Consider the following 288358-nt stretch of genomic DNA (forward strand, 5'->3'; position numbering starts at 1 on the left):
ACAAAAAAAGTTTATCACTCACAGATGGTAAAGGGAAGATATGAAGTGAAAAATAGTAGGATTAATGGGTAAGTTTAATAGGATTACTAATAATATGGCCAATATACATGTGCAGCCAATTGTATTTATATATGTTAACATCACAAGAAATGTATCTGAAAATAATACCATGTACTCTAGAACCCCAAACATCAGAGAACTGGGAATAATTGTAATAAATATATGGCTGTTAAAATAAGAAGATATTAAGCAACATTAAGAGCTAAATAAATTGAGTGAGCTAATAGGTTATAAGGCCTTGTATCTTAAGATGTTAATTCTCCTTAAATCTATAAAATTAATGAAATTACACTTAAATATTCAGGCAATTTATATGGATGTATACGACAAAGGAAAAGAAGGGCTCAGGTGTTGGTATTAGATGTGTTCATAGCTTCAATGCTTAGGTCTCTTAAATACAGTTCTATAAGGAAAGCAAGGCTGCCAGTGTTAGATGAGATGATGCAAACGGAAGGGGTTTGGTTTTCTTTTTAGTAGACTATCTAATTTTAGGCTGTCTTGTTCATCATTTAGAATGTGGATAAAGTGATCCTGAGCATATGAAAAGCAGAGCTTTGAAAAACGTCATGTGAAGATGTGAAGGAAAATTAGACAGGGTTGATTTACACCTAAGGTTACTATAATAAGGCCTAGTCAGCTGGATGTAGAAAAGGCTACATATTTTAAAATGTCATTTTTAGTAAATGCACAGATGGCAGTGACCAGTGTGGTTAGTGAGCCAAAGCACAATGTAGGTGTCAGAATAGTACTATTATTTGAAGTAAGTGGGTAAAATCAGATTATTAAGCAGATCCCTGCAACAGCTGTAGTACTTAGTACTTGAGTGAAGGAGTGCTGAGACGGGGTTAGGGCCATCTATGGCTGATGGGAGTCAGGGGAGGAGGCCAAATTGTTCCAGTTTGCCTGGGGCTGCTATTAGAAGGCCTAGGAGAGGAATTAAATTGATGTTGCTTTTTTCAAAGAAAAATCTGTTGAAGTTCTCAGGAGTTGGTGTCTGGCAGATTCATGCTATAACTAGAATGAACCCAATGCCTCTAATGTGATTAATAAGATTACTTATAGGGTTATGATGTTTGTGTCGGCTCAGCCAAATCATCAGCTAATAAGGAGAAATAATACAGTACCTATGCCCTCCTAACCAATAAATAGTTGTTGGCTGAAGTAAGGATAATTATGGTGATTAAAATAGGAGATATTTGATCAGACAGTATAGGTGGGCCTCAGAATAAATATACCATGAGAAAACTCTATTATTGATCAGGTTACAAATAAAAAAGTCAAAGGTAAAAAGAGAAGACAGAAATAGTCAACTTTTGAACAGATAGTGTGATAGAATTAATAGCAATTCAGTGTCAGTAATTAGGAGTGTTAGAGTATTAGAATATTAGGGTTGATAGGCTAGGAAGAAAAGCATATTTGATAGATGAAGTTATATATAAGGGGAAATTAATTGATTTAATGCCAGCTGCAGATAAAAAAATTGGAACACTAAGAAGATAGAAGATGAGGTCATATTTATTAGTTTTATTTGGTGTTGCACCAAGTTTTTGACTCCTAAGGTCAAGATATTGCCTCTATCCTATAAAAGCAAAACAGTCATATGTTTATATATGGAAGCAGGGATTAGCAGTTCTTGCACAGTTTATTGATAAATAAGAAGCTGACAACTTCTGTTATTATATTCACAGTCTAATGTTTTTTGTAAACTATATTTACAGAAGGTGTGTTTTATAATGAATTTGGAGTTAATATAATTAATAAAATTAGTTTGCCTCATTGAGCTGCAATAATTATGTACATAGAGTATATGGTGTCAATAAGAATATTTATGCCTATAAGGATATGAGGCTTAGGCCAATAAAGATATGCATATGAGGAATACATTAAAAAATCAACAACCTAAGCCTTAAAATTATATAGACATATACAAACTTAAAAAAAACAACAACAAAGGATTCATGTAAGCCATGGTGCCTTCTCTTGAAACAACACTGGGCCAGCAGCATGCTTCCGTGGGTAAGGGCTCTTATCCTGAAAGCCTATTTCGATTCTACCTGAGGAACCCATGATGGAAGGAGACTAGATCCATTTGGGGGTGGAGGGGAACTTCCTCCCAAGTTGTCGCCTGACCTCCACATACATGCACACAATACAGTACATGGCACTGTCCACAAGTACTCTTGTTTAACAACCTGACACTGAATTTGAGGACTCTAGATTCAATATTGGTTTTAGAAAATGAGACAGACTGTTAATGTTATTGTGGAGATGAAAGAGACAAAACTAATACTGTGGAAAACTCTACAGAAGAGCCAGTATTTTGGGCATATTCAGTTTAAAAAAAAAAGAGTAATAGGAAACCCATAGACTGATACACAGCAGCTAAATCCCACTATATACATCATGTCAATTCTGGTGCCAGCAGTCTGCACATACAGTGGATACTACTGTTATGGTATACTGACTGACTCATAGTTATGTACCCAAACATACTTTTACCTTTCATGAAGTAACATGTTGCTCCAACATGAAACAATTGAGGAAGTTTATGTGGTCTAATATTACCTATATTTAAAAACTGCTAAAGCAAGATGATGGGTACTTGGAGACTCATTTGCTATTCTCTAGTTTATAAATCCTCACAATTTCTGAGACGAGGAAGGACTGGGGGGTATACTTAGTTGGTACAGTGCTTGCCAAGACTGCATGGAATTCTGGGTTCAGTTCTCAGCACTATATAACCCAAGTGTGGTGGTACATACCTACAATCCCAGACTGGGGAGGCAGAGGCAGACAGATCCCTGTGAGTTTGAGGCCAATCTGGTCTACAAGAGCTAGTTCCAGGACGGGACTGTTACACAGAGAAACCCTGTCTCAAAACAACAACAACAACAATAAAAAACAACAATAAAAAATAAGCAGACAAAAAAAATGCAATTTTCTAGCTGGATGGTGGTGGTGCATGTCTTTAATCCCAGCAGTCAGGAGGCAGAGGCAGAGGATCTCTTTGAGTTTAGTCTGGTAATTATTTTTATAAAAAGGCAAAGGAGCATAATGTTTCAATGCAAGGTGACATGAGCATTCATACATGTTTAACAGTGTCTGGGCAGTGCTGTTGTAAGACTTCTACTGTGAAGGCTGAAGCCCCACATTTTAAAACATTTTTACCAGTCAAACACATCAAAAATAGAAGATTTTTAATATGACAGTGTGTTGTCTAATTCACATACTAAATTGCTCTATACAGGGAGACTTCACAATCCAGGAGCCATAGCCGTGCTGCTGTAAGTAGGACTTCAATAGTGCTTTAGCTTCTTGATAGGGCCCAGACATACGCTAGGGAGAGAAAAAGTTGAACTGAATCAAACTGGCCTACAAAGTAAATAACCCCAGAATGTTTAACTTTATGTTTTAAAAAAGTGAAAAACTCTAAATGCCTGTGCTAATTTAAAACAATTATTTCCCAACATGCCTAAGAAGGCAATTTTACTTGTTATTTAATATTTTAATTAAGAGCAAAATTCACAGCAGAAAAACTGAAAGAGTATAAAAAGTATGACCTATAACACCCAAACTATAGATAACTACCATCACTATTTTCATGTGTTCTAATATTCTATAAACACACACACACCTTTAAAAAGCTACCTTTTATGAGCTATTATAAAATTCATCCACTGCAAGTGTATAATTTGGTCTTTGTTAAAGTTATAGAGATGTGCAAATGCCAGCAAAATCCAGTGGTAAACTCCACCACCTCTAAATCGCCCACTGTGCCTGCCTGCAGTCAGTCTATAATATACCTTTGGCCCTAGCCCCAGGCAACTACACATTTTTCTGTCTCTAGATTTATTTTTCTGGAAGTTTCACATAAGTTGACTAATACAGGAAGCATTCTATAATGCCAGGCTAGCACATTTCCCAATTCATGCTATTCCATGTGTCAGGGTCAGGCTTTATTGTAGACTAAAACATTGTCCATGTCTATTACAGCAGTCCATTCACCGCCTCATGAACTTGTACTGTTCTCAGTTTTTACTATCAGGAAATTGCTGTCATAAACATTCGTGTGAATTATGTTTCTCACAAATACAGCGGCACTGCCGAGTCACACAGCAAGTATGTTTACCTTTGGTGGTGGGAGAAGCCAAATTGTTTTCCAAAGTGGCTGTACCATTTTTTATTGTTACTGTAATGCATGAGGCCTCTTTTCTCCAGATGATGAATAGCACTTGGTGTGGCACATCTTCTGAACTACAATTGTTCGCGAGGGTTAGGGAGGGAAGCTGACTCTACCAAAGAGCAAGGTCTAACAGCAAGTGCTGATGAAGAAGCTGAAGAAATTACCTGCCCTGTCTAGAAGACCTGGCCAATGTGACTGAAGTACAGTGTTCAGTGTAATCAGCTTTATCTTGAAGAATATGTCACCTGTGACTTAAAGAGAAGCCCGTGCCTGGCTTAAAGTTTTGAAAAATAACCTAATTGCTTTGTTAAGGGCTAATGGGGATACTGGCTATAAGTGAAAGCCACTGTTCATTTACTACCCTGAAAGCCTTCAGTCATCAAAAGAAGCGCACTAAACCTATTTGTCTTCTGATTTATATGAAGACAATAAAGTCTGTATGAGTGCATGTCTTCTGACAGCATGGCTTACTGGATGTGTACTCAAGCATGTCTGTTGTTTGGAGACAAGGTCCTTCTGGGTAACTGGGGCTAGTCTCGAATTCACATCTTCCTGCCTCAGTCTCTCAAGCGCTTAAGGTGGGATCTATTCCTGGTAGAGGCTGTGAACGTGTTGAAATGACAACAAAAAAATTAGAATCTAACTTAAATTTACTCTATGAACAACGTCAAGGTTTGCTACACTGAATCTTGCATGAAAGAAAGAATGTGACAAACCTCACTCCTATCTTGAGAAACTGTAGCCATTCCAGCATGTGGGAAGTGGAGGAAAGATGATTGCTGAGAGTTAGGCTAGCCTGGGCTATCTACTGAGGCCCTGTTTCTAAACAGCAGCCATCTATATGGAAGCAAGTTCCTCCAGTGCCAAAGCAACTAAGTTTTTGCTGTTGTTGTTTTTAGAAACATTTAAAAATCATGTTTTAAAGAAATGTTACCTACGTAACTAGGGTATAGTATTGTACAAAGTTAACTATTACACACATGACCATATAAAGCTCTGTTTAACTACCTGTGTTGAGTGGTCTGAAACAAATCTGCAGTTTCCAAGGTATGTCTAGTTTAAATTGTGATTAAATTGTGAACCAGGCAAGTTTTCCAACTTTGTTCTCATCCAAAATTGCTTTGATTTTCTATGACCTTTAGATGTTGCTGTCAACCGCACAACCAGATATTTTCAACACAAGTGTCTGCAGCAACACTGATTATTCACTGAAGCAGTAGGTTAAATTTGGAGACATGCGCCATCCTAACAACACTGAGATTCCCAATTCATGAATTTGTTACATCCTCTCATTTGTTTACATCTTCTTTACTTTTTCTCAGTAATGTTGTATCATCTCTAGTGTACAAGTCTTTTGTTTATTACTGTGTGTGTGCCTGTGTATTTGCTGTTGTGTGAAATAATTTTCTAAAATAAATTTGTGGAGTATTTATTCTTAGAAAGTAATTATATAATTTATTTTTTTATGTTGTGGTGATATCTTGTTTGTACAAATAAAGCTTGCCTGAAGATCAGAGGGCAGAGCTAATCACTAGCTAACCATAGAGGTCTGGATGTCTGTACAGACAGACAGGAAGTGATAAGGCAGGGGGAAACAGGAACTCATTTTCTTTTTGACTGAGAAGTTGATAAGGAATCCTTTGTCTCTCTGATCTCTCAGCATTTTTCCCAATATCTGACTCCAGGCTTTTATTACTAAGATGTATTAGAACTTGTGCAACAATATTGTTCTGATACAGGGGCTGGAGAGATGGTTCAGAATTAAGAGTGCTTGCTGCTTTTCCAGAAGACTCATATTTGTTCCAGCTCTCACATCAGTGGCTCACAACCACCTGTAACTCCAGCTTCAAGGGATCTGACACCCTCTTCTGGTCTCCACAGTTACTCACATACAATAAAATTCATACATACATACAAATAAACTTTTCTTTTCTATGGCATTCCTAAATTCACATTGCACATGGTAAGTTATCAAGTAAATACCCAGGAAATCTATCCTATAGTCTTAGCAATGTTATTTCCTGACATTTGCAGCCCACAGAGGAAGACATGCTCCATGTTGCTGTTTGTTCTTTTATTTGGAAACCTCACCCAAGAGGACACTCTGCTCTGCCTAGGAATCTGTTGGGTCCTCCAGGTGATGGTCTTACAGGGCTTCTCCAGGAGATTTCTGCTACATGTTTTAAGCACCTAATTACACATTTATTATTATTATTATTATTATTATTTATCATCATCATTTTGCCATCTCTCTTTATCTCCCGCTGTATATTCTTTTACTTTGGCTTGCTATATACTTAATATAATTACTCATTCTAAACTGAACCATGGTTACTTCAGATCACACTTCAGGAAATCAGAACAGATAAACAGAATAATGGAAGAGGGTAATTGTCAACATTCTTGTCTTCTTTCCAGTCATAGGTGGGGAAGGGAGATTTCAGCTTTCAGTTGGGCAGAGAGAGAAAGTGATAAGGCAGGAAGAAGCAGGCACTCATTCTCTTTTTGGCTGGGAAGCTGAGAGATGAGGAGGAGTCCTTCGTCTCTCTGATCTCTCAGCATTTTCCCCAATATCAATTTCAATAAAATTTTCAGATTTCCCTACTAGGAATAATACCACTGTTAAGTTCACTGTTGATATCCTTTATGAAGTTGTGGGAAGTTCACTTCTATTTTTTTCCTTCTTTAGTGTTTTATTGTAAAAAGGTAGACTGTCAAATGCATTTTGAACATATTTAAGATAATTATGAAAATTTTAAACTTGGACTTATTAATACAGTGTATTACATAAAAATAATTTACTGATGTTAAATCAACCTTGTAAACCTGACATAACAAATCGTGAACATAGAGCAGAATTTCTATATGCTGCTGAATGTTTTTTCAGTACCTTGCTAACTTCTTTTCACATTTATGTTTGTATTATAATTTTTTCTGTGATGCTTTTATTATTTTGGGTATCAAGAATTTTGGGGAAATGTTTTCTATATTTGAAAGTGATTTTGTAGGGTTTATAAGAACACGTTAACAATTCACAGCTTCTCTATGTGATTGAGTTACAGTTGGATATTCTGTTTTTCAGTTATCCTTTTATTTGTGTTGATCTAGCAGCATGTCCATTTTATCTCACTTGTTAACAAACAGCTGTTGGAAATCCAATGGCTTCTGTGGTCTATAACAATGACCCCTTTTACCATTCCAGCTTTCAAATTTCTGTTCTCATTTATACTCCTTTGATCACTAAGAGATTAAATTTTATTTCTCTTAATGAACCAATTTTATATTTCATTGAATTTTTGTTTCAAATTTCATTGATTTCCACTATGGTCAATATTATTAATTCCATTTTACTTATTTTTGTGTTCTAGCCCCCCAACTTTTATTTTAACCAGTTTCTTGAGTCAGAAGCTTAAATCACTGATTTTAGGATTCTTTTGTAATATATACTTTCAAAGCTATAAAATTTCCCTATTTCTTTAGTCATCTATGAATTTCAATATGCTGTGCTTTTCAACCCATTCTAAGATATTTCTCCGTTTTTCTAAAAGTTGTTTCCTACTAACCATTGTTAATCCATAAATTAATTTCCAAATATATGCCAATTTCTCAGATTTCATTACACTGTTAATTGATATTTTAATGCCACAGTGGCCAGAACCTATTTTCTGTGATGTTTAAGTTTTACTTTTAAGTTCTCCTGCTTTTACTGTGAAGTCTGTCTTCATCGGGTATATAGCTTTGATAGTCTCATCCTAGCTTTTTATTCTATCTTATTTTTAATTTTTACACTAGGCCCAGCATTCCAGTGGTTACCGTGTTTCTATAGTTTAGAGATAAATTATTCAGTAACAGCAGACATTGTACTCAAACACATTAGAACTGTAAGGCTTCTGCCATCTTCTGGCAAACTTACATCAAGAATATTTGATATATATCTTAAGCATCCTTTGGTTTTTGTTCATTGCCTGATTTCTTGAACCTGTCCTGTATATGACTCTGTAGTTCCACATCAATCATAGAACACAGAGAATTTCAAATTTATCCCACTTTTTCAATTTCCCCATATCATTTTGGTAACCAGAGTTAGCACTTGTCTCCAACAAGAACTGCAACTTGAGCCAGTGAATTCAACAACTTTTCCTACCAAGTTGGGCCCCTTAAACTGAAAAAAAAAAATCCACAAATTGTTATCCTCTGACACGCCGAGCCCTTTTCTTCTGACAGTAACTCCATGACTTTAGAGGTGTGAACTACACTCCCCACTACTCTGACTAGAGACATGAAGACAAGAGAAAGAAAAGAACTTCAAGCAAGAACACGAACTTGTTATTCTTCAAATCCTAGCACTTTTTCAAGAACATATAGTTTTGATATTTAAATTTTACTACCTTGAATTCGTTTCTACAAAAGACTGTTTTTGACATTATCAAGGTTTTTATATTTGTTCTTACAGAAATACGTATAACTTCTAGACATCACTGAAAACAACATTATTAAAAAAAGCTTATACTTAGTTATAGGTGGGAACGTGCACACATGCTTGTAGTTGATATGACTGTAGGTGTGAATGTGTGCACAGGTTTGTAGTTGATATGACTGTAGGTGGGATATGTGCACAGGTTTGTAGTTGATATGACTGTAGGTGGGTATATGTGCACAGGTTTGTAGTTGATATGATTGTAGGTGTGAATTGTGCACAGGTTTGTAGTTGATATGACGGTAGGTGGGGATGTGTGCACAGGTTTGTAGTTGATATGACGGTAGGTGGGGATGTATGCACAGGTTTGTAGTTGATATGACTGTAGGTGTGAATGTACGCACAGGTTTGTAGTTGATATGACTGTAGATGTGAATTGTGCACAGGTTTGTAGTCGATGACTGTAGGTGTGAATGTGCGCACAGGTTTGTAGTTGATATGACTGTAGGTGGAAACGTGCACACAGGCTTGTAGTTGACATGTCATATTTGATGAAAGTAGAAAAATAAAATCCAGTATGTGCTGTGACTTTAGCTTAGTGCTTGCTTTGCATGTGCAAGCAATCTTTTTTGTTTTGCTTTTCAAGACAGGGTTTCTCTGTGTAGCTTTGGAGCCTGTCCTAGAACTAGCTTCTGGGATTAAAGGTATGCACTAATACCACTCAGCCATACAAGCAATCTTAACTATTAATCTATCCCTCCCACCCCCAAAAATTTGTTTAGGAAGAAAATAATCTGTATTATCTACTAAGTCACATTTAAATTAGAGTCTGGAATTAAACTTACTTTGAGCAATGTATTATTGTAAGACATAACATTCTCTAGTTAATAAAGCCATGCATAGTAAAAAGTTTTATAACCTTTGTATCTCTGGGTATAACAAAAAGGTGCTAAGCAATATTGTCAGAATAAGTTTGATAATATGTTATATTCAGAACTACTTAAACAATTTTTGTTGTCTCTATAGATTTGCCACATTACTGTCTTTAGCTACATTTCTATGGTCACCTTACCTTAGCTGCGTGGTACGTACGAGCTTCAAGTAAATCATCTGTTTTAGCTTCCTTGGCAAGCAGATTGAATCGACTTAACATTGCAGCCTTACAAAGCCGACTTGCCATTGATAAACCACTTTTAAATGGGGAACTAAAGTCGAAAGGAATGAAACATGCAATAATCATAGTTAATGATTTATGCTGGCAATTGTAGGGATTAAACGGCAATTCATAGACATTTATGATCCTGATTAGGAAGAAGAATGCATGTACTGAAGCTCTATTTTAGATAAGAAACAACTTGAGTTACTTAACTGCTGTCAGAAGCTAATTTAACTTAAATTAGTTTAACTTATTACTGTACTGCATCAAAAGTTAAAACAATGTTTGTATTTGACTATTCCTATTATTTAAAGTAAAATTAATCTATGGTAATACAAATTAAAAGAGTTATTATCCTATGATTGAAGAAAGGGAGTGTAGAAATACCTTCTGGAGTGGTGATAGCCACTGAATTTTGACTAGAGTAATAGGTCACCTGGATGGATACATGTATCAAATCTCCTGAAATTGTACAATGCATTCTCTGCAAGCAAAATGTAATTTAAAAAACACTACTTTGAAACCATCCATCCATGCATGTGTGTGTGCACGCACATGAATACATTATTCGTCTGTTGTAACAGAAGTGGGTTCACAGATCACAAAGCACTAAGCAACTTCCCCCTCATATTAGCTGTTCTTGTGACAGATGATTAAAACTGTAAAAATCCTCGATTCTTCTGGTTTCCATGTAGCTTATCAGAGGCAGACGCCCCCTAGAACATGTGCTAGCCTTGTGATTTGTTATGGTGCACAAAGAGAAAATGTGCAAGTTCAGAGTCTAGGTTTCAGGGGAACCCTGCGTTCTTCTCTTGAGACCCCTTCATGTTCAGGTAAGAGTGCTTTGACTAGCCTACTAATGGGTAAAGGACAGTTATTCCTCTAAGAGATCAACCAAAGTGACATTTTACTTGACCCACACCTGACTCCAGATGCCTGCAGGAGTTCTAACTAGATCCAGAAGAACCGCTCAGCTGATCCAAACATTTATTGAGAAACAATAATATAGTGTTGCTTTAAATCACTGAATTTGAGGTTGTTTATATGTAGCAAATGTTAGCATGCACTCATGTATACAAAATCCATTAATCTCTGTATATTAATTTCCTACCATGATAGTACTGGTAGATTCTCCGTAAATTCCTTGGGCTTTTCAGCAGAACTGAGGAACACAACAGAACATGTGCCTAGTGTTTGTGAGGTACTGGCTTCAATCTATAAAATCCCCTTAACAGTGGTCGTTTAACTCCACTCCCCCGTATTTTATGTCTACTTTTTTTTATTCAACATATTGATGTTATGTACAGCAGTAACAGCAAACATCACCCTGACATTTCCTCACCAATCATGATAGTGTTCTGAGTCAATAAAGCTGTACTGTACTCTTCAACAAACCACCTACTACTCTCCTTTTACGGTTACTCCTTAGTAGGTCCTTGTTATGTGCTCTAGCAGAGTGATGATAGGAATAATGGTGATAAATATAAATTTCTAATTTGGTGTCATCTCTACTACCACATTTACATGTTGTAGAGTATTATTTTAAGATGTGTTACATTTGTTTATGCTGTTGAATACCTGTTTAATGATACAAAGATGTGTTGCATTCTTTTATGTTGCATTTGTTTAACTCTGTGAAGCTGTGATTTTTTGCCTGTTTAAAACACCTGATGGTCTAATAAAGAGCTGAAGGGCCAATAGTGAGGCAGGAGAAAGGAGAGGTTGGGCTGGCAGACAGAGAGAATAAATAGAAGGAAAAAAGGGGGAGTAGAGAGATCAAGAAATGAGAGGAGGACTCAAGAGGCCAGACCACAGGAAGCCGTGGAGTAAGAAGTAAAGAAAGATATGCAGAAATTGAGAAAGGGAAAGGCCCAGAGGCAGAAGATAGCTGGGATAATTTAAGAAAAGCTGGTTAGAAACAGACCAAGCTAAGGCCAGGCATTCATAAGTAATAATAATCCTCCATGTGTGATTTATTTGGTAGCTGGGTGGCAGCCCCTGCAAGACCCAAAAGAGGGGGAAAAAGAAAATAACATTTACACTTGTGTTTTTAATATGCTGTCAATTTTTTGGTTGCAGTTTTGATTATCAGCAAGTGTTCTTTGTAAGTTTTGTGTGTATGATGGGAAAGAAATAATCTTTCAACATGTTTCATGATGCAAGATACGTCTGCTTCATGCAAGGATTGGTGGATTCCTAACAGATACGGTGATCCATGCCTGTATCCCTAACACTTAGCAGGCTGAGACAAGGTAACTGAAAACCTGAGGCTAACCTATATAGAGACTCTGCTTTAACACACACACACACACACACACACACACACACACACACACACGCACGCACGCACACACACAGTTGGATACTCTTAAAAATTTTATTTAGATGTGTATGTCTGCATGTGTATATTAATATATGTACATATGTACATGTGCATGTTAAGGAGCCTTGGAATCCAGACACGGGAGTCAAATCATCTGGAGTTGGAGTTACAGGTGGTGGTGAGCCACCCCATGTGGGTGCTGGGATTCAAATTCCCATCCTCTGCAAAATCAGCAACTGCTCTTGGTCATTAAGCCATTTTCCCAGCACTCAGATGTTCTTTCTTTTCCTTCTTTCCTTCCTTCACCTCATTTTTTTTTCTTTTCCGGGACAGGGTTTCTCTGTGTAGAATGTCCTCCCTTTTCCTTTTCTTTCCCTAAGGCCCTCCTATGTCACCATCTCAAGCTGATAGCTTATTATTATTGTGTATGTGTATGTGCATGCTCTAACTACAGCCATGTGATATTTGACAAAGAAGTAAGACACATCCACTGAAGACAGAATCTTCAACAAATGGTACTGGGAAAACTGAATGTCCACATGTAGAAAAATGAAATTAGACCTTTATCTATCATGCAGCACAAAAATTAGATTCAGGTGGGTCAAAGATCTCACTCTGAAACCTGAAACACTAAAACTGCCAATGGAATACGTAGAGAATATACTATAAGATACAGGTATAGAAAATAACTTTTGGATAAGACTCCATTTGCTGAGCTATCAACGTGAACGACTGACAAGTGGGACCTCATAAAACTAAAAGGCACCTGCACAGAAAAGGAAACAACCAAGTGACTAAAGAAGAAACCCATAAAATTGGAGTCTTTTCCAGCTATACATCAACAAAAGATTAATACCCAGAATATACAAAACTCAAACAAGCAAGAACAAAACAAGAATCAAGGAAACTAATGACCCAATTTTAAAAAATGGGCTAGGGAGTTTTCAGTAAGAAAAAAAAAGTGGTTAAGAAATACCTCAAAAAATGTTCATTATCCTTAACAGATAGGAACTCTGGGATTTCATCCCACTCCAGGCAGAATGGCTAATTTAAACAAAACAACTGACAACAAAGGCTGGGAAAGTTGTGGAGAAAGCAGAACCCTTAATAACTTTGGATGGGAATGCAAATTGATGGACTCACTGTGGAAATCAGTAATGAAAACCATCAGACTCAATCAACCTACCATATGACCCACTGTATCACGCCTGGGTTTCTATCTAAAGGACTTGGCACTCCTGCTCCACAGATACAGTCATGTTCATTGCTGCTCTATTTGCGACATCCAGGAAACAACCTAAACCTAAACTCCCCTCAACAGAAGAATGGGTAATGAAAATGTGATATGTACATTACTCAACTAAAAAAAATTAAGACCTTTTTGGGAATCTGGGTATGGTGGCACACACCCTTTAACCTCAGCACTCTGGAGGCAGAGGCCAATGGATTGCTAAGTTCCAGGCCAGAGTTAGGTAATGAGACCATGACTTTAAAAATCTTTTTATTTTATTTTATGATACAGTCTTTGAGATACAGCTCAAACACCTAATTTGCTAGAAGCCTGGGCTAGTCTAACTCAGGACCCTCCCTGCTTCTTTCTCCTGGGGCCAGAGTTACAGGGTTAGTAACAGTAGACTTTCTTTGCTTCACTGATTCTTTGGGGCTAAAACTTAGTCTGGAGTTGGACACATCCACTGCCTTATTTGTAATTATTTGCAAATACTAGACCATAGTAAGAAATTAAACTAGTTTCACATTATTTACTCTATTTTGTCATGCCATTATTTTCTGAGTTTTAAAATATCTTATATTTGTGTATGTGTAAGGCAAGGCTGAATCTATTTATAATCCAAAGCCAGACAATATATTTGTTGTGCTACACTCTGTATTATTCTTGACACTATCCTGCATATTAGCCCAAGACTTGATGATGTTCATGCCAAGAAAGAGTTGCATTGGTCTTGATTAAATGTCCTTTGAAGAGGAAGATATTTAAAGTCTGTAAATTTGAAAAAAAAAAAAGCCACCCTAAAAGAATCTTGGGTTTACTCAGGTTTACTTGTATGTGCATGGGTAAGGGTTATTTACTAGATCCTAGATAACTTTCCACGGCTATAGTAACAAAGGAAAAATGCCTCCCTGGGCAGTAAGCTATTAGCAGCATTACTCACTGCTCATTTAAAAAATATTTAGCCATTACTAGAAGGTTTTAATTTTATTCAATAATGAATTACATGAATATCACAAAGAAATATCCAAAAGGCACAGAATATTATGATTAACAATAATGCCTTTGGAAATAAAATGTCTATATTAGGGTTCCAGTTTGAAATCCTTAGGACAGGGGTGACCACATGGTATCATAATAGAATAGTTCTTACACTTATGTGTTCGTAATATTTGGGACAGAATGTGAAAAATGCAGCTTCCTAACCCCAGATCCAGAAATTTAGATTTAGCAGAACCAATTCTATGATTCTAATATTTTAACAAACACAGGCCTAAAGCCAGATTCCTTGGGTTTTAATGCTGGCTTCACCATTATAACTTTGTAAGCTTGTATTATTCAAAAAGAAAGTTATAATGAATATGATGTTGGAAACCTGGCCACACTCAATACAGTTGTTCAGAATCCAATAAATAATGTACAGAATTGTTAAGAATAAAATTTCAATAAAAACTCTTCTTGTGCTTAATATATGATTTTAGAGAAAGTAGCAATTCTAACCTTTCAGTGATCTTCCCACTTAGGCCATCCACAATCTCCAAAGAATTATCCCCTTGTGCCCAGTTCAGACTGAGTGATTTGTGGTCCAAGTTTATTTGCAGAGGATACGCAGTGGGCACTAAGCTAATGTGAGGTCTGTTGACCAAGTAAAACATGGGAAGTTTTGAAGTGAGCGCATCATCAACACGTTGGTTTATTGCGATTTCTAAGCCTCTAGTGTCACTGCAATTCCCATCACCTAGAAAGCAAAAACAAAACATACTCAGAAATTTAAGGTCAAAAGAAAAGATTGTGCTAAAAAAAAAAAAGTATATAATAGGAATAGGTTAACTGTAAATACTCCAAAGTTTACTTCTCTTTTAATTTTCTCTATCGCACATTTCATTTGTTTTTTAACCATTAAGCTTGCCTGAAGGTCAGCCATACAGACCACCACCATACACTTTTAATCCCAGTAGCCACACTAGTTTGCCCTAGAAACCGGGCAGGGGACACCTTTAATCCCAGCCCGAGAAAGGATTATAAAATGGGAGGAAACAGCTCTCGGGCTCAGTCTTATTCTGAGATTCCTGGAGGCAGGATTGTCATTTTGGACTGAGACTGAGGTAAGAGCCAGTGGCTGGCTCTTCTGCTTTTCAGGTTTCAGCTCAATCTTTCTCTCTGAGTTTTTATTAATAGTGTTTCGGGTTAACTGCAAATACCCTAAAGCTCACTTCTCTTAATTTTCTCTACCCACATCTATCCTCTTAGCAGTTATTTCCATATATTTGACCAGAATCAGGACAAGCTAATGACAAAATTTCCATCGAGGAATGATCAAAAAGGAAAAAAGCAATAGTGACTAAAAGTAAAGAACCAGGGACTGAAGCATGGGGGGGGGGTGTTAAGAACCAGGGACTGGGGCGTGCCCAGGGGTTAAGAACCAGGGACTGGAGCGTGCCCAGGGGTTAAGAGCCAGGGACTGGAGCGTGCCCAGGGGTTAAGAACCAGGGACTGGTTCCCTATCCTCAGGTGCCCAAGGAACTAACTGGGGACATTGCCCTGGGCATCTGGTAGCCACTCCAAGTTCAAGTCTCTTGCCAACCCTTAGGTGGCTCCCTTAACTAAGATATGAGTTTCCCTGCTCCCCTATCCAACCTTCCTATATCCCCAATCATCCCGTTTCCCCAAGTTCCCCTCATCCTCTCCTTCACACTTTTCTCTCTCCATCTCCCCTTACCCCCATCCCACCCCACCCCCAAGATTCCAATTTTTTGCCTGGCAATCTTGTCTATTTCCCATAGCCAGGGGTTAAGAACCAAGCCAGGGACTGGAGTGTGCCCAGGGGTTAAGAACCAGGGACTGGAGCGTGCCCAGAGGTTAAGAACCAGGGACTGGGGCATGCCCAGGTGTTAAGAGCCAGGGACTGGAGCGTGCCCAGGGGTTAAGAACCAGGGACTGGGGCATGCCCAGGGGTTAAAAGCCAGGGACTGGAGCGTGCCCAGGGGTTAAGAGCACTGGCTGTTTTTCCAGAGGACCAGAGTTTGATTCCCAGCATCCACAGAGCAGCTCACAACTTTCTGTAACTTCAGTACTATAAGATCTGATGACTTCTTCTGGCTTCTCCAAGCACTGCAGGCCCATGGTACACAGACACACATGCAGGCAAAACACTCACATACAAAAAATAAAAAAACAAATTAAAAAAATGCAAAGCACCAGTACTAAACCACAAAGAAATGGTACTTTTTACAGAGTTCTGCCAGAAAGAACCTGTTCACTCTGTCTTGATTTTTAGGCTTTCACATGAAATCAGCATCTGATTGTTGGTGAAAGTCAAATAATTTTTTATACCTAATGAGCACAAATTATAGCTGTTATGGAACCACAATGTTCCAATTTAAGGACACAAAGTAATTCATAGAATGACCATTTTTGGTTAACATGAACAGTAATAAAAGCTTTCTTTGTATTCACACAATATTGTTGAAAGAAGTGAAGGCATTCTCAAGAGACCCAAATGTGTCTCTATCATAGCTCACTTTGGCTATCAAACTACTAAAATTCAGATGCACCCCAAGAAACTTGAAAAGTCTGGGATCCTAGTGGGAGCCAGGGAAAGGGTGGGAGTTTGGCAACTTGTCAGACAATCTTGCAGAGAAACTAGAATTGAGACAATGATGCGTGGGATAGATCCTAACAAGGGACTGGTTATGCATGCTTCTTGCCCTTTATTTAAATCTAAACCTCCTATCAAAGACCCTGAAAACCTCTCAGAAATTAAAATGAAAATTTAAACACACTGTTCTTTGCATTCATATTCTTTTAAGTTAACATTGGCTTGGAAGAATAAATATAAAGAATTGTACAGTCCCAGACATAATTCCTAATGAGTTTGGTCCCAGAACCCACACAGTGGAAGGAGATAACCTATTCTTGTAAGATCCCTTCTGACCTCCAAATGCACATATATACTATGACATGTGAACACAAAAACACAAATGAATTATAAAAAGGACTTAAGAGAAAAGAAGATAAAGTCATCTTCAAAGAATTAAATTTAATCTGTAATGCTCCCTTCTATGGAATTAAAAGGGAAGCAAAGTTCAATTATATAAAAGGAAGAAGTCTGTAAAGAACTGGAGCTGCCTGATTAGCATAACTGGCTGTACTCACGCCTATATTCCACTTTACTGAGTGTTTTAACAACAGGCTTAGATGAATATCTATTTAGAATGGCATTTAGTAAGTGCTATATGTATTAGGTACTAAACTGTTTGATACAACAAATAAAGTTCAATTAACTCTCAAGATGTCCTAGGTATCAAATCACTCTCTTTTAAGTGAGAATTGCTAAATATGTGAGCCATTCAATTACCTGTGTCAGAACCCCCAAAGAGTCTCTAAAATGTATGCTTCTGGGTTTATAGGCAGATTCCAAGAGTTCTGGAAATCTTCATTTTCTTATTCATATACATAAGACTTTTTTAGGTTAAACCAGACAGCCAATTATTTTCATGTGGGACCCACAGAGATTGTGAGATGAAAAACCTGAAGCAACTTTCCAGCACCATTTTCTTTTTATTGTCTGTATGCTACCACCCTAAACTGCCAAGTGCAAGATGGCAGTCAAATGACCAGGTATCTAATTCTTATACTCCTGCTCCAAACCACTAACCAACCACATAAAGGAATCAATGTGTGTTCTCTTAAACAACATTATAACTACAGGGTAAAGTTACATCATACAAATGACAATTTTTAAAAACATCATCATAAAACTTAACAAAAGTTCTCTTCATCAAGTCTGTGATTGCAGAAAATGCACATAAATTTCTTATATCTCAAACTCATATTTATCAAAAACAAATAGGAACTTCTACAGAAGATTTAGAAAAATTTAAAATGCCTTGAGAAAGTATTTGAATTGACTAAAACTGTAAACATAGTAAGAACTTTAGTCAACCATATGATCTTAAAAAGTATCAAATATTAGTTCCCCACGAAGCATAGGAAATGAGCATGTATTCTCACCCACGGTTACTGGAGAGTTGACTGGGGCTATTTGGTAATATTTTAAAAAGTCTCACATCTTTGACCTGGTCTATAAAAAAAAGGGATGAAACACTACCAAGCTCATTCTGTGATGTTAAAGACCAGACAAAGACATAACAACTATATACTGATTGCCTCAAAGAACACAGATGTGAATGTTCTCAATGAAACACTTGCAAACCAAATCCAATGACACATGAAGAACATGAACCATGTTCAGCTGGTTTCATTCTAGGCATCTAAGGATGGATGTTTTGGCATATACAAATGAATGCTTTGTGACATAGAACATGAATAGACTTAGGGTTAGAAATCTTATCATAATCTCAAATAGAAGCAGGACAAACCACGTACAAAGTTCAGTATTTCTTCATGAGGAAAGCCCTGAGAAATCAAGATAAAGGAAACATACAACAAATTTACAGCTAACATTATACTAAGTGGGGAAAACCTTACAGTGTTTCCTCTAACATAACAAGAAAACAAGGCTGTCCTTCTACACACAAAGATCTTATAAACACTTTTTTCAAAGTAGGTTACAAAATCAACATTTAAAAATTACTAGCATTTCTATACATCAGTGACAAATTTGCAGAGAAAGAAACCAAGGAAAGAATCCCATTCTCAATAGCTTAAAAGTATTTAGAGATAAATCTTTCCGAACAGATGAGATACCTTTACAATCAAAGCTTTAAAACACTAAACAAAGAAATTGAGAGAGACAGAGTATGCAAAGACCTCTCAAATCCATCGGTATGCAAAATTTACATTGTGAAAATAGCTAACAAAAAACAAACTACAAATTGACACAATTTCCATTAAAATTAAAAACAGCATTCTTCACAGAATCAGAAAACAATTAGAAAATTCCCATGGACACACTAAAGATCTAAATAACCTAATCCTAAGCAAAAAGATCAATGCTAAAATCATCACAATACCTGATATCAAACTGACCTATAGATCCATGATGATTGACCTATAGATCCAAAATAGCACAATACTGGCATGCATGCGCACACGCACACACACACACACCACGAAGCACAGTACACAAGACATGAAACCTGCCTAGGTGCCCTTTAACAGGTGAATGGGAAAAGGGAATTCAGTATATAAACACAATACGTATTTAGTCATGTTTTCTCTCATATGAAGAATTTATATATATATAGACATATATGTGTGTGTACATGCATATACGTGTACACACACACCATGCAATTCAAAGAGGACCAGCAAAAGGAGGGAGGGAAGGAAAGAGGATGTAGTTAGTGGATAATAGACATGGTTATGAGCACAGTACAATGACATACACATGCATGTAAATATTATGATTCCCACTATTGTGTGTGCTAAATGATAACACATAAAACAATAGAAATATGTATAATGACATGCATATATGAAAATGAAAATGTCATTTTGAATCCCATTACTTTGTATACCAACTGAAAAGAAGAAGAGCCCCAAACTCTTTTTTAATGAGATAGTATCTGAAAAGCCATTCAAATATAAACCCAAAGTTCAGAGCATCCTCTAGCTAGGAAATGAATAATCTGTCAATTATATTCTAGTTAATCAGATTTATCTGACCAATTAAAAGGATCTTCATAATGATCAAATGCTTAAGATGATATAAAGAAGGATCCAAAATGATCATTCAATTTCTTATATCAGAGAAGATAAAATGTAGCATGAGCTTTTAAATTTAGGAGGTTCAAACAGCATCTTTTCCATAAAGAAATGGGGTTCATTATGAGATAAGTGAAGCTGTAAATTCCAGATGGAATAAATCTAAGTGACTAGTATGTTAATTCTTTGCCTCCAATAAGATTATAGAAGTCATATAGTAAGTGTAATTTCCAGTCATTATAAAACAACAGCTCAACAAAACAGATAATATGTCTGTTTTTACTTTAGTTTCATGTATGCAAAAGCTGGCTATATACTGGTAAGTCATATCTAAACTGTGCTACAACTCACCGACAAGTATACTGCTGATATAAACGGGCTGGATAAAGTGACTCAGCAACGCTCCCTGTACACCCAGCACCTCCCATCTTGTTAACTTGTCACTTGAGGACATACTGTTTACTCTATTAATTCCATCAGCAGAACAGTAAACAGTAAGATAAATTTTGCCTTCAACAGCCACATGGAGACTCAGTTCTTCATTGGCTTCAAACGCAGAAATAGAATGTGGATTAAGGCGTCTAGAGAGAGGAAAGAAAGTTTTATTTATTTTTTTAAGAAATACAAATTTGTTAAAAGTAAAATGTGCATGTTTTCAAAATTTGTCTCTAACAGGTTTAATTTACCAGGATACACTTCATTCCAATACCATGAACAGAAGCAAACACAAAGAAAATAGGAATGGATTCATCATCTCCCCACAAATAACAACGAACAACAAATCACCGACACACAGTGTCGCAGCACAATTTTCCTATTTTTAGCATTGTTTATATCCTTTAACATAGGATTGTAAGGCCTAGTACGGTGGTGTACGCCTTTAACTCCAGCACATGGGTGGCAGAGGCAAGCAGATTTCCATGAGTTCAAAGCCAGTCTTGTCTACCCAACAACTTCAATGCCAGCCAGGGGTATATAGTGAGCTGCTGTATAAACCCCATGACTCCTGCAAAGAAGTTTAAGACCAGCTTTGCCTATATAATGAGGATATATTATTCAAGGATTGTCTGGAACACATGAAGCCCTGTCTTTAAAAACCAGTAATAATAACAAAAAAAAATTTGTTCTTGTAACTTGTGAGCTAGTTTCTTCTATATATAAAAAGATTTAGAACTACAAAATGATGAAATGGAAAAACTTTTATTCAAGATTCACCTATGATAAAATGTTAATAAAATCTAAAGTTATTTTTTCTTGAATTGTATCTAGCCATAGTTCTTATTTTCAAAGTGATTTATAGAATCTTTTATAAAAAATATTGCCTGTGGTTATTTCTAGATGGTTAGACTTGGGTATGTTTTTCTTTCTTCACTGTGCCTGTACTGTTCAGCATTTGCCTTACCTGATATTATATATTCATCACAGTAATGACATTTTGACCACAGAGTAGTTTTTAATCTCCTGTATGTGAATGTGAGTACTGCACAGACCCACAGTCTCCTAAAGCTCGTGAAGTAGAGTGGAAGCAGTGGTGAAACAAGAGTGAGCACCTTTAGAACTGGCCTCGGCCAGAGTGAATGGAGAGGGGAGGTTTGTGGTACCCTGAAACTCAAGGCTACAATATGGATACAAATTTGTACCAATACGGACTGAGCTTACTCTGTTTGAGACAGGCATTCAGAACATATATACAGTTATCATCCTACTGTCTTAAAAACAACTTTCATAATACTTACAACTGTGACTTAATCTGGGCCGATCCTTTAGGCAACTGGTTCATGTAGAGGTAAATGTTGATGTTCTGTTTCAGAGTAAGCAGATTAGAAGCTGGTTCTGTACAAAAGATTGACTTTTCCATCATAGCAGGATTTTTGCTATAGAAGAGTAGAAGCTGTCTATAAAAGTACCTAAAATAAATGTTGTGATTTGTTAAATAATAAAATTTAATGCAGATATTATCTTAATGAGTATCATAACCAAATGTAACATGAGCAATATCTCTGTATGTCAAAAGTTTCGATATTGACAAGTCTTATCATAACTTTAGCTTTATCTATTGAAAAATTAAGCACCTCAAGAAGTCCTCATCTTGGACTGCCTTGTAACTTATATTAAAGTGTCACTGCTTGATTACGATCCTACACTTTATATTTGTAAAGAACCCCTGACTCCAGGTTCCTCCTTTCTTCCTGAGATAGCTCTGAAAAGCCAACTTGATGCTTTCCCCTATCAAAACAAGCTACTCCTGCTGTTTCATTACTGCCGTCATCAGCAGTGGCTCAAGTGTCTTAGTGCTGAAGAAAAATCCAAGAGCACAGATGTAACACAGGGAACATTACATTGTACTAGAAATGAAGTAGATAGCCTGAAAGATGGCAAATAATCTGTAAGGGACTGATATTATTTTACAAAAACATCATGACCTTAAGCTACACTCTATTCTCACTACCAGAAATACATAATAAAACACCAGTGTGTAACAATGCCAAGCACAGAAAACCACTCCACACGTAAGAAGTAGCATTAAGAAGGTCAGATAATTCCTTCAGTATCAAGGAAGGATGGACAACCGTGAGTTGCAATGTCCTAAAGGGCTTACACAATAATGCTGTGTCTGTCTGTGTGTGTTTTATGTATATATGTGTGCAAGACAGTGCACATGCAAAGGCTAAAACAGAGCGATGGGCATCTTCCTCAACTGCTCTCCCTCTTATTTCCTTGAGAAAGACAGTTTGGCTTACAGTTTAGGCTAGGTTAGGTGGCAATTGATCTCTGAGACTCTCCACTCCCTAAAGCTGGGGTCACAGGAACACGCAGTCATGACCAGCTTTATATTTGAGTTCCAGAGATTTGCAAGCAGGTTGTCATGCTTGCAGAGCAAACATACTGATCCATCTATCTCCCCAGCACTTTTCTCTAACAAATTTTAAGATTATACAATTCTTTCTTATTAGAGTTAGCTATTGCATTTTTTCGGGTAAAACAGATCTAAATTTGTTTTTCAATATTCCAGCAAAGAAAAGAGCAACCGTGAGAATACAGAAATTAAACAAGAGTAGCAGAATACTAATAACTAAAAAGTTGGATGAGAACACTTACTTAGATTTGAAAGTTTGTAAGAAGTTTTGTTGGGGAATATTATTTTAAGGTGTGTTACTTTTATTTATGTTGCATTTATTTAACTCTGTGAAGCTGTGATTCTTTGCCTGTCTAAAACATCTGATGGTCTGATAAACGGCCAATAGTGAGGCAGTAGCAAGGATAGGTGGCAGAGAGAATAAATAAAAGGAGAAACAAGGAAGGGAAGGAGGAGCAAGGAAAGAACAAAGGGAGGAAGATGTCAGGGTCCAGCCACCCAGCCATCCACGAACTAAAAATGAAAGTAAGATATACAGAAGTAAGAAAAGGAAAAAGTCCAGAGGTAAAAGGTAGTAGGGATAATTTAAGAAAAGCTGGCAAGAAAAAAGCTAAGGCTGGGCATTAATAAGTAAGAATAAGACTCCATGTGTGATTTATTTGGGAGCTGGGTGGTGGGCCCCCAAAAGGTCAAAAGAGGAAAGATCAAAAAAGTAAAACAACTGACAACAAAGTTTAATGGCTCAAGAGAATAAAAAAATTGGTCTACTTCATGGGATGTAACACTAAGTTCTCACTGTTAATGTTTTTATAAACAGTAGCTTCTAAAGAGAACAAACATTCTTGGCCATTTTGAACCACATGCTATTATTCCTTCTTGTGAAGAGCAGAATGATCAGTCTGGAAAAAAAAAGGAGAAGGAAATCTGACTTTAGCCCCTTTCCTTCTCTTTTGATCTATCAGTCTAAGGCAGTGGTTCTCAGCCCTTTAATACAGCTCTTCAAGGTTGTGGTAACCCCAACCATAAAATTATTTCATTGCTATTTCATAATTGTAATTTTGCTACTGTTATTAATTCTAACATATCTGATATGTAGGATATCTGATATGTGACCCAAATGTTGAGAACCATTTGTCTAGAGGATACATTGTTTATATTCTGCTAATCAGTAGACCATGCTTGGAATTTGTAACTGAAAACCTGTGCTCCTCTGTTGCCGCCTTTGGGTAATGAGGTAGTTTGAATGTAATCGGCTCCTGTAATCTCAGAGGGAGTAGCATTAGAAGGTGTGGCTTTGTTGGAGTATGAGCTTACTGGAAGAAGTGTGTCACTGTAGGGCAGCTTTTGAGGTTTCCTACACTCAGGATATCACCCAGTGTCTCAGTTGACTTCCTGCTGCCTGCAAGATGTAGGACTCTCAGGTCCGGTACATCTGCCTGCACGCCACCATGCTCCCTGTCAAGATGATAATGGACTGAACCTCTGAAACTGTAAGTGAGCCACCCCAATTAAATGTTTTCTTTATAAGAGTTGCTGTGGTCATGGTGTCTCTTCACAGCAATAGAAACCCGAAGACAGATACGTATATCTAATTTAGAAGTGAAGTAAGATTAAGTTTACTTTGTGCAAACCTAAGTTACACTTCCAGTTATCATTTAAAGACGGTATTTCTAACTTTAAAAAATCTTGTAGGGGTCTTAAAATTTAGTTCACAAGGAAGTTACCAAAATCTACACAAGACAGTGTAATTACCACGGTGAGGTTACTACAGCAACACAAAAATGTCAGATGACTTGGATTAGAGGCTATCATATCCTTCGCTCTATTGTAAGTATTGCTCTACTTGTAACAGAAATTTTTATGTAGTTACTCTGGTCTGAGAACATTAATATTTGAAGGCTTTAATGCATTCTTTAACTTACCTAAGGAGAGACCTTCTTGCTGTAACAACTGCATGAGTATCATGCAGCACTCTCCCATTCGGCTTGATGCACTGGCTGTAGTTGTATTCACCTGTGCCTATAGCCACAACTTCATGATGTCCAGCTGAAAACAGCAGCAAGCAGTTATTCTCCTTCTTCAGTTGCCCAAATTCTACCTTTATCATCATTTTTAAAAGATTTTATACATATATATTTGTGTGTGTGTGTGTGTGTGTGTATGCTACATGTACGCCAGTGCCCAAAGAGGCCAGAAGGTGTTGGAGCCCTTGGAAGCAGAGAGTCACCCAAAGTGGGCCCTGGGAATCAAACTCAGGTCCTCCACAAAGGCAGTAGAGCTGTTAACTGCTGAGCCATCTCTCAGTCCCTATCCTCAATTTTCAGTCAAATAAAACAAATAGCAAATACAGTTTCAACAGTCTTAGGACTGTTATCTCAATTTAAGTGGCAACTATCTTATGCACATTACATCATCTAAATTTTTAATTAAACAACAGAATTACCAAATAACCTTAACCTTCAATATGTACCACAATTAAAAGACTCCATTTACTATTCTACTTCTGTCCTGAATACTCTCTATATAGTGTTTCCAATTTTTTTCAGTCCACTCAATCTCTCTATAAACTGAATTAGTTTTTTGTTGTTGTTGGATTGAAGCTGACTTGTTTTTAAATAAAGAAGATCTCTATGTATTTCTCAGTAGTCTTTTTCCCACCCACATTTTGCTGTGTTCGTATTTGAAATTCCATGCTTTGAAAATGGACAATTCAATTGGCAGTCTTTTCTTTTCCCACATCCTAGTTATGGGTCCTGTCAATAGTCTAGTGAGTAGCTCACTGCTTTTCCTTCAAAACAACACAATTCACCTCTGTCTTCCTCTTTCTATCTTTTACTTCTGTGCTGATGATTTCAGATAAACTAATCTTCACCCTCCAAACAAAGTTCAATTTATACCTGCAATCTGAGGGACTTACTCATGCGACAGACATTAGAAATGTCCTGACCTATACCAGGCCTGAATAGATGCTAGGGTGAAATGCTGAAAAAGACATACGTTCACTAAGCATGCAGGAGACAAGGGGGGAAAGCCAAACAAATCCCACATTATAATATGTGCTTTGAAGGAAACAATAACTGATATGAAGAATAAGAGGTTATCGTGCAAGGTAGTTGCTAAATCTTTTCCAAATAAGCTGGAATTAAAGGTGCAACCTAAGGGGTATAGAGCATCCACTTTAGATGGAACCATGCAGGGCCAGCACAGCTGCCCTAGGAAGTGTGAGTGCATGCTCACGTGTGTGGGGGTATGTGCATGCCTGTGCATGTGCTCATGTGCAGAAGCCAGAAGAGGATGCCAAGTCTGTCCCTCCATTACTCTCTGCCTCATCCTGAGGTAGGGTCTCTTCCTGAACCTGGTGATCATTTCTTGATTAGGCTGGAAGCCAACAGACCCCAGCAATCCTCCTGTTTCTGCTCTGCTTGGAGCAGGAGTTACAGGCATTTAAAGGGGTTACTCAGCTTATTACATGGGTCCTGGGGTTAAAACTATAGTCCTCACAATTGAGGACCAAGTGCTCTTAGCTGCTGAGACATCTCCCTAGCCTGCTTCTTTTTAAAAATTTTCATTGTGAAATGTGTACAGAATTCACATCAATGATAATAATCCCTATGGTACATGACTGACAAGGATTTATCTACATGATCAGCATACCAAAGCCAGAATATACTTTCTCATTTTTATCATGATATTTTTCAAACAAAATTGTTTTTTTTTTCTTGTTTTTTCCTCCTTCAGTCCCCTTCTCTACCTTATAGCTTTCCACCTCAGTAGGCTCCTTTCTGCTTCTATGTTACACGTACCCTTCTGTCCTTACCCCCTCCTTGACACTCACTCTAGTTTCCACTTGTGGTCCCCTATCTAGTTTCACAGTCTATACCCACGCCCACTTATTTACGCACATGCAAACACTAAAAGTTAAAACTGCACATGAGAGAGAATGTGATTTTCTTTCTGGGCTTTTGTCAGATCATTTAACTACTTTCCAGACACATCTATTTTCCTGTTAGCCTCTGACAACCCAGCTGAAACAATAGGGTAAGGAATGTAAGTCTAGAAACACAGGTTACTGCAGGAATGTTCACTTGATTTCCCTCAGATTTTACTAGCCCACATATACACCTGCATTTCCTAGAATGTTCTTATTCTAATATTCTTCATACAACTTCATGTCACCTTCCAGAATTTCTGGGATCACAAAGACACTATTCTACCATGTGAACTTGAAGTGATGTTTATCCATTCTAGTTTATTATTATCATGTTCATATTATTAATTTAAATGTTTAATATGGATTTAAATATTAAAATTTAAATATGGATTTTCTTTCTGTTCACGTTCTTACACAGGAACTCCAGTTTAATAGCTTCAGCTGTGATCACCTAATTCAGGTTTAACTTTCATCATTTTTAAATGTTTTCAACCACTAAACAAATTTACCTTAACTTTTAATTAATAGTATAAATTAGTAAATTTAGCCAATTACTAAATTTCAAATATTGGGCTAAATTATTTACATTATAATATTTAATTCAAACGACTCAATAATATACACAGGTGATTATTTCCACTATCTTTATTTTTAAAAATGAGAAGAAAATTAAAGCACAGAGATGCTAAGTATGTAATTTACCCAAAGTAATTTTTAACTGTAGATCTGTCTGATGCCAATGTTCCCAATAATTATATATATCAAGTATTCCTGATATAAATATCTTTTGCATTGTCAATCTTATCAAATTTTTAGCTGATTTTTAAGCCATCTCTTAGTACCAACCGTATCTTATCAATCTAAATATTTTACTCCCTTATATATAATAATATTATTCATCTCCTTGTGGTCCTATAAATATTTTTTTCCTTTTCCTCATGCCTCCCTCTGTCTAAAAATATTTCCTTCTCTCTTCTCAGGGAAGCCTCATTAGCATTTAAAGTCCCAGCTTAACTCTTGCCTATTACGGAAGATTTTCATTCAGTTACTTCTTTCCTATCTATGAATTCTCATAAATTGTTTGTTGAGATAAGGCTTCACTATGTAATTCCAGGCTAACTATGAAGTCATGATCCTCCACTCGATTCCCAAGTTTTGGGATTCAGGGGTCTCCTAACATGTCCAGCTTTTCATACATGTTTGCATTATTAAAAGTAGTTTTTCATTTTTCATAATCTTAGATTTTCAACTTACACATATAAAAATAAATGTTATGTATTAAGTTCTATAAACATATATATACAAGATATATGTATATATAAGGTATATATGCTGTATTTTATATATGTTTATAATCTAGGTGGGAAGAGAAGATATATATGCGGTATGCCATAAGAATTCCTTAAGCATATATCAAATATCAAAAAGTATTTTATCAATATCTCTAATACAAAGTTCAGGGATTGGCATGAAAGTAAAACTCTAAATGTTAAAAGGCTGGATAAAGTTAAAATAGAGCTGCAACGTCAAAATGCCCCCAGGAACATACTCTTCCCTATAGCTCTCTTTTCAGTGTCTGCTATACTGAGGCCTAGATTTGGAGATGGCAGAGCTTCTGGTCATTCATTATTCTGCATTCTGCAGCTCTCTACTGGTTCCTGGTCAGTCTGTTTACTCTCTACCATTGAGAAGCTTTGCATTTAATGGCTTGCGTACCAGAAATGATCGCTTCAAATCAATGCAACAGAAGCAAAGACAGTTACTCTTTTACTAAAGTGTAGTTCAAGTCACTGAGGTATAAATCTTCTGCAAAGTGACATATACCAAATATATGGACTTACCTCTTTCAATTATAAAAGCAGCCAAGGAGCTGCTACATTTCAGATATTGTGAGTGAGCAGAAATTAGTTGACTAAATGTTTCTTTAACAAGCTGTGAAATCTTGGCATACTGGACTTGTCTTCCTTCTAGAAAAAATAAAAAGCAATATGAATTTTGAAGAGCACTGTGATTTTTCCAAGAAATGCTTTATTTTACAGTTATTTAGTTATTAATTTATAGACACATAGACAAAATTCCAATTATTGTTATGGTTATATTCAATTGTAAAAGAATAAAAATACAGAACTTTGCTCCTATGAAAGATGTTATCAACCCCAATACGTGAACACTATTGCTTATGTTTGCACACTTCAGTCTAGACATTCAAACTTATGATACACAGGGAATTGTTTCTGCTGTACAGTACTCTCCATCCTACATATTTCAATATACTACTTAATGCCCTGAAACCTTCTCAACTTATAGCAATCAAAATATATTCGTCATAGTCATCAAGACACAAAATGCTTAGAGTCTGCCCAATGAGGACCACTGCAAACCAAAAAGCATTTGGACTTCAATATAATTCCATACTCCCACTAATAAACTTCCTGACCTTGAAAGATGGTTCAAATAATTCTAAGTAATAACCAAAATCAACACAGAACAGTGTATATAGCCAAGAATATAAATTAGTTACCCAGAAAGCTTTACTTATTTTTATTTTTTAACATGATGGAGCCTGAAATTGCAAGGCACAGTCCTGGAGATCTGATATTTTGTTCATTTACAACCGTGCATTGCTAATGAAAGTTCATGTGTTCTAGTGGTTAAGAAACTGCAAAAGTCACTAGTTCATTATTTCCGAGAGCTGGTTGTACAGCACGCCTTTTGTTTGTCTATTTTGTTTTTAAGACAGTATCTCACTCTACAGGCCAGGCTGGTCTTAAACTCATGATCCTGCTGCCTTTGCCTCCAGAGCTCTGGGGTTACATGCATTTGCCAACATGCCCAGACCACTGAAAAAGGTTCTTGATGCTCCATAGTAGATGTTAATGGTTGATCAGGTAGTTCATAGTTCATTTAATATTTTCAAAGCAAACTGAAATGGTTTTGCATTTGTGCAATGCATGTATATGAAATGTATGACTATTTAAATTTTTCAGTAAGTTCTCTTAATAATCATAATTTTCTAAAAGGCACACAGATGTGTTTAGTCTCGGTACCCAGGTAAGTGGATATAACTTATTTCAAGTCCATTTATCTGTTCTTATTTTCATTGAACTTGTTCATATTATTAACACTATACTTGAAACAACAAAAAAGATAAAGAGTAAAAGGACACTCACGAAATTAGAATATTCAACTTTGAGTTAAAACTAAGTGAACTAGTGGTTCTGCTTATCACCTGGAATTCACGGTACAGAAAAAGAAGTTTCCATAAAAATTTTAAATTATTCCTTTTTTATAAAAATGAGATATAGATTCATAAGTTCCCCTCTCCAGATGCAGAACCACTGCCACCAATTCTCTACAGGTATTTTGAGACACAATTAGTAAGTATAAACATACTTCTTTTATAAAAATCAGACCAAGACCATGCTAAAACCCACTCTTTATATTTACTTAGTCATGAACAATGAAGGTGATTGTTAATGGATTTCATTCTCTCTAATCATTTCAAGAATGAATTACTATATGGTTTAGAATTATTTTATGTCTTATTTTATGATGCAGAAAAGTATACTGCAATCAGTACCAAGAGGATACAAATCATGGATATGGCAAGAAAATGTTTTGCTGCATATTAAAAACAACATAAAGAATATTTGAGACTCATCGCTGTGCCAATGTAAGATGAGCATATAGCTCAGGAGTAAAGCACTTGAAATTTACTCCCTGGTTCAATCCTCAACTCCACAGAAAACCAAACAATGTGCTAAAATAGCCCTTCTCTTAATCTAAAGATCTGTATTTATTCATGAGTATGCATGTCGGTTTTTCTGTGTGAATGTGCATGCGTGTGGGGAACCTGGAGACCAAAAGAGGATGTCAGGATCCCCTGGAGCTGGGATTACAGGCAGATGGGAGCCACCCAATGTGGGTGATGGGAAACAAACTCCACCCCAGTCCTCTGCAAAGCACAACATGCTTTAACTGCGGAGCCATCTCTTCAGTCCCCTTCTCTTAATGATGCAAGAAATGGGATTTTGAATATAACCAAATCAAATAGTTATTAAATATACCTCTCAGCATATGAATGAAAAAATGAGCAAGAACAATACTGTTTTCCCTGTACATGTGTGCTACAAGGGAATCATCACAAGGGATTTGGAATAATGAGATGAAACCGTGACACACAAAAAAATCTGTTCACACTATTGGGTGAGGTGGCATGGGGCAAAGGGGAAATGGGATGAGAAATATGAGAAGGGGAGGATGGGAGGAGCTCGGGGGATTGGGATGGTTGGGATATAGGAAGGATGGATACGGGAGCAGCGAAGTATATATCCTATCTAAGGGAGCCATCTTAGGGTTGGCAAGAGACTTGACTCTAGAGGGGTTCGCAGGTGTCCAGGAATATGTCCCCAGCTGGTACCTTGGGCAACTAAGGAGAGGGAACCTGAAATGACCCTATCCTATACTGATGAATATCTTGCATATCACCTTAGAACCTTCATCTGGCGATGGATCAAGGTAGAGACAGAGTCTCAATTTGGAGCAACGGTCTGAGCTCTTAAGGTCCAAATGAGGAGCAGAAGGAGGGAGAACAAGAGCAAAAAATCAGGACCACGAGGGATGCACCCACCCACTGTGACAGTGGAACTGATTTATTAGGAGCCCACCAAGGCCAGCTGGTCTGGGACTGAATAAGCATGGGTTGATTCCGGACTCTCTGAGCATGGCGGTCAACGAAGACTGATGAGAAGCCAAGGACAATGGCACTAGGTTTCAATCCTAATACATGAACTGGCTTTGTGGGAGCTTAGCCTGTTTAGAAGCTCACCTTCCTGGACGTAGATAGAAGACCTTCGTCTTCCCGCAGGGCAGAGAATTTGGACTGCTCTTCAGTATCGAGAGGGAGGGGGAATGGTGTGGGGGGAGGAGAAGAGGAGTGGGGATAGGGGGAGGGGAGTGGGGGGAGGGGGCAATATTTGGGAGGAGGGGAGGGAAATGGGAAACGGGGAGCAGGTGGAAATTTTAATTAAAAAAGAATAAAAAATAAAAAAAAAAAAAAAAAAAAAAAAAAAAAAAAAAAAAAAAAAAAAAAAGATATTTATCATGTGTGTGTGGTGGGGGTTGTATATGTGAGTGCGGGTACTGGTAGGAATCAGAGATCTTGAATCCTCCTGAAGCTGGAATTACAGGCAGTTGTGAGTGACGTGCAGTGAGTGCTGGGAACTGAATTAGTGTCCTCTATGGTAAGCACAGCAGTAAGTAGGAGATCGTAACTAATGAACCATCTCTCCAGCCTTCTTACACACCTTTGACTATGAGTTGCTAACTTCAAGTGATACGCATTATCATGAATAATCTGAATCTATTTTCAGAGCTGGTACACTACTGTTTTCATGAAGGTATAGTCCATTAGAAATGTACTGCAAAGTAGACAGGTTGGAACTATCAACCTTGATAACTGGCCCTACATGAAGTATTCAGTAAATTTTTTGTGGATCTCATATTTTTTCTTCAAAAGTTTTAATAGTCAATTCCTATTTTAGCCCCATATATTTGTTTGCTCACCTTTTTCTGACATTTGACTCCAAAACTCAATTCCCCAAACTGGACTCTACTTTTACATTATTTTAAAACTATCCTTTCTGACTCACATATTATGGCCTGTTTTATTAGGGTAATGTGATCTAAATCATTTGTCAATTCTTTGAAATCTATCCCCTTTTATCATTACAGAATCTAGAGGTTGATAGGGAATGACAAAACCTTTTCCTAAAAGTGATTGAGCAATCACTCTTAGACAGAGCCATCAAGGATGTTCATGAACTATTACACCCCTGAGGTCAAGTTACCATACCTATCTCTTGGTGGATTTTGTCTTTTGAATATGCTTATTTTCCCTGGTCTGTTCATGTAAGCACAGAAATAATTGAGACCCCTTTTCTTTGTCTTAGAAAGAGAACTAGAACAGCAAGGCTGACTGGAACAAAAGCCTAACCTCCAGGCCTAGAAATGAAAGGAAAGCTCTTTTCATTTTACAAATGCCTTAAAGTCTGAAGTGTCTCAAATGGCGTCAGTATAGAATGTCCTGCCTTCCAGGAGACAACAGTCTACAGTCAAGGACACAGCTGCTTTACAATACTGAATGTGACAATGTCATGATAAAACAATGAAAGTTCTGATTTAATGAACACTTTCTGTATTGCAGACACTAATGTATTCTGTGCCTATCAACTCAGTCCTCACAATAATTACATGAGGTAAGTGTTTGAATGGTAATTTTAAAAGTGAAGAGATCAAGCCAGGTGGTAGCAGTGCACACCTTTAATCCCAGCACTTGGGAGGCAGAGGCAGGCGGATCTCTGTGAGTTTGAGAACAGCCTGGTCTACAAGAGCTAGTTCCAGGACAGGCTCCAAAACCACAGAGAAACCCTGTCTCAGAAAAAAAAAGTGAAGAAATCAAAGTGCAATGAGAATTAATTAGTTCGTGGCCATATAAATAGTAATTTCAACTGAAGTTTTATATATACGCACATATATGTATATTTATCTATTTAATTATATATCACACATGGTAATGTATATATATATGTATATATGCATACGAGAGTTTTAAAGATTTTGAGTTTTATCTACGTGTGTGTGTGTGTGTGTATACATGTACATGCCTTATTAATCTATCTCCTTATTAAAAGGGTCCTGTCCACCAGTATTTCATGTGGTTTTGACAAATGACTCAAAGTTCCAACACCATCTAGGCAAACAGTCTACCACCAAGCTATGCCCAAACCCCTTTCCCATCTCTAAACAAGCCTCATTACATTGACAGGCTACTTGGTGGACTGACAAATCTTGAACTTGCTATCCTCCTGTCTCAGCCCCCAGAGCAGTTAGGATTTATATATACTGTACCATCGGAACTGGATAAAATCCCTTTAAAAATTTTTCCTCTCCAATATCATTTCTCTCACTACAAGCAATTTGTTAAGCAAAATTTCCCCTTTAATAGAAGCATAAAAGGTCTGAATAAAATGTTAAGGTACATTTTCATATCTGTGGATTTTAATTTATCATTGGGTTAATCTTCTAAAAAGAACATTTCTTACCATACTGTACTTTTGAAACATATGCAGCTTCAGGTGTAGCAACAGGCTCTGCAGGGATAGGAGGAGGTCCTGTAAATAAAACAAAAACATAAGCAGACAATGAAATGGCAACCTTCTAACGAACTGGAAGCTAGAACTTTTCTATTCTGCAGTAACAGTAATCCAGAAATGCACTCCAAAAATAATAACCCAATTATAGCAATACACAACGGTTTTATTTTCTTTATACTTCCATCAACTCTGTCATCATCAAGCTCACTGGCTCAGCTGATCATCCTATTTTGACATCAGCTGTGCAAATGAATTTCTGAGTTTCCGGATCTTACCAGCACAACCTAGCTTCCATTGTAAAAGCTGCAACATTCTGAAATTCAGCTTACTTCATAAACTTCAGAACAATTTTCTGTTTACAATAGTACTATGTAAAACATTTAAAGTTAACATTTTATTAAAATGAGTAAAATTATTTAAAATTTCTTATTAGGCTTTTAACAGGCCAATGCTACAAATTTTCTAATCTTTGCCAAATGTTTTCCAGCTCAGTCCTAAAAACTAAAGAGCACATAAAAAACTGGACCAGAGGGACACATAAGGAAAAAAATCAGGAAGGTGTGAAGAAGCTCTGGAAGTTAAGGTTTTTACCTTAGTTAAAAGAAAACAAAAAGAATTCCTCAAGCTTATTTCAAGGTGAAAACCCAGTTAAAGATACAGATACAAGCCAGGCGGTGGTGGCGCACGTCTTTAATCCCAGCACTCGGGAGGCAGAGGCAGGCGGATATCTGGGAGTTCGAGGCCAGCCTGGTCTACAAGAGCTAGTTCCAGGACAGGCTCCAAAACCAGAGAAACCCTGTCTCAAAAAACCAAAAAAAACCAAACAAACAAAAAAAACAAAACAAAAAAAAAGATACAGATACAAACAAGGAAAGAACGGTGATGTCAGCTGCCATCTCATACTAGACAAAGTGCTAACTAGAGTTGACACATTCTCCCTGGACTTGAGAAAAGCAACTCAAAAACTCAGGAAGAAGGACTTAAAATTCATTTACTCAAGAGAATATGGCTCAAGAAGAAGGAAAACTAGAGATATTAAATTCTGCTTACTTGAACAAATAATCTCAACAAATAAAACAAAACTGTACAAGGAAAACTTCATTGTAAAATACCAGGTACAAATAGCCAAAATTGAAAAAGAATAAAATTAGAGAATTCACATACCCAGATTAAAAAAATATTCCAAAGCTGTGTAATCAAAACAATGGCAGTAATTAAAACAGTGTACTATTGGCATAAGGGCAGATACAGAGCCCAGAGAGCCCAGAACATCTACTTATTTTTGACAGGGGTGTCACAGGAAATTTTTTGACAAATTCTCCTGGGAAAACAAACATTCACAAGCAATAGAATGAAGTTGCACACTAGCATTGTATACAAAAATAAAAATTTATCAAAAAAATTAAACATAATAGCTAAAACTATAAGGCTATAAAAAGAAACCACAGGGCGTAACTTCACGACATTGGATTTGGCAATAACTTCTTGGGTATGACACCAAAGATTATGTAAGACAGCAAAAGCAAACCGGATTTATCTAAACTAAAATGTTTTATAAGCCAAAGGATACTAACAATAAAGTTCAAAGGTAACCCACAGGATGGAATGTTATTTGTACATCATGTATCTTTTAAGTGCCCAGGGTAGAGTTTAAAAGTCAATAACAATAAAATTAATTTAAAATGGAAGAAATGACTTGAACAGTATTTGTCTCCTCCTTAAAAAGATAATATCCAATAAACACATGAAAAGGTTTTCATCATCACACAAACCACAAATGATACTACTTTATATTCTTTAGTGTGACTACTGACTGGCAAAATGTGGTTATATGTTTTGGTGATGAAAATACAAGATCAGTGCAATGATAAAACATTGCAGCAAACAGCAACTGAAAGAAATTATTCAAATTCTGTAATTTTGTAGTTGTTAAGTAATCCTTCATTAAGTCTTTCAGCTGACCCCTTCTGGAAAATGACACGTTCAAACACATGGTAGTCAGTGGAATTTACCTGCTGGTTCTATAACTCTTGGCTCAGGCTCATCCAATTGTAGAAGCTCATCAAGAGCTAATTTTGCTGCATTGGATCTAGATTCCTTTTTATTTTGTCCCAGTCCAGTCTTGTACTGAACACCGTCCACCACAGCACAAAAAGCAAAATACGGTCCCATAACATTACCTTGAAAAAGAACCCAACATGAATGCTACAATAATTCACAAAATAAGTCTTGCAATTAATGTCTGAATGTTAGAGAAAGATTCCAGTATAAATTTCTGGAGATCCATTTAGTATTAAATTATCTCCTTTTAGTATAAACTCAAATTAGGGATTAAAATTACAATTATATCAGTCTCTAAACTAATTCTGTGGTTTCAAGCAGTTGTATTGGCTGCAGATATAATACAAGCAATAAAGACAGATTCAGGTTACAGTATAATGGGTAGTAATGGTTAGCCTTCAAATATTTACTGAACTACTTGAGAGGTGGTAAAATATTTGAAGACTTCTATCAATATTCAAAACTTCAATTCAAATAAAATTTCTCTCATCTCTGGATTGTCCTATTAATTTTATGAGCTCCAAATTATAAGGGATACCTTTGAAGAAACTTTATATGCCCATTAAAGCATCATAGTACGTAACTGAATCCATTACCACTCAGGAAAGGGAAGGTCAGAAAACATACGGCAAGAGCCAAAGCAAACGAGAAAAGCATCTTCTTGAATTAAACTGAATGCCCGTTTTTCCACAAATTCCCCAGCAGGATCATCTTTACACTATTACCTTTACTTGGATTTTGTATTTGTCTCATGCAAAATGAAATTTAATCATCTTCTAAATTTACAGGTGGAACATTTTAGTGTTAGGAATATCTACTAAATCTCTAAACTGCTACTTTTTGGTTAGGGATGACTAGGGAGAGATCACTACACACACCACTGTCTTATTTTCTCACATATTTACAACCATGCTACATTAATTGTTTTTAAAAGGCACACTCAAGATTTTACTAGGAACTTAAATCTATATATGGCTAACCTTGCTTTTTCTCCCTTACCTAAACACCCCAATTTACCATTTTTTCATGTTTACCTATATTTCAACCTAAACTGCTAAGCCAGAATACATTTTACATTCTTAACAAGTTGCTCCTATGATTCTTCTACGTGTTTCACAGTAAATGTGTTAGAAAGTGTTCTGTATTAGAATACTGAACTTTGAACCTCAAGTTGTTTATATTACAGCTTCACAAACTTACTGAATCATATTTGTAACAAAAACAAACACCACTGGCAATCTTGAGGCCAGTGAAGCATTTTTATCGTTTTACTAATAGCTCACATTTTCCAAGTCTGCTCTATTTGAGAATAATGTAGGAAAGCTAAGAGTTAAACAAAGATTGAGATTACAGTGTACATTTTTGTCACTCTAAGTTTACTGGTATTTCACCCAAATAAACTTACTAAAAATCTTTAGCAAAATTTCCAGAGCTTTAAATTATGTTGCAAATCTTTGATAAACATATAGGAACATATGGGCAAAAGTTGGAAAAAATAACAAAACTCTATGCATACACACAAATATTTCAAAGTTGTGGTTTTAGTATCATATTTTTAGTCAATGCCTTTTCTTTTTTGAGACAGGATTTCTTTGTGTAGCCCTGGCTATCTTGGAATTCTCACTGTAGCCCAGGCTGGCCTAGAAGCTCAGAGATTCACCCTCCTCTGCCTCCCAAGTATTGGTATTAAAGATGTGCACCACCACTGCCCAGCTGGACAATGCTTCTTAAAAGCACCTATTCTTTTTGCAAGTTCCTAAAATTCTTTCTTATTGTCCACAACATAAAGAGATTAGAAGCCTCTTTCTGGTTCTGATTGGTTATACTCCTGTAGTTACCCACAAGTACAACACGGTAAGAGACTTTTTTTTCAGGGTTAAGAGAGTAGAAGAAATAAATGTTCAGACAAGTCTGCGCATACAGCACCAACATGGAAGTGCTCCTTTCAGATCAAATCCTTCAGTTTCTGGGGCTAAATCTGAGCACACTGTTTCCTTAGGCACCATAGTCACAGAGTCTTTCTCATGACCAGGACAAATACCTAACACTGCTACCATGTGCATCACAAAATACCCGTTAACCCTGACAGCACACACCACAAGCGGCCGCAGAAGCACTCACGGGCCCGACTTTTACAGGAGGAAAACGCTAGTATGGGGACGATTAGACACAACCTCAGACTTGCCTGTTGTTACAGTCTCCTTAAGGTCAAGCTGAACACGCTGCATTTGTGCAAACTGGTGCAAGGCTGACACAGGATTTATCTCTCCGCGTTTGTATTTCATTATAAATTCTTTAGGTATTTTTTTTGGAGGAAGGACAGGATTTGAAATGGACGAAAGACCTTTGGAAAGCAATGGCTCTGGGAAATTACCTATGGAACAGATGTTTATACTGGTCAATTTCGTTTAAAGAAAATGAGCAAAACTACTAAATCCTTCTTAAGTAAGCTTACGTTTCCCCCAAGTCCCTACTAGACAGTCTGGGCACACACACAGGCACAACCTGCTATCAGAAAGGCAACTTTTGGCATACTGAGGGCACATATTACCAAAATATTAATGATAGAAAAGATACCAGAATTTCAGTGCTGTTTTCAGAGATAAGTCATTTTTACAGCTGGCTCACTAAGGCCTAGATGGAGACAATACAGATCTGACTTTGTTGCGACCACAATCTAGTTTTGAGCTCTAGTCTGCTGTTATAATGCCTATCCCACTGACTCACTGGAATTAGACAGATTTACATTGTCACCTCAGTTTTACAGTGTGTTTGCCTCGCTTTGTATTACCATAAGTGGTATGTAGGATACAAAGAACTTATTAGCCTAGTTCTTTCCCTGACACCTCATGGGGGTGGAGGTGGAGGAAATCATAATTTAACAGTGAAGGTGGGGACTAATAACTGATCTGCAAGGCTAAAGAGTTCTATAGGCCACCTACTGTATTGTATGTCAACAGTTATACAAATGCGACAGGACCACAGAGATACATACATACATACACCCCAAACACCACAGTTACCTGCCATCCCAGGGTCTTATTGAACCAAGGCACTTCTAAAATAAATAAATAAATAAATAAATAAATAAATATAAATAAAATAAAAATTAAAAAAAAAAGAGTTGTACCTGTCACTTGTGTAACCTTGGATGCCATATTCGACAGGCTACAACTTTCGGAGGAATAACCGGTGGGCAAAGTGACCGTCTGGGCTGATGATTGAACTGGTAAGTTCTTTTTCAGCATCTGAGCAAAGCTAGGAACCCTGGAACTCTGAAACCAGTCATTGTTTCCGGAAGTTTTCTCACCTGTTGAGGATGAAATTGGCAGAAAATGAAAATCCTAAGTAAACAAGTTCCCAGAAGGAGGAAGAGAAACCCACGAAAACTTTTAAAGCCATAGCTTTTTCTTCGCCATACGCATAGCCATGCTACCGCCAAATCCCTCCTTAATCAACCGCAAAGCTGTGTTGTGTTGAGGGAATGGCGGGACGGCTTAGTGGAGGCAGAAAGAAACCATCAAACCCCTCAGGATGGAGGGGCCTCATTAGCAAGGACCAGAGAGGTGAGAACAGGAGAGGACAGAACCAAACCGGCGGCCTCCCGGCCAGCGCACCCCCGAGGCTGTCCTTCGCCGCCTCCTCGCCCAGGCTCGCCGGAAGGTGAGCGGCCAGAGGCAGGCCGAGCCGAGGGCCCGGGACCGGGGCTCGGCGGCTGCCGCCCGCGGTCGCCATCGCTGAGCTGCCACCGTCGACCTCTCGCCTCAGGCCTCTGTGGAGCACGCGGCCAGACGCGTCTTTCAAAAGGCCCTCGTGCTGACCCTGAGGGGTGGGGCCTGCGCCCCCGCGGCGCCCGTCGTCCAATCAGCAAGGACCTCCCGCCCTCGGCCCCGCCCCTGCGCCCCCGGAGCACGTAGCCTGGTCCGAGTGCCCGCGAATGCTGCCCAGGTTCCAGGCCTCACGCCGTTCTCCTGGCCACGGTCGCGTCCTCAGCTTCCTATCTCTGTGGAAGACAAGGTCCCGAGGTTCAGCCGCTTCTCTTACCCTGCCCCACTCACCTCCTCATGTGGCTGCTTGTTCTCACCGCAGTTCACTTAGAGTGACCCCAACCTTCAAGAGCATCACATGACTGCTTATCCCCGCCTCACATAGGGTGACCCCGCCTCATGTAGGATGAGCCCAACCCACTTAGTAGACAACTGGTGCCAACCCTCCCAAACCCCCAGATACTCCTTAACCTCTTGTATCTAGGAGGACTTCCCCTCCTACATCCTTCGAGGCAGCCAGGATACCCGAGATTTGTTTCAAAGACACCCTCACTTTATCTCCAGGTAGGAACTGAGAAGGGCCCATTAGACCTTTGACAAGCAGAAGCTCCACTAGTGCGGCCCCAAAGAACAATCTGGAAGTCAGATGTGAGGCTGGATAGCTGATTCCCTCCGAAACACACACTTTCCAATTTTTTTTTTCCTCATAAAAGTCGAAAGAGAACCTAACCACCTAGCTGATAGTGGTTTGAAAATATTTTAAACAGTAAATTACCGAGTGTTGAGTTGCAATCGAGAAGGAATTCAAAGTATTTTTGAGTTTTGTTAGCACAAAACTCACATTTTTGATGACATCTACTCGTTTATATGTGTGGGCAGGTTTTCTCAAGAATTAGAGCTATTTTTAAAACTAAGGAAAGAGAAAAGGACAATAGAATTGATGGCCACTTACCTAAGTGTAGCAAGAAGTAATATTTGTTCACAAGTATGGCGTGAAATTGAAGGTAAAACAATCCCAACCTTGTAAGTAACAGTGAATATTTTTCTTTTTCTTTTTTTTCCTTTTTTTTTTTTTTGCAATTAGCAAGAGGTTTATTGAGTATACACAGGTACCTGCGAGCGGCAGTGAATATTTTTCTTTAGTTATTATCAAGATGTCTTGATTAGTTTGCTTGACCAAAAGTCCACTAATAATCCAGGAATTTTACTGATAAGAATAAAGACAAGAGTAAAATGTTTAATAACATTCAATTATATTAGGGTCAAATATAAAGGGATATGTAAAACAAGTTGAAGAAATGAAAGGGAAGAGAGAGTCAGTGGGTAAAGGCACTGCTGCAAATAAGTTTGAACCTCAGAAGGAGAGAATTGACTCCTGTAGATTCTCCTCTAACCTTCATATGTGCACACACACACACATACAACAACAACAACAAGGGAAATCTTAAAATACACAATTTACAGAAAAATTATGACAGTAGAAGTCCTCTGTTTCCCCTTGTGTTACCTTGTATAACCATGGCAAATCTATCAAAACTAAGAAATTAACACTGACATAGAACATTCATTTGGATTTTAGTTTCCCAAATGTTCAGTTGTTCTTTCAGGACACAGGTTGCCACATACATTTAAAAATTGTTTCCTTTGTCTCCTGTGGTCTGCGCTAGTTTTTAAGTCTTGTTTCTCATGCTTAGATATGTTTGAAGAGCGCAGGTCAAGTATTTTGTAGAATGCCCCCTCTAGAGAAATATAATATTTATTGAGACTTACTAACTGGAAGGCTAACTAGGTAGATAAAGTTACTAAGAGTCAAGTGCCCAGTGATTACAGGACTGGACAGGTAGCACATGTCTACCATGCCTCACATGGCCTTAAATGAGAAAGTCCCTGGTTAACACAGATAGAATCTTTGTCCTCGCTTTGCTCTGAAGGCTAAGGCGGTAGTGTTTCTCTTTCATAGTGGCTCTCTTCAAGAGGCTTGCTGTAATGTAACTTCCACAGTGAAAGGTGAGAGTCCTCAAGTAACCTTTATCCAAACATTTCGATCTTGGCCAGCATTTATTGTTCCCTTGTCTGGGGATAGTAAAGGCATTCCAGGAACATGGTGATTAAAGTCCTCCCTGCCGTTGGCCATGCCAGAGGAGCAGCAAGCTGCAATTGAAGTTCCAGGTGTGAGCCCACCAGAAGGGACTCTTCCGATAGGCCATTCTGGTTTAGGCAAGGCCACGGGACTGCAGACACCAGAATGTCTTTTGCTTCTGCTGTGCCGTTACATGTTTGCTGCCCCAATCTTTTTCTGGTATCTGGCATGGTGTGAGTGGATATGGGGAGAGCCCCACTGCCTGTAATATAGTGTTTATCTCATGGAAACATCCTGACCTACTTTCTGGGCATTTTTACCTGTAGACTGTCAAGAAGATGACTCGTTCCCAAGCTGTACTGTCTAATTTGATGATAATAATAATGATAGCTTATACAGAATTTTGATGAATACAAATAAATACAAGGTTATGTTTTACAGCCAGGGCCTGTGAGTCTCACCTAAGGAGCTGCATGGATTGTAACTCAAATTAATGACTAATAATTGAGTCCCAGGAGCCAAGCTAGCTTAAATTCATTCTTTAAACCTTAATGTCAGGATATGTGTTCACAGGTCTCGGAGTACATCACAGCTGAAGCAAAGCTTTGAAAATAACAAAGTTAGACTAAGATGTTTTTGTTAAATAACTTTGAGGTGAAAAACCCAAGAAGACAGTCTAAAGTTTTAGAAAGGCACATGGTTGAGTGAGGAACTCTTTTAGGACAGGGAACAAGAAAAAGCAAGCCAATTATTACTGGCCGATAAACTCTCCTTGCTAGGTTTGGTTGATGACCAAAAGTGATGATTAATTCCATATAACCATTTCTGCCCTCAATCTCCTGATATAAAAAACTATTGGTGAGTGGGTATGTGACCCTAAAGATTTAAAGTAGAACTGACTAGTTCCTTTTCATATATAAAAGTTTAGGCTTGTGATTTCTTTAAGATTCCTTATAAGATTACCTTTCAAGTTAAATAATAGACTAGCTGACCTTTTCTCTGTAACTGTAAAATGCAGCCTTCCAGTAAAAGACCTGACAAAACCCCTTGCTTGCCACATGGTTGATCTATAACAAGTTGCTTGGGTATGAATGTATGTGTGTTCTTAAGATAATTTGTTTTTCACCTGTAATATATAAAATGTTTAATCATGTAAGGGAGATGAAAACATGTTCTTACCTATAATAATTCACTTAAAAATGGAATGCAACCGTTTTGACTCTTGTACTTCTTGGAAGAGTCTGTTGGGGTACAAAAGTTGTGGAACAATGTGAGATGGGGAGAGAGAATGAAGAGAGGGAGAATAAAGAAGAGAAAGAATAAAAAAGGAAACCATCAAGAGAGTTTGTGAGTGCCTTTTTCCTTGACCCCCATCAGATAGAAAAGATTAGCTTTGTCAAATCTGTCAATTCCAGGTATGGACCTGGCCAATGTCCATCACCCTGGCCAGTATTTAATAAAGCTTGCTTCAACTTTGTCTCAAAAAATTGTGGCAGGGGTCTTATTCTCCTCTGATGGGATTAACAGTTTCTCTCATTCCCATATCTAAATCATATCTCTCATAAATCTACCTTACAACTTTTGTTTTTAAATAAAAGGAATAATTTTTATTTTTTTAAAAAATAACTCACAGGATTCTTATATAGCCATTGTAAAGATACCTAATAACAATTTCTTTGAGAATTCTATACCAACAGCTGGGTATGTCCCATGCTTTCTTTGAGTTTCTATTAACCTCTCTGCTTAAAGTCTATATTAAAAATGCCTTTTAATAAACTCACAACTATTGTACTGACTTGTCCTGAGTCACCCCTAACATCTTTAAATTTTATGCCATGGAAATATGGCAGCTATCATCCATGATCAAATAGGATCAACCTAACACAAGAATCTGCCTTTACCTGTGTCTAATTTGAGATTCTTCCTAGCTAGACTTGGGGTTGGGGGAGACCAACTGTTTTAGAACCTATTCCCGCAATTTACATGTGTTTGCATGTGGAAACAACCTAAAAAAATTAAGTGAGTGGCCTCCCTCCTAAATAAAAAACAAACAAACAAAAAAATAAAACAGCAGAAAAACCCATGTTTTGATCTTCACTTTTTCAACTTTCAGTTTATGCTTAGTTCAGGCTCAAATGCAGAAAAATCTCGGGCTTCTATTTTAGGTCCGTAGGTCAAATGATGGGATGAGTTGCCTATCTGTAGAATCAAAGATGTTTCTTTTGGGCTCTTCTTTATCCTTTCCTCATGAGCAGGCATGAGAAAAAGACCCCTAATGAATGTGTCCTTCCCACCCTATGACTTTGTTGAAAGATTCCAACATTTTGTCTGGTTAACTTTAAATGAGTGGTAGAAAAATGTGCAATAAATTTTGGGGACAAATCATTAGACCTGGGAATCAGCTGTAGCATGCACCACTTAATCCCAGTTTCTTTGGTTGACAAGAGACCCAAGACTCAAAGGTTTACAGGGAGTCAGGGTCATTTTGGAAATACCTTAGTCCCCAGGGACTTAGTAAGCTTCCTGACTTGTAAGCTCAGGCCCTACAAGGTGCCCTGATTTGCAGTGAGCAAGCTTTATTCTGCCTTTTTCAAAAAAAAAAAAAGTATGATGATTGCCTCTCTCAGTAAGGTCTTGTGTTTCTTCTCGGAATAATCAGAAGGGATCCCAAAAGTAAGAACTGCTTATTTTGACAGGAGATGTTGAAGGCACAAGGACAACAACTTCCCTTCAAGAAACCAGTTGGGGGCTGGAGAGATGGCTCAGAGGTTAAGAGCATTGCCTGCTCTTCCAAAGGTCCTGAGTTCAATTCCCAGCAACCACATGGTGGCTCACAACCATCTGTAATGAGGTCTGGTACCCTCTTCTGGCCTGCAGGCATACACGCAGACAGAATATTGTATACATAATAAATGAATAAATTAAAAAAAAGAAACCAGTTGGTACACTATATAAATTATCTCAGAAACCCAAGGAATCCATCTTGGACATATGTTATTGCCTCTTTAGTCTAATACAGGAAATTACTGTATCATGTGACAATAGGGAAACCTAGGAAACCTGATTACAGCCTACCCTTTAAAAAACAAAAAAACAACAAACAAAAACCACACAGACTGAGCACCCGAGTTAGCATACCACAGATCTAGCAGGAATACATTCGGAACAGGGAACATAACATTGAGGTATGAAGTCCCAAAATAGCAAAGTAAGGAAATTGAAGAGACAGAAAAGAGCAAGGAACTCCATGGTCGCAATGCAAGAAAGGGTGTCCATATGCTTTACCATAAGTGGTAACGGAAAATACCAAAAGATGCCATTGGGTTTTGTTTGCTCTCTGTATGGCTCCCGAGTCATCTGGGACAAGAGCCCTTGAAAGAGTTGGGGTGAGCAATTGTGCGCACATCCACATTGGCACTGTTGTTTTTGTACTACATGGAGAAACTCAGAAGGAGAAAGCATTCCATGGTGCCATTCTGTCCCATCCAAGTGAAATAATCAAGGTAACACCATCCTGTCCCAACTTTATGCCTGCCTGGTCATATCTCAGTCTTCTAACCCCCTAACAAATACTTCTGCTTTGGGAATGCTTCAGGGATTGTCTATGACCTTGACCATGGTTCAAAAGCATGTCTAGAAGATCCCTCTGAGCCCTGCAAGGACAGCAGATGTAAAGAAGCTGCTCTAAATCCCTCACTAATATAATACACGCCACCCAACACTGATATAATTATGTATTTTTTCTTTTATAACACTGTACCCCTGAACTTGGCATCAAGAGACTTTTCAGAATGATGAGCCCACTCTTGGTCTGGCCATTAGTAAAAAAAGTTAATTTCAACATGAAAAACCAGTTAAAGATACAGATATAAGCAAGGAAAGAGCAGTGATGTTAACTTTTAATTGGTGTAATCAGCATGGCCATCAGTAACTATCTCATGTGGATTATTACACAAGGATAATGTGGGCTGAGACAGTATCTTTCACTTTGTATTATCAGACATTTCTGTCCCTTAGAAAACTAAGGTTAGAAACAGTTAAACCTGAATTAGAGTTGCAGCAGTCTTATGTGTACATCTACCCACTTAGATGATCAACTGCCTAGGGACCACATGATTTAAGGGCTAAGTCAGTGGTTCTCAACCTGTGGGTCGTGATCCCTTTAGGGGTTGCAATATCAGATACTCTGTATATCAGATATTTACATTATGATTCAAAACTAGCAAAATTTGAGTTATGAAGTAGCAATGAAATAATTTTCTGGTTGGTGGTTAATACAACATGAAGAACTGTATTAAAGGATCACAGCATTAGAAAGATTGAGACCCACTGGCTAAGTGCTGGTGTTACAGGGAGCTCACCAGAGATGACCACTTAAGACACAGTTTGTAGCCATTTGAAAGTCATTATTCCAGCTGACTAGGACTACACTCAGGTACTCAGTATGTAAGTGTTTAGGTTATGGGGTTTTAGAAGGCAAAAACCACATCCTGGTTATCTTGCTTGACAGCTGCAAGGGGAAGTTTTGGGCAAGGAAGCAGTTTAACAGAAGCTAAGATAAGCAGTAAGCAGGAGGGGATGGTTTGCACAACAGAAGCTAAGCTAGGTGTGGCATCTTGACCTCCTAGAATAGAGTTGGGTAATTCTCACAAGAATTTCCATCAAGATCAAATTTTAGTTAGCCTAAAATGGTCTCTGCAATACAAGATGAAGGAACCTCTGCACTGTCTTGCCCTGTCTCACTGGTACCCTCTTTTTTGCCCAGCGACCTTGAGGCCTAACAATGCCAAAGATGCTTTGCTCTCCTTTCTTCCCCTAAACATCATGACGCAAAGTCTCCCCAGAACTGAGAGAATAGTAGTTTAATGAAAGAAGTGGGAATTCAGAATCTTGGAATATGCTCACATGTTCTGTCCTCAGAACTTTTAAGATTCCATCTGGGTTGCTATGTTACAGAAAACTTTAGGAAAGCCCCAAGTTGGATGCTAGATGTTATCAGGGAAACCGGTGTTCCCTGTCATAGGTTCTTAGTTTGTTAATAAAAGAATTTAAAAAAATGGACTCAGAAGGAAGTTTGGGGACAATTTTAGTATAGGAAAAACAACAGGGAGTGGAGGTCAGCAAGTAGATTCATGATAAACAGCGTGGCATGGCAGAAAGGAAAAAGCACTGTTAACTCCAGAAAAGAATGAGAAAGCCCATTGTCCAAGAAAGCATTATGAACAAATTGAAAAGGAAAAGAAGAAAAAAGAAACTTAATACTTCCCGAGTAAAAAAAAAAATTCTGAAAGCAGGTAGGATTAGCAGAGCTATATAGAGGCAGCTCTGGAAGCAACTGTATGGCAGGAGTTCCTGGGGAAGGTCAAATATATAATATCATTAGATAATATTAGATAATAAATAATTTATAATAGATAATAATAGAAAATATTTAGATAATTATATAATAATAATTAGATAATTCCTATTTCCTTCCCATGAATTCAGTGAATCAGGATTCAGGGGTGGTCTCCTGGAGAGATGACAGGCACAGCTGAAGTAACTTTAAAAAATATTTTCTGAGGATTTCATATGTGAATGCTTTCTAAGACTACTGTAACAGTGTGGCCAAGAATCTTGTTTTTTGTCTGAGTTTAGGTCCCTAAAAGGCAAGGGAACACCTTAGGCTGCAAGTGACAGCATGGAGCTAGGCTTCTGCCTCTGTCACCACTGACTGTGTGTGTGTGTGTGTGAATTTCATAACCTATGACCTTGATACCAATAATAATGAAAATGCTATATGAACTATAGAAGAAAAAGGAAAATATATGCTAGCAAAACAACAGAAATGAATGTTGTTTGGCACAACACAGAACACTCTTAACCAGCAGCACTGGACAGAAAAACCAACATTCTGCTTTGAACTTGCATTCATTCTGAGTCCAAACTTTGTAATTGCCACTTTCTAGCATTGCTCCCACAGATACAGGTGTTGTCACTATTGACGGTAGTTGTTCTTCTGAGTGATTTTTCAATAAAACACTTTTCTAAAAACAGAAACATGTCCCAACATCTAGAAGTTCTGTGAGGACTTTCTTATTCCAAAAGTATATTTTTGAACATCCCATCAGACTGTAAAACAAGGCACCCAGGGAATAGGTATCATGCTAGGAGCGGAAAGGGACTGGGATTTCAGTCAGTGCCAAGATAGCACCATATATCCTGCAGGAAAGTCTTGAACTGAGATGATGGGTCAATGATAAGTGGGACTATACTTTGACCACAACTGCTTAGATAGACATAACTCTTGCTCTCTATCTGAACTTAACTATAAGTCAGTATCTAAAAAGGAATTCAAATAGGTCAACTAATGACTTGATTTTTGTTTTGTTTAGTAAATAACTTTCTGGTAGTACACTTGTTTCTATGGTAAGATTGATTAATAAAATGGTATTTCATAGATACCTTTGGGGACCATTTGTTGTGGGCACTAGAGAGGATTCAGAGGTTGAAATATGACTATTATTGGACTTAGTGTCACAACCTGTGCCCCAACAAGCCATGTTTGACTACCTGTCCTTGTTAATTCAATTAAAAGTTCCAAATCAACAGTAAAAGGAGATTTTTATTCAATGTAGCCACAGAGGGAAGAGGGACAAAGATCCAATGACACCCCTAAGTGCATCTTCTGGGTCCTGAAGTGAGGTTAAATAGTCCTGGACCCATCATTTGGCTCTATTTTTCAACAAGGTGGTCTGTCAAGTTGAAAATCTCTTCCTAGAAGAAAAGTTTCCTTTTTGGCTGACTCAGATTTTAGGCTTTCTCCGAACATGAGATTTTTCTGGAGAACTTTCAATTTCCCGAGGCCTATCTTTTCAAGAGTGAGATAGCAAAAATGGGGAGCACAAGTGCCACTTCTGCCTGTCTTCATGTCTGCCAAGCCAGTTACACAGTGAGATGGCAAAAGACTAAAGAGTTGATACCTGCAGTTAGCTCCCCATTTACCACTGTTTACTGGACATAGCCCTGTGACTGAGCAAGTGGCTTTTCTGGAGGTTTGTTCTTTTAGTAAAACTCATCTATATGCAAAGATCTATCAGAAGTTTCTTTGAGACTTCTTCAGTTCTGTTGTATGCCTAACCTTTGGACTGTCCTGACTTGGCCAAATTTCCAACCTGAGTTATCAATAATACACCTACTTCTGAATATTTGTTTGTTCAGGTGCACTGAGGGCTGGAATATTATTTTAGATACTATAATTCTCTTAAATTCTTTTTAGCCCGCCTACACATGTACCAGTGTTTTTCACAAATGTCCATTATACATATACGTGTATTATACAACACAGCTTATGAATTCATAAGCATAAAAGGTTACATACATAAAGATTAAATAAAGTGTAATAAAAATGAGCATCTTTGTACTCACCACCTGAAAAGAACAATACCTAATGGCTCTGAAACCTCTGGGAATCTCTGAAACCTTTCCCCTTATTTTTATTCAGTATTTTTATGCATTTAACTTTTTTTACATGTACTATCTATAAAAAAACATATAGTAACTGTGATGAGCATGTATATATTATATATTATATATATATATATATATATATATATATATATATATATATGTATACACACACACACACTAGTGAGAAAAAAATTTGAAACAACTAAGCATGGTCTGAAGCCATTATTGTGACTTTATTACAATAATTACAAACAACATTTTTGTTGTATACAATCATCACAATTACTCAAATTATATACAAATAGATATTTATACAAGTCTACATAAAAAAGACCCCCCCAATCACATTATCAACAAGAGTTTTTCTAAAAGTTATGGCCAATAACAAAAAAATTCACAGTTACTCTGCAAATATTTTAAATGCAGAATTATATTGCACATAAAACAATCATAAATTTTATGTGTATATTTTATGTAGTTTTCCATAAAATTTATATTTTCATGCACTACTTTACTGTATACAGAATGGTAGAACTAGAATAAACAGATTAACTTACAAACTGTTACAATAATGGCCACAAAATTAGAATTATTTAAAGTAATATTTAAAGTTATGCTGAAAAATAAATCCAGTGTAATAAAACTTAACGGACACAATCAGGTTTTTCACAGATCAAGCTACTATTCTAGTGTTCTTCTTTGTCTTTTCCTTTCTTTTCCTTTTCATCCTGCAGTGCAGTGCCAAGTTTTTTGATGAGAACAGACAACACCTTGTCCAGCGGGTCCATCACTCCTCTCTGAAGCCATTTGGGAATAGTAGTCCTGGCATGGTGAAAGCCCAATTTTTGAAGAATATAATCAACACCTACTGGATCAATCTTTCTTCCAGTCCAAGAAATTAATCTAAAACAGAAACCAGAAAAGGTCATTGTCAAGGCATAAGATCCATTTGCATACCCCTGAGGGTAGGTCCTTATTAACTCCCTTAATATTGTCTGTGTAAAACACGTCAGCAGATATATTTGAATACTTGAGTCTAAAAGTCTTAGATTCATTGTAATAGCTTTATGAAAACTATTTATGGGTGATGATATGTCTGACATACTACATACAGCAATGATATTAATGGAATTCCAGTGTGCTTAATTTATTTCAGGCCTGTGACATGATCATCTTAAATATTTAAAAGGACAACTGGTTAAAAGACTTCATAAGAATGTGGTTGTAATAAGGGAAAAGCTAAAATTTACTGAGTGCTATATACTAAACATGTTTGAGAGGAGAACTATTTTCTCCTTGATTTTGACATTTCATTTCTTGTGGAGGATAGGTTACTGGTAACTCACTTCTTGGACTTTCAGTCTATACTGAAGATTTATCTGACTGGTAAAGTTAATAGAGGAACTGAGTGGTGTGTTAAATATTTCCTGACTTTTTTTTTTTTTTTTTTTTTTTGAGGGGATACTCATATTGGTGTGTTCCTACCTCATTTCAGAGCTTGAAAAAGATTAGCTCTAGGTGCTAAATGCTGCTGATGGCTAGGTAAGCACACAGGTAAGTATTACCATTTCTTTTCAAAAATTTCATGAGGAAGCTAAAGAAGGAAGAGAAGACAGGCCTTTTGAGCTTGACTATTGGTAAAGTCAAGCTGAAGCCAGACCTGGTTAACAGTATTCGTTAGCACTCTATACCATTCATCATTTTTAGTCATGAGCTTGCTAAAAATGGAATATAGTAACTTTTTATATTCACTTGACTCTTCATTTATAGTCAATTTAAATACACAATTAGTTCCATTATAATTTAGATTTACAAATCTAAAATATATCTTCCAAATATTTTACTGCATTTGTACCTCTAAAAAAAATCCCTATGTTGGCCTTAGTAATAGCAATGCTAAGATTTCTCATTAAAAAAAGTGTTCTGTTGATTTGGTTAAGGCAAATTTTAATGAATATACATACTAACAAGTCATAGCTGTACACGATAAAAATTTTGTTGTTTTGGAGTTATTTTGTGATACAAATACATCTCCTTAATAACTTTATGTAAGCACTGGGCTGGAGTCAATTTTTGGTTACCATCCAAGGATTTGGAACATTACAATTTGAATAAAAAGTAGATGAGAAAAATAGAAAGAATGTTAATCATAAACAACATACAAAGCAGCACCACTGTAACAACTCCATGAGATCCAGCTGTAAGGCATTTTCTCAATTAGTGATCACTGGGAGAGGACTCAGTCCATGGTGGGTGGTGCCATCCCTGGGCTGCTTGCTAGTCCTGGGTTCTGTAAGAAGGTGAGTTGAGCAAGCCATGGGAAGCAAACCAACAAGCAGCATCCCTCCATGGCTTCTGCATCAGCTCCTGCCACCAGGTTCCAGTAATGCTTGAGTTCCTATCCTGACTTCCTTCAGTGATGAAAAGCAATGTGGGAGTGTAAACCGAATAAACCCTTTCCTCCCCAACTTGCTTTTTGGTTATTTTATTTTGTAGAAGCAATAGAAACCCCAAGTAAGACAACTAGTGGGTCTTGATACTGTGGGTGCCTAAAATTTAAAATTAAGGTCCTCGTCAGAAGATGAAGAAAGGCCAACATCATAAGGAGTTACGCTAATCTAGTGACTGATCAAGAAAGGACAACCCTAGCTGATCATGGCAATTGAGCTGCTCTCAATGTCTATACTGGTTTTGCTTCACCCAGAGAACCTTACAAAAGCAAAAAGAAGTGAATAGTTGCCAAAGATGAAAGATAACCTTTGACCAACTGTAAATTTAACGAGTTAATCTATGGAAGATACGCATAACTTTCTTCACAGCACCCGCTGTGATTTTTTTTATTGTTTTTATTGAGCTAGGCATTTTTCTCTGTTCCCTTCCCCCCTTCTACCCCAGGTAGATCCCCATGCTCCCAGATTACTCAGGAGATCTTATCTTTTTCTCCTTCCTATTTAGACCCATGCACGTCTCTCTTAGGGTCCTCTTTGTTGTATAAGTTCTCTGGGATTGTAGACTGTAGGTTGGTTTTTCTTTATGTCTAAAAGTCACTTATGAGTGATTACATATTTGTCTTTCTGGGTCTGGTTTACTTCACTCAATATGTTTTTTTTTCTTTCTAGATCCATCCATTTGCCTGCATATTTCAAGATGTCATTATTTTTCCAGCTGAGTAGCATTCTACTGTGTAAATGTAGCACATTTTCTTTATCCATTCTTCGGTTGAGGGGTATTATTCATAATACCCAGAACCTGGAAACAACCTTTGGTGATCTGAATGTGAAATGTTCCTCATAGGATCATGTGTTTCAACACTCAGTCCCCAGATGGTGGCACTGTTTAGGGAGACTATGAAACCTTTAATAGCGGAACTGGGATGTGGGGGCTATAAGCATGCCTGAGTTTTACAGTTCTGCTGTATTTCCTGTTTGTTCTTTACTTCCTGACTATAGATGTCTCATGCCCCTCTTAGGCCTTCCCTTTCCCACTTAAGTTGCTGCTTGTTGGGTATGGTCACAACAATGGAAAAACATGACTCTTACATCAATTAGTTCTGAAAGTGCGGCTGCTGCTGTGATAATCTTGACCATGTGATTATTGGACTTTTGGAACTGGTTTACTAGAGGAATTAAAATAGTTTGGAACTTTGGGCTAAAAAAGCCCTTCAATATTACAAAACAGAGTTTAATGGGTGTAAGTGTAGAAGTCAAGGATGCCAAAAACCAAATGTGGATAATGAAGGTCTAGTTCATGACTGGGATAAGGACTGTTGATAACTGGGCTAGAGGCTATTCTTCCTACATCCTTTCCAAGAATTTGGTTACATTCTGTCTATGCTCTGACAATTTGAATGGGGCTGAATTAAAAAATAATGGACTAATCTGTTTGATGGAGGAAATATTGTGGCGTAATAGCATTCAGGCTACTCTAACCAGGTCAATAGTAAGAGTAAGGAATAAATGGAGAAGACGAGAAATGTGGAGTTTGATAAAGAAGTAAGTTTAAAATTGTACATAGGATTAGTGCTAAGAAAGTGGCTGTTAAAAGAGAAAAACACTACTAAAGAGACACTTTTGTGGTCTGCATTGGAGCAATTGGAAATGTGCTCTGGCACCTCACCCATCAGAAGTCCCATTTTGTGAAGATGAAAACTCATTTGTAAGGAGAGAGCTTCAGCTGAGAATGTTACCAAAAGGGCTCCCTTGTGGGAGAACAGCTGAGTAGGATGTTTCTTCAAGGACCACCACATAGAGGCAGCACTGTCTTTATGGTACTGATCTTACAGGCAAGAATGACACAAGGATGGTGTATCAGAGAGGTTTGTGTCAAGGTTCCTGAGGCCACTGAAGCCAGACAACGTACAGCAATATCAGAATCTCTGCAAAGAAGCACCAAGAACTCACTGTGAAAGTGAAGTGCAAGTAGGAGAGCCCTGGGTGATGGAGATGCCAGAACCACAGGATGTCTCCTAAGAAAAGCTACAGCCATGGAGAACTGGCCCAAGAGAGAGGGTATATGTGTTTCAGGAGGCAGAACTGGATGAGTGGAGCCACTGAAGATCGTTGGAGGCCTGGTTTCTGCCCTGCCGGGTTTCAGTACTGCTTTGGCCCATTTTTTCCTTGGTATGCCTCTATTCCTCCATGCCACTTTATATTGGAAGTATTACCTTGATATTTGATTGTACAGTGGTTCACAGTTCAAAGACTGCCCTAAATCTCAAGAGAAACTTTGGGCTATGAAAACTTTTGAAGGTGAATGAATGCATTTTGCATTATGGGATGGCTATGAACCTGGTGGGGATGGAGTAGGTATTGTGGCTTGAATATAAACTATGCTTCATGGGCTTCGTCCCTAGTTGGTGGCACTGTTGAAGGTTGTGGAAACTTTAGGAAGTGTGGGTCACTAGAGACAGGCTTTGAGGTGTTATAGCCTGGCCCCACTTAACTGTCATTTTTCTAGTTCTGATTGTGGATACACTGTGACCAGCTGCCTCATGTTGGGTCACCAGGATGGACTGTATCCCCTCTTAAACTATAAACCAAAACAAACCTTCCCTCCAGCTTCTTGTCAAGCATTTGTTCACAGCACTGGGAACAACCACCAGTGCAGTAACTTTGGACATGCTGAGGTATGCACACCCACTTCTTACCTAAGGGTAGGCTCCAAATGCCATGTGTTGCACATAAAGTCTCTCCAGTCCACAGTGGTGTAAGTGATACTGTCTTCTCTATCTCGGTCAGAGGAATTATCATCATGCATAATAATTGAACTTTTTTGTCCTGGTCGAGTAGATAGAATCCGAGGTGGAAAAATGGCTACAATAAAAAAATTTATAAGATCAGATCTTATAAATTTTAAACCATTTTAAGAACCACTATTGGCTCTATCATTTTATCTATTACCATGCCAAGCCTCATTTAGTTAATTATTAAAAAGCATCTTAAGAGAAAATACCAATTTTTAATATTTCTGAGAAAAGCAAGGTTGCCACTGTATAGACTGTAGAGTTTACATATGTGACAGCAGGTGTAGGGCACTGTCCTTAACAGAGGTGGGTTTCCTAAACAAGGACTAGCAGTTGAGAATGCTATGCTGGTCACATCTGTAACCACAGCTGACTAGGAGACCAAGGAGACTGCCAGTTTCAAGTCAGCCTAAAATTTGAGACTTTGTCTCAAAATAATTCAAAGAAGGACCAGGGGTTACTAATTCCATGGTAAAATACTTTGTTAGCATTTGATTCTAAACTTCAGCATGGAAAAAAAAAAAAGGTTGTGACTTGGTGACTTAGTTGGACTGTTATTTACATAACATAAAATTCATTTAAAGCTTGTAATTAGTGCTTCCTGTAATGGTTGTAGAGTTGTAAAAACAGTGTCAATAAGCAGCTTTTTGTGTAAAATCTTTTCTTCATGCTCAAGTATGCCTTGCAAAAGACAAGTCTTTATTAAAGTTGGCAACCATAAACACACAGATCACATCTGTGACACACATTGCTTTTTATGTAATCTAATTGAATAAATACAGCAGTTCTATTGAAGTACAGGCTTCAAGACACAACGTGATCATAAAACAACTGAAAATGATGTTCACTGTGCAGCCCTTATTGCAACTTGATTGGTAATGAACCAGGCAATACCACACTGTCAAAACACAGATTCCTGCAAGTTCTATTGTACTTGCTGGGCTTTTATTATTGGTGATAGTTACACTGCCATATCTCCATGTTCTAGAAATTATTGATTTTACTCTACTCTTAAATGATGGTAAAAAACTTTCTCAGAGAATGTTTATGCTTATTGTGGCCCAAATTTGTAATAATGAGTTACTTAAGTAGCTATTATACTATCTTTATAACTAAATCCTCACATACAACACTTTGTCTTTTCCCATTCAAAGATCTTAAACTGTCTATGCAGTACTTGGGGACTGAGTCTAAAGGCCTACCGGATGCCACACTAGTGTTCTACCACTAAGACTGTATTTCTAATCCTTTTAATTTATTTTTCTTTTCTGAGGGAGAGACTCTCACTAATTGCCTGGGTTGACCTGGAACTCGCAATCCTCTTAAATCATTGGGATTATAAGCCTATGCTACACACCTGACTAAAACAGTTTAAATTAGGAGATTTTTGCTTTAGAGGGAGACTAGTGTGAGGTAGACTAAGACCAATAACAGTATTTCATGAAATGTCAAACGCCTTATATAACATTTGAGAGGGACAAGTACAGGCGTTCATACATGGGCAGATTAGAAATGGTTGGTACAGAGCAGGATAACAAGTGGCGGCTACACTTCATGTGCTAGGACATGACGGACAGGTTCATGTTTTGGGTAGGCGCAACACACAGCACTTTCTAGGGCAAAGTGTGAGATGTGTAGGGATTGAACCTTCCCACCATCACTATAGATTTTACTCTCAATTTCTGGCACATTTCTGAAGAACAGTAATGAAGAGTAGTCCAATCTATGTTATGTTAAATTTGTACTTTCATCACAGTCTTTTTGATTATCTTTTAGTTTTGATGTATCTGCAAGGTAAATTTAAAAATTTTCTTCATAGGGCTGGAGAGATGGCTCAGAGGTTTAGAGCATTGCCTGCTCTTCCAAAGGTCCTGAGTTCAATTCCCGGCAACCACATGGTGGCTCACAACCATCTGTAATGAGGTCTGGTGCCCTCTTCTGGCCTGCAGACATACACACAGACAGGATGTTGTATACATAATAAATAAAATATTAAAAAAAAATTTCTTCATAAAAAAACAAAATAGTATTATATAATATTCTGAACAAATTATCCTTCTCAAGCTACATTTAGTAAGAATCACACATAGAAGTGGGCCAGGCAGTGTATCCCTGTAATCCCAGAGCTATGTGGGAGCTGGAGGCAGGAGGATCAAAAGTTCAATGTCTGCTTTGGATGCAGAGTGAGCTTAAGGTCAGTTTGGGCAACTTAGGGAGAGCCTGTCTCAACACCAACACCAGCAACAACAAAATGTAAAAAGTGATGTGTATATAGTTCAGTTGTTGTCTGCTACACATGCATGAGGCCCTAGATCCTAGCACTGAAAAAAACCAATACATCTGATATTTAACCCACCATAACTTTATTTTTCATAAATACACAACAGTTGTGCAATAAATACTGAGCAGAATAATGACCATGTTTGGGAGGTCACTCAAAGATCTTCACTTTATCTATAGCTATGGAGGACTACAATACATTAAACCAATTCCAAACAGGTTATTAGGGTCACTGTATGTTTCCTAATGAGTCAACATTTATGTGCCAGTAAGGAAACAGATGTTATCTAGCTCATGAAATCAAAACTGGACTACTAAGATATAAGTAACTTATTTATAAAACTAAAATGTTCTTTGCACAGAATTATCTCCTTACTAAATTCAGTTTTTCCAACTGTATGCTATACATAAAACAATGCAATTTTATTAGGTAGCTGTTTCTTCACTCATTTTACTTAAATCTGTAGTATTTCCTCCCATTTCCCACTTTGCAAAAATCATCTATAAGGCTTTTAACTACAGACTTTAATATTTTTAGAAACTACTAAAACATTTATTTTTGATTTTTTTTATGTGTATGCATGCTCTCTGTGTGTGGGTGTGGGTGCGCGTGCATGCGTGTGAGGGTGTTTGATCCCCTGGAGCAGGAACTATGTATTGTTGTGAGCCACCTGACATGGGAGCTAGAATCCAAACTTAGGCCTTCTGGAAGAGAAGCAAGTATTCTTAAACACGGAGCCATCTTTCCAGTCCCTATTTTAAAAAATAAAGCAAACAAATGAACAACAACAAAAACCCAAATCCCAAACTCTTATAGAAAGAGTGCCATTGAAGTGCAGTCAGATGTTACCAAGGCTGATGACCTGAATTTGATTTTCACAAATACCATAGCGGAAGGAGAAAACTGACTCCTATAAGCTATCCTGGTCTCTACATGTATGCCATAATGTACCTCATCCCCTACAAAACCAAAATAAATAAATGGAAATAAAAAAAAGAGTGCTATGTATCTAGCAGATACTCAGGAAATTCATTTAGTCTTAGCAATATTATTTCTTGACATCTGCAGCCTGCAGAGGAAAAGACATGTTCCACTCATTCTATATTAGAACATGAAAACATTCCCATGTTAATCCACTGATCCCTGCCTTCCCTGTAGAGTTTACAGGGAAGAAAATAAAAGGAGAAATTAAAAATATGCAACACACCTTTTTCTTTTTCTTTCAGATAGGCTGACACTAGGTCATGGAGAAACATGATGAGCTCAGCATCCATAGTCACACAAATGTGGTCAGTAAACTCTGTCACCACACTGCATTCCACCTTGGGTTTCAAGTTGGCATCTGTAATGATAAAGTTCTTTTATAGTAAAGAATTTCAAGGCCTCTTCCCATTAATATTTACATAGATCAATATAATGCATCCATTTGAAATGTAACTGTAAAGAAATGAGCAATTGCTATATGCACATGATTTATAGACTAATGATTATTAAAAATTCTTAGAATGTGCCATTTTTTATTTTAATAAAGTCCAATTGTTATTCCCAGTACTTGGAAAAAAAGGCACAAACAGGCTAAATAATTAACCAGAGGCCTTAAGTATCTGGTACAAACATCAATTTGACTTATATCATTCGTTTTATTAAATTAATATACCAAAATAACTTGTCGTAAGAGAGCAGTAGTCAGAAGTTTCTTTAGAATTTCCTTAGTGCTGTTAAGACCAGAGATTCTTTCTCTACATACCTTGTAATGAAGGCTCCTGTGGTTCTTGAACATGAATTGATTTAAATTCAAGCTGCATCCTTGGCAATGCAAATATAGTCTCTGTTTCATGGTTGTAGCTAGAACCTCCCCTGAATCCACTCAACAAACTAGAATTCTTCATAGTAGTACTGTTCTCCATGTTATTAGCATCAACATTGCGAAGTAAGTTTAGCTCTACACACATAAAACAGTAAGGGTTAAACTAAACCAAAGGGCACTATCAACACACCAAACTTAAATAAAGCAGAATGATACCTTGGCTCTATTGACAAAAAACAAAATCAAAACATATATTTCTGAATGTGATAAACTGTATTTAAATCCAGGAAAATAATTGTGACCTCAGAGTAAAGTAACAGATTTATCTAAGCTGAATGAAGTGTGGCTTTAAAGACACTGTAATACATTAAACTCTTCACTTAAGAAGTTGTAAATGTTCATATTCTTAAAAAGAAATGTGCATATATATATTATTGTTATCAAAAGCACAGAATAATTATAAAACATTTTTCAAATAATTTCTAAGATATTTCTCAAATGCTATAAAACATAACAAATTTAATTTCATTCATTTAAAACCAATTTATTTAGCATAGTTTCAGTTATAGCTAACTTAAGTCTACAAAATGTTGTATCATCAGGCTGGTGATTCTTGTATTAAAAAATCACTTTATGTATCAACAGAAAAAAAATGAAAGCTGTATCAAGACATGAAAACTTGACCTCTACTTATATTCTAAACAGCTGACAGAGCTCAAAATAGAAAAACAAACAAAAGAAGCCCAACAAAAGCTAAGAGCCAACCTTCGTTTCTTGTGGCAGTGACATAGTTGAACCATTCTTTTACACTTGCTACTCCATGAGGTGGGTTTTCGTGGCGACGCCTTGTTATCTTGGTTATTGTTGCCATGGGACTTTCCAGAGCACCACATGGTTTGGTAACCATGGTATTATGACCCAGATGAAAATCCAGTGTTTGAACAATATATGTAGAATGATCACTAGAGCCTAGAGCACAAGAAAGATATGTTTGTAAAAGTGATAAACTATATTTATAACTAAGAAAACAACTGTGGCTTCAGAGTAATAGATTTAACTAAGCTGTACACAGATAGGGTAGGAAGGGGAATAAATGAGAAAGTACACAAATAGTTATTTTAGGTAACTGGATTTATCCCAGTGAGATGAAGAACATCAACCATTTTGTTAAGAACCACTGAGTGGGTCAGGCAATGGGACACACCTGCAATACTGGCTCTCAGGAAGCAGAGACAGGAGGATCCCGAGTTACAGGACAACCCGGGCTAAAGAGTAAGGCAATATCAAAAGGCAAACAGAAGAAAACACTGAATAGGAAACTGCTCAAAGGAATTGCTCTTTTAAAATAATTTTATTAGTTCTTTATGAGAATTTTGTACATGTTTTGGTGTTCTTTTTAAAAAACCCATTGTGGGGCTGCAGAGATGGCTCAGCGGTTAAGAGCATTGCCTGCTCTTCCAAAGGTCCTGAGTTCAATTCCCAGCAACCACATGGTGGCTCACAATCATCTATAATGAGATCTGGTGCCCTCTTCTGGCCTGCAGACATACACACAGACAGAATATTGTATACATAATAAATAAATAAATATTTAAAAAACCTATTGTGGAACCAAATCGAAGACTCGAATATTAATCCACACACCTTCGAACACCTGATTTTTGACAAAGAAGCAAAAAATATCAAATGGAAAAAAGAAAGAATATTTAAAAAGTGGTGCTGGCATAACTGGATATCAACATGTAGAAGAATGAAAATAGACCCCTATCTTTCACCAAAACTCAAGTCCAAATGGATCAAAGACCTCAATATAAAGCCAGCCACACTGAACCTCATAGAAGAGAAAGTGGGAAGTACACTTGAACACATTGGCACAGGAGACCACTTCACTGAGAGAAACAATTAATAAATGGGACCTCCTGAAAGCTTCTGTAAAGCAAAAGACATGGTCAACAAGACAAAACAACAGCCTAGAGAATGGGAAAAGATCTTCACTAACCCCACATCAGACAAAGAACTCAAGAAATTGGTCATCAAAAGAATAAATAATCCAATTAAAAAAAAATGGAGTGCAGACCTAAACAGAGAACTCTCAACAGAGGAATCTAAAATGGCTGAAAGACACTTAAGGAAATGTTCAACATCCTTAGTCATCAGAGAAATGCAAATCAAAACAACTCTGAGATTCCATCTTACACCTGAAAGAATGGCCAAGATCAAAAACACTGAAGACGACTTATGCTGGAGAGGTTGTGGGGAAAAGGGAACACTTCTGCCTTGCTGGTGGGAATGCAAGCTGGTATAACCCCTTTGGATGTCAGTGTGGCGATTTCTCAGAAAATTAGGAAACAACCTTCCTGAAGACCCAGTAATACCACTTTTGGGTATATATCCAAAGGATGCTCAATCCTGCCACAAGGACATGTGCTCAACTACGTTCATAGCAGCTTTGTTTGTCATAACCAGAACCTGGAAAAACCTAAATGACCTTCAACCGAAGAATGGATAAGGAAAATGTGGTACATTTACACAATGGAGTATACATAGCAGAAAAAAATAAAGACAGCTTGAATATTGCAGGAAAATGGATGGAGCTAGAAAACATCATTTTAAGTGAGGTAACCCAGACCCAGAAAGACAATTATCACATGTACTCACTCATAGGTGGTTTTTAAACATAAAGCAAAGAAAACCAGCCCACAAATCACAATCCCAGAGAACCTAGACAACAATGAGCACCCTAAGAAGTATAAAAAGACAAGATCTCCTGAGTAAATTGGGAGCATAGGGACCTTGAGAGAGGGTTGAAGGGGAGGGGAGAGATAGGGAGGGTAGGAGAGAAAAATGTAGAGCTCAATAAAAATCAATAAAAAAATAAAAATAAATAATAACTCACTGTGACCAATTTGTCTGACCAGATATCCCTGGAGGTGTGGCCTTCCAGGGTATTATTGTTGCCCTCAAGTTTTATAATGCAGTCTTGTCTATACAGAATCTCTTCACACTGCCACTGTCTGCATGTTTTTACAAGGAATATTTCTACACATCATGCTAAGACCAGTCACAGAGGCACTAAATTTAAGTAATGGAACAAGACAGCAAGTTCAGATATTTCTTTAACAAGTCCAGACTTTACAGATGCTAATTTCACTAGCAATGAATTCGTCCCTTATCTGTTACAAATAGAGACGATACCTCCAATAAAAAGACTCAAAAGGGGCTGGGGAGATGGTTCAGGGGATAAAGACACTTGCTACCAAGCCTGACAACCCAAGACCCCTAAGAACAGCTCCTCAAGCTGGTTTCTGACTTTCACATGTGTTCTATAGCACAAATGTGTCTCTCTCAAAATAAATAATTGTAAGCAAACAAAAGCACAAAGGAGTCAGGGAGACGGCTCAGTATGTAAAGCATTTGCTATTCAAGTATGCAAAGCTGGATATAGTAAAGTGTGTCTCTACTCTCAAGGGCTCCTATACTGGGATGGGAGTTGGTTACAGAATCCCTGAAAGCACATGAGTCAGTTAGCCTAGTCTCAAACAGGGTGGAGGGTGAGGATACCCTAGGTTGTCCTATTACTTCCACAAGCACACTGTGCCATGAACATGCCTTCATTCAAAGACATCATATAAAAACACACATACACCATACATACACACACACCCTCAAAAATTAATACACAAAAGACCTAAGAAAGAAAAATTACATAAGTCATTTATGATCAAGCCAGATGACAGCAAAGAATAAAAGCTGGAAATGTGTCAGTTTACCATCTTCCCAGATTTTCTGAGCTTCAGTCCAAAAGGCAATATTTGGTTCTTCTAAATGAAAAAGGGCCCAGGATTTTGAACGGAAATTTGGGCCATGAAAACAAGCCAGGGTCATGTGATTTCCATGTAAGCTCATGGATCCTCCAAACTGCATCCCATCTTCTGGTAATGGAATCTGAAATAAGGATATATGGCATCCAGATACCACCTTCAACACCCCAGGCCAATGTCGGTGGTGCGCAGCATCGAGCACTACAAAAGAGCCAAAAAACATTTGTCATAAATGATCTCAAGCAACCTGAGCAGGGAAAAGGCAGAGGCAGGTACATTCTACAGCTGAAAATGACTCAGAAAATGAGTGGAAATGATACACCGTCTGTAATGCTAGCTGATTCCCAAAGAGCTTGTATGGCATTGTACACAGTTTCTACACAACAATTAAAGCAATTGTCAATCAGGTCTAACAGCTCTTCATAGGTAAAAACAGGAATGAGAGGTTTTCTGTTTTTCTCTCCTATGTGCTTCCTAGTAAAGTGAGGTCAGAGGACCAGCGCCGTCAGCACTCTAGGAGCTTGTTAAAACTTAGCATTCTTGCGCCCCACTATCTACTCTATCACATTTGCTTTTTCAAAGACTCTGCTTGCCATGTACAAGGTCCTGAGTTCATTTCTTAGCACTGTCAAAATATAGATTTCCAGGTGTTATAGATGCACATTAATATTTGAGAAGTACTAATTATTCACAGAATTCAGATATTTTCCCCCCTCATGCCAGTAATGTCCTTTGTGGCTGTTTACCATTCTTATCTCAGCAGTACCAAGAATCATGCTTTGTGTTTAACTGGCATATTTTCTTTAAAGCAAATCTCTAAACCTGGTGCTATTTCTCTTGACAAGGACTTGTCAAAAGAAAGTAAACCATATACCTTGCACAGCACTGCAATTTTCACATGCTTGCTAACAATACTGTTTCTAGGGAATATAAAGGCCTAGAGAAATAAGATGATAACACCACAAAGAAGTCACTGAAAAGAGTAGGGTGCCCTGCAGACAACTGGCCAAATCTGTTTAATGAGTGCAGTCATTAAAAAAAGGAAATATGCCAGACTAAAGAGAGTAAAGATAGATTTAAGCTTTGAACATGGCTGGACAAACTACTTGATACTTGTGGGTCAGTCATGAAGTTTGAATATGCCCTGGAAGCCAGAGGAGATAACTAACTGGCAAAATAGAAAGCTGAACTGTAGAAAAGGGTAGGTGACACTTTGGCTAAAAAAAGTGCACAAATACGTAGAAAAATCCATAAATAAGCTCGAAGTTGTTTCACAGTGATGACTTTTGTTTATATTTACTAGTTTGCTTTCAATGTACACACGTTATTTCTATGATAAAAAAATTAATTAAGGAGTTAGGTTGGGCGCAGTAGTGTATGTCTTTAATCACAGCATGTGGGAAGCTGATGCAAGTGAATTTCTTTGAGTTTGAAGTCAGCTTGGACTACATACTTAGTTCCAAGTAAGTTATGGCTACGTAGAGACCCTGTCTCAAAAAAATCAAAAACCCAAAACCATAAATAAGCTAATTAAGAGTTTTCATCATACTGTCTACTATTTTGTTGTTGTTGTTTTTGTTTTTTGAGACAGGGTTTCTCTGTAGCTTTGGAGTCTGTCCTGGAACTAGCTCTTGTAGACCAGGCTGGCCTCGAACTCACAGAGATCCGCCTGCCTCTGCCTCCCAAGTGCTGGGATTAAAGGCGTGCGCCACCACCGCCAGGCCCTGCCTACTATTTATCACCACTTCTCACTGTCACCCTAGCTAAGGGTACCATCATCTCGAGCCTGGATTCTCACAATGTCCTGTGTCCATTCCTAACTGCCTATATAGTCTGTTCTCTACACAGTAACCATGGTGATGTTTTGGCAGTGGAACCAGGATTTATTCCTAGTGCTTGAACTGGCATTCTGGAATCGATTCTTTTCGGAGTGATACCTTGCTCAGAATTGATATGGGGTTGGGGGGAGGAGAGAACTGATATGGGGGAGGGCTTAGGTCCTGCTTCAAAGTGATGTGTCAGACTTTGTTGACGCCACTTGGGAAGTCTGACCCTTTCTAAGGAGTTGTTGGGGCCTGGGGTGGGGAGAAGGTCAGGGGAGTGGGAGGAGGGGAGGTAGTGGGAACTGGGATAGGTATGTAAAACGAGAAAAGATTGCTTAAAAAATAAATTTTATTTTTAAAAAAGGAATATTTTATGACAAGGTAACTCAAATGATACCAAACCTCTCTCTCTCTTTTTTAAAAGACTTATTTATTATAAATAAGTGTCCTGCCTGCACGTATGCCTTCCAGCCGGAAAAGGGCACCAGATCTCATTACAGATAGTTGTGAGCCACCATGTGGATATGAGAATTGAACTAGGGACCTCTGGAAAAGCAGCCAGTGTTCTTAACCGGTGAGCCATCTCTCCAACCCCAATACCAAATCTCTTAAAAACTTTACAATACTTACTCATCTTATTAAAAACCTTATTTGTGGCCTGTACCCAAATTAATGTCTAATTTTTTTCTTACTGATAACTGCTTTCACCAGTTATTTTAATGCCCCTCAATTCCCCCAAGCCCTACTCATTGAAAACATGCTGGGCAAGGGTCCTATCATGGAATCACATCCCTAGACCATTGTGATCATTTCATTTTGAGACAGGGTCTTATATTAAGTTGTCCAAAATGGCATTGAACTTGCTCTGTAGCCCAGGCAGGCGTTGAACTTGTGATGCTCCTGTCTCAGTTTATCAAGTAGTTGTTATTAGAGAACTGTACCACTAGGTCCAACAGTGATTCTCAAATAAGTCAATTTTGTGAAGAACAAAAGGAGCCTCACATCTCCATGACCCTCTGCCCAGAACTTTTCCCCACATCTTATCTCAGTTGTTTCAACCAGTGACTCGTTTCTACCAAGATGTCGCTTCCCAATTATCTCTTCCAAAATAGCTATTCTTCCACCTTAGTCTTCTTTATACTATCCCCTTGCTTTATTTTTAAATAACCAATCCTATCATTTATGCATTTAATTATAGTCTCTCTCTCCTATTTGATTGCAAGGTTCATGAGGTAGAAATGGTCGTTATCTTCAACTCTTATGTTTAGAGAAGTACCAAAGCATACAGCTGTCACTTAATAAATACAAGCTAACTTATGAATTACTAAGTGAAAGATAATAATCTGCCTAGTATCAAAAGTTAATAGATAGATGCAGTTATTCTGACTCCTCAGTCCATGCTACAAACCAGAATATAACACTGTCACATAGCAGGTATGCTCCAGGTGAGCTGTAATGGAAAAAGTTATACCCTTCTAAGGGACAGCAGATGCCATTATCAGGACCATAGTCAGTGCTGAGTGGGTAAATGAAGAACCCACAGGATACTTTGTAAGTATGGCATATAAATGTTTTGCTTAATAATATACATCAGAGAAGATAAGGAATATATCAATGTTGAATTCTAACTCTTACATTGTTCTTGTGAATTTTTCTCCAGGTTGTTAGTCATGGTCTTGGGTGGAAGATAAGGTACAGGTCCCCAGGTCGACAGAGCTCGTTTGCTGGTGTCAAACTGTTGTGTGAAAAATTCTTGGAGCTTCATTCCTATTTTTATCAAGTCTGGTGTGGTTGATCTTGATATCATTACTTGGAAAATATCCCACTTCAAGTCTCCATGCACAAAAATCTCACTAGAGTATGAAACAGAATCTGTATCATAAATTTCACAGAAGACATAAATAATACAAGAATAATTATCCTCCCTGCCCAGTGTTTACATTTGTATTAACTGTATAATATAAAATCAGTCTGTAGAAAAAAATTAACTATTTCTCCCATCCCTGAATGTAAAAAAATGTTAAGGGCAGTCACATAAAGTTTCCAGAAGGGGCCATTCTAATAAATACCTTTTATCAGTCATGCTTGAATCCAGGGTGTTATATAAGTTCACTTTCCACTCATCCTGAAGCTTAAGATCAGCATTGCTGAAGATACCCATGAGGATACTTGAGCCCATGTAATCAACCCGAGATTCAGTAGAACCCATGGTAATCTGTATTTTGTGGCTGGGTTGCTGATTTGGATGTTCAGAAATATGAGCTAAATAAAAACAGTAATTACTTTCCATTGTAATTTATGGGAAAACTTAGCAAATTTGAGTTTTTAAAACTTTTTTCCCCCAATATGTTTGGGAATATACTAGCGTAAAATTTCAACATACCAACCATCTCCAAAGCATTGACATCGATGGTCCCACCAACTACTCCTCCTTTGGAATCTAACTGTGACCTTCCCAGACCGACAGACATGCTAATCTCTCGATCACGGTTACTTCCTACAGAAAGCCGGCCTTGGCTTTTCAAACCACTAGTTGTCCAACTGAAAAAAAGGAAAAAGTTGTTAGATAAGTGGCTGCTTGTCATAAATTAAAAATAGTAGGTAGCTAAATCAGATTATTTAATAGAAGATCCAATTTGACACTGAACTATTTCTTCCTTTTTCTGAGTCTGGATCACACAGTGTTGTTTGAACTGGTTTTGACTGGAACTCAGTTCATCCTCTTAGTTAAGTCTCCTGAATGCTGGGATGAGTGGTATACACCCACCAGATGAGTTAACACAGAATTTAAACAAGAAATACATGATAGATGTTTGAATATAAACTAACGAAGCTTTCTAGCTAGAAAATTATCCTATTTTCTTATTTTTTTTCCTTTGGGAATGTGTTTTATGGTGTTTGTATTACAGTATCCTTACAATTAAGTGAAAATAAAAAGTTAACATTTTACCCACTATATTCACTGTCTCAAAGATCTCTGCATCTAAGAGGGTTGGGATTGCTTTAAAACATTATAAGAAAATTAAAAATTTTATTAAATCTATTTTCTTTGTATCTAAATAGCTTACGTTGTATTTCCCATGACATTACTCATATTCATTTGAACGTTTAGTTGTTTCAAGTTGATAGCGAATACAACAAGTGTCTCCCATGGAGTCCCTTGCTGGCTTGCTGCTTTGTTTGATTTGTTAACAGGTGTTGATGTTTTAGAAATTGAATCTAAAGACAGAAAAAAATCAAATATGCACTTATTCACACAAATCAAAGCTTACTGCAAAGCAAAACCTACTAGTTTCCATAATCCTAAAGGTAAACATGAGCTTCTTGCACCAGTCAAATGTTTTAACAGTTGCCATATTGCTTCTAAAACAGGTGAGATGAGGGAATTTTGGTGTTCATGAAATATAAATGCACAGACATTTCATCACCTAAGATTTTCTTTATAAAAGAGAAAACAGTGTTTCGGTCAAATAGAAGACTCAAAGGCAGGGACCATTCTAAACTGCAGGCATTGGCTAAGTACCTGGCATTTATCTAATGAACTCAGTGTGAAAACCAAGTACTGACTTTGCTCATTATATTTTATTCTCTGTTGTACGAAGAACCATATCATCTTGATACATTCAGGTATAACCACAAGACAACACCAGCACACATGAGATGGAAAAAACACTAAATAAACAAACTGAATCAATATAAAGATTTATTTCTTCAATAGCAAACCTTCTTTTGGTACATTCACAGCATTTTTGGAATGTTTGTAAAAGCATCTGTCCTTAGGGAGTATATTGACAATATGACAACTCCACATTTCCTGTAACTCCGTGAATCTAACAGATATCCATAGAACTCTCCTGCAGGCAGTGCTCTGAAGTATTTGGTACTTAGAGTTTTTTTGTTATTGTTTTCTTTTCCCAGTGATTAAGATCTTTAATTTAAGAACCTGGAAAGGCCGCTGATAACAAAAAGCAGTGTTACCTCTTCGAGGAACTGAAGAGTCTGACACACTCCTTGATCTTATGGAAGCTGGGGACTTGAGGTTCTGTGCTGCTGACCCTGGTGACATGGTACTATTGGTCATGTGCTCATTGAACACGTTGGGTGACTGAGGCATATGAGTGAAAGAGGCTGACTGACTTGGCTGATCCCAGGTCCTGCAGTATGCTTTCCTTGATGACTCAGGAGAAAGGTGCTGGCTAACCCCTTCAATGGAATCAGGAGTCCCTGGACCAGATGCTGGTACAACAGTAGAAAACAAAATAAAGTCACACGTAAGAGCATTAAGTGATAAAAGTCCTTTCACCCAGACACCATTTCTCAGTATATTGCATATATTTTCTACTTCCATATTTTGCAACTGTATGGCAGTAAATAATTTGGAAAGAACAGTCCAGTATTTATTTAATTCTGACAGAAACTGAGTGAGAAGGTCAAAACAAATATTTTGGTCCTATTACAGGTAAGAAAATAGACCCACTCATGACATATTACATTTTTTTACTGTTTCAGACCAATTGTACTCTTCACTTCCATAACCTCTTCATTGGAACATAACATCTAAGATCAAGAAAGAGATGGAGGCAAAATGGTAGTAAGTCTCCAATATTTTCATTTTTCCATACGCAACTATGATTAGTAATAGTTAAATGTATACTTGCACTTCCAAATTTACAAGGATTACAGAGTAAATTATTACAAAATAAAATGTTAATTAGGAGGTAATCTTGAAGAGGGTAATGCATTTATTTGTTTGGAATGTCCAGTGCTTACCATTAAAGGGACTCAATAGATATTCTTTCAAACAAATGAATGAATTATATGGTAAAGTTTACAAAATAAATCAAAATTTGTATTATCAATCATGGATCTTGTTTACTTTAGCCCAAACTAAGAAGCCTAATTACGATAACAAGCTTACTTGGCAAATTTACAGTTTGGTCTCCAAGGAACAGGCGCCTTGCAATACTTCTCCTGTACCAGGCTCTTGGAAACGCCAAAATTTCACTGAGTCGGCGCATATCATACTTAAATGAAGCGGACCCTATATCACAAACAGCTGATGCAGAAATAAAGTTTGTTAGAGCTTAGAAAAGGCTCCCAGATCTTTTAACACTTTACGTATTAGTTATCAGACATGGTATTATACCTACTGTTCTAATTAATAAAATCTAGACTACATTGTATTTAACAATGATTTTATTTCTTTCTTCAAATTACAGAAACAGTGTATTGTAAGATCATTAGCTTTGTGTCCTTTTCCTGGGGAAGATGGCAAGTTACGGTTCTGCCACAGTTATGAGAGACGTTCTAGACATTAACTATATGGCAGCTTTCAGTTTGACATAGGGCTCCTCTCAAATATGGAAAATAAGTCAACTGTATGAGCTACGATATGAACTTGCACAAAGAGAACTGCAAACCAAACAACTGTATGCAAGGGAGTACTATTTCCCTTTTTGTTCCAGGGCAGAAACTTTCACATGAAAAACTCCCTTATGGCCAACTTCAGAGCTTCTGTTTGTCATCATTCCCCTTTTGCCTTTCTTCTCTCTGTTCCTCTTCCACGGCTTCTTTAGACTGACCTATCGATGACTTCCAGTGCACAGTGCCTGAGCCTTACTTCCAGACTTGGTGGTCAGCTGACCCACTGATAGGTCTATAACCACTCTCACTTTAGTTTATAGTTATCTAAGTTAATTAAGGGTTTAACCTTCCCCTCCAAATCATCTAAGCTCAAAGCCACCTTAAAAACAAAGGCCATTGTTTAATTCTTTATAATAATATTTTAATTAAGAACTACAAAATAGAATACCAGATATATTGATTAATGTGGTGTCCATTTTGCTTGCAGACTTGCTTATAGACTGACTTTCAAAAAATGAGGCACCTCCTGAGCGTCTTATCCGAGACAAGCTCACTTTTACAAACTCAAGGTTTATACTTAATGAGTCTTTTCGACCAGTGACTGAAGTAGGTTCTTCATCTACATTCCCTAAGAAAAAAACCAAAGTAAGAAAAATATCCACAAGTATGCATAAGCAAAGAGATGTATGTATATGCAGACAACTAGTTAATGAAAATTATCCAGTATACTGTAACATGTCACCAATTAAATGCAGTTAAATTAGGGAAAATTTAGACAGAATAACCTAATGAGCATTTGCATTCTTCACAGCAGTTTTGATAGATTGAAGCTTGTATATAAGAGTAGCAATTTAATAAGCTTACTCCAACAACATAAGAAATATTCACTAATAAAGCCTGAACTTTAAAATGTAGACCTTATTTTACTAAATGCTGGCTTAATGATCTCATTTAAAATTACCAAGCATAACCTACATACTTTAAAATTTTACTTTTCATTGCCTAAAATTTTATGCAAAGTAATTTGATAATATACTTAAAAATGTAACATAAAAATTGTATCTTTAGGTATTATGCTATATATATCATTTAACAAGCATTCTTAAGTTTTAAATCCTTGTAAAAATCAGTTTATCTGAATTTCGTTTCATATTTTTACTTATAAAATAGGTATTATCAGCAGGGCAGTGGTGGCAAACACCTTTAATCCCAGCACTTGGGAGGCAGAGGCAGGTGGATCTCTGTGAATTTGAGGCCAACCTGATCTATAAGAGATAGTTCCAGGACAGGCTCCAAAGCTACAGAGAAACCCTGTCTGAGAGAGAGAGAGAGAGAGAGAGAGAGAGAGAGAGAGAGAGAGAGGTGAAAAACAGTTCATACCTATTACTTAAGGCAATGTGGTCTAAGAACAGAAAACTATTTTAAAAAGTAACAAAAGACACAAACAAGCAAATCTACCTAGTCCTCCTGATCCAGATGTAAGACCAGAAACCGTGGACTTCTGCTTCCCTGCACCATAGGGGTGAAACACATACAGGGAAAAGTCAGACATGCATGCAGTGAAGCTCAGGCCAGATGAGCTGCTGCTGGAGCCAGTGAGATCTGACTGACTGCTACTGTGTCGACTTCGGCCAAGTGGGCTCCCTAAACCTGATGAGCCTGTAAATAGGAGACATCCAACATTATCAGTCACAAGCAAGTCTATAAGCACTAACATGCTCTCAAAAGGCAAACATGAGCCGGGCGGTGGTGGCGCACACCTTTAATCCCAGCACTCGGGAGGCAGAGGCAGGCGGATCTCTGTGAATTCGAGACCAGCCTGGTCTACAAGAGCTAGTTCCAGGACAGGCTCCAAAGCTACAGAGAAACCCTGTCTCGAAAAACCAAAAAAAGAAAAAAAAAAAAAAAAGAAAGAAAAAAAAAGGCAAACATGAGGCTAAAATTTTGAATTCAAAATATTTGTACAAAAAACAGGTCCTGAGTGATTCGTTTCCAAATCTGAAGGCTGATTTTTTAATTCAACAGCTTTCATGTTTCTTTTGAAACTGGAGTTTAGGATTTCATTCCCACACTTCTGCTTTAGTAAGTTCAACGTTGGCCCTTCTAGCATTTTAAACCAAACAATTCTTTTCAGAAAGAAAGGTTTTCAGATTGGCAGGTTGTTCGCACAGTGTTCCTTGTTTCCTCACAAGTTTCCTGTTAAAGTCTTTCAGTTGTGAAATCCCAAAACTGTAAGGCGCCTGCTGCCCTTGATTAAGAATCACCATTTTAATTACATTTCAATTCTATTGTCAATTTCCATTCAAACTAATCAATATTGTTATTATTTATATTTGTATTTCTATTTGACTTTTGAGCACAGAACTTTTAGTGAGGAAGGAGTGTTACCTCATCAAGAAATCCTCAAGTGTATTTTACAACAAAACCTTTCACGAAACAAACGAGGTAGACAGCAATATTTATCATTTAAAAATACAAGTGCTAGCCAGGAGGTGGTGGCGCACGCCTTTAATCCCAGCACTCGGGAGGCAGAGGCGAGGCACGTGGATCTCAGTGAGTTCGAGGCCAGCCTGGTCTATAAAGCAAGTTCCAGGACAGTCAGGGCTGTTACACAAAGAAACCCTGTCTTGAAAAACCAAAAAAAAAAAAAAAACAAAAAAAAACAAAACCCGAAAAGAAACAGAAAAAAAAAAAAATAAGTGCTATGTTTATAAAAACGTATCTTTTACTTTCACTTGCAAACCCATTGTTCCTAAAATGTGAAATCCAACACAACACAAAACATTCAAATGCACATGGATGTGTGAATAGTATTCTTGTAACAGTGCTTTTAGTAGCACTCAAGCTCAAACTATAATGCTATCTAATCACATTGAGCTAAAAAAAATATATATTAAAGGGGACTCATATTCTATTAACACATGAAATATACCTAGAACTTTGGTATTTTTTTCCTTCAAATGTCACAATTCTCTAATAGTATACTTTCCTAAATCTATATAGAATATAGATGAATAACTGTTAAAATTTATGTAAAAATAATACTTGGATTTGTATCAGGTAACTTAATGTTTCTATACCTGGTATTCCAGCTTTGCTGGCAGAAGTCTTTGTCCCACTCTGAGGAGCATTACCACCAGGGGACAAGATCTCTGCAGGGTACGTAGTCCCCAAAGTATCCAGTTCTCCTCGGTTTGAAGAAAAAACCAAGTCCAGGGATGGCAGCTTCAGCATGCATTCTACTCTTGATACTGGCAAACAACTAAATTTGATCTGTGAAGGCTAAAGAATAGAAAGCAAGAGAAAAAAAAAGATTTCTAGGAACTGCATAGTCAAAACAATTTCATATTGGATTCTAAAAGCTATATGTAATTTCCATTTAAACATTCATATACAACAAATGTATTATGTTTAATCATCTGACATTTAAAAGCAATTTAATCTAATGTCACAACTTACAAAAAACAGAAGGATGTCACATAAGCCAAAATGCATTAACAAAATAGTACAATCTTTATGAAGCTAAACATTCTAGACATACAGGTTTATTCTAATGCCTGGCTCTTGGGGCTCTGGGGAAGGAGGATTACTGCAAGTTCAAGGTCAACCTAGTACATGCCAGCCTGGGCTACTGAGATGAGATCTTGTCTAAAACAAACTAAGAAGATTCACTGACATTTGGATAATTCAGCATCTTAAACATATTTATGCCCATAGTATTTTTGCTAATAATCCAATCTTTTAAAGGAAGTAATCTTTAAAATTAAAGTAATTTAATTTTTAATTTTAAAAATTAGAAAACACTGTTGTGTTAGTAACAAAGGTTTTTACACACCTTCAAGTACTTAGCATATTTCATCAGAATTAACAAAACTCCAGAGTATCAGACTAGAGATCTTTTGGCAAACAGTTACTGTAGAAAATCCCTGCAACAGATGACTGATTTTAAAAATTTAACTGAATGGTAAACTGAACTTAAAGAGTCGATACAAGCATCTTTCTAATCCTCTTTAACAAGTAGATAAAATCAAAGGATGATATGTATTCCTAAAGGTGTATTGATAAGGTTGCATTAAAGAGTAAAATATTTTAAAACTACATAACAGTTCCACAAACTCCATAAAAGGCATTATTGTGCCTTAATTACATTGCAAATCTGCCCAGAAAGAAACATAATGGTGAGAGCTAAGAATACAACACTAATAAAGAAATAAAATGCTTTCAAAAGGTTTAAAACTTAATTTTATTTAATAGAAGATTGAGATTAAGAAGTGGAAAACTCTTAATCTATGAAACTGCTCTGAATAGTAAATACATATATACAGTTTTAAATATACTTCTCAGCAATTATCAAACTTCTAAGCCATTGTAGTCATTGTATCAAACATTTGTAAAGCTATGACTCAGAAAAAATTTGAAGGGAAATACTGTAGAAATTTCAAATACAATATTGTCTTTATGAAGAAATAATACACATCACCTGAACTCGAACATAAACCACAACATCTACAGGGAAGGAAGAGTAAGCAGACGTTGAAGATGACACTAGGGATGTTGTTGATTCTTCCATAGGATCTGGGATTTCAAAGTGCCCCATATCTTCATCTTGTGAGCTGACTGCTGTTAAAATATTTAGTTTCAAGTTTTATAACATATCAAGGGCAAACCATTAGAAGATCCCTATCTCTAACTAATATCAACATCAGAAAGTTGCTTTTAAGTCTGTCCGTTTACATATTCTTGCCTACTCAAATCTCAATTTCATCTCCCAAATTAAATTCTTCCACATCACAAACAATACACAGAAAACCGCACCTACGACTTGCCTACAAAGAAAGTTCAGTGCAAGAAACACATTAATCATTAATGTTGTCACTATTTAGCAGTGCCCTTGAAATCAAAAAGCTTGCTTCTTCACTTGCAAAGGAGAGTGAGACGACCGCTCTGGCTCTTCTCCAGTTCTGTAACTTGTTTTATAATGGAATATATAACAACGTTTAATAGCACTGAGAAATTCTAATAATATCTAAAATCAGAACGTATATGAGAATACTTACCTGTATAATTCCTTTCAATTGGTGTAATTGGGATAGTTTCCAGAGCCTTCTCCAGAAAGTCCAATAGACAAGGGCTAATAACCATTTCTTCTGGTAATGACTGAAGTGCTACCCAGGCATAGAGCTTGGCTGTTTTTACTCCTCCACTGCCTTTTCCTTTAGCTAGAAAGTCAATAAATATGATGTACATTGAATGAAATTCAGTTAAATGTCCCAACAAAACATGGCAAGTTAATGAGAAATTAGAATTGTATGACAGCTTAATTAAGTGAAGTACTTTACCTAAGACTACATAAGAAAACAAAAATAAGCTGATAGAAATGATACATTGTTAGTCTACAAGTATCATTAATGATTTATAATACTATGTTTATTCTTAGTTATGCCAGGCTATACATTATGTTCCAAATTTTCAATTTTATACTTTTGCGAAGTTTTTGGCTGATGTTAGTCCATCTGTTCACTTAAAAAGATATCAAAGCTTAAGGCCGGGCGGTGGTGGCGCATGCCTTTAATCCCAGCACTTGGGAGGCAGAGGCAGGCGGATCTCTGTGAGTTCGAGACCAGCCTGGTCTACAAGAGCTAGTTCCAGGACAGGCTCCAAAACCACAGAGAAACCCTGTCTCGAAAAACCAAAAAAAAAAAAAAAAAGATATCAAAGCTTGACTAATATGATTTAGTGGAAAGTGGAGGTGAACTATCACAGGTTTTGGATTTTTTATGCTTAGTATATACACACTGAGAATACTTCTATACATTGGATGCCATGTCTCATTCTACAAAATCTAGTATTTCTGCTTCATAAAATGCATAAAAATATCTAACAAAGTCTTAGGTAACTTTGTCTTTAATGCCCAATTTAAACATGAGCTGTATAACTATCGAAAAATGCCCCAAATCTGTAAGCCCTAACTTTCTCCATTTTATAAAATGGAATTCCAGTATGTGCCTCATTGTAAATGGATTTAGCTATGCTTTGTCAATTGAAAAGTGGTTAGCACTAGGCATTACCATCATGATTCTTTACTGAGTATTTTAAAGGGTTGATATATCATGTGAAATTCTCAAATTGAAACTTTTTTAATGATTTTTCCCTATGTTAGAAATTATACCATATATACTTTACACATACACATGTGTATATGTATGTGTATATATATGTATACATATATATGTATGTGTATATATGTATGCGTAAAGTATCATTGATGTGCTATGATAGCCATTTCCAAGATGGCTGCCAAGGATCCTTGCTGGCTTTCAAGCTCTAGTTCCCATCCTCAATGGTCTGCACAACCAGTAAGAAACTAAATATAGTACTCTGTGATATTTAAAGCTATTAAGAATTTCAGGTTCAGTCAGCTCTTCTTTTAATCATTCCACTCAAAGGTTGTGAACTGCAATGTCATAAAAAATACTCCCATCCCAGTTGAGATGCCCACATGTGATGTCCCAGTCAGTCAGTCAGTCAGTCAGTCAGTCAGTCAGTCAGTCAGTCAGATGACTAGGACAGGATGGAAAATCTTCCTAGTTTACTCAAGTATTCGGGTCTCCTAGTCAGCATCTTGACTTCAAGGCCATCAAAGACTCTTTTAAGTTGAGATTTATCAAGGCAAATTCCTCTTTTTTTTTTTTTTAATCAATAAGGCACTGTGATTAAGTTTATATGTTTTCGGTAATTCACTGTGTTACAACAGATAATTAATAATTGCAAGTATTGCAGTATACTCATATATGTGTAAATCTGATCCCTAGCTGACCATAGCTCTCAAACTTAAACCATATGAACTACCCCTTTGGTAAATATACATTGTTCTAAAAGTGTGGTTTATTTATTAAGCTTATTCTCATATAATAAAAATTCAAGAAAGAGTCTAAAGTAGTTATTTTATACAGATGTTTCCACAGATGGATTTTATATAGCTATTACTGACAAGTCTATGTCCTTTCTTAAACAAAAGAATTAAAAAGTCTAAACAGAGCAAGTAAAAGAACTAAAAATTAAGAAAAGCATGACAGTGCAGTCTCAAATACCTGAGGGAATAGGTGGGGGTTGGGGAGGAAGTAAGGTGTTAGTCTTGCTCTGGACAGTGCAAGGTAAAGGAGGAGAAGGAGATGCTGCGTTATCTTTCATACCATACAACTTGGACTCTTTGGAGAGTGTTCTAGGCAAGGAAGATCCTCTGGAGGCATTAGGTGATTCGGTCTTTAATGTCTTAGAATTGTAATGCAACTGTATTAAAAAAATTCAAAATAAAAATTTGGTAGATGAGGAAACAGCGTGAAATACAGAAGATGTAGATCAAAGAAACATTGGTTCAAGAGCCTGAAGTCTTAGCTCCAGCTTTGTGAGTTAGCTTTCAGGTTCTGGAAACTTCTTGCCTTTTTCATTATTTAAATTAAAGAGATCAATCTAGATCAAGTTTAAAGTTCTGTTGAGCTTAAAGTCTAAAAGTCAATAATTTTTGAAATTAAAAACATTATTATTTAATGAAATTACAGTAGGAAAGCCTACTATTAATATCAGTATCACTTCTTTCTGCCAAACTTTCATAGGAAAAGATGTATGAGCAAAATGGTAAGCCACAATTTAAATACTCTCATATTCAGACTATGTCTACATTAGGTAAGCCAGAAAGTTTTTTTTTAATAAAACAAGCAAAAGACAAATATATTATAGAAAATAAACACTGCTACTAATGGTCTAGTCTCTTATTCCAGACAATCAGGTTTTTACCTTTACGTCCACTCCAGGAATATAAAACACTGTTGTTTCTAAGTCACTGGGCTTGGTCTGTAGAGAGGATGGCACTTTCTTGCCCGTCATTAAATGAGTGGTAGAAGCATAATTAGTTTGAAATTTTTTCTTTTTTGAAGGAGAATCTTGATCTAAACTCCTAGAACTTCGATCATAACTCCTACAGTTAAAAAAAAAAAAAGGAATAGGGTATTATGTTTTTAAAAAAACTTTCTTTTCTTTTGTTTCAAAACAAACTTATATTTATATAGTAAATGAAATGTAGTAATTAAAAAATTTGAAAAAGGAAAGATTAGAACTTTTAGTTAGATTAGTTAATGTTTTAGAGAAGTGATAATAATGTTTTATGTTTTGATGCTAGCTATATGTATGAATGTATGTATGTATGTATGTACGTATGTATGGTTTGTGACAGGGTCATGGTAAGACTAGGCATTCCCCTGCCTCCACCTTCCAAATGCTGTGTGCACAGCCATATACAGTTGCCTTTATTCTTTGCTAAGTTCACAACTGTATCACTTAAACATAACAGGATGAACCAAATGCAGCTAAACACTAGCAGTCTTTTATGGTTCAATTAAAACAGCCTACCAGTTGTTCTTTAACCACCATTACTATATTTATAAGATACCGTAATTGTCTAAAGTGTTTTTTATTCTCTTATTTTGTAAAAATTTCATTTGATAGACTGTTAAAATCTTTTATCTCAGACATATAAAAAATAAAGGGAATGAAGTGGAGAATCTTTATTGCCGATTTCAGCAGCTGTTAGCATTCTTCCATGCCTACATTTCTACCTTCTCACTTTCTAGTAACTATTACCTTATTTCCATAACTAATTATTTGACCAGGAAAGAAGAAAATTCAAGGAAAAAGCTGATGAAATGGCTCAGCCAGGAAAGCATTTCCAACAGCAACCATGAGGACCTGAGTTTAAGCCTCATAGCCCAGAAAAAAATAATGGTGACACACAGTCATAATCCCAGTACTGTGTAGTTACAGATAGGAAGATCCTTTGGGCTCTCTGCGCAGTCAGTGTAGCCTACTTGGTGAGCTGTTGCCAGGTAGGTTAAAGACCCTGCTTAAAACACAGAGGGGAAAGTATCTGAGGATCGATACCTCCGTCTGCTTCCGACCTCCACACACAAAAGCACATACATACATCCACACATGAACATACACACAGCCAAAAAAACCACAATCTAATGCTAAATCTGTTTATATCATTATTTAGTTAATGATAAAAACAAGTGGTAATCTTGCAGTTATATTCTGAATATTTCTATTTAGTGAGGCCCTATTTCAGTCTTTTCTTATTTGTTTGTAAACATATCAAAATTCCTAATCAAGAGTCCTGCATTAATTATTCTTTAAAACAAAAATGTATTCAATACAAAGACAAGAAAAAAATTCAGGCTTGTTGAAAGACTTCCAAAGAATTCTTTAATTATATATGTGTGTATGTGTGCGGTAAGTGCTATTGGGAATTAAATCCTGTACTCAGACAATAGGTATACTCTACCACTGAGTTAAATTCCTCAGTCTAAAGATCTATTTTAATTAAAAAATTTACCAATTTCTAAATCAAATAGTCACTTTTAATTGCCAGAAGATATGTATTTGTTCTAAAGAATTGTATGTTATACAAAGGACCACTATAACTATGACCAGTTTCTTTTAAATTAAATGTGCAGTTTTGGATAGGGAAAAGCCTGTGATAATTCATGGTATAGGAACAGTGTTTCTAACTAATGAATTCCATGTAGCTTTTCCAGCTAGTCTCTTACCTTCTTAAACTTATATCATCATGCTCCTGCAAAAGAGTGGTCGGGTGGAGGACACATTTCCCACTGTCAATTTCTACCCGTATATCAAGTTCAAAGTCAATATTTCTCTCAGTAGCTGTGCCACTAAGACTTCGGTTGACTGGTGTTGTAGGCCAGCGTTCAGTAAGAAGTTGGTGAACAGCAGCAAAGCCTGTGGCTTTCTTCCGAGAGGTATGTCTGCAGAAAACAAGGAATTGTTCCTTATAGCAAACTGAAGTCTTCCTAATGAGCTATTTTCCAATGTAATGTGAGTAATAGTATGCAAAGAAATTTTATTATTTTATAAAATAATAGAAATTATTGAACTAGTTAATCCTAACAAGCTTTTTTCCAGGTTTAATGGAGTCGCAATTATGAACTGACCATTATCTGCTAGTAGATGCTAGGAGATGAAGACACAGGCACAAACACAACCATTAATGAGTGTGAACACCAGTGTACGAACTATACTCTGGAAGAGGTCTCATTTCCACAAATTGCAAAATCTAAATGCTGGCTTCCTGTTTTTATTTAAAGACAGAAGAATAGGGAAAGGAAGAGAAGAAAAATGCAAAGGTCTTTGACATGTGATGGAGCTGAACACCACACACAAGGGTGATGACACTGATCCTGATGTTGCTCCACAAATTCATTTAAGCTGTTAGCACAGCACTCAGAAGGCTGCCAGACTGACTACACAGCAGGAACTTATCCCTAAGAAGAAAAAGTAAAACAAAACAACCCCCAAAACCCTCTAACTAGATTAAAGACTTAAATATAAGACCTATTATGGTAAAACTCCTTGGAGGAAACAAAGGAAAAATTTCTATGACACTGATCTTGACAATGATTTCATAGATACCACAATTTTAAAAGCACAAGAAAATAAAAGGAAAAAACAGAAAAAACTGTATCAAACCAAATAAGTTCTGGGTCTCCAGAGCAAAGGAAATAATCAGCAGAGTAAAATGCAGCATATGAACTAAGACAAGAGTTAATTTCTAAAATACATAAGAAACTCATAGAGATAAACAGAAAAAAAGAAAAAGCCCAAAACCCAATTATAAAAAGAACTTATAGCCAGACTAATCCCAGCACTTGGGAGGCAGAGGCAGGTGGAGTTCAAGGCCAGCCTGGTCTTGTGTGAGTGAGTTCCAGGACAGCCAGGGCTGACAAACAGAGAAACCTTTTTCTTTTGGGTCATCAACCAGCTCTCAAATGACACAGAGGATTTTCTTTAGTTCTGAAAGCTCAGCCCAGCTAAGGCACATTTCTGGCTAGGTCTTTTAAGTTAAAATAACCTGTTTCTCTTTATCTAGCTTTTGCCTCAGGGCTTATTACCTTTCTTACTTCTGTACATCTTACTTGCACTGCTTCTCTATGGCTGGCTGGCTAGCATCGGCCTGGCTTCTTGCCCAGGGTGTGTCCCTCATTCGTTCCTTCTCTTTTTCTCACTCCTTACTCTCTTCCATAGATTTCTCCTCCCATTTATTCTCTCTGCCTGCCAGTCCCACCTATCCTTTTTCCTGCCTGGCTATTGGCCATTCAGCTCTGTATTAGACCAATCAGGTGCCTTAGGTAAGAAAGGTGAAACAAATACAACACATTATTACATAATTAAACAAAACAAATGCAGCATAAACAAAAGTTACACACCTTTACACAGTTAAAAGTAGTATTCTGCAGCATAAACAAATGCAACACATATTTGCCCAGTTAAAATATTATTCCACACCAACCCTGTCCCTAAAACCAAAAAAGAGCAGTCTGGGTTCCCTGTCCTGTGGGAAGTCCAAGGTCCTCCCCACTCCGTCCAGGTCTAGGAAGGTGAGGATCCAAACAGACTAGGTTCCCACAAAGCTAGTAATTATTATTATTATTAATAATAATAATATCACAAGTTTAAAAAAAACAAAAAAGAGAAAGAAAAAAAAAGCTTACAGTTTAAATAGACACTTCCAAGAAGGCTTTAGAGGTGGGCAGATTTTAAAGGCCCTTCTAGCTCCTCACGAGGGCACATCCCAGTAAGACTTCACACATATATGCCTTTGATTTCATCGACACTATCTCATCTCATTTCTTTCAAGAATGACTGGAAATCCTTATCCACTGCTACATATTTCCCTTTACTATTTATTATTTTTCTCAACTATATGTTTCTTTTCATTTTTATTAAACCCAGAAGGAATATTGCTTTTTTATTTATTAAACCTATAACCATATCTCTATCTCCATTTTACTGACAGGTATTATCATGGAGAAATAATTTAAATAAATCCATTTAAATTTTGAAGAAAATAATACCATATAAAGTTAAGTAACATTAGAAAATTATGGATATGAATTTTAGAATTACTCAAAAAATTAATACTTTTTAAATTTGTTGTTGTTAAGACTTTATATTTTTGAGACAAAGTCAAATACAGCCCAGGTTGGAGTAGGGCTTGGTATGTAGTTTAGGAGGATCTTACCTCCTGATTCCACTGCTGGGATTACAGGCATGTGACATCATGCTTGGCTCATTAAATATTAGGCTAGATAAAATGCCTTAAGTTTATGTCTGGATTCTGATACCACCTAAAGATCTTAAAATAAAAGGCTACTCACGAGGGCTTCCTATAAATATAGAATCGTTCCCTCTCACGGTCTTCATCTTTTTCATCCTTTTCAGAGTCTTCACTGGTAGAAGACAGACTGTCATCCCGTCGGCCATCTTCGGATTGGAAAGGGACATTTGGTGAAAAGCTTCCTGTGGTTTTGGGAGAGCTGAACACCGAGCATGATCCTTCACTGTTTGATGAGTAATGCGATGGACCTTCAATAGTTACTGACAAAAGATCCAGTTCTGTCTCCTCTGGAAACTGATTATGAAAATGGTAAATACAAATCAGATTTTTTTCAAATTCTCTCTCAATTAAAAAGAGAAAAACTAAAAATATGAAAGATCTAAGTATAAACATTTAGACTCTCTGAGTTGAATTTCCTCATTGTGAACTGAAAGGAAGGTCAGGCTCAGGGACATATATGAAATGGCAGGCACACCAGAGAAGGAGAAAGGACAACTACAGAGTCATCACTGACACCTGAAAGTCACAGCGTCATTTTACTTTAAAGGAACATAAAAGATCACACTTTAATCAGTTCACACTGAGCAGAAGCAGATTATGAGGAAAGAAAACAAATCGACCATAAATCAGAATGGAAGAAGAGTCCATGATGAGCACAGTGACTATGAGTGTGTATATCTATCTCCTAGAGAAGTTGCTATGGACAAATCTCTAAAATGAAACCTTCATGAATTGATGGAAGATATGTAAACATCTGAATAATAAAACATGTATCAACTACTCAAACCTAGCAATGCTGTATTTTAAGTAAATAACTTGTTTAAATACTGTACCTCTAGTTTGGGATTTTACTGGAGGCCACAGTTTTAAAGTGTCCAAAACGCCAGCAAAACTTGCTCTGAGCTGATTTCAGTTTCCCAGCTAATGCTGCTCTAGTGCCATCTAAACCTGATTAGCCCCAATAAAGTGCAACTAGCAAAGTAATGTAATTTATTATTAAAAAGTAGATGCTACTATAAGATTCATAGTAAAATCAAAACATTAAACATTTATAGAAATCAGGTGTTCTTCACTTAAAATATAAAGGTGTTATTGAGTAAATAAATAGATAATTTTAGGACATCTTTCAATTTTTTAAGTTGATAAATTTCTCTAGGGAATTACCTATTTGCTTGATATTTATTTTATATAAAATCATACCTTCATAATCAATTATCTAATATCTAATCTCATGTTATCTAATTTAAGATTTTTTTATATATAAATGGGGTATATTATTATTATTTAAAAATAGGACATAAATTACCTTCAGTTATTTTTACATTTAATTGTGTGTGCTGGAGGTGGGGTAGGGTGGGTGGCAGCACACGTGTGCCATTGTAAAGTTTTTGTCAAACTTATATATCATTCATTTTTTTTAAAAAAAAATATTAAGCAGAATGGTGGGGGCACACACCTTTAATCGCAGCACGTGGGAGCCAGAGGCAGGCGAATCTGTGAGTTTAAGGCCAGCCTGGTCTATAAGGCAAGCTTCAGGATAACCAGGAATACATAAGAAACCCTATCTTGAAAAAACAAACAAAACGAAACAAAACAGTGTGAAAAGTATTTTCTTTTATGGGTATATGTATGTATCTAAGCAAATGGATGTGTACCACATGTGCACAAAGAATAAAGAGGTCAGAAGAGGACATCAGATTTTCTGGAACTGGGGTTATAGGTGGTTGTAAGACGCCATGTGGGTGCTTGGAACTGAACCCAGGTCTTTTAAAAGAGCAGCAAGTGCTCTTAACTGCTAAGCCATGTGCTCAGACCTTGTATTACATTCTAATTGCTTTGAGATCAAATACAGTATAATTATGGGATGCATGTTGAGACTCAAGTCTGAAAAAATAAAGACAAGGAAACATATTTGGAGTGATTGCCAATTTTCTTTTGTAAAACTGAAATTTGAAAGAAAAATTCTAGGCAGATTAAATGTCTGGTGTTGTACATGAGATAATGTGTGTGTTGTATGATGTATATAACATTAGTGATTAGTTTAATGACACATTCAGAAAAAAATTGACTTAAAATGTTAAGTATTATGTAGCACATTTTCACACTGTTTTGAATACAGTGACAATTTTTTAAATGATTCTTTTCATTTTTTTAATATTTTGGTTCTAGGGATCAAAATCAGGGTTTTATGCATGATGGCAACTATTCTACTAGTGAATGATATCTCTTGTCCTGTTTTTGTTTAAAGACTAAATTGCCCAGGCTGAGAACAGAAGCAACAACACATGACTGTATTCTGAGCATTTGGAAGCAAAGGCCATCTTCAGTGACACAGTGAGCTTAAAGTCAGTGTAGGCTAGATGAAACCCTGCCTCAAAAACTGAAACAAAAGTAAGTCATTCATGCTGGGTTTGCACTTCCTGTTTTGTCAAGGAGCTGAAATTACAAGCATGTGTTGTCACACTCGGCTCTGAATATAACATTTAATAAATACTAGTGCATCACAGTGACTTAAAAGAATTGATAGTCAATGATCAATTTGCTATTTGGAGTTAGATTTGACTTGAATTTGAAGCACTTAACAAAGATTGCTGATTTTAAAATGACTCACTTTGCAGTTAAATGCAAGGAAAAAAGATTGATTTCAGGATTAACAAATTGATAGTAAATGATTTAGTAAACTTCGGCTTTAGAGCTTAAAACCTGGTTCAGTTGATATAATAATCTGATTAAAGTTTATTAATTTGAAGGTCAGGTAAAATTAAACTACAAGTAAATGTAAAACCAAAATGGGGTATTACGAAATAAACATAACAAAAAGAATTCCAACAATCTTAACTCTTTACATGAAGTATTTCTGAAGCTTCAGCTTAGCTTGAAAAGACATTTTAAAAGAAATTCAGGGCATTAATTAATTTTAAAGTAAAATTTTATGTTGTTTTCATAAGTACCTGAAAGTACCCTTCCCCTGGAGAGCTGGGCTGTGGTGAACTTCCCCACACTGTATTTTTCAACTTAATTAAAATAATAAGAAAAGAAAAGAAAACTCATGAAAAATAAAGACAATATAAACAAATATTCTCCAAATAAACATTTTCACATGAATTTTGAAGTGCTATAGTGTATAGCTCTGAAGTTGGCATTTCTTCTAGTGTCTACTATTTATAAATTATGAACTTAATACATAAATGAGTATGTATTTCACATTAATAACGGTATAAAAGACACAAATTATTTAACGTAGATCCTCCCTAAGAAAACTGCTCAACAAAACAACTCCATGTAAAAGCAAGCAGCTATGGGATTTTTACTCTACACACACTTGGTCATCTGCAGTGTAGCTGTTGTAGGCAGCGTCTGCTTGCTGGTGGTGCAGATACTTCACCTATGACAACTTTCACTTTCACCATAGGCAACAATTCATATTTTTAAATTTATTCTTAAATTTCATTTCATTTTTTAAACTACTAAGCAACATAAATTTCTAACAAGTACTGTCTCTCTTACTGTATCCTGGATGTTAAAAGTTACTCTGGGTCCAGGAGATGCCGCATCCACACGGATTTCTGGAAGCTCATCAGTTTCTCCTATTCGAGAACTATAAGAAATAAAATAGTTATAAAATAAGCATAAATATATAACACAAATATAAAACACCAATAGTCTCATTTAAAAACTCATGACTTTATAGAAGTCTTATTAATGACATTAACATTCTATGTCTAAATATTGACCTTATCAGATGATTTAATTTTTGGAATCCCATACATTAGCCTTCAACAAGTGAAAAAGCCTCGATGTTTCTTTCAATTAACTTTACATTGTCTAAAACTAAACCATATAAAAAGGATTTATGCTTTTTATTTTTATTTTTTGGAGATAGGGTCTCCTATGTCCCAGGCTAGCCTCGAAACCACTGTGTAGCTGAGAGAAAATGCTCTTGAACTTTTGATCCCCTTGCCTGTCTGAAGAGCTACCATTACAGGCATGAACCACTCAATTTATCTGATACTAGGAACTGAACCCAGGGCTTCATATATGCTTGACAAGCACTCTACCAACTCAGCTACAACCCACCTTAGAAATTTCTACATCTTATTTTTACAGTGCTGACTTAATACTAAACGAGTTTTTAATGTGCACAATCATCCTTCCAAAATTGACTATTCAGAAAGCAACTACCAGTATGTAAATTTTATTTTCTTTGGATTATTTATAAGCTTATACATAAATCATATCTAGATAAGTTTGCTTTACTAAAATTTTGTTACTGCATTGCAGATTAAACATAGTGGAGCTTTCCTCAAACTAATGATGTATGATGGTAATTACTAATAAAGGTGATTTTTAAAAATTATTATTATACAGCTGGAACACAGTAAAAACAAAAAAGCACTGAATCTTAGTTGGTTAGAAGCCAGCAATTTTATAATTTGTCTTACTAGTGGAAATATGTATTACCTTGCTCTTTCCATTCTCTTAAGAGGTGGTCTTCCAGAAGCTGAAATGCTCTTTGATCGGCTGTAACTTGGTTTGTAACCTAAACCCCACTTATCCTTGAGGGAAGCAGCCTAATAAAATGATAGAGGGGAAAAAAAAGTGACTCAAGGCAATTATATAATAATGTGGCATTTCACTTCAGCTAAAACAAAAACTATGTTAGTTCTTTCACCTCCAGGTGACTTTAAATGACATCTGGCATAAATGAATCAAGTACCACAACAATCAGCTATCCTGATGTCATAATATCCCTTAGGAGGATGAGACAATGGAAAGAAGAGCTATTGACTAACTCAACAACAAGGAAAAGATTGGGGAAGGGAAGCAGAGGACAGAAGCAAAGTGAGAATAAAGGAAATAATTAATTAGAGGAAAAGAAGGGATAAAGAAAATGAGCAAAGATCCCAAGGAAAAGCTAGGTATGTGTTGAAAAGAGACCACTTTATTATTTCAGGGACCATTCAAATTGTACCCCTGCTGCAAATCTCTACTTCACTGTAACAGATGAAAGAGACTGGGATACTCAAATGTGCTAAGGTACTGCATACTAAAAGGATTCTGACACAGTTGAATATTCATGAAATCGTAGAGATCAAAGGGGAAATGTTGAGTGAGATAAGTATTAAGACAGTAGATGAAATTTCAATGATATCTTTAATAATCTCTATCAAGTTTTATTTTCAGCAACCTACCAGAAAAACTACCTTACAAACAGCACAGATGTATTATTTTACTTAGTGTATGACTTTCAGTATAATTTTAAATATATAACTATGTACTGTTATTATCAAAGTCTATTACTTTCAGAGAATAGCAATGGATAAATTAAAATGCATTTAATCTTTAATTTAGAGGAGAACTTGAGAAAGGTTCTCTGGCAGTTAAAAGTGATTGAGAGATCACCTACAATCTCCCCCCATCCCTACCCTTCTTTTGGAGCTGTTTTTATTTCCAGTTTCTAGTTCCATGAAAATATGACCATACAGAAAGTAATAATCCTTCCTGAGCTATAAGAGAAGGGCAAAATGCTGCACCAAGGATTTGGAAAAGCAGGTAAATACATAAATGGGAGTTTCAGCTGATAAGAACAGAATTCACAAGTAGAGAATGTCATAAGGACAGTGCCCTGCCGGGAAATCTAAGGGAATGGAGTGGAGAATCTTTATTGACTTCTCTGTGCCTTGTTTTCTCGTTTTTAAAATACAAGAAAAGGTGACTTCATAGAACTATTGTGGAGCTTCATAATGTAAAGTGTTTTAAATAGTGTCTGGTACACAGGTCTGCTATTCAGAAATCAGGTGGTATTATTACCAGCATGAACAAAAACATTTTATCATTGTTAGGTTTGAAAAAGCAAGCATTTGAAAATAATTTTCTAAAACTTTTAAGTATGTACTCACTCGCATACTGGATCTCCGTAACTTTTTACGAACATCTCTTCGGATGTCATTCACAGCCACAGACTCCAGCTGTTGGTAACGCTGAATTTCCTGGTTTATGGTTCCTTCACTTGCACCCAATTTTCTAAAGGAAAACAAAACAAAACAAAATCAAAAAGAAAAAGAAAATCAAAGCAAAACAAAAACCCCCACCAAAATGGAGAGAGGTTATTGTAAAGAAGCAAGAAAGTAAAACTGATTTTCAACCGCTCCCTTCTAGTTCTTCCACTTGTCAAGAGACGCAAAGGACTATGTCTGGATGGGTCAAAACACCTGCGGCTTTAACACTCGTATCTGGAAAATTAAAAAGGCCCACTTGTTGTGGGATATTTGCACACGTGTGAAGATGTATTTGTTGTGATTGTTATAATAAAAAGCTGAACAGTCAATAGCTAGGCAAGAGTTATAGGTGGGATTTCCAGGGGGAGAATGAGGAGGAGGAACTGAGACCTGCGAGAGACACCAGTGGGACTCTAAAGAAGCTGGGTGTATGGTACAGATCAGAGGTGACCGAGCCGATGGACAGAGTGCAGATTATAAAAGTATGGAGTGTTTCCTATTTCCATCCATTTGCATGCAAAATTCAAGAAGTCATTGTTTTTTACTGCTGAGTAGTACTCTAATATGTATATATTCCATACTTTCTTCATCCATTCTTCCATTGAAGGGCATCTAGGTTGTTTCCAGGTTCTGGCTATTACAAACAATGCTGCTATGAACATAGTTGAGCATATACTTTTGTTGTATGATAAGGCATCTCTTGGGTATATTCCCAATAGTGGTATTGCTGGGTCCAGGGGTAGGTTGATCCCGAATTTCCTGAGAAATCGCCACACTGCCTTCCAAAGTGGTTGCACAAGTTTGCATTCCCACCAGCAATGGATGAGTGTACCCCTTACTCCACAACCTCTCCAGCAAAGGCTATCATTGGTGTTTTTGATTTTAGCCATTCTGACAGGTGTAAGATGGTATATTAAAGTTGTCTTGATTTGCATTTCCCTGATCGCTAAGGAAGTTGAGCATGACCTTAAGTGTCTTTTGGCCATTTGAACTTCTTCTGTTGAGAATTCTCTGTTCAGCTCAGAGCCCCATTTTATAATTGGGTTGATTAGTTTTTTACACTCTAGTTTCTTGAGTTCTTTATATATTTTGGAGATCAGACCTTTGTCAGTTGCGGGGTTGGTGAAGATCTTCTCCCAGTCAGTGGGTTGCCTTTTTGTCTTAGTGACAGTGTCCCAGACCCAAAAAGAGGAACATGGGATGTACTCATTCATAATTGGTTTCTAGACATAAATAAAGGGCATTGAGCCTATAATTCGTGATCCTAGAGAAGCTAAATAAGAAGGTGAATCCAAAGAAAAACATATAGTCATCCTCCTGGGCAATGAAAGGAGACAGAGACCCACATTGGAGCATCCGGACTGAAATCCCAAGGTCCAAATCACGAGCAGAAGGAGAGAGCACGAGCAAGGAACTCAGGACCGCGAGGGGTGCACCCACATACTGAGACAATGGGGATGATCTATCGGGAACTCACCAAGGCCAGCTGAACTGGGTCTGAAAAAGCATGGGATAAAACCGGACTCGCTGAACATAGCGGACAATGAGGACTGCTGAGAACTCAAGAACAATGGCACTGGGTTTTGATCCTACTGCACGTACTGGCTTTGTGGGAGCCTCGGCAGTTTGTATGCTCACCTTACTAGACCTGGAAGGAGGTGAGAGGTCCTTGGACTTCCCACAGGGCAGGGAACCCTGACTGTTCTACGGGTTGATGAAGGAGGGGGACTTGATTGGGGGAAGAGCAGGGAAATGGGAGGCTGGTGGCGGGGAGGAGGCAGAAATCTTTAATAAAAAAAAAGTATGGAGTAATTAAATTATAAGAGATAGTTGGGAAAAGTCTAAACTAAAGCCAAGCTTTCATAATTAATAAGTCTCCATGTTGTTATTTGTGAGCTGGTGGCCCAAAGAAAAATTCACTACACCCACTAACATCTGAGGAAAGGTTTTCATACTCTCTAACCATTGATGTAGCAAAAGGTGATAGCAATCTCATGCAAATCAAATACTAACTCTGCAGAAAAATGTATATACGATTTTGGAAGACTAATACATTCTGCCTCAAGTTAGTTTTATACCTGAAAGTAAAACTCAAAATGATGGAAAATATGAAACATTACATGATAATTTACAGACAAATTCTAAGATCACACCTTTCATTTTTCAAAACTCCTGTATTTGTGAGAAGTCATGATTGAATAATAACAACAAAATCCCCACAGGCATAAGTATTTGAAGATTATGAAAGAGGAGGCATGGCCACCACCTTTGAGAAAATGTAAGCTTCAAAGCTTAGCAAGAATATTTATTCTTGCACAAAGGGTACTTAGTAAAATTACAATACAACACATGTTACAAAAACCAAAAAAGGTTACTGATGCTTACTGCCTTACCTCTACTATTGTTCTAAAGAACTGTTAATATCAACAGGCAAGATTTAAAAAAAAAAACTCACTGACTTTGAATTCGTATTTATAAAAGCACAAATCTCAGTTTTTTACTCTGAGATAGTTTTCTCATCATTACATTTGGAAAAAGCTATTTAACCTTACAACTACACTGTGGGGTTCACTGTGAGACAACATGTCACACCAGAACAGGTACCCATAAATGCTGATTATTAATTCCTCAAAAACCTTCTAGAAACAGGGCTAGCAAGCTAACATACACACTCAACTATGCATGTAAATACAAGCAAATATGGACATGCACATGAGTTGTATAAACGTGATATAAAGTCAGCCATTCATTTCACAGAAATAAGGAGTTTTGAAGACATAAAACTAGGATTCCAAGCTTGACTTTATTACTAATGAGTTCAGAAAATTTACTGTACTTCTTGGAGCACTGATGACATCACTGATAAACTAAAACGTTTCTTTCATCTTTAGCAACTTATTATTCTATTACTAGGCAATGCTATATTAAATTAAAAAACCAATGACATACTTAAGATCATCTATGACTTTCGCCTGTTCATTCAGTTCTCTGATGTCTACTAAACGTTTCATAATCTTTCTTCCTCTGGGTTCTCCTGGCTGGCTAGATGATGTTCCTTGTCTTCGATAATCTATAGTTTCCTAAAAAATTGAACGTATATATGTTAATACTACTTTCAGTTCATATAGACAATCTATACTACAAAATTAATGCCTCAGATCAAAGAAAGCATGCAAGAATCAAAGCCATCTATGGCAAGTAAGATGATTGCAGTTCTCCACTGATTTAAATCCCCTCATTTCATAAGAAACTCACTGAATTGCTACCTACATTTCCCCATGAGTGTGCTCTGCATGCTTTCAAATGGGACTGGCTAGACTGAGGGGAGCCCCACATTTCTGAATCACACAGATACTCTGCAGGAACAGAATAGCGCTGATTTTGGGGTGCCAGGCCTAGTAGGTGATTTACAAGTCGTTGCCCAAAGGTGAGTTTGTGGCCATCTCCACTTACTGTACTTCCATCTGAACTCTAAATAATAAACAGTATTATTAATTTAAAATTAATTTCAAAGACAAAACTATTTCATGATACAATAGATAAATGTATTTAAAATATCTTTACAAATCAAAACCATAATGAAATCTGAAAGTCACTTTCTTTTTGACTACTAAGTAACTTGATACTACAGAATAAGCAGTAAGGCTGGAAAAACACATTTTTAAATGTATATGTCACAGTGTAAGCACTTTGCTTTTTAAAAGACTTATTTGTAAAAATCTTTCCTAGGATATGGTTTACGGACCATAAGACATCCATTTAGCATGTACAACTCCATGGTTTCAGGATATCTAGAACTCTACAGTCACCTCCACACTCTGAGCATCACCCAGAAAAGCTCCTTTCTTTGTAGGTCTTTCCATCCCAGTTCTCAAACCTTATCACCCACCCAGACTGAGGACCCACTGATCTACTTTCAATGTTTAGATTTATCTTACCTGACTTTCAATGTTATATTGGTTAAGGCACATTTCAAACGTCATTATTATGAAATATACAACAGCACTGTAAAATGCAGACCCAGAAACCTCTACCTTCTTCCCTTTCTCCATACATAGTTCACAACACACAAAATAACACTGAGTTTACCAGGTATCTGTCTCAAGAAAAGCCAGTCTTGAAACTCCTGCACTTACAGTATGGATTGTGGGAGACATAGTATCGACTTCGTCTTCATCTGACAGGTCAGCTATGTTCACTGAATTGAGATCAGCAATGTCATCTATATCCTCCTCTCCTGTCAGTGTTGTAAGGGTGTTTCCCAGAGCATTAAGCCTTTTGCCAATGTTAGGGTCCATGTGGACATCAATCCCACACATTTTCCACAGTACATTGAGAGTCCATGTTCCAGCACTACTACTTTCTGTTCAAATAAAGAAGTGGCATTTAAGAAAATCCTAGGAATAAGAGTGTAAGCAGTTCTAAAATGATGGACTTTCACAGCAAGGACTCTCCGAAACACCATACAGTGAATTGGTTTCCATGTATAGAGTGTGAATCTACCTCTTTTGTATAACAGCATGACCCTTTATCTCAAGGACTACACGTTTTTCTTCTGAGCACAATAGATATCCCTGTGCATGAGAAAACCATCATCAATTTATCCATCAGCTACAAGTAACTAAATAACTGGTCAAAGTAAACATCAAAGCTGTAAAAACAAAATCTTTCTCTGTACTTAAGAAAAGACTTGTTGGGAGCTGTGCAGCCTAGTCTCAGATAAGCATATGACTACCTTTCCAATGTGTTTCCATGGAACAAGGAACCTGTGGAAATGGACTCTCACTTGGTAAGGGCCAGTAGCCCATGGGACAGCATAGGAATTTGCAAAATTTGTGCAGGTTCTTTTCTCTTTCATTATATTGGTGATTCTTTGGGTGGTTTTTAGTTTTACTTTGTCAGTCACACATGCAACAGTTGTAATTTTCCATGGAAATTCTATTTTCAAATATTTTCCCCTAAGATTCAACAGGGACCTAATGTTTCTCAAATCTCTAATCTGTAATTACTAACTACAACTCCTAACCCTGGGAGCTTTTCTGACTCAATAGAGTCAGGTACATATGAGAAAACAGCACTTGGAACATTAACCATGTCTCACAGTTCTGGACAGGAGAGTAACACATAAGTACACAGAACAGGGAAAAGCCTCAGGAATACACACAGTGCCAACTGTTAAGAGCAAGTTCTCTGGGCACCAATCATATAGAATCAATGATACGATCTAGTATATTCTGATGGGAATAACACAATGTAAAATATGGGATGGGTAAATCCATCTTTACCATACACAGGAGCTTATACTGATTGGAAAAGTATGATAGAGTGAGATGGGAAAAGAGCAACTTATCAAAGTCTGCCTTTTATAGAGGGATTGAGACATTGGACTCTCTTGTAGAAAAGGGAACTGTATAAAAATATATCTTACAGACATGAAATCACTGTCTGGGTTTAAATATTGTCCTTAAAGCATTTGTGCCCACGTCTATTACCTTTAACTTTGTAACTGCAAAGCTGCCAGCTGATGTAAGGGCTGCAAGAACAGGATGTGTCTGGCTTTATATTTAGTTAATCCGGCAAAAATGCTGAACTCTATGTCTAGAATAAAGTTATGCAGGGTGGGAAGGTGTATTTGGGAAGCATAAAGGAGGAACAATGGGGATTTCATGATCACAATGTATTCTTTAATTTGTGGTGTATTTCTTAAAGTAAAAAATAGAAGCTAATAATAAAGCTATTTATGTAACCTAGTAAGAAAAACTCTGTTTAAGAATAAATAAAAACGGCCTGAGCTATTTGGGACCACTTGAGTGCAATCACTTGGTAATCAGAAGCTTTCCTTGAGCAGACACCCTTCCCCACCTCAGGACCTGAACCCAAGCTGAGGCTGGGCTCCAGCAAAGGTTGCTCTATTTTAAATGAGAGAGTGTAAATGAGGCCATGAGCTCTATCTATTCATGCAATGTCATCAATTAAAGCAAAGCAAACAAACAAAAAAGGATCCAAAATAAAAGAGGCAGTGAGAGAGGAACAAAACCCAGAGCTGAACAGGCCCTGGTAACAGATACTGGTTCCAGTTGTCCACTCCCTTACCTGACACAGCATTCTTAAATTTAAAATCATCTTGCTTTTTGTTAAGCTAGTTTGAATAAGTTGCTTTTACTTACAGACAGTTCTGATAAAGAAACGTGTCCTCTCTCCCAAAGGGAGTGTTTGCTCAGTCTCTAGCTTCCTGGCAGTACTGCTGAAAACTGTCCTAACATTTTAGTTCTTTGTTGCTGGGAATAGCAAGCACCTCTTGAATTAGCTTATTCAGGTTGAACACTAAAGCTACAGTTGGAAGAGTGTCAAGGAACAGTAAAAAAAGAAAGGATCACTACAAATATTACTGGCTTTGATTAGTCTATGCTTCTCAGTATCCCAAGGGCCTTTCAGTAAAAGTCTGCTTTTAGCACAGATCACTCTTATTACATGAGAAATTAATAGCTGACACTGTTATCATTTTAGCTGCAACACTCCACACTCATACTTACTAACCAGCTGTGTTCTTATTCCTTACTACCTAGAGGCCTTTCTTTGATGGCATCACCATTTGATTTCTTGCTCAAAAATATTTAATAGCCTCCCTATTCATCAACAAATCAACTCCTGAATTTGGCACTTGAGACTTACCATTTTATTTTCACCTAACTCTGTTTTAAAGCAGAGTGAACCTACCAGCTGCAGCTTGTCCTGTAGTCCTTGAACAAACTTCATAGGTGCCATCTGGAACTACACCTGCACAAGAATGACCCCAATGCAATTAGCAATAAAAATATGCTTGTATTAAACACTGTACCACATATTGCCTCCCAAACACAATTACCTAAATGTAAACAGGATTTGTAGCTCTGCTATGCTTCATTTCTTCCCCACAAAAGGAGAACCTTTGAACTCAGCCCTGTTCTACAAAGTATAGCATTTTATTTTATGATTTTAGCAACTTACCTATAGCTTTGGCTTTATTTGTAACATATAGTTATTAGACTCATATACCTGGACGCCTCTAGATGGCTCTCTAACAACCTCTAGGATTTTCTGATTATTTGTGACATCATAAAAACACAACACACACACACATACACACACACGTTGTTGCTAGTTTTTTGATGACATGGTCTTGCTATGCAGCTTGTCTTGGACTTGAACTCACAATCCACTCTCAAGCTTCCAAGTACTAGGATTACAGATGAGGCACTAAACCCTGGTGAGCAGATTTTTTTTTTAATGACAAAATTTTTATATTTATTATGTGTATACACGTGTGCAGGTGCCATGACAAGAGTAAAGAGTAGGAGTGAATTTCTACCCTGTGGGTCCTAAGGATTGAATCCATCTTAGAGGCAAGGGCCTTTACTGCCTAAGTCACAGGTGCTGCCCCATATATAAATTTTTTAAGAATGGAAATCACTGAAAAAGAACTGACAATTTAGAACTACCATATGAGGTCTGAGACAATCTGTCACTTTTGTCATCTCTTTGTCAAGGAGTATTTTGTGAGGAAAATGGCTGGACTACTATGTCAATCTCATGATCTTGTATCTAAGCCTGGAAACATTTCTGATTTTAAATATAAAATGTTACTACCATCTGGCTTTATTAATACCTTAAACTTAATCAGTGAAGAATATGCTATCTTTGAAATAATCTCTAAACAAAATAAGTTGTCCCCCCCTCCCCCGAGACAGGGTTTCTCTGTGGCTTTGGAGCCTGTCCTGGAACTAATTCTTGTAGACCAGGCTGTTCTCGAACTCACAGCGATCCACCTGCTTCTGCTTCCTGAGTGCTGGGATTAAAGGCATGAGCCACCACTGCCCGGCACAAAATAAGTTGTAAAGAAAGAATTAAGGTCACTTTTAGTAAGCCTTAATGAAAATAAAACAATCTAAATTCGATCACACTACTAAGTGAAATGTTCTTTTATAACTGTGAATCCTAATTTGGTATTCAGTGTCACTTAAAGTTGGAGTCAGATCCCTTTTCTAGGTACTCTAATATTAAGTTTGTCTTTCCTTGAACATTTTCTAAAAAGAAAAATATTCCCAATTTAGGCATGCTACCTACAGTTTATGAGAAAGGATCAATTCTTCTTCTTTCCTCTTCCTTCTCCTCTCCCACCCCACACCTCTTTTCTTTCTTTTGAGACAGCTCCTCAGAGCTGTAGTACATATTGGCTTCAAACTTTTGTTATATAACTGAGGATTAGTAGGCTGACCTTGAACTAAAGATCTTTTGGCCTCTTTTTGTGAAAGTCTGTGATTACAGGCATGCCTATCAAGGCCAGTTTTATTCGGTGCTAGAGATCTAATCCAGGGTTTTCTGATGCTAGCAAGTACTCTACCTACTGAACTACATCTCCAGACCTATTATGCTATTAAAAAGATATTGCAGTAACTGTTAAAAAATTATACTTTTCACAGATTCAACACAATGTCCATCAAAATCCCAGTAAATTCGTCAAAAACCTCGAAAGAATGATACTTAACTTCATATGGAAAAGCAAAAAACCAGGATAGCAAAAAAAAATCCTGAACAATAAAAGAACTTCTAGGGGCATCACAAACTCTAATACAGAGCTACAGTACTGAAAACAGCCTGGTATTGGCATAAGAACAGACAGGAAGACCAATGGAACCTAATAGAAGACCCAGATATCAATCCACACATCTTTGAACAACTGACTTTTGACAAAGAAGCAAATAATATCAAATGGAAAAAAGAAAGAATATTTAATATGTGGTGCTGGCATAACTGGATATCAACATGTAGAAGAATGAAAATATACCCATATCTATCACCATGCACAAAACTCAAGTTCAAATGGATCAAAGACCTCAACATAAAGCCAGCCACACTGAACTTCAAAGAAGAGAAAGTGGGAAGTACACTTGAACACATTGGCACAGGAGACCACTTCCTAAATATAACCCCAGCAGCAGACACTGAAACAATTAATAAATGGAACCTCCTGAAACTGAAAAGCTTCTGTAAAGCAAAGGACATGGTCAACAAGACAAAACAACAGCCTACAGAAAGGGAAAAGATCTTCACTAACCCCACATCAGACAAAGAACTCAAGAAATTGGTCATCAAAAGAATAAATAATCCAATTAAAAAAAATGGAGTGCAGACCTAAACAGAGAACTCTCAACAGAGGAATCTAAAATGGCTGAAAGACACTTAAGGAAATGTTCAACATCCCTAGTCATCAGAGAAATGCAAATCAAAACAACTCTGAGATTCCATCTTACACTTGAAAGAATGGCCAAGATCAAAAACACTGAAGACGACTTATGCTGGAGAGGTTGTGGGGAAAAGGGAACACTTCTGCATTGCTGGTGAGAATGCAAGTTGGTACAACCCCTTTGGATGTCAGTGTGGTGATTTCTCAGAAAATTAGGAAACAACCTTCCTGAAGACCCAGTAATACCACTTTTGGGTATATATCCAAAGGATGCTCAATCCTGCCACAAGGACATGTGCTCAACTATGTTCATAGCAGCTCTGTCATAGCCAGAACCTAGAAACAACTTAAATGCCCCTTGACCAAAGAATGGATAAGGAAAATGTGGTACATTTACACAATGGAGTATACACAGCAGAAAAAAATGACAGCTTGTATATTGCAGGAAAATGGATGGAGCTAGAAAACATCATTTTGAGTGAGGTAACCCAGACCCAGAAAGATAATTATCACATGTACTCACTCATAGGTGGTTTTTAAACATAAAGCAAAGAAAACCAGCCTATAAACCATAATCCCACAGAACTTAGACAACAATGAGGACACTAAGAGAGACTTACATAGATCTAATCTACATGGGAAGTAGAAAGTAGAAAAAGACAAGATCTCCTGAGTAAACTGGGAGCATGGAGACCTTGGGGGAGGGTTGAGGGGGGAGGTGAGAGGCAGGTAGGGGAACAGAGAAAAATGTAGGACTCAATAAATATCAAAAAAAAAAAGTTAAAAAATTATACTTTTCAATCATAAAGAATGGATGTCTACCTTGTCAATTCTGAATTACAACAAACAAGGCAAGATACGGCTTCAGGTAAAGATAATGCACTTTAGTCATTTTTTACAAGTCAGAACAAAGCCTAAATTACTGGCTTTAAGAAGACTACATAATAAAAACTTTAAAACTTGAACTTCATCTCTTTTCTCTACCAAATATGAAAATTATATAACAGTATTCCTCCCACTAGAAACTACAAACTATTAAATCAATTTGTCCATTTTATCATTTTGAATTCAAATATCAATAAAACAATTGCTCTATTCACTGTTGCTCCAATTTTCTTCCCCCAAAACAACTGAGCTACAAAAGTAATGCTCTTCAAAGTATAAATCCAGTTAACTGAATATCACAGAGATCAGAATGGCAAAGTTCTTTATTGCCAAAACAATAAATACTGAGGTACTAAATAATTATCTATTCATTTTAATAATATGCTTTTAATTCTGAACCCAAGGCCTATTTCTTATAATCTCTATGAGATAAGTTTTCTTAATTATTAGGAAAATGGTTTATATCCTTTCCATCCATTGTGTATTTATTTTAATTACTACATGGATAACATTCAACACAAATCAGGTTTAAATTAGTTTTTGTCTTTACTTTGGGAAAATAATAAGTTATCATGACTTTTTAGAATGGAAAAGTTGCATAAATGATGTCAAATCACCTCTACAATGTATCTGGATCATAGGATTGGCTGAAGATTTCAGTTTCAGCATCTTTCAGCGTCTATATGTGGACTTCTTCAGGAGTAAACAGTGAGCAATCTGCCTTAACCAATGTGGAAGTTAAGGAGCAAGGTTCCTGAGGTGTCCTATGATCTCCATGCTGAGGCATGTGTGCACCCACACTTACACACGTGCTCATGAACGAATCATGCGCACACTGCATCCACATACAAATATAAAACAAGGGGTTCATAGTGACCAAAAAATCATTCAAGAAAGTAGAGGGCTAATGCTTCCTAGTGTAACAAATGTTGACTTAGCCAATAAATAGATTGCATGATTTACTATGATTAAAAGATTCTAAAAAGATAATTTATTTAAAAATATGACTCTATCATGATATAGTATTATATTTAGGAATTCTAATTCATATTGTATAAACAAATTGAATCAAAAAAAAAGAATGGTGATACTGTACTATCTCTGCTGTAATACTTAAAAGATATTGAAAGTGAGACAAACAAACCTTTCTACTTTCAGATTAGCGTGTGCACAAATAGTGGAAGTAGAATTCACAATACTCTCTGTCGTGTACTGTTAATACTGTTATTGGGTTATTCCTTGTGTCAGCAATAATTAAAGCTGAAATTCTAGTCCAGGGGATTTACGCTACTCTATGTTTAGTGAGTTTGGTCTTGCAGTTATCACTTTCAGGATCTATGGAATAGGGTTTTATCCAGTTATTCATGGTTCTATTATAGGAAAAAAACAGGAAGAAATCAAAGCCTCAAATGTATAGAAGTCTCTCTGCGTTCCTAGAAGATCAAAGTTACAAGTTTTTGTAGATATATTTTGCTACCTTTAATAATAAGGCCTAAAATTCTATTTCATTTCTAAAAGCATTCCTATATCTGAACATTCTTTAGTTACCAACACAGTGACATTTTAATTCTTTACAATTATCAGCCTCATGCAGAAAACAAACCAGACTCACAAGCATTCATGACTAGATCTCCACGGATCTCTGGTTTCCAGTCATCCCACGATGTCTCAAAGCCATCAGCAAAACGGATACAGAAGTTCTTGAAATGGCCTTTGCTAACCAGAGACTCTGAGGAACACGCAGTGATGAGGGTACTTTCAATGGTTAGCACTAGAGCAGAGCCGGTGTCAAGGTCCCCAGTGTGATTAGACTGCAGAAATACCACAGGAAAAATGAGGCAAAAGGTGAATTTTTTGTAAAAAGTCATTTTATGTGTATGAATATTTTGCCTGCCCATTGATTATGTGCATGAGTGTGTGGTGCCCACAGAAGTCAGAAGAGGGCTTTAGAGCCATTGAACTAGATTTACAAATGGTTGTGAGCCATCATATGGGTGCTGAGAATTAAAACCAGGTTCTCTACAAGAGCAACAAGAGCAATTTCTTTAGACCAGATGACTTTTAAAATTCAGAAATCTTCACATTTCATAAGAATAAAAATTTAGAGTTAAGTCTAGAAATCCTCAATATAAAGCAACTTAGAAAAAAATAAATTTTAAACATTATTCAAACAAAATGCATTCTCCTTGTGCCTTTCCCTTTTTAATATACGAAGGGCTAACTACCTGTGTTTCTCTGTTTAAATAATGGGGAACATTCTCACTAGACAACCAGTTCTTGCATGTGCAGCTTTCCTGAACGCTCTCATCATGTCATCAAAAAGCTGCCATGCTTCAACTCTTTAGATACAAACACCGCCCATCTTGAACTCCAAGTTTCTCTTAGCATTGTTCTGCCAAACAGAACCCTAAATATAAATTTATTCCACTCATAGGCTTATCTCTGCCATGGCATTTTAAAAAAAGTATTAAGTGCGACACTGAAGGAAAACTGAGAATAAGACAGATCTCTGCGTGTGATTCTTAGGGCTGCTTCTTCTGGGTGTGACAGGTGCCCACAGCATTTTCTTGCTTGAGCACATGTTCAAGCACATATACCTTCCTGAAAACTGGCCCTAAACTATGAAGACAGTATCCTTGCCTATCCAATTACATATATAACTTTCAAGTTACCTTATCATCATTTAATATTCATACTTAATACATAAAGTTTGTAAGCAAATTGAAACTCCCTGCCATATTACAGATGACAGTATTAAAATGCATTCTCAAATGTCCCTTTGTTTCCACTTTATACAAAGATTAATAAAAGATTTCTTTGCTTAAAAAACTAATTAAGAAGATTCTGAAGCTTATTTGCAAAAGGAAGAAATAAGAGTTTTGTTCAAGTTATAAAGTGTTCTACTTAATTTTTTTATACGCTAAACTCACAGAAAAGTTGAGTAGAATTATCTATCTGGCTGTCAATCCTGGAATAAAGCCTCCTATGTCTTGATTTTTCTGTACCTGTGCAGTATTTGTTATAGGGAGGCAAATTCCTAGATCATTCACAGTCAGCTGGAGGAAGAGAGTCCCAAAGGCCTGGGCTGATGTTTGCTGGATACCAGGAAGCATGTCTACCACTTCCTTTGTCGCCATATGAATATCCTTATGTAAAGCCATTCGTTGTTCATTCCAGTTGTCATAGGCAGCCTTATAATTCAACCAAAACAGCACAGCTTTTGCAAATAAAGAACAGGCAGAAAGAAAATTAAAGTCAATAATGCAAGTGGTTTATTACAGTTAGTAAATTTCAACTACTACAAAAACTGATGATTAATAATAATTACTTTATTAGTAAGTTTTATTAACTTACTCCAGAAAATTGTAGAACTAGGATTGTAATGAAACTAAAATACTTTTCATAGACAAATAAAAAATGATGCAGAAAGTAAGCAACTGCCTAATGGCAACAGAAAGAAAACACAGATCCACTTCGCCATTCAATACTGTAGAATGCCTATTACACATTTAGTCCTGGGTATAGTGATATTTCATTTGCATTTTAATAAATAAAGGTTGCCTGAACACCAGAATGCAAAACAGCTACACTAGTTAGCCATATAGGCCAGGCAGTGGTGGCACACACTTTTAATCCCAGCAGTCACACTTATCCATAGATGCTGGGCGGTGGTGGTGTACACCTTTAATGCCAGCACTAGAGAGGACTAGAAGGCAGGATGAGTCAGGAACTCGCTCTCTTTCAGTCCTAAGATTTCAAAGAAGTAAGAGCTCTCTAGTGGCTTGATTGCTTTGCTTTTCTGATTTTCCGGTTGAACCTCAATATCTGTCTCTGGGTTTTTATTATTCATGCTACATTTGGGTGGAATAATAAATGCAAACAAACATGGTCCTTGACTTTTTTTTTTTTTTTTTTTGGATTTTTCGAGACAGGGTTTCTCTGTGGTTTTGGAGCCTGTCCTGGAACTAGCTCTTGTAGACCAGGCTGGTCTCGAACTCACAGAGATCCGCCTGCCTCTGCCTCCCGAGTGCTGGGATTAAAGGCGTGCGCCACCACCGCCCGGCTTCCTTGACTTTAACTATACAGTTTACCTTTTGTGTTGGTTTGACTAAGAAATGTCTCCCTTATGCCCATGTACTTTAATACTTGGTTCCCAGGTGATAGCGCTATTTGAGAGGCTATGGGAATTTTAGGATCAGAGCCTTACTAGAGGAAATAGGCAGTGGAGGTGGATGAAAGTTTATAGCACTGTCCCATTATAGTTCACTATGGACTTCCTTGTGTAGCTGAGATATGATTTCTTAACTTCGTGCTTGGCTATTTGCTGTCACGCCTCTGCAGCCATTATGGACTATCCCTCCGGAACCCTTAGCCCAAATATATTCTTCATCTACAAGTTGCCTTTGTTCACAGTATTTTATCATACCAGCAGAAAGTCAACTAATACACCCTTACTTCTTTCAAACATTTCTAAGGATACAGACACAAGGTAGGCATATATTTTAGAAAGATATGATTTTGAGTTTGTTAGTAACAGTATCCCCCACCTCCAAGGAAAATCTTCATCTCACAACAGACTCTGGAAGTTTAAGAAGATAAAAATGGAGAGACAACAGAAGAAGAAAACCAAGACATGTTGGGGAGTGTTTTAAGGACTTGGTGAAGGACAAAGAAAGTTTGGTGAGTTGAAAGATGCATAGCAGGAGCAAAACACTCAGCAAACAAAATGCTATAGCAGCACTGTCAGGAGGGAAGGTTTTTAATGGCAGATCTAAGACCACTGAGAACGGAAATTTTACAGGGATTCAGAATTATCTCCTCACTGCCTCTGAAAAACAATTTAAACATTAGTTTTTTCATCTAGTCAGTCTTCTTTCCCACTCTTTTCTTTCCTGAGAGCTGCTATCTTCTCTTAGATCACTGTGCTTATGAACACTCACTTGCTTCTCTCACTTGACAAACATTTAGTTAGTATGTAGTAATGTTCTAGAACCTAGGGTAAGAAAGCAAATAACACAGATTTCATGTGCTTATCTCTTTGTTGAACTTTACATTCAAAGTTGAAACTGAAGAATTTGATTCTCTTCTAAAAAGCATAGAAGTTACAGACTCTTTCAGATCTAAAACAAATATTTCTGACTCCATTTAGAAGTTTACCTGAACTCTTTTTCAGCAGACTACATTCTTTGAGGGCAGGAATCCTGATTCTGTTATCCATTTTTGTATCCCACATTTAGCCATCACACAGCAAACATTTTCAAAATGAATGAATCAACCCCATGGCAAAAACAGAAATGAGTAAATAATCCAAACAAAAACTTTAGCATTTAAGATTGAAACTTGTAATAAAATAATTATGTCAAAAGCAAAATAAATGTAAAATATGAAATGTTTTTTTTAAAAACTAGGGTTTGCAAGACTTGTTTTAAGTGCTCACATTTCACATTCAGGAGGTATTTAGCTGTCAAGTCTCTGTACTAGAACGCTACAGTCGATGTATCCAGAGCATGCCCACCTGGAAGTCAATAATGGTGGACGTAATCTTACCTCTATCAAAGGCCACAGGTTGTGCATAAACTATTGGTCTATTCAAGGTAATAAGCACAGCTTCCCTATCTGAAGAACCACTGATTTCTTCTCGAAGGGCATTCCTTAATCCAATTCTAGTTTTAAAATAGGCAACTTGATGAAAATCAGAACCAGCTTCCTCATAAACCTAAAATGAAATTCAAAGCTTAACAAAATCAAATAATAAAAACATTTTACCAAAACAATTCAAACATTATTAATAGCATTGTTCTACAAAAGACCTACAGTATACTGCTCTAATTCAACCATTAAGTGGTACATACCTTAAGATAAAATATTAAGAACTATATAAAAGGCAAACATGGAGCTGGGCTGTGACTCTGTGGTAGAGAGCTAGCAAGCCGAGTTAACCCAAAACAGAAGTAAACATAGTGATGTATTAAATATATAAAAATAAATAAGATTTATTTCTTTTCTCTCAAAATATGTATCCATTTGAAAAAGTTAGCTTTTCCACAGATAACAATTTAACATAGTTAATATAGCCATCAATTTTTAAACTGTAACTGCATTTAAAAAATGACTTTGGGTGAAAATTAGGTGGAACATTAAAATACATATTTAGTCAAATTGAAACAGAAAATAACTCTGATAAACAGTAAAACTTTGTGTACTGGGGAACTATACTGGCTACTATTGTCTTTTTCTTAAAACGTTAAATACTTAACATTCATTATATGTTAAATTTTCAAATGTTTTACAGGGAAGGGGTAAACTTAACACTTTAGATATTAGCTAATGAAACCACGAGACAGTGAAATAAAAATAATGTTTAACAAACTGAAAAATTATAAGCAAATGTTTATGCAGGTTCTGGATAAAGTCTCATGAGATTGCCATTGTACTAACCTGTAAATAGGTAGAATACAATAAAAAACTGTAATGAAACGACAAATTAAAATTGTAGAAGTCTAAGTTTTCAACAGAATTTAAAATACAAATTTTAGGAACTTAGTTCTAAAATTGAAACACATAAATTAATTTAAAGACAATAGTGAAAATAACAATATAGTCTGTACAAACCTGATGTTTGACAATTTGCCCTAATGCCAGATTTAAGTCTACTTGGCATTTACCAAAGAGTTTCAAATAGCTGCTACTTCCTGGTGAAGCTTTGGTTTGAAGTCGGTTTGAAAGTTCCAGTTCAATCAGTCCAGTTTCAAATCTCACAGCTCTCATTGAAGGAGTGGTGGCTGTTACCTGAATACCCTAGCAGGTTACGTGTTACAAGGAAAATCAGAAAGTAAACCAATTACAGACTTATTCAAATGCAATCTTTTGAAATATGATAAAAAGTCATGTTTAAAATGTGTAGGTTATACATAAGGAAAATAGTCTTTAATTCAGCTAGATTTCTAGGACTTTATAGTTAATAAATTTTGTTTTAATATTTTTACTTAAAATTCAAAGTGTTTTGGGGTTAAGTATATTAATTATAATTAAAAAGTCATTAAGTAAACATTTAACTTTTAAAAAAATAATATTTTTATAGGAGAAAATGAAGGTTTACAGTAGTATTATAGTTTTCTGTTTTGCTTTTAGCCATGTCCTGTTCTCCCACCTTTGGTGCTGAGGATAGAACCCAGAGCCTTATTTCATTCAGATAATTGCACGTATAGGTAACTATTCTATCACAGTCCCTAAAATATTATTATTAATGAAACAAATATCTAATATATCCTTGAAAAGTAAATTATAAAAAAATAGTAATTAGAAATATCAAATGTTCACTGGAATGTAGCAAATTAAACTGTCTCAACTATATAATATAATACAGCTTTCAAGAAGATAAAGTTGTTCTAAAAAATCTGATGTAGAAAGATTTAAAAGTTTTTAAAAATCCATAAAAAACATGTACATATAATAATAGAAGGTCCAGGCATGATAGCACACACCTTTAATCTCAGTACTGGGAAGGCAGAGGTGGCTCTCTGAGTTCAAGGCTAGTCTAGTCTATATAGTGAGTTCCAGCAGGCTAGCAGGCTAGTCAGGGCTGCTTAATTGAGACTCTGAAAAAAAAAAAAAAAAAAAAAAAAAAGGAAGGAAGGCAGGCAGGCAGGAAGGAAACAAAAGGGAAAAGGAAAGAAAAAAAGGAAGGAGCTGGTAGTTTCAGGAAGCTTGGTGCCTGCCCTTAAAAGGATTGAGGATGTAGCTCAGTGAGAGAGGCTTGCTGTATATTTGCAAGGCCGTGGGCTGAAAGCACAGCTGTGTTAAAATGAAAAAGTTCCCCCGAGTAAACTAGATTATAGTTTAATTTTACTTCCTATTTTTCAATTTATAAATTATACAAATATTCCACAACATATGTACACTAATTAATTAGAAAGTCCTAAATGTTATCACTGTTATGTAAATTTTACCTTAAACTGTAAATTCAGGGAATACAGGAGAATTTTTGGTTTATCTCCATCTGTTGTTCCATCATGTTCATTCCAAAGAGGAATAGGCTGCTCTCCACCTAGAAGAGGTTAAATACTGAAGAACTAGAGAAGCGTCCTTATCAGATAAAAATGAGACTGTATTTTGTACATTAAAAAGAAAACTCCAGTAAAAATATAATGACAAGTTAATGCAATCTTCAATTGCAATCTTTGGCCAAGTCACATTTCAGTGAAGCAGGTTATATAACATACACTATTCATAGAATCTCATAAGGAATTACAACATTACTACTTCTCAGACTTTTGGCTACAATTGAGTGCAAAACATTAAATATGTAATCGTGCCAAACACATGTCATACATCTTGGAAAATGTATTTGAAGCCAAAATGTAAACTGATTTCTTTAATCAGCAATGTGAACATTCAGAAACGCTGCAAACCAACATAGGTAAGTATGTGCTAATAATAAAGAATGTGACAGCAAACATTTACTCCGGAAACTAAAAACACTGGTGGCAGGAAACCTGGTGGTGAAGCTCCTATGAACAGAGCATTGTGAACACAGGCAACATGGAATAGGAAGTGATACGTTTGTATTTAAGGTATAACATGTATTTCTACTTGTTTCCCTCAATTTGAATATTTTTCTGCATGTTTTTCTTTCCAAATGATCTACTTCAAAATAATTACTTTTCATATATATGATAAGCTTTGAGTCTAGCATCACCTCAGAGAGTCTCTAGAGGTGAGGAAGAAACTGCTTCTACTACAGCCATAACAAATTAACAAAGAATCAGACTGGAAAGACCAGGTATTGCTTTGAAAAAGATACTGATTTCATATTGGCTCCTAAAATTTAGACTAGTGATCTAAAATCTATTCAATAAATACTATAATAAAAACATATTTTATGAACGGGCGGTGGTGGCGCACGCCTTTAATCCCAGCACTCGGGAGGCAGAGGCAGGCGGATCTCTGTGAGTTCGAGGCCAGCCTGGTCTACAAGAGCTAGTTCCAGGACAGGAACCAAAAGCTACGGAGAAACCCTGTCTCGAAAAAAAAAAAAAAAAAAAAAAAAAAAAAAAAACATATTTTGTGATTTCTACTGCAATATAAAAAGAAAAAAGCCACAATTTACAGAAGGTACAAGGTAAGACAAAGAAAGAGTGACTGATTCAGAGGAGATATATATCTGTGTTTTTACACACACACACACATTGTGTATATGTACAGGCAGGAGAGTAAAAAGAAATGGCAGGTATACTGAGACAGGAACACAAATATTCAGAATACCAGAACCTATTATTTAACATAAATCTGTGTAGATTTATGTGTCTTTGTAAGCTAAGTGCCTACTTGCATGCTTACACTTTCCCTCTTTCAACAATTCTGCTCTATAACTTAAAACCTACTTTTTTCTCCTCTTCTGCTTATCATCAGGCCCTAATTTCTACCTCATATCAGAAATCTACAAAAACCTTTCTTAACGAAACTTAATTAGTGAAATCAGTGATTACCTTATCTGTAGCCAGCTATCAACTATTTTATCTTTCTTCTTGTCTCTATCGTCAGCTACCACCAAAATTTCAGGTGACAAAAGTCACCATTTCTTAAATGTCTTAATTTCCTTAAATAAGGGTTTATCTGATGCCACATTTGGAAGTCTCACGCTAACTCATTCCAAAAGAAGGTCTTTATATTACTTTTCAATGAAAAGTTTTAAAATGTTAAATCACTATTACTGCTTTTCAGCATTTGAATTAAGCCATAACTCTCTGATTTTACCATTCTCTTAACTCCCTTTTCTAAAGCATATTATGTTTTTATTTACTTGCTGCATTCTCAACCATGCAGAGATCTATGTGGGCCCTGGTACCAAGGAGAGTGAGTTATGGAGTACATGCAATGTGCCATGTGCTCACCTCAGCCCACCATACATTGTTATAGTCACTCTTATTCTAATAATTCTCATTTATCACTTCTTCCCTGATATATCATTACGAGTACTTGGCCTTTCTTTCTCATGTGATGTGTCAAAAATATCCATTTCTGTCATAACTTTTACTTATCCTCATAGTTATCTCCCAAATTAGATTGAGTTTCTTAGGGAAAGCATTATTTTATTGAGTTCTCGGTGTTTTCCTCAACTCTGTCAAGTGTACCTGTTCTGTTTCATGACCAACTTGTCATCTTCAGTCATATCTGTGATACCCTTCTCACAACAGTTATGACAAGTCTTCCTAACTTTCTTTAGACTCCTCTAAGTCTTATTCAATCACAGCAAATGAACATGACTTTTGCTGGTTTCTTTCCTGAGACTCTCCCTGTCTTTTGGAATGGTTCTATAATCAAAATGTAGAATGTATTCAAGCCCTAGTTCAAGTCATCCTGATATTATGAAGTCCTCAGTGATAATGTATGTGTCAAGTATCCTTTCTCCTTAAGACTTTTAATATTACATTTTTCATTCATTCATTTTGTGTGTGTGTGTGTGTGTGTGTGTGAGAGAGAGAGAGAGAGAGAGAGAGAGAGAGAGAGAGAGACCATCCTAATGGAGGTGTAAGTAAGTCTGCTAAGTCCAATAACTCTTATTTCCACATCTTTGTAACTTCTTCATGATTTAACTTAGAGTCACATATTTTCTCTCATAAATACTTCTTAAATTGATTTATATCAGTTCTTTTATATAGAAATACAATTTATAAAGATAATTATATAAAGACAATTTCTACTTAAAATTACAAAAGTATATCACATACTAAAGAGAAAAAAATCTCACAGCATAGTTACTTGCACTTTGAGAATTATTTTTAAAATACTGTTAATAAAAATGTTTAAGTCAGTATAGGCCTCCAACATGGTTCTATAGTCAAAATTAAGTTCCAGATGACTCTAGAGCAGAGGTTCTAACCTGTGGATCATAACCCCTTGGTGGGTCAAGCATCACTTTTACAGGGGTCGTATATGAGATATGGTTCATATAAAATACTTATATTACAATTCACAATAGTAGCAAAATTAGTTATGAAATAGCAATGAAAATAACTTTATGGATGGGGACAACACAACATGAAGAACTGTTTTAAAGGGTCTCAGCATTAGTAAGATTAGAAACATTGCTCTAGAATAATCTTATGGCACAACCAACATAGTGCATGTGCAACCAAGTAAGAACTATAAGGTTCTTTTTCAGAGTCTTTGCAGTTCTTAGTTAAATAAAGAATAAGCAGTAACTTCTCTGTAATAGAAAATGAATAAAGTAGCAGGTTATTGTGGTGGGGAAGGAAGAGCTCTTAAGTACGGGAAAGGGCAATGGAATGCTGCTATAAGGGCAGAAGGAAGACTGACTGGAAAGGGGGGCTTGCATGTGTGGGCATAGAAGCAAATGAAAACAAAGTGTAAAAATGTCATAATGAAACCCATTACTTTGCATGATAACCTAAAAACATAATAAAGAACAAAAATACAAAGAAATGATGAATGGACATAAGCATTCATCCAGGGCTTGGAAGATGGCTTAATGGGTAAGAGGGCTTGCTGTGGAAATAGAGGGACCTGGGTTTGGATCCTTAGCATTTATATAAAAAGTTAAGAGTAGCCATTCTTGCTGGAAAGCCTAAGCAAGCCATAAAGGCTTTAAGTTATATAAGACAGTAGAAGATGAGACTTAGAGATCTTATATATACATATAAATTTCTAAGGTCAAAGTACAATACGCTGATAATAAACCTCTATTCAAATTAAGAAGTGTTCTCTTAAGTTATTTATTTGTTCTTGGTAACACAGCACTGACTCAAAAGAACAAAATGTGTATCTAATTAAATTTATTTAAAAGTGCTTAGGTTTTGCCCAAACTTTAACTATTACATAGTAGTTAAAGTACTCAACTGGTGTTAACAAATCTGGGTGCTCAGTAACTACTTGGAGAGCTATACTAATGTGCACAAAGGGATTAAGAGGCACAGTATTTTTGTTCTTTGCCTTCCAAGATCAACTCCTAGTGTAGCCCTGGTGAGTCACCTGTCTGTTTTCAGGAACGGCATGAAGACCCCACCAGGTAGACTGTACCTAATATCCATTCTACAAAGAAGGTAAACACAGAAGAAAATTTCCTCCATGTTTCCAGGTGAAGCCATAGTCGAGTAAGGCCTTTGACTTATCCTCAGATAGATGGAAGAGCTAAGCAAGGCTAACAAAGACAGAATCCTCCCAAGTGCAAGTAATTCTTGAAGACCAGAGTCTAAATGTCCATGACAGTAAAAAGAAAGTAATTAATTTTGGCCTTCTGCAAATTCTTAAGCACACAGCAGGAAAATACAACTGAAGTTGAAATAATTGATAATAATACAAAACATAGGTTTTTAATCAAATTAAAGCTCTTAATCAAATTAAAAGACTCAAATATTTTTTCTAACCATCGACATATTCTTATTTACGTATTTCTGAAAATTTTGATTATGCCTCCTTTGCTTTGCAAGATCTACAAAATAAGATTAAAACCATGCCAAAGATTACTATCTCATCGGTGAACAGCTTTACACCTGAATCTCTGTAGTAAAAATGAGTTAAATCTAGTATATTCTTAGTGGTAAGTCAATTCTCTAGACTTTTAAATTCAACCACTGTCTTAATTTTGTCTATATTTATTTACAGTTGATCCATATTCAAATCATCCTAAAATAATCTAACTCTGGGTCTCTTTGACTGTTCTCCAATGCTTGGAAGTCAGCAAGAATGAAGACTCTAAACCCCTTTATTCTTCTAATTTTAGTTGGAAGAGGCCAGACTTATACAACATCAATAAGGGTCTCAACTCGTGAGCTGTGAATGTTAGCAAATGTTAGCAAGACAGACAGGAACTAACAGGCTTGGATGCTATTAAAAGATTCTACCCGTATGGCATTCTCTTCCAAAGTTTTCAACACTAGAAACTGTCCTTAAACCATGATGAGGATGCTGGTTTTGAAAGTAGATAAGAACTATAAGAACAAGAAATGTGCCTTCTTCTCCATCTATCCATACATACAAAAGTCACCAATTTGAATCATGGTCATGGCATTTTGAACCCCAACCACTACCCCTGATAATACCTATATTTCTTTCATACACACTTCTGCAGACCTTAACAGCTGTACATAAGAGATGGCTACCTATCATCTGACATTCTTTGACTCACTACTCATCATTTCTTTGGCCACTCCTAGAAAAAGTCCATCTCTGATCAAAAAAGGAAACTTTTCATCCTACTTTCTGCTTCCTGTCATGTCTACCCTATAATTACCCCAGTTTGTAAGTGAACGGTGGGCTTTGATTCTTACAGAGACTCCCCTCATCAGCCTACAGGTTTTCTTTCTTGAAATATAGCTCTCTACAGTCTCAAATAACAAAAGCAAGCTCCAGGTTCAATGAAAGATCCCAGCTTAAGGGAATAAGATGAAGACAATTTTAAAAAGCTAGCTGATGTTCTCTTCTTCTCTGGATGTGCATCTTCTCTCTTACCTTCCTCTGTCTGTCTGTCTGTCTGTCTGTCTGTCTGTCTGTCTGTCTGTCTCTCTTTCTCTCCCTCTCTCTCTCTCTCACACACACACATACACTAGTTACCAATATAATAATTTTTCTTACTTTTGTGTCACTTAGGTCTTAGTTCAGATCATGAAAACTCACAGGCAAATAAGAACAGACACTTGCATTGTTAGGTCACAGATAGTCTTACCAGACACCTTCTGTATTACTTCATTCACTTCCTTCATGAACACTTTCTGTACAAACACCAAGTGGTTTAAAAGATCTGTTGTGAGATTGTGTTCAAAGGAACCAACCTGCCAAACAAAATCAGAGTGTGAGATTATATGTTAGCACTGTACTGCATTTCCACAAAGCCAAAAAACTCTAGGAAAAGGAGATAATTATCTATATAGTATATGAGAACAATGCATTGAAAGGGGGCTTATTCAGTCCCAATGACCAATTCTATTTGAATTAAATGCTAAAGCTATAGTGATTAAAAACAAAATCCCTAAAACAGCACACTACAGACCTCAGGATTTTATGAGAGTGAATTACCAATCAGATACCTAATCTAATCATATGAAACATGTGTCTTGTGATTAGTACAAAGCATTAATTCCTGACAGAATTAGTCATTAAACAGATGAAGCAGAAAGCAGCTTCTAATTATTTAGTGACCATTACAAAAAACATAGATTCAAGCTCTCTTTTTGATTAAAGCACTTTATCATTGTGACATGGTTCATATTTTGATCAAAAATTAATAGAGGAAAATATATTTGTCATCTTAGAAGAGAAATCACAAAACGCTTAATTAGACCAGGAGGCACATTTTTAAAAATTTGTTTTTGTTATTTTTAATTATGTATCTTGTCTGTGTGGGGGAATGTGCATATGGATGCAAGTGCCCACACAGGCCAAAGGGATGATATTCCTATGGAGTTGCCTGATGTTGTTGGGAGCTGAACTCAGGTACTCTGGGAGAGCAGTACATGTTCTTAACCACCAGTTATCCCTCCAACTCTGTACCAGGCACTTTATCTTGCACAAAATCGTACAGACAGGACAAAGATGAGTTACAGTGTATTTATATTAGGACACAATAAAATAGGCAATTTGAAATAAGGTTCAACTTTATATGCTTTGAAAGTAATTTGTTATTTTCTTTTCCTTTTTGGTAAATCTGAGATTGTATTTTTCCTAGAGTATAAATTCTTTCTTTTTAGTATGTAACATTAACATGGAATTATACAACAGAATGCTTTAAATTTACTTTCTTTGAAATGAGGCATCATTATCAGTGCTGCTCAACTATTTTTGCCACTCATTTTTCTATGTGGAAAGCATACCTGCCATATAAAATTTCCTACCTCAATCAACCTTTGGCTTCTTAGAATCCTGTGTACATTTGGATATACTTGTTTTTCAAATACAGAAATTTCAACTCTTGGCCTGGCTAGGTAGATTACTGGGCAAAGGAGCTTATGATAAAAACCTGGAGACCTGAGTTTTATCCTCAAAACCAAGGTAAAGTAGAATAAACTCCACAAAAGTGTCATCTGATTGCCATATGTGTGCTGTGGCATCCACTTCCAATCACTTATCATGGACATGGATGGACAGACACATACGCACACTCATACACATGCACACACACAAATGAAATTAAAAACTAAAAGAAATCCAAACTCTTAGGTGTGAAGGCCAGTTTAGAACGGGTATATCATAATTAAATGTGTCTCTTCCAGTTATAGTATTTCTATCAAACTCAAAGAGCTTTCTTATAGATTTTCAAACCAAATGAATATGTCGTATTTTTGAAGTTTTTGACAGTTATACATAGAGGTAAAAAAAAATGAGGCAGTCAGAAGTGCCAGCTTTTAACTCTGTCTTAAATAATAAATGAATCTGTTAATTTGTTTCATTTTTCCATATGTCCTTCAGAACATGACTAATAATTATGTTTTAAATCATATAACCATATTAAAAATCAGTTTGTCGCCAGGCGGTGGTGGCGCACGCCTTTAATCCCAGCACTCAGGAAGCAGAGGCAGGCGGATCTCTGTGAATTCGAGGCCAGCCTGGTCTACAAGAGCTAGTTCCAGGACAGGAACCAAAAGCTACGAAGAAACCCAGTCTCGAAAAATCAAAAAAAAAAAAAAAAAATCAGTTTGTCCCCCACTTAAAAAAAAGAATAGTATGTTTAACTCAAAGTTAATTAAAGGACCATAGAAGTAAACATATAAAACTCTTGCTGTCAATTGTCAATTCCCTTTTTATAATCAAATAAGCCATAAAACATTGCCATGATGGACTTGAAATTTAATATATAAAATGCAAAGTAAGAGATTATTAGTATATTGTTCCAAAAAGCATGTTTCAATAAAGTAAGGGGGAAGAGTCAGACACAGACACAGACACACGCTCATTCCTATTCAAATTCAGTAGGATTTCTTCTTCTGTATGGACAAACAATCTAACATTCAACCTTCAAAGTTTAGATCACTACACATATTGGTATCTCAATACTGAAAACATAAAAACTGCTAAAAGTAACTTTAAAAGTAAACTTACTTCTGCTACACAACGTAGATAATTCCCTTGTAAATAGTAGCCCTGTTTAGAAGGCAGCTCATCTATGCTCCACACTTGATCTGAGTAACTATCATGTTCTTCCATGATATATTTCCCTGACATGGTAACAGGTGGAAGATTAAGACTTGCAGAAGGAGGGATAGTTGACATATCTGTTGCAGAAACTTTTGAAGTAAAACGCAATCTATGATTTGGTAACTCAAAAGTAAACCTTGTCTGTGCACCTGTAAGAAGTAAGGAACATTATATAGCCATACAAGCATGCATTAATATTTTCACTTTTCCAAAAATGGTGTCTTAAGAAAAATGTTTTGTCATCCCTCAGTTTGCTATACATAAAAGCAATATTTAAAATTTATATATGAGAGATTCCTTATCTTTAAACAAGTACATTCACTCACTTTAAGAATTAGCAAGTACCGTTAAGCAATACAGCAGTATTTATGAAGCTTACTGGGTACCTAGTATTGTATCATATGCAGAAATACACAGATTTAGTATATCACAGAAGGGAGAACAGAAAGACATTGCCCTTCATGCAGAGGAGCTATACTACAATAACTCATGCTAAAAACAACTCCCAAATTCTGAAATATTAAGCACACATTCCTTTAGCCTTAACAAATATTAAGAGGCTAAATAATAAGCTACAAATTTTAGCTCAATATTGTGTTAAATTTTTTAAGTCCTCTAACTGGCAGAGTTGGTCAAGCAAATATTAATTAATAGTCAATTCCATTATTTTGCCAATACTGTTTAGTTATCCATGTAGGCATGAAGAATTGGTAGAAGTTGTATTGCCATCAACTCTATCACTGCTCAATGTATATACCTATGACTACACATTGATAAAGGTAATGTATATACACCCATGTTCCTTTAATAAACAGCAGACTGCCACTCTCTCAGTTCCCTCTTATACAACTGCTACAACCAAGTATACCTTTGACTAGCTACTGCAAGCTCAAGAAATAGGGTCTGTCTCCTACTATCTCTACTGTGAGCATCACTAAATAAAATTCATCCAGATCAAAGCAACCCTAGGTCTCAGTTATCACATATCTGTAATCAAGAATGTGTCATGGTGGGGAACAATTCTGTATTCTGTCAATTACGTTTTAAATAAATGCTGATTGGCTGTAGCCAGGCAGGAAGTATAGGTGGGACAACCCAACAGGAAGTAGAGGTGTAGCAACGAGAACAGGAGAATTCTGGGAAGAAGGAAGCTCACTCGCCAGTCTTGCCCAGACCACTGAAGAAGCAGGATGTGACTTGCCCCACTGAAAAAGGTACTGAGCCATGTGGCTAACATAGATAATGATAATGGGTTAATATACATTATAAGAGCTAATACGAAGCCAGAGCTAATGGGCCAATCACTTTATATCTAATGCAGACTCCCTGTTGATTTTCATTGGGACCTAACGACTTTGGGAACTGGGCAGGACAGAAACCCCTACAAGCCAGCCCTGATGGTACAGTGTCATTCTTTTACTGATTGTGTCCTTTTTCCTCATTTATAGAATTCTGGGTTCTTACTTGTATGGATATTCAACAAGCTGTTCACTCTGTTCTTGAGCTTTTTCCATTAATCTATGGATTCCAGATGACATGAATATATGAACAAATTAGCAGTACTCATAGGACTGCCTCTGATAGTTGAAAGCCCATACTAACTTTGCCAAATCCAAAAGCTCACTTTAGAGTGTTTCTATTTCTGGTAATATAAAGGTTGAATGAAATGTTCAGAAAACTCTCTTAATCGACAAACTCTGAAATGTAAGGAGTAGTAATATAGAGATCCTTAACGTAACATATCTGTGTTAAAATAGATCTATTAGTGCTTTAAATGCACTAATTTATCATGTTAAAACAACAAAAAGGAAAATACATTTTTATTTCAACAGGTATAAAAGTATCTGTATACAGTAACCAATTATTCTTTATAGAAATTTAGTAACACAATAGGAAAAGAAATCACTTTTGTTAAAATGACAAAGGTTTTGAAACCTATGAAAAACACAGCAAACAGACTCATTAGTAAAGTGTTATTATACCTTAAAATCTAAAGTTGAGACAAGGCAAAAATGACAAAGAAGATGAAAGCCATTTTATAAATGGGGAAAAAAGAAGGTAAGATATTTAAGGGTGATTTAGAGGTGTCTGGGAGAAGTTGGGAATGAGGGGAGTGGATAAGATCAAAATACATTGTAATCATAAATGAAATTATAAAAGGCTAAATGAATAAAATTTATAAAAGAATATCATTGTTGAAATTTGAATGATCAAATTATTTATTTATTTGTTACTTTTTGAGAGGGTCTCATTATGTTGCACTGAACTCACAACATAGACCAGGCTAGTCTCAAGTTCACAGAGATCCACTTGTCTCTGATTCTTTAGTACTGAGATTAAAGTGTTACCACCATGCCTAGCTATTTAGATATTCTTTAATATATTTTTAAGAGCTTTACCTTTTCATCAAAATACTTTCTTTTCAAAATTACCATCAGTTTTATGTGGTTAGACTCATGATTCAATGTTACCTGTCATTCCATGGCTTCTCATTCTCCCCATCTTGTACTCTGCTTTCAGTGATGGTAAGAGTGCTGCTCCAATGGCTATGCCATCTAACATGGCGCTAAATTTGAGAACAATAGGCTTCTTCTCTAAACCTTCTGGTAGTTGAGGAAATTCATTTGTTTCAATAGGAGTCTGATTAACACTTGTTGGAGTTTTTTCAGAAGGCAGTGGGGTTGCAATATCTTCTTTCATAGGCTGTGGGCTATAAACCAAAATATAACATTAAAACTATTAGCAAATACTACTTTATTGAATAAAATTACTGAATTTCTCAGTGGAAAAACAGCTAATAAATAATGATGATCTAGAAAAACGGACAGAGTAATATCTTATGTCATAACTTATTAACATGAGAACCTATTAAAAAATTGTAGGAAAAAACCATCAAGACTATCAAAATGCATGCTATTTCGTCACTTTATAGGATAGGGAAAAGCAATCATGCATGTGCATGTGCAAACACTCACATGTGTGTACACACATACACATGGAGAAACTATAGGATGGGGACAGGTAAGCATGCATGTACAGAGAGAGAGAGAGAGAGAGAGAGAGAGAGAGAGAGAGAGAGAGAGAGAGAGAGAGAGATCAGAAAAGTAGAAGCTATAAATAGTGGCAACATACACAGAGAATAAGTTACTGTGAAAAGGTCTGATTTTACTGCCTTTTAAAATGCTATATGGCATTGTAGTTCATCTTCAACCATAAACAGTAATTTCACAATAAAAGAACATACAAAACTATGCATGCTATAAATGACCACTGCAATTTCTTAAAATTAAACAAGGACTGACAGTTCTAGAATTCATTAATTTGCTTTTTTTAAAATTGGTTTGCTTGTTTGTTTGTTTATTTATTTATTTATTTATTTATTTATTTATTTATTTATTTTTTCAAAACAGGGTTTCCCTGTAGCTTTGAAGCCTGTCCTGAAACTAGCTCTTGCAGACCAGGCTGGATTTGAACTCACAGAGATCCGCCTGCCTTTGCCTTCTGAGTGCTGAGATTAAAGGCGTGTGCCACTATTGCCCAGCTTTTTTTTTTTCTCTTTTTCAAGACAGGGTTTCTCTGTGTAGTTTTGGAACATGTCCTGAAACTTGCTCTGCAGACCAGGCTGGCCTCGAACTCACAGAGATCTGCTTGCTTCTGCCTTCCAGGTGTTGGGATTAAAAGTGTGCACCACCACCGTCCAGCTAATTGGTATTTCTTATGATGCCAATAAAAATCGAGGATCTCTCAAACTTTATGTTTATGCTCCCTATTTAGCATGAGAAAATGACAGGGCCATGATGATGTAATACTTTAATGATATGCACTGTGATTCTCCCATGATGTCATTGGAATACTCTCTACCAGTCCCATTACTGTGAAAGTCGATGCTTAGAGTAACTGCTCATTTTCCTGCAAATTTCCTGCTATCACAGCAAAAATAAAAGGTATATTTTATTGTATAGTCACAGAATATATAAAAAATGAAATAACTCACGCTGTGGAAGGCTGTCTAATAAGGTCTGAGATTTGTTTGGATAATTGGTGAGAACTTCGAACCATCATGCTGTGTAAGGTGGCAGGATGCTGAGGGATGTTGATACTGATAGCTCCTACTTTGAATACTGCAGCATTGTTTGTCTTCAGCCCTCTTTGGGCACTGTAGAGGGCTTGGGACTTGGCAATACTACATTTCACCACAGTTCTAGCAACAGAGGAGGAAGACTATTAAAACACAGCCAAATGAAAATTTTGGAAGAATACCAAGAATATAATATATTCTTACTCAATGAGTTAGAATGAGACCATTCATTTATCAAGAGTATGAAAAGCTAGTTTAAAAGATCTTAAAAAGATACTAAATTTATACTGCAGAGAAAAGTCTATTATTTCTTTAGTAAATACTAATGTGAGTAAAAGCACAATCATTAACACATTGTTATATATGTACACACAAAAAAGTTCCATTTTGATTTTTTTTCTCACTCAGAATCCTCTTTTTTCCTCCAATTTATTTTTGGGATCTAAAGCGACAGACACAATACAAAAAGAAAAATACACTTATTATACTTCTAAAATATAATCAAAGAACACACGTCATCCTAACAATCATCTACTCTGTTAAAAGAAATAGAAGGCAGGCAGCCTGTTGTTTGAACTCAGGAAAGGGAAGTGGGAATAGACCCTTGTGTGATGAGGCCAAGACTTTAACAGTAGATCTGGCAGAACTCTGTAAACTGCACTCTCCATGAATCTAATTTAGTCAGTCTCTGTGGACATCTGTCATGAACTTTTTGAATATACAATGGGAATAACAAGCATGGTTCAAACTTTTAATCATTTTTTAAGTGAGATCGTGACTATTTCTTCCTTGAATAAAATATACATGTGTACCTTAAACTAAGTGGTTAACTCTCTTCAAAAATAACAAAACTGCAAACAAAGGACTCATACTAACAACTACAAACTAATTTATATCCCAGGTCTCTCCACATCTCTTTCAAGGCTGACAAGAGCATCCTTTACAACTTCTAGTTGAATTTCATTAGTGCAGGATCACCATGCTGTTTAACTCTGGAAAGCCTTTATCTGCATCACAAATCTTGCTGATGTTTGTTCAAGAGCAATAGTTTTGCTCAATGTGCATTGAACTTTTATTAGTTCTTTACATACAGTAAAAGTGTAAGTTGAAAAAAATCAATATATCTTCATTATTTTTCACATCTACTTTTATAACCTGTTAGCCTGTCTAAAAATCACTTAAGGTTTTATAAGAAAACATGCAAAACTTAATTCTCAATTTAAACCAAAATTTAAAATAGAAAGCTCACAGGCCTCTACTAAGGTGGTTCAGTAGAAATTTTGATTTCAAAGATTGAAGAATTGTCCCGTTCAGCAATAGAGAGCCTAACTTACACTATAATTTTATCAGCTTTACACCAATCTAGTAGCTCTGGCTCAATCTCTACACTCCCTCCAGGCCTTGCCTCCTTGAATTGGCTTCCAACATAAAAAAGGAAAGAAGGTGGAGGATATTAATTTACATAACTTGGCCTGTGCTGACTACCTCAAATCAGTTTGCTTTTTTCTACAATAGCGACGTGGAATGTGTGACATGATCAGTGCTTAAATCTTTCCCACTTAGCAACTTAGTATTCTAGGTAACTGTCTCTCTCAGCAGAAAGCCTGAGAATAGACTAGGGTAGCCTAACATGATGATATGACAACAAAGACCACCTTTTACTTTTCCATTACTGCCTTCCTGGAGCCTTTCTAGTACATAATATCTACGTCCATAAATATTTTCTTTGTGTGAAACAGATGTGACCTTTGGCCTCTAAAAGCATTCTCTATAAAGTCAATATTGATTTTCTGTTAAATATCCAGAGAAAATGAATAAAAAGAAAAAGATCTAGGTACTGTCTGAGTGGAACTAAATGTGGTTCTGTTTATGTTTTTCTATAAAAGCAAAAGGCATAAAAAAACCCCACTAATATTATACAGGATATTTTCCAGAAATAAAATTCAAATTTTAATACTTTTAGTTAGCTCATAAAATGAAACAGAATATGCTAATATCAACAATAGACTTTTAACAAATGATGTTTTGTCTATGGCTTGTTATCAATAATGAAACAAATTTCATAAAATATGATAATCATACCAATAGGAAACATATAGGTCACCTACCTAGTCAACATATTTAAATTTTATAAAAAATGTACAAAGACGTAACTATGCTAAGTAAAATGTTAATGTGACATGGTGATAGACTCATGTGGTGAACATTTACACTATACCTCAAGTGCAGCTGACTACAAACAAAATATCATATGCACGATGGTTTAAATTAAGATACTCAAAACATAAATGCTCATGTAGCAAAAGCCATAGATAAAACTTGACAACCAGAAATTAAAATATTCCCATTAAAAAAATCAGAAAGCTGAAACATGCAGTTGCATTGTTAGTTTTTAAAAATTACTTCGTAACTAACAAAAACTCACCAAGTGAATTTCTTTTGGTTTTGTTATAGTACCAAACAGTAACATGTCTACAGAAACACAAGCAACACACACTAAAAGTCTGTCTTACCTAAGAGACAGCCTCACTTAGGCTGTGATTGACTACTAATATGTATTAAACTACTTGTGTCTATGGTAAAGCTTTGAAATGGTAGCTAGCTATACACATACCATGAAGATAATATAAACATTATACAATATGATATTAATTGCAAGTCATGAAAAATAGTATGACATACAGAAACTCTTGTTTGGCTGTACTTGTAGGAGATGTAGGAAAATCCTCCAATCTACAGATGCAGATTCAAGAGAAAGCAGGAAAACAAAAAGGAAGCAATCAGCATTCATATGTAAGTTAGTTACAACAGGACTGCACATCAGGAAACTTTACTAATATCCAGTTCTTAAACTTTTTTCAAATTACTTTTGAAACTATCTTTTCCCATTCTATTTCCTTTCAACTGCAGTTAGAAATAAAATGCTGAAGAATAAATTCAAAAAATATTAACAAAAAGTCTTAATTCTAAGAGGTTGGCAGTAACAAATGAGTAACTTTTACATTTCAAGTAAAACTGGTAAGAAATATCAATTTTACATTTTTAAAATCTCATTAAATACATGTTAACTTTTACAAACTGAAAAGACTGAAGGCATTCTCTTGAGAGATAGTACAGACAATGAGACACAAGATAAAGCTAGCACTGGGGACACCTAATCTGGCTTGCTTTGGGAAGAGGCTAAAGTACACATGGCCTAGAGTCAATGGAACAATCATGAAGTGTGCTTTCTGTGATGACTTTCTGCAGATGAGGGAGGAAGATGGAAGCAGTGCAGCTCTGGGCTCTTCTGACTGGACTACTTTAAACAGTTTATGTTAATACTTTGATCTTTCCAAATCTCAACTTCTTGTTATGCTATAAAGTGGAGCTAAAATCACCTCAGCTCACAGAACTGCATTGAGATTAAGTAAAGGAACCGATAATCAGTTCCTAACCCACAGTAGGGGTTTTATAATACAACTAAATATTATTCTATAATGTTTTAACCATGGGGATTTCCTGGTCTTCCTAATCCCTTTAAAAAAAAGAGAGAGAAGGAGGGGGGAGGGGAAGAGGAAGAGGAAGACGAGGAAGAAGATGAAGAGGAGGAGGAGGAAGAAAAAAATGAAGACAACAACGACTGCTTAGTAAATGGAATCTGGGCCTGGATATGACCTTAACTATTTAAACAATTTTAGTTATAATGCAAAACTGATCCACTAAAAACAAATTAGAAATTAAGGCAAATACTGCCAAAGATATAAACAATGCCACATGGTTAAATGCAATCTTGATAGACAGTGTCGGAATACCAGGAGCAAATGTTATCAATATCAAAATAATTCTGAACAGATCCACGAATAGAACTTATATTTAAAAAAGAAGAAAACAAAGAAGAGTTGAAATATAATATATGGGTTTTTGTTTACTTGGATTTTTGTTGTCATTGATGTTTCCTTTTCTTTAAGAAAAAGAATAATCCAGGGTAGCCTGGCACACAATATATAGCCAAAGTTGGCCTCTAATTTGTGGTACTGTCCTGCCTCAACCTCCCAAGTACTGGAATTACAGTTGTGAGCTGCCACACTGGCTTGATATGCTCTTTTAAAAAGGCTTAATTTATACTGTAACACAGATTTCAAAGGCTTTACTGTTAAGTTTGTTAAGTGCAAAATGACAAATTTGAAGTCTAGGTGAATATGACTAATGATTACTTATCTAATAAAATAAGTAATTTATTAAATTAAGTGAGTTACTTAATCCTTAATATAAAGTTAAGAGTTTGTAGTTTTAATTAACTATTTAAATGATAGGAAAACTTACAACCTACATGCTAAACAGAAATTTGTACTGTGATCTTTTTCCTATAAGACAACCTCACAAAGTACTAAAATTTGGGCTTTTCTCTTTCTTTCTTACTTTTAAACAGAGTTGAATTTAGGGTAAGAAGAGAGAGCAAAATCAATTATTTTTTCCAAAAAATATTTTACTAGGTGATATTCTTGGGAGCTTGTTTGGCGGTTCTAGCAGAGGAACACAGCTTGTTTTATACCCTTGACCAAAAACCAGTTCTCCTCTATTGGCAGTGAAGAAGGAAGGAGACACCTGCCTAGGCAGCCAGATCAACCAAATCAACCCTGGAGATCAATGGGGTGACAGATGTTGCAGCCAGATCACCCTCATATCCTATCAGGTGATATTCTAAGTGACAGTATCTAGAAACACTGTGTAAATCTCAAAATTAACAAGTACCAGTTCATTCAAGGAATTCCAAGTGTTCTATATGCTGTAACAAAGAAGTATAAGAAAAGAGTAAAAGTAGCCGGGCGGTGGTGGTGCACGCCTTTAATCCCAGCACTCGGGAGGCAGAGGCAGGTAGATCTCTGTGAGTTCGAGACCAGCCTGGTCTACAAGAGCTAGTTCCAGGACAGGCTCCAAAACCACAGAGAAACCCTGTCTCGATAAACAAACAAACAAACAAAAAAAAAGAGTAAAAGTAAACACACTTACTGTATATTTGGTGTGATCCCTTCAAGTAGCACAATATTAACCCCACCAATGTGAGCAGTAGCACATGTCTCAGTCATCTTTTGATGTAAAACATCTTAAATATGAGGAAAAAATAATCTGAGTTCTCGAAATAATATCATTGTATCTTATAGTAAAATTACTTTATTCACAACATTATTTGGTGACAAATGATAACTGTAAATTATGATGAAATGCACTCAATGTTAAACTGCCTTAAGAAAACTTCTTCAGCTTACTTTTTTGTATTCATATATGCATACAGAGTCTATACGAAATCTGGAATTATACAAAACTACACTTTAACAAGCTTTCATGAATTAAGTAATTTACTGGCGTTAAACGGTCTATACCACAGATATACTTTGAACGTAAAAGAAATCAAATAAACTATTACTCTTGGTCCATATAGTTGCTATGATTTTAATATACTTATTACTTACAAAACTAAATAAAATAAACATGTCATTTTGCCTGAATCTCTCTTCTAGCATTTTTTTTCATTTAAATTCTATGATCAATTTGAAATAAATAAATTTTAAACTGTCTTGGGGCTATAAAAATAACAATTAGCTCTTTAACATCAGCCATTTTCACACAATTATATTTTTTTTCCTATGTTTGTAAGAACTAGAATTGCTAGGCCAAAGATTAAATTCAGTGTAAAGACTATTGATAAAACTTGGGGAATGTTAAACCAATTGATTTAGAAGAGATTGTCCATTTCCCAGATTCTAACCAAAAGAACCAATATAACTCCTATATTTATTAAAACAGAACAACAACAAAAACTGGTTAATTTTAAAACCACTGAAGTTAAAGAAAATTTTACTTCAATGTAGCCATCTGAAGTATGTGTGCCACACATCCATTGCCTTATATTTGAGAATTAATATATTTGTATGTCTCTCAGCAATTTATAATCTTTCATTTCTGCAATAATTTTCTTTAATCTCACATAAATTTTCATGCAAAATCAGTGTTTGACTTTTGTTTCATAGTCAGGGCATGAAACAAAACAGTCAAAGATGGGTATTTAATGCAAAATTTAGATTTATTTGTTGGGTAACCATAAAATTAACAAAAACACATAGTCATTCATAATTTTCTTTTCTTGTGCAATACAAAAATTTCTGAAACTGGGGGGATATTTTACAACTGACTATATCTGGTGGAATTATTTTTTTGTGATACACAAAGCTGTAACAGGAGGGGCCTGCTTATTGGGGTTTCTGTCCTTCCCAGTTCCCACAGCCGGTAAGCCCCAAAGAAAATCACACAGAGGTCTCCCTAAGTTATAAACTGATTGGCCCATTAGCTCAGGCTTTGTATTAGCTCTTATAACTTACATTAACCCATTATTCTTAACTATGTTAGTCACATGGCTTGGTATCTTTTTCAGCGGGGCAGGTCACATCCTGCTTTTTTGGTGTCTGGGCAAGACTGTGGAAGAGCTTCCTTCTTCCCAGAATACTCCTGTTCTAGTTGCCCTGCCTCTACTTCTTGTCTGGTTGTCCCGCCTATACTTCCTGCCTGGCTACTGGCCAATCAGTGTTTATTTAAAACATGACTGACACAATACAGACAATTCTCCCACACCACAAAGTTATGGACTATATTCAAGCAGATGTTCTCCTAGATTTAATTATTATACTATTATCATTTTTTAGATGAATGGCACATTTTCATTAATAGAAGGGAACTTTTCCATCCACTAATAAAATTTTTATAAAGCTCTTAGCTTTTCTAAATATTAAAATGAGTATTAGGTTATAAGATTTCTATAGAAGTAGTAAGGAAAAGCAAATATTTTACAAATTTCACTTTTTATTCAATTTTTGGGCATCAGAAACCTGTTATTGGCATTCAAAGACAAGCTAGTGAATAGGTACTCAGCATCACGAATTAATGAGTCCATGCCCAAGGACTTTTGCTAGGTATCAAAGCTCCCTCTATTCACAGATCTTGACTAACTTGCAGAATTTTGCCAAGTCTCATTTTCTGAAGAAGCCTGCTAGGTGGGAATTTCTGCAACATTTGGCATTCACTTCTTTCACAAAAGCAACATCGCAGTACCAGAAAAGCATCATACCTTTCATTTTTTCCTTAAGAGTGAAACTGCCATGGATCCTCTTCAGCTCTGACTCCATTGTCAGCCCACCAATATCTGCCTCTAGGTGTGTGCGGTTTACCATGCCAATCCCAAACACGATTAAAGTAACATGCTGAGGCTCAGAGGTTACCAGACTACGTTTTCTCTGTGTTTTAGTCAAACTGTTGTTGTCTTGTTCATTCTCAAAGACAACTCTACATGTTGGCTCTGTAGGACTCCGAACACCTTTTTAGCAAACAGAAGTATATGGTTTGAGATTTGAAAAATGCAACCAACATAAAGAATGATCTAAATACTGCATTAACTTTCTTGGTTTCAAATTCCAAATTAGACCTTTTCCTTCTCTAAACAATATAACTATTTTTCCAACATCTTCCCTAGTATCTACTAGTAAATATTTTAAATTAAATCTGTCTAAATCTCTTAAAGAGTAGTCTAAGGGTGTGTGACAATCTAGTGGCTTAGTTTTACTTTCTGGTCTTCAGGAAAGCTTTATTTATAAAACATAAATAAAATTTCAGGGAAGATGGGGACTTTGCTGATAGAATATCTGAATATTAGCACTATTATCTCTCCTTGGTAACTACCAATTTCTCTATATTTTAATAATTTATACCATTAATATGGTGAGTAACCTACCATCTCTTTAGCATTCCTAAATAGAAGTTTTAAAAATCATAAAAATGCCTATTACCTGCTGGTCCAAATGTTTCTGATGATTTTTCCAATATTCCTGTTGGATCTGAGATAAGTGAGTAGAAGTTAAGCAATTTATACATATTCTGCCAGCACTCAGCCGAAGGCTCACTTTGTTCTGACACTGTAATGGAATCTGAGTCATCCATATGGATGGTCATGTGATCCACTACATCTTTCGAACCTTTTCTAGATACTTTTGAAGTTCTTCTTTCAGACCTTCCTAGTGAGTTTTTGTTTCGGGATTCTTTTTTGTTGTTCTCATTGTTGGCCCGTTTGTTCTTAGCATTATTTACTCTGTTCCCACCATTGAGACTTCCTCTAGAACTACGGCTGAAGTCAGATGAACGGAAATCCCGGTGTTTTCTGGTTTTGAAGGTAGGTGTAGGAGAAGCTGATCCAGCTGTGTATCTACTAAGTTTAATGTCGGTCTGAGTTGCTTTGATGTCATCTATCATTGTACTGAACTGATGGATAAGACGAACCAGAGCCATATCCACATGTTGACTTATTGACTGACAGGAAATAGTAAAGTTGCAGTGGAAGGTGTTGTAATAGCGCTTATTGAGATCATGAAAGGAAAGAGCACTGGTAGGGTTCTGAGGAGTACACACTGACTTTTCCATCACAACAGCACTGATGCTAAAGGTTTCCAACATTAATGCTGGTTTGAACTCAAGTGGAGGAAGATTCACATGGCCTTGCCTAAAATGTTCAAAAGAAAAAAAAAGCTGTTACTTCCTTTTTTGAAGAACAGTATAACATATTCTTATGCATTTATAAACATAATAACCTCGAAGGCGAAACGTACCACTAAGTAAGAGATTCAATACATTTGTGTTTGCACTAGTCTAGTCTTTTCAGGAATTAGCAGACAAACTTTAGTTTTTCTTGTTAATTTTACACTAAAATTTACTAAGAAGTCAATATCATTCATTTTCAATTAAAAAGTTTCAATAAAATAATCATCCAACAGTATACCCAACAATATAGAAACTTAGAGTTAATAAGAGATCAGTTAGAAGCAGGCCCTCATATTAAATGATTAACTAAATTTTCAACTCATTATAATTTTATTTGCTATTAGAAAGTCCTCATAGCTTGGTCTGACAAGTTTCAAATGGAAATGAAAACTAAAAACAAAACCACACTAAAAATTCCTAAAATCTGACACAAAAATTATTTTAAACCCTTCACTTATCTAAAAACTTCTGTGAAAGAATTATGATCACTTTAAACATTTTATTTTTTTAAAAACCACTCAACTTCTATCAACAATAACAAATCTCAAATAAAGCATCATTTCCTCTCTTTTTTCATATGCACTGTGAGTATACTGCCACACAGAGCAAATTAAAGAGAGACTATATTCCTATTTTAAAAAATCAGAAACTAATTTAAGTTTATAACTAGAACATGTAATTCCTTACTGAGTAATACATTTATTAATAAAACGTATGGCACACTATAGTATAATATGTACAAATACAGGCACTCACAAGTGGCTATCAATTTCTACATGTGGTTATAGAAGGAAACACTATACTGAGAACTAGAACAAACGGAAGACTAAAAAGATATGAAATAATCCAAGACTGGGGTGGGGGGCAATAACAAATCTCTGAGAAAAAAAAAATAAACAAACCAAAAAAACCTGAAATGTATAATGATAACCAAAAGGAAGAAGAGTTGAGAAAAGGAGAAAAGAATTCTGGGTACATGCTGAAGCAATCATTTAGAACAAAAGCAGTAAGGTGAAATAAGGAATAGAAATATGGTCAAAGGTGGCATTTCTGATAATGTTTTTGTAACATATTAAGGTGTTCTTTGTAGTTTAACAAGGTATAAGAATATACCCAAAGTAAAATTCCAACTTCTGAAAAGAACAATCAAACCTATTAATAGATATAAAACTGCCTACTCAAGCAGTAAGGAACCGGAAGAACTACTCATGAAAACACAGAATGGCAGTAACAGCTCCTATCTTCAGTGCACATATGTGCATTTGTTTCTGATGGCCATGCTATCAATATGAATTTTACTCTAGCCCTAATACTGTCTGAGGGGCTAGAGAGGTGGCTCAGTGACTAAGAGTGTCTGCTCTGCAATCATGAGGACTGGCATCGACCTCAGCACTCATTCAACAAGCCAAGTATCCCATGAAAACCTGTAAGTCCAGCTCTAAGGGTTAAGGAAGTAGGACGATTTCTAACACTTGCTAACTTCCAGTCTAACTAACAAAATATTAAGCTCAGGTGAGGGAGAGACTCTGTCTCAAATGAACAGGTAGAAAATGTTAGAGACTACCTGACACCTTCTTCTGGTCTCTCTGCATGTGTACACTCCACCTTCATACATACACATGTGCACACAATCATATAGACACATGCATACATATATAAATATATCCATGACTACACAAATCTGCTAAAAGTTGACTCAAAAGGTAAGTTAGGAATAAACTGTTAAGTGCAAAGATTAAAACCAAAGAGCCATAAGAACTCCACTATTGAAGCTAAGCATATAAATGCTGAGTGTATTTATCAATAGATATACTTTAGAATACCTCATGTACATGCTTCAAAATATGCCTAAAATAGGCTGCTTGATCCATTAATAAAATCAGCAAATTATAACAAAATATGGTTATTACATTTATTAATTAGAAATTATCTTCCCATTGTTACTAAACTCTTGGTTAAATTTTTATACACTATCATGTCACCTTCTTGCTCTTTTGCCTTTCCTGTCTTTAGCTGTGTCTGAATCTACAATATCTGCTCTGAGGCAGTCCAAAGTTCCTGAAAATGAAAGATGTTCTCCAAAGTACATCCGGTAACAGAGGGGCATTGTGTCCTGTGACTGGATCCCAGTATGACTCAGAAGAGGTTTAAAAACAACCTAGAAGAAATCAAACAACCATATTAACATAATTAATTGTTCATTGTTTACTTCTGTTCTTAGTCCAGCACATAGTATCGATCACCACAGAATGAAATGAAACCAAAAGACATCATAATTGCTTTGATGAAAGCAAAGATTAGCTATATCTTCCCTGAGATTTAAATAATTTACATTCATTCATGCTTTTTAAAAAGTCTATGAATACCCAGTGTACTTCTATTAAAACAAAACAAAACTAGTACCAGGCCTTGTGGCTCAAGCCTATTATCACAGCTAATATAGAAGATAGTCAAAAGGAATGTGAATTCAAAGCCTGCTGGGCTATGGAGTGAGTTCAAGGTCAGCCTGGGCAACTTAATGAGACCTTACCTCAAAATAACATTTTAAAAGGGGATGGGGCTACAGCTCAGTAATAGAGCACTTGCCTAGATGAGTTCAATTTCCAGGAGTGGAAACAAAACCAAAACAACTAAAAACCAATATATACAGTTCACTAATAGTTTACCACTTCTTGCAATAATATAAAAACAGTTTACATGTTGTATTATGAACACTTATCCCATTTTTAAATGCTATCACTTGGTTATTTCAGCCACTTAGCATGTTTTAGAACATATATTTTAAAGATTCCTTCTCTAAAGGCTTACAGAAGTACATAACTTCCATGAAATCTCCAACTAACTTAATGTCACAGAAGCAAATGTGTCTAACAAGAGTACCATAATACTTTAATTATCAACTCTCTGGTGTTTATTTCTTTTTCCTTCTCCATATCCTATGTCTGAATGCTATACAGTGGTTTCCCAGCTCCTTGTAATTCATGGCACCTTATCCCTTAGTGATTTTCGTCTTGAAGCTTAAAATGTTCTATCAAAACAAACTAAAGAAGACAAGTTTATGCTGTGAGACTCAAGTTGAGATTTCCAGATGTCCTAGGTTCTTTGTCCTTAAGAACACATGCTATTCTTGTGAAGATGTGAAAGCCTAGTATGAAAAATATTCAAACAATTTTACTTTAGTCTGGCACATGGGGAGAAATTTTTAACTTGTCAGTAGTGGGAGTGCTGAAGCATACAGCATTTTGGGATTGTTTGAGGATCCACCATTGTTTCCACAAGGCTGTACTAATTAACTTCACACTATTTGTTATATCCTGATTTCTTAACCTCATCTATAACCTACTGATCTCTTATTGAGTCTGACAACTTGTCCTAATCTAATGGTACTGTTTTTTGTTTTGTTTTGCCTGCTCAGAAATGAACTGCTCTATCCCAGTTATTAGAGTGCTTAGACCTGAGTAATAATTTATATAGGTTCCCTGTGATGGCCAAAGAAGCTTAATAGGGAGCCAGAAATTCCTTAAGGGCCTTTCACCTTCGGCTCTAGAATACCTGGGAAATCCTAGGGGCCTGCAGGTGAGAGAGAAATGGAACTGTGAGATTTTACAGCTGCTTTTACTTCTGTAAAATCTGCTGATTGCTATGGGAAAGGGATGAAATGGTCTTTTATTACTATATACCAGGAAAGAAAGAAATAATGGATGGAAAGTAAGACACTTAATGTATTTTATCAAATACAGTATTTTATATTTTAAAGATTCCTTCTCTAAATGCCTACAGAAGTGTACTACTCTGGTCCAATCTCCAGCTAACTTAATGTCACAGAAGCAAATATATGTCTCTAATAGTAGAGTACCATAATACTCTATATCAACTGCCCATCGGTGGATTCGATTCCATGAATACTTGTCATACATGCCTTTCTGATGTTTGTCTCTAAAACCACCTTAATCATGCCTTTGTCTTTAAGGCTACAGTCTTTCTGTTAGCGGTAAGAATAAATTCACTGAATCTAAATTTGAACTGAGTACACGTCTTTGTGTTTCTCAGTGGATTCAAATACTAATAAGCACAAAGAACTTGAAACAGAAGCCAAAAAGATTTTCCTACACTCTCATTAAAAAGAGAGCGAGAAAGAGAAGTTCTAAAAACTACTCCAACACATAAAATAAGTAAATTTGGTATATGTGACATAGAAAAAAAGGGGAAGCTAATAATTTACAAACTTCCAGCTTTCCCAAAAATTTTAGAATAAAAATCCGTATGTTTAAAAGATCTCTGCAATTGGCTTTAAACATCAATTATTTCTCAATTCTGTACAAATGTCATTATGCCCCAACCTTTCTTTCGTGTGTGTCCTGAACTCCTTTTAAGTACATATTTATATGCAAGCCTCTTTCAATTGGACAGTTCTTAAACGTTATGTCCCATTCTCCAATCTGCCTTCTACTCAAACTTAAAGATATTCCAAACAAGTTCACACTATCTATGTTAAGTGTCAGCCACGGGACAAATGGTTGAGATGCCTCTTTAACATATCAAAGTGTATCTGGCAGCCAGTTTCTCCCAATATCTCCCAGCACCCCCAACTGTTACAGGGTAGAGTTGGCATACCCCTTTCTCTATGCCCATCCCAACTCTCCAGCTCAGGGACTGGTCTTCCCTTCCTCCAGAGGCTCCTCCCTATATAACCAGCCATTTTGGTTACTGGCTTTTTATTCTTTTGCCCTCTTGACTCTGCACCTGGCTCCCTTCTCTCTCCTCTTCCTCCCCCTGCTCTTCTCCCCACATAGACCAGCTCAGCTTGGTCATGTACACTTTGAACACAACCAGACGTTCCTGACTGTCTCTGCTCTCCATTTTATAAACTTGTTCCTCCACCATGCTTAGCAGTCATGTCCTTTCCTTTTCGTCTGTTCACTTTGTGTGTTTTTAATTCAGTCTATACTTTTGCAAAGCCACAACTTTTTCTAGTGTTTCATCATCACTGGTATGAACGATTTCAACAGTTTACCTTTCACCTCTACTTTTGACCCTTACTGATTTATACTACTTGTTACTCATATATCTCCATGTGTTTAATTACTTTATTTCTCTATTCTAAATCCACTTTCTCAAAATTGCTCACTTAATAAAGTCTGAGATTTATATGAAAGACTGTGGGATATGATAAAATTTAACTTTCTAGTCATGTTACTGTAAAATTTTTACACATAATAAAAACATTATAATCAGACTTTCAATTTGATAAACTATTGGTTAATTTGCATTCATAACTAATCAATGTACTTTTTAAAGGCTGTTCCTGCCCTGCAAGAACGCTTTTGCTACAGGAACAGAATAGAGTTCATTTGAACTTCAAGTACCTACTACTTAATAATGGTTCCTCCTGTAAGCCCTGCTGAAGGAGGTATCAGTATCAAGTACAACAGGCAAGCTCACCTGTGCATCAGCAAGTTGAACAGCAGGAAAGCCTTGGTTTGCTTCTTCCACGCCTGCCACATCATCTTGACTAGTACTATGCTGAGAATGTGTCCCATCCAGAGTATTCTGATCACTAGACAGGACGGTGTTGAAATCTGAGGCTGATGGTATCGTAGGAAGATTGGGTGCAACTCCTAACAGTAATATTTCAAGAGCAAAATGCAACTCATTTGTAAACCATAAAAGAGCATAACAAGTCAAATTTAAAGACAACCTATGTTGTAGTACCCTTATCAGACTACTTGATAAAGAAAAAATGATAATATGTAATAGTAAAATCTTACAGATGTAATTTATTTTAAAAAATTAAAACAAATATTCAGAAAATACTAGTGATCTTTATACAGGTACTCAAGCAAGTCAGTCCAAAATGTAGGATTTTACAACTGGAAAAATCTCTGAAAGGCTGATGCAGCAGGCAAAAGGCATTGTTAATAGTCTCACATCCAGTTTTCTGGGGGATGAAAAAAAAAACAAACTATGGCTTCTCTGGGCACTTTCTGTATCATTTCCAAGACAAAGGACCCTTAAGAAAGAGGATCTGTTCCATCCTAGTTCTCCTGTAATTTAAACTATAGCCCCTTAGAACAATGGTGAAATGAGAACCAAAAGAAATGCCAAGAACTGCAGGGCGCCATCTTTCTATCTTCTTCAGCCAAGAGTCAATGCAGAGACCTAGTAGGTGGCTATCATATCATTTCAAGATGGAGGTGAGCCACACCAACAAGAGAAAGAGCTGAGTAGGCACTCACATTTTAGTAATTTCTATATGGAAAGAATTCACATGGTTCAGATAGCTATTTGAAAAATTCATTTTAGCAGCCTTGAGTAATCAATACCAATATTCTTCAGTATTTACTAACTTGGAAAACCTTTAAAAATTGAAAAAGGAAGGCTAATATTCTTACACTGGATATAGCGACCACTTTCTTGGGGGAACATCCTGCCTGTTTTCTTCCTATACATGCATATTATTTTAAAATTAAAAAATGGCCTTCATTTATCTCTCTCATTGAGCAAAGAAATCTTACTTTACTGTTCCCATAGATCTGATTACATATTTGTTAAGTAACTATAAAGAGTACATGTATTAATAGTTACGGTATCTCAGAGAGAGCTAAACAAATTCAAAGTATTTTCTACTGTAGATACATCATGTTGTAACTACACTTTATGTTTTTTATCCTGCCTCCTTTGGTGTTATGAATGTTTAACCAACCACATTAATGTAAGTTTTAAACTCTTTAAATCTTGTATTAGATATAGCAAGATCAATAAGTGATAGTTTGATTTATCATTTTCCGAATGAGTACAATTTCAAACAAATATTACTTAAACATTTGACAACTTAATTATACTCTGGGAAACAAGAATTTGCTGTAACTGTTTGTGCTACTTAAGACAGTTAAGATAAAAAAAAAAAAGACAATTTTAATACCTGTTGGAAGACTGTTATGTCCTGACTTTGTAATGGGAGATTCTTGTACCACGCTTCCACGATTACCCACAGCATTTGACATCCAATTATAAAAACTCACAGATGATGGCTCAGATAACAAAGGATGTTCAGACAACATGTCGGTGGCCACTGTATTTCCTAAAATCAAAGTTTACTGAGAATAAAATTATTATATACTGTAACAAAAAAATGTTACTTATATACTTTCAGAAAGTCAGATGAAAATGTCTTTACCAATTTTTTTTAAAGATTCCCTTTACTTTTATTTATGCATATAGGTGCTTTGCATGTTTCTGTATACAAAGTGCATGCAGTGTCTGTGGGAACCAGAAGAGGGAGGGCATCAGGATTCACTGGAGCTGGAGTTAAGACAGTTGTCAGCAGTCATGTGGGTGCTGGGAACTAAACCCAGGTCTTAGCAGGAGCAGCCAGTGCTCTTAAGTACTGAGTCATCTCTTCCCAGTATTTTTCAATTCTCACTTCATGAGGTGGATTCTAAGACATTAGTACAGAACTCATTCTTACTATCACAGGGAGATGATTCTACATTCCTCAGTCTCACCATGTGTAGGTTAGCATTAGTCAGTACTTATTTGAAAACAAAAAATGAAAGGTATGAAGATAAAGTTACAATTTTCTTCTAAAATATTTTCTCAAAAACAAAGTATAATAAAAGTATTAGTGATGCAACCAAAAAACTGGAAAGAATTATTTTATTTTTAATTGTGTGTGTATGTGTGTGTGCGTGTGTATGCACACACACGTGAGTAGTTGTGTGTAAAGTGCAGAGGAATGACCTGGATCCACGAGAGCTAGATACCTGTTCTTGTTAGGGAGCTACTTTTCACAGCTGCACTACTTCTCTGAGGAGTGCCTTCCAGCAGGTTGTGCAGGCTTGGGAAGCTTCCAGTCAGATAGCTGAGAAGGCTCTCCTTCCTTGGACTCTCCTTTACTGGCATCCCAGCACGTCCAACATGCACTGGAGAATCCGTCGCAGTGTCTCCACTGGTGTAACTCAGAGAATGATATGGATGAATTCCCTACAAAATAAACACACGATTTTTTTTGCATATGTAAAATGACTCCTGATAATTACAACATCTATGACTGTTGCTATTGCTATCCTACCCTTTAATTCAGTGGTTGTATTTACTACAATTATTGAGTCTCAAATGTAAAAACACATTTTTTATAACTGTAGTACAATATTAAGGACTACAAATCATATTCAAGTTTATCCCTTTAAGTATTTTAACAATGAATTATTAATCAGTTTCTACAGCTGAACAAGAGCCAAAGAACAGCATCTCAAACAGAATACAGGAAATAAAATGCTGGTAAATATGTAAGCCAATAATATATTATTGATGTGTTATAAAAAACACACACTGCGGTGGTTTGAATAAGAATAGCCCCCATAGTCTCACATTTTTGAATGCTTGTTCTAGAGCTTGTGTGACTGTTTGGGAAGGACTAGCAGATGTGGCCTTGTTGGAGAAGGTGTGTTGGGGGTGGCTTTGAGATTTCAAAAGCCTATGCCATTCCCAGTAAGCTCTCTCTTTCTTTCTGCCTCATGGCTGTCTTAACGTGTAAGCTCTCAGCTACTGCCCCATTGCCATGTCTGCTTACCTGCCTGCTCCCATGCATCCTACAATGATGGTCATGAATTCTAACCCTTTGAAACTGTAAATCCCCATTTAAATGCTTTATTTTAAAAGTTACCTTGATGTTTCTACATCTACAGCAATAGAAAAGTCTCTCTCTCTCTCTCCCCCCCTCCCTCCCTCCCTCAAACACACACACACACTCACAACTATATTGTTACCAATACATTTAACTTCAGTGACATCTACAGCTGCACAAAGACCTACCCCCTTTTTGGAAAGGCTTTGTGGTAGGCATAATTTATTTGCCCTCTTATGTTGAATTCTTTTATGTCATATCCATTATATTCCCATTTAGTGTTGCCAAGAGAAAGCTGTAGGATCTGTCTGATCAATTATGGTCACTTCTAAAATGAATAGTCACTGACATGGAAAGATGTTAATTTTTCACATATAACTGCCACACTGTCTCCCCAGAACAAGGTTTGTCATATAATAATATTCTAATATTGCATGAGAATGACTGTATTCTTATATTTTCACATATAAATTAAAAGTTTTAGTATTATAATCTTATAGACAAAAACAAAAATGTCATTTTGTTTTATACTTTTTATAAGAAAATATATCTTGCCGGGCGGTGGTGGTGCACGCCTTTAATCCCAGCACTCGGGAGGCAGAGGCAGGCGGATCTCTGTGAGTTCGAGGCCAGCCTGGTCTACAAGAGCTAGTTCCAGGACAGGCTCCAAAGCTACAGAGAAACCCTGTCTCGAAAAACCAAAAAAAAAGAAAAAAAGAAAAAGAAAATATATCTTATGTGTATATATATTTTTGTGACATATTTTATGCCTTTGCCCATTTTTTAACTTCTCATTTTAGTATCTTGTCTTTTTCTTAGTGATTAGGAAAAACTTCTGCTGTTGTTCATTTGGAAGCCCTTTTTATACGTATTTTTATAATTTTTATTTAGAAATTTAATATTTTAATGTCAATACTATTTTGTCATTATAAATCTACGTGCAGACTTTGAGTAAAAGTAAACTTATTAACTAGCATTTTCAGTTCTTAGAAAAGCACACTAACAACCAAAAAAATCATAACAATGTAAAATATCAGATACACTTATCATGTCTTAACTCAGTTATTTTTCACCATAATGCTTCAAAGGAGGTTGCTGTCAAAATCCCTACCTTACAAATAAAGATGCACAATTCAGTCAGTAATTTTTCAAGTTGCAGAGCAGGATTAAAATAAAGGTATTGCTCCATATGCTAGTCTACTCACCTGGTTATATTGTTCCTTTTATCAAACATTCTTTGAACTTGCTTAAACAATGGAGTGTACATTAAGATCATAATTTGTAAAAACCCAACCTAAGGTTTGCAATTAACAATATACAGCCTAAAAGGTTTCTCACTAAAACTGAAATGACTAGATTATCAACATTTTTAGTATTGAATTTTATTGCATATAATATTCAATAAGATAAAAGAACACAAAGGTTTAGTAGTCTTTAAGTATTAAATATTGATGATACAATTTTCATGGAAATATATACATTAAAAGTTATTAGCCAAGGGGGTTGGAGAGAGGGCTCGGAGCCTAAGAACACTGGTGGCTCTTCCAGAGGTCCTGAGTTCAATTCCCAGCAACCACATAATGGCTCACAACATCTGTCATGAGATCTGGTGCCCTCTTCTGGCATAGAGGTGTACATAAAGGAGGAGCAGTGTATGCATTAAAAAAAGTTATTAGCCAAATTAATTTCAACATACACTATTGGAATATTTAGAGTAGGCATCTAATATATTTAATATTGAAATAAAAAAATAAAGTTTTTGATGTAAGTTTTAAACTATAATCAAAACCAGCAATACTGTACCTTTATTTTTAATGCAGAGTCACTATGGGTATGAGTTTTAGAAAGTTTCCTCATTATTTCTGCTCCAGTGACAGGTCCAGAGCTCCCAGGTGGTGGCCGGTTAGCTGTTCCTTCTAGAAGCATTGTGTGTTCACTGATTGTGGCTAAAATGATTAAATAAGAGTATATATATATATATAATGACCACACACTTTTGAAAAAAAAAAATCAACCAACATCCTGATCTGTATAATTACAATCCATATTTATAAGCTGAAAAATATAAATTTTTAAATTTGTTTATTCTTGTTTCCTTACTCTCCAACTTTAATCTGAGTTTACGCTATACACTGATATAGTGACCAAGACCCAACTCAACTACTCTCAAGAATATCCAGAGCGGCACAAATGAATACATGTACCAGGAGTAACTAGAAAGGGAAAGCCTAATTCAAGTTCTGTGCTTAATAAATTCTGGATAATAAACAATAAAATTTAGGCTACTTTTTATAATGGATTTATTAAAAGTAAATTTTTTTAAATTAAGCTATATTAAAGCACTAATTTTGGGACTACCCTTTCCCCTATTTTTAATTCTTTGTCAAAACAGTGTAAGACAATCTATCATCACAATAAAAAATTAACCTTTGGCAAAAAGTTAAAATACAAACATACATTTCAAAAGCATCCACCTTGTTCAGATGCAACACATTTTATTTACAGAACTGCATGCTCAGTTCAGGCTTCCAAATTTACTTAAAGAGCAAATATATGTAACAGGTAGTAGATACAACTTGGTTAAAATCAGATGGGACAGATACAATGTCAAAAGACAGGTCTTTATGAGTTTGCTATAAAAGCTGTCTCTACTGTATGGATCATCAGTATACTGTATCTCACAACCCAAATCATAAAACTTGTTCAATGAAAAGATTCCAAAGTTACTGTGAATGTGGGTTTATAAAACTGCCTAGTTAAACCCACAGCATTTTCAAATTTGAGACAAAAATTATTAAAATTAATACCATGTGACCAACTATGTACAGCTAGGATTTGCTTCTATTAATAATTTGCTAATAGCTATAGGAAAAGGTCTTGATTGGTATCTTTAAAGAGGCACATTATCCATATGAAGCATACAAGATGCACATACCCAATATGCCCCCATCCCCCAAAAGCCCACATAGTGATTACACTGATGAAAGAAAAATACTCTAAATTTACCTGCATCAAACTCAAATTCTGCACCATCAGCACTGGTATCACTTTGAAGACCACCTCCATTATCCAGGCCAAGTCCATCTTCATGCTCCTGGTCCATAGCAGCTGGAGGTTTCAGTGGCTGAGCTGGTCGGTGTAAGTTAACTACTTTAAAGGCAGGTGTCACCACAATGAACTTCATCCACTGCCGTGCCAAAGCAACTAATCCTTTCTTTAAGGTTACCAATGCAGGAAGCCCATCACTCTGCAATAACAAAGAAACACTTATTTGAATCTCAAAATACCCACTTAGAGAAGAAGAAACTAAAATTTAGAATTTAGATAATTTGTTCAACAATACTTAGTATTTCAAGTTGATAATAAAACCTACAGCTACGCATACATTGAGAATGTCCCTTGAGGGTTTATGGGGTTCAAAAGTTTGGGTTTCAGTGCAGCAATGTATTTGGAAAGGTGCAAAATCTTTAAGAGGGTATCTAGTGGCAATCGCTGATGACAGTGACATCAGAATTCATTACAGCAGTTTTGATGAGACCTGGAAAGTCTGTACACAGGCTGTTATTAAAGAGCAAGGCCACCATTTCATCAGCTTCTGGCTTCCTGACTTGGCAGATGGTCTTGATATCCTGATGATCTCTCTCTCTCTCTCTCTCTCTCTCTCTCTCTCTCTCTCTCTCTCTCTCTCTCTCTCCTCTCTCTCTCTCCTCTCTCTCCTCTCTCTCCCTCTATCTCTTACACTCTCTCTCTCACACACACATACCATGAAGTCACTGTTAAGGGATTATCATCCTCACCAGAGCCATACTGATCCTTTGTTCATAAATTACCAGTTCCACGTATCTGATTAAAGTAATAAAAAAATAGACTGATACAGAACCCAAACTCTAAACACAGCATTGCATATATATAAGGCACTATGACTGCTTCAGGTGAATATGACACTAAACACTGGAGACAAAGTTGTTTTGTTTAAAGAACCATTTAATAGACTTTATTATTTTGGCCCAAATGAAGACTCAAAATTTATTGTCAACTATTTAGATGATTCACTAAGATAAAAAGAAATAAAATTATTCACTGCAAGATTACAATCTATCAGGTATCTCTACTATTTAAATGTTAAAATGAATTGCTACAAATTAAATGGATTTGTAACTATCTTGAAAGTTAACAACTAAGATGGCTACAAGAAACTTCAGCTTCTTTCCTATTTTTGCTGTAGCCTAAAAAGAAAACTGTAAATTCTTCTCAACTCTAATTTTCTGCAATTTCTCATACTGACGTAGATGGCCAAAGAACCTCACACACACTTTCTGAGAACATCAGACCTTCTCTTTCCTGTCCAGGCACAGTGCCATCTGCACCTCTTCCTTTCACATTCTGTAGAGCATCCCCTCAGAGTTAATGCCTCAAGACTCTCAGTTCTAGTTTCTCTGACCACAACTAGGTGAGGCATGTCAGGCTTACAATGTACAACTTTGTCTTTAATTCCTAGAAAGGAAAAAGTGCTATTTCAGGCTTAGATATAAACATCTTTTTAAAACCTATTACTTACCATAGATTCTTTACACACCTGGTGAAAGGTATGGCTGGCCATGAGCAGTACTGATACATAGGTGTCTAATTTGGCTAAATATTGTTGCACATGCTCTACTACCCAGAAGCCCAGAGGAGACAAGCAATGCTCTCAAACCTCTAAAATCCCAGTTCCAATTTACCATTTGCTTTTCTAAGGGTGAGGATGAGTTGTTCAATTATATAGTCTCCCTCTATGATTAAGCACTCTTTATTAAACCATTATGACTCTACGGATTATTTCCTGGCTTGAAACTTATGTTTTCAGCTTTCAAGATACAACTGTCTCAGTTCTTCTATCTTCTATCCCTTCTTAGTACTCCGCCTAGCTTATCCAACCCGTCTAACCTTCTTAAAGTTTTTCAGAATTCCAACTTTGACCATTTCTCATAATCTATCAAGCTGCGAAATCTTATCCATCTTGACAGCTTCTACTAACATCTTTATATAGGTCACTCTGAGAGTGTCCATCAGAGCACAAATTGCATTTCTAACCAAATTTCTCAACCTCTCCATCAGTACTATTGCTACAGAATAACAGTTTCCTTAAAGCTAGTATTTACCAATCAGGTGTGGTGGCACATGCCTTTAATCCCAACACTCAGGAGGCAGAGAGAGGTGGATCTCTGAGAGTTTGCAGCCAGCCTGCTCTATAAAGCAAGTTTCAGGAACTACACAAAGAAACCCTATCTCAACAAACAAAAAATTTAAAATACTAACCATTGTGGCATCATCAATGATGGAGTAATTTGCTTGGTGGAGGTAGTGGTGTAGAATATTGCATAGTAAACATGAAGGATTTTCTTGGAGAAAGCGAGCAACTTTTGTAAGTCTATTGTATTTACTTCTTAAAGGGAAATGTACACTTTTATTCTGAAAACCAAACAAAAACAAAAGACTTAGAATTATAAGAGATCCTAAAATCAAAGATATCTAGTAAACAATAACCTGTAGACCTGGTACCTTCTACTATTATGGAAGTGAATCATTTTCAGTAATCAAGCATGTCTGATACCTTATATGACTAAAAGACACACCTCTAATGCTTCCGTCATTATGCATCCCATAACAGCACAAATCCTCAAGGTTCCCTCAGTCTCTAATTTGTTTAAAGATGACTTGAGTTGATCAATGGGAACAAGCCATGCACCAACAGCTGGGGTTGCAGTGCTTAAAAGGTTCAGCTGCCTTTTAAAATTAAAAAAAAAAAATTATAAGATCAAACTTTAACAAATTTTCAAACAATCATATATATCTATAGCATTTACTATTATTTTATTCAGGCAATATTTTTCTTTTTAGTCAATAACAAGTTATGAACTTATAAATAAGAAATGGACACTTGGAAAGGGCAAACATGTCCGAAATGAAGAATAAAACAAAAGTTTTCAGACAGCAAGACAAATAAATACAGCTAAAATACTAGGAAAGAAATTGGGATAAGTAGAGAATATACAATGTCTAAAGAAAGTATCCACTGAGAAAGATAGGAACAATAGCCATTTTTGCACCCACAGAGTAACAGACATGTCAGAAATTATTTCAGTAAGTACATGAAACAGAATATCATGCTGTCTAAAATAAGGACAAACTGTCAATGGACAAAACTACATTTTGAAATTTTTTACCTAGAAAATGCATGTGTAGGAGATCTCACATTGGTGGGAGCTGCAAAACTAAACCAAATTTCTTTAATAGTTAATTTCATGCTACATGAATCTGGAGGTGGTGGCATTAGAGGTAGATCTTTTTTCAAATCATCAGATTCAACTCCTTCATCCTACATCAAAAAAAAAAAAAAAGACAACTTAAATATGTATTGATTCTGCGGAACCACAACACAGGCTTACTAGAACTTTAAACACAAAACTTTTTCATTCATCAGGCTTAACAGGCTACACTTTTACATAAACCTTTGATCTGTCGCTACTGCTCAAAGTAGCCTTCTGCTTAGGATCTCAGCTCAGGTCATCCATCAGGCTTGCAGCAAGACAGCAAATGCCTTTGCTTGCTGAGTCATCTTACTAGACCCCATATACTTTTCTTTGCAAAAGAAATCTAAACCTAGGGTCCTAGATATTCAGGAGGCTGAAACAAGAGAATCTTTTAAAAGCCCAGGATATTAATACTAGTCTAGGCAACATAGACTATCCTGAAAAACAGAAACAAAACAGCAACAACAAAAAGAAACCTCCATTGCTGAGGAGGCAGCTAAGTATAGTTAACTCTTGCAAAGCATGTTACAATATCCTGAACTTAATCCTCAGCATCACAAAACATAATAAATAAATTTGAAACACTGATTTTCTCAAGGAGCTATGAGCCAGGCACTTGGGTGTATAAAAATATAGAACCTGACATTTGAACAAAGTAGGGAGACTTGTGCATTATCACTGCAGCAATGTGTATGGTCAAGTAGACTGAACTGTCTCTGGAGTCATGGCATGCTTAAACATCATGCATAAATGTCATGACATGGCCTAGGAGTTCTGTGAAAGAAGCATGGGAAAGTGTTACCACATAATAGAACTAGCAATGAGTCAGAAAATAGACAAACACAAGAGGAAATTGGTGCCACAAATACAACTTCCAGGGAACACCCACATTTGAAGAGAAACAGGAAAAGAAAACACAAAACTTGGATAAATTGCTAGAAAATCCACATAGGCGGGGCTATGGTGGCACATGCCTTTAATCCCAGCACTTGGGAGGCAGAGGCAAGCAGATCTCTGTGAGTTCGAGGCCAACCTGATTTACAAGAGCTAGTTCCATGACAGGCTCCAAAGCTACAGAAAAACCCTGGCGGAAGGAAAAGGAATCCACATAGTACAGGATCTGGGAGAAAGGTCCTTAAAATTCTGTGAAGGGAGGCTAAAGAGCAGTTAAAAGCACCAGTTGAAGGTGGACTCTGTTTCCAGTCCCCACAAGGTGGTTTGCAACTGTCCTTGCTCCTGTTTGTAGGGATCCTAAACCTCTTCTGGTCTTAGTGGGCACCCGATGGAGGAAGGTCATTGGTTAATTAATAAAGAAACTGCTTGGCCTCATAGGTTAGAACATAGGTGGGTGGAGTAAACAGAACAGAATGCTGGGGGAAGAGGAAGTGAGCTCAGATGCAGGGCAGCTCCTCTCAGAGCCAGACGCGATGCAGCCATCCGCCAGGTCAGACATGCTGAATCTTTCCCGGTAAGCGCACCTAATGGTGCTACGCAGATTATTAGAAATGGGCTAAATTAATATGTGAGAATTAGCCTAGAAGAGGCTAAATATAATGGGCCAGGCAGTGTTTAAAAGAATACAGTTTGTGTGTTGTTATTTCGGGGCATAAGCTAGCCAGGCGGCCGGGAGCTGGGTGGCAGGAAGCAGCCCGCAGCTCCTACTACAGGCACCAGGTACACAAGTGATGCACCAATACAAATGCACACAACACTCTCCCACGTAAAATAAAAATAGATAAATCTTTAAAAAATATTATGGGAATTTTTGCAATAAGTGAGAGGGAAAGAACACTGAAATAACTCTTGTTTAGTGCACAGCCACATATGTCTCATTCCCTTCATTAAAACTATAACTCAATCCACCACACAGTTCTGAAGAATAAGATAACTAATTAATTTAAATTTTAATTATTATTGTGTGGGGGTGTGAGTATGAAGTGTAAGTGTGGGTACAAGATTACCATGGTGCAAATATGGAGATCACAGGACAACTCTGTAGAGTCAGTTTTCTCCTCCTGCTTTTATGAGGATTCAGGAAATCAAATTTTGGTTGCCAATCATGCCACCTAGCAATTGGCTCAACCCGTTGAGCCATCAGGATGTTCTGAAAATTTATTAACTCTACAACTATTGACCAAACAAATCAGGAGCTGGGTAGATGGCTTGGTGACAGCATTTGCCCAGCAAGCCTGACAACCTGAGTTCAGATCATCAGAACATCAAAACAAAAAACACACACCCTTCAGGCAGTACCACATGTTAGTGTTCCTACAGGGGAATGGAGGTGGTGGTGACAGGAGAATCTCAGGGTGCTCCAAGACCAGCCAACCTGGTTTCCACAGCATTGAAGAAACCTGTCTCTGGTAGAAGGTGTCTCTGATCTCCACATGTAGGCTATGACATGCCTATACCCACACACTCACATCTGTTTCTCATACACAGAGAAACACAAACAAAGAATCCTCAAAAAATGAGGTTCAGAGGTGAGAATAACCATGACTACTAGATGCCCGCAACCTATTTTTCAATGAAAGGGTGTTTTCTTAAGCTTTTTTTTGTATACTCTCAGAAGTGTATGTATATTTGCATATACATTCACTAAATTCTTACTTGAACTAGACACTTGAATAAAGTTTTTCATATATGGTACTGTTTCAATGTTCAGAATGGCATTACTTACTATACTATTACAACTAAAAAAAAAAAAAAAAAGCTAAAAAACTTGCTTGTCCAAGATCATCAAGCAGTTAGTGATCTAACCTCCACAATACAGAATTTTAAATACTTTTGTTGTTATCTTATGCATAACAATTAAATTCTACTACGTTAAAAATAATAAATTGAATATAAGGCATTACTTAAAATGCTATATAAAAAAGCAGATAATAGAAATATTTATTATCCACATAAAATATCACCAATAACAAGTATTAAAATGACTTTTAAAACAATCAAAACCTAATTAATTAATCAAACTTACTTTCCTTAAATTCTATAAATTCATTTATTTAACAAAATTTTATTAAATGCATAACATAAACTGAGTATTATGCTAAATAATACTATAATGGTCAGGAATATGCACCATAGGTATATATTCCTATTCCTAACTGTACTCTAGTCATGGTATATTCAACAAAATGTAACTCCCAAAAAGGAAATGACGAGGAGATATGTTCTAGAAATTGATTCTGAATTGATTGCGTAGTTCCCTAATTCCAAACTACTAGTATCATTAGAAATTCACCAACTTGTTCATCTGAGACTGAGTTTCCATTTATGTCAGAGGAAGGACTGGTTCGGTCACACGGAAGGTTATCATCAGAGACATCAGTATTGTAGCCGCTGCCCGTAGGAGAATCAGAAGAATTATTGGATGTCAGCACTCCATCCCTTTCTGTGACATTAGTCTTACCCATAATTCCAAAACTGTTATATAAAACTGCCCCTGATTGTCTTCCTCCTATAAAAATGAAGGGAGTTATCTGTTAGAAAAAGAGTGGATATGTGTTTTACTGCTGCACTATAAAATACCTGGGTACAATAACTTCATCAAGACCATGTTTTTCCTCACTAGCCTTTGCCCTTATCTAAGAGAGCTATGTATGACTGCCTCACCAGTATTTCAAGTTACTGTGTAACGTGAGACTAAACCTGAAAGTCTTATTACAACTCCAGTTTCCTACTTTAAAGCATTATTCATGACCACATGACTTACTCTCTTCCTTTCCTCCCCTCCTATCTTACATAAGAAACAAGTATAAATAAGTAGTTTTCAGTAAATGAAGAATTTACATAAAATATTTACTTCTTATATGGCAAAGCTCTAAACTCTGAAAAGAATGGAAAACCAGTGAACTCAGAAATTTCTAAATCCTGCTGTTCTGTGAGGTCCCAAAGTTTGGAAAAGAGGAACTGTCTCTCTAGCTGTGTAAGGAAATATCACTGGTATAACTGGGAGCAATCCACCTCTTGTAAGGAATATCAGGCATCACAATTTTTGCGGTATTATGTTATTCAGGTTGCTACAAGTAACAACGTTAAATACATTTCAGCAATGTGGGACTGAACTGCACCCACTTCAGCAGAACTCAGGATTTAAAAAAACAAAACAAAACAAAAAAAAACCTTACCTTTTATAGTTAAATTTTCAAGTCCACATTCAAACATTATCCAGCCCCATTTTTCTTGACTGGGACCTATCCGTGTTACATCTGGGATAGCGTGCTGATCTGTCTCATCTACAAAAGTAAATTCATCCAACTCTTCAAGAGTAAATAAAACTTTGGACTTCTCAAAGGGAATGGCAGTGATGGCACAGGTCCCGATGTCTATTATTGAGAGAGCACAACGAACTATTTTTTAAAGAAAAAATACAGATATTAATATTTGAGAAGATAAATCACTCACAATGGTTATCCTAAAAAGATGTATTAGTATTCTACAAAGACAGAAAAATAAAACACTTTTTAAAAAATGCCATCTACAATGATGTAAAGAAATTCCAGATTAACAATGAATTTATCAATTTATTTTAAAAAAAATATCAGAGTATCCTGTCAACAAAGGTAACAAATTCCTACATAATCCAGCTTTGTGGTAAAGTACTTTAAAAAGCTTCATCATTTACAACAAAATTATTTCAATTATGTGGCCTGAGGAAAAACATTATTTCCTATTATTTCCTAGGAAAAGTGTAACTTTTACTAAAAGACTGCTTTACACTAACATTTTAAATAATTGTAATGTATTAAACATTGCTATGAATCTATTGCTTACAGATGCAATGAAGTAAAATGTACCCTCATTTCCCAAATTTTTATGATTATTTAATTACTTGCATTTTTATTTAAATCTCTTGAACTTACTTTTAAGTGTGGGTATAAGGTGAGAAACTTATTTAATTTCCTGAGTAATCTACTGCTGTAGATATGAGAGCATACCTAACGGAAAGCACTGCAGTCAGAAACCTACCTCATCTCTCTGTGGCTATCAAATGCCATGAAACTGAGAATTGCTAGCATACGTATAAACATTTACATTTGTTCAGCATTTTTATGCAAATGTACTTTGGAAATTCATGACGAGTTTTGTTTGCAATGAGTTTTTATTCCGAACGGTGGGTTTCAAGTTATATAATGTAATGCTTATGTCCTGGCATAATACATAAGTGCAAATTGATCACCACTACAATCTACAGAAATTTTAAAACTCAAACTACTATTTTGCCCCAATTTTGGAACTATAGTTATCAGGTAGTTATAAAAAAAAAAATCTCTTGAAAGTCTCAGGTCGGATGCTGTGACTTTATACACAGAATGATGAAATAAGCTCTCTGCTGAATACTTTTATGCCAGCTTGATACAAGCTAATGTCATCTGAGAGGAGGGAACCTCAATTAAGAAAATGTCCCACAAGCCATGAAGAACAAGCCAGTAAGCATCACTCCTCCACAGCTTCTAATCAGCTCTCGCCTCCAGGTTCCAGCCCTGTTGAGTGTCCTGTTCTGGCTTCCTTTGATGACGGACTGCGATATCAAAGAGTAAACCAAATAAACCCTTCCTTCCCATACCTTCTTTATCATTAAAGTATTTCATTGCGGTCACAGAAACCCTAACTAAGACAAACCCTGAGACAGGATGAACAGTTACACTGACCTAGAACACAGACAGGAATCATGACACCTACAGAACCCACAAGAAAGGGAACAGACTGATAAAACCATTTGTTCATTTGGGATTGGTTGTATGACCAACATATGGATTTTGGGAGACTAACAAACAAAATTTTTGAAATTCAATCTGATATTGTGAGATTTTTTTAAATTTCTAAAAGGCACTAGAGTTCTAAAAACAAACAAAATTTAAAAAAAAAAAACATAAAAACCACCAAAATGGTATGTAAAAGCTCTACTTTTCTCTTTCAGTTTTCTAGGGATTTTAAGAAAAAACTTACTCTAGATTAATATTATAATTAGTTCATTTTAATAATCCTCACAATTTTAATTTTTAAAAAGCCCTATATATAATGTTCTCTGTTCTATGAGCAAGAAATAGAAATTAAAAGAAAAAAATTTCTAATTTAAGTCCTAAAACTTACTTTGCTTTCCACTCTACACACAATATAAGTATTTAAATATCTCATATGTAGAAGCACCTTTCTCTTCCTTACAAAATCAAATTGCTGCACAATTCATAGGAAAATATTCTATTTTGGAAAATGACACATTTACAAATGCCAAAGAAACACAAATATTTTGAAGCCTACCTGTAGTATCAAGACCTCTAAGTTGCCCATGGACTCGATGGATATTCAACTTGGCAGCAATTTCTTTCCCTTTCTCTGCTCCAGCATTTGATCTAAGTGACCCAGATGACTGTGGCTGCATCTTGCTGGCATGAACATATCTATCAAAATTTGATGTTTTACTAGGGTCTACATTATTTGAAGTCTCTTCAACCACACCTCTTAATGAAAACAGAAAAAACACAATGGTTAAAATTTAGATAATGTAGTCCTATAAAAACATATAACTAAGTTGTTTAAAAAGAACACTGTCTAAATTAAACCAATAATAATATTATTACCTAAGTGTTTCTTAAAAATAATTATGAACAATTAAGAAAATTACTGTTTTTAACATCCAACAAACAATCATGGCTTACATTATTAAAATCTTTTTACCTGTTCATACGAACTTGTGTAGCAATTCTGTCAAAACACAAAGCCACCAGAGAAACATGAGTCACACTTCTACTAGGAACTGAGGCTGGAGATTCTTCCACTGAGGCTTGTAGCAAGCATAAGTTAACCTAACACACAAATGTCATATATTTCAGAACTGAAAAGTTAAAAAGCATACTTTATACCTAAATCACAAATAAAAATAAAAAAGAACCTAATAATAATATATAGACATATCTGAGGGTAATGAAGAAGAAACTTCTAAGTTCTCAAAACAGCCATAATTCCTGCTAAGATATGTTCACTAGTGCAAACAATAGTGGCAAAAACGTTATGCAAGTAATCAACACTTTCCGATTAAATTTAAGACCTGATCTTGATAGAATTCATGTCTGGAATTATTAACTGAACCAAGAACCAGTGGCTAGGTAGGTCATAGAATCTGGGGAAAATCTACAAATATTGTTCTGCTAAATGGACACATTATTAATAACTTTTTTCCCAAGTATGTTTATACTCATACATGCATTAGTGCATCCCTCAACACTCATTAAAGAAGCTGTTTCTCTCTCTTTTATTAGTATCGAGTTTTGATTGTATTCTTCTTATTTCCTTCTCTACCAACCCAATTTTGTATCTTTTTTTTTTTTTAAGATCCTTCAAGACCAGTCTATGCTGCCCAAATATTTGTGGGTGAGTATTTTCCCACTGGAGTGTGGTTGACTACGCTTTTAAAGAAAAATACGGATACGTTTCTTTTTGTAATATATGGCAATAAAGAAACTCACAACTTGTCAACATGTAGAGAGTTAGAGTATTCATTCAGAAAAAGAACATTTATGTCTCTCCCTCATCCTCAAGTCTCAGGAATCAGTGAGTAAAAGAGGAGAGATGTTAAGAGCCAAAAGTGGTTGATAACTTCTGTGAAACTTTATTTTATATATGAGCAGACATTGCACAAAACTAACAAAGGATATGACTTTATGCACAAGACAAGCTAACCCTAGCATTTATGATACTGGCAGGTACTCTGCACACTACTGGAGAAAGGCAATCATCAATATTTCTAGGCAACTTACAACAATGATATGCCTGCAAGATGAATTGTTGCAATGGTGGTGCAAATGTTATGGGAGTAACCAATCACTTCCTCGATGAATTTAAAGCCTACTCCATGAGACTGAACCCATACCCAATAATGTTAACAAGATCAAGAACCTGATCTAGATAAGGACTACTAGACAGACAGACTACTAGATAAGGACTAGTCATGGGACTATGAGAAAACCCTATTATTCTGCTAAAGGAACATAGCAACAAAATACCTCGTAATAGCATACTGCTATGTCCATAAATTGGAGCTTCAAAAGGAAAAATGACTCCTAATGACAAAATGTTAAACCCATAGATCAGTGGTTCACTTAACCCCTCTCAAAGAAGCTTCTTCTTGATGGTGAGTAACATAGAAACCTGCAACTGGACAATGTGTAAAGAGTCAAGAGATTTTGGAGCACAAGGTCCTAAATGGGATATCTTCAATGAACCCTTCCTCTCAAGGATCCATGCAAAAGAGGAAGTGGAAATATTACAAGAGTCAGAGTTGATGACTGATTCCAAGGAAACATGGTCTTCCAGACACAGCAGGACTGATGGATATATGAACTCACAGTGGCAGCAAGCCTAAGACCACTCGTACAAATAAGAGCCAGATGTGACTAACACTAAGAGGGGGAAGGGGACATGAGCCCCTACCCATAACCAAAAGCTGTCTACAACTGGCATCCATTGGCAAAGGAAAAACCTGTTTTCTCAAATGAAGTTTCACTGGGTATATTAACCATATATTAAGTCAGGCTCCATGCCCAGTAGGTGACCAAACAAAAAATGAGCTTAATGTTGTGTTTATGGACTTTCTGTCTCATTTTGCTTTGGTTAGGCATTTTTTGACTTTTTGTATTTTGCTTGTTTATTTTGATATCCATTTTGTTTCTAAATGTTTTATATATATATATATATATATATATATATATATATATATATCTTAAAAAGAGAAAGGAAAAAGAACATGAATTGAGTAGATAGGGTGGTGGGGAGCAATCTGGGATAAATTAGGGAAGCAAAAAAATATGATCGAAATATACAAATAAAAAAGATTTTTTCCAATAAAAAATAACACTAAAACAACAACAACAAAGAAATCAAACTAGCCAAAATCCCAGCGTAAATAGGGGCTCAACAAAATCCTAGCCCTAATCTGACAGGTTCTAGTTAACTGACAGCTGCCATGGGAGTGTCAGCTTTCAAGAATATAGCCCCTGATAGTGTGAACATACTGACAGAACTAACTGTTGGCTCAGTGGGTTTAAAAAAGGGCACACACATGAAATCTGGAAGGAAAGGTAGTAGTGCAGGATGGAGAGGAGTTCAAGGAGAAGGAATTGAGGAAGACTTGATTAAAACACAGTGTATGCATGCATGCATGAAATTCTCAAACAAAAAAAAAAATCCACAATTTAATTTTTATTGGATGGATATGAAAAATTTTATGAAATATTTACTAAGAGTCTGCTATAGTAAGCTACTTATAATATAGTAAATTTACATTAGATCAAGGAAAAGGAATATATTATTTGATACTGCAAAGTATTTGACTAATATTCCCTTTGAAAGTAAAAGATAAAACATATTAAATATGCTCTCCTATATCAGGAAAATGTTTCTGAAAAGCTAAATATTACCTTTGGTATGCTCACATTAGCCTGCAGACCTTTAATTGTCACATTATCTTGCTTTGTTGTAACATTTGTCTGAATTTGTCCCTGGTTAGTTGTTCCTATCACAGGTTGCTCAGTTTTTGTTCCTCGAACATCTTGCTTAGGGGACAACTGAAAGGATTGAGTAGAAATTATTCTCCAGACATTTCGTAGGTTATATAGCATCCACACCACCATGTGTATTCACTATATTGTTACACTTCCCCAGTCTACACGACATCAACTATCCTAAAACACAATCTTGAAATTCAAGCAAAAGCTGGCAAATAGACCAGCTTGTCAGTCTGAAAAAATACTATACAATAAAATTAAATCCACCTATGGAGAAACAAAGATGGCAATAGTATATATTTATAATGTTATTACTATTATTATTATTATTATTATTATTAATTTTAGGCAAACTGAACTCTACAATCTTGAAGGTTGACTTTATTTCTGTCAACTGGCTCCTTATTGACAGGGAATAATTCAAATTTACTTTTTAAATACTGCTTTTACTGCTCTACCCTAACTAACTGAATGTAGCACATGAAGGCCAACATAGCATGAGTAATAATGAGTTCGCCAGAAATACTCAGGCTCACTTTCACGTCATAGAATCGTCAAAAGAGCACCACACTGTGACTGCTAAGCAACTGGTGTCACAGCCAGAATAACAGCACAGAGTCACGGGAGAGAGTGTTACCCACGTCACTGAGGTGAACAAGAAACAACATAAAAATAAAAGGAACTTAAAAATATGTGTACTTTTTTGTTCTTAAAACACTGAAATATTAATGCTAAAGAATGTTTACCAGAGGGATGGAGAAATGTTCAGCATTTATGGACATATACTGCTCTGAGTATCACAAATTTAAAACAAAATAAATCTTAAAAATGTTTTCACCACTTAAGGACAAGGCTTGCTTAAAAATATTTAGAACTAAGCTACTTTCAAAATAAAAGAAAAAAATAAAGCTATGATTTTTAAGTAGTACTACTCAACCCACAGTAGTTATTTGTGGTACATTTCAATTGAACTTATTGATAAAATCTGAAACATTCAAGTTTTTCAAGTTGGCATATTCTGACACATGGCGAATATTCAACTTGTTATGCCCATTGAATCAAAAACTTCTTACATTTTCTGAGAAGGTAGTCTTACTATTTTGGACAGCTTCTCTAAGGACTTTGGTGTGAAGATCATCTACAATTGCAGCTGGGTGCCGGGTACTAGCACAATGAACCATAGCTTCAATATATCTGATGAAAGAAAAAGAACAATGAAAAATTAAAATTTCATTTACTATTATACCAGGCAGTGAAACTTACCACCATTTGAATATTTACAGTTCTTCAATACAGAAATGCAAAATCCTCAATTATATCTTCAGAAATTTTACAGGGAAAATGTTAGTGAAATTTTTAGACCTACCATCACCCCCAAACCCTGAGATTGGGCAGGATTGCCCCCACCACAACGTTCAACATTTTCTACAGATTTCCACCTTACACTAATATCTGAAACTTGTTTTTTTAATTTATTCTTGCCTGATATATAAAAACATTAGGATTGTACATACTAACAAGTTACTGTGTAGACACTATGAGTATTATTTATTAAAGGAGAAAACTTTAAAAATCTCTTCTTCTGTGCACATCAGAGCTTCTAACTGTAACTCAGTACCAGTCAATCAACATTCCTCTGCCCCTTCTCTCTCCAACTGGACTCTCGTAATCACTATTCTACCATTAAAATTCAGAGACTAAACTGTTTCAGATTCATATGAAGTAATTCATGTAAAATTTGTCTCTGCCTGGCTTATTTGATTTAACTTACTGACATTCAGTTCCATTCACATTGTCACAAATTACAGAATTCAATTGTCTTATGACTAAACACCATTCCACAGTGCAAATGTAACAAATGCTGTCAGTTAGTGGATACGGGTCATCTCCATTCTTAGTTACTGTAAAGAGTGTTGGTGCACATGGAAGGAAGATGTTTCTTCAACACACTACTTTCGTTTTCTTTCATATACATCCACTAATCAGGTTGCTGAATCATAGCAGTGTTGTCTTTTGCTTGTGAGGAACCTCAATATAGAGCTGTATTAACCTACATTTCCATAAACAATGTACAACAGTCCCTTTTCCTTTTTGTAATGGTCATTCTTGCTGGGGTGAGGCAATATCTCACTATAGTTTTAACTGGCATTTCCTCAGGTATTAGTAATTTTTTCATATATCTGTTGGCATTTATACATCAATGCTGAGAAATGTCTACTTAGGTCTACTATCTATATTTAATTTTTTATTTAATTTTTTAAAATATTGCTAATAGATTTTTGGTAGTCCTAATATATTCTAAATATCCACCCTTTGTCAGATGTTTGATTTATAAATATCTTCTCCAATTCTGTGAACTGTCCCGTGTCTGCTAAAACTTTTCATCTGTTATAATACCATTTATCTATTTTATTTATTTATTTTGCTGCTATGATTTCACCCCCACCTCCACACAACCCCCACAAGTGAAGAATTCTTGTACATTTTAATGTCCTAAAGTCTCTCCACTGTCCATTTTGTGTGTGGGGAGGGGTAGTTTAATATTACTGATATTCTACTTAGGTTGTTAATACATTCTGAGTCAGTATTTTTGTTTGCTGAGACAGGATCTTGGTTTGTAGTTACCCATATTGGCATCGAGCTCATGATTCTCCTTCAGCCTTCCAAGTGCTGTGCACAAAGACATGTGCCACCATGTCTTTGAGTTATTTTTAAACCAGTAAGTCTTTTAGAATCTCCTAGACAATTTCCTATATTCTTCATTAGTATGATACTTTACAAGAATCTTGACAATTTATCAGAGAAAACTATGTACTCCCGTAAAAGGAGTATTTTCATGAGAACTGGTCCTGAGTCTCTTCTGAACTTCTTTATTTTCTACACAATTTGCATTCTATTTTGTTTCACTTTGGTTTTTACTTGTGTCAATTTTATCTTCTTAAATAGACTACACACACCTCGCAGCACACAATAATTATTATTTTCCTCTTAGCTCTTCAATTAACTAGGAAGAATATGAAATAATTACGTCATAAGCATTTGATCGTTTTATGTTTGTTAGTCCAAATTTAAAAGACAAAATATATTGTAGCTATTATAACAATGCCAATATATTTACCTTGTATTTTTACTCAATACAACTAGTTAATAAACTCTTAAATGAACACTACCACATTTTCACATATTGTGTAAAATATGTCACTTTATAAAGCAGTAGTTCTATTTTTAGACAAATACCTGTCTAAGGCTTCAGCCACCAGTGGAGTCAGAACAACATCAACAGTTCCTTTTACTTCAACAATGGCTGTTGTCTTGGTCTGAGCAACAGGCTGGTCCAGGGTCCACTCTTCTGTTAATGTTTCATCATCTGTATTATCAACAATTTTCTTGTCTAATGGAGTATATGGTGTGCTATACAGTTTAACCAGAAAAGCAAATATTTAAAAGAATATAAACAACAAGTTGGAACTTCTTTAAAGTACATAAACATTTAAAATACATTTATTTCAATGAAAAAAATCTCACAGACTAATATTTCACATCTAAATACTTTTCAAAAGCAGGCCAAATGAGGTACTAAAATGCAAAATGGCCAAAGATGCCAATTATATCACATGACAAAAAATATTTTTATATATGTATTTACTTGATAGTCCTGTCCTAAAATATGCAAACATATTTATCTACTCCTACACAAAAAAAAAATATTGGGGTAATTTATTCTTAAAGTAGGCTTAAAATCAAGTACAAAATGGCTATTACTCAAAATAAACTCTACTAATCTCACAATCAAGAAGGACTATGACTCTGAGCTTTAAAAATGCAATTTTAAGGCACTTCTACTCCTAGCTGCTTGAAGACTAAGGCAGGAAGATTCCTTTAGCCCCAGAATTCAAGGTCATGCTGGATAACATAGTAAGATGCTGTGTCTACAAATTAAAATAAGACAAAAAAAACTTACTTTGAGGTTGATCCTGAAAGTTGCATCCCTCTGTCTAGCAAGGAATTAGCAGTGAGTCCCTGTTTGATGACCTAGAATAGAATAAAATGTTGTTTATAGTCTAAAATTTTAATTATTTCTTCTTATGATAAGCAATATTTATGAATATTCAAAGTAACCTGCTATTGTAATCTTAACATATTCAATATAAATATTTACAGAAAATATTTAATGGGTAACTGTAGACGGAAGTTTCTGTCCTGCCTGTTACCACAGCCGTTCTGTTCCAACAAAATACAAAGACGTTTATATTAATTAGAAACTGTCCTATTAGCTTAGGCTTATTATTAACTAGCTCTTACAACTTAAATTAACTCATAATTCTTATTTATGTTTAGCCACGTGGCTTGGTACCATTTCTCAGTGCAGCATTTCCATCTTGCTTCCTCTGCATCTGGGTGGCATCTGCAAACTGAGCTTTTCCTCTTCCAGAAGTCTCCTAGTGTGGTGGCCCCACCTGTACTTCCTGCCTGGCTACTGGCCAATCAATTGGTTTTATTAAACCAATAGGAGTGACAAATCTTTATAGGGTACAACAGCAGGTAACTTTGTACTTTATTCAAGTAAATGACAGAGTTGTGAGAATGATAGATGACTGAAACAGGAATTTCAAATGTCTTTCCTCCGTGAGTTCTTTTTTAAACTCAGTTAGTTCTTTCTGAAGCTGATTTCAGTTTTCTCCTAGTATAACTACAAGACACAATGAAACATCAACCACACACATGAAAGTCTAGATGACCAATGTCTTTGCCTGTAATCCAGAGGCCCTAAGTCTGATTCTCACCCTCAATGATTCCTCCTTCTTCAATTTTCAGTTAAAATACTATGCCCTGGGCTGGGGAAAATGGTTCAATGGAAAAATACTTGTTGCATGATCTGAGTTTGTGTCCCTAGCACCCACATAATTAAGATGGGCATGGAAGCTTGTGCCTACATAGCCCTAATGATGAGTGTAGTGGAAGACAGGCAGGTCCTGGGAGTTCAATGGCCAACTAGTTTATCCAAAAAGGCAATCTCCAAGTTCAGTGAGACGCCTACCCTCAAAAATAAGATGGAGAAAAATGTAATACACACATACACACAAATTAGCAAACACTGTTCATTAGGTCCACAGACTTTATATACCTTTAATATCATAAAACTTTGTCTTATAGTACATTGTTTAAAGATAAGAATTTTCATACTGACTATTATGACTAAATATATTTTGAAATGTTTCTGACTTTTCTAAAATCATTAAAGAAACCACATTTACACTAAATTATAATAGTTCAATCATTAACTGAGTTGAACTGGAAATACTAGAAAAAGCTATGGACCAATAGAAAATTATTCCAAATCATTATTCAAATAATTCCAAAATCTTATTTTTTAAATATCTTTTTAATTATGTGTATATCTATGACTGTGTGTATGTATGCATGAGTAAGGTGACTGTGAAGGCCAAAAGAGACCTGAATCCCCAAAAGCTTGAGTTACAGGTGGTTGTGAGTCAACCATGGGTGCTGAAAATAGAAATCTAGTCCTCTAGAAGAATATTATGCACTCTTAACCACTAAGCCAGCTCTCTAGTCTCCAAAATCTTTTGTTTTTTTGGTTTTTTGAGACAGGGTATCTTTGTAGCTCTGGAGCCTATCCTGGAACTAGCTCTTGTAGACCAGGCTGGCCTCCAACTCAAAGAGATCTGCCTGCCTCTATATCCTGAGTGCTAAAATCAAAGGTGTGTGTCACCATCACCCAGCTCAAATTCTTATTTTTAAAACACAGGAAATATGAACTCACAGAGGAGATTTGATCCTAATCTTAGGAGTACTGGAAATGTAGACTAGCCCACATGTTAATTTACTACATTAACTTAAGCCATCTTTAATTCAATTCGTTTAAATTTATAATACTCATAAAAAACCCTGTAACCTAACTGTTAAACAGAGTCATTTACAACAGAAAGTCTGTATTTTAGAAAGATAAGCTAAAATGACTCAGTAGTTCTGAAAACTTTACTATATAAGTATGTTAATAGGAAATAATGATTTGATTTGTACCTTAAATGTCGGAACAGAAAGTTGTTCAAATGATGATGAGCTTTCTTCACTGGTTGGAGTATCTAGGTCAAGGGGGCGATGCAATGAGGACTTGGAGGTTCTTTTGTTGGTAGGATGTTTAACAGACCAGTTAATTACCTGAAACTGAGTAAGGTAAGTCTGATAGCAACTCATCACAGGCTGTTGAGACGTGATCTGCTCAGTCTCTCCTGTTTTCTCACCTTCCACAATGTACAGATGTTCTATGACTTCATCTTCACCACCTAATGCAGAAACAAAGGAAGCCTGGGAAGGGTGAGTTTTGAATGGAAGAGTTCGGGGATCTGTAATGCTTTCTCCATGGACAGTAAGTGGTCCTTCTACACTGTGATATATAGAACCCCTACTGTAGTCAATCTGTTGCATTTGCTTTTTCTTCTTTTTTCTACCAGGATAAGTTCCAGGACCTTCATCACTGCTAATGGGCTCAAACTCTTCAGCTGCAGAGAAGTAGGCTTCACTATCAGCCATTGACATACTGGAATCCATTGACCGATACTGATGAAATGAATTAGAGTCAGCTGATGGTGTGTATGGGAATGAACCAAAACTTCTCCTCTGTTTTGGTGAGTCTAGCACATTCTCATCACTTCGAGAGACATCACTACTAAACTGGACTCCAACTGTAACAGGCTGTTTGTCTCCATAAAAAGCAGCAGTGAGGCTCTTAGTACTACCAAGTCGGGTGGAACACACAGAGGCTTGCCGCTTCAAAGGAGATCTAAGAGGAGACTGTCCTACTGACTTGTCTTGGGTGTTAGGAGATACAGGACTGGTTCCTGAAATTTCTGTAGGAATACTAAAACAGAGAGGAAAACTGTTTTGATTTTCAGCCCACAAACAATTTAAACATAAAGTACTTATAAAATCAATTTAGTAATTTAGTACAAAGTTACAAATAAAATAAAATCTAGAATTATACATTATAATATTGATTTAAAACAGCAAAACATTACGTGAGTTCATATTCCCCATAAAGCTAAAAAGAAAAAAAATAGAACTATAAAACAAAAACAAAGCATCTTAAAAATTTAAAGAAGACAAGGAACAATAGCACATTTACAGGGTTTTTTTTTTTCTTTCCACATCTTCTAAAAGCTTATCCAGCAATATACACTTAACAGTGTTGTTAAAGTCAAGGGAAAGACTGAGGACTAGAGAGATGGATCAGGGTTTAAGAGTGCTTTCTGCTCTTGCAGAAGACCTGGCACCCCCCCTGAGAGCTAACAACTGCTGGTGACTCAAGTTTCAGAGGACTTTGTATACTTTTCTAAACTCCAGAGGCTACTACACAGATGGGTACAAACAGACTCACATAGGCAAACATATACACATACATACATATATTTACACACACACACACACACACACACACACACACACACACACACACACACACCCCTACCCAACTCTATCAGCTGTATTCCTCTAGAGTAGTGGTTCTCAACCTGTGGATCGCAAACCTTTGGAAAGCCTCTATCTCCAAAATATTTACATTATGATTCGTAACAGTAGCAAAATTATAGTTAAGTAGAAATAAAAATAATTTTATGGTTGAGGGTCACCACAGCATGAGGAACTATATTAAAGGGTCACAGCATCAAGAAGATTGAGAACCACTGCTCTAAAAAGCTGTACTAAAACAATCATCTTAATGACTCTGAACTGAAGGTCTCTATGAAGCATCCAAACAGAAATATTAAAATACCTAGGCTGGAGGGCAAAGATTTTTACTACAGTTTTTACATTTGAAAGATGTCAAGCAAGGATAATTCAAAAGAAGGAGTGTTCAACTGTTAATGTGATAAGAAGATCAAAAAATCTTCAACAAATATGAAGGACAGTATATGAATAGTAACAAAAATTCACTGAGTGGTAGCATAAAAAATATTTTCATTATAAATACATTGTTGCATTTTCTAATAGCTGCAAAGAAAATATTAATTTTATTTGGAAAGACAAACTGACATAAATATATGTTCAAGAAATAAAATATAAAATGAGTGCACGGCGAGGAAAGAAGTTTCTTGTGCTAGTATTTTTAAGTAATTATAATCCAGTCATCATCAAATTTCTAGGTCTATCTGAATACTAACCTTGCTTGGCCATCATCTCTTTTGGTACCATGTAAGAAATCTTTCTGAACCAAGTGGTCATCAGCAACAGAAGAGGGGCTTTCCTTCTCGCCAGCCAGTAAGGGCTGCACAGCACTGGAGCTGCTATTCTCCTCTGAGGAAGAGGATGAACTGTGGGACCGTAAGGGCACCTGAAGACTAAGGTGCTGAGCTTTCCTCTCGACTTCTATTCCCACTGATTTGTTTTCCCATTCCTTCCTCTTCGTGCCATTCACATTACCTAAACAAATAAAATGTGGACTAAATGACTGCAAACATTTTTGAAGGAATATATGAAAAATATAGCAATTTATTATAACTACATTTTTAAATATTGTTCTTTTTTAAAAGCACAAGTGTCTAACTTCACATAGTAACATGTTACACATTACAAAAGGTTGTCTACAAAATTCTGGATCCACAGTCTATAATACGTAAATTTTAGTTTTTTCTTCTTTAATCTTTCATGTAAAGACTTTGAAGGCTAAGAGTAGATCAGTAGTAGAGAACGCGCTAAGGATATGGAAACCAGCAGTTTGATCCCCAGCATGCATGTGCGTACACCTTATGCACACAATTCATATTTACAGAAACTTTAATATAAGAGCATCATGTATTTCAGTTAAGTTCACTTGTTTTAAACATTTTCCATATTTGCTATGAAAGTTGAATAGGAGCAGAGACTGTGTCATCTTCTATTCACTAATGTATTTCCAGTGTCTAGAAAAACCTTAAACACAAAGCAATAAATGGATGCATAAATAACGAATTCACAGCTAGAGGACATCAGCTCTTATGTCAAAGTTTCTAAGAGCCTTTAATATGCTACAAAAATGAGGGAGCAGGCACTAAGAGATAAAAGGATAGCTCTTTAGCTGCCCAGAGGACCCATAGCAGAAAATTCGCTCAATTTCCCCTCTCCACCAGTCCTCCCTGAACTACTCAAGAAAAATTACCTCTGCTGGTAAACAGAAAATACACTCTCTAAAGACAATGCAGTTCCAAGTGAAACTCAAGGAGGGCAAAGATAATGCAAACTAGTACAGATACTATGATAATCAATGACAGTTCCTCAGAAAATTCCTCAGAAAATCTACCTCAAGACCCAACTATACTACTCCTGGGCGTATACCCAAAGACACTCCATCCTACCACAAAGACACTTGTTCAACCACGTTCAGAATAGCTTTATTCATGATAACCAGAACCTGGAAACAAACTAAATGTCTCTCAACTAAAGAATGGATAAAGAAAATGATGGTACATTTATACAATAAAGTATTGCTTAGCTGTTAAAAACAATGGCATCATGAAATTTGTAGGCAAATGGATGGAACTAGAAAAGATCATCCTGAGTAAGGTAACCCAGACACAGAAAGACAAACATGGTACGTACTCTCTTATAAGTGGACATTAGCTGTTAAGTAATGAAAAATCATGCTACAACTCAGAAAGGCTAAGTAATGAGGAGGGCCAAGAGGGAACATATGAATCTCCCTGGGAAAGGGAAATAGAATAAATTTTGTGTTTACTATGAGATCACAAGCCACTGAATCAACTAAACAGGGTTCACTGGGGCTTACAGATACTAAAGCACAAATATGGACCTTATATGGGTCTAAGCTAGGTCCTTTGCATATGTTATGGTTGTGTAGCTTGTTCTCATGGGACTCCTAACAGTGGTAGTCTGGGGTGCCTCTGACTCTATTGCCTGTGCTTGGGACCCTTTTCCTCCTACAGCCTCATCGAGCTATGATAGAAGGGTTTATAACCAGTCTTTTGTATCTTGTTAGGACATATTCAGGGGATATTCCTGGTAGGGCTGCTCTTTCTTTTCTTTTCCTTTCTTCCTTTTCTTTTTTTCCTTTTTTTTTTTTCTTTTGTTGTTGTTGTTTTTGTTTTTCCAGAAAAAGTTTCTCTGTAGCTTTGGTAGATCAGGCCAGGCTCGATTTCAGAGAGGTCCCCCCTGCCTTTGCCCTCTCCACACCCTCCCCCCAGTGCTGGGATTAAAGGCATGCATCACCAGTGCACAGCTTCCTTTCTTTTTTTAATGGAAACAGAAGAGGAGTTGATCTGGGACAGGGAGGTATGGTGAGGGACTGGGATGAGTGGACAGAGGGGAAACTGTGGTTGGACTGTAATGTATGAGAAAAGACTAAAGGTTTAAAAAAAGATTTATGGATTTAACAAAGCAAAATAAAACACTAAAATTCGAAAGAAAAACAAATATGACTCACTTCCACATGACAGGCACTAAGTGAATTCTTAATTCTACAGTATAAACTTGTTTATTCCATCCTGACAATACACATCTACACTTGGCTCCAGGAAGACTCAACAGTCAGAAACCACATACTGTAGGCACTAATTCCGATCTCCTTTACAGATGAATCCTGAGTAATTTAGTATCTATAACCTAAATCTCAAGAATTTCAAAGGAGATTAAATGCTGTAAAAATTATAATTAACTTTGCCCTTGATCTGTTTGCATTAGAATTGGCTATCTTCCCTTCTGCACCAAGTATAAATTTTCCATAGATATTCTTCCTTGAGTTTGTGATGGTTAGGTTTTAATCTGCAGGTCAGAAAATTAAGCAGTTCTCACTGTTAGTACCAACTTTAGGATAGTAGAAAGACCATTAAAGCATCTTTAGTGACCTGGATTCCAACGTCTACACAGCCATACAATTAGTTATATGACTTAGTACAACTTAGTCTCAAAATAATTCTTCATTTTCCACCCTATAAAGCAGGGATAAACCAGGTACAGTGGCACAAAAAAGCTGGTAACCCTGGAGGCAAGAGAATTGGGATAATGAGGCTAACTACATAGCAAGAGCATGTTTCAAAAATACTAAATGGCTAACAGGTATAATACCTCACATGATAGCTTGAAGAAGAAATGGGAATATCAGGGTTAACACTTTGAAATAAACATTATTCAACTAGAAGGTTACAAGAAGACAGCTATGTGCTAATATCCATTTTATTTTTAAAATCCCAAGAAATTTTAATTACTTATAAGTTTTATGTGATAGTGACATTCCTGAAGTAAAATGTTCCTGAATAATAAGTATACATTGCATTACCATTAAACAAGGATTTAGCATGGCAGTATAGCTGTCTCCTTCAAAAGCTTCTATGTATAGACAATCAATTTGATAAAAACTATTTTTATTTTTAAAATATACCAAAAAAGGGAACTAAGCCTTTTTTGAGTAGCCTAAGGGGAAGACACTAAATATTGGTAAAATATCAAGACTTTTTTATATATTTCAATTCTATGTAATGTGGCAACTTTAAGCGGTAAACATTAAACCTAACTGTATAAATATAGAACTAGGAAGCCCAAAGAAAAACTCATTTTTGAGGTCTCGAGAAAGACAACAGTGAAATCTAAATCCAACATGCTCAACAAGGCACAGATGCACTACTCAAGTCAAGCCAATATATCTACAACACCATCCCAAATACACTCAGAGAAGAAGTCTCTCTTGACATGTTCAATTTTATTGGTAAGAAAAATATCTTGAAAATTTAGTTGGTAAAATGGGGCATTAATGAAATGCTACAGATGATACGTTAATTCTGTAAAAGTAAACTAAAGTGAGGTACGGGGAGATGGTATATACGAGGACAAGCTTAAGCTAAGCTTCACAGGGAGAGCTGCCCGTTATCATTTTCAACTGTAGAAGTCTGAATAGTACACCTACTTTGACCTTACGTCAACACCCTCAATAAAAGAAATACTACATTCTTCTGGCTTTGAGTTACTTGCAAAATGAATAGAGATTATTTTAACCCCTATCTGTAACAGTACTCAAAAGAATCAATTATATTGAATAGAGTAGCAGCACTCTCTCAGAATGGCACAGTGACAGAAAAGGTCAGTTCCAGACATACAACACATTTATATTACCATCTACAGTTTTAGGGATTTCTTTAGTAATGATCCACTCTCCAGGCTGCAGCAAAGACTGGCCATAATACATATCAGATTCCGCAGTTATGTTTGAAAATGCAGAGCTACTGGAAGGTGTCAGCTCTTCAAGTTTGAAGAAATCTAGGCCAGTTACTGTGCCACCAAAGAATCTGCAACCACCAAGACAGCCACACTTGTTTCTGCACTTCTTATTCTTTAAGGTGTCATCTGGCCACAAAAACCACAACCTAAACAGAACCCAAAATAAAACAACATAGAAGAAACCTCATTAACAAATAAAAAAGATACAATAAAAAATGGCATATTAACTCAATTGTTGTTACATATGAAAGTCAAAGTAAATACAAGTAATCACTTAGTAGTGCAGTATATCTTTTTAATCAATCTACCTTTCAAAACAAAACAAGCAAGAAAAATGAAAATAAGAATAATAAGAGGCTCCGGCAATTGTTTTAAAAGGTATAATCATTCCTTAAAAGGTAATGAAACCACGTGTAAGTGTTCTTACTCATCCCTGAAATTTTGAAGAACTGCCAAAAGATTTTTCTGCAGTACATAATGGTGTGATGGTTTCTAGAGATGATAAACAAAAAAAGAATGAAAAAAAAAGAAGAGTGTCTCATAAAATATTATCTGGAAACCATAATTTAAAGTGTACCCATGTTAAAATACACAGTATAGAATCCCAAAACCACACCATTACTACAGAACCTCAAATGATATATCAGGTGTTTGTGCATTAACCAAGGTATAGGAGCAAAATCACAGTGTTTATTTAAAATATTTTTAATCCACTCAAACTGTACAATTTTCTTTAAAATTATCAAGTAATTTTCAATGGAAGCTAATACCACCACTCTTTAAAAAGACTTTCACCCACCTTTTAGTTCTGGCATCGTGAGTTTCCAAGAAATGTCTTTGTGCCTCATGTTTAGAATGGTGATCAGCAGCTAGTGCAATATCAACTGTTATAAGACCTAAGTTGGCTGACCCAGCTTCCAGCCAGTAGGCTCTCCGTAGCACTGCTGGCTGAAGTCCAATTCTGCAGTTATTTAATTGTTCAATATACTGTCTCACTTGAAAGTCCTGAATTGCAGCACTTATTCCTTCCCCAACTGACTGGTTGTGGAGGTTACAATTTGCAACCCGAATTGCACCCATCTAAAGTCGAATTAGAAAATGAAACAAAGCTGTAATTTCAGTATTTTTAAGTATCTTAGCAGAAACTACAGAACTGGTGACTACTTTAAAAAAAGTAAAAGGCAGGTGGAAGAAACTGAAAGAATAAGGGGGAAATTAGCAAAGGAAAAGAAAGGAAGGAAATAAGGGTACAATTCAATAATATATGAAAAGCAGACATGCAATAAAAAATTAGCAGGAAGGGTTGGTGAGGTGGCTTAGTGGGTAAGGGAGTTTACCACCAATTATGACCACCTGAGCTGAAACCCCACAACCAAATGATAGATAGAAAGAACTAAATCCTACAAACTGTCCTCCGATTTTCAACACAAGCACCTAGGCATTGAGCAGGTATATACACCCCAGAATGCTCACTAAACAGATTTTTAAAATGTAAGAAAAAAATATGTTTAAAGCAGGACTGGCAAAAATGGCCAAGTGAGGAAGGAACACAGGCTGGCAGGCCTGGAGTTGGGTCCCAGAACCCATATGGTCAAAGGAGAGAACTATTCCTAAGAGTTTTCCTCTGACCTCCCTATACACATCTAAATAGGTACATGATTTCTAAAGAGCAGATGCACAGAGAGGAGCATAACTACAAAGGAATAAGAGAAGACTAAGTATTGAGAGTATTAAATAATAATGAAACCCCAGGAACATAGCAGGATTTTATTTTAAAAAGTAAAAGCAATTCATAAAGCAGAGGCGATAAGAAAATGTTTTTAGAAGCCACAGAGGAAATGTAAAAGGCTAAAAACAACAGGTATTTAAAACAAAAGCGTTTTATAACTATTTACTGAGTGAGAAAGGGAGAGGGTGAGAGTGAAGGAAGGAGGGAGGACACACTACCACCATGTGTTGTGGAATACACATGGAAGTCTGAAGACAACTTCATGGAAGTTAGTTCTCTCCTCCTACCATGCTAAGGCAAGATCTCTCTTATTTCTGCTACTACTCTGCAATTCTAACTGGCCTGCAAGCTGGCAGTTAGAAGGGCAGACTTTCTGGGCAGTCCTATCTCTGCCTCCTACTTTACCATAGGCGTACTGAGAGCACAGTCGTGTGCCACAGCATTCAGCTTTTTAAGTGATTCAAAGTATTGTCTTTCTAAAAAATACATACCATGGGTATAAATACAATCTGCTATTTGAATCAATGTTACAGTAATTCATAGGCAGAAAGTGGTAAGCACACTAACAGAAACAATACTTCAAGAGAACATAAAAGAAAAAAGTATGAATAGCCTATGAGATGACACAGTCCTAATGTTTCAAGAGATGGAAACTTGGTTTAGTAAAAAGAAAAAGAAAAATAATTACCCTGGCCAAGAAACAAATGGTTACCTTTACATTTGTAGCACAACCATGTTCCACAATATAAATATCAGCTCCATCTACTGCTAAACGAGTCATGGTGTATTTTAAATCATCTGATGTTGGACAAGGCCCAGGAATACAACTCAACTAAAATTTTAAAAAAGGTAGTCCAACTATTAATTCATTATTTTGACTGTTAGGTTAATCTCATTATTTAAGTAAAATTCTTGTTACATGTTAATTTATTACTCAAGTTTCATTCTTTTATAAGGATAACTGAAATGGTAAGATATCAAATTAACCAAGTAAAAATTCAGCCTTATGCAACCATGTACAAATTTCAAAAGTGGCAAATTTCTCAAACTCGCTCTTTCTCTGACTACATTATATGTATGTATATATTATACATAGTATATACTATATTGTATATATAATACTTACTATTGAGACTCAAAATGTATCAGAGTAAACTGATGAAATAAACACATCACAAGGTCAATATAAAGCCGCACAGCACTTTACTAGTATAAGATTTCTGGTATAAGATTTCCATATAAAAGTCACATGCACAGGCACATATATCACATATCCATATTTTCTTACAATGCATGAAAAAACAAACTATGAATATTTTCATACTTAAGATAATACACACAAACCAAAGAGCATGTGAGGCATACTGGTAGCTCAGCCACAAGAAGAAACAGTTGCTTTTCAGGGCAATCAATGCCCTACATTGATGGATTTCCTCTAGGAAAAATTAGAATGGCAGACTTTCAAGATGGCTTAACAGGTAAGAGCACTTGATAATCCAAGCCTCCAGAACTCACATGAAAGAGAGAACCAACTCCATAAAGTTGTCCTCTGACCACTACACAAGTCTGAGGCACCCATGAACACGCATCAAATATACATACATACAATAATAATAAACTATTTACAACAGAGCTAACAAAATAACATGAAGTGACAAAAGAGGCATATCAGTAGTTGTATAAGGGCAAGAGCTGACTGAAATAAAAAACAAATTTTCTAAGGTATAAAATGTTCTGTATCTGCACAAGTGGTAAAAACTACACACATATATACAACATTTGTAAAACTGACATTGTACAACTTAAAGAGTGAATATAACACACATAAATTATGGCTCAATAAACCTGATTAATAAAAACTTTAATAACACAAACACTTTACTGTTTGATTTTTGTGGGGCATTTTTTGCTGCTTTTTTAACATAAAATTTTAGTGATTCATAAATACAATTTACACGGTAAAAGAACATAAAGGGAAGCACTATTAGAAAAAGAAATATTTAGTTATTAAGATCTTATCTGCCACAAAACTATGGTTATTTTCCTAGTTTGAAACCGCCATGATTTCTCAGTTTTCTGAAGTGTGTAGATTTCCAAAACCAGAAGCACATGGCTCTCTCAAACTCACACAGGGCGTGTAGTGACATAACACTAAAAAAAAGTGTGCATTTTACTGTCACCATAAACAGTCTGTAGAGGCTCCTATCTACACCCTATAACCCTTGTGGAGATGCTAATATAACCTTAACGGAAGGCAACACAGTATTCTGAAGAGAACACGCAATCTGGGGTGTTAGATATTGGCAAATGCCCATACTAAAAGTATGTTTTGGGATACTGTGTGAATCGAGTTACATAAGGCATTTACTTGGTCTTATTGCTTCAATTTCAAAATATATATATGCACAGCTAAACTACAGATGGACAGTATCATAGTGCAATAAGATATGAATCTTAAGAGTAAAAATGCAAAGTAATAAAAAATTCTGTTTTCATCTGACCTCATTCTAGATATAACTAAATGGCTATAAATTTAGTAAATCATTTATTCAAATTAGTGAGCTATTTATTAACTTCAAGGCTATGTTCATTTGATTTAAAGCTAAGCCTAAAACGTATAAATGGTTATAACATCACCAGCAAGCTTGTTAACTTACCTTGGACTCACAGACCCGACGATCAATTCCATGCTGGCATATTATTACTGACTTTGGTCTTTCCAGTTCATACTCCCGACATACCACATGAAAAACAAACGTCTGCCCCCATTCTAAGAGACATGCCAGCTATAGATAAAAACAGGAGTTAATACTATTAGCATCCTAAACATGTGTTCAGTATCAAAAGCTTATGAAGTCTAAAATGACCTGAAATAACTCAAAATTGTATAACTGCTACTTAATAAATACTGGCTATCCAATGATTTTCTATGTTGAGACCATTTATAAACTTGCTGCTTTTCATTTGTGAACGTCAATACATTGTTAAATGAAAATCAATTTCAACTAAAATTTCCACTTCAGCAACTTCTAAAGTAAATACTTTTTTAAATCGAGGGTTATACTTCTCATTGTCTAAAGCTAACTCGATCCATTGCATAAGTAACTGCAGAAGAGGGCACCTAAAACCTCATAATAATAAAGATTTAATTTTGAAAAATCTAATTGTCTATGATAACACTGATTTTCAATTTTAAAAAACTAGGTACTTTAATGATTAAAGCATTTCTGTCTATTTAATAGCTTCAGTGAATAGAATAATTCTTCAGATTGTATAATTTATTAGAGTTGTTAACAATAAACACATTGAGCAATGGGTACACATCATGTGATTCTAAAATACATAATTTCAGCAATTAGGCTATATGAACTTTACATTTAAAACAAAAAATACAATAAACATTAAATTACCTATGGATTAAAGTAATGTGGCTCCATATAAGAAAAGCACAAGTGAGAAGCACTGTTCTATAAGTAATATATTTTAAAGCCAAATTAGCTTTAGCTTTAATATTACAGCATATTTAGCTTCCAATATTAGAGCACCATTTTATTCACATAAACTCTAAAATTTGTGTGCTAAACAGAATTACATATTAGTCAATTATATATGGCTTAGAAAAGTAAAACTTGCCAATGACTTGCCTATTGCTATGTTCTGAGAGTCAAGAATGGCTCCCATTAGCATGGCACTACTGGACTGCAATGAACATCAGGCTGGCATACAGCAATTCTTACGAAGGTGAGTAAGGAAACAAAGGAGATGGCAGGAGACAGTACTGTGAGAACGAGCCTTGGAGACAGCAGTGGGAGAACCTACCTGTGGTGCTGTGACTTTAGCTGTAAGGTTTCCAGCCTGCACATCAATCAGCCATGCGTATTCTAAAGAGTCACTTCCTAAGGGAAGACCTTCTGCTGAGAACATTGCATGTGCTCTCAGCTGGAGACCTGACAAATTGATGTGGCCTTCCCTGAGTACTTCATCCACAGGTGGTCGCTGCTGAAAACAATAAGAAGTCCAAGAAAACACACTGCAATTTCTAGTTGCTTTACCCTCCCCCCCCAGATATTAACTTTATAAAAATTTATAAAATTATGCTGTCTGGAAAGTAAGACTTCATAATTAACCTTAGGCATTTTGTGTTTAGCTGATACAGTATCTATGGAGCCCACCACAAGGAAAAATACTAAATCCTGAAAGTATGCAGCTCTCAGGCAGGTAGCTGTACATTAATGAAAATAACTTAGTATCTGACAGGAAAGATAAAAGGTCAATCTTATGGTGAGGCTAGGAATCATGATATTAAAATGCTCAAATGAAGAAGAAAACTGAGAAAAGACTATATAATCAAGAATATAGGGACTAAAAGGGGGACCAAGGTTCATACAGATTTTGAGAACTTTATATACTTACAATCAAAAAGCATGTATTTCAGAGAGAAATCTAAGACATTCTGAATTCTAAGCTTTTTAGCTAAGATTAAGTATCCAAGACATACTTAGAGAAACAAAGGAAATATTTTTTTAAAAAAAAACTGTTTTTTGATACACTGGCTTCAGGAAACATTATTAAGAATATATACAGGCGTGGGTATATTCTAGCCCAATGATAGAATTTTGCCTAGTATACAAGCCCTGAGTTTGACTGCTACCAAGACACACACACACACATTGAAAAATGTCTATACTGGATATGTTTCCAATCTTATTTATCATCTTTTTTCTTTTTTTTTTTTTTTTTTTTTGGTTTTTCGAGACAGGGTTTCTCTGTGGTTTTGGAGTCTATCATCTTTTTTCATTTATTATCACCTCCTGTAAGAACTTTGCACAGTCTTCCAACATGTACCTTTTATCTTTTTGGTCCCACTCTACCAACAACCAAACAGATCTTTCAAAAATGCAAATATGATCAATTCTTGCCTCCAGACCCTATAACATGACACCAAAGCACTACATACATCTTTTTGTGTAATTTTTATACTTGAAATTATTTATTTTAATTTCAATCTTCTCAATTTTATTTTCTCCCCCAAAATCACTTGAGTAATGACCATTACTGTTTTGCTCACCAAGAATCTCACTTTATCTAACAATGTTACACGAAATGTAGAAGCTACTAACTAGCTAGACAGAGCCCTTTTGTTGGGGTCTTCAACAACGAAAATACATTAAAATAATTTACAGATATTTAGAAAACTATTACTACTATGGTTTTTCTTTTGTGTTAGTGTGTAGGTCTTATCATGAAGTTAGTGTTCCTGCCTTACAATACACTTCTGAAAATGTATTTTTTAATACATTTTTAAAAGATAAGTGCTAAATCTTGTAAGAATTTTTCTAAAGGAAATTTCAAATTATGACTGCAATAGCTAGCTCTTTTGTACAATTTTAATTTTATATGAACTGTATGACTTTATATAAAATTTAATCTATTCTCTATGCCTTAACTCCGCTTATCAGAAAGAATGCAAGAGAATAGATAATAAAAGTTTCTACTGGAAAAACCCTCAGGATTTTTGACTTTTCTAATTCATCAAAGTAAGTATTATATTTTAAATGTTATGCTTTGCATTATATTCCATCAAGTTGAATCATAATTCTTAAAAATATAGGCTCACAGTCCTGAAGCCTGAGAATATGACATTATTTTGAAAACACAATTTTGCAGGTACAATCATGTAACATGAGGGGTCCTGCTAGTTGGGGTTTCTGTCCCGCCTGGTACCAATCACTTGAAGATGAGGTTGTGAATGGACCCTAACATGACCAGTGTTCATACAAAGAGAGAAAAATTAGGACAAAGAGATGCACAATGCACAGGGAGGGTGTCACTGAAAACCGAGGCAGTAATATGAGCAACGCACCTGCAAACTCAGAAATACCAAGGACTGCTGAGAACTCCCAGCACCGAAGAAAAGTCAGGAAGTGGTCCACAGTCTTCGGTGCTAACAACCCTACTAACTTTATTGTATAGCTTTAGGCAACCAAAACAGACCAGAAACGACCATAAAGTAAAAAGGTATGTTGCTTCATTTATCGTACTAGCAACCAATATTCACTTCAGAACTTTTATTTTAAAGCACTGAGTTAAAAGTAATGCTACGAGGAGTAAATAATGAAAGTTTGAGTGGTTCATCAGTGAGCCTTGGGGATTACATTGTGAAACTTTCTATCACAAAAGCACATTAAACAGTCTAGACAAATAAAGAAGAGCTTTCTTACTCTAACAGAATGTGAGCAAAGTAAATAGGCAAGCAAATCTCAAAAGGATGTACACAGTTCCCTTGCCTTTGGGAAGAAATATGAAGTCCAAATAATGTAGAAAACAAAACATCAACAGGATTTTTATAACTGCTTTCACATCTCCTTCCCCTGAACTATTTTTCCAATTCTCAAATTTTATTTTATAATTTCATCTCTATAAACTTGCTGTACCTCAATAATATGGGTTAATGTGAATCTTCATAATGAACTCAAAAAACAAAATGTTTTTTTTTAATCTGGTAAAATCTTTTGTGAATGAGGAAAAACTGAAGCATGATTCTGTAATTTGAAGAAACTAAAAATTCATCTAAGATTCTCAGAATTCCTCATAAGAGATTTTTCCCCTTTATTAATTTCATCAAGGGTAAGAAGGAACTGAGATGACTTTCCTTTCCTCTCCACACACATACCCAGAAATAAGCCAGCTGTAGTAACTCACTCATCACAGAAAAGAGGGGCAAGATTTTTCTCAAATTCTACAAGTTAAAGTTTTATGCAAATGAGATCTCTGTGATGACAGTTCTGTCTTTTCCTTTTGATGGTGTTCACATGAATATACACATGATAAAATAATGCCAAACTTTGGAGCACATACCAATGTAATGCGTGAGACTGAACTATAATTGCATAAAAGTCTTATAATATGAAACAATGTGGATAGAGGAGGATATACATGTGTGTTTTAAATTTTTATGGTACTGGTTAATAGAATTTAATTCCCTTCTATAAACACATCAGAAAGTCATGAACTATTTCATTCCATTTCTAAGGGCAAAAGAAGTAAAACATAATTAGGATCACATAAATAGGGAATCACACAAAAGAAAAAAGATGGACTCTTCAAACAACTCTTCTATGTCCACATTCATACAAAACTACTACAGTGAAAATAAAAACATAACCTAAAAAGAACTACATATGGAAGCTAAAACTGTTTTGACCCCATAAGTATTGATAATAAATCGCTGAAGTATCTACATTATATCATGTTGACATTACCTGATAGTTATCACTGACAAACACATTCAAGGGTGACAGGACAAGTTGCAGCATGGTCTCCCTGAATCCTTTTTTCATTTCAAAACACAGTCTTTCCAAGAATGCTGTTGGGCATTCGGGACCATCAGTAGTTCCATGCTACAGTTAAAAAAAAAAATCACTATCAAAACATAAACTTCAAAAATAAAATTTACCATGATTAAGAGAATTTGATTCCTCAAAAGGAATAACAGTACATACTAACCAAACTAATTGTCCTGTCCCCTATTTAACAACATAAGAACTATACGACCTGCAGTATAGAAGATGCTCCAGAGTCCCCTCTTCCTTGAATGGCCCTGGCCTGAAGCCCCTGGCTTCTTAGGGAAGTATGTCAGGAACAGTCAGCTTTAACAAGTTCAAGAACAAGCTTTGTGGAGCAAAACCAAACTAAACCAAAACCTACAACACAATTCAACCTCCAGAGTCAAGCCTGAACCTTTCTTGTGGGTGGGGGTCGGGTGGGAGTGGGGTTCCTATGCAGCCAGAATGCCCCAAACTGGTTGTGGTCACATGACAAGAATCTAAGAAAATATAAAGTTCCAGAATAGCCACTAGGTTACTGCAACATCACAGCAAAATGTTCTAAAGTTACACAGCACAAGGGAAGAGGAGCTTAAGTGAAAACAAACAAAAAACACAAGTAAAATCATTGATGATCAAATAATTATATAATGAAGAAAAACATAAAGAGATAATTTCAGAAGCTTTTGAATTTAAGTTTTTTTAATGTGGGTATAACAAAGCACAAATATTCAGTGTCTTATGCCAGACAGATAACATAATATACCCCAATATCATTTTTATCTTGAACACTTACCACAGGAAGACGCCCATGAACTTTATACAAATTAACAAGCACTGTAATATCCCAGGGACGCAAGGCAAGTGGATGAATCGATTTGGTTGAACTTTCATTTTCTTTTTTATCACTGTCCACTCCAACACCGGTCCACCCAGAACTGGAGGATGTTGACAGAGACAGGACAGGGCTTGAGACAGCCTCTTCAAAATCCACGTACATGTCATCTTCTCCAAAGTAGTTTTCCTGTAAATATTTTAAAAGTAAGCTGCCACTAAAAAAAGATATATAATAAATTTTCTACAATTATTATTAAATAAAAAATCATTAATAAGAGATATGACTATAAGCCCTACATTTACACAATATTCATCTTTCTAAACTGCTGTATTTAATTAAAAGCATTAGGTCTACTTACATCATATGAAAAAATATATTTCTCTTAGTAAATTAATATCCTGCATAGAAATATGCAATACAGTAAAGCTCTTTGACAATTTACAAAAATTTAAATCCTCAAAGAGACAACTGAAGGTAGGAAGAGCTCAATTGCTTTCCATCTTTGCTTCTCAGAGTCATGAGACAATGCCAGGGAAATGCTTTGAGCAAAACAGATCCATTTACTGAAAATTAATTTGGCTAAGTTCAATTAGATAAATATATAATTATAGATTTTCCAGTTGAAATTTTTATCAAAAATATTCAAAAGCTTTTAAGAACATCCGCTTGTATTGTTAATGAAATGCAAACATGCTTTACCAGCAATTATCAAATTTCTTTTCAGATAGTTCACTGATTTTTATTTTATACACAAGTGTTATTATTCTGATTTCCTCAAATTTGTAAATAACATTTTTTGTCTTAAGAAACAAATTCAGTTTTGATTGAAGTTCTTTTTTCCACTGAATAAATTTCCATTTTACCTATTTGATCCATGAGCATGAAAGAAAAGCTGTTAAGTATTATCCCTGTTATATTGTTAAATATGAGAACCAAGTCAGCATTTTGGCATATTCTGTACTTCGATTACTGACAACTTTATTTTATGACTAGATTATAAACATCAGGTCGCAGCACCCTTTCCTAGGAAAAGGATATTTTTTAAGCTTATAATAGAAACAAACTGAAGCAAAAAGTTATATTTATATAACACTGTTATATCTTAATTCCAACATTAAATTTCACATATATGCATGTGTACTACATGTGTGTAATATATGAATAAATGGTGTATGCACATGCAGAGGCAAGAGGAGGATGTCAGGTGTCTTCTTATCCTTTGAGAACACAACCTCACTGAACTGCAGAATCACCATTCAACTAGGCTGGCTGGCCAGTATGTTTCCCTCACCTACTTGCCTCTGACCCACAACACTAGTGTTATAAGCACACACAACTGAACATGACTTTATACGGGTGCTCATGATTGCAAAGCAAGTTCTTCTACCCACTGAGCCATTTCTCTGGGGAAAGAGAAGAAGATGGGGGTGGGAGGGAGGAAGATGGGGGTGGGAGGGAGAAAGAAGAGAGAGAGAGAGAGAGAATAGAAAAAAGAAAGATGACAGAGAAAGAAAAAACAGAAAAAAGAGAAACGGAAAGAAAAGGAGAAAGAAAAAAGAGAGAACAAAAGAGAAGGGGAAGGGAGGGGAGAGAGAATGAATCAAAGAAAGGAAGAAAGAGAGAAGAAAAGAGAAAGAAAAAAGACAGAAAGAGACAAAGAGAGAAAGAAATAGAGAAAAAGAGAGAAAGAAACAGAGAGAAAGGACAAAAGAAAGGAAAAAAGGAAGGAAAGAGAAGAAAAGAAAGAAGGAAGATGAATATGTTTATTGATCAAACTCAATTCAAACCATTCTGTTTTTAAAAACACACACCATTCATTTCTTGGAGACAGGCTCAGCAGGTATGTGGCAGGCATGGAGTCCAAACAAGTATGGAGCAGATAAAAATCCTTCAGGTCATTTTATCTGTAAACAGCTTTCTGACCCAAATATCTGAGCCAACTACAAACCAACCAACCAACTAGCCAGCCAACCAACAGTTTTACCCAGTTATAATGCATGAACCTGAACAACCACTAGCACGGCACAATAACTCTAAGGGTGCAGTAGTGGCATGTGTACCTCAGTGGTACCCAATAGCTCTCTAACTAGACTTAAGACCTGCTCAACAAGAGTGAAACCATGCCTGGTACTTGAAACCTAGCAAATTATTCAGTGCTGCAAAGTCATGAATATTAAAGCTACTACTAAACCAGAACAATCCCTAAAAAATCTAAACATTTGTCCTTAGACCCACAGGTAAGTGTACTCTTCACCCTTCATCTAGGAAACTTGGCTTTGCAACCGATAAAGACCACTACAGAAAACCAAAACTGATCAAAATACAGAGTTGTGAATCCCAAGAAGTACATCTGCTAACACTCTCCCACCTAAGGTTAAGAGAACACTGAGTAAGGAGGGAAGAAATATTGTAAGGACCATAAGATCAGGGAGTCTGCTGTGAGATTGTGTCTCCCAGTAATGCCAGAAACCACACCCAAGTCTCACCAACTTGATTGCCTGAAATGAGCTAAACAAGGACAACACAAATGAGCATGCCAAAGACAGGAAAGGCCCACGAGACCTCAATCCTATAAAAAGAACTACAGGCAACTGAGGAATGCTGACAGCAGAAGAAATTGTCTTCTCCAGGGAAGGACACATTGATTGATCATATTTAGAAATGTATATAAATACACATACGCAAACAATAACAATTAGTGAGATAAAAGGCCGTGAATTTGGAAAACAAGGAGTAATACTGGGATGGTTTGTAGTGAGAAAAGGACAGGTACAAAGGTTTATTATAATCCTGGAGAGAGAGAGAGAGCCAATTATGGTGGCTCATCCAGTAATCTTAAGTACTTAGGAGACGAAAACAGGAAGACTGTTGTGAGTTCAAAGCCAGCTTAGGCTACAAGAGAAGTTCAAGGACAGCCTGGTCTATAAGAGCTAGTTCCAGGATAGGCTCCAAAGCTACAGAGAAACCCTGTCTCAAAAAAACAAAAGAACAACATCAGCAGAAAAATTACGCCAAAAGGAAGCAGTTCTAGATTCAATCTTCATTCTAGAATACAATGAACATTTACTTAAAACTTATTAATTTGGTTTATTCTGAGATAAATTAGTTTCTGTTTGTAGAATATAGCTCAAAAGAAATCATAGCTAATTATGCTCAAATATTGAGTGATACTTCTGTTTTATTAGTTACAATATATTAAAGTATGTCCATAGCTGTCTCTCCTTCTCTTACTCCTTTATTTTCTATCCCACTAGCAACTAGTACTAACTGGATGGCCGCATGTAGAAGAATGCAAATAGATCCGTATCTTTCAATCTGTACAACAACACTCAACTCCAAATAATTCAAGGACCTCAACATAAGGTCAGATACCCTGAATCTAATAGAAGAGAATGTAGCGAATGTAGGGTACTTATTTGCATAGGAAAAGATTTTCTGAACAGGACACTGGTAGTACAAGCACTAAGACAAATAATTAATTAACGGAACCTCATGAAATTGAAAAGTTTATGTATGGAAGAAACCATCATTTAGACAAACCGGAAAGCTATAGAATGGGAAAAGGTCTTTATCAATTGCAAATATGATAGAGGCTTAGTATTATAAAGAACTATAAAAGCTGAAAAATCAAGAAAACAACTTAATTTAAAAATGGGTACAAAGCTAAATAGTTCTCATGTATGAAACATAAATGGCTGAGAAACACTTTGAATATGTTCAACATCCTTTAGCCATCAGGGAAATGGATATTAAAACTATTTGAGATTTCATCTTACAGCAGTCAGAATGACCAAAATGAATAAAATAACAGTTCATGCTAGTGAGGATGTGGGATAAGGGCCCAACCATCCATTATTGGTGAGAGTGCTAATTTGTACAACCACTATGGAAATTAGCATGGTGGTTATTAACGAAGCTGAGAATAGATCTACCTCAAGATTCAGCTATACTACTCTTAAGCATACACCCAAAGAGCTCAACATCCTTCTAGAGAAACACTTGTTCATTCATGTCCACTGCTGCTCTATTAATAAAAGCCAGAAACTGGAAAAGCATAGGTATCCATAAAAATGTGTGATGAGTAAATTGGGAGCATGGAAACTTTGGGGTAGGGTTGAAGGGGAGGGGAGAAGCAGGGAGGGGAGCATAAAAAAATGTAGAGCTCAGTAAAAATCAATAAAAAAAGAAAAACAAAACGTGTGGTGAGCCCACAAGTATTATACTTAGTAAAAGTACAGCTGATAGACCACTAGAAAAATTCACAAATAATATATCGTGAAGAATCCATTTTGCAGAGCTGTGGGAACACCTATCTTTTGGATAAGTCACTGTTAATTCTACATAAATCTTGTGGAATCACGACATTTCTCCTTTATCCCAGCAGTGTAAACCTGACTTTCCTGTAGAACAACTGGATACCTTCCCTCACACCATGAAGCCCTGGTGTGAAAGCATTCACTCAGTCAAACCTTGTTCTCATAGCCAAAATACACATAAAACTAGTGCCCCACAACTTACTTTATTGACAGCACTCACTGATAAGAAAGGAGCCCTAAACAGGAGGCAGTATGTCTGCTCTAACAGAAACTCAGAAAGGTGTAATCTACTGGTCTTCAGCTCTTAACAAACTATGAATATTCTGTGTTTATCCTTCGCCTTGGTTTCAGTTAACATAGTCCAGGAAATTAACTGTTTATACAGGAAAAAGTACTGAGTCTCTAATACTTGTGGTTCAGAGAAAAAAATTCTCACTTGGGCATCTAGCTGGAGTCAAAAGCAAAGTACCCCAAAGAGATTCCCTTTAATTCAACCAGTAAAAGGCTAATACAAATCAAGCCATTAGGTCACTATGGTTACCAATGCTGTGTTCCAAGCCTTCTGAGAGCTTTACAGCCAAAACCCCTCTGAGACATAAGGTGCCTCCTTGTCCGATCCACCCCAAAGGTTTTGTTTGTTTGTGACTCTGAAAATGCATGCTTGATACTATTGTTACAGCCTATGAAATTGCTAACTTGTCTGTATGCCTTTATAAACTGAAAGCTTTGAAGAGAACAGTCCCTTTTCCCCCTTCTTCTTCCCTTCCTTCCCCCAAGGAATAAACATACAGGATCCCTTTCCCCAGCCAGTTTTCACCTGCCCTGGCATAATTTTCTATTATCACTGTTTATAGCACATGCTTAAAACTTTTTCTTAGCTGGACCATGGTGGTGCACGCCTTTAATCCCAGCACTTGGGAGGCAGAGGCAGGTGGATGTTAGTGAGTTTGAGGCTACCAAGTGAGTTTCAGGACAGCCAGGGCTGTTACACAGAGAAACCTTGTCTCGAAAAACCAAAAGAAAAAAATTCTTAATACCTTTATACACAAAAAGGCATTTAAGAGCGGTCCATAGAGAGTTATCTGAGAATCTGGGGAGAGTTCCATTTCTACATGAAGTTTATCAGGTGGAAGTTCTGAGGGGTCAACAGGAGGGCGTGGTGAAGTAGACGGAGAAGAAACAACTCTCTCTGATGTTTTCTGGGCTGGCCTTAATACAGATAGCATTGTTTCTTCCATTTCTGACACTAGAATAAATTGATGGAGGTGGAAAGATTAGTATGTCAGAAAAAAAGTAAATGGCTTTTTAGAAGTTCTTCAAGATAATATAAGAAATTTCACTATACTTACAAAAAATTTAAATATTGTATCTGTAATATTTAACAAAAAAACCCTGAAAGACCAATAATAAAGAAAACAAAAAATTTCACTAACATAAGGAGAGATATGCATAAATTAGAATTTATGAACAGAATAAATAAAAAGCTTCTATTACATATAATATTACAAGTCCCTAAAATAGAAATTCAAGTCACAATTAGGCATCGATTATATCTATAGGCATTAAAGTTTTCACATAGTTATTTAAATGTATGACATTATTAAATACTATAAGTATAAATAACTATGAAAACTGTTCTTTGATCATAACAAATTGGAAAATACAAAAACAAAATCACTTAACTCTTGAATTCTTTTTCTGTACTCAGAAATGTAACAAGTTAGCTTTGATAATCCAGAAATACATGATAGTTGTAAAACTGCATTAAAAACTTTCTTTTCAATTAGTGTTATAAATATACTATTTAAGACACTGTACTTTGTAGTCCAGCTTTGCTATTTTTACTTTGGTAGACCTTGGAGAAAATGTATCTCTTTAACTCTAAAATAAGCATAAGTATATTATCTGTATCACAGAGTGCTAATAAGGATTAAATGGGAAATTAAGTAAAAAAACTGCCCGATTCAGTTTTTGATACAGAGTAAATGCTCAATAAAAATTATTTATAATTATTCCAAAATAGTCAAAAGAATACAAATTCGTATGTATTTGAGACTACATACCTGTAAATTAATTTTATCTTTTCTATATTTGATTAGGTATCTATTAAAACAGCAGCTGTTTCAAAACACAAATGATATTCAAAACACTTACATGACTGTTTCAGCTGTTCATCCGCTTTTTGTGGATAAATTGGATGCCAGGTATAATCAATGGTAAGCATGACACTAGGGACAGTCCAGCATTCAACCCAGCCAGCCCTTCCAAATATAAACAAAAACAAAAATCTATTCAGACACTTCATCTTTAGTTGTATAAAAGCACTTTTTTTTAAAAGATAAAGCTTATGATTTGAAAGAAATTTCTCTACCTATAAGCTTACAAAATTCTCAGACCACTATTTTTATGCCCTTACTTTTCCTGAGTAACGTTGCGCCATTTTGGTTTAACTGTTTTCTGGCCACTCTGACACTCAGCAGGAATACCAGTTTCAGGAATCATTTTATTTGGGTGACAATTCTTTACCAGCATAAATAATGAATATTTACTAGGGTGGCAATCTGGTAGAAATAAATGAAGATCAACATCTTCTCCCTAAAAAATAATTTATAATAAAAAAATCAGTACATAAATATGATAGCACACTATCTATACTTAATTCTATTTCTAAAATCTTGAAAACAAACTGAAAATTAAATGATAAATTTTAAATAGCATATTAACACTGAAAAGTCAGATAGATATCTGGAATAAGATTATACAATGACTAAAATTAAATCCTTATTGAAAAGTATAAAACAGGTATTACAGAAAGTAGTGCATAGTTTACAAGTAATAATAAAATGACTATCTTCAATAGTTGTTACTGGGTATTACAAGATACATAATTTAAGAGAATCAAAATTTTAATATGGGATCAGGTAGAATATTTTTTTTTTGATTTTTGAGACAGGGTTTCTCCTGTAGCTTTTTGGTTCCTGTCCTGGAACTAGCTCTTGTAGACCAGGCTGGCCTCGAACTCACAGAGATCCGCCTGCCTCTGCCTCCCGAGTGCTGGGATTAAAGGCGTGCGCCACCACCGCCTGGCCTTCTATCATTTCTTAACTTTTAAAATAACTTAGCCACTAGACCTTGGTTGGGTTTCATTTTTTTCTTATGGACCCTCTATTCTAGTTTCTCAGCGGGTAACATAGTAGAATAGGAATAGGGTGGTAAAAAGCTACATTGCCAGGGTTCAAAATCCAACATGGCAACTCACTAGCTGCATGAAAATTTACATAAACTGTCTCCCAATTATTGTGCATATTCCCTCCCAACTTCCCTTTTAGATGAGTATAAGTAGCTCAGATTCTCCTCAGTTTGTGATCATCCTGCCTCTGGGTCTTGAACACTAGAATTACAGGCATCATACCCAAATACATCTCAGTTTTCTAAGACACAAATATAGGCAACCACGCCAAGTAGGTTTTTTGAGAACTAAATGAGTTACTATGCATATAGCACTCTGAACAATGGTACATTTAAAAGGGGTTAAGAGGTATTAGTTGGTCCTTCTATTATTGCTTATTATTTTATTCTTACTACTTTGATTCAAATAATATTACTGGTAATTATTACCCATACCTTAACATTAAATACATCATAAAATTTTGAACTTAGAAGTACATAATTGCTACCTCTTAGATATAGTAGAGAGAAGTACTTAATCTCTGAATTTGTGGTTTATCTAGGAATCAAGAATAATAAAGAAAACATAAAATTTGTTTATAGTACAGTATAGGTGGAAGAAGCTCTAACAATTACAAATGATTTCTAAGAAAATAATTTGTATTTTCTCAGATCAATTTCTAGAGGCTGTTAGAAGGACAGAGGAGTAACACTGACACTAAATCTATTAGTAACTGAAGGTTGCTACACTCTCACGGTGGCAATGGGATGAACAAGAGCACACAGAAACTCTGGGAAATCAAGTCTACTAACAAACCCCTGGAATAAACAATGCATCCAATTATACGTACTCTTAAGGAGAATCTGGTATTACACGTAGCTGGAACAAAGTCCGTAAAAGGCAAAGAAAAATCAATGTTCAATGTTTCCCCACAGGCTGCCAGATAAACTATAAAAAAAGTAAAGTAAATCCAGTTTAATGTCAACAAAATTTAAAGGGCAAAACTATATTAAATGTACAATTAAATAAAATGAACTGTATGAAAGCATAAAAATCTAAAAACAATTATGAAATAGTCTCAGAAGATAATATAGAAAAATCAACTCCAGCTGTTGTAAGTGAAAGAAAAGAGAAGCAGATTCACGGATAAAGGGTTGTCATGAGATAAGCCGTTAGAAGGATTTAATAGGGATTGTGGCCCTGAAGAAGGAACCCTAGAGAAAATATTCACCATGTGTAGCACTAGGATAGGGATGGTAAACGGGGTGAAGAGAAGAGCTCTCAATACTGAGAACAAAGGGGATTGCTGACTTCTAAATTTTACACGGCAGGAATTCTTTGCAGCATTTATATGATTTGGCCTGACCTACCTGCTGGGAAGAGGGGCACTAACAGGATAAATTTATCTTTAGGCAGAAGGAGCTTACTTTTTCTGCAAAACCTTGAGTGTTCCATCACCATAGGCACCTATCACATTTTTGTCTTAAGGGACAGACTGCAAAAACACACTGCCTGATTTTTAGGAGACAGAAAGAAGGGAGGGAGGAAATCTACGTATTTTAACTTCATTTTTGTTGGCTCATCTTAATGAGTAGATTAACAAACTTGTAGCACTCTTACCATTTTCCTGTTGTTTAGTGGAACAGTCAATCCAGTTATGTTGATTGGCAGCCCAAATCATTTCAAATTGATGAAACATGATTTTAAAATTCCATGTATATGGAACAAATGAAAAAATATCTGGAGCATTATCACTAGACCAATCTTGAATCAGATCTTAAAACAAAGAACAAAAAGTAAAACTGATTAAACATGATCACACATGTATGTTTGTTTACACATTCACACACAAACATACACACCCTAGTTCATCAAAAATAAAATCTTTTATAAATTAAAAAAAAAACTTTATATACTTGCACACTTACTTCTTTGAATCCTCTTCTTATTGTGCTTATTTCTACCTATCTGTTAATTGGGGGGCATGAGGGGCTTGCTATGAGTGAAAAATATCTCACTTTAATCAACTTTTTAAATAACAAATATAGCTAGGCATGGCAGTGAACCCCTTTAATCCTACCACTCAGGAGGCCAAGGCATATAATCTGTGAGTTCCAGGCCAGCCGAGGTGCACAGTAAGACCTTGTCTTAAATACAGATAAAATTTTCATATCTGTTCATGAAATAAGTATCCACTGAGTACCTATTGTATGGGAACCTCTGTTCTAAACTCTGGGACTGCAATGAAATAAACAGATACAGTCATCTCAAAGTTTAAAACAACCATTAGTTCTTATGTGTTAAGCTTGAATTGCTGCTTTTTAAAAGTGTTTTATAATTATTATTTATTACTACTATTGAGTGTGATGTAGGTGTCAGGCCATGGCCATGCCATAGTGTACATATGAGGATAAGTGTGTGGAGTCAGTTTTCTCCTTTCACCTATGCACAGGCTATGGGGTCAAATTTAGATTACCAGACTTGTGCAGCAGCAAGCATCTTTACATGAGGATCACTGTACTGGTTCCTAGTTGCGTCTTTTAAATTTGTCTTTATATATCTAGTCTGTTTCTCTGTTATCTTAATTTTCTTTTAAATTTAGGAAGTAAAGGCTCTCATTAGGCAGTTGGTGTTACACGCTTTTAATCCCAGCACTCAGGAGACAGGTGGATCTTTGTGAGTTTGAGGCCAGGCTAGTCTACAAAATGAGTTTCAGGACAGCCAGAGCTGTTACCCAGAAGAACCCTGTTTCAAAAAACTAAAAAAAAAAAAAAAAAAAAAAAAAAAAAAAAAAAAAAAAAAAAAAAAAAAAGGAAAAAAGAAAGAAGTAAAGGTTCTGTATATGGTAATACTAGCTTTGAAGTACAATATTCCACAACTTTTTCTTCTGTCTTCCTGTCATTTGTATGGATTGTATATAATCATCAAGATCAACATTTCTTGAGAAATAGCTCTATTCTTAGAGATGTCAAATTCAGCTTTGTACACTTATAATACATAGAAGCCTCATGCCATGTACATGAAATTAGGTGTACATTTTTGGTTCTGATATCAGACCATAATAACTTTAAGTTCTGGCTTTATTAGCAATATAATTTTGAAAATATAACTTAAGTATTACTACTTTCTCCTAAATAAAGACAATAAGAATAAAGACAATTTCCCTAACTTATTGGAAGAATTGAAATGATTTATGTGACATTTTAACAACTAAATGGCATCAAGTAAGCACTCCATAAAGTACACTTATCATTGAAACTACTTGAGGGGAATTTACAAATAAAACCTAAATATTTAATGTCACTTTAATCTCATTAATAAGAAAAATAAATCAAATAAAAGGTATGTAACTATTAACCTTTACTATTAATAGAAAAGGGAATCTTAGTATGTCAAATTTACTTCAAATATACCTTTATTTCATTTAAAAATTACAGAGGGTAGTCACTCCTATTGCACCTATGCTTACCTTGGAAACATATACACACATTCATTGTTTTATTTTCTAACAAAGGAAGTGTTTATACCAAAACTACGGGAGCAAACATCCTGCATACAAGCTTCACTGTGACTGGCATACATGCAATACATCTCCACTTCCATCCACTCCCAAAGTTATCTTCTTCCCTGTTTTACAAAGGTAGACATTTGCCTCAAAAACAGAAAAAAAGGTAAAAGGGAAAACATTCGAGGAGACACTTAAACTTCAGTTCTACATCCCAGCCTCCTGAAGAAGTCTGACTCTGTTTCTTTCTTTTCAAGATTTATTCCTTCAAAATTCATCCCTGGAAATCATCAATTTCATAATAAAATTCAACATTTTCCAGACTGACTTCTTCATTTTTCTCCTTAATAAACTCTTATAGTTCAGCATAAGCACTAAATATATACTATATAGCTACACACACACATGCACACAAACACACACACTATTTAACCTGTCTGAAACTAATAGTCATCTTTCCATAACCATAGATACGTTCTACCATGGGTTGAAAATGTTTTTCTTTGTAGAACTAAACATTTGCCTGTCATTATTCCTTAGATACTACAAGTGATTTTTTATGAAATATCAACACTGTGATAAGTATTTTAAGTAACTTGCAGATGAATGAAGGTATACAGGAAGATATATAATCTATATTCCAGAATCATACCATTTCATAGAAGGTACTGAGCATCTACAGATTTTGTATATACAAGGAACCAATAATCTATGGATATGAAGTAATGACTACACTGTCATTCATATCCTTTATGTGGAAGGAAAACAACCATTGTATAGTACCTAATAGCAGGTACTATACAAATATTTGCTTCAATAATTCTATTTTCTTCAAGATTCTGGGTTTTTGTTTTGTTTTGTTTGTTTTGTTGTTTTGCTTTGTTTTTTCGAGGCAGGGTTTCTCTGTGGCTTTGGAACCTGTCCTGGAACTAGCTCTTGTAGACCAGGCTGGCCTCAAACTCACAGAGATCCACCTGCCTCTGCCTTCCGAGTGCTGGGATTAAAAGCGTGCGCCACCACCGCCCAGCTTTTCTTCAAGTTTCTAACTGTTAACTTAGAGACAATAATATTGTTTCTTTTTAGAGTTATATGAAGAAAATATAAATTAATGAGCTTTGTAAATGCCAAAATGTTACATAAATCATTCCTGTTATATCAAGGTTCACTTTATAAAGTCCATTTCCATCATTAATAAACCTTCTTTATTTATGCCTTCAGATGGCATTAATTTCTGATGTCCTTCCATCTCAGATACAGTGGAAGGACCATAGTTTACTCTAGCTCAACATAAACACTGTTTGGCATTGTTTCATTTTATATCTAGTGTGTCTATCGATGTACTTGAGATTACTAATTAAAACAAGAAAAGAACTAAGTTTTATGTCCATAAGTTATCTGTGGGCAGAAATCATATTCAGTAATTGTTTTAAATTATTATGAGACTTGGAATGTCTAGTAGAAGCATCTATCTATCATATACTTACATTGGTTAAAAGCACGACATGAAATTAGTAGAAAACAGAAATTCGAATCATTTAATAGCTCAGGAAATGAATGTAGTTTCTAAATAAATTTATTCGCCATCTTCTATTTTAACAAATCTTAATGTTTTTCTTCAGTAGTAATTGAAATGGTATAAATCGCTAATTTCCACTTTAATAAATCTTAGATTTTAAAACCTTATTTGAAATTTTATAATATCATCATACAATATTATCTTCACACCAGCTTCTATGATATTTTTACTGATAAATATTAAGAATTGGGGTGAAAAATATTTTTCACATACATAACAGAAACTTTATTAAGTTTCTGCTACAAGAGACAATAACTTCAAACTGTTTAACAGAAATTCCTATTCAACTGAGAGGCCAAATGGGTCCAAGAAAGATGAAAATTAAATACTTAATCAAAGGCCCTATAACATCACCTAACACCTAACACCACATTGGTAGTAAGCCAAGGAAGACTGCTACAGCAAGTAACCTACTGCGAATGTTAGCAGTCACACAGCAAGAATTAACTCTGTCTTACAGAAGACTATGGTACAATAACCAGAGTCTAAGAAGTGATTGCCAAAACCATTTTTATTAATATCTGTAACAAGCACTTGTTGCACTTTAATAGCACTTTTTTCTTCAGATCAAAAGCTGCTCACATTACCAGATGGTCTTATCAAATAATGTGATTAGAAAAATGAAGCACTTTCTTTATGACCTAATTCATTTGTGCAAGAAATTTAAAAATTATAAAGACAGTAAGTTAAAAATTAATCTGAAAAACACACTAACAACTTACTTTAGAACTAAATTGTTAACTGGGTGGTGGTGGTGCACACCTATAATCCCAGCAGTCAGGAGGCAGAGGCAGATGGATCTCTAGGAGTTTGAGGCCAGCTTGGTCCACAAAAGCTAGGTCCAGGATAGCTAGGGCTGTTACACAGAACCCTGTCTCCAAATATCAGAAAAAAAGAACAAGGAAAAAAAAAAGAAAAAAGAATTAAATTGTTATAAGTAATACCCCATAAAATGTCAACCAGTTGGTATTAGAGCTTTGTATCAGTCCATAATTGTCCACTCCCCATCACAATATCCTTAAATCAATCTATTTCCACAAGAGGCTTCAGTTTCCACCTTTCTTTGACAGCTTCAACTCCTGGGGCATTGTATTTACGATAAAGCTCTGCCCCACATCCAAATTTCTAAAGATCTATTTTACCTTATTATAAAAGGCGTAAGAATCACTGCTGGACTCATAGGACCTCAGAGAGTCTGAACTGAACCAGCGAGCCTACATGGAACCAATCTAAGCCTTCTAGATAATATTTGACAGTTATATAGCTTGGTCTACTTGCAGAACTCCCAACAATGGGAGCAGGGGCTGTCCATAACACTGTCTGGCTTTGGGGAATCTATTCCTCGTACTGGGTGCCTTGCCCATCCTTAATACAAGAAGTGCTTAGTACTACAGCAACTTGATATGCCCTGCTTTTTTTTTTTATTGATTTTTATTGAGCTTTACATTTTTCTCTGCTCACCTCCCTGCCTCTGCCCTCCCCACTTCAACCCTCCCTCAAGGTCCCCATGGTCCCAATTTACTCAAGAAATCTTGTCTTGCCATGCTTTGTTGATAGCCATGGGAGGCCTGCCCTTTTCTAAACAGAAATGGAGTAATGGATTTTGGAGAGGGGCAGAGGGGAAATGGGAGGAGAGGAGGAAGGGTAAACTGTGATCAGGATGTGAAATATGTAGAAAATTTTAATTAATAAAAGAAATTAATAGAAACACCAAAAGAAAAAGAGAATTGCTGTTGAACAAAGGGCATTCCCTCACACCAGCTAGAGAACTTAATTCTTGTAGATTCTGACAAGAGAGAAAACAATTCAAGCACTGTGACCAAGGATATTCACTCAGGGATGAACCACTATTAATATCTAAGAGGTAGCCTTTTAGTAAAATTAGTAAATTTAAAAGGTACTCCTGAAGTTACTATGCCATCATGTCTTCCAGAATCAATATAAAGCGGTCAAATGTGACAGTTATCTAAGAAATGAGAACTTAAATGGTACAAACACATTATAAAAAAGAATGAATTAAACAATATATTTTACTATTTGAGTATACTGTCATAGATGATGATATAAAGCTGGAAAAGGCAGCAACTGCTCATCAGTGCTTTATGTTTTACTAGCCTGATCCAAAGCCATAGCCTAAACTAAGTTCTTCCATTTGTTTCTAAGCTCAAAATTGGTTTAATATTTTCACTGCCATTGTTTGGAATTAACAAAAACAAAGAATTTGTATTAAAATAGTTCCTCTGGTATTCTCAGCCTAAACCAAATTAAGATAGCATAAATAATATCACCAAATCCCTATATTAAATATAAAAGTAAACCTACAGAATAGAAATAAGCTCATCACAATAAATCACTCTATGTTTGCCAAAAAATACCTGTAAAGAAATTCTTCTGTGCAAAGATGAAGTGGTAGGTGGCTTTATAAACCTCTAATTCACACTGCCAGGTCTGTGGCATGTTCCAAATTCTGGGGTAGCTGGCATTGATGTGAAACTGCAAAACAAATGTTAGAGCTTAAAATGTGACAATGCTAACAGCACTGGAAATGAAGTCACACACACTAGTGAGTAATTAAAATTTATTTTCCCGCTGAGCTGAACAGAAGGTGTCTGAGACTTTTAAAACTGTTGTAACACAACCAGTAAAATAAAAACAAGAAAAAAAAATCAATGAAATGATTCTAATGATACTCTGCTATACTTCTATACCAGAGCCCAGCAAAATTGTCATCAGAGAGGCTTCATCCAGCAACTGATGGGAACAGATGCAGAGACCCACATCCAAACATTAGGCGAATTCTGATGAAGGCTGCAAAGGACTGTCGGAGCCAAAGGATTCAATACACACACACACACACACACACAAAAAAAAAAAAAAAAAAAAAAAAAAAAAAAAAAACAGCTCACAGAATCAACTAAACAGGGCTTATAGGGGACTGAAGTGACAGTCAGAGAGCCTCTATGGGACTGTCCTCTGTATACATTATGGTTGTGTAGCCGGATGTTCTTGTGAGACTCCTAAAAGTGAGAATGGGGACTGTCTCTGATTTTTTTTTTTGCCTGCTTTAGGGACTCTTCCTCCTGTTGGATTGCCTTAATATGAGGGGATGCACCTACTCTTGTGACTTGTTGTGCCATGTTTGGCTTATATCCCTGGGAGGCCTGCCCTTTTCTGAAGGGAAATGAAGGAAAAGTAGATTGGAGGAAGGGACTGGAAAAAGAGGAGGGAGTGGAAACATCGATTTGAATGTAATATATGAGAGAAAAATAAAAGTAAATTTAAAAAAAACAACTTGCTGTAGCAAAAGGTCAGTATTCCTGGTCAATACTCACATCTTTGAAATACTAAGCTTTGAGCCGGGCAGTGGTGGCGCACGCCTTTAATCCCAGCGCTCGGGAGGCAGAGGCAGGCGGATCTCTGGGAGTTCGAGGCCCGCCTGGTCTACAAGAGCTAGTTCCAGGACAGGCACCAAAGCTACAGAGAGACCCTGTCTCGAAAACCAAAAAAAAAAAAAAAAAAAAAAGAAAAAAGAAAAGAAATACTAAGCTTTGGTGTAGTCAAAATTTTCTGAGAACAAAGACTCATGCTCTAGTTTAAACCAGCTAACTAATGTAGCAGGTAATAAACCATGCCCCTAATTCCTCCTCTGTTAATAGAAGGAGGGTGGAATACCATGCACACCATCATACAACCTGATCCTGGCATTTCTGCAAAGGAAAAAGCTGCCTGCTTAAGAGTAGCAGCAATGTTTTACATAGCCCTATTTATCAGCAATAGCTTGAGAATTCTAACAAGTGCTGAACTGTAAGGAATACTGATTTTGATAGATTTTAATGCTAGATTTTATGTAGTAATAGATTTCTGTAGTAATTTTATATTATTCATATACTAAGACATGTTTTTATGCCTATGAAATATGAATGCTCCAAAAAATAAGTTTTTTTTTCCAACAATGTTGGCATCAACTTAATTCATGTCAACAGAAAAGACTACACACTGACTCTCAGGCTAAGCCAACAAACCTGACTATTTGTGAATGCTGCTGTAGATAATTATATAAATATATATGGGTTTTTCTTAGTAATTGTGAAATTTTCTATTTACTTGTAGGCTATGTGTAAAATGTTAGCTTAAGGCAAGTAATTAAGAACCTTATGACATCATCTTATATTAATGAATCTTCAGTGAATACCAACCATTCTAAACAGTGGGTTTTTGTTGTTGTTGTTGTTGTTGTTGTTACTGACTTTTCTTTTTAAGTCCCAGATTAATGAGTATCTTAATCTGAAATTTAAACTACATGTACTGTCAGACAACCCAAAGTACCATCAAAATTTTCTTCCTTTAAACTTAGTCACTGACTTGACGAAGAATAAAATGTTAAGCTCTGAGAGAAAATCCAACAAGGTCAATACATGCTCAAAAATTATTTTACTTATAATTTAGGAAAAACACATGAAGTTGAAAATTAGCATTCAAACAACTTTTGGGGCCTTCTACTCACTTCCTATATATTAGAAGCAGAGCAATAAGCCTGGTGGTGGGGTGGGGAGGTAGCATATGCCTTTAATCCCAGCACTCAGGAAGCAGGGGCAGGTAGATTTGTGAGTTCGAGACTAGCCTGGTCTACAAAGCAAGTTCCAGGACATCCTGGGTAATACAGTAGAACCCTGTCTCCAAAAATTTGAGGAAAAAAAAGAAAAAAGAAAGGAAAAAAAGAGGAAGCGGGGGAAGGAAGGAGAGAGACAAAGAGAGAGGAAGAGAGGGAAGGAAGGAGCAAGTGAGGGAGGGAAGGAAGGAAGGAAAGAAGCAGGGCAATAAAGAATGCAAAGGCACTACACAGTATCTGGAATCAACTTCTCTTCCCTAGTATGGTATAACTAAAGTACCTACTTGGCAGTTCTTAAATAAGAAAACAGATAATTTTTAATTTTACACTGAAAATTTGAAACCAAATTTATAACTACTAAAAGAATACATTCATATATTTACTTACTGCTAACATTTCTGCTTCTAACAGGGTTCGATACTGCATGCTGGTAGTAGCATCAACATGTAATAGTTGTCCTTTAATTGCAGGGGTGTAACCTAGTAAATAGAAATATAAAACGTAAGGACTCGAATAAAAACTATACAATTATAATTTTTGTAGTAAAACCAACTCAAAACAAATAATCCCTGATAAACAGCTTAAATATTCTTCAGTAAAAGAGCTTGCTAATATAATAAGAAATCATCCTCATCATTGATATCTACTCTAGTTTGCTTTGGAGAATGAACCTACAGTGCTCTCTCAGTATTCATTCAGGATGGTTCCAAGATCCCATACTTAAACCAAAATCTATGATGTTCAAGACCTTTATGTGAAATGTCAAAGTATTTCACATTATTTCATACATCTTCCACATATGCCAAATTATCCCACATTACTTACACTTAATCTTTAATGCAATGTAAACACTACATAATAGCCACTAAACAGTACTGTTTAGGGAATGACAAGGAGAAAGTATACAGTACAAACTCAACTTTACTTAAATATTTTCATATTGAAGCCTATGGATATGAAGACTTACTGCATGTTTACTCTCTAAGGAATACTTTTCTTTTTTAAAAAATTTTTACTTACTATGTATACAGTGCTCTACCTGCATGTATCTGCAGGCCAGAAGAGGGCACCAAATCTCATTACAGATGGTTGTGAGCTACCATGTGGTTGCTGGGAATTGAACTCAGGACCTTTGGAAGAGCAGGCAGAGCTCTTAACCACTGAGCCATCTCTCCGACCCAAGGAATACTTTTCAAATATTAACACAAGCTCCATACTTTTACTTTATTCACTGACTCACGTATATTATTTTTTCATCACTTTTTTCAACTACTCCCTGTATAACTACGGTTGCCAAATATCATCAATTTCTCTTATAATGACACTTTCACATCAATAAATGCCATTCTCAGCACAAGCAGGGAAGTTTAAAATGCCATTTTCTTCCCTAATGAGCCTCCTTTTCTAACTAGCTGTATGTTCTTATACTAAGAGTTTTATAGCATATCTACAACACACTCCGCTATAGGCTTTCTTTTCCATCCTAAATATTTGAATTTGAAAAATACTTTAGGTTTCTGTGTGTTTGGAGTCATGTGTTGTCCTTTTCATGATTCCTAAGTCCATCTGTCATTCCTAAGCTCCACAAAGTCATCTTAAAAATCCGCCAAATCCTTTTGACAACTTTTGTTACATTTTATGCATTTAGGTATATGTCTCAGACGGTACCCTGTGAAAACTGGTCCTTTTTTTCTAGCCTATGGGTGTTTGGAATACTGATTCCTCAATCCTCAGGTGACCCACATTTATCTCAGTGTGCCAACATTTGTACAATAGCTATGCACTGTGAAATTACACAAGGATATTTACTGTGTGCATTATTGTGCAGGCTAGTCTTAAGTCAACTTGACACAAGCTAGAGTTATCTGGAAGAGGAAAACCACAATTGAGAAAAATAAGATCTAACTGTAAGGTGTTCTCTTAATTAGTGATTGATGTGGGAGGGCTCAGCTTATGGTGGCACCATCCCTGGGCTGGTGGTCCTGGGTTCTTTATAGAAAGCAAACTGAGCAAGATACAGGAAGCAAGCCAGTAAGCAGCATCCCTCCATGGTCTCTGCATCAGCTCCTGCCTCCAAGTTCCTGCTCTGTTTGAGTTCCTATCCTGACTTCCTTAACAATATGAAAGGTAAGCCAAAAAACCCTTTCCTCCACAACTTGCTTTCAGGTCATGGTGTTTCATTGCAGCAATAGAAACCGTAACTCATCGAACACGGGGAGGAGGAGCAGAGGCAGGCGGATCTCTGAGAGTTCAAGGCCAGCCTGGTCTACAAGAGCTAGTTCGGACAGGCTCCAAAGCCACAGAAACCCTGTCTCGAAAAACCAAATAAATAAATAAATAAATAAATAAATAAATAAATAAATACACGTAACTAAGAAAATGATTGATCAACTTAAAAATTTTATTTTGTAAGTATTTTGCCTGCCTGTATGGATGTGCACCACGTGTGTTCATGCCAGAGAGAATGTTATAGTGGGTTGTAAACCACCATGTGGTTGGTGCTAGAAACTAAAAGGTTAGAATGCTCCCATATTTGAACCATTATTAATTTTATACAACTTCCAACTTTCTTTCTCCCCTGTGATACACGTAACTAAAGTATTTCTAACAGACATTTTTTTACCAAAAAACTCCTATGAATCAGGCAGCGCTAGAGGATCTCAGATCTCTCCTTCAAGAGCTCACATGAGCTCTAGTTCTTTACAAGAAAAAGAACCTGGAGTTGGGTGGGGGTATATATTATGCCATCCTCAGTCACTGGCTTATTTAAACAGAAAAGCCCAAATGCTGTAGATTTTACGTAAATATAAGAAATGAATCAACCTCTCTTTCTCGCTTTATATAGGAGCATGGATATAGATGACAGAAACAAGATAGGAGAGCTAAATAAAATAAAACATGAATAAAAAAATTAATGACAGATATCCATACTATCATTGCCATTTAATGACCTTAAAATAAGAGTATATCACTATTCTCTTTACACCAAGAAAGTGACTATGTTCACAATTTCATCTTAGCTCTCTTCAGCAACAAATATACTAAAGTGGGAATTTAAAAAAAGCAAAATTTAACCTAAAGCACTATTTATTCATGTTACTGATTAAGTGCCCAAATTTCAAATATGCAATGAATTATAGTAGCTCAGATGAAATTGTAGCTATAAGAGAATTATTTAATATTTTAAGTATGCACTTGTTTTCTTTCTCACAGTTACACTGTTCTAAGTACCCAGCTTAGTCTATGAAAAAAATATCTATTAATGTTACACCCTAAAAAAAAATTTGTGCCAGGCAGGGGTGGTGCACGCCTTTAACCCCAGCACCTGAGAGGCAGAGGTAGGTTGATCACTGTGAGTTCGAGGCCAGCCTGGTCTACAGAATGAGTTCCAGGACAGTCAGAGCTGTTACACAGAGAAACTCTATCTCAAAAAACAAAAACAAAGCAAAAATTTAAGCCTATTTATCAAACAATTACTGTTCAAATTCCAGGATCTGAAGTAAGTATGAGACTTGTGAATGATACAATATCCACTCTCACAGTACCAAAGCCTAACTAGAAAAATTATCAGACCTACAAGAGATGGGTACAATATAAGAAAAATACAGAATTACTATCTCTACCAAGTCAAAAATTGTTCTTGCTCAATATTATGTAATCACTTAAAGTACAGGTACATTGAAATGTAAAACTATGCCCTCATCTGCTCAAGGATATTTAAAAAACTTACGAATAGGACTATCACATGATCCAGCAATCCCATTATTGAGTCTGTCTCCAAAGGCAATGAATACGTGGGCTGAAGAACCATCTGCATGCCCATGTTCATGGTAGCACCATGCACAAAAGTCATGACATGAAAACAAACTAAGTACGGTATCCATCAACTGATGAATGAACAAAATAAAATATGGTACATGTGTAAAATGAGAATCGAGCCACAAAAAAGGATGAATTCTTATCAAATGATAAGACAAAATGGCACCAAATGAAAGTCATTATGTCAAGTGAAATAAGACACACAAAAAAGGATGTGATCGGCCAGGCGGTGGTGGCGCACGCCTTTAATCCCAGCACTCGGGAGGCAGAGGCAGGCGATCTCTGTGAGTTCGAGACCAGCCTGGTCTACAGAGCAAGTTCCAGGACAGGCTCCAAAACCACAGAGAAACCCTGTCTCGAAAAACCCAAAAAAAAAAAAAAAAAAAAAAAAAGGATGTGATCTTATTAATGATCTCATTAGTGGTTGTGATCCTAGAGAAGTTAAATAAGAAAGTGAACCCAAAGAAAATCATATAGTCATCCGCATGGAGAGGGGAAGTACATAAGATTGCAGGGCAAAAACTGGGAACTTGCGGGTGAGGTGGCATGGGGCAAAGGGGAAATGGGATGAGAAACATGAGAAGGGGAGGATGGGAGGAGCTCGGGGGATTGGGATGGTTGGGATATAGGAAGGGAGGATACGGGAGCAGGGAAGTATATATCCTATCTAAGGGAGCCATCTTAGGGTTGGCAAGAGACTTGACTCTTGAGTGGTTCGCAGGTGTCCAGGAATATGTCCCCAGCTGGTACCTTGGGCAACTAAGGAGAGGGAACCTGAAATGACCCTATCCTATACTGATGAATATCTTGCATATCACCTTAGAACCTTCATCTGGCGATGGATCGAGGTAGAGACAGAGTCTCAATGTGGAGCAACGGTCTGAGCTCTTAAGGTCCAAATGAGGAGCAGAAGGAGGGAGAACATGAGCAAGGAAATCAGGACCACGAGGGATGCACCCACCCACTGTGACAGTGGAACTGATTTATTGGGAGCCCACCAAGGCCAGCTGGTCTGGGACTGAATAAGCATGGGTTGATTCTGGACTCTCTGAGCATGACGGACAATGAAGGCAGATGAGAAGCCAAGGACAATGGCACTACGTTTTGACCCTAATACATGAACTGGCTTTGTGGGAGCTTAGCCTGATTAGACGCTCACCTTCCTGGACGTAGATAGAAGACCTTCGTCTTCCCGCAGGGCAGAGAATTTGGACTGCTCTTCAGTATCGAGAGGGAGGGGGAATGGTGTGGGGGGAGGAGAAGAGGAGTGGGGATAGGGGAAGGGGAGTGGGGGGAGGGGGCAATATTTGGGAGGAGGGGAGGGAAATGGGAAACGGGGAGCAGGTGGAAATTTTAATTAAAAAAGAATAAAACAAACAAACAAAAAAAAAACAAAACAAAAAAAAAAGAAAAAAAACACTGAGCTTATAGAAGTTGAGAGCAGAATGGTAGTTACTCAAGGCTGGGGGGGAATACTGAGAAAGGAAGGGTTAGGAGTGGGTAAAAAAATGACTACTAAGTTATAGACACAAATCGTAGGCTGATCCACAGATAATGAGAATGCTATACACGTCAAAAAGCTCAAGGAAAGCCGGTCAGCATGGTAGTTCCAACCTGCAATCACAGCACTAGAGAGTCTGAGGAAGGAGCATCTCAAGTTGGGGACAAGCCTAAGCTACATAGCAAGTCCTTGCTCAGCATGGTCTACATGATGAGATGCTGTCTCAAAAAAATAAGTGCAAAACTAAACAAAAGGATTTTAAATTCTTTTACCACACAGAAATTATAAATGTAGAAACACGTTTACTTTGACTTGAACATTGTAAGTCTATATACATGGGTTCAAACATCACATGGCACCTCATAAGTAGATACACTTTTATGTATCAGTAAAAACCTAAACTATATTTAAATTAATAGACAAAAAAATTAAAATAAAACATTACTATTATTAATCTGGAAGGACTAACAAACTACATTACCATATTAATCATGTCACTAATCATTTCAGGCAAAATAATGATAACTTACCATTTTCTTCAACTGTCATTGGAATATTAATTTCTAAATATGAGCCGGCCCCTACATTTACATGTACAGCATTTGTTTCCTACCAAAAGAACAAGATTAATTACAATAGATTTATTGTATTTATATTCCTATCATTTTACTTTTAAATTATCAAAGAAATATAATTAATAATATGAAGTATTAAAAATTTGGAAAAACAAAGGTTCAGATTTACACCAAAATTATACTAAAACAATTTAACAAAATACAAAGGAAAAATTAGAAGATAACTTAAAAGTTCACTGTTATTACTATTAATCATTATTAATTTCTTTTCATTATTTGGCATTTAACAAAGTATTGTAAACATAAAATAGAAATGAAGCTAAGCATAGAATTATGACCCAAAAAATACTCTAAAAAATAATTTTTAAATTTTAAACACTATTTTCTATTATCTTATAATAAATACCCTGTTTTTAGTAAACAGCAAGTCAATGGTAGCATCTGCAATAATATTCATTCGTAGTTCAAATGCAAGGATCTGTCTTGGTCTCCCAGGCTGTGCGATCTCAGAAACTTTCAGAACTTGATAGTCAGGTGGAAAGAAAAACTTCCATAAACAATCTCTACATATCAAGGAAAAGGAGTAATGGCATGTTAGTCAAACACAATCATCTTTGATAAGTAACTAAAATCTTATTTTAACCTATCATTGCTATCTCATTTGACAAACTATTTTTCCATATCATATAGATAACAATAAACTCTGAACACCTAATACACTATTACTGAGTGAAACATGGGCAGGCCCCAATCTAAGTGTATATGAGTTGTAAAAACAGACTATAAGCATATCAGTTGCGTAAATGATCAAGAACTGAAGAAAGATAGCTTAATTCATCATTTCTCCCCAAGCAAGTGAATTAATCTTTCTGAGAAAACCTGATCAGTTTCCTTGTGTATAAAAATAACTTATCTCAGAGAGTGGCACTGAGGATTAAAAACACTTAACAGTGTGTGACACGTGGAAGAATTTTGTATTGCTGTCACAATCATTTAAAAAATTAACTTTATTTTTATTTTATGTCTATGGGTATTTTGCTTGCACATATATTGTGCATTTCATGGATGTAGTGTGTGAAGGATAAAAAAACCCATAAGATCCCCTGAGACAACAGTTATAAACAGTTGTAAGCCACTATGTGGGTGCTGGTAACCCCAAGTCCTCTGCAAGACTAACCAGTGCTCTGAACCACCAGACCATGTCTTTTAATCAACATAATATCAATGAAAGGACAAAGAGTAATATATTCTAAAAAGTAAACAAGTATTTAGTCGCTGAGCCTAATATATGTCTCCCTATATAATTTGACAAGGATGAAAGAACTTAACAAATGTTCAACTCAGAGTCTTCTATGTGGGCCAACATCAGTTTAGTATATGTTCACAGAAGGTAGCAGTGCATGTCTTTTAAATAATAGGGTTGAAGGAGTCAGTAGTGACAGTAAAGACTACTTAAAATAAGAGACTTGGAAAAAGTAGATGAACAGAACAAAATCTGAAAACTGAGATTCACAGAGTTAAACTTGTCATCATTATGTAAAAAATGCACAAAAATTCTGCAAATGTTCTGAGACTCACAACACACTATTCCAAAAAATACAGCACACCCAGAGCTACAGGCATTAGGCTGTAATGGAAAGAACACTGAGTAGAAGAGCTGATCTGAACCATGGCCCTTACTACTGCTTCAATACCTTCCCCACATCACACAGCCATCTTTCCATGAGTGAGGTACCATATGAACAAAGCACACTGAAAAACAAACCTTTTGATTTAAAGAGCATGAGTAAAACCTTGAGATTTAATATGCTCTAAATCTAATTTTTAAAAACACTGGTGTTCTCTCTCAGCAGGGGAAAACATGCTAGAGAGGGTTGTGAAAGTGCATATAAATGCAGTACCATTTCTCTAAATAATACTAAGATTGGTTAGTCTCTAAGGTGAGTTTTTGTGTCAGGCATGGACGTACATGCCTTTAATTCCAGCACTTAGGAAGAGGCTGATGAATCTTTTTGTATTTAAGGCAAGCCTGGTCTACATAGATCCAGGAGGACAGCTAGGTAGAGATCCTGTCTCAAAACAAAATTAAAAAAAAACTTATTATGAAAATTTAACTCGGGCTTTTGAGTAAATATGTGCTGATACTTTTAAGTGTAGCAAGATTACATATAATTTAAGAAGAATCATGGTTTATTCAAGTTAAAAAATACAAAAACATTTCATAGTTATTTTCCTAATATAACTGTTCACCAGGACCCCCCCACCAAAAAAAGACTAATTTCTCCTAAGATTTCTGAATACAGTTCAAATAGAGTTAGTTATTGCTTCATAGAAACTCTCATTATCAACTGATGCCACAGTGACTACAGCATCAATAAACTAAAAAAATACTACAAGAGGAAGATTAAAATCTAATAACATAAAGTCTTTGTTTTCAAACCTGAAATTTTAGGCTCCATTGATGCTCAAATTTAATAATCTAGCATAGTAAATATAATAACATATTTCCAAGGTTTTCAAAAAATTTATTCCAGATTTTGAACAACTGTTCAACAATGACATACTGAGAGGCATGTTATTTCAATATACCTGAAATATTAACATGAAAAGAACATACTGAACAATCAAGCAGAAGTGTTCAGCCCATTCCAGGTCTGAGCTAGTGGCTCCTCCCAGATTTCTTGGTCAGGCACCATCATACCAAGCAGTACCTGAGGGTTCCTAGGCCCAGCCATGTGAGAAAAGAAAAGCAACAGCTGCGTGCCAAGCCTTGTGGCTAGGGCAGGCAACACTCGACCAAGTGCCACCTGTAACCCAATCAAGAGCCCTGGCACAGAGTGAATGGGCACTATTATAATGAGTACCTGGTGGGAAAATGGAAAAGGCAGAATGGTTCAAGGAGCCATGTTTAGAGGTGGATCTGAAGAGGTGAGCATGGTAAGGAACAGGTTCACGTGAATAGCCTGTTAGTCACCCAAGTCTAAGGTGATGATTGAGCCTGGGCTATTGCCAAAGGCCAGGTCTGGGTCTGAGGCCCTGAAGTAGCCATAAAGGGGGCCTGTGTTGATGTCTGTGACTCCTGTCACCGCTGAGAACCATGAAGAGGCCTGAAGATGAGAGCTGGCCCCAGGGTACATGAGTGAGAGAACTAGCCCTGCCCCTCACCAGCTGTAGCACACAGGAGAACTGGTCCTGAACCCTGCTAGGGCAGCACACTAAAGCTAACCCTGTTGTTGGGGGAAGGAGGGGAGCAGGTGAGTCAGCCCTAAGGCTGCCAGAGTAGGAGAACTGACCCCGCCCCTTGTGCATCCCCTGCAGCAATTGAGAGAAAGGACCCTGCACCTAGCCTGGCTAAAACAATAGAGCTGGCCCTGGTGGTGTGAGTGTAGGTGAGTCAAACATGAAGAGCCTGAGAGCAGAACTAGTCCTGCTTCTTGCTGCAGGCTGCACTGAGTGAGCTAGCTGAGGCAGCGCTGGAGCGCTCACCCAGGTAGTGTTGATGAGGGAAAGCTAGGGAGCTGACCAACCAGCTACCACCCAGGCTCAGAACCAGGGTTGAGTTGGCCCACCCTAACACCCACCTCGTCTGTGGACTGTGGGGGCATGTGAGGGGACAAATCTACTGATCCAAAACCGCAGGATCTCCACAACACAGGACAACAACAGGTCATCCAAGAGGAGCTCCAGTGAGAGCACATTATCTGTGGCACAGCAGAAGTCAGAGGCTTCAAGCCAGATGGATAATGCTTGGCAAGAAAACTTGTAAGTAAAGCTGAATGGACTAAAAGGTGAACTGTGACTCAACAGGTCACACTACGGCTTCCACAACAAGATTCTTCTACTGTTTTGTTATTGTTGTTTTTATTTTGTTTTGCTTTTTTGTTTTGTCTGGTTTGGGTTTTCTTTTAAATTTGGTTTTCTTTTGAGGGGAGGCTGCAAGAGCAGAGAAAGGATGTGAGCAGATGGGAAGATGATAAAAGTAAAAAAATAACAAAAAAATATGCTGAGAATACTTGCCTAGAATATGCTGGATCCTGGTTTTATCTCTAATACCATTTTTTAAAAAGAAGAAAGACCATATTACTTGACAGTGTGTAATTTTTCCAACAGTACTAGGTAGGGAACTCATTTGAAAGTAAAAAGTTAAAAAAGCCAATGTATCAAGAATTAATTTCAGCACTCCATCAACAGATTAAAAATACCTGATTCACTGAGGGACTTGGCTTATCTCTCTTTTTTCAAGAAAACTAAATCATAAGTACAAAACTAGCCTAATTCTAAGTAATGTCTACTCCAATTTCTCTCTCTCTCTCTCACTCCCCCCACCTCCCACAGAAATAAGGTTTCTCTATCTAACAGTCCTGGAATTTGCTCTGTAGACCAGGCTGGCCTCAAACTCACTAAGATCCACCTGCCTCTCTCTCCCAAGTGCTGAGATTAAAGGTGTGAGCCACCACCACCCAGTGTCTACTCTAATTTTTCAATGTCTCCTAAATTCTTCAGCAGTAGGAAATTGGTCATAATATATTATAAATAAGTTATTTTAAAATGGAAGACTAGTTTAGTTTAAAAAATCTTCCAGGTAAGCAAGTATGATACTTAAGAGTATATATAGTTTCAGATACTCAGGACACTAAAGCAAAAGGATCAGTTGAACCCAGAGTTTAAGACCAGGTTGAACAACAGCCCCACCTCAAAACGAACACATAGGCAAACAAAGCCTTTCTGGTACTTGGTACTCCTTATTACTATAAAACCCATACCTGCATTTATCTATTAATTTATTCTTTCCTTAAGGCCTTGCACATTAGGTAGGCAAGCATTCTAACGTTTATTTAAAGTTTCAGCCCCTGGCTTTCTAAGTTGGGGGAGGGGTCTCACTTCATAACTCAGGTTGGCCTCTACCTCACAATTCTACACAGACCCCTCTGGCATGCTGAAATGACAGGCATGAATCACTGTACCTGCCATGTCTCTTTAGTACAGAACTCTGAACTACCTACAAGACCTTCAGGGCAATTTTTTACTGTCCTTATTCATCTTTCCTTGATTAGTCATACCCCTTTTCTTTTGCCTCGCAAACTTCTGCTTATCTTTCATAAACCATACTCACATTCCCTCTAATAAGGCCTTCTTTATTCACTGTGCTAATCTTTAATGCGAACAGCTTGTTACAAACCAAACTGTACCCTAAAAATTTATGCTTAAATCCTAAGTTTAAATCCTTTAATACATGGCTGTATTTGGTGACAGGGACTTTAAGGATAAGTTTGTGAAGGGTCATCAGAAAATACCCTACCCCTGTATGGCTGGGGTGCTCCTCAAAAAAAGAGATCAACAGACTCTGGGACAAGGCATGTCAAAAGAGGAGCCAACACACGTTGCCTTAGCTCCAAGAAGGGGCTGAGACACATCCACCTCTCATGATGCTCAAAAAGGACCAATATTGCTAATACCTCCAAGTGTGACTCTTGAACTCCAGAACTTGATTAAACAAGTTTCTGCTGCTGAGGCAATATCCCAGCAATGCTTTGCTATTTAATCCTCAGAAACCGCTACTGTCTTTTCGAGCCTGTCACCAACACCCTTCCTCACTTATCATGGCTTCACTAAAGCTATTGCAGTCTTTCATTTCTTAATCTATATTCCCAAAATCCCTGACTCACAGAAGGTCAGTAAATAAATCATAAATTAAATATAAAAATAAAACAAAGGAACCAGTAAGTAGGCTGCTCACTAGAGTTTGTGGTTTCTCCACAAACAAATTATTAACTGGATCAAGTGTTTAGTAAAAACTTACTTTGCTACAACATAATAGTTTTCAAAAATTAAGTAATAGGAGCTAGAGTGATGATTCAGCTGTTAAGAGCACTTGATGCTCTTCCAGAGGACCTGAGTTTGGTTCTTGGCACCTATACCAAGCATCTTACAAATGACTGTAACTCCTGCTCCAGGAGATCCTCTGGCCTCCATGGGTACCTGAGCTCAGGTGCACACACCTGAATGCATATGGATACATAAGCATACAGACACACATGAATACACATAATTAAAAAATAATAAAGATGTTTTCAAACATTAAGCTAGTACTCAATAAAAACTAAAATAAAATCTCAATATACTTTAAAAAAACTATTAGAAATATAATTTACTCAAATACCTCTGTCTGTCAGCCCAGGGTCCATAATTAAAATCTGTTCCTTTACCACAGACAATATCTAGTCCCCAGCATGGAGGTAAGTCTTGTAATTTGCAATCTTCACTGCTTATTTCTCCTTCTAGACTCTCTTCTGTTTCTTCTGGAACAAGTCCTATGTTCCAAAATATAGAAAACAATTAGTTAAAAGCACCTTTAAGAAGTTTCCTTACATTAGCAGTTCAAATATTTTAATCTCACATAACCTTACACCTAAAAATTTAAAAGTTCCAGAGAGGTTAGTGGTTTTTGTTTTGTTTGTATATTATATATCAAATTTATTATATTCAAAATTAAAATTCCATGATTTTAAGGTTTTATTTAAACAATAAACTTACTGTTTATTTACATAAAGAATAGCTTTTTTAAAAGTATAAATAAAAACTAACTAATTAAACTTAAGTTTTCACCTCAAGAAAAAATAAAAAAAAAAAAAACTGTATTTTCCAAAACAATTTTAGTGAGAACTCTTTGTATTGCTCTTCACATCAGCAGGTATCAGTGTCCAGACAAACAGAAAACAGATTCTCATAGCCACTCTACACTAGATAATATTGTTAAAAGAGTCTGAAGCAATCTCGCCTTAAGTGTAGATAGAAAAGGAAGAAACATTTCAGCAGCCCATATACATATATATATATATATATATATATATGTACTAGAGCAAAATTCAACAAATGACACTTCAAAAGATTACAGTGTAGTAATGAAACATTATTAAAATTTTCAAACTGTTCCATGTTAAAATCTACTGCTCTCTCTTGTATTCTGAGTGAATCTTTTGTCCATGCATGTCTCTATAAAATTATGTACTGATTATTTGGAAAACAGTGGTTCATTATGTTCATTTTTATAAAAATTGGCAAATTAATTCCTAAACTTTTCCTAAAACCACACGTTATTATCACTCACAGTTTCATTAGAAAAGCTGTGAATACTGGGATGCTGTCATACAGCACCAAAGTTTCCAAAATTCTTATTTTCACATGAAAAACTATATGGTTTGTCTTGAATTATTCTTTCAAGTAAAATCAGTGTTCCATGAAGAAAAGCGAGCAGGCTTATGACTCAATCAAATGGGTACTTTTTCTGAACTCTTACAGCACAAGTGCTCCATGACACTTCCTTCCCAGTTCATCATACCAAGTGCAAAGACTACTTAAGGCTAAAAAGGTAATAAAATTGATATTTTTTATGGTTTCCACAGGAATTCTTTTGAGAATTGACATTTTCTGTTGAACCACAAATGTGTGGCAGTAACTTCTGAATACTATTACTTCTACAATGTCATGACAAAGGGACAAGGATCCTGGTCCTGTACTGAAACCACTGTGACCACACAAACCACTGGGAGGCAAAAAGAACAGAAGCATGATAAAAGAGCTCAAACAATCCAACATTAGGAACTTTTCTCAAATGGAAGCCATCAAACAATGAGAGTAGCTAAGTCTCAATTTTTAAGTTGTGAAATTAAAATGTAACAAATTGTGATTTTTTTTTCCCTCTAAGTTAAGACCCTGTTAACACACATTCCGAGGTTTTTCTTGGAGTTACTTGTTTACAATTTTTGAGTACATCTATGAAATGCATTTGTAGGAAAGATTAGTCTACAAAACAGTAATGCAATACTCAACTCTTAAGACATGATACCTTTTTTTTTGGAATTTGACACTCTGTCGTGTTTAACATTTACTGATGCCAACTTTCAGAATTTTGAAATATGCATACAACCGCATTTCACAGAAGAAACAGAACCAGTCCTATGAGACATACTTTCAAAGAGGACATACCTGGCTCATCCATGTAATAGTAGATGTCAACATCATTTGACTGCATCACCACAAAACCCTCTCCCATTAGTCTTGGTGGTCTATGAGAACAAGTGTGAAACACAACAAATTAATAAATACATCTTAGACTATAAAATGCTCAGCACTCTAGTGAACAACAGTTAAGAGTGAAGAGAAGGGGGGGGATAAACTACGAAGTACATGACAGATTGTATCTTTTTGTTTTGGTTTGGTTTGGTTTTTCGAAACAGCGTTTCTCTGTAACTTTGGAGTCTGTCCTGGAACTAGCTCTTGTAGGCCAGGTTGGCCTCTAACTCTCCTGGGTGCAAGAGATTGTATCTTTAAAAACAAAAAACAAAAAACAAAAAAAAACATTTTTCACACAAACACCATAACAAATGTAACAAGTTACTCTAACTGTATACTCTATCAGATTAAGTGATAAAAATAACCCTGAAATCTATTGATAAATTAGTTCAGGAAAATGAAAAATTGGCTTATAGTCCTCACTTTAGGTTTTGAATGAGATAAATCTATTTAAAACAGAGGCTAAATACAACAATAATTAAGAGTAAAACCAAATGGACACATAGCCACTTGGAAATCATACAGTGGAAACCCTTTCTACCATGCTAGCCAATCCTGAAAATTTTAGTTGAGTGTCAGCCAAGAATTAAAATTTGCTTTTCATAATTTCCTAAAAAACTTACATTGCTGATATAAGAAAAAGCTGAAATATTACAATATAAATTTCTATGTATTAAAATTATACAACTCCAGCAAGAGTTCTTATCATAAAAATAAAAGAGACTGAGAAAGATTGGGGACTGTTATTCTAAAAACATGTGACTTGGTGTCTGGCAGGAGTTAATAAAGGGCTGTTTCCTCAGGGTCTAGTCTATTCCTGCACAAACGTCTCACCATACTGATGAGTATAATGTAATGTACTTCTAAATAAAACAGCTATTTGAGCACAGGGAGAAGTTGAAAAGCTAGATACGAAAAGTCAAGTGGCTATCTCAAAATTGAACCACTCTACCTTAACCAATTTTCCCAAGAGAGAGTTGTAATTAATCCCTTCAATTTATTACTTATCCTAGCCTTCTAGATACAAAAATACACCTTTAATGAGCATGTCCTAACATAAATATCAAAGCTTAATTTAATCCAAAATAAATGAGAAAGTAAAAAAATTATCATTATAATCATACAGAAACACATTGAAAAGTATACCTATTACTTTTCACACAAAAGCTCTAACAGACTGAAAATATATGTGATTGCTGTACAACTTCTACTATAGAAATGAGAAGGATACTACAGGCTCCTTATATTAGCTACAAAGAAGTTACTATTTTTATGATGTTTTCTTACTCATCGTTTTGTAGACCAACATATCTTGGACTAGGAACAAGCATTACTCGAACATTTTCAAGCTTTCCTTTCACAATGTGCATGAACTGGTCAAGATGACTTGAAGGTGGTTTTGTAGTATAAGTTAAGAAAGCATCATCAAAGTTGATGCACAGAGTCTGAGGTTGGTAATGGTTCCCAAAGGCCAAACGTCCCTAAAAACATAAAAGAGATACTATACCAGCATAGTCATTGTTTTTCCTTAGCTGACCTAATAACCAACATTCTCAAGCAATAACTGATTCCATTGTAGCTGTATATGCTATTTAAATCATTATTTAAAATAATCATCATTTATTTAAATCAATATTCAAAGAAAATAAGGATAAGTTTAGAGCAACTTAACCACTTGTAAACAGTCCTTCAGGCTTAATAAGCACCCAAATACACAGCTGGTGTTAAAACAGTTCATTCATACCCTGCAGAAATAGGGACTAAAATGTGCAAAAAAACTTTTATTTTCTTATATGGACTTTGCATTTGCAAATAATAATAAGCTCTATGGGTTAATGTGTCAAACATTGACTCAAACATAATTTACTTACTGTGCTCACATTGACCTTAATAACTGGGATAAGTGATCTCCACGAAGATGTGGGGTCTTGAGACTCTGCTTTTACTTTAACTCTGATGAGAAAAAGAAAACTGACATGAAGAAAAACTTAAGGGTATAAAATTAAACTCCTCATAACATACATACATCATGCCAACTGCATTTTCCAAAACTATCTAATAAGTATTCAAGTAAACAAAACAATAAACATGTGAAGACAAGTTTATTAGCTATATTATTAGGTATTTATTAGGGATATTAAGTAACATCCCTAAAAGTACTTTTTGGCATGTACTTTTTCATACTTTTTTACAAGCTATAATGAAAAACCATCTTTCTATAATAACACTCTAGAGCAGAATATGATACCATTATTGTACTGTGATACTCATTTTATCACCCCACTTTGTAACACAACAAAGTTAATCAGCCATGTGATTTATGTAATCAAGGTATAAAAAGTATTAATTCTCATCACCTCTGGCCCTTGGTAACCACAATTCTACTCTATTTCTTTGAGTTTAAGATTGGGGGAGAAGAGATCTATGTTGTTGGTTTCCTTTTTTTTTGTGTGTGTGTGTATGTGTTATATATTATATATATAAAATAATAAAATAATATTATTAATAATAGAGTCTATTATTTTATAAGTGCCTTCTTAAAGATATTTCTTTTTCTATAATAGATTTCCTTTTATTTATGTGTTCCTGTTCTGTCTCTTGCCCTTTCAACAACATATAATATATACACACAAACACACACACACACAAAGATAAGTGATAATGATACACATTTTATGGCAAATACAGATTATTCTATTTTCCTTTGTAAAATTGTTATATATTTAAAGTATACAGATACAGAAAGATTTAAATATATATTTCCAGATAACGAGCAGATTACAGGGAATTAGCTCAGTGATAGATTGCTCACTTAAAATGGGCAAGGCCTGGGTTCAATCCCTAGGACCACCAAGAAGAAAGAACAAAACAGAACAGAACGGAACAGAGCAGAAGAAAGAAGTTACACAAGAGGCCACATGTAATTTTAAGAAACACAAAGAACACAATACTTACATGTGTACTTTGAACATATAAATATGGTGTGTGTTTATGTACACATATTAAAAGGATAAAAGGCAAATTATATAACAGTCTATGAAAATGGACTAACATGTTAAGAGATGGAACTTTTTATAAAAACTAATCTTGCATTAGTTTAATTTTTAAAAGATTATATAGCTATAAAAACAAAGGGATAAGGGCTGGAGAGATGGCTCAGAGGTTAGGAGCACTGGCTGCTCTTTAAAGAGGTCCTGAGTTCAATTCCCAGCAACCACATGGTAGCTCATAACCATCTATAATGAGATCTGGTGCCCTCTTCTGGTGTGTGTGTGTGTGTGTGTGTGTGTGTGTGTGTGTGTGTGTGTGTGTGTGTGTGTGCATGCAGGCATGCAGGTTAAATAAATAAATATAAAAAATACACAAAGGGATAAGATTCTGTTTAGGTGAACATTGTTGATGATATTCTACTAAAAAGAGTTTAAATATTGTAAATTAATAAAATACAAGTTTTTATTTTACAACCTTTTGATTTTGGATTGAGTTCTTGTTCTTCCATTTTCCCGTGTCTTATCATCATCCTTCTTGGGTGGAATTATAGTTGGTTCCAAACCAAACAACTCTTGAAGACGTCCATAAAGATCCGAACGATTGTAGACATGAAATTCAAAGTCATTAACTGTGATATATAATCTGGTTTCTGCCTTTGGATCTAAAGACACATGCCAGCAAAATAAATAAATAAATAGATAAATAAGTGCAAGAAAGAGAATAATGAAAAGAAAGATTTCAATCAACTTTTCAAGAATTTTAATCAAAATATTTTTGTCAAATCTTTTCTCACAAAGTAAAACAAACTTACTTATAAGAGAGAGGACATTTGCTTCTACAGAGGAAGTTTCAAGTCATCAATCTCATGTTAACCATAGCAGGAGAAATTTACTTAGGATTTCTCTGTTCTAAAATAAAATGCCGCATTTTTGTAACATCTTTTGTAATCTTAGTCTATTTCCACTTCTATCTAACAGATTCTATTGAATATTCTTTAAAATTGGATAGTCAGTTCAAAAATACCCTTAACTTTTAAAAATGAGTGAAAAACTTACTTTCATCTTAGTAGTAGATGAAGTTGCTATGCCAAATTAAAATAAGAAGTGTCTAACCTTCCTGAAGATACCAAATTTCATCAAAACTACTTTTTTCATGTTTCTTGCAAAAAAATTGTAATGTTCAAAAGTGTAAGCAAATATAAATTTGTAACTAACAAGATACACTGCCATTCATATTTTTTAAAAGAAAACTAAGAAAAACAAATCACTAATATTTATTTTTCACATAGTAATCATGTTACTTCAATTAAGGTATTTTCTCATCATTTTCTAGGGCAACTGGGGAAAGTAGGATAAATTCAGTCCTTTAAAAAAAAATCAATGGTAGTAAAAATAAAGTAATATTAACTCCAGATACCTGATAGCTATGAGCTGTCATTTATGTAGTTCTCTGATATGTCATTTTATGTAGCTATCTTTCCTGTCATTTATTCTCTGGCCTAGATTCTCTGCTCTTTCTTCAGTTTTACCACATAACTAAGAGCTAAGGCAGTGCTCATTACATCAACCATTCCATCATTCTTCCTTAGTGCATATCAAATTCTTAAAACTGACAGTAAAAGGAATTTTTATTAATATACATAAAGTATAATTCTTGAAACCAGAAACCATAATTACCCATTTTTAAATAAACAAGTAAATCAAATTCTATTTTGCATCAGGTTTAAACCTTTGCTTAGTAATCAACAATGGTGTACCCCACACTCCAAGGTCAAAGAGTAAGTGGGCAGTCCTCAATGTCTCCAACTTTCCTGAAATAAGACTTAACCAACACCTGATTTCCCTACCCAAATCCAATATTCCTCACCAATAGCAAATCTGTCTTTTCCATTACGAAAAAGTCAAAAGTTCTGACTGTTCCTTCATGTCCCGTAGATAACCAGACAGTCCTGACAGCTTTTCTTAAACACCCAGAATCTAACCACTTTTTAATGCTCAGGCTCAAGTCACCATCTCTGTGCACTTCTTATAACAGTCTCCCAACTAGTCTGTGCTTTTGTTCTGCTCTTCTCGTGCTTGTGCTTAACACATTGACCAGACTATTTAAAACTCAAGACATCTCATCCTCTATTCATAAACTTTCTAATCTTCCTATCTGACCCAGAAAAACAATATGGCCTTTCAAATATCTAAATTCTAAACAATCTACACTCTCACGTGGTAATCCTGCTTTCTACTCCAACTCCAAGTAAATTAGCCTAGTAGAACTGGCAATGAAAGAGGAACAGAAGAACCACAGAAATCTCTCCCTGAGAGAGTAAGTTACATACTCCCTTACTTGCTGAACTGTTCTTTTAACTCTCCTCTGCCAATGGAGGCTCCTGATTTCCCAGGAGGAATTCACCAAAAAGTACTCCACATTCAACTTGCCCTGGTTTTATATTATTTTTTTCATTTCTATATTTTCCTCATTACTTGCTGATTATCTGAATCTTCCCAACATGAATGTAGGAAGCTCAGTGAACAGTGGGACCATTTTACTCACTGATAAATTCCTAGTATCTAGAATGCTAAATGTATAGAAGAGTTCATTTGTACAAAACAAAACAAAAAACCAGAGCATCTTCCTACAAGTCATACTTCTAGGAAAGCAAAAATCCTACGTTAACAGTGAGATCGTATTCTGTTTGAATACTTAATAAGTAAAACATAATAAATGTATGTAGAATATTTTTACATTCACACATAGAAATGTAGAAATTATTACACAATTCTTTAAGGTCATAAACAATTCACCTTTAAACTCACTAAGGCACATGGTTTCAGGTTTAGTTATCCAACAGTTTAGTAATGATCCTTTAACATAAATGCCCTAAGCATCAATCAGGTTTATGCTACAAAGGCCAATGGATTAGTTACAGAACCTGATTTATTCCTAATGGGATCAACAGTGATAAATAAACAAATGAATACTATATAAAATAAAGCAGAACTGCTCTCACTTCATCTCCACCTTGTAGAATCTGCAAAAATCATCTCCTTTCAATACAACTGATGAGAACACAGCTTCATTAATGTATTAAGGATGCCAAGGTATAAAGATAATTATTAATTTCTAAATACATTTGACAACCCTCATAAGTACTAAGTATACAATACTACAATGCAAGATCCCGATTCCTTCTTTCATACCCCGGTTTTTTAAAATGTTTATTACTTCTCCTACTAGAATGTGATCTCCATTAGAAGAAATGTTAGCTCATCACATTCATTTATTTTATCCCTGGACATCTACCTAGAACATGCCTGGAATATAGGCAGGAACTCGATTCATATTTAAATCACTGATCAAAAATAGTAATGGAGCTAAATTTTAAATAAGACAAAATTTAGGCCACATTAAACCATTATTAGTCTAAAGATCATCTTTTCCTTCTAAAAATCACTTTCGAAAAGTATTAAATAGCAAGTTTTTAGTTTTAAAAACACATTTTGACCTCAGTTTTAGAAAAGAGAAACATTTATCAGAGTTCACATTCTATATTTTTCTGTGTCCTATTGTTTCTACTTATTTTGACTGCACTGACAATATTTCAGTCAGCATTTTAACACTAAATCAAATTTCTGATTGATATTCACACACAACCTGCAGGTCTTCAGGGTCTCTGTCGATGATCCTTTCTATCAACGTCACCAGCCTTCTATAACTCTATAACTTCTATAACTTCTATACAATCACTCACTCCATCCTTCATCCCTACTCAGACACACATATGGACACAAGTTGTAGTGATATTTCATTTGTATTTAATCAATAAAGTTTGCCTGAACATCAGAGAGTAAAACAGCCCCACTGGTCAGCTTTACAGACCAGGCAGTGTAACACACACCTTTAATCCCAGTAGCCACACTAGTTTGCCATAGAAACCAGGCAGTAGTGGTACACACCTTTAATCCCAGCCCTAGAGAATACTATAAAACAGGAGGAGCTAGCACTCAGACACAGTGTTGTTCTGAGATTCCAGGAGGCAGGAATGACATTTCAGACTGAGGTAGAGGTAAGAGCCAGTGTGGCTGGCTATTTTGCTTTTCTGACCTTCAGGTTGAACCCCAATATTTGTCTCTAGGTTTTTAATAATCGTGCTACAGCAAGTGATTTAAAAGCATATCCTTAGAGACAGAGAAACAATATACCTATTAAAGAGACGGATACATACAAACATATACACCACACATTGGGGCACTCACATAGAGACTTAGAAATATTTAGATACAAGCACGCACATGTACATACTCTTAAGAGTCATACATGTATGCCCACAACTAACAGCACAATGACAGTATGACCTTCACAGAGATAACTACACAGAGCTCACTTGCAAAAGTAGTCCACACAGATCAGAAGGTGAATATTCCCAAGAGGGGTACGTCCACTCAAAGAAAGACAAAGCACAAGCACTCCTCCAAAACACGGGCAGTCCTTCAAAGGCATCAATCTCCACAAACACATACATATTCACAAACATCAGCTTCTTTTATAAAAATTAATAATAAAATTAAAAATTAAACTGGGATACTTGTAGTGGAGTCTCCAAGAACTAGACAAGGAGATAAGCAGTCAGAAAGATAAAGGTATGGATCCCCACATAATATTTTTTATTAATGTGGTGACCAGAGACAAGTATTTTACTATTTTAATTATACACACCTTGTTTGATTCACGTATAAAATGAGAACTATACTACCAACCTATGGATTGTTAGGATTGTTATACACAATAAATATTAGCTTCCTTAGCAAATCAACATTTTATTAGTCATATAAGTTACATACAATTATGATGTGGGAGTGTCATATCAATCTGTTGATTTCATTGGTTAAGTAATAAAGAAACTGCTTGGCCCTCATAGGTTAAAACATAGGTGGGTGGAGTAAACAGAACAGAATGCTGGGAGGAAGAGGAAGTGAGCTCAGACTCGACAGCTCTGCTCTCTGGAGCAGACACCATGCTCCCCTCTCCCCAGCAGACGCAATAAAGCTCCGACCCAGGATGGACGTAGGCTAGAATCTTCCCGGTAAGCACACCTTGGGGTGCTACACACATGAATAGAAATGGGCCAAGCAGTGTTTAAAAGAATACAATGCATGTGTTGTTATTTCGGGTATAAAGCTAACCATGCGGGAGCCAGGCTGTGGGAAGAGGCCCGCAGCTCCCCACTACACAATTACCTCTGTATTCATGAACTATGCATCTGTAGATTCAACCAACCATGACTGTAAATAATTCTTAATTGTGCCTGTACTAAACATATACTGATTTTTCTCTTTATTCCTTGAACAATACAATGATTATTTACACAGCATGCAAACTGAATCAAGTATTTTGAATAAGCCAGAAATGAAGTACATAGGAAGAAGGGTGTAAGCTCTATGCAAACACTATGTTTTTATGTAAAATACTTGAATATTCTTTAACTTCACTACCCATACAAGAAAGAGGGGTGTCCTGAAGCCAATCTTCTACTCATACTGGGGATGAATAGTATTAGCTCTTGAGTTATGCTTTTGAAGCAGTTTTTTATTCTGTGATGTGATATAATGTAATATAGTACGGTAGTAATAAAAGCAGTATACCTGTGTTCAACAGTGACTATATTTTTGGCTTTAGTCTAGGCACTTTTACTCACATCTTCTCATACAAGTTGAAACAGTTAACAGTTGAAGCTCAGTATAGAAACCTCAAGAAGACTGGAAACTAAGTTTCTAAATATTGACCCTTAAACAGAAAATTACCTATCCAGTTATATTAATGTATGAAAGCAAATATTTAGCTGTAAAAAATTTTAAAAGTACTAAATGATATAACACTAAAACATGTAATCAACAAAATGACAGAAAAGGGCATACTTTATTATCCTGTTCACTTCTTAATATAAGAATCCCTTCTGGGCAAGAAAAATGCCTAAGTAATTATTCAGGTCCATATTCATCTAAACAATATAACACATTAAGATGCAACTGGTGCTGCTAGCTAATTATTTTCTAAAAGAATGACTTAAAATCAATTATCTTAAAACAGAGACTTTATTTATTGCAGACTCTATTTATTGCAAATAACTCATTTCATAACAGAGAATATTTTAAACCAAATTCATTAAATGTCTCTTTTCTTTCTCTCTTTTTTTTTCCTTTTGTTTTTTACGACAATCCTGAACAACCAACAAATTTCAATGTATTCCTGGATAAAATTATTCCAACCAACATCTATAACAAAGGATTTGTGGACCCTATGGTAGTGTGGATGGGGGAAGAGATGCCCCCTTCCTCCCCACCTGAGCCAGGGAGAAAACAGGCCCTGAGGTCGTAAGAGTAGGAGAGCTGTTCCTGCCCCTCACCAGCTGCAGCACCCAGGAGAGGGGCCCCTGCACCTCACCTGGGCAACACAGTAGAGCGGACTAAAATGGTGTAGGTGTGGGAGAGCCGACCCTGAGGGCATGAAAGCTGGAGAACTGGCCCTGGCCCTTGCTCATTTCTGCCAGTAGTGAACTAATTAGGGCAATGCTGGAGAGCGCACTCTGGTGGTAAGGACAGGGGAGAGCTAGCTGGCCAGTTGCTCAACCCTGCAACTACCCAGGCCCAGAAGGAGGGTTATAAGTTGGCCCACCCCAACAAGTACCCCATCTATGATCTGTTGGAGCAAGTAAAGGGAACGGTCCTGCAGACCCAAAGATGCAGGATCTCCACAACACAGGGCAACAACAGGATAGTCAAGAGAGTCCCAGAAAGGGTCCGGCATCGATAGTGTAGCAGAAACCAGAGGCCTCAAACCAAGTAAATATATGGATAAAAGAATTTACTGCATGACTCACTGTGTCATACTGTAGTTTTCATGATGAGATTGGTCTTTCCTTTTTTATTATCCTTTTTTTCTCTTAAATTTTATTTTATCTTGGGGGTGGGAGTTCCAAGAGCAGAGGGCACATACAAAGGGATGGGGGAAATGAATGGAATCAAGATGCATGATGTGAAAGACACAAAGAATAAATAAAAAGAAAGCTTAAAAAAAGATTTGTGAACATCACTCTTTTCTTCCAATCAAACAACTCTAATTTCTAATGGAAATCTTAGCCCTACCAAGAGGCACCTTCTTTTTTTTTCCTCTCGAGACAGGGTTTCTCTGTGTATCTCTGGCTGTCTTGAAACTCACTCTGTAGGTCAGGCTGGCCTTGAACTCACAGAGACCCAACTACCTTTGCCTCCCTGAGTGCTGAGGATTAAAGGCATGCACACAACCACAGCCCAGCTCCAGGATGCAACTTTAACTCACCTCCTTGGAAGTCTGTGTAGCTTCTACTATTTTCAGGCCCACACTCTAGCTAGACTTCTAAGATTTTCATCAAGGAATGTCAACCACCTATACTGTTTGGATAATTGTCAAAGCACATACATCAATCTGCCCATAAATCAGCAAGAAATAATATATTTGCTATAAAGTCTTACTAGAGAATATAGTCCACTCTTATTATATATTAAAGAATAATTACATAATCTACTAATAGTGCTTGGATTTTGTCAGTGCTAAATTCTAACCTATTCACTATTCTATACACTTTATTCTAAAACTTTGATTCCCAAATAATGCAAGACTAATAATATATATAGATTCAACAGTGCATTCTACCTTGCTATTTCACATGACTTTACTTTTGACAGATATAACTGTGAGCACATTACTAAGAACATCAACTTTCATAATAGAGAATTCCCTTAAAAGTACATGGAATATATAAGAAGCTCACAGCTAACATTAACTAATAGTGAAAAGTAGAACTCTTTCCTCTAAAACTCAATGAACACCTACCTACCCTCATGTCTTTTCAAAATTGTTGTAGTTCCTTGTCTAAGCAATTAAGCCAAAAGAAATAAATTAGGTATCAATAGGAAAGAAAGTCATTAAATTGTTGTTTGCTGACAACCTAGTCTTGTTAGAAAATCCTCAATATTTCACCAAAAACTCTTAAAACTGAAAAAGAAAGAATTCAGCAAAGTTACAAGACTGAAGATAATCAACATATGGAAATCATTAACATTTCTCCACACTAACAGCAATTTTTCAGGCAAACAATCTCAACAAGTTACCAGAAAATATATATATAAAGTACTTAAGAAGCCAGGAGGTGGTGGCGCATGCCTTTAATCCCAGCACTCAGGAGGCAGAGGCAGGCAGATCTTTGTGAGTTCGAGGCCAGCCTGGTCTACAAGAGCTAGTTCCAGGACAGGAACCAAAAAACTATGGAGAAACCCTGTCTCAAAAAAAATAAATAAATAAATAAATAAATAAATAAATAAATAAATAAAATAAAGTACTTAAGATTAAATTAACTAAAGGAGTTGAAGTCCTAGACCCAAGAGAAAACACATTCCATATTCATGGGTTAGAAGAAACAATACTGTTAAAATTTTACTAATGAAAGCCATCTACAGAGTTGATATAATTCCCTCAAAATTCAGTATCACTTTTCACAGCTGTGGTGTTGTAAATGAGAATAGCCCCCACAGGCTCATAAATGTGAGTAGCACTATTTGAAAGCATTAGTAGGTGGTGGGCCTTGTTGGAGAAAGTATGTCACTAGCTTCGAGGTTTCAAAAAGCTCATTCCAAGTCCAAGGTCCCTCTCTTCCTGATGCCTGTATATCTGGATGTAGACTCCTGGCTACTGCTCTAGCATCATGTCTGCCTGCGTGTCACCATGATGATAATGGTGAAACTTGGAACTGTACTGCAAACCAGCCCCAATTAAATGCTTTCCTTTTTAAGAGTTGTCATGGTCATGGTGTGTTTTCACAGCAACAGAACACTGATCAAGATAACAGCTAAAGAAAAAATAATCCTAAAGGTCATGTGGAATTACAGAAGAATTCAAACTGTCAAGGAAACCACAGCACAAAAACAATGCTAGCAATAGTTCACATATTCAATGTTTAACTATATACAAAGTGATTACCACTAGAACAACACAAAACTGGCATAAGAGAGACACCTAGAACAGTAACAAAACACAAGAGTCTACCAATGAACCCAAGAACCTACAGTAAATTGATTTTCAACAAAAGCAACAAAAACATACAATGGAAAACAAATCTCTTTAATAAATGGTGCTGACAACCACAAATCCACATACAGGCCCTCATCTCAAAACCACATACACAAAAATCAACCAAAAATGGTCTGAAGACTTTAAAACCCCAAATCATAAAACTACTAGGAAAAAATAATAACAATAACAGAGTAATAACTACATACCACCCTGGTCCAGGTACTGATATTTAAACTTGACCCCAAAAAACACAGGTAAAAAAGACCAACTGTATTATGTCAAAATAAAAGTATATTCACAATAAAGGGAATAATTAACAGAAGGTACAAACTAATCATTGGGAGCAATTATTTTCAAACTATATTAACTGATAAAGAAGTCCTCTGATAAAAACTGTACACAAAATATATAAGGAACTTAAAGTACTCTACAGGAAGAAAACAACTGGTTAAAAAACAAACAAGAGACGTAATGAATGTGAACAGACAAGCAGTTAGCACTACCAATCACATGAGGTAGCAGCACACACTTAAGGACCCAGCTACTAGAAAAGCAGGAGCACACGCATCTCTTGTATCCATGAGGTCAAGACCAAACTGGGTGACACAGCACATATTAGTGAAGAGAAGCTCAAGAATGTGGATGTCTTACAAACATTAGAGTGATGCGGGCCATTTTATTCAGATACTAATAGGTTAGGTCCACATATTCAACAGATACTAGAAACATGGACAGAACATACTGAGGACATGACTGGATAATACAGCAAAATGAATGATTAATTTAAGCAACAGATAAAATAAGAGCTTTGTAAATGCCAAGTTATTAAAAATTATCTATTATGTAAAATATTTAATACATATAAAGGAAAATTATGATTATATGATTAAATACCTTTGAAACATATAAAAAAGAGAATTTACCATGTTGTTTCTGCTTTGGGTTATACATTTTCCACCACCGAAAAATGATAAATCCATCTTGAATCCTGAGGGAAGGCAAATTATACCAGATTACAAAAGCAAGAAAACAATTTACTGAACTCATTTTTTAGACCTCAAAATTGCTGTGAAGCCAAAGATGACCTTGAACTTCTTTCAGGTCATTCTGTCTCCACCTTCCCCACCACACCCAGCATTCCTTAGCTCATCCTTGTTTCATCATCTTTCAGGAAAAAAATAAAGAACTGCCTAACTCCAAATTAAGAAAGAATGTTCATTTAATTGATAAAAATTGTACAAATTTATCATGTATAACACATAAAAATTACTGGGCTCTTCTAACTACATAAAACATAATGCTAATATATTTACAGGAAAATGAAGTGCAGGAAAAAATATTTTTTAAATAACATTTTAAAGCATAAAACATATTTAAAAAGTCAAATCTTAAAGAAGGTGTTAATAAACTCAGGGAAAAATTTCTAAAATATTCCTTCCTATCTATCAATTATCTATGATTTCATACCTTAAAAAGATCCTCTCTGAGATTTTACTTTGATTTAGAAATATTATAAGCTACCACAAAAGTTGCTTCCCAGTTTTAAATGACATATAAGCAATGCCAATCATAGTATCTCTCAATCTAAACTTTTTTCTAAGTCACAAATTTTGAAAAAACACAAAAATAAGAGTAAAATTTTCTTCAAAGCTTACAGAAAACACTTTAATCGTGTTATTATTTCCTATTATACTAGATTACTTTTATATTCTCACAGCAAAATTATAGTTGCTAATATGTACTCAATACTTGCATGCTGACCTTGAGAAAACTGATGAGTCATACTAATAGCCCTAACATGCATGCCATGTAACAACAATTGGAATAGTCAGCTAACACAATGGTTCTATTTTCCAGCTACAAATCAAATGAAAATATTCATTTCTATGAACTGATAGGTAGAAAGTATTTTGCTGATCTAAATAATTTTAAACATTGCTGAATAAACAACTTTTGATTTATGGTTTATTTGAATAAACAAATCATACTAAATAAAACCATATTAAGAACATTTTTATAATAGTTCACATTTGTTTGGATCTCTTTTCATTTCTTGTTACCTAATAGACATATCTTCTGTAATGTAATATATTTCACGAACCATGACTTTGCCAGAGAGAACAGAGAAAGAGAAGGAACCTGTTACAGAGAAAAAACAATGGTAACTACAGTAATTCTTTTAATGCATAGTAGAGCATTTAAAGCTTAGACTAATCTTAAGCCTTTAAATTAATAAATAATTCATCTTATTCCATTCCCTTCTCCATATACTCACAAGTCTTATAAATCTCTCATTTTTCTTTCCCCAATGAAACAAAAAGGGCTAAAATTATCAGTATGGGCTGAACTACTAAATAAACATTTTTATAACTGTTCCATATAGGTAGATCCTTTAATTAAAAACAGCCACTACACATACACAAACAATACCTAACTCATCATTTTTCTCATTAATCTGTCTGCATCAGTCATTTTTCCTAATTAACAGAAGATAATTTATGCTTCAGAGAAGATTTACTTGTGCTCATTAAGAAGTTTTTTAATATGAGGAATGCTGGAGTGGTCTATCCAGCCACCCTCGTCCCATCCCACCCAATTACTGGGCTTCTCCCCAAGGAACATGCTTTCCTAATGCAAATGCCCATCCCCATGCAAAATTTCTTCTGACAACAAGAAGTCGACTAAAAGTAGCCACAAAGGAAATACACAAAATTATCTCAACTTATAAATTTTTAAAATAGCAACTTTATAAAAAGGGGAAATCTATATTAATATTCAAATTCAAGACAAACTTTAAGGAAACTCAATTTAAATATTTTGTTTTTCAAATATTTTTATAAGCATATTTTTTTAAGGAAAAAAAAGCCAAAAGTTACTATAGAAATACGTAAAAGTAACCAAATGGCAGTTTATTACTATCTAGGAATGTTACCGGAAAGGCCAAACAGATGGATTACTTCAAACTACTGAACCAAATGATGTTCTAAAGCTACTATTTGTTTACAGAATATAAATTTATAACATATTACCTCATTATAATGTAAAAGAAAAATATAGTGTTAAACACACTCACCAATATGGATATAGCCATGTTTATACAATCTATTAAGGACCAGTGTTAAAATAAGACCAACATTCCGAGAATTATAGTAGGTGAGATAAATAATCCATCCACAAGACAAAATGGTAGCTGTTCAGAGGGAAAACAAATCAGCAAAGATTTACTTTCATATAGTAATCTGTATTTTAACAATTTAATACTTGGAATTTTAAAATCATGGGTTCTTTTTTATATAACCTTTTTTCTTCAGTTATTTACCTAAATAAATAAGTATTTTAAATGTAGATTCTAATCAGATTAAAGTGCAATGCTTCAAGAACTTGAAAGGTATTGTTCCATGCCTCTGCTTTAAGTTTTGGTTAAGAAAACTAAATTAGCAATTATGCTAAGTTTTTTGCCTTTACATGTAAACTGGTGCCTCTTACAGCCGTCAACATTCTTCTTTGTTCTGTATATGCTCTGCTCCTCTTCTCTGCCCATGATTCCCAAATGTGTCCTCTCAATTGTATTCCGTATATCCTGTATGTTCTGGTTTTTTTTCTCTCTTACTATTTCACCTTTATTATCCTCTGAATATTCCAATTTGTCTATCATGTCTTCAAGACCTGGAATTCAATTTCCATTTGATCTATTTTATTAGTGAGGTTTTCCCTAAGTTTTTTATTTTGACCTATGACATTTCATTTTCAAAATTTCAAACTGATTCATTTTCAGCACTCCTATGTCTCTACTGAATTCCTCTATCTTATCTCTCTGTATTACCTTCCTTATTTGATTCAATTGTTTGTGCTCCTTGAATTCATTCAGTTTACTCATGTCTTCTTTTCTTTCACTGGACATCATCATCATTATTACTTTCGAGACAGAGGAGTTTCTCTGTGTAGCTTTGGGCCTGTCCTGGCACTCTCTCTCTCTGTAAACCAGGCTGGCCTCACACTCTCAGAGATCCGCCGGCCTCTGCCTCCCAAATGCTGGGATTAAAGGCGTACGTCACCACTACCCAGCCCTTATATTATTCTTTTGACTTCCATGAGATTTTCATCCAATTTGCTCTCATTGAAGTCTATTACTACATAATTGGGAATTTTCTTTTTTTTTTTTTTTTTTTTTTTTTGGTTTTTCGAGACAGGGTTTCTCTGTGGTTTTGGAGCCTGTCCTGGAACTAGCTCTTGTAGACCAGGCTGGTCTCGAACTCACAGAGATCCGCCTGCCTCTGCCTCCCAAGTGCTGGGATTAAAGGCGTGCGCCACCACCGCCCGGCTCATAATTGGGAATTTTCAAGCGCATAGGTAATGTTTTTGTTGTTTTGTTTTTGCATTTCTGCGTTGGGATTTAAGCATCTGGAATGAGTCACTGGCTGGAATATTTTTTTAACCACCATATTTTCTTCAGCGCAAATATCTGCGGTGTTGAAGTGGAACTATGTTATAATATGGTTAAGGTGTCATTTTCCCCCACTGGACTTGACTCATCTCTGAGAGCAAACCACTAATTTCAGTACAAGTCTATTATGAAAACAGAATTATCTTCAATTAAAATAACTGCCCAACCCTAAATTTTGGATGAGTACAAAAGCACAGTATGTAACAAGGTATTAGAGACTAAGAACAGTATGGAAAGAAAGTAAAACTAGTCATTAGTATTAGAGCAGCACACAGAAAATAAAAGAAGGAAAAATGAATAAAAGGATGTAACAGTAAAGATAAGGGGAAGAGATAGAGCAGCTCCATTGGATAGCAAAATGAAAAGAGAAAAATGTAAGGAAATGTAATCAAACAACCTAAAGCCACCCCAGCACTTGGGAAACTGAAGCAAGAAGACCCAGAAATCCTGGCCAATCTATGCTTTTAAGAATAGCCGGGCGATGGTGGCGCACGCCTTTAATCCCAGCACTCGGGAGGCAGAGGCAGGCGGATCTCTGTGAGTTCGAGACCAGCCTGGTCTACAGAGCTAGTTCCAGGACAGGCTCAAAAAGCCACAGAGAAACCCTGTCTCGAAAAACCAAAAAAAAACCAAAAAAAAAAAAAAAAAAAAAGAGGGAAAAAGAGAACAGAGCAGAACAAAACTGGTCCATTCAATTGAATTAGACGATATATACACAAGAAGGAAAGAGAAATGGGTGGGTTACAAAGTCTGTATGTGGCTTCCCACATGCCTGGTCTTCCTCCAGGCAGTCACTCATGGTGCTATCTCCTCCTTTTCAAGTCCCAAAGATTTGTTTTCAATTTTCTTTTGTTCCTTCACTATTCAAACTAGTGTTGTTCTTCCACCACTGGCCTGTTGGATGGCTGCATTCCATCCGTACCCAGTTTATTCCCCCACAGATTCTAAGTCTATGAAGCTTCACTCCTCCCAGCTGTGCCCCGCTCAGCAGAAGTCTGGTACAATGAGCCAGTAAAGGAATAAATCAGCTCCAGGGACAGGTGAGCAGCTCAAGGGCTCCTGCACCACAACCATACCATTCTTGGTTAAGTCACAGATACCAGAGTTACTACCTTAGCCATGCCTCTTGGTTTTTTTTTCAACTTAGAGAAAAATCATTGGTTTTTTAATCAACAATCTCTACTGTTAAAAAAGTAACAGGAGCTGAGGAAATGGCTCAGTTGGTACACTGCATGCATAATGACCTGATTTTGGATCACCAGCACTCACATAAAATTGGGCTCGGCACATGCAACCTGTAGAAAAGACCTGGGAAGCAGAAGCCAGAGATAGCGCAATCCCCAGAGTTCACTGGCCAGCCAGCCTAGTGAAAGCAACGAGCTCCAAGTTTATTGAAAGACTCTGTCTTCACAAACGTATGTACATCACACACATACACTAATACAAATGTGCATAAACACATACTAAGAAAAGAAATAGAATCCAAGAAACTTTGTCAAAGAAACACTAAATAGGCTACCTGTGGTCGTGTGAATGTAATTGGCTCCCATAAACTCGGAGTGACAGATACTACTAGGAGGTGTAGCCTACCTGGAGCAGGTGTGGTACTGTTGGAGGAAGTGTGCCTCAGTTTACTTCCTGCTGCCTGCAGATCAAGATGTTGATCTCTCAGCTCCTTCCTCAACACCAGGTCTGCCTAAGTGCTGCCATGCTTCCTGCCATTATAGCAGGAAACTGTAAACCAGCCCCAACTGAATGTTTTCCTTTTTTTTTTTTTTTTTTTTTTTTTTGGTTTTTCGAGACAGGGTTTCTCTGTATCTTTGGAGCCTGTCCTGGAACTAGCTCTTGTAGACCAGGCTGGCCTCGAACTCACAGAGATCCACCTGCCTCTGCCTCCCGAGTGCTGGGATTAAAGGCGTGCGCCACCTTTCCTTTCTAAGGGCTGCCATGTCTCTTCACAGCAACAGAATTCCTAACTAAGAGGCTACCTTCTCCTAAATATTTGTAGTAACTGTTGTGACAATAACCTACTTTTTAAAAATGTCACTGATTATGGTAGAAATAAATCATCGTCTAAACTTAACTAGTCATGAAAAGTTGTCATCTAAAATTTATATTTTTTAAATACCCTGTTCATCAATACATAAAAGGAAAAACAGAAAAACCATTGTTTTTATAATGAATTGACCTTTATTTTAAATGTATAATTGCTTTCTAAGTGAGGAAAAAGTAATGTGTAGCAGGTTAAAATGTGACCTACCAACATCATAGTAAGATCTTCACTTTGTTCAAAATAATGCTACAGTTTTCATTTTTTTGGATTTTATTAATAATTCACAATAGTTTTCTTTTGTCAAATAGAAACTATAAAACTCTAAGTCTAAATTGTAATTCAGTCCTACCTACATGCTATGAAGCATCATTATTCCTTCAGGATATTCATCACCTCTGCCCATATTCCTGCCTTATAGCATATATAGACGCAAAATCATGCATTTAGTAAACATTGTTATGTAATCCATAGCATGTAATCCATGCTATTATTAAAATGAGAAAATTAAAACCTATCTTCATAAAACTTCTTTGAGCACTAACAACACATACAAACTTCCTATTATATTCAGTATACCAAACATGTTGAAAAATATCAGTATGTCTCCTTTTCCTTTCTACCCTTCCTAATTTCCCTTCTATATCTGGGGCTCCTACACCAAAATCCAACTCAAACAGCACGATTTCACATCAACTTGTGCAGCAATAACAGCCTTCAATAATCTCTTTACTCATTGATATTATTTTATACATCTTCCTTTTCTCCTTCATATTCATTCCTTCATTTCTTCCCTCTCTTTCCCTTCTCTTCCATTTAATTAGCACTGTTTTGAACTATCTGCATATACCAAGAAAACTTGTAGATCATTACACAAAAAAGTAATAAATAGCATAAACCACTACCATTTTTCCAGTGGGGGAAAAAAGAAATTAAAATAAAGTATTAAATATATGTTATTTCACTACAAAATATTATTTACAATGAACGTTTATCAAGCTTATATTAAAAATGTTTATGTATGTGTTGGAATAGGGGTGGGGAAAGTAATTTAAAACAGGAAAAATAAGCTCAACATAATCAATGCCTTTTCTCTCCCCCAGCTCTCATAAGTCAGACAACTTAGCAGCCTAAGAAAAACAAAAACAATACAGAGTAGTTTCCAGAGGAAATAATCAAAAGACATATATAAAATCCCCCTTCCTAAAGATAAATGAATGCTACTCTAGCATTTCAGGTTGAGCCACCACTCCTAAAATCTGACAGTTGTTAATACTTGGAAGAAAACACAACAAAATTACTTTTTAAAATATATTCTACTTACCAACAAGAAGCCAAACAACATTGGAATTGTGTTCTGTAAGAAAATCTTCTAATTGAGTGATACTGGGGACAATGCTGTCATTCTTCCTTTGATCCATTACTGATCTCTTTTCAGAACATCTAAAGGCCTAAAGAGATCAACAGTTAAACTTAGAATCAAAGATTCATAACACTCCAACAGAAATCACGTAAAACAGTAAAAGGTGAATTAACGAGGTTTTAAACTTACTTTTTATGTCTTTCACTGGGATTGCAAGTAAATAACAAATGAAATGTTTGTACATATTTCTGTCTAAATAGAAGACCATGGTTCACATTAGCAATGCCTTGATTTTACAATCAAGATAAGCAAATCTCTGTGAGTTTGAGGTCTACTTATGGTCTACATAGCAAGTTACAGAATGGCCAGGGTTACATAAAGATAACCTCTTTCAAAAACAAATTAAAAGAGTAGTACTGAGAGAGGCATGATTGCTATTAAAGATCATAGTAAAAATCTACTTTAATAAGGAATATTAACCATCTATATACTTATTAGTCATCATTAATAATAATCATTAATTATTACATAGACACATATATTGCGTAAACAATATAATTCCTAATAATTATGTTTTAATTAAATTTTAATTATTTGTATTAATTAATGCATAATTAATGGTATGTTATTGCAAATAATATAATGGATAATGAATATATTATTAATATTCATCTAGATTTTTCCTCAAAGTTAGTGCTTAATATTATAATTATATATTAAATAAATCTTCATAATTTCCATCACCTCTGTGTATTCACCAATATTCAACAGGATAATAATCTTCCTAGTCACATGCTTCCTCTGGATAGCATGTGAAAAGTTAAATGATCTCTTGCCATCACATGTTCGGGAAAAATTATAATAAATTGTCAAGCTATGAACAGACATGGTCAATTGTGTAGATAAATATGCATATAGATATGTATTTGTCCTGGTTTGAGTAAGATGAACCCATAAGTGCAGATATTTAAATGGTTAGTCACCAGGGAATGGAACTCTTTAGTAAGATCAGAAAGATTAAAAGGTGTATATAGCCTTACTGAAGAAATATGTCACTGAGAGTGGACTCGGAGGTATCAAAAACCCATGCCAAGCTTGGTCTCCCTCACACCCACCCACTCTCCCTCCACCTCTCTCTCTCTGAGCCTGTTGATCAAGATGTAGTTCTCAACTACTTTTCCAGCACCATGCCTGCCACCATGCTCCCCACCATAATAATGACTAACCCTCTGAAATTGTAAGAAAGCCCCCAGTTAAATGTTTTCTTTTATAAGAGCTGCCTTGCTCACAGTGTCTCTTCACAGCAATAGAACAGTGATTAAGAAAGTATTTATATCCACATACATAGACAGGCAAGTAGCATGATTATGATTATTTTATAAAGAATGAACTAAAAATAAGAAAGTTCTTACATTATAATAAAAAACAAGAGGATTTTCCTTTTAGTACAATATAATACAATTAACCCAATCCACTAACAACAAACAGTCTCCAATTATAATACAAATTTAAAAAACTCAAAGAAAATAGGGATAAGGAATCATAAGGAAAACTGTATCATTAATATTCCTTTAGACCAAGTAGCACAGGTAAGTTTTGGGGGAATAAAAATAATAATAGTAAAATTTTCAGGACATACAAAGAATGTATGAGGACAAGTTTTTCACTGAAATTCGATGAATATGACTTGTCAACTTTCTAAACATACTTTTTGTTTGTTTGCCATGACTCTCACTTTGGAGATCACAATAGATATAATTTTCATATATGTATGTATATAAAAACATATACATACACACACATATATATAGCTGAAATCTTAGTATAGCATAAAGATGAAAACAAAACGTCTCTGAAAAGTGAAAGGGGACACATGCAACAGTAGACAGTGACAATACCATGAAACAGCAAAAAAGCTAGAGAAAAAAATGGAGAAATGTTTCTACTTTTAAATTTTTCTCCCGCTGTTTACAAACTGAGTAAAACAGATTCTGATATTTTTAAAAGCACTGAAAGACCTGTCAATCACCAGCCTAAATTTTAGAAGGAAGCGATCACTTTATAACCCATGAATTCTCTTTTGTCTTTTGTTCAACACTATTTAAATGGGTGAAATACTTTGAAAGACCCACAGATATAAAAACAAATATGAGAACACACATTTGATACCTAATACTGAAAGAAAAAAAAAAAAGGAAAAAAAGAAGGCCAAGAGCATACCTAGCCAGATCTAGTAACTTCTGTAATTAGTATATTAACATAATTGATAGTAATGTAATTACTCCTATAATCTCAGTTCCTCAGGTGGCTAAACCTAGAGAATCACAAATTTAAATCCAGTAAAATTTGTATCAAAAAGCATATTAAATAAATATCCACACATTTTATAATGAATTACATGTGATAAAATTGTATGTACCTACTTATGTTTATTTTTTATCATTTAGAGATGTAAAATGAGTATTTACTGAAGGAAACAAAGTTAGGTGAGGTATATATGTTCCGCATTTGAGCCTCTACACAAAAATATGTTTCTAATCAAGTCCAAAAAGTGCAACCCATCCACAAAAAAACCTAGAATCCTCAACCAAAATCACCACCATATGATATAACAGCTCATCATTCTTATGAAAGGAATGGAGAAAGAGGTGTTGAGGCTGGAAAGCCATAAGTATCTACCAACATTCTCCCCAGTATAAGATGAATGCAAAACATTTAAGAAAAATCATCAGACAAAAACCCAATGTTAAAAGCATATCTCAAGCAAATAAAGAATAAAGAAACTACTTTGTGATGATACTTTGAACAAGAATGACTTCCATAGGCGCATATGTTTAAATACTTGGTTCCCAGTTGGTAGAATTCTTTGGGAAAGATTAGGAGGTGTGACTTTGTTGAGGAAATATGTTACTGGGGAAAGGCTTTATGGTTTTAAAAAACTTAGCAGTGGTAGCGCACTTTAATCCCAGCATTCACGAGGCAGCGGCAGGTGGATCTCTGTGAGTTCAAGGCCAGCCTGGTCTACAAGAGCTAGTTCTGGGACATGCTCCAAAGCTACAAAGAAACCCTGTCTTGAAAAAAAGCAAAAAAAAAAAAAAACAGACAACTTATCATTGCCAGGACTCCCCTCTCTGCCTCCCACTTGTGGATCCATCCAGCCATCTGCTACCATGTCTTTGCTCTGCCATCATAAACAACCATCTGGAACCATAAGCCAAATAAAACTTTCTTTTATAAGTTGCCTTGGTCATAGTGTCTTTATCATAGTAATAGAAACTAAGTTGATACTAGGAAGTGGGTTATTGCTGTGACAGTCCTGACCATGCTGTTTTTGTTGTTGTTTGGGGAAAATATGGAAGACTTTGAGACTTTGGACTAGAAAAGCAGTTGAGTGCTGTAAACTGAGATTAATAGGCCATCCTAGTAGGAGCTTGGAAGACAGACTTACTAAGAACAATGTTGACCATGGAGACCCAGCTGAAGAAGTTTCAGATAGGAACAATATTAATATAAGCAACTGGACTACAGACCATTTTTGTGATATTTTAGCAAAGAAGCTGCCTTCTACCCTTGTCCTAAAACTTTGCCCGAGGCTAAATTGAATAGTAATGAACTAATTTCTTTGGCAGTGGAGATCTCAAGACAGCCTAATATTGACTGTCACACAGTTGTTAATGTACGCACATCTACAAAGAATAAGAGCAAGTAGGGTAAATAAAAATAAAAAAATGTACAGCTTGAAGAGAAAAAGAACAGCTGGAAATTTAGTGTTGGAAGCAAGGCTTCTACTGAAGGAGGTAAGATCAAGGCTAGGCCTGATCTGCACTGGAATAAAGGGAGGGGCACACTAAGGGAAGGACCCCAGCCAACTAAGCCTCCAACTTGAAAAGGCCTAAGGAATTTAAAAGCAACAACAAATAAAGCTGCAGTAAATGTGAGGCCAGGCTCCATCCCAAGTGAGCAACAGAATTTAGCAGGGTTTTTCACACTGTTCTGGCTTTAGAATCATGAAGGAAAAAAGACTAAAGAAGTTATAGAAACTCCCTCAGTGCCTAAGGACAGCAGTGAAAATAAAGCCTGAGTTGTGTGGGATACCCCAAGTTGTTAAGAGATGTCAGAGCCACAGGATATCTGCAGGGAGAGCTGAGTACGGGGAGTGGAATAAGCCCGAGAGATGTGTGTTGCAGGCAGAAAAGCTGGAAGAGAAGTCATCTAAACCCTTCGACATCAGACGTGGAGCTCAGGGGTTTTTCCTGTTGAGTTTCTGTCTTTCTTTTGGGCCCGTATTTCATTACTATGTACCAAATTCTTCCCCTTTAGAATGGTAATCAATATTCTAAACCATTGTATATTTAAAGTATTTAAATTGCTGTTTCATTTTATAAGGGTTTACAATAAAAAAGACTGCCTTAAGTCTCAGGAGAGTTTTTAAACTTTGGATTTTTCAAAAGTGTTGAGACCGAAAAACTAAGGAAATTTTTGAAGTTGGACTAAATTTTGAATTATGATATGGCTATGAGTCAATGGGTGCTCAGGAGTGAAATGCAGTGGTTTGAATGAGAATATGAACTTCATTGGCTATATGTTTAAATATTTATTCCCAGTTGGTGAAACTGTTTGGGAAGGATTCGGAAGTAAGGCCTTGGAATAGGTATGTCACTGCTGACAGGCTTTAAGGTTTCAAAGACTAGTGCCATTCTTAGTGCGCTCTGTCTCCTGCTTATGATACCTGTTTTATATCAAGATGTAAGCTCTTAGCTGCTGCTGCAGCTGTCCGACACCATCCCTTTGCTCCACCTCCATAGACTCTAATCCTCTGAATCACAAACCAAATTGAGTTGCCTTGGTCACGGTGTCTTATCACAGCAATAGAATAGAAACTAATTCAGCCTTTGAATAACAACAGTGTGGTATTTTAGCATAAGGATCAAGGCAAGAGGGTATCCACAGGAACTAGGGCTACACAGTGCAGACACATCTCATGGTACAACAACTGCTTAATGAAGAGGAGCTGGAAGCTCCTCTACTATAAAAAGTTCCTCTAATATAAGAATCTACTGCATGATCTCCATACAGTAAATGATTGGGGAGAGACAAAAGGGGTTCCTTCCTCTTCTTCTACCATCCTGAACAGTTTACTCTCTTACCAGAAGCTCAAAATTATATATATATAATATATATATATATCCCTAACCCTTAACCCTAACTATATATATAGTACTCTATAAATATCTATTAAATGAATTAAATTAACCATGTCTTTTACTATCTCTACAGAACCCAAAATTAAAGGAAAGAAAGAAAAGAGAAAAAAAGAAAAGGCTTTAAGTTCGGTAATATTGCAAGTTGATACCAAGAAGCTGAAACAGGAAGATCTCTAGTTCCAGACAAGCCTTGACTTTGGAGATATGGGCTCAAAAAACAAACAATGCCAAACAGAGATACATATAAATATTCTTTTTTAAACCTTTTATAAACATGAGCAGCTAATAAAGCAAGCAAAAGACAAGAATATTGGAACTTGGTAATGAAGCAAGGGTTTCTCTGGGCTTACCTCTGCCAACACAAAAGCTAAGCACTTGACTTACTATCAATCATGTATCAACAGTCCAAAATTCAGACAACATGATTTGGTGGTCACAGATGTACCAAACACAAAAGAAGCATAAATCCAACATTTTTCTATCTGGGCTTTAATAAGAAATTTGATTTTTCTTTAATCTTAGGCAAAAATACTTACACAACATATGTTTTTAATCTTCAATGTTGTTTATCTTTCCACTTCTGAAGGCCCTTCTGTAGCGTTTCATCTTAAGTCTGAAAAGCACAGCATATTAACCAATTATAAAGGTTATATTATAACTTTGTTAGTGACGCTTTCAAATTAAACTATTTAACACGCCAGAAAACTTCGATATTGGTCCAATAACTACATTAAGAACTCCTGGACCTCAAATAAAACTGAACTTTTCAAAACCACTCTACATATGAAAAGGATGTGACCTAGGAGTCATTGAGGTAGGAGTCAGGACACATTTGAAAGTGTATCCTTGAAAGAGTTTTCCTATTGACACCGAGTCTTCCCTGGAAAGAAGCGTGACTTAGTTTCCCTTCTACTCTGGACACCGGGCACGCTGTTTACCAAATGACAGTTGCCTTGCAAACTCTAAGACATTTGGGGGATTGGGTTGCATGCTGACTGAGGGGCTATAAAGAAGCGAGAATGCCAGGTTTGAAACAGTTGTGCTTCAAGGTTCTCGGCCACCAAGTGTGGGAACGGCACCTAACAGTGTCACTCACGAATTCACCCATTTTTACACCTGTCAGACTACATCTGCTTCATTGTCATGCATGGGATGAAAACAGCACCACGAGACCAGCTGAAACCTACTCTCTCAGTTCCAGAACCTGTGACTTCCTCAGAGGAAATTTACAAGAATTCGTTCCCTTTACCAGACACCCCGCTGTCTACACGGGAACCAATGGGGCGAGGAAGGACGGTAATTAAGACACCCCGGAAGGAAGACAACCGTTCCGGACCTGCTTCTGGCCGGAGAGCTGTCCACTGAGGTGTGTGCCCTACTGGACGAGCCTTCCCGCATCAGGGCAGCCGGGCCATCCCGGGGGCTTCGGCCCTGCCCTTCGCTCCGCCAGCTCCGCGCGCGCCTGGAACCCCGGCGCCCGGCTGTCAGGGCCTGCTAGGCCTCGACCGCAACCTCCGACCCCGCGTCCCCAGCCCCGCGCCACGGCCGCGACCCCGCCAACCTCCCCGGAGGGACTCGGTCGGGAAGGCGCTGCCCACCTCACGACCGCCCGGCCCTCGCCGCACGTAGCCTCGCGAGCTCCTCTCACCTGACAGCGCGGCAGGCCCGAGCCGGGACCTCCGTCGATGCCTGCACCCTCAGCCTGAGCAGCTCCAGCTCCGCCGCCGACAGCCTCGGACGCCCATGGGGCGGAGGAGCAGAGCCGGGGCAGCAGCAGAGGCCAGCGGCACTGCGGCGACGTCAACCGGCGGCGTCTCACGTCAGGGCGTCGGCGCCTCAGGGCACGCCACTCTGGCCCCGCCCAAGAACCGAGTGGGCCCCACCCCTCGCTGACCGGGGGAGGAGCCGAGGAAAACCCGGCCCGGCGGAAGGGCGGGGCTGGGCGGAGGGGCGGAGCTAGGTCTAGGGCAGGGTCCTGGCTGCTGGGGTAAGGCCTGGACCGTGGGGCGGGGCCTGAGATGCGAGACCTAAGCAAGGACTCCAGGCGAAACCTAGGGGCGGGTCCTGGAGCAAAGGAACCTCGAAGAGGGACTCGAAGAAGGACAGCCTGAGCTTTGTCACCGGCCTGTAACCATTGAGTGATACCTGGTCTGAGGAACACAAGTCACCGAAAATTTGAAACTACCTTGTTCAGGATTCAAAGTGGGAGATAAACACCGTCCTGATAACGTGGATAGTACAGTCAACATAGGAAAAAGAGGCCAAAAAAGGAGTCAGCCGTATGGTGTGAAATGAGTGCTCACAGAAGATGTACTTAATTGTGTAAAACGCTGACACAGTAAGGCAACCAAATACATTATTATCCTAATAATGGCAGTGGTTTGTGCTCGCCACCCTGGATATGATTTAGCAAGTGCTTCAAGGCTAACAACTTGCTGTTAGGACAGATACTTAACCTGTGTGTTTCTTATGCACAAACAGTGTAAAGCAAAACGTTACAGTGAAAGATTGCAGAATGCTTGGAGCGGAGTGGAAAGTGCTCGTACAACTTGAAATGGGAACAGCAAGAGCTAACTGTTGAGCAGGACATAGACACTTGTTTATCCTCCCTAAGATCTGCAAAGAACATTCTTATCCTCCTTTTTCTCCAATTCACAAACTGAAAACGTAAGGCTTAGAGATTAGAAATACATTTCCAGTCTAGAGAGCTAGGATCTGAACCACAGTCTCCAGTTCCTTCTTTACACTGGCTCTGGTTCTGGATGCTCAGGTCATTACAACATTTCTACAAGGGGGTGGTAGTGTCTGCTCTTAAACAGATATGAAGCCAGATATAAGGTTGCAAGAAAAAGAAAACAAAAACAAAACGAGGTACTGCAACTAAATTGTTATTGAATATAAAGAAATCAAGGTCCAAACAGAAAAGTATCCCACCACAAGTTCTTGGAACAAAACATGACCTAGATATGATCCATGTCCCCCCCAAACAAAACTAAACAAACTAAATTGCTCCAGAGATGAGAGGAAGATTTTAGAATGGCAAGGAGCATGGGGGGGGGGGTAAATTCACTGTAGATTTCCTCTACAGTAAGTGAGGAACTGGGAGAATCTGGACACTTCTGCCTCTTCTTTCTTCCCACCCCTATGACTAAGAGCCTCGCGGTGACTACAGGTATTTGTGAGATAACATCAAGATGGATTATTTATTTTCGAGCCTTCCTATTTGAGAGGCCTATAACCCTGAGAAGACACACTGGCAGTCCATGTGGCTCACAACACTTACATAGCAATGCCCCTTGGATTCCCCGACCTTTCTCCAACCTTCACTTTTCACCAACATGTCACCAAGAAGGAGCTACCAAAGGAACTGCCTCCAGAAAATATGTGAGCTGGGTATAGCACAACATCATTGGAAGCAGAGGCAGGAGAATCTTGGGTTTGAGACCAAAGGAGAAAGTTCTGGGCCAGTTCGGGTTACATCAAAAGACTATGTTTTTAAAAATCAACAACTAAAAGAATTTTATGACAAAAGCCATCTATGTTATAATATTTTACTTAGAAATTATGACTAGTTCACAAGAAGTTGCAAAGATCATGCAAAATGATCTTGGGCACTTATGCACTGCCCTCTGGCTGCTCTACCCTATATAAGCACCGTACAACATGAAAACCATATTCTACCCAGGTACGATGTGTGTGTAGCTATGTGCCACTTTGTCACCTGTAAACTCATGTAACCATCACTTCATATCACCACAGAGATTACCTTCCTGCTATTTTTATGGTCACTTCCCACTCATTTCCAGTCTTAGGGTTTTATTGCTGTAAAGAGACACCAGGAGCCAGAAACTCTTACAAATGAAAGCATTTCATTGGGGCTGGCTTACAGTTTCAGGTTCAGTCTATAATCATCACAGAGGGAAGCACAGCAGGAGAATGGCAGCATGCGAGAGTTCTACACCTGGATCTGCAGGAAGCAGGAAGAGAGAGTGACACTGGACCTGGCTTGAGCTTCTGAAACTGTGATACACTTCCTCCAACAAGACCACATCTACTCCAACAGGCCACACTTCCAATAACACCACTCCCTGTACGTCTATCAAAGTCATTTTCATTCAAACCAGCACCTAGCTCTAAACCCTGGTGTAGTGGATAGTTTATGTCAGCTTGACACAAGCCAGTCTTCTGAGAGGGGGAAACTGCAATTAAGAAAATGCTTCTATATGATCTGGCTGCAGGGAATCCTGTGGTATTTCCTTAATAATGATTGATGTGGGAGGGTCCAGCCCATTGTGGGTGGTGCCATTCCTGGGCTGGTGGTCCCGGGTTCTATGATAAAGCATACTGAGTAAGCCATGGTGAATAAGACAGTAAGCAGCACTTCTCCATGGCCTCTGTATCAGCTCTGCCTCCAGGTTCCTGCCCCCACTACTTCTGATGAAGAACTGTGATGTGGAGCTGTGAGTGAAATTAAGCCTTTCCTCCCCAAGTTCTTTTGTTCATGTTGTTTTACTGTAACAATAGAAACCCAAACTAAGGCCGGGCGGTGGTGGCGCACAACTTTAATCCCAGCACTCGGGAGGCAGAGGCAGGCGGATCTCTGTGAGTTCGAGGCCAGCCTGATCTACAAGAGCTAGTTCCAGGACAGGAACCAAAAAAAAAAAACAAGAAAGAAAGAAAGAAAGGAAGGAAGGAAGGAAGGAAGGAAGGAAGGAAGGAAGAAAGAAAGAAAGAAAGAAAGAAAGAAAGAAAGAAAGAAAGAAAGAAAGAAAGAAACCCAAACTAAGACACCACCAATCTGGGTTCTTGTGGCTATGCAGGAGAATTTGACCACCATGGTGCCGATCAAAAAGGAAAAGACCAAGATCACAAGCATGTTCAGCACTTACCACATCTTGTCAGCCACAAAGGGCTTTCAACACTGCAGGGAAGGCCTGCAATTGACCTCCCTGGAGACAAAGCCAAGTGATGAACGCAGGCGGCAGGGTGAGTGGAGCTCTGTGCCCTATCAGTTTCACTGTGTTCTCACACTCTTCGGTGAGAAACTAATTAGCACCGATGCTAAAGAGGCCCCCAGAAATAGATTTGGCTGCCTCAGGACGCTTGAGGTCAGAGGACTTTGGGGAGATCAAGGTTAGTCTGGGCTACAAAGAGAACTTCAAAGGAGCTTGTGCTTGAGCGTGAAGTCCATCTTTGCGCTCCATCCAGACAAAGAAGCACCAGGCGCTGTGCAAGAGCAGGATCAGCCAAAACTATGCACAGGTGAAAATGCTGTAGAGTAACCTGCTAGTTTGTAAACGACACAGTTTTGTTTAAAGGAAGAAAGGAGAGAAAAAGGAAGAGATAAGGGATGGGAATGGGGGTGGGAAATTTCTACCTAATAATAAGTCTGAAATGATATATGAAAATATAAACTAGTCAAAAACCTACAAAAATTAGTAAGTAAATGAAAAGATGTTCAAAATCTTTCATTAACAGGGAAATACAAATCAATATGTCAATTAAATGTCTTTTCATACCCACTCTAGTGACCACAATGGAAAAAAAAAAGCTAGGAATAGTGGTATAGGCCTGCAAACAAGGGTATTACTTAGCCTGGTCTGGGAAACATGGCAAAACTCCATTTCCAGAAACAAAAAAATCAATAGGTTTAAAAGGTTATGAAAAATATATATATTGGAGAGGATATGAAGAAACTGGAACCTTCTTATGTTGCTGGTAGGAATTCAAAGCCATGTAACCACCATGGAAAACAGTTTGACACTTATTCACAATGTTGAACATAGAGCTGTCTAGTGACCCAGCAATTCCACTCTTCTGTGTATGTCCAAGAAAACTAGGAACACTCTATTCTCATAAAAGGAATATTCACTGTAGTATTACTTGCTCACACTAGCCTAAGAAGTCAAACAATCCCATTCCAATACTCAGGTTTTCACACCTCATCATCCTCCCTGTGGCCAGCCTGTCTCCCCAGGTCACATCAGTCAGAAGAAGAGGTGAGCAGCCTGCCTGGCCACTGAACTGCCTCACTCCCAAGATTCTGTTCCCCATGACCTCATCACCCCAGCCACTGCTGGGCCCTTTCCCCAATCCCAACAGACTTCCACTGCTTAGATGTGTGGAGGCCCAAAAGTGTGAACCTGTTTCCACCTTGTTTGAAGGTCAGAGAGTTTTAGCTTGCTCAAAGTTGTTAACAAGCGTGGCTATACACCCTGACCTAGGGTGTGGTTACGTGGTATTTTGGACATTAAGATGGCCCTTCAGGTAGATCCACTCCACCCTGACCAAAGGTCGGAATTCTAGCATACTTCTGCTTCTTTTTTTGAATTAGGAGGTTTGACCTAGGGAGTGGCTGCCTTCAGGATACTTGGTCTAGAGAGGGTTCACTGCCTAAACAACAGAATGTTTCTCTCAAGATTTAATGAATCGATGTCTTAAGTATTGAAGCAAGTAACTGTTCTGGTTGTCCTTTGTATCATGTTAAAACAGTCTTTTGTCTTCTTCCCCTTTTTATTTTGGGATATAAAAGTGTTCAGAAAATTAAACATGGGTGATTTCATTTCAGTATTCAATTTCAGTATTCATTGGACCTCAGTACTATGTTTCTGTTTTATTATTTTCACTCTCATCTTCTTTACTTATTTTTCTAATCCCCATGCCCCTACTGTAATTATCTATTCTGTCTCTTTAAGAGACAAGCCACACCCACTCCCCCCCCCCCCGTCTGCTGAGACAGGCTGACCTTCAGCTTCCAGTCTGAGTTCTTTCTCTTTTCCATCTTTCTCTTGAAGAGGCAGCTTCTGCCTCTCTCCACTTCTCCCCTTCTCCCGCTTCTGCCTCTCCCTTCTCTCTCTCTTCTCTCTCTCTCTCTCTGCTCTTCTCCCCTTTTCCCTTCCCCTCCATAACCCACCTAATAAATATCCAACCTCACTCTACATGGTGTGCCTATCCATCTGTCTCTCGCCTGCAGCAGCCACATGGCTCGCTGTCAGGGACCAGCCACCTTCAAAGATCTGCAGTGTGGTCTCATGCGCAGTCCCTGCCTAGGACTGACTGCTCTCCAGAATCCCTGCCCACTGCCTGCTGCCACCGGGATTCCGGAAGTAATTTTTAATAATCCATTACACCTACTCTGGTAAGTGATATCCTTGTTGAAGCTAGTCTCTGACCAGGTGCAGATTACGCCAGTCAGAAGAACAGAGCCCCATTCCTTACTCTCAATGCTGCACCACAGGCCAAGCTAAGCACCAGAAGGCCTGCTCACATCTCAGACAGAGGCTCCTACTAGATCAGAGGCCACACTAGTCATCAGCAATTCAGGCCACAAAGACTAGAAGAGGAAACAGAAACTAAGGAACAAAACACACATCCAACAAAGAAAAAGTCAGAAATCAGGACCTAGTCCTAATCAGCCCAAGCCCAGATGCCTAAATGCCAGTGTAAGATAACAATCAACAACATCAGAGCAGTGTGGCACAACCAGAGTCCAGATGTCTTTACCACAGCAAGAACTGAACATACCAACACAGTCAACACACAGAAAATAATCTTAAAAACAATTTTAGGGCTTACTAGCTGGCCAGTCTGGAAAAATTCATGAGCTCTGGGTTCGGACTCAAAAAATAAGGGGGAGAGCAATTGAATAAGACCCCCTAAAGTTGACCTCTGGTCTACACACACACACACACACACACACACACACGTAAAACAAAATGGAACCAATACTTGTTGGATGGGTGAATCTTGAAAATATTGTAAGTGAAATAAGCTAATCTTAAGACTTTATATTTCATAATTCCACTTACATAAAAATATTTAGAATAAAAAAATCCAGTGATAAAGAAAGTGAATTATCAAATTGCCAGGTCTCAGGGAAAAGAGTTGGGTTTAGGAGTCTGTGTGGAGGTTTGAATAAAATGACCTCCGTAAACTCATAGGTTTGAATGCTTGGTCCCCAGTTGGTGGAACTGTTTGGAGAGAACTGGGAGGCATGGCCTTGTTGGAGGAGGCTTTGAGGTTTCAAAATCCCAGACTACTCCCAGTTAGCTCTCTCTCTCTCTCTCTCTCTCTCTCTCTCCTCTCTCTCTCCCCCATCTTTCTCCCCCCCCCCCCCGCTCTCTCTCCTACTGTCCCCTATTTGTGGACAAGAATATAAGATCTCTTCTACTGCTCTGGTGCCATGATGCCTACTGCCAAGCTCCTGACATAATGGTCATGGACTCACCCTCTGAAACCGCAAGCCCCATTAAACTCTTTCTTCTACAAGTCGCCTTGGTCACTGTGTCTATTCCCAGCTGTAGAAAAGTAAGACAGCTGGGGATTCACTGAAGACCTGTGGATTTCTTTTACAGAAGGCAAATATGTTCTAAAATGAGAACACACTGATTGTTGCATGGCACTTTTTGTCTACTAAAAATGTATATTATGAATAGAAATTGATATGGTTTATATTTCACATGGTTATGACTTCTTATCTCAGAAAAATTTTGTCTGCAGTGTGTCGTTTGCTCCTCTGCTATGTAACAAATTGTTCTCACATGGGAAAAGATTCAGGGTTCCACTCATGCATATGAGGTTTTTCCTCCCTGAATTTAATTTATTCACAGTCTTTTGTGTATTTAAATTAAAACACACTTTTCACTTATTTGATGCCATTTCATTTTGGTGGGCACACATTTTACTGATAAGTAAAAATAAAGGAGTGGGTTGAATTACCTGGTCAGGAAATGAAGCATGATTTTAAAGATAGCTCAGGATGAAGCTTACCATACCCTAGTATTTATAAAGGGATGGAGAAGTCAGTCTGACAGGGTCCGTAGGAATGGGTCCATTCTGTCTTGACTAAAAGTCAGAGAGTTGGAACTTACTTCTGTTCCTTCAAGGTTATTGTCAACAGTTCGAATAACAGATCAGAGAGTTCTGCTCTGTTTCAAGGTTATTGTCAACAGGTGAGGTTAATATCCAGACCTGGTATTTCAGTTATTAATAAGCAGAGCTGTTTCTACCTCAAACAAAAGTCTAAGAATTCAACTAGGTTCCTACTCCCTTAGGGAGATAACTATAGATTCCACCCAGGGAGTGGTTTGCCTACAGAATGTTTTGGTCTAGGGTGTGTGCTGTGGCACAATTGTCTTGTGTCCTGTCACTTGTATTGTTTTAATAAAATACTGATTGGCCAGTAGCCAGGCAGGAAGTATAGACAGGGCAACCAGGCAGAAAGTAGAGGCGGGGGCTACAAGACCAGGAGAACTCTGGGAAGAGGAAAGACTCAGTTTGCAGTCACAGACACAGAGGAAGCAATATGAGAATGCCTCACTGACAAAAGGTACCAAGCTATGTGCCTGACACAGACAAGAATTATGGGTTAATATAGAATGAAAGAGTTGATAAGAAGCCTGAGCTAATAAGCCAACCAGTTTATGGTTAATGTAGACCTCTGTGTGTTTCTTTGGGACTAAACAGCTACAGGTTCGGGCAGGACAGAAATCTCAGTCAACAGGTGTGAGTGTTATTGTCTTGTTCTGGCAACAGAATGCTTAACTAAGCATGTAGAACATAATCTTTCATCAGGTCTGTTCATTTCTAGTATCATGTGAATACAGTTTCTTATCTTTTGGGGTTGGAGTATTTAAGCAAATGGAAATTAAACAAAGGCAATTTTAGCATTCACTGGAACTCCCTCCTGATACTATCCTATGTTTCTCTCTCATATATATATACATTCCTTTTGCCTAATAATTCTACTCCTCACATCCTGGAGCATTTGAACCCACCACCACCACGGCTAGGGTCCTGGCAGAAGTCACCCCAAAAAGGTGGCTTACGACATATCAGTCAAAGTGGGCCAAATGGCCAGGAAGGTGGGAAGAAAACCAAAGAAGACTGATAGCAAGGAAGCCATGAGAAACAAAAAGCCTCAACATGGAGCCATGCTCCATGCTCAAAAGTAAAAACTGCAATCAAAACTAAAAGATGAACTTTTAATCAGCAACATGATAAAACAGAAGAAATAGGAAAATGATTTATTTGTAGCAAAGTGTAACTTTGGGCAAAAAAAGATATTTTGAAGACAGAAACTTTGGGAGATAGCTAATCTACAAAGGAAAAATTACAATATTGATTCTATTTTGGGTGAATTAGTAAATGTGAAAACTAAACTATAAATCTTATAAGTTTGACTTGTTATTACATCATTTCTACTTATCAAATCAAAATGTGTTAAGGAGCAATCAAAGTACCCAACTTTCTTTTCTGTACAAATGGCATGAAAAATAAAATTTCAGTTAATAAATATAACCTAGAATTAGAATTTTGCCACTGTTTCAACACTGTCATTGAACTAGTGCTACAGATTTTCAGCAACAAATAAAATTCTCTACAGCAGTTTATGGCACCCAGTAATATCAATGTCCCAAATCAGAATCTTGATGTCTTCATCAAAAAGAATATTATAGTGTGTTTATTTGTCTCTATACACAAAGATGTAATTCTTAATGTAACTTTTTAAAAAAAATAATCTTATTTCCCTTTAATAAACTCACATGGCAATAACATATAATTAAATTATTGCTTCACTCATTCATATATCATAAGCAATCCTCTGCCATTTTTTTACTTAGACTGTGATTCATTCAAAATCAAAACAAACTATTACATTATTCATCTTGGTTTATATAAACAGATTGTTTCCTTAGCAGTGGACACAAACATTGGTAAAATTCTAAAAATCAGTCTCTATATTTTGGGGCCTGAAAATGCCTTGAAAATCCTTTTATTTTCAGTTAAGAAGTATTAGACTTGAGAAAACTCTGAATGAAAGTTTAACCTTGAATGTATATAAATATAGAGGTTACGTAAGAACCAAATCCAAAGTCTTTCCCATTCTAAGAATGCACTTTACCACTGAGCTACACTTGCTAACCTCTGCCTTGTCTCTCAATTCACAGTAGAGTACTGGGGAAGCATTGAAAAGGGAAAAGGCTGTTGTTCAGCCCTGCAGACTGATACCCCAAACCTGTCTAGACCAGTCAAGTCCAGCACCAGCTGTCAGCACATGTACAGCCAAGAGCATCAAGAAGACTACCTCAAGATGTGGGCCCAGATGAGTCGTGAGATTCCTGCTGTGTATGTTACGAGGATATGGCCAGCTCATCTCTCTTGTAGAGTTGGAGAAAACTATTGTCTGTAACAGCATTGAAACATGAAACAACATCACTGTATTCCAATAAAGAAGTTCAAACCCCCCTTTTTATATGTTGGTGCAAGTGCTAACATAAAAAAAATATGCTTAAAAATTATCTATAGAACACAAGGGAGGCAATTGAGAGGCCAGAAGGGGCTTTGCACTTTTGTGTGAATGCATGTGTCTTCTCTGAAGAACACCAACAGTGGCGCAAACCACAGCCCCTGGAGCAGGCAATGTAGCGGTTACACTGCTGGCTTCACTCTGGTTTGCTAGAAAATGCAGATGCTGGGGAAATGTTTGTACAATGGAGAGAAAAGTAAATGAGACACTGAAAGCAGTGTCTTTGTTTTCCTATCTGCACAAAGCCCTATGTGTTTGTAAAAGTTAACCCTCCAGTTAGGAAACGATGTGCCCCACTGTTCAGAAAATACTGCATTTCAACACTCAGTTCATGCATACCTCATATCTCAGAGCTTTTCCTCCGAGGTTGTGAAAGAAGGACCTTGTCATAAACCTAAGGAAAATACCCGTGATCCTGTGCCCTCTGGTGGCCCTGTGGCTGGAACTGTCAGCTATAGAGCAGAAAGAAAGAAAGAAAGAAAGAAAGAAAAGAAAGAAAGAAAGAAAGAAAGAAAGAAAGAAAGAAAGAAAGAAAGAAAGAAAGAAAGAGGGAGGGAGGAGGGAGGGAGGGAGGGAGGGAGGGAGGGGAGGGAGGGAGGGAGGGAGGGAGGGAGGAAAGAAAGAAAGAAAGAAAGAAGAAGAAAGAAAGAAAGAAAGAAAGAAAGAAAGAAAGAAAGAAAGAAAGAAAGAAGAAAAAGCAGTGACTTGCCTTGGAATCAAAGCCTGCTACCAAGGAAGCCCAGTGGGATGTGGGTTACAGTATGATTGTGCACTATTTCCTGCAGTTATGCAAACTAGCAGGAGAAACAGAGAATGCTTACAGAACAACCCAACACTCCTTCTTCTGCCCGCTCCTTCCCTACACTTCGGAAACCTTCTCCCACTGCCATAGTAAGTTTTCTACTTTTCTAGGGAAGATGGCCCTATTGACATCATTTCTATACAATGCATTCTTCCCTGGGGCATGGCTTCTTGTTAGCCAACCCTACTGCTCTAGCAGGCTGATTGTCAGCTTCTCTTGGCTGTCAGCCACCTTTCAGTCTTGTCTGTGCACTACAACTCATTAATTTTTGCTTTTGAAATTGCTCTATTTCGTGTTCTATGGGCACAAAATTGCTTTTTCTATGGGTGTGGATATAATACATCATTTCTGAAAACATTTTTCCACCAACTCTTACTTTGAAATCACTTCACTATAAAAAGTTAAAAGAACACTAAAATTAATTATATAACTAATCAATCCAGCTACTCTTCAACCTGACTTACCCTCTAATAACATCCGTGAATACCCAAATAAATCCCTCTGAAGTACCTTGGCCACACGGTCATAGCACCATTATTATACACAGAAACTTAACTAATGTCATTTTTAACTTAGATACAATACATACTTTTCTCTACTTCATACACAAAACATACCTTCTCACTTTGGCTTTCATCCAGGATCCCATTGAGAATAATGTATTACATGTGTTGGTGCTCATAACTTTTTAGTCTGCTTTTGTGCTCATATGTGTATGAAGGTGAACAGGTGAGTGTGGGGAAGGGGCAGGAGACGACCATACTTGTCCTTTACAGGACATCCCACCTTGGCTTTTGAGACATGGTCACTCACTGGGACCTAAGACTCATCAAGTAGGCTAGACTAGCTAGCAGGTGAGTCCCAAGAAGTCTCCTGGCTCTCCCTCCCCGTATCTGGGGGAGCAAGTACACATCTCCATCCTGGAACTTCCAATAAAGAGCTGTAATCTCTTCGTCTTTTTAAATTTTATTATGTTTCTGCACTGAGTGAAGTCATCTTGGTTATCTGTATAATAGTGTTTCCTCCACTGAAAGTAGCACAGAGACTTCCAGCTTTCCATAGCTCCTGGGTATTGAACTCGGACAGTCACGCTTGCGCTTCACCCGCTGAGCCATGTCCCAGAACTCTTTTCTTTTCTTTAATCTAGAAGAGTTCCTTGCCTTTCATTTGACTTTGGATGACATTCTGGAAAGCTTATTAAATTGAAACTTATCCTATAATCTACATGTATCTTATTATTTTCTAATTGCAGATTCAGCCTGAACATTCTGGCAAGAGCATAGCATAGGGAGTATCTCCCCAGTGCATCCCAAAGAAAAGAAAACAAAAACAAGCTTCTATCACCAAGGATGGAAAACTTTATCACACGGCTATGATGGTGACCACCAGATCATCCTGTTACAAAGATATGTGCTTTTTAACCTCTTTATAATAAATGAGCTATCTGTAAGGCGATGTTTGGAAACTACGTGACTATCTTATTTCCCCAGTAACACTTTACCCACTGTTCAGCATACGTCAAGGAGTCTCACCAACAGTAAAAAGTGGCTGCAACTGATGATTTTTCTGGTTGACATGGCTACTGCATCTCTTGGCTGGTGTTCTTCCACAGAGGCAGTGAGGCGACACAGCAGGTGCCACACAGGTCTGACAACTGAAGTTTGGTCCTTAGAACGGACTCCACAAAGTTGTTCTCTGGCCTCCCTACACATGTCAGGCATGTGCTGTGGGCACGCGTGCAAGCCCCGCCCCCCACATACATCGTGTACACACACTCACTAGCAAGTGAGTTTTATTTTAAAGGCTGCAGTGGATTTAAGTATGACAGTGGTAGTGATGGTGGTAATTTGAGGGAAGGCCCCACTCTTTAGCTCAATCTGGACCTAAACTCACTATGTAGCCAAGGCTAACCTCAAAATCATAGCCATCCTCCTGTCTCAGCATCCTAAGTTCCAGAATTACAGGTATGAGCTTAACTACATCCAGCTATGGTTGTCTTTTTATTCAATGTGCTGCAATTCTTTTTATCATTATTCATTTTGGTATTCAAATTATCCCAAGTTGGACAGTAGGAATTCCTTAAAGATGTGATCGTTTAGCCGGGCGGTGGTGGCGCACGCCTTTAATCCCAGCACTCGGGAGGCAGAGGCAGGCGGATCTCTATGAGTTCGAGACCAGACTGGTCTACAAGAGCTAGTTCCGGGATAGGCACCAAAGCCACAGAGAAACCCTGTCTCGAAAAACCAAAAAAAAAAAAAAAAGATAAAAAGATGTGATCGTTTAATTTCTTTCTTGCAATGAAAGCACATGTTCCTGGGAAGTAGGTGTGCTCCTTTGCAGAAAAGTATAATTTCTTCTGGTGTTCTAGTCTCTTTGCTGTGATAGAACGGTCTGACAAAAAGCAGCTTACGGGAGAAAGGGTTTATTTCATCTTAAAGTACAGCCCATCATTTAGGGAAGTTGGGGTAAGAACCCATGTGGGCGCCTGCAGCCAAAACCATGGAGGAACGCCTTTTGATGGCTCACGTGATCTCACGCTTAACTAGTCTTCTTATACAGCCCAGGGCTGTCTGCCCAGGTACCACCCCCGGTGAGCTGCATTCTCCATCAATTAACAATCATGGCAGTCTATCCTAATTACTTTTCTATTGCCATGAGAGGCAACTTATAAAGGAAAGGGTTTATCTGGGGCTTACCATTTCCAGAGAGATAGGAGTCTCTTACCGTCATGGCAGAGAACACGGCAGCAGGCAGACAGGCACGGCGCCAGAGCAGCAGCCAGGCACTCACATCTGGATCCACAACAGGGACCATGGGAAACGTTTAAAGCCTCAGTCCTTTCATCCTGCTCTGTGGCTTTGTTCCATGGCACGCCTCCTCTAACAAGGCAATACCACTTAATCCTTCCCAAACAGTTCCACCAGCTGGTGACCAAGTCTCCAAACATACGAGCCTACAGGGGGTATTCTCATTCAAACCACCATTCAGTCCTTCACATAAATGCTCCCTGACCAACTTGATAAAGGCAGTTACTCAATCAAAACTCCCTTTTAAGTTGATGAGACTGTGTCGAGTTGATAGTTAAAATTTAATACCACTGGTTGTAAATAGGAAATAGACATTTTCATTCAGAAATCTTCAACTTTGTCTTTTAGTGCCACGGGTCAAACCCAGAGTCTCACACATGCTAGGCATGTGTTCTTTACCATTGGCCTATGCTCCCATCCCAACAAATTTTTATATCATAACTGCATGTACACATTTGTACTACGTACCAGTTTTAGCTAGAAGGTACAAAAGGCCAGAAGACAACCCCTGGTCAAATCACTTCATTTGCCTGATTGTCTTCTACATCAGACGCTCTCTGTTGGTCTCTAAGTTGTGACTTATAAAAAAAAAGAAAAAGAAAAAAGTCTTAACGCTTAATGTGCATTTCTGTATGTCCCAGACCTCTCAATCTCTGGGGGCCATGCCCATTGAGATACTTGTCCCTTATCACTGCTAAGACCACCTTTGAATGAGCCTCTGTGCATCAGCCACCCGTCCCAGCTTACCCCAGCTGACCTGTATATAAACATTTTATTACCCTTCCTGGAAAGGGGTGGAGCACGGTGCAATGCTGGTGGATACTAGGGGATGCTCGGTGACCTGCCCATGCTATGTGCTGTCTGAATCTGTTCAGGCTCAATCCAGAATACACTTCTGTTCACATCCCTTTCTCGGTTCCTGACTTTTTTAGACTAATTTTTTTTTTGAAAAAAAATACCTCCACACTATTATTCTCCCTTCTTTCTTATGCAAAAGTTAGCATTTTATTTATATTCCTCTGTCCTTTATGTTTCATGTGCTTCCTAGCTTATTGTGGTATCTGTAAATTAACATCCTTAATCAGGTGACTGAAAGACTATTGTCTATACTGTAGACGGGCCTCATGCTTTTATAGAAGAACAAAAGCCAGGTTTTCCCAAGAAGATGAAATTCTGCCTCCAGACTGCAGCACTGATGATCCTGCTGAAATCTCCAGCTGCAAGCCTGTGTGCATATTTTAGACTCATCAGCTCACAGCAACATGAACTAAATTTTCAAAATAAATTTTTTGTCTATGCATTTATCTGTCAATCAACTGACTGATAAATACAGGAGGAAAATGTAGATATTACAGAATACATATAGATTTAGAGATATAGAAATGTTGACATTAATAAGTTCCATATTTATATAATGATCTAAGTATCTGTATAGATCCATGCTGTAAGTTGACTTCTGAAGAGCCATCCTGCAGTTGCTGTCAGGATGAATATCGCCTGGACTCTGCTTCTCTGCAGAAGCCTGGCTGATACCTGGAGTTTGAGGAGCAGGAAGAGGGTCAACATTATCACAGCACAGGGGAGGGAAGGGGATGGGCTGGTGGGACTGCATATGCAATGAAGATGGAAGTGAAAACAGTCAGCTTATCTTCTGTAATAACGCAAAGCAAGAATGCACAGAGGAGGTGACAGATGAGCATTAGGAAAGAGACCAGACCTTCACTGAGCATTAGATCAGCTTCTCAACCTTCCTAATGCTGCAACTATAGTTTATTTTTTCTCTTGGGGCCTGACACCCAGCTCCCAAATAAACACACAAAGACGTATTTTTATTTATGAATGCCTGCCTTAGCTTGGCTTGTTTCTAGCCAGCTTTTCTAACAAATTACCCCGCTCCTCTTTATCTATGTTTTGCCTCTAGGCTTTTAACCTTTCTTTATTCTATACATTTTTCTTTCCTTCTTATTCAGTGGCTGGCTGGCTGGCTGGCTGGGTGACTGACTCCTGGCATTCTCCTCTCCTCCTTTTCTCACTCCTTGCTCTTCTTCCCTTGAGTCTAGATATCTCCTCCTATGGATTCTCTCTGCCTGGAATCGCCACCTATCCCTCTCTCCTGACTAGCTATTGGCCATTCAACTCTTTATTAGACCAATCAGGTGTTTGAGACAGGCAAACTCACACAGCTTCACAGAGTTAAACAAATGTGACATAAAAGAATGCAGCACATCTTTGCATCATTAAACAAATATTCCAAGTATAAATTAATGGAACACATCTTAAACTCATGTTACACAATTTGAGACCCTTTAATACAGTTCCTCATGTTGTGGAAAAAATATTTCCATTGCTACTTCATAACTGTAATTTTGGTACTGTTATGAATTGTAATATAAATATCTGATACGCAGTGGTCTTAGGAGAACCCTATCTCCTAAAGAGTCATTACCCACAGATTGATAACCATCTAATTAGATTTCTGTCTTATTATATTGGAAATTAGTTCAATAACTGATTAACGCATGTGATTGACTGAACTGTGCAAAAACAAGCGCTCCCAGAATCTCCGAGGAAGGACAAAAGGGCAAATTCCTATTGAGGGATAAAGGAGAGTACCCATAAAATCCACACATATATGTAGATCAAGAATTCCCCAAACCCAAGGAATTGACCCTGAAGATGCAAAAATATGAAAAAACACAACAGATAATTTTGTGGAGCATAGTTTGTAGTGTCAAAATATTGGAAGTAGATCTCAATGCCCATCACAGATGATGGGTTAATAAAATGAACTATAGTATACACACAGTGCATACATAAAGGAGATGGAAAATAAGACCGAGAAAGAGGAAGAAGAGAAGGAAAAGGTGAATACGGATGATGACAAAACATCTTTGTGTACTGATATGATGTGGTATTTCTAACTACCTAAATGATGATGGGTGATGAGAAGCAGGGACCAGAAAGTAGAGATTTTCAGACCAAGGAAACAGGAAAAGCAAGTGCATACTGGGAGAAGGTGATGCTTCCAAGTATCAGATTGGCTAGGTTGGAATGCTTCATTAGTCAAACACTAGCCCAGGAGTTGCTGTATAAATCATATACCAAATTACCTGCAATTTTGAATTAGAGATGAATCAAAACATTATTTTATAATATCTATAATAACTCAAGATGTTATGAAATGTCAGTAATCTTCACTGATAACAAAGTCCCATGCATTTCTGTCTTGTTTGCATTAATAATTGAAGAAATTATTAAATTTCATCTGGAGTTTAGGAAAATGTATCATTTTTCCCTCCTAAATTTATGAATCCCAGATAAAGAATCCCAATTCCTATGCCATAAATAAGTACAATCATTATGTGTCAATTTAAATATATTTAAGTATTAAACACAGCAAATGAATCCTGGTATACAGAAATGCTTGTTAGGACTTCACGCTTCTGATTTCGGGGTCCTTTTTGGGGTTACCTTTTTAATCGAGGAAGTGTGTAATCATGCCCAATGACTTCTTTACCTGAGTGTCTGATGTGACAGACACCCAGTCTCATTCTTTGCTCTGCTGAAATTTAGAGTCCATATCAGCTGCCCATGGGCACAGAGAAGAATAAAATAATTAATACAAAACCCAAACAAATTGTGAATTAGAGACATGTGGTCTTGAAGAGGGTGGGATACAGAGTTGCCCCCAGAAGCTGTGTGGTTCTTATTCACAGTGGGTGGGCTGTGCGGAGGCAGTTCTGGGTGGGAACAAGGTGTGAATGCTTACTGAAGAACAGAGCCTTTTGAGGAGTGGGGAGATGACTCAGAGGTTAAGAGCACTAGTTGCTCTTTCAGAGGAGGGGGGTTCAAATCTCAGCACTCACATGGTGGCTCACAACCATTTGTAACTCCAGTTCCAAAGACCTCTCCTATAGTCCAGGGGTTTTGTACCACGGTAGTTCACAGACACGAAAAAGGCAAAACACTCATTTACATAAAAAAGAACCATTTCCTTTGCCTGTCAAAATGAACTAATGTACAGGACAGATAGGACTGAAGAGAAAACAAGGGCTTTAGTCACCCAGTGTTCTCTCCTTGGCATATGTGCCTCTGTGATGCTTTTGGACTTGTACTCTTTTTTTTTTTTTTTTTTGAAGATTTATTTATTTATTATGTATACAGTGCTCTGTGCCTGCATGTATGCCTGCAGGCCAGAAGAGGGCACCAGACCTCATTATAGATGATTATGAGCTACCATGTGGTTGCTGGGAATTGAACTCAGAACTTCAGGAAGAACAGTCAGTGCTCTTAACCACTGAGCCATCTCTCCAGTCCTGGACGTGTACTCTTACCCTCCATTCAGAGAGGAAATCCCCACTACAGTCCTGCAGAGCTGTTTCCAAGAGGGGCTGTCCTCTCATAGGGAGGACCTTCTAATCTCTTGTCACATCTTTCCTCTGTGTAAGATTCTGTCCATCTTCCTCCAGCTGAGAGCCAGCCAAGTTCCAGAAGCAGCCACTTACCCACGCCCCGTCTGCAGGTAAGCAAGTGACTTGCAAGTAGAAGCTAATATCTGCCTCAGACAAGTGATCTGTGGAGAGGCTTGTTATGCAGTAACAGGAAGGTCTGCCTGTTTCTTTTCTTCAGGACCCTCCTCTGAGAATGACTCCAGCCTAGCTGACTTCAGATACGAACACAGACGATCCAGTCTCTCTCCCCATTTGAGAGTGTGGGTAGACAAAGAAGCCCCCGAACTTCCAGTAAGTATGACCTGCAGCTGAGTCAACCTCTGGCTGTGCAAGTCTAGCTCCGAAGAGTCACTCAGTTATCCCCAGATTCATAAGCTAACTCAAGTTGCTGTTTCCAGTCATCTGTGGCCAAGAGATAACATATTTTCATGTGGGAAATTTTCTTTCTTATTTAAGGCTCAATTAGTTTAATTCTCCATGACAGAATAGCCAACTGATCCTTAATTGGTATAGCTGAGCATCTTGCCCCGTTAAGCCTCAGAATTAGATCTCATTAATCATACGTGCTTTGCCAGTGATTGTTTTTGCGGTGATCATGTTGTTCTGCTCCTAAAGAAAGAATTCAAAGGGTTCCTGTGAAATGTTGCTCTCTAGATAGATACGCATGGGGAAAGAAAAACAGCCACATGTTCATCATACCCATACATCAGCATTTGAAGTCTGGAATGCGAGGCCTGTCTTTAATCCACGGGAGAAGACATTTTCCTCTTAGTCAAAGGTCACATTCCGTGGTTAGCACATTGGAAAGAGGGAAGCAAACTTTGGTAATGACAGTGAGCCCCTTGGCAACATTCCCTAACTCTGCCTGGATTTACTTGTCATAAAAATAAGCCCTATCATGAATTGCCGGAGCAGGTTGAAGTGAATTTTCTGTTAATTCCAGATGAAAGCATCCTAAATGATTAAAATAAAAATCCTTGCTTCTGCGATACTATACCAGTTGGGAAATTTTTTTCAATCTCTGCCTTGGTTCGTTTTGGTCAGCTTGACACAATCTAGAGTTATTTGGGTAGAGGAAGCTCAATTAAGAAAATGCCTCCTCCACATTGGCCTGTAGGCAAGCCAATCTTTTTGATTGAATATTTATGTGGGAGGGCTCAGTTCATTGTGGGTGGTGCCATCAGTGGCTGCTTCTAGCCCTGACTTCCCAGAATGATGAACTGTAAATTGTAAACTGAAATGAACTCTTCCAAATTTCCTTTGGTCGTGATGCTGTTGAAGCAACAGAAACCAGACTAATACAATCAATCAACAAAAATGTGCAGTCCTTGCCCTCTAGGAATTTATACTCCCAAGAGAGCCTCTGTAAAACAGACTGAGTGTAATAAGGTTCTTGATAGTCTATGAATGCTGGGGTTAGGGTGTGAAGTTCACTCGTTCCCTTGGTTTCCATCTGGGGGCGCTGTGGGACTGTCGTGAAACCTTTAGGGTGTGGACTCTCACTGGGAGAAGTGCATCACTGAGAACCTTAACATTTTATGGCCCCACCCACTCCGTAGTCCCTCTTGTTGCTTCCTGAGTGTGGATGTGATGTGGCCAGCTTGCTTCTTGCTTCTGCCACAATGCTTTCTCCACATCTTCCCCCTTATGAACAATCCCCTTGTACTGTAAGGCATCTATGTCATCAAAGCAACATGGGAAGTGACTAAGAGACCCAATAAAGAAAGATTATTCTGTCAATACCAAAGGGGAATCCTAAATCTGTCAGGTAAACCTCTCTGTAAAATATGGGCTTCTAACCTCGCCAACAGTAATAGAACCTGTTTAACATCAATGCAGGGGCTTATTACTTTATTTGCATTCTGCTAATTCTAAATAGCCATGTCTTGAGCAGGTTTATAATTCAATGACAATATGATACTTTAATGTTTGTGATTAATCACAAACACATTCAATAAATCACAAATTACTTTGGACTGTGTTAAAACATTAGAAATAAATACGTAAACTAAGGATTGAATCTGGGTTATTCAGTGTCTGCATTCAGTTTTATTGATTGAGGGATGGGCATGACAGCCTTGCTTATTTCCTCTGTAGCTGGTGGGAACTGGCAGCCAAGGGGATCTCTGGCTACATTGAGAGAACTTTTATGGGTACCAGAAGAGGGACGAGGCCTGCAGAAATCTGAGTTCAGAACCTGCGGTCTGAACTGCACTACGGGTTCCTTCTCTTAGCCCCAGAGACTTTTCCCTGAAAGTTGGGTTCTGCACATGAGGAATCTGCTTCCTTCCAGTTGTTTTTCAGAAACACACTTTTTCCCCCGGTGGTTTTTTATAGCACAGCACAAGTGCTGGTCCTGCATCTTCTCATGGTGTGAGGCGTTTCTGTGCCGTCGGTTTTCTCTAGAGGTTCGTTTCTAATTCTCACAGATCTCCTCCCTTTGGTCTCACGAGGTAAAGCTATCACTTTATTCCACCAAAGAGGGGGGCAGGTGCATTTACAGGGGCTCAAGAGAGGACTTGGGCATGCACACATCACCTTAGGATGGCACTGCTCACCAAGGTAGATGGCCCTCACGGAGAACCTGGAATCAAGCACAGAATATCAACCTTGCGATGGGCAGAGCATGTGCATGGCTCACGCTAAGTGGCACCTAACTTTCTATGAAATCACAAGTAAAAATTACCATAACAATGAAATGTGGTACCCATGAGAAATCCAGGCCTCAGCAATGTGGTAGGGCAGAATTTTCTCTCCCCTTCTACTTACGTCCTTACTGCCTACTACCCACTTTTTCATTAGAGATCATTTGTGTGTGTGTGTTTGTGTGTGTGTGTGTGTGTGTGTTTTGAGACAGCATCTCACTATGTAGGCTTGGCTAGCCTGGAACTCACTATGTAGACCTGACTGTTTTTAAACTCACAGAAATCTGTCTGCTTCTGCTGAGATTTTAAAAATGCACGTACCCATGGAGAAGGCTTGGAATTCAGTAAAATAAAGAGGATTTATTAGCAAAATGACCTCTCATAGTCATGCTGCAAAATGGTAGAAATTGTGGGGAGCAAAGGAAGCACCGAGTATGTGAAGTCTTAAGTGGATGTGTGTTGTTGACATGACTAAAGGCCCCACCATCTGGGAAATTGGAATAGACTTCTCCCCCAGTGAGGTTCAAGGGGCTTCCGAGGGGCTGTGGCTTCTCCATCAGAGAACCCAAACCACCCAATCTCAGTTTTTATGATTCTATAAGTCTGTCTATTCTTTATCCCTCTGAAGCCAGGTCAATCCTGAGGCTGTGCAAGGACTTGGCAAGCAATACTGGGAATATTGGTTCTGAATGTTTTGACTTGAATTCACTCTGATGGATTTGAAGCACCTAGTGTGTTATGCAGTGACTCATTGTTGGAGCTCACAAAGGTCTCTAGGATGGAGTTGGGTCCAAATAAATCATGAATAAAATCAGCTATACAACTATTTACTCTGGAGATTGGCTATGGTGTTCTAGTGTTGTTTGTTAGACGGTCAGTCAGGTCTGGTATTCTGAGCAAAAAGTAAGATTTGCTGTGGGGATGGGAACAATTCATTGCTTGCTTTCAGCATATCCAAATTCAATCTGTTTGAACATGAAGGAGCCTACAGGGCCATGACAGAGTCACATGAATTCAGGTGACATAGGGGAAGAGTCATATGGGGAATCTGAATGATTACAGCTCCTAGTTTTTAGCTAAACCAGTTTTGGTAAGAATGACAAGTGGCTTGAAAAATATTGCTGCAAAGAAATCCAGACCAAAAAAAAAAAAAACCAAGGCATGTGTAAATGAAAAGAATATAGGAGAGATAGACTTTGATTTCTCCTGGCCCAGCATATTTCTGGTCACTTAAACAGGTTAAAACAATTATACTTGTCGTACCCAATATCCCATTTACTTAAATTATTTTTAAAAGCTTATCTATGTCAAAGATGATACAGAGGGCTGAGAAGAGCACCCTTTTGAAAAGGAAAATTTTGAAAACAGATCTGAATCAACATTGCCGCTGTTTTGCTGCCTTAAGACAAAGGGAGGACGGGAGCTTGGCAGTAAAAAGGTCAGAAGGCAGTGCTGTCTTTCAGAGAACAATGCCCATAAAGTACTGTGGACTGAAGTCTGTCCACAGGTAAGGTGAGGTGAGAGGGTGTTGCGATGCATACGATGTCCACTCTTCCAAGGCTCAGCAGTGAGCTGAAGACAGGGCAAAGCTCCGAAAGAAGCTTTCTTCTTAAAATGGAGGACTCAACCATTGCTTTGGCTTAAGGACAAAAATGAGGACAGGATCAAGATTGTAGCAGTTAGACAAGATCAAGAAGACAATGGCAGAAAACCCTGTGTTACCTGGAATACAGAAGAGAAGAATGAGGGCAAGTAGAGTGGGGCTAAAGGGAAAGGAGCAGCCGTCAAGAGAAGCCCGGGTTCAGGCTAAATACCTGATTTCTCAGAAGAGCCCAAGAACAGGGGAAAGAGCAAGGTCTCAGGCAGTGGTTCTCAACCTGTGGGTCACATATCAATCAGACATTTACTTTACAATTCACAACAGCGGCAAAATCGCAGTTATGAAGTAGCCATGAGATAATTTATGGCTGGGGGTCAGCACAACGGGAGGAACTGTGTTAAAGGGTCGCAGCATTAGGAAGGCCGAGACTCTAAGGATTTGGAAGAGTAAAGATGATTTTGAGCAGTAGTCACAAGGAGAGACACATACCTAATAAGGCAGCATTCCCATCTACCATGTGACCTAGCAATCTCTACCTGTCGGTTTGGTGCAGTCTAGAGTTATCAGAGAAGGATGTTTCAATTGAGGATGGCCCAGGTCAAAATGGCGTGTGGAGGAGTGTCTTGATTATTAATTGACGTAGGAGGGCCTGCCCTACTGTGGGCTGTACCATTACATGGGAAAGTAGCTCTGGGATGTCTAAGAAAGCTAGCTTAACGTGGAGCTGGCAAGCCAGCAAACAGCATGTCCCCATGGTTTCTGCTTCAAGCTTTTCCTTGAGTTCCTACTAAAGAAGGACAGTGAGCCGGGAGTGTAAGCCAAATAAGTCCTTCCCTCCCCTAAGTCGCTCTGCTCAGAATATTTTATCACAATAAAGGAACAAAACTAAACAAAATCTCTAGGAATGCATCGTGATAATGATGGCTGAGCACCACGACAGCTCCAATTAATAGACCAAAGTGAAGAAACAGAAATAAACAGGAGGAAGTCAAGGAGGAGAGACTTCAGTCGATGGTGCAGAAGACAGGGAAGGAAACAGCTTAGATAGGCAGGGGTTTGTACTGCAGTGTGTGCGTTCCTGGGTACTTGACCAAGCTGACGGGGAGTCATCAAGCCTGAATTCTATTGGCCACTTTTATTAATGTTTAAAAAAAATCACGCAGAATACTTGTTAATAATAGTTACTGTTTTGAAAGAAAGGATCACGCCAATATACTCTTGGTGGCCAGTTGCTTGCCCTGCTTCTGTGCTACCATAGTGTGCATGTAATGAGTCTAAACTTTGAAAGTCTGGTTCACTTGGAAGGGTCCCTATTGAATGCCCTGAGAGCATTGTGTTGGGAAGAATTAATCATGTTCTAACACAGGGCTAAAATGGATGTGTGTGTGGAGGCCCACGGACCTTGGAAGACTGGATGGAAGTGAGGGTAGTGGGAACCTAAATGAAATGACAGCAGCTCTTAAGACTTAGAGTTAGCTAATTTAGGGAGGGAGACAGAGGGTAATGCAGGAAGCAAGCTGCGGGGAGGCTGAATAGAAGGGATAATTGACCTCGCTGGACTCATTTGTTTCTAATAATTATTATTACATATGTAACTCTGAATATTGATCCCAGAATATCATGCATGTTGAGCATGTATTCTTCCAGTGAGCCACATGCCCAGCCAGCAGATATGCTAATTAGTGAAAGTAATGATGCCATGATTCTGAAGAATTGGGGTCCCCTCTTGGGGCTCATAAAAGACTTTGAAGATGAACTTCAAATGGAAGCTTGAAGACAATTTCATGAGAGGTTAAAGAAAAAACACACAGGGCAGGCAAGCTGCAAATCTCAGTACCTTCAAGGAAGGAGCAGAAAAGAAAAAAACCACGCCACTTGAGGGTAGCCGGCAAGGAAGTTAGTTAGCCACATAGCAGGGAAACGGGGGATAGAGAAAGAGTAAGATATCCCAGAGTACCCGAAAAGTATACTTCAGCTCTGATCAGCACCAAAAGAATGGAAAGTTACACCGTTTGGAAACAGGATTTGAAAATATGGGCAGACTTAACAGAACCTTGCAGTGACTTGGAGGACCTGTGCTGGGAGGTGGGAATTCTGGGAAGGAAGAGTGTATTATCTCATTAGAAGATGGCTTATTTCTCCCAGCTCTTTAGCATGGCTTAAAGTGAACCCACTTTCTCAGGGCTGGGTCAAACAAATAACACATACAAAGGCATAGTACATAGAACCTTTGTTTGACCCATTAGATGGGTTTTGTTTTATTTGTTGAGACAATGTTTCACTTTGTACTCAGAGCTGGCTTGAAATTCACTATATAGGCCATACTGACCTCAGAACTCGCCACAATCCTTCTGCCTCGGTCTCTCAGGACCTGGGATAGCAGGTGTGTACGACCATGCCTGGATAGAAAGCTTGGCATTCCTGAGACTGCGGGTCTGTACCACCATGCCTGGATAGAAAGCTTGGCATTCCTTTACTAAGTTTCTTCTCTTACTCCGCAACTGACATTTTAATTTTAGAAATTCCCGGATGTTAGCCCTGTTCTCTTCCATTCGGTTTTCCACCCCTGCTAAGGGAGCTTGCTCACTTCCAAAGCTTCATTCTTTGACAATTCCCAAGTCAAGCTATTCTCTGTGTTTCTTTTCTGAGTTCCACGTCTCTACTTTGAAGTGCTGACATGTCTACGTGGAGCTCCCCAGGTATAAATCTAGACTCCTTGCCTTCACTTGCTTTTTGTCCTATCTCTGTGCTCTCCACTTCTCCCTCAACAGCTGTTACTAGGCTTGCCCCCTTCTTCCTTTGCTTTAGACTTCCCTCCAGTGCATTGTGGAATAATATTTTAACTAGGCAAAGGCGTGCTACATCTGTTTCTGCTCCATTTGCTAACAATGTAAAGATGTGTTGTTGTTTATCCTGCATTTGTTTAATTTTGCAAAGATGTGTTGCATCTGTTTTACCTTGCCTGCCTAAGGCATTTGATTGGTCTAATGAAAAGCTAAATGGTCAATAGCTGTGCAGGAGAGGGATACGCGGAGCTGGCAGATGGAAAGAAAAATCAGGAGAACTCTAGGCTGGAAGTGAAGAAAAGCAGAAGGAGAAAAGAATGAGGGAGAAAGAGAGGGACTCACCTGGAGCCGGAAACCAGGCAGCCATCAGAAGCGCTTAAGTAACGTATACAGAAGGAATAAAGGTAAAAGATCCTAAGGTAAAAAGCATTTAAAGAGAAAAAGACTAATTTAAGTTAAAAAGAGCTAGCCAGAAGCAAACCTAAGCTAGGCCAAGCATTCTTAACTAATAATAAGTCTCTGTGTCATGAGTTGTGAGCTGGTTAGTGGCCCAGAAGGAAAAGCTTACTACACCAGTCTATTTATTTCCCTTTCCTAGAGTCGCTAAAATCTTCTTGGTTTTTCCTGTACCCAGGCTCTCCTCATCGCTGATGTTGTCCCGGTTTTACCAACTTCTTTTGTTGGTAAAGCACCTTTTGCCACCAGAATTGCACCACAAAACTGTTCGGGTTGCATTCTGCCCACTCAAAAATTCACAATGAAACTCCCACTATGTGTGTGTCAGAGTGAATAATGAGAGTTAAAAGTCACCAAATAAAATAATAATTCATGAGCATATTATCATAAATTATCATAAATAAATAGATATAAAAATAAGTGAGCAAGAAGAAACTTCTCCTTAGTAATGAACATGGATGACGTGATGCAATTAAAGATCACCTCTGGTGAGTTCGAGGCCAGCCTGGTCTATAAGAGCTAGTTCCAGGACAGGAACCAAAAGCTACGGAGAAACCCTGTCTCAAAAAATAAAAAAAATAAAAAAATAAAAAAAAAATCACCTCTGGTAACCTCTCTCATAACAATTGTTTTGTGTAGGGAGCAGATGAAGTCCTGGGTGTGTGTGTGTTGTTGACATGGGCACAGTCATGCCAAGAACCCCAGTTCCTCAGGGACATTGGAATGACAAGACCTTCCTCAGGTCGGGCTCAAGGAAACGGCAAGGCCTTCCCTGGCCCATGAGGAGAATGTTGACTACAGCTTCCTCCTCTTGGGTGTTTTCAGGCTCATATTTCTCTGCTACAAAGATCTCCTACCAAGATTAGCTAAGCCTGCCTCCTTGGTCAGCTGTAAAACAAGTTGAGTTTATGGGGTGCGGTTGTTGGCGTGTCTCTGTCAGAGTACATGACTCACCCAATCTCAGCCTTTCTGTAGGTGTGTTCTGTCACCCCGTCATTCTCTGTCACCCCATTTAGGTTCATCCCTAAACTGTAAAACTACCACTCACCGATGGTTGGGAGTTCGGTGAGAAAGGGAATATTATATAGTCACAACAAAAGCTCATAAAAGATTTGTCTTAATGACAAAGAGACATCTAGAATCTGTGCAGTGGCAAGGTGATTATCATCTGGGGTCTAACCAAGAGGTGTCCTGGCCCTCTGATACGAGAATGGGTCAAACATCCACTAGGAATCCCCAGCACACAGTGTGAATTAATGTAGTGATATTTCATTTGTATTTTAATAAATAAAGCTTGCCTGAAGACCGGAGAGTAAAACAGACACAGTGGTCAGCCATACAGACCAGGCAGGGGTGGCACACAGTAGTTCGCCATAGAAACCAGGTGGTGGTGGTGCACGCCTTTAATCCCAGCACTAAAGAGGAATATAAGGTGGGATAAGACAGGAACTCACTCTCTTTCAATCTGAGGATTTCTTAGAGGTAAGAGTTCTCTAATGGCTTGGTTGCTTTACTTTTCTGATCTTCAGGTTGAACCCCAATATCTGTTATTTGTGGCACAAATTAATGCTGATGAACTAGCAGAAGCCACAAATAGAGATACACTTTTTGAGATAAATCGCTGGATTCTTCCAAACTGTCAAAGGTCATCAGATTTGATATTCCAGACTAAAAATGAATAAAAACTCAATGCAATTTGTGACCCTACATGGAATCCTGTAAATACTTGCCCAGAAAATTATTATTTTTTTCTGTACTGAGGATAGACTCTGAGACTTCTCGCATACTAGTCGAGTGCTTTGTCACAGAGCCACATTGCTAGACCATTCGTGCTGTGGTTATGCAAGAGAACAATCTTGATTTTCAGCAACAAGCACCAGGTTATTGAGTTATTGAATAGTAACTGAGCATCGTGCCTCTGACACGCTCTCAAGTGGTTCAAAACATGATTACACCCATCTACTCATCTATCTCTATAGCTATATCGCTATATTTAATTATTATTATCACTATTATCTGCCTAGTGCAAAAATATAACTAAAGTAACTAGAGTCCTTCTGCCTACTCACACTTTCTATTCTGTATTAATTACCACCCTGTTAGAGGTGACCCTCACGGCCTAGTGGAGAATCAAGCCCAATGTATTTCCAATAGTCTTTTATTAGGAACAATGACAATGGGAATGAAATAAACACCTTACAGCTGTTTTTCTAAGACATTTTCTCACTGTAGTATATGTGTAGTTTACCCTTCTCCTTGACATGTTCATGCATCACTGCCATATACATAAACTATGATAGCATATGGCATCCTCAGCGCCATAAGGAAAATGGAAAATTGGTCTTCTGTTTACTCTGTGCAATATTGGAAAAGACATTAAATACTGTATTTTCCAGATAGAAAATGTTCATTCAATTCTTGGCTCTCAGCACCAGCACTTATTCTAAAATGTAAAGGGTTTCAAAAATGATGTGGATTTTTACATACGTGCATATATTTATGTGGGGATATAAATGTGTTTAGTTTTTTGAGAATTCATAAGAAAAAATGGCTGTCAACAGTCAACAAAGAATATTTGGGAAACTGCCCAAATTGGCCATCTTGCTCCTGTTTAAATCCTCCAGGCAAGTCACTCCCTGTTGAGAACAGATGGCTGTCTTCCAGATTCCAGATGACTGTGAGCTCAGTGTAAGGCAATTGCTTTGCAGTAGACACAGTATTTGTGTTCTGAAAGCATTCTTTGTATATGGAAATACACAGAGAAGGTACTGTTGCTCTCCATCAGAAAGATGTCAAGAAGTCACTTTTAAGGCATCATGTGAGGGAGATCTTTCTTTCTCCTGACAATGTAGTATTTTGATTGTCCTTAGGATGCCAAGGGATGGGTCACTCTTGATGGGTATTTTGGAGGGGTGATCCAAGAGCTAATCTCACTGTGCACCATTGGGAGGAGTGAATTTCTTGCAGGTGCTACACTTCAGCTTTGAGGGTGGCTTGGGCAGAAGCATGGCCCTGTCTGATTAGTGATGAGAGGAGATGCTCCTGCCAGCTGCACTCGAGAGGCTACATCTGCAGACGCGGACTCCTCTTGCATCTATAATTGAAGCTTTTCATGACTGAAATCGAAGCTTCAAAGCTTGTCAGTCCCCAAAATGATTCTGACAGTGTAAAAATATTGCTTTTTATTTCTATAAAACAAAGGAACAGCTAGTCATGAGCCTGTTCTTTGAGAGTCAAAGTTTCCCCTACAAGTATGATTTGTAGAAGTCATTTAACTCTGAGAACAGGGCGTAGCAAAACTTCATTATAAAAAGCCAGTTAGAAAATACTTTCTGCGTCAGCTATGCTGTTTCAATATGAGACAGCCACGGGCAATATTTACATTAATGGACATGGCCATCTTCCAATCAAACTCCATCAATAAAAACTTGAATTTGAATTTCATATAGTTGTTGCATCTATATTACTATATTATTCTATTTTGATTCTTTAACCATTTAAAAATGTGAGAACCATCCTTAGCTTGCAGGCTACATAGAAACAGCAGATGAGCCAACTCTGATGGTCACTGCTGAGGTGCCCCAAAACCTTCACCTGGAAACAGCCTTGAAAGGCCCCCTCCTCTTACTTCATGTGGTAATCATTGAGAAAGCGTGCGTAAAATGCTGCTCAGTGCATGTGCGCAGCGACATCTTTATCAGGTGTGTTTCCTCATCCCAAGTCAAAGCTGTCCTTTTGTGTACGGAATCCAGGACGTATCTATGGCTGCGCAAGACAAAAATGCTTGTTTAGAATTGATGCCAACGATCAGCATCGTTGCTCTTGAGCACGCCATTGCACAGCTGACACTTAGGAGAAAAGATGGTTAATATAAAATCAGTTTTGGTGAGTCCGTTGATAGGATGGTGCTCTGAGAAAGTGCGTCTGTTTTCACATCTCTACCACTTCCATGTCGCAGATGACAGGACAGACCACCAGGAAAGATCCATACCATGAATCAGAAATTCCTCCCTGGAGGATAATATGTAAAGACTGCTTTAGTGAACTTTCAAGTCCTTACGTTGAACTCATCTGTGAAGATGAAGATGATGATATTTAACATTAGGTGCTTATTAGCAAGGCTAAGTTCCCTAAAGCGCTGGTTCACTTAAGCCTAAAGTAGCACAAAGAAGGCAGGCACTATGATTAGCACCGTTTTCATAGGGCAAATGGAAGCAGTGAGAAGTTAAATGATAGCATTGAACCCTGCTCTGGTTTGACTGTGCCTTTGGTGAATGCCCTAGTATAAGAGGAGGGACCTGTGACAGGTGACTGGGTCGTGTGACTGTTTATTCTCTTTGTCAGTGAGAGCCTTTGGTTAGCTTCACCTTCTATCTCCTGCTAAGTGGAGACATGATGAGGGGCCCTTGCTGGAGGGTGGCACACTGATGCTCAACTTCTTGTTCTCTAGAACTGGAGAAAAAATTCTGGGCTCTATAATTACCCAGTCAATGGGGTTTTGTCAGAGCAACACTGCTCTGGGTGGTGAATGAAGGCTTGTACCAACGTTTCCAGCTCCACCATCCAGGCTTTCGTCTCCATACCCACATAGTAGAGATAGATAGCCTCTCCTCGGTGGGGCAATTCTGCTCTGCCAGAATCCTTCTCACTGGTCCGTGTTCTCTTCAGCAAGGATACAGAGCTGTTAGCTAGCTGCACACCTTTGGCAGGTCACATGTGTCTAGGTAGAGGAAGGAAGTGAAATCACATACAGTACTAGCAAAATGAACTTTGCTGAAGAGTAAGAGTTACGGAGTTCTGCTATTAGGGGGCCATTATAGAGGATCCTGAAGAGCAAACCAGGAAGACTCTAAATCAAGCAGGTATGGCGCCATATGCCTGTTTTCACAGCACTGGAGAGTGAGGACAGGGGCATCACATGTCAAGGCTACAAAGTGAGACCTTGTCTCAAATAAACACACACATACACAATGCAGATATATTTTACATTGGTAATCGCCTTCATGAAATCTAATCACAAATAGCCCTTGTTAAGTGGAGAAGTACCTCCTTATTGTTATCAGTGGCATACCATTTTGAGAAGAAGAGGGCTGTGGAAGTTCAAGTGGCAAAACCTGGCTCTGTCTGCCAAGCCAGAAGGTAGGGTCATCCCAGCCACCAGATCATATGACCCAGATACCTGCTGTCCCAGTTCAAGGACATCCTGGACCTAGCTAGCCTAAGGAGCATTACAGGAAAGGGTAAAAAAAAATCATGATTGTTTCTCTGCTCTGTGTTCTAGTAAATTGAGAGTAGATATAATGAGATTACCATTTTACTGTAGAGCTCTGTAACTCTCCAAGAGCTGGGCTGTTTGTGAAGCTGTGTTAGAGAGGTTCTTACATCTCAAGTCAGAGGGAATCTTTGCCTAGAGTGAGAAGTACCGTCTCTGAAGGGAGTGTGGATCTGAGGAGTAGAAATTGAGCATGAATGTTGACTTCATGGAAATTGAATATAAAGTGAGTCTACATCCCTAAGTGGAAGATGGAAGGAAAGAAGAAGAGGAAGGGGAAGAGAGCAGGCAGAAAAGTGAGTTTGCATATAGGCGTCCATCAAAACTTCTTATTGATAAGATGACCCAGGAAAGCCAGGTCCCAGTACTGAGACAGACTATAGGTCTCCGTGACAATAGAGAGTTGAAGGACAGAGAAAAATCTAGAGCTCTTCATTTCTATATGCTCCCACTTCAGGGAGGCAAATAGGGATGCATACTAAAGACACAAGAAACTGGACACTGTGGTGCTCATTCACTCAGGGGAGAGAGACAAGATTTTTGGGAGTTTGGCAATAGCCAAATTGATCTATGTAGTGAGTTCAGGAGATCCAGGACTATAGGGCAAGAAAAATAAAAAAGCAGGAGGGAGGGCAGTGAGAGGCAGAGAAAGAAAGAGAAGGGAAAGAGGGGGCAGGGGGATAGATTGGTAGGTAAATAGATAGATAGATAAATAGACAAATAGAGAGATTATTGATAGACGATAGACAGAGAGATGATAGATAGATAGATAGATAGATAGATAGATAGATAGATAGATAGATAGACAATAGATAGACAGACAGATAGATCAATCGATTGATAGATAGACAGACAAATAGAGAGATAATTGATAGATAGATGAGAGACAGGTAGATAAATAGAGAGATGATAGATAGATAGATAGATAGATAGATAGATAGATAGACAATAGACAGACAGATAGATCAATAGATAGATAGACAATAGATAGACAGACAGATAGATCAATAGATAGATAGATAGATAGATAGATAGATAGATAGATAGATAGATGAGGAGCTATGCATGTGTTTCCTCTTAAAGGCTGGGAAGAAATAGAAATAATGGACAGAGAGATTGACATGATTGTCAAGCTGTGAAACTGCTGCTGTTCTGTGTGCTGGTGATGCCTGACCTGGGCAGTCAAATGGTCTGGGAGAGGTTTAGGCTATGAATAAGATTCCCAGATATCGAGGGGACCAGGAGCAAGGCGGCAAGGCACGAAGAGACAGATATGTAGAAAAGGGAGGAAGATATGAGCTCAGCCATGGAGACATGCTGACCTCATCCACTTCTAACAGGCTTTGCTCAAATCCTCCCTTTTGGATTGCTACACACTATGTCCTGCAGGGTTTATGGTGACCAGATAAAACCTTCTAGAATGATATCTAGCAGAGGAACAATTGAAGTTTCAAAGCAGAGGAGTGGAGTAAATGATTGACTAACAGGATAAATTATACTTTAGGGAAAGACAGAAATTGGAAACAGTGTGTTTTAAAAGGTCGGTTTAGCTGTGAAGAATAAGACCTGAATAGGTTTTAGTATGTTACAATTTAAAGTGGAAATGGTTTGAGATAGGCTAAAAAAGAAAATTTGATTTGGAATAGACATGGGGAAAAAGGCAAAATTTGTTTGATGGGATAGCAACACCGGAAAGACAACTCATTCTGAGGACATGGGAGTTCACAGGATTTCAGCTCAGCTTGAACAATTAAGAATTCGAAATGTCAGACCACACATCCGTTCTTTGGCTTTAGGTCTCTGGGGAGAAAGCTGTAGGAAGTTCTTGATTCTGTATTTATTCAGGTGTTTTGACTGTGGGCCAGAATCTGAAGCTTGCAGCCTGTAGTAGTTCTGATTTTTAATTTATATACTGATAGGTTTATTTTATTTTGTATTATATTATTTGGCAAAAATGCAGTTTTTAGGTTTGAATTTGAATGCTTCTTGTTGGGCATATTCTCACCAGTAAACCCCGTCTCTCAGAACTTGCGTGTTCGCAGTGTTAAGACATACACCCGGTCATGAAAGCTGCAGTGTGAGACAGTGTGTCCATATGGCTGCCACGATGAGATTTTTAATGTTTTCCTTTTCTTAACTTTTAAATCTTGTTTTATGGGGGCGGTGTTGCAGGGTCGGAGGGCGAATGTGAAGAGACAGGGCTGCGGAGGGGCGGGGGGGGGAATGAATGGGCTCAAGGTGCATGATGTGAAAGACACACACAAAAATAAACAGAAGGTTAAAACAAACAAGCAAACACAGGACTGAAGGGAAGAGAAAGAGTAGCCAGGAATGGGTATTAAGGACTTGAGCTCTGCCCCCAGGGTGCCTGCCTTGAACTTCTTACCCAGTTATTTACCTCTAATCCAGGGCTCTGGGAACCCTGCCCAACAGTGAAGCACTCATAAAGGGGTCGCTATATCTCACTGTCAGCATTTGCTAGCCCATGAAAAAGGGAAGCAAACCCAATGCTAAACCTTACATTACAAGGGGCTTAAATTATAGGAGGCGCAGCTGAAAAGTGCTTGTCACCCAATCCTGAGGACTTGAGTTCAATCTCCGGGACCGACATAAAAAAATCACAATGTGGACATTCATGCTTGTACTCCCAGCACCGGGTAGACAGGGATATCGGGGCGGCGCTCTCTCACCAGCAGCTCTAGCCTAAGAGGAGAGCTTCAGGTTTCATGAGAGATCCTGTCTCAAAAATTAGCATGGAGAAGCGATTGAGGAAGACACGTGAGGTTGATTCTGGCCCCACACACATGTGCATCTGCACCTCTGCTGTGAGCAAACACACATACTGTTTCCTAAGTAACAAGAACGCAGGGAGCACAGGGGCTATGCAAGGGTCTACAGAGAGAAAAACAGGAGACAAGTGCACCTGGCGTCTGGTGGGGAGGAGGTATACAGAACACTCACCACTGCCCTGCTTTTGAGAGAAGGAGCTTTCCTTCCACCCTCTTAGGTTGACTGGGATCCAGCAAACCAAAATAACAAAAGAAAAGTTAGCAAGAAAATAGAGGGAAGTATTAATCTAATTATGGAATAAACAAGAATGCACAGAAAGATGGAACTCAGGAGGTGGCAGGGTTTGGTCCTCCTCTATGCTTTCAATAGAAGAGAAAACCACTTAGGGAAAGACAACGAACTTCGAAGAAAGGTAAAGGGACCCTCTGGAGAACGGACGGAGACAGGAGAGCCTTGTGACAATGTCTGTTTGGGTCACTGGTGATAAGAATAACTCCTCCTGCATAAATTTTCCAAGGAAAAGGCTCTGACAGGTGAGTTCTGTCCCATGAGGGGATTCAGAGAAAAAGCCCATTTTCAAATGCCTTTAGGTCAAAATTATTTTCACACCACCGGAGTTCCTGCTAGACCTCCTCTCTTTCATTTTATTGGAAATTTTAAAACTTTTTAAAAAGTAACTCTGGGACTGAAGGTGCGACTCCGTTGGTGGAAAGCCTGCCCAGCCCAAATGAAGGCCCGAGTTCAATTCCCGGCACCACATAGAAAGGAATGGTGGTCCGTGCCTGTAACCCAGTATTTGGAGGGTAGAGGCAGCAGGATCCGAAGTTCAAGATTATTCTCATTTTCACAACAAGTTTGAGGCCAGCCTGGGACATACAGACCTTGTGCAAATACATACATACATACATACATACATACATACATACATACACACATGAAAACCAAATAGGGAATAAATAAAGAAGTAAATGAATAAATATTATGTCTAGAAGACTGGGGCCACATGAAAACCAAATAGAAGATAGATAAATAGATTGATAGATGAATGAATGAATGAATGAATGAATGAATGAATAATAAATAAATACAATGTCTAGACAACTGGGACCTTAGCATTTCCAGCTGTTCCTACCAGGAGCTAATAAATGATCCCCACATCAAGTTCAGGATGATTGCAACTTGAAAGAAAGCTCAGCAGATACAGTTTGCCCTAATCTCACCTTTAGCCTCTGAAATTTCCTATGGATGTGGTAGGCAGGGGCTACCTGGTCAAGAAAAGGGGAGCAGTGAGAGGAGGTGGGAAGATATCCAGCTGAAACTGCACCCTGGCAGCTGGAGCTGCTGACCTCCAGGTCCACCCTGGGCCTTCTGCGTTCTGGCACTTGCCAGAGCTGCACACATGTTAGATTTCTCTTGGTTCCCTCCCACCCAGCAGAGCTGCCCATTCTTCCAGGTCTCGGTCAGACCCTACTTCTCACAGTAACAGTTGGCTCTGCCACCTTATAAACTTGACTCTAAACAAGCTAAACCAAGCTCTCTACAAGAACTGAGGTCACAGCTATAAATGAGGCAATTTGGAGAGTAGAAGAAGACATTGTGGAGGTTTTTTTCCCATTAAGTTGGAAGCCCTTTAGTAAATTATATTTAAAATGTTAGACTCTGCACAGGAGGTCACAGCTAGAGGTAGAGTGCCGTGTTGAGACACTGGTGTGGTCCGGTGCTATAGGTTCTTCCTGTATTCTGTTGACTTTGGACAGGATACTGGTTCTCAGCAGACCACTGGCTTCCCAAGCCATCAAGGAGAAGCAGATGCTTGAGAAAAGTGACCAGACACGTCCACAGTGTCAGAGAGCTCAGCGTGAGCCTTGTCCCCTGGGTGTGACTCTGCAAGCAGTTCACATTTTTCTCATGGTTTCAGGAAATAAGCAGACTCAATCGTGTTTGTTTCCTGGGTAATAGTCCAGCATCATGGGAAATGGAGGGTTGGAAATATGTAATTTCAAGCTCGTCTGTAACTTTCAGGACGGGGGGGTGTATTGGGGAGTAGGGGGCGAACTCAAATTTAGCTACTGCATTCTACCTAGGTAAGATAATCCAGTGAGCTTAGCTGACCTAAGAGGTATAATATTTATAATCTATCTCACTGGACACATTCTGTAAATTAGTTGTTTTTGTTTGGGGAGGAATGGGGCTCCATGCATCCAGGGCTAGCCTCGAACTCATTATGTACCAGAGAAGGATCTTGAACCACCTGCTCCTCATTCATCTCCCAAGTGAGGCAATGACCTGTGTGCAAGGTACAAGAAAGACCACGTCAGGTTCTGTATGGTGCTGGAGGTAAAACCCAGGGCTGTATGCATGCCAGGAGAACACTCTACCAGCTGAACCTGAGTCACATCTCCAGCCTTCTTTTTTTTTTTTTTAAGTGATAGGAATTGAACCCGGGCCTCACACTTAGCAGCCCCTGAGTTTCAATCCAGCCCAGCACTTGTAGGTTCTGTTTAATAAAGGTCTTAGATGGAAAAATATTCTAATAGTTCACATCTGAAGCCAAGTCCCTGTTTTCTCCTTATTATTGCTAATGCTCCATCATTGTCAGGCTCAAATTCCACGTGGTGAGGAGACTAAAATGAGAAGAGTTACAGAGTCTATTCTCCTTTTCAGCGTATTTAGAGATCCAATCTCAATTCACTTGAACAAAATGCCACTTAGAGAAATTCCTGGCACGAGTCGTTTGTCCAGAATGTGGATATTTGCACAAACAGGTTAAGAGGAAATGAGTTGGTGAGAAAAGATTTGAGCAAAACGCACATTGCTCATTAGATCACGTTCTTCTGCTGTTAATTCTCATCATTTTCATTTGATTTATTTCTCTCCAACTATAGTAGTCTTTAGAAATGACCATGGATTTTAGATGCTTGATTCAGGAGACTTAAATTGCATATGTCCTATCATATATTTTAAATTATTGCATCTAAAGGAATGGATGTGAATATTATTATATTAAACATACTTTCTAGTACTGTTCATATAGACCGCTATTTGTTAAAGCATTATTTTGGTACATTTATTTATTCATTTATTTTATTTTTTGTGTATTTGTGTGTATGTGTGTGGGTTCACTGGTGCCACAGCACACGTGTGAAGATCAAAGGACAACCTTGTTGAAGTCAGCATTTTTTTTCCCACCATGTGAGTCCCAGGGATCAAACTCGGGTCTTCAGGTTTGGGTACAAGCCCCTTTACCAGCTGAGTCATCTCTCCCCATCAAGACATATTTTAGCCCCACCTGTTTGAGTGGGGCTTCACCCCAGTGCCTGGCACCCATTTTAGAATGCTGGGTGGAAAGCTCCATTTCAAGCCCCCTCCCCTGGGAGTTGCCACAGATCAGACTCCACCTCTGAGAAAGCCCGACAAACTGTGAACCCTCCCCAGAGAGGGTCAAGACCACTCCCACAGGCTATTTAAATTCCCCCTTCTCCCCAGAAAACAAACACATGGTCTCTCCAGTTCTCCTTATCCCTCTCCATGTTTTCCCAGAGAGCCACCCTGGAGCGCCGGCATCCATTAAACCTGGGCCTTTTTCTAATTCACTTTGATTTGGTCTGATTTGGATATATTTTGTCAGGTCAGAAAAACTTAACACCACCCCACCCCCAACCCGAAGACAACTTTATCTAACCCCCAAGACAGGAAAAGCTCAGGTGAAGGCGTGCCAGTCATGGGTGTGGTCCTGGGCTACATAAAGCTAGCTTCTGGGCTATGGGACTGGAGAACGTGAACACAACCATTGTGTTTGTCCATGTGGTCACTTATTCATTCTGAAATGATCGTGGGCCCCTGGGACTTTGGGAAGGCTGCAGAAGCAGAGTCACTGACCGGCAAGGAGACACAGTGAAAGCTGACCAGCTCCACACAGACCTGGCACGGCAACTTTCAACTGACCACACCTTCAACCTCTCCCACTCAGAGCAATTTTTGCTCTTCCAGACAGACCACGAGCCAGCCATGGTAGTGCGTGCCTGTGATCCCAACACTTGGGTGGCTGAGGCAGGAGGACTTTGAATCTGAAGCCATCTGGAGCTGCTGATATATGGTGAGGCCCCGACGTAAAACACAAACAAACCACAAAACAGCGCAACAAACACTCTAAATGCAGCTGGACAGTGATGACGTCCTTGGTCCCACTTCCTCCAACCTCTTCCCGAGTTTCTCAGTTTCACAGGGAGTACTCATGTACGCCACCTAGGTTTTCTTCAGCTGACACTTAACCTCTGGAGAAGTGGGAATTTGGATCAAAAATTCCAAAGTTAGGAGCTCTGTGCCAGGAGCCAGCCATAAAACCTACTTTTGCTTCTCACTCCACAGGGCACTTAGAGATATGCTTGGTCTCTCTTGAGGCCTCCAGTGTAATCACCTCATTCACAGACAATGCCCAACTTTAGACTGTACGGCCACGGCCAGAATTTTCTCTTGAATTCTTCACAATGAGACTGAGAGGGGTTTGACCAAAGGCTGGGGGTGGGGAGGTCCTAAGAAAGTCTTAGGAAAGGGGGATCCCCACATTGCACCCCTCGCTCTCCTAGACAGTGTGTTAGCATCCTGTTACAGACAATTGTCCCCAACTCCTGGCTTCAAATAGCGGAAAGTCATTACCATCTGACCCTAGAGGCAAGAAATCTGAAAAGGATCTCATTTGGACTTGAGGTGTTTGAGCTGCCTTCCTTCTCAGACTCCAATCTTCCCCCTTCTATGATTTCTAGAAGCTTCCTAAATAACTGGCTAATGGCCCAGCATATCTTCAAAGCCAGCAACCTCAGACAGTTGTGCTGGCTGGCTCACACTGCTGCCTCTGCCCTGTTCTTGCCATTTGAAGAATTCTTGTGATGACTTTGGGCCTATGGATGACCCCCGTGAGTTTCTCCTTTAAACCTGTCTGTTAGCAACCTTCACTCCTCTGTCCTTGTTGCCTGACATTTGAGGATGGCTCTCCTTTCGGGAGCACCGGTCTGCCTACCCCACCTACTAACAGAAAGTTTACAGTCAGAACCATTCCTACTTCTATCAAATCAGATCTCTCGTTGGAAGAGGGGTTTGTTTCCTCTGGCTCCAAGCGTCCTGAGAGGGTTTGTTGAAGCTCAAAAGGGAGATCCTACAAAGGGCGCCTTGGTTACACTTAAGATATAAGGACATGACTTGCCTTTTAGTAGGTCTTAGGGATTTTTGGCATCTCTGTGAAGAGATGTGATTTTATTTCTATAGTTTTGCAAACGGTAGAATTACAGTGCGAATGGTCCCTGGGTGTGCCACATAAATCTCCAGCAGGCAATAGCACTTACTTTGAGCAGTTTCCATAAAATACAGTGTGTCGTCTGTGCAGGCTGTTTGGGCTAAATTCTAAAACAGTTCATAAAGTTAGAGTTCGCTCTCCTTGCATTTTTCCATCTCGGCATCCACTGTCTGGGCCCCATGCTAGGGGATCTTGAGCAAGGTGACTATGCTCCCAGTGTCGAGCACGTGATCTTAATTCAGACTCTTCAGCGTGGCCATTAGTATTAATGTCTTGGCAGGGAGCTTTAGATCAGCACACTTAAGCTCCAGGGGCTTTAAGAACTTACTAGAATTAAAGAAGAACCAGAGAATAAGAACAACACAAGAAAAACTCGAGAAAAAAAAATGAGAAAAACATCTAGGTTAATTTAGGCCAAATCTAAAGTGTTTGTGCTCATGATTGCTGGAACTTTTTTATTCTGTGCATTTAAAAACTGTATTTTATAGAGTTGAAAAACCTTATATTTAAAAAATTAATATTATTCACTCTGCAGGATACCCCGAGGCTCTTCCCTGTAGCCGGGACAGGCAGACCTGTCCTGGAGTGACCCTCTACCAACACTGCAGTCAAGCATGCCTTGTCACCATTGTGACACTTCAGAACAGTGTCCACGCCAGAACTATCCAGTTTCAGTGTGGTCTGAAAGCCTTGTTAAAGCTTTCAACTCTGCCTGCCATTCAGTGACTCGGGAATGAGTCCTGAGAATTTGCCCTTAGGATGAGTTTCCAAAGTGATGATGCCACCGAAGGGGTGACATGGGAGAAGCACTTGAATGTATACAGAGACACTCACCACCAGGTTTGGCTTACCATTTCAAAAGATGCAGAAGCCATGTGTTTCTACTGTAAGAAAGATTGCTGTTACCAAGTGAAAGATGTTCACTGTATTAGTTAAGGTATAAACTCACATACTTGAGAGCTTAATCACCAGGAAGTAGAACTGTTTGAAAGGATCAGAAGGATTAGGAGGTGTGGCCTTGTTGGAGGAAGTGTGTCCCTGGGGGTGGGCTTTGAGGTTTCAAAAGCCCAGTCTGTCTGTCTCAGTTTCTCTGTCTCCCCATCTCTGTCTCTCTCTCTGACTCTATCTCCATCTCTCTCCTTAAAATGACAGGAACTATGGGGAGGTTGAGGCCAACTTGAGTTGTGGAGTAAAACTTTATCTCAGAACGAAGACACCTGATCAGAGATATTTTGGATCAGTTTAAGAGAAGAAAGGCTAGAAATGCATAGTTTTTAGGAACCATCAGGTATGAGTGTTTATACTTTTCTGAAACTAAAATCTGAGCCCTTTACACAGCGATTTTAGACTTGGGCAGATGAGAGGAACACTGATTTGTAGTTTATGGTGCCATTGCTTTCTCCTCTGAGTCAAGCTGGTCATTAATATCAGTGTGCTTTCTTCTTGGGAAAATTTTAACAAACAGCCATCCATCCTGAGTGAATTATTATAAATGAAACATAAACATAAGTGGCTACAATGATCCATAAAACATCCAGATGCAAATGTTCTGTGGGTAGAGACTAGAAATCTCTTCCACGTAGGGATCTAAAACCGCAGCAAATGGAATTTAACTTAATAGTCTTTACTGCAGAGGAGACGGAGGCATATATTGCTATAATCAATAAACGGGATCACTTTGCCTATGGCCCAGATTTAAATTCTGTCTCCATCTTTGGTAACTATTCACTAATAATGGACAGCTTGGTGGCTGTTACTGCCTGGGTCTTCATCTCCTTCCTGCATGTTTGCTTCTCAGAAAGAAGAGCAGTTTTTCACATTTTAATTCAATAGTTCCTAAAATTCGAGGGATACATTCATATTCAGGTCATGGTTTGTAAAATGGTCGATTTTCAATGCTGTTTATCACCTGCTATCAAATTCTTCCTCGTTTCACCAGGAGCTTCCTTCTTTCCCTGGCTGTCATTGTGTCTTCCCTCCTCATCTTTCTTTCCCCCTTTACTCTCAGTTTTAGATGACTTATGAGTCAGTGTGATCTTCATTTATGTGACGCACTGTTAATGCAGCATTTTGTGAGCTACAGTTTCCACGGAGACTGCACATCCCCAACAAAAGTGCATATGGGGAAACCAACGAAGACCAATTAAATGTACAATTTTTAATCTTTTTCCTGCTTCATAACTAGGGCTTATGTGCTTCTAAACTTGTATGAAGCCATTTTATCTCATATTATAAAGAGAGAGAGGGAATAGTAACTCATTTGTTCAGAACTGCTCAGCTGTAGGGCACAATGACCGTGTGGATAAAAACTGAACTGTCCACTTTGCCTGGAGTGATCTGAGAAGGCATCGCTAGATTCTGAATGAGTTGATATAAGGACAAACAGGACAGTGAACCCCCTATGAGGCCACTGGATAGAAGGGGTAGCAGTGACTCTGCCCGTTACCTTGAGGCCAGACCATAGACTCCTTGAGACCAGACTTGGGAGCCACAAAAAGCTGTGAGAGCTTGGCAAAGGCCAGTAACACAATCAACCTGGTCTTTAAGGAGATTAATCTGGTGGCAGATTGTCCTCCAGACCTCACTCTGGGATTTAACAACAACCAATAACTTCTGTTAGGATTAACGGATCCACATCCAGTCCTTCTTGGAGGTGATGAACAGTTGGCTAATACCTTCTGAATAATGAACCTTTCTTAAGCTGGAAAAAGAAGTCTCACTTAGAGGTACAGAATTCTAACTGGGGCGTAAAGGTGCCTTGGACACAATCTGGTCACCTTCTCGCAGAGTCAGGACTGCTGGTGCCTTGCTGTGACTCCTTTTCTCAAGCTGGGACTCTCCAGCTCATTTCCCCTCATCTCTCGGAGCATCCCACAGTTCATTCCACAGGTCACCTCACAATTCTGCTGTCTCTTCCACTGATTCAGCAGACAGTACTGACTGGAGACTTCCTGAGTTCTCCCTGAGGAAGGGTCTGTCCATCTCTAAGATTCCAAACAAGATCCTGCAACCCTTTCTTCTGAGTTAAACTTAACCATACCCATCAGCCCTTAGACTTATCCACTCCTGCAGATCTTAAAGCTAATTGTCCATTAACCATCCCCTCAGCTCCTGAGGAAACCTAATACTTCATTCTTCTGTCCTTTTGAGGCAACAACTGTTCCATGAAGGAGAAAAATTTAACCTTTCTTGAGTTGTCAGTGATTAGTCACACAAACCAACTTTGTAAGAAAATTTTATATGGTGACAGCCACTGAAGGGTTCTGATTTTTATAGCCAAGTCTACCGCATGTAACTTTCTGAGGCTAATGTGTCACTGTTACAAAGTACCAGCCTTTCTGTCCAGATTGCTTCTTCCATGTCTTTCCCGTTTCAGTATTTAGTGATGGAGGAGGGTCATCTGTCTATCTGTTGTTTTCATTGGTTAATTAATAAAGAAACTGCTTGGCCTGATAGAGCAGAATTTAGATAGGCAGAGCAGACCAAACAGAATGCTGGGAAGAAGGGAAGTGAGGCAGACGCTATAGCTCTCCTCTCCAAGATGGACGCAGGTTAAGATCCTTCCTGGTAAGACGCCACCTCGTGGTGCTACACTCATTATTAGAAATGGGTTAATCAAGATGTGAGAGTTAGCCAGTAAGAGGCTAGAGCTAATGGGCCAAGCAGTGTTTAAAAGAATACAGTTTCCGTGTAATTATTTTGGGTAAAGCTAGCCGGGAGCTGGGCCGCAGCCCGCTGCTCCCTTCACTACAGACTCAGCCTGCCGCTCCTCATTACAATTTAGAAACAGCGCTTGACTAGCAAAAAGTTTGAACTCTCTCAAACATTTTGCTAGACAAGCCTGGCAATAGCTTGGTCTTGGTCTTGGATATACTTTAAACATTTTAGTCATTCATCTATTACCTGAGCCTGGGTTGTGGCAATGCTTTCTGGTTACTGTCCTTGCTGTCCATTCATGTGTGCTCTTAATGTGGTGACCAGTGGATGCTTTGAATACATGCTAGTTTACCCTAATCCTCTGCTCAGAATGCCGCGATGCCTTCTTCTGTCTCTCGAGAAGAAAAGTTGAAGTCTGTAGAATATTCAGACTTGTGATAAATAAAATGCATCTGGGGAAGTCATGAATTTTCTGACTCGTATTTCCCCTGTTCAGAAACTGATTTGCATACTCAATGATTTAAGGCCGTGTCCAGAGTTGAGATCATCAGATAAGTAATGTCTCGATAAGACTAGCTGTGTCCTAATTTGCACTTGATGTATTGCTTTGTAGGGATGCGTGTCGTGTTGTTTGTTCATTCTGCCTCTGAGCTGGCTGCTCCTCAAGTAACCCTTCCCTCTCCATGACATGGCTCTTCACACTGGGAATGCTGGCTTCTCGGCTCTGCTAGCAAACTCCTCACACCTGAAACAAGAGAATTGAGGATTCTGGTGCACTATAAGCTGTCTGTAAATCCCTGTTTTTTGCCCCCTCTATCTGTAAAATAATTTAGTCTTCCATCTTCTACTTTCATTAAATCAGCCAAATCTAAACTCAACCAAGAAACTGTTCTACTTCTCTGACCCCCTAGCCTCACCTTTCTTCTATAAAAAGGAACGTAATTGATAAAGGACTGTGCCATTTCATCATGGAAGTCTGAAAGTGCTGATTCCACAATTTAATATCCCAAGGCAGCCCCTTGCTAATCTGTCCTGGCTGCAGCTTTCAGATGTTGACTCCATATGTTTGTTAGGCTGCATACTTGTAGAGAAAGAGGTCTACATCCCTCTCTCTCTCTCTCTCTCTCTCTCTCTCTCTCTCTCTCTCTCTCTCTCTCTCACACACACACACACACACACACGGGGTGGTGCACTTGTAATCCCAGTGCTCGTGAGGATAGGGCAGAAGGATGTCAAGTTAGATGCTGTCCTAATTAGCTCTAATTATCGACACGGTACAGCCTCAAATCATCTGAAAAAGTACCTCAGTTGAGGAATTGTCTAAATCAGATGGGCCTGTGGACATATCTGGGAGAGAGATTGTCTTTATTAATTGATGCAAGAGGGTCTAGCCCATTGTGAGCAGGACCATTCCTAGGTAGGTGGTCTTGGGATAAATACTAAATCAACCAAAGAATGAATAAGTGAGCCAGTAAGCAGCATTCCGGATGCACCTCCTTGACTGTGAGTGACCCCTGGTTAGGCCAGAGGTAATTCTTCAAGGAATATTAAGCAGATCTCATTTCAAATGGCTGCTTAAGTTCCTGTCCTGACTTCCCTCAGTGAAGGGCTGTGACCTGGGCATGTAAGCCAAATATAGCTTTTCTCTCTTAAATTACTTGAGGTTGTCACAGTAACAGAATGAACCTAAACAGGTGTCTTGTAAGGTATATATCTGACCGTCCAAGCAACCTTGGAAGGCGGCATTTGAGTGGGGAGCAGAAAGCTCTGGAGAGTGAAACAGAGAAGGTAGCATTGAGAGGAAGGTGAGGTACACTTGGGTTTCATCTTGGGGGAGGAGGTGGCGGAGGCTATTGTTGGTGCCATCATAGGCAGTGAGGTTTGTGGGTCTGTGTTTGGGTAGGGTTTCCTCATAAGCTGAGAGAAAAGGGGGGAGGAAAAGCTGTAAGGAAGCGGGCCTCAAACTCATGATTCCTTGACTCTGCCTCTTCGGCAAATCCTACTGATGCCTCTACAACCAGCTGTCCATTTTTATCTTAAGTACGAAAGGAGGCACAAAGAGACTTAGTGAGCTGCTCGCTATTGTATTTCTAAACTTAAAATACTGTGGGGTGTGCTATTTTTTGCCTATAAATTTGACAACTTGACACCATACTCCACTGGCCATGCCCTAGGGAGATGAGGGACCTTCTGTCCATTGCTTCCATGAATGCCAAATGTTATGATAACTGAGGGCTTGTAAATCTCTAACAGAACTGCATAGATATTTGTTTCCAGATCTGAAATTTCTACCCCTAGAAACCTGCCTTTAATTTTCAAAGCCACCAACTTAAAATAACCCATTTGTAAGTTTATCTGTTGTGGCACTATCGATATGGCAGTGCATGGCTGCAATCTAAATACCAATCTAGAAAAGATCCAGCTGATCACGGAGGGACAGTAGCTACAAAAACAATGGGACATTCGTTATCTAAGAACTGATTCATATTCATTTGTAAGACACATTGTTACCAGGGAAAGAAACAAAGTACATAAAATGCTATTTACTCTCTGTGCAAGAAAAAGCCAAAGAGATAAATACCATTCAATGCTGCTTACTTACCTTTCCACGTTTTCAGATGTGAAAAAAACAATGTATGAGGATTTGGAGCAAGACTTCAGTAATATGTATGATTTTATATATATACACACACATATATGTGTGTGTGTATATATATATATTATATAAGATTTTTATCAGAAACATTTATGTAAAAATTTTCAACAGTACGTAAAATTAGCAACCCATCCACACAGAGGGGTTCAGAGAATGTTTAAGCGCATTCTGGACTATAAACTGTGCATGGTATATCAGGACTTTACAGATAATTTTAGTTCTATGTGGTAGAAGCATTGATCTTGTAATTCTGAAAACTGTTTTGCATATTTATTAGGTCAGAGTTAATGCTGAAGTCACATTTTGGGACTCGCAGGTAATTCTAAAGATGAAGCTGACTGAGAGAATTCTGTGCTGTGGGAGTCAAGCGTTCAGTATTAACTCACGATTAGCAGGGCCTAGAGGGTGTGCGACTCCAAGAGTAATTGTACCTGAATCTTGATTTCTAAGAAACATTTCCCTCTGAGGACATCCACGAGATTTCAGGTCTGAGACAAGGAAACTCAAGTACAAAGTGAGCTTGGGACATCTTGGCCCAGAAAATATTTAAAGATTAAGGTGGCTGCATCTAAAGGGCCCATGGACCAGCATGAAGAGCCAGGTGCTGACCAGTTCTGGAATGATTTCATCATCTAAAATAAAAGCGATGGAGATGGATTATAAGACACTGAGTGGACAGTCATCAGGAAAGAAGTGGGGAGAGAAAGGGAAACCTGGTCTTTCCACAAGAATGAGAGCTCATGGCTCTAGAAGGAACAATTTGATGCCCAATCATCAGTTTGTAAATGCACTATAATAACCGATTCAGGCGGATTTTTAGTGAACGATTAAACAGAGGGTTACAGGGCACTCAACAAATTATTTCCTAATTACCAAAGGGAAATGTGTCTTTCTGTGAGGGCTGCCGTGGTGGGAGGCAGGCTGGCACAGCTTTCTAAGACGCATGGCTCCGTGGGGGACTCACGATATCACCATCCCACTGCCCACATCGGAAATATTCTATGAGGAACCACAAGCCAAGTAGAGGTACAGCCTCCTAGGGCAGCTGGTCTGGACTCTAAAGAACTCAGAAGCAAAAAAAAAATAAAATAAAATTAAATTAAATAAAAAAATTTAAAAAAAGAGTTAGAAAGCGGTCTAGATGATGGAAATGTAACAAAATCAAAGAAAAGGCCAATTTGAATGGGTGGGGCTTTAATGGTAATGTTGAATTTGTGTTGAAATTTTAGAAGCCATGACAGTGTTGTGATTTCTAGGGAGTTTTTGGTCTAGAGATAAAATCTCATGACATCTGCGGTCTATAATCAAATGGTGAGCCAAAGGGCAGTCAAAGGAAAGTGTGTGTGTGTGTGTGTGTTTGTGTGTGTGTGTGCACGTGCATGCGTGTGAGTACACATGTGGGAAGATGCAGATACAGTGAATCAAACGGAGTATTGAATCTTTTTGTGTGCATTCATTCAACTTCCCAGTGAAATAAAAAATTTGCAAAACGAAAAGTAAACGTATTGAAAACCATATTAGGGAGTAGTGAACACAGGTTTAAATGTAGGTCTTAATGTAGTGAAAACTCATGTTCTTTCCCTTAACCCTCATGGGGTATATATTCAGAGCGAATTTTATGTTTAGGGAAGACTCTCCACACCCCAAATTAATGATTATTGAAATTTCTAAATGAGTCCTGAGGCCCTCAAGCCATTAAAACTTGATGGCTAAGACATAAACATTTTGTGTCATGTGGGGACTTTTAAACTTTATATTCAGTGGGTACTAAGAAATCCTTATTTTTCTTTGGGATGTGTTATTGGTATGCAGACTGAAAATGCTTCTGATGCAATTCTATCTACTTTTACCTACTTTTGGTGGCTAAACCCATAGATCTATTTACTGATTGGTAGACAAGAACCAAATTTTGATCAGACTCATATCTATACTTTAAAATGTCTATATATGAACTGCTAAATCTCAGCTTTCATCTCTCTCAGGTAAGGAAGGGTGACAGCCGCAAGCTGTTTCCTCTGCATTGGAAGGCTTCCATTTTGCGGTTAGCTCTGGTTCCACAGAAAGAGTAGAAAACAAACAAAAGGCCAAAACCACAAAACCTAGACTTATCTCTAGGGTTGGGAGATAAAATATAGAATATCTAATTAATTTAGAATTCTTGATGATGAATAATCTTCTCTCAATATTTTCCCCTCCCTCCTTTCCATCCCCTCCTTCCCTCCCTCCCTCTCTCTTTCCCTCCCCTTCTGTATGTACATGTGCATGCGCATATACCACATGCCAGAAGAATGTGTTGGATCCTGTGAGCAGCCCAACAAGGGTTCTAGGAACCAAACTTGGGTCATTTGGAAAAGTAGCAAGCACTCTTAACCAATGAGTCATTGCTACAGCCTGTGAATAATCCTTAATAAAAATATATCCCCAATATTGCATGATTTCATGTGTTACTAAAAAGATTATTAAGTGTGTGAAATACAAATTTAGGAAAGTGTTGGGATGGCCCAGCAGGGAAAGCGTTGTAACAATTACTGTAATAGCCGGTCTTACCATTCTACCAAGCACGGGACTGTCTCTTCCATTCTCTCCTAGCATTAGCCTCCAGTACCCCCTCCCCCCCAGCCCCCCCGGTTTTTGGAATTTCAGGACTTGATTTCTCTGAGTAACAGTCCTGGCTGTCCTGGAACTCACTTTTTAGACCAAGCTGGTCTCAAACTCACAGAGATCCGCCTGCCTCTGCCTCCCGAGTGCTGGGATTAAAAGCGTGCGCCACCATCCCCGGCCTCCAGCCATATATTTAAGAATACTGCATACTGCCTCACTTCTCTCTTCCTTAGCTCGACAAACTCGACCCTACTTTCAACATTTCCCTTTTAGTCATTAGGGAGTCCGTTTGTCTGTCTTAGTCCTGCATGACAAGAATGACTTCAGCTCACACATCATAGAGGGCCACCTGAGATCTAAACAAGCAGAGCAGGCCAGGGGTGCCATGGGCTGTGGCAGGTTACAGGGTGCACACCCTGTCACCGAGGGAAAAATCCCTCTGGGAATAATGACATCCCACATCCCAGGTCATGTGACTACATTTATTTTTTACATTAATTATCTGAGAGTCTGACGTCTCAAGGTTAACTTTCCCTGATCTTTATGTGTTAATAAGTGGCTCAGACCTTGAATAAACAGTATGATGGCAAAAAAAATAAATAAAAAAATAAAAAAAAGGAAAGTGTTGGGAAGAGGACATAAAGTCATGCAGAATGAGGACATTCTGGAAGTCAAGGACCAGCAATAGGGATGATTAACAATATAAGCTCTAAAAATTTGCTATGTGAGAGAGGGAGGGAACTTAAGTGTTCTCATCACACACACACACACAGACTAGCTTAACTAGTAATCAATTCAGTGTTTTGTGCTAGAATGTCACCCTCTATAGTTTAAATATACTCAATCTCGATCACTTTGCTATTAAAGAAGATTCTTGGCTTTACAGTCCACTTCCTATCCTACTACCCCGCTCATGTCCAGGGAACCCATTCTCTATTAAACCCCAATTTTCCTGGGCTATAATGTGAAAAAAGGGAAGCAGGGCAGCCCGAGGCAAAGATGCTCCTTCATGCTCCACTCCGTGCACCCCTAGTGTGACAAAGTGTCACTGTGCCTGACCCTTTGATGGCACAGCTGGTGGCTCTGGAGCAGAAGAGCGAGCTGCGATTTGAATCTGGGCCCCACTGTTGTTATCTGTGATCTAGCCAACCAGTTAACGTTCAGGTATCCTGGTATAGACAGTTGGGGTAATAACGGTGATCCCACCTGGGAATTTCTGCTCAATTCCAACAATGAGAAATAATGTTGAGAAGGTACTTAGAAAAGTTCCTGGTTGTTGTAAAGTCTTGAAAATGAAATTTGATATTACTATGTTTTAGAGTTTACTTGGTCATCCATCCCAAATTTTTATTTGCTAAACTGATAAGCCAACCACTACTAGAGGCTGGATAAGAGACCACACTGATAGAGAGGGTGGGGAAATGCCAGGTTTGTCAGTTCACAGAATAAATCACGAAATGCTGAAACTATAAACATGGAAAATTACCTATATATATAGCTGCTTTCTTTATCTGAAAAGCCAAAGTCCCAAGAAATACCAGAAAAGAAAATCCCAAAGAAATAACAGTTAGTTGGATGTGGTGGCACATACCTTTAATCCTAGCACCCAGGAGGCAGAAGCAGATGGATCTCTATGAATTCTGTAAAAATGGGATTTTTGCTAGACTAGCCAAGACTCCATAGTGAGACCTCATTTTTCAAAAAGATAGAAAGGAAAGAAAGGAAGGAAGAGCAGGCAATTATATTGTCAGACAAATTCATACCCATAGAATAAAAATAGAATAAAGTTCATATTCAGACTGTTCGCTTTCAAAAATAGGCTGTGTGAATTTATTACAAACGCACATATTTCTCTGTGTATAAACATATAAATGTGTAGCTTGCCTTAGGGGCTGGGGGAATGGGTGAGCAGAGAGGTGGCACATTCAGCATGAGGGCCAGAATTTGGATTCCAGACAGCTGGGGCGACAACCCGCAATGCCAGCATTCAGAGGCAGAGATGAGGAGTCTAGCTGATCAGGGAGCTCTGGATTTAATTGAGAGACCTTGCCTCAGCAAATAAAGTGGAGAGCGATCACAGAAGACATCCACCCCCAACTCCAGATCTCTACAGGCATGTGCACACATATGCTGTGCACCTCAGTATGTACACGTACAATGCTTGCACACATGTACATACGTAAACATATGCAAAAAAGCACCTACCGAGTATTAAACAGAAACACAGAGTTCTCAGGCTTCTGTGTGCTTGCCAGGCACATGCCTTTACCTAAACTTGTGAAATATATATATATATATATATATATATATATATATATATATATATAGTTTTTGAAACAGGGTTTCTACCTGTAGCTTTGGAGCCTGGCCTGGAACTAGCTCTGTAGACCAGAATGGCCTCGAACTCACAGAGATCCGCCTGCCTCTGCCTCCTGAGTGCTGGGATTAAAGGCGTGCCCCACCACCGCCCAGCAAATTTGTAATATTTACAGTTCATCTTGGGCTTTATGTATCAATATTGATTTTAAAACAATACTGTGTTAAGTATTATTCATCATGATTACAAAAGGTTTTGTTTGTTTGTTTGTTTGGTCTGGTTTTTTGGCTCAGGGCCTCACCATGAGGCCCAATCTAGCCTTAAATTCTTGATCTTCCTGCCTCAGCTTCATTCTCCGTGCTCAGCTGCTCCCGGGATTCTAAAGCAAGGATTTCACTCTGGCGGTTCATGTCATAATTAAGTATGGTGTTGATGCCAGCAGTAGCCAATCTTTATCAACTTAAAGGTGGTTTCTGTTTGTGTAAGAGTTTATTTCATAAATAGGTATTGAATTTAATTTTTATGATCCTTCTGAGCCAACCTAAAGACTCACACAGTCTCCTGATAGAGTTCTACAGGCTCACAGGGTCTCTAGGGCATTCCCAGGGCAAACTCTTCCTGTTCAATTTTTAAAAGACCTAACCTCATTTTTAACACCTCTTAAGTTGATGCTAACGTTTATGTATTTTATATTTGTAGCCATCAATGATATGTGCTTACTGTTTCTCTGAGAGCTGTTTTTGTGAGTAATATGTTTTAAAAAATGAATTATATGGCTGCTGTGTTTGTTTATCCTTCGGAGCAGTCCTGGAGGAGAGCTGTCTGGTCCTCAGAGCTTTGGGGAAAATGACTTACAAAATCACCTAAGCTTTGTGCTATTGGGCGAAAGAGAGGAGAAACTGTCATTCCCGTTTCTGTCGTTCAGATTTCTTATACCTCTTTAGCCAATCACAGAACTCTCTATCTTCCTGAAAACCCACCCCTTTTCTGCTTAGGCTTCTGAACCTATTGTTGAGAGGGCGATTGCCGGTTTCTACCACTTAAGTCCCTGTATTTGACTTCCGAGTCCATTGGTTAGACAGCGATTGTAGGTTTCTACCACTTAAGTCCCCATATTTGCAGTCACTTCTCATTTTTTTAAAATATTTATTAATTTATTATGTATACAATATTCTGTCTGTGTCTATGCCTGCAGGCCAGAAGAGGACACCAGACCCCATTACAGAAGGTTATGAGCCACCATGTGGTTGCTGGGAATTGAACTCAGGACCTTTGGTAGAGCAGGGAATGCTCTTAACCTCTGAGCCATCTCTCCAGCCCAGTCACTTCTCATTTTATGCTCTCACTGCCACGCTTTTTCCTTTGGCTCCTTAACTTTCCTCTTAGTTTTCAAATTTTCAATAAAAATCTCAGCTTACTTATTTCATGCCTTATGAACTTGTCCTGTTCTAAATCATGTAGACTTTTCTTTGTAGTTTTTTTCGTTTTTTGTTTTTTGTTTTGGTAACTCTTTGCCCCCACCCCCCCAACCAGCTCCCAGATAAGTACACAGAGACTTCATATTCTTCCTTATGAATGCCCAACCTTAGCTTGGCTTGTTTTTAGCCAGCTTTTCTAACTTAAGTTATCCTGTTTCTTTTTAATTGTGTTTTGCCTCTGGGCTTTTTACCTTTCTTTATTCTACATGTCTTTCTTTCCTTCTTATTCCATGGCTGGCTGAGAGGTTGGGCAGCTGTGTGACTGTGTGGCTGGCCCCTGGCATCCCCCTTTGTTGTTCTTGCTTTTAATGGGATTTGAGGTTTTCTCTATTTAGGACGAAGTTGACTATGGGTCTGTAATATATATTGTGTTATTTTTATTTAATTTTAGAGTTTATTTATTTATTTTGGTTAGGGTTTTGCTATGTAGCCTCAAAATTGCAAGCATCATGAATATTGGGATTACAAGAGTACCTCATCGTGCCTGGCTAGGTATTTTAATTGCCAAATGTTTGTGTTCTTCCAGTTGAGGTTAGTGTAGGACATAAAAAGAGAGTCTACTTAAATCTCTGTCTGGTAATGTCAAGTCCTGCTGGTGGTGCCATCATTGCCACTAAAGCTCTGTCTGGTGATGTCAGGTCCTGCTGGTGGTGCCATCATTGCCACTAAAGCTCTGTCTGGTAATGTCAGGTCCTGCTGGTGGTGCCATCATTGCCACTAAAGCTCTGTCTGGTGATGTCAGGTCCTGCTGGTGGTGCCATCATTGCCACTAAAGCTCTGTCTGGTGATGTCAGGTCCTGCTGGTGGTGCCATCATTACCATTAGCAAATTGCTTTGCTGCTTTCCTGATTGTAACTAAATTTGCCTTCTTGTCCACTCCTGGAGTTGAAGATGTGGTCAGTGGCGCTGGCACGCTCTCCATGATCAACCCCACACAGCCTATCGATACAGACTTCAGATTGTCACCCTCCTTATGGATTTTTAGTGCATTTATTTCAGGAATTTTTTCATTGAATGTTGGGTCTGTAAATTTACCCTTTGAACAACACAGTTAACTTCAAGATAATAAAATCTCTCTGTATTTCCATCTTAGTCCATCTTTTGCTCTGTGCAGACCAATTTCAGAAGCTTCTGATGGGGAGAAAATAAATATCGGTGAACTAGGTTTCTCAACCTTCAAGGTATCATGACCCATACAAAGCTCAAATGATAGATGTCAGGAAATTCCAGAGATCAAGCCAAACTTTATATAAAATGAAGAAAAGAATAGTCATTTTTAATCTGTTAATCCTTAATCATTTTTAAAATTTAAAGTTTGAAAATATTCTAGCTGACATCGGGGTGCACACCTGCAATCTCAGCATTGAGAAGTTAGGGTAAGAAGATCATGGATTCAGGGCCAGCCTCGGCTACATAGCAAGACCTAGTCCAAGATACATATATACACACATACATAATACATACATGCATATACACATAATTAATCTGCAAAATTTTTAACTTTCATCTTAAAATAGGATTATATTGTTTATTGACTTATTTTTAAAAACATGAGTATCTTAATGTCTGAGCCATAAAACATCTGTGCATTGATGTTCATAATTATTGAAGTTATTACTGCAGGAATGAAATGCTGCTCTTTGGTTATTGCCATAAGGCTGAGGACCAAAGTTTATTCCAAACCAGAATTTACAGTATTGGGGAAGCAAAATGGTTCCCTTTTAAAGAAATGACTTTTATTTATTTATGTGTATGTGTGTGTCTGCTTGCACATGCGTGTGTGTCATGTTACATATGTGGAGGTCAGAGTGCAGTTAGCAGAAATCAATTCTCTCTTTCCACAGTGTGGGTCCCAGGGATCAAATCCAAGACACCAGGTGTGGCATCAGCCTTTTCTCAGTGAGCCATCTCACCACCCCACAAACATGGTTCTCTATGGCAAACATCCCAACAGATTGACCCCTCTAACACACTACTCCAGGTCTCAGGTCCCAAGTCTCAAGTCAGCCATAGCAGTGGAGACTAAAATAAACATCTCACCATGACCAGAGAGCTCCTTTCCCTCTGCTACAAATAGTCTAACATAGGAATTCAGTTTTATGTTCTCAAAATATACAACAAGCATAAACCTGACAAGAAAAGCCCTAAGTCCAATTTGGACTGCCATTAATCTTCTTGACATCCTTAGGATGAGTTTTCTGTAAATATTTTTAGTTTTTATATTTATTGATATCCCAGGATGTAGGGGCTAGCTTTGCATTTGACGCCCATTTTTATAGCATCCAAGTGAAGAGATGCTTAAGATTCGTCATTAAATTACCGTTTGAGGTCTGCAGCCTCTGGTGTCAGCTTCATTTTAATCAAGGATGGAATAACAATAAATGATCATTGTAATTTTCTGGCTCCACAGCTTGAGACATCTATTTTCAAACTTCCAGAATTGTGTTTTAAAAATATACCTCTTGTAAACAGCTTGGAGCCAGATTTATTCCATGTGGTGTTAGAATCTTTTGTTTGTTAATAGCCTGGTCACATTCATCTTTGGAGCTACAAATCACATGCAGTTTCTCTCCTTTTCTTCTGTGCCTTTCCCTGTCTTCGGCGCACACTAGTCTTCCTACCACATAATCTTGCCTTTGACAACATTGTTTTAGTTTGTCCAGTCCAGCTTTTAATGGTATTAAAATTGTTGGACATATCTTCCTGGCCTTTGACTTCTTTGTCAGGAACATTGAGGCTCTATAACAAAAAAAGAATTAATTGGACATCACATTTTTTCTCCTTTTTTATTAAAATTTTTTATTTATTTTGCATACCAACCAGTTTCCCCTCCCTCCCCTCCCCTCCCCCCACCGCCTTTCTACCCCTCCACTGAGGCAGGATCACGCTCTTGTCTCTTGCATCAAAGCAGAGCTAGGCATCCCACCATAGGGAAAGGATTCCAAAAAGCCAGTTGATGTGCCAAGGACGGATCCTTGTCCCACTAGGGCCTCCGCAACCAAACCAAGCTATAAAAATGTCACCCATATGCAGAGGGCCTAGGTCAGTTCCATGCAGAGTCTCTAGCTCTCCGTCTAGAGTTCCTGAGCTCCCACCAACTCTGGTCAGCTGTCTCTGTGCATTTCCCTGTCATGATCCTGATACCTCTTGCTCATATAATCCCTTCTTCCTCTCTTCAACTAGACTCCCGGAGCTTGGCCTGGTGCTTGGCTTGGATCTCTGCATCTGCTTCCATCAGTTACTGGGTGAAGGTTCTATGAACGCTTAGGGTAGTCACCAATCTGATTACAAGAGAACCAGTTCATGTACCCTCTCCACTATTGCTAGGAGTCTTAGCTGGAGTCATCCTTGTGGTTTCCTGAAAGTTTCCCTGGTACCAGCTTTTCCCCAAACCCCATATTGTGCCCTCTATCAAGATCTCTCTTTCATTGCTCTCCCCCTCCATCCTTCCCCCATCTCGGCCATCCTGATACATCATGTTCCCATGCCCTATCCCCTTACCTTCCCCATCCCCCAGTTTACCCAGGAGATCTCATCTATTTCCTATTCCAAGGGTGAGCCAAGCTTCCCTCTTAGGGTCCTCCTTGTTCCCAGCTTCTTTGGAGCTATGGATTGTAGTCTTGTTATCCTTTGCTTTATGTCTAATATCCACTTATGAGTGAGTACATACCGCGTTTGTCTTTCTGGGTCTGGGTTACCTCACTCAGGATGATGTTTTTCTAGTTTCATCCATTTGACTTCAAATTTCATGATGTCATTTTTTTTTATAGCTGAGTAATACTCCATTGCTGTGGGACAATACTCACACCTGTCACTTGTGTTGTTCTAATCAAATGCTGATTGGCCAATAGCCAGGCAGGAAGTAGAGGCAGGGCCATAAGAACAGGATAATTCTGGGAAGTGGAAAGACTCAGTCTGCAGTGCAAGATGAAAAAGCTTCACTGATAAAAGGTACCAAGCCACATGGCTAACACAGATAAGAATTATGAGTTATCATAAGTTATAAGAGTTAATAAAAAAAAAGCCCGAGCTACTAGACCAAGAAGTTTATAATGTAGACCTCTGTGTGTTTCTTTGGCACTGAACAGCTGTGGGGCCAGGCAGGACAGAAATCTTTGTCAACCAATGGCGCCAACCTAGATAACTGCATCCACATAAATCCTGAGAGAGCTTGGGAAGCAATTCTAGACACAAAAGAACAGAGTTAAGCATGACTTCGTGGGAGCAGCATTTTCTCAGGTGAGCTATGTTTGCTAGAGGCAAACTTGTCTTATTTAAGAGAGGCTTTCTGACTCGGCTTCAGCTGCAAAAACCTTGCAGCTCTTTTAAGAGACCCCACATCCAAACACTTACATGGTGTTGATGAACAGCAGACAGCATGCTTCTTGGTGGTGGCAGGGACCTTGAAACTCCATAGAGTTGTGGCAACATGGTTCCTGCCAGTACCTCCACAATGAGGCTAGACTCTTAGGAAGCTAAGTAATGGAGGGGATCCAGCTGTTAAAGCCATGACTTTAATCCTAGCCATATCACTTAGTAAGTTAAAGACTCATGTGGTCAGAAAAAGAGAGATACAATAAATATAGATTCAAAGATGAAGAAAACTTCTAAACAGTTACAGTTTCATATATATATGTTTGGGAGAGAAAAGAAAAAGGATAAAGTCCAGAGAGAGAGAGAGAAGTTGGGTGTGGTAGTACACACCTTTAATCCCAGCACTTGCAAGGCAGAGGCAGGCAAATCTCTGTGAGTTCAAGGAGAGCCTGGTCTACAGAGTGAGTTTCAGGACAGCTGAAGATACACAGAGAAACCTTGTCTCAAAAACAAAAATTAAAAATAAAAAAATAGTTTAAAATAAGTCACATAAAGATGGAAAATGCATAGAAAATCTGTATAATGTGTGTTATTGTGTGGTCTTTGAATTGTTTGAGGAAGGAGCAACAGCTGCTAAAAGACATTTGAATATAAATGCTGCTGAATTAATTCAACACATATATATTTTGAAAATGCCTTGACTTTAAAATATAATTCAAAAGATATGTTGGCCAACACAAAACAGACACCATGTTTTATTTGTGTGGTTTTATTATGTTTTGTTTTTATTTCCATTTTTTCCTTCGAGGGAGAGAGAGAATGTGAACTTGAGTGGATAAGGATACAGGAAGATCTGGGAAGAGTTTGGGAAGGAAAAGGAATATGATCAAAATATATCGTGTAAAATGTTTTTTAAAAGAAGGGCTTAGCAATCTACAGATTTAACCAAATTTCTGTAAAAAAAAAAAATCAGCACAATTTTTTTTTTTTTTGGATTTTCAAGACAGGGTTTCTCCATAGTTTTTGGTTCCTGTCCTGGAACTAGCTCTTGTAGACCAGGCTGGCCTCGAACTCACAGAGATCCACCTGCCTCTGCCTCCCAAGTGCTGGGATTAAAGGTGTGCGCCACCACCGCCCGGAAGCACAATTCTTTACAGACCTTGAAAGGACAATTCTCAGCTTCCTATGGAAAAACAGAAAACCCAGGATTGCTAGAACAATCCTGAACAATAGAAGAACTGCTGGAGGAATCACCAGTCCTGATCTCAAGCTCTACGAGAGAGCTACAGTAACAATAAAATACTGCATTGTATTGGCAAAGAAACAGACACGTTGATCAACGGAATCAAATAGAAGACCCAGTCTAAAACCAAATATCTACGGACACCTGATTTTTGATAAAGACGCCAGAAATACACACTGGAAAAAAAAAAGACAGCATCTTCAACAAATTGTGCTGGTCAACTTGATGTTTGCATATAGAAGAATACAAATAGATCCATATGGTTCACCCTTCACAAAACCCAATTCTAAATGGATCAA

At 37.3% G+C, this 288358-nt stretch overlaps 2 protein-coding genes across 6 annotated transcripts; both read right to left on the bottom strand.

Annotated features, from left to right (window-relative positions):
• Window positions 1–3282: 3282 nt before the first annotated feature.
• Window positions 3283–39774, bottom strand: Adad1 (adenosine deaminase domain containing 1). The gene is made up of 12 exons (XM_057757273.1): window positions 39657–39774; window positions 39170–39349; window positions 38225–38413; window positions 35991–36158; window positions 33928–33996; window positions 28666–28791; window positions 24816–24939; window positions 21773–21943; window positions 20388–20617; window positions 14868–15105; window positions 9733–9865; window positions 3283–3396 (listed from the first exon to the last, which is right to left on the bottom strand). The coding sequence occupies exons 1-12, from the start codon at window positions 39772–39774 to the stop codon at window positions 3283–3285; spliced, it is 1860 nt and encodes a 619-aa protein (XP_057613256.1).
• A 9769-nt stretch (window positions 39775–49543) lies between these two features.
• Bltp1 (bridge-like lipid transfer protein family member 1) lies at window positions 49544–231379 on the bottom strand. 5 transcript variants are annotated; one of them, XM_057757383.1, is made up of 87 exons: window positions 231235–231379; window positions 230123–230199; window positions 224344–224470; window positions 219599–219715; window positions 218586–218664; window positions 217449–217513; window positions 207904–208090; window positions 206310–206391; window positions 205726–205919; window positions 204352–204431; window positions 202526–202676; window positions 196772–196928; window positions 196321–196399; window positions 190858–190949; window positions 188237–188354; window positions 182401–182556; window positions 181631–181728; window positions 180028–180206; window positions 179766–179872; window positions 178649–178857; window positions 173254–173481; window positions 172395–172532; window positions 168952–169128; window positions 167790–167918; window positions 165845–165964; window positions 164203–164483; window positions 163299–163549; window positions 159362–159620; window positions 157227–158064; window positions 155146–155216; window positions 154422–154595; window positions 152258–152378; window positions 151098–151244; window positions 148360–148487; window positions 147943–148142; window positions 145809–146006; window positions 144927–145138; window positions 141589–141740; window positions 140998–141148; window positions 140681–140833; window positions 138389–138629; window positions 137186–137328; window positions 134520–134739; window positions 133679–133837; window positions 132199–132374; window positions 128739–128914; window positions 126012–126718; window positions 125297–125542; window positions 123187–123280; window positions 120877–120927; window positions 118111–118317; window positions 116588–116826; window positions 114021–114265; window positions 111652–111757; window positions 105917–106014; window positions 104580–104765; window positions 103515–103683; window positions 100973–101184; window positions 99580–99778; window positions 94577–94636; window positions 91996–92222; window positions 91130–91330; window positions 90809–90939; window positions 87761–87884; window positions 86322–86431; window positions 85368–85458; window positions 81901–82154; window positions 79276–79491; window positions 77468–77648; window positions 76765–76963; window positions 74731–74892; window positions 74154–74293; window positions 72754–72955; window positions 71132–71332; window positions 70122–70301; window positions 69228–69365; window positions 68288–68545; window positions 67378–67528; window positions 66693–66850; window positions 66379–66571; window positions 65945–66162; window positions 62436–62687; window positions 59431–59634; window positions 58606–58800; window positions 58066–58200; window positions 54482–54647; window positions 49544–50238 (listed from the first exon to the last, which is right to left on the bottom strand). In XM_057757383.1, the coding sequence occupies exons 3-87, from the start codon at window positions 224438–224440 to the stop codon at window positions 50022–50024; spliced, it is 15213 nt and encodes a 5070-aa protein (XP_057613366.1). In that variant the 5' UTR covers window positions 224441–224470; window positions 230123–230199; window positions 231235–231379; the 3' UTR covers window positions 49544–50021. The 5 variants fall into 5 exon arrangements, with proteins under 5 accessions (XP_057613366.1, XP_057613368.1, XP_057613365.1 ...); XM_057757385.1 differs by having other exon boundaries at window positions 76867–76963; window positions 168952–169131; XM_057757382.1 differs by having other exon boundaries at window positions 168952–169131.
• Window positions 231380–288358: the final 56979 nt, after the last annotated feature.

Source organism: Chionomys nivalis, chromosome 24 (genome assembly GCF_950005125.1).
Source record: "Chionomys nivalis chromosome 24, mChiNiv1.1, whole genome shotgun sequence".
NCBI classification, from domain to species: Eukaryota; Metazoa; Chordata; class Mammalia; order Rodentia; family Cricetidae; genus Chionomys; species Chionomys nivalis.

What these genes read in the sequence shown, in the direction of transcription:
- Adad1 (XM_057757273.1), bottom strand. Translation starts at nt 39,774, where the DNA reads ATGGCGACCGCGGGCGGCAGCCGCCGAGCCCCGGTCCCGGGCCCTCGG. An exon ending in GGCGAAGGACAGCCTCGGGG is followed by an intron (nt 39,350 to 39,656) that starts GTGCGCTGGCCG and finishes CATCCTCAACAG; the next exon opens with GTGAGAAAACTTCCGGAAAC. An exon ending in GCCCAGATTAAGTCACAGTT is followed by an intron (nt 20,618 to 21,772) that starts GTAAGTATTATG and finishes TCCTCTCTCTAG; the next exon opens with ACGCCTTAATCCACATTCTA.
- Bltp1 (XM_057757382.1), bottom strand. Translation starts at nt 224,440, where the DNA reads ATGGATCAAAGGAAGAATGACAGCATTGTCCCCAGTATCACTCAATTA. An exon ending in ATACCAGATTCTCCTTAAGA is followed by an intron (nt 180,207 to 181,630) that starts GTACGTATAATT and finishes ATTATTTTTTAG; the next exon opens with GGAGAAGATGTTGATCTTCA. An exon ending in GTCGGGTCTGTGAGTCCAAG is followed by an intron (nt 165,965 to 167,789) that starts GTAAGTTAACAA and finishes TTAAAATTTTAG; the next exon opens with TTGAGTTGTATTCCTGGGCC.